This window comes from Pelophylax lessonae, assembly GCF_965119305.1.
Source record: "Pelophylax lessonae genome assembly, chromosome: 7".
Classification (NCBI taxonomy): Eukaryota; Metazoa; Chordata; class Amphibia; order Anura; family Ranidae; genus Pelophylax; species Pelophylax lessonae.
This window is the reverse complement of record NC_138774.1, coordinates 185,056,707-185,321,544: the sequence shown is the minus strand read 5'-3', so window position 1 is coordinate 185,321,544 and position 264,838 is coordinate 185,056,707. Positions and strand designations below refer to the sequence as shown.

Sequence of the window (264,838 nt, the reverse complement as noted above, 5' to 3'; positions counted from 1 at the left end):
CCTCCTGCAGGGAACAGAACAAGGAAGTCATCATACCGACGGACGAGCGGGGGGACTCTCGGCTGGGGATCACAGCAATGGGAGATCATGGATTCTACCTGCACCTTCATATGGGCTGTCTATTGGAAGCTGCAGGGCTTGTGAATGAACTATGAGAGCGCTCATCAGCGGCTTTGCAGTTCATTCAGAACTATAAGCTATCAGCTGCAGTGATTGAAAGTAGTTGTAGTTCATTCATTCACAGGAAACTGTGAATAAATGACACGGCCGTTTGGGCAGATTCCTGCACGGCTGCGCTGTTTTTAAATTGTGACAGCAGGTGCGGGGAGAAGATACCCCACCAGCTGTCACACTGAGGGGGGATTGGGTTAACTGGTGGGAGGAGCTGAAACATGATCTAGCCTAAATATGGGTAAAACATGTATCATATTCCAAAAGATGAACTTAAAGCAATTGTAAAGGCTGAAGGTTTTTTACCTTTATGCATTTTATGAATGAAGGTAAAAAGCCTTCTGTGTGCTCCCCCCACAGCCCCCCCTAATAGTCACCTGAGCCCCCTCTCAATTAAACGATGTGCATAGGAGCCTCCGCTGCCCTGGGTCTCCCTCTACTCATTGGCTGGGTCACAGCAGGTGGGAGTCATTGGTTCTCACTGCTGTCAATCACAGTCTGTGAGCCAATGAGGAGGGAGTGGGGGTCCAGGCCGAGCCACTGCTCTATGTGTCTTATGGACACAAAGAGGGAGCTCGGGAGCGAGCATGCACCAGTGCCTCCATAGCAAACAGCTTGCTATTGGGGGGCACTGGTCAAGGGGGAAGAGCTAGGAGTGGCAGTGGAGGACTAGAGAAGAGGAGGATCAGGGCTGCTCTGTGCAAAACCATTGCACGTAGCAGGTGTGTATAAAATGTTTTTTTTTTTTTTTTTTAACTAGCCTTTAATATCACTTTAAGCTTCTGCAGTAGATGTGCTTTTAGCCCCTGTTCACATTGGTGCGACTTGTCATGTGATTTGACAGTTGCATTCTATGTGTGCTTAAAGAACCATTCAAATTGGTGCAACCCCGCACTGATCTGAAAAAGGTTCCTGCACTATTTTTTTTTTTAACAGTTGCGTTTATTAAACATGCTCAGCAGCATTTCTTTCACTATTTTTGGCAATTTCATGTGCAACTTGCATAGACATCTGTGCATGAAGTCACACTGATGTTGGCAAGCCGCACATGAAATTGCACTGATTGGCGTCTTTGAAATTGCACTGAAGTAGCGTGATTTCAAAGCTGCATTCAGTGTGAACAGGCTGTTAATGAGCTTGTGGCAGTCCAAACTGCAGTTTAAGGCCATGGCAGCCCACTTTTATTAAACACAAAGCATAAAGGAAAGTCCACACAGTGTAAAGTGTACAAAGATTCACATTAGGGCTGCACGATATTGGGGAAAAAAGTACATTGCGATATTTGGATTTTAACTATATATATCGCGATATTTCTCTGAGTGGAATGCAGAAGACACTGACAGTGTGGAATAGGCAGAGTCGGGACTCACAGTGGTGGTAGGAGGTAGAAGAACATCTTCGCACCCAGTGCCAGCTCCGTACACACAGCGCCCCAGACAGTCTCCGGAGGAGGGATCAGTGAGCAGAGCTCAGCTCTCCGCCAGGGGATCCGCCACACTTGTAGAACTTATCCCACCCGAGCCTTGTGTCAGAGCCGGAGTGTAGAGGAAGGGGGCTGAGTGAAGTGTCCCAGCAGTAGTACGGTAGCAGCCTTTGTCCCCCAGTGCTCCTCCGCCATGCTCCGGACGTCTCTCCCCCCTCTCCTGCTGCTTTGCACTGTAGCGCTCTGCAGCCTCTCCGCCGCCATGCAATCCGCCATGCAATCCAGCCCTCCCAGGTCTGCCTCTTAGTCTCCAGCCGACCATTACTCCGCCCTGCTCCGCCCATTGTCTCTCCATTGAATCTATTTACAAAACATTACAGCCTGATCCCACCCCCGATGCAGCCAGGAGAGACAATGGGCGGAGCAGGGCGGAGTAATGGTCGGCTGGATACTAGAGGCAGAGCTGGGAGGGCTGGATTGCATTGGGCTGGAGGGGCGGAGTTCCAATCAAAGCCGAAAGCAAAATGGATGTGTCGGCTGCCAGCACTGTGTGTCCTCCTCCTCCCCCTGAGTCCCGACTTCTCCATGACTCCCTGCCTATGCTAAATATCGCGTCTTCGGCGATATGAATATCGCCCACGCCCGCAGAACGATAGTCGATATCACATCGACTATCATTCAGCCCAAATTCCCATGCAAGGGATTTTCCAGCTTCAGCATAACAGATCACTGGAAATGCTAGCCCATCTAGCTACACTTCAGCAACACCACTGCAATTTGTACTGGTCCCTCAAACCACTTTCTCTTCAGGCTCATCCAGCCTTAGTTCCAGTACCTCCCTGCAGGGCCAACGCCTGGCCTCTAAATAGGGTTCTCCAGCCCCCCAAGTTTGCTCACTCCTCCAGAAACTTCCATAGACTACCTCCAGCCCCCTAACCTCACTAGCCGCCTCAGCTTTCTCAACCTCCTAAACTGTCTCTTGGTCTCTCAGAGTCAGGCCCACATAGCTGTCCCAACTTCCACAGTTTAAGGACAAGGAATCCCCCCAAAAAGGGATACAGTCTCCAGCAGGAACACCCAGCTCTACTGACAGGGCTCTGGCTCCAAATGGCAGCATCTGCACCAGCGGTAGCTCTGCTCAGGCTTATGATGAACGCACAAACTGTAGGACTGCAGAAAAACCGGGACACAGGATTGAAGGTTCCATCCAACCCTAAGACACTTTGGAACTCCAGGCCCTGATCTGGGATTAGAAAAGAGAAAAAAAAAAACCTTGGAGCTTCTCAAACTGCAACTTTGAGAATCCTGTATCATTTCCATATCCACTTCCTAAACTAGTAGGCCCTCACTTTGTTAGAACACGTACACACACATACACAATACACATATACTGTATATATATATATTACATAATACACCCTATCCCTACCTAATAGTAAACCAGAAAAAGGCATCTGGATAAAGGTGTCCATAGACATTGGATAACAGACTCCCGATTGACTGATTGAAGAACAAGGCTTGGATAGGGAAAGTGCAGTGACTTTCGGAGCTTCCACCCCATCGTTTTTAGACTAAACATGTACAGTTAAAGTGGATGTAAACCCTCACATATACCCAGCCTCAGATGATACACAGAGATTAAACAAATCCTTCTACATAAGTTTTACTTGTATATCTGCTGCCTCCCCTTTCCTACACTCTTTGGAAAGTGGAGATCATGTTAGAAATGTTAGAAATCTTTCTTCCTCTTTCAGCAATGGGTGGGGAGTCTGGGCTTACCCTATGTGAGAGCTGTTTGGAGGAAAGGCACACACCTCTTCTCCACATAGGCAGAGGAAGGAAGGAACACGCAGAGCTGTAGTCTGAATAGACCAGCCCCCTGCTAATCTCCCTCTAAGCACCCTCCCCTACACCAATTTTGAGCTCATGTTATCTCATGTGTCAGAGAACTTGTCTGAAGTGACTCTGTTGATAACAGAGGAACAGAGCATGAGAGAGAAATGACACTTAGAGCTTTGGAGATAGATAAGTAAACACTACAGGTATATGTGCCTAGGTCAAATTTCATGAATGCGGCTTACAACCACTTTAATGCATTGCCACTGTCTCTAATGTTTATGGCTGCATCCTGCATTGTTACTTTTTATATTATTAATGATAGATCAGAATACAATGTTAATACTCAAGACAAATTAAACCAAACTGGCTAAATATTATTAGAGTTCCTCTGCAAAACTGACCTCAGGAAGTTAAAAAAAAGTGCAAAATATTAACCTTTCCTTGGTTCTCTTCGTATACAACACATATGTATTAAGAAGATTTTGCAATTATACATTGTCTGGGACAATAGAATATTAGGCAGAATCCCATGTAATTTTTTTCATAATTATATATACTGTACTTGATACTTCTACACATTTACAAACTGTCACTTTGTCACATTACAACAACACTTCCACTAACGCTGCTTCATTGGCACACATGACAACTATACTCACTCCCTCCCTGGCCATACAAACATCTACCCATGTCAAGAATTTATATATTATCTTTTATTAGTTGAATTAATCAGTGAGCGATGATAAGGACTCAGTGGACATTTGTACAATCAATAGCAATCACATAATTAGTCGTCGTACAGTCGCGGCGGAAGATCTGCTCATTCCTAATTAGATTCTCTGGACAATGTCTATTTAGATGTATGAAGTCTGTGCTCCTCTGTTCAATTACAGACATCTGTATGTAAATTTAAAAAAAGATTATAACCACTAGGGACCATCATGAAGTGTTCCTTTGAGTGAGATCGCACTGAAGGAAGGGGAAGAATACGGAACTTTTGTGCTACCAGTGTGGTGAAGTTCACTAGCAGTCTAAAGAGTAGACATGAGGCAGGGCAGTGACAGCCTGCAGAACTAGCACAGTAGTATTAGCAATCACAGAAATATTTGCATCTCTGTGAGAGGTAATAAATACCTTAAATGTGTCTCGTCTACCCCTAACACAGGTGGTCATACTATAGCTAGCTTCTGTGTTCTTCACCTATAGCAGCCCCCTTTTCCATAAGGCAAGCAGGCCCACCTGTACTCGATTGCCCCCAGGTCTTCTACTCAATGCTATAGTGCCTGGCCACTACGCCGGGGCAGACGCAAACATAGTAAAGCAAAAAGTTACTTGCCGTTGGCAGACAGAAAAAGTGGTTCAATGACAGTCCAGGTACAAGGCAGTCAAGGTTCAGAATAGTCAGGGTCAATCCGTAGTCAAAAGGCAAGCAAAGTTCAGAGAGTAGTCACTATCCGATCTGAGGTCATCAACGAGGGAATCCTATATACCAGAGCAGGACACACAAACAGGGAGCTTGAAGCATGTGTAACAAATGTAATATCACAAGCATGAGACTGTAGGCTTGGCTGGCTTAAATCTGGTTTGGTCTCCACCCAGAGTCTGGCCACATCAATCACCTTGCAGGTTGACAAACATACAAGGAGAATGCCACAGCCAAAACCAGGATACTGGAATTAGCAGCAGGAGCATTACAGGCTCCTGACAGAAGTGTACACTTACACATTATTTAGGATGCATGAACTTTACTTTAAAAAATATACCTGATGCTACGTCTATTTTACCTCCAGACTGCAACAATCATTTTTAAACCTTCACCATCTGCTGGTAAGCTGGAGCAGCATACTCCCACCCTAGGTTAAATAGACTGCTGGACATTCAAAAAACAGAGCTTGTATGAATGTTTAAAATATAATGTACAGTATCTCACAAAAGCGAGTACACCCCTCACATTTTTGTTAATATTTTATTATATCTTTTCATGTGAAAACACTGAAGAAATAACACTTTGCTACAATGTAAAGTAGTGAGTGTACAGCTTGTATAAGAGCCGGTTCACACTAATCCGACTCAAAGTCGCCCCGACTTTGGGTGACTTTGAAGTCGCCCCGTGCAGGGCGACTTCATCGCGGCTTGCAAACGACTTCTCATAATAGAAGTCAATGCAAGTCGCTCCGACTTCGTCAAAAAATAGTGCAGGAACCTTTTTCTAAGTCGGAGCGACTTGAGTCGCTTTGATTAGAACGGTTCCATTGCACAGCATTGGGAGCTACTTGTCAGGGGACCAAGTCGCCTGACAAGTCGGAGTAGTGTGAACCGGCTCTTACAGTGTAAATTTGCTGCCCCCTCAAAATAACTCAACACACAGCCATTAATGTCCAAATTGGAACCAAAGTGTCAATATTTGTGTGGCCACCATTATTTTCCAGCATTGCCTTAATCCTCTTGAGCATGGAGTTCACCAGAGCTTTAAGGGTTGCCACTGGAGTCCTCTTATACTCCTGCATGATGACATCAAGGAGGTGGTGGATGTTAGAGACTTTGCGCCTACCCTCTTGCTTGAGGATGCCCCACAGATGCTCAATAGGGTTTAGGTCTGGAGACATGCTTGGCCAGTCCATCACCTTTACCCTAAGCTTCTTTAGCAAGGCAGTGGTCGACTTGGAGGTGTGTTTGGGGTCGTTACCATGTTATCATTGTAACAAAGTGTAATTTGTCATATGAACAGATATAATAAAATATTTACAAAATTGTGAGGATTGTGTACTCACTTTTGTGAGAAACTGTATATAGTATGTTCTATATATTTCATTTTAATGTTTTTTTAATGAGAAGAGGAGAGCACTGGCGAGGTCAGTCAGTCAGGTGAGAGATTTTAAACAGACACTGTAACTTTGTCCTGAATGGGCAAGATACCATTGTCTCTATAAGTGGGGAGGCCTGGTCTCGTAAAATACAGAGCTCTCTCTAGTGTCAAATCTACAAATCACTTCATTTAAAGTGAAACTTTAGTGGTGAACAGAAAAAATGCTGGAAGGAAAACTTATATTGTATAAGAGACTCTATGTGCTTTCTCTGCAATAAAAAAATAAACTTTTCATCTGCCCGCCAGCAATATTTCTTCTAAATGTACACTGACCATGACTTTGGCAGGTCATGGTGCTGTGATAAATGTACTCCTTTGCGCATGCACAGGAAGATGCCAAAGAAATCAAAAAAGGAAGACCAATGTCAGTGTCAGCAAGGGACATCATGATGCTGGAGGTGAAGTAAATATAAGAGACTTTAGTTTCACTTTAAAAAAAAATAAAAAATGGGGGAGCAAGCATGTGAGGATTTGAAAGTCACATCAAAATGTCTTTAAAGTAAACAATGCAATAATGCAAATTATGTGCCCACTAAAAAAAAATTTATTTCCCACTTAGCTCTAAATTTAGTTTCTTGAATGCAGTAAACTTTTAAAGTTGAATTCTGGGCGGGGCATGTTTTTTTTTTTTTTTTTTTGCATTGTTATATTGGCTCAGCTTGGACCAATTATTATTATTAATATTCAGGATTTATATAGTGTTGACAGTTTACGCAGCGCTCTACAACTTGAGGGTAGACAGTACAACTACAATACACTTGAAAACAGTAGGAATCAGACCATTGTAAGTATATATATTCCATACCTGATCAAGCCCTGTGGTCTGTGGAAGCCGAGAATTAGCAGTGATCCGCTTTGCCTTCAGCTCCTTCGTCGTCCTGCTGCATAATCAGAACCCTTGAATTTTTCATAATGAATGCAAAGCATTCTCTGACTGGACGAGGTGGAGAGGTGAGGCATCCCCCTCCTCATTTCAGAGAACGCTTTTGATATATTGAGGAGAATGCAAAGCGTTCAGGGAATGGCCTTGTGCAAATCAGGTAACTGCCTGTGGTCACTGCGAATCAAGGATATGTGCGAGCCGCTCAGGCTGTATGGGAATAAAGTCCTGTGCCCAGCACTGTAAGTGATGGCCGGGAAGGGAGCTTGTCTTTTCTCCAGGCAATAGTATCCCCATGAGTAAGCCGAAACGTGTTGGGGGGCGTGGCCTGCCAGGGGTCCAGGCTGAGACTGGCATTCACTATTATACAGCAGGTCTTGACTTGATGAGCGGCTCTTGGGACACCTGGTCACTCTCTACAACTGCCTGTGGTCACTATACTACAGTGCAGGCACTCAGCATGGGACTGCAAAGACAGCGAGGATCACTGTTGTAGACACTGTAATAGAGTAATTCTCCACTTCCAAAAGGATAAACGAAAAACCCCCAAGGGACTTTACAGGAAATCTCATGAATATAGGTTTAAAAGGCAAATGCCAATCTTTATTACAAACATAGTAAAAAAAAAAAAAACTATAAGTCAATAAAGTTGTCCCGAAAAATGAAGAGTTATGACATAAAAGTATACCATATTACAGTACATGATCAGGGATACCCTTCTTTTCCGAGATATTCCAAAAGGAACTGCCAACAAACATATAACTTGGTCAGTCTGGGTATGTTCATCAGGACAAATCCCAACGCATTTCGAAAAGAGTTCCTTCTTCAGGGGAAGAGAGGGGTATACCAAATCATTAATACAATCACAGTAGTGAGTACATTTAACAAAATATGAAAAGACATTGCAAGTTTTTAACATGGTAAGCTAATCCAAGGTCATACTAACATTGTACACAAATAAGAAAATTGTATAACAGTAAAACCACAGATCAATCAGATCGGCTGGTGTTTGCTGGCCCAGCGGGCGTTTAAAGGGAGGGGCATCCCACAGTCCACCACACACACACACACGGGCCATCTGGCATATGATAGGGACATAGATCAACAGTGTTCTAGTCTAAGATTTTCAAAAAGATTATAAACAATAAAGACCCAAGTCAGCCCAATGTGTTGTAGTAATAATAAACATAACAAAAAAACAGTGCCTGGGTATATATATGTAAAAATATCTATGCACGCTGGATAACAAAGAGGAGGCATGAAAGAGGGTGGAGTGAGGGGAAGGGAAAAAAAGGGAGTTGGGAATAGAAAGATGGGGAAGGAAAGGGGAGAGAAAAGAGGGGAAAGAGGTATAAGGAAGGGGAAGAAAAATGAGAAAAAAGGAGAGGCACCTCTAACCCCCTTTTCTCTCCCCTTTATTCCCAAATTTTCCCCTCCCCCTGCCCCATTCCACCCCTCCTCTCTCTTTCTTTGTCCAATGTGCAAATACTGTATATTTTCACATACAGTATAACCCAGGCACTGTTATTTTTATATTTACTACAACACATTGGGCAGACTTGTGTCTTTTTTGTTTATAATTTTTTGTGGTTACCCTAGAACAGTGTTTATGTGGGTCCCTATCATATGCCGAGTGGCCCTGTGTGTGCAAGGTGATCTGGGAGACACCCTCTCTTTAAACGCCCGCTGGGCCAGCAAATACCAGCCAATTTGATTGATCTGTGACTATACTGTTGTATAATTTTCTTATTTGTGTTTAATGTGAGTATTACTTTGGATTAGCTTACCATGTTAACCCCTTAACGCCAGTGCCTCTCAGCCCTTTAAGGGGTATCTGATGGCGGGAGACAGGGATTATGATCATGTGACCGCTGTGATTGGCTGTTACAGTGGTCACATGATCAAAAAGCTTCCTGTTAGGTGACGGTAACTGTGCTGGGCATGTGCTCTCGTCATAGGTTTGTTTACATTTAGGTACGCAAATATACAGCCTTGGCTCACCTGCCGAGACGCCGAATATATGCGTTAACAACTTGCAGCATCTTTTCATACTATGTTAAATTTACTCACTGCTGTAATTGTAATAGAGATTTGGTATATCCCTCTCTTTCCCTGAAGATGAAACTCTTTCCAAAATGCTGCATGATTTGTCCTGATGATCATACCCAGACTGATCAAGTTGATTGTTGGCAGTTCCTTTTGGTATATCTCAGACAAGAAGGCTATCCTTGATCATGCACTGTAATGTTGTACTTTTATCTCATAGCTCCTCATTTTTTAGCACAATTTTATTGACTTATTGTTTTTTTACTACGTTTGTAATAAAGATGGTCGTTCACCTTTTAAACCTATATTCATGAGATTGCCTATAAAGTCCCTCTGGGGTTTTTCTTTTATCCGTATGGAAGTGGAGAATTACTCAATTATCGTGTCTACTACAGTGATCCTCCCTGTCTTTGGGGTCCCATGCCGAGTGGCTGCCCTGATGCATAGTGACCACAGGCAGTAACCTGATTTGATGAATGCAAAGCCTTCTCTGAAATGAGGAGGTGGAGATCTTGATGTGTTGCCTCTGAAGTCAGAGAATGCTTTGCATTTATTGAGAAAAAGGCATGGCTTTTCTCTAAATGCCGTTCATTCCGAGTGAGCGACCCCTGTGGTTACTATGCAGCAGGGCAGCCACTCGACACAGGACCTTAAGGCAGAGAGGATCACTGTATGATGACTATTTAGGGATGTTAGCAAGAAAACTTTTTGAACATACCACTCAGCTCCACTCTTAGATCTCACTTCCCCAAGGATCGTCCAGGTATGGAATATGTATACCTATATAGATATAAAACGGAGCAATGTAATTATGTAAAAAACAAAACATTCCTGGAATTAGGCATTAATTAATATCACCTGAAAAGTTTTGTACTGGATTATTTTATTTTCTCTCTAATGTTTGCTCGGTATTTGTAGGTATATATTCTTGTCACACTTTAATTAGGATTCCATTGGAGACAGAGTATTTCGATTCCTGCCATATTGAGAAAGGTACCGCCATCTGCTATACACAGAAGCAAAACAAAGATATATGACAAAGAACGACTGCTAAAACCAAAAATCTGTTATTGGCAATGTGAGATACGCCGGGTGGAAGCAGATGTGCTCTATTTAAAACACACAATTATAAAATGCATATAATTTAAAATAACTACTGCAGATTTTTAATCGCCTATGCTATTTCTGCTAGGGAGAAGTTTGGGATGAAGTGGGTTGCTTTCTGCTGAAAATATCCCCTTCCAGCTTTAAATACATTTACAATCTTTGTAAAAAGTCTTTAGATGTACATGTAAGGGTATCAGCTGAGGGTAAACAATAAAGTTTTGTGTAACAATCAGCCTCGAGCATTCGCCATCTGCTTGTCATTATCAGTGGCGGCTGGTGCCCCATTGGCCGGGGGGGGGGGCGGAAGACGGACCACACCGTACCCCCCCGGACCACACCAGCCCGCACACCATATCCCCCCCCCCCCGATTGCCGGCTCACTCACCGTGAACATGTGGAGGGCAGGCAGCAGCAGCTTCTCCTCAGTCTCCTGCGTCTCCTTCCTCCTCCTCCTCCTTGGCCAATGGCATGCCTTTTCCTTTCGTCCAATCGGGAAACGGGTCTCAGGACCCGCTTTCTGATTGGCCAGGAGGAGGATCCATGTGACAATAGTGAATATTCATTGGCTATTGTCACACAACTGGGTGGGCTCAGGGCGCAGTGCCTCTGGCTCTAATCACGTGCTAAAAATAAAAAAAAAAATTGCAATCCATGCATTCGGCACCCTGCATGTAGATTAGGGGGCCAGACACATGGATAGGGGGGGCGGCGCCCCTTCGCCCCCAATTGACGGACCACCACTGGTCATTATTCATTACTGTGGCTCAGGTCTCTGCAGTGCACACCTTTCTTAATCACGAAGGCTTAAGTATACTGCTGGACATTCAAACCACAGTATACTGTATCTGATTAACAGGTTAGACCAGCCTTTCCCAACCTTTTCAACACAGAGGAACCCTTAAAATAATTTTCAGGTCTCAGGGAACTACTGCTAAAAATGACTATATTTACAACTCATGATACATTAGCCTGATGGTCAGTGGATGAATGCTCCTCACACTTGTGAACATTGGGAAGAATTACCTTCTTCCAGATAGCTAAAAAGATCAATGGTGTCAGGGGGAACTTATCTGAAAGGCAGAAATTGCTCATTGCTCAAGGAACCCCTAGCAACCTCTGGAGGAAGCCTAGGGTTCCACAGAACCCTGGTTGAGAACCACTGGGTTAGACTGTATGCTCATGCTCTGTATTCATTCCTGTCTCTTCATACCCTAAATTATTCCTGTGAATTGTCTGAAATACATTTTTTACTTAGCTTGTCATTTTCTTATCCAAACCATCAGTCTGTTACCTGTACAATTGTCACTACGTGCTGTCCTAATGTCTGGAACCTAGACTTTGTTTAGCTTAGGTATGCCTAGGCCAGATCTGACCATTACCCAGGTGACTCTTCTACTGCCTGATGTTTATTCTTATTTTTTTCCCCCTTTTATCATACTAAGGAATCCACAAGGCAAATATTTTCTAGCTGTATTTCTGCATCAATAGTTTCCAATCTGCTGCAGTTATCAGCGACAAGGGGGTTCCTTGGTTCTGTTGGTTACTGTGAAAATCCCACAGCAATCTCTGTGACATCACCTCCCAACATGTCACTTACGATGCTGCCAGATCTCTGCAGTACAGAAGGAACAGTCCCAGTTCTGGGCACAGTGCCATCTTGAATCTCTCATACCAACCTACTTCCAGGCAACATTCTCTGTGTTAAAGGGGCACATCATCCTCCTCCACCTTTAAGAGAAATGATATTTTACATGGCAATGTGGTCTTACATCCCTAACTGTTAACTGTACAAGATTGAAGTGCATATTGTGCCAGGCCGAAATTATTCAGCTTATGTTGGCATCCAAGTTGGGTACGGGATACAGTGGATATCTCAAAAAGGAGTATAGGTCTTACAGGACACAATAAAGTTAATTTATATGCTCCTCCTCCCCTTGGTGAATAAACCCAGATAGCAAGCAATTGTGCTCCAGGTTTGAAAATGACCTGCTAAGCTATTGCTAGACTTGCCAGGCTTCACAAGTTTGTTGCACAATTACAGCAAGTCCACATTGAATGACTCCAGGTCAACTTTATTTGCAAATATTCTGCAAGTCTGCTGCAAGTTCTGGTTCAGTTATGTTGTGCAATACTCGTCCCACCACAGGGGTCACTGTGGCTGAATTTACATGCTGTATACTTGCAGAGCTCTTGCTGTAGACTCACCAATGCAACTTTGCTCTTGCTAGAAACTTGCCACGCAAATTTGCTAAAAATTGCAAAAGTGTCAACCAGAATTTGAGCTTCAAGTGGTCTGCAAGTGTACAACTTGCCAGGGAAAATGTGCAGCAAGTTAACAAATGTGTTAAGTTATCTGGGAAGTAATAAAAAATGTATTTCTCTGTTACATTTGCAGTGTGTTTCCCCGTTTGGAAGATTTCCCCTCACTTACTGTGGTCACAGTGGTGGGAAGTGAGGGGAAATGTCCCCACTGGTGACACAGATATCTATAAAAGCCTAAAAAAGAAGTTGTGAGTTGCTACATTGAGAATCTGAACATGTCTATAAGAATTTAAAATATATTTCTTCAACATGATCTGCTGTGCCTAATGGTCTTTTATACACAGCAAGTGACAAGCTTCGATATTCTGGTCAAGCGGTAAAAAGGAAAAAAAGCTTAGCAACTATATTGTAGGACATTTTTTATGAGAACCTGTCACTTGTGATCAGAGGCAGAAGGAATTTAGGGAACTAACGTCCAGTCTGTCAATTCATCAGTGACACCTTTAAAGTATTTGTTACCCCAGCATTTCATATTCCGGAATTGTGCCTGCTGTACCATGTACTTGTATAATAAAGTACCCTGTTCTCTTTGCATTGCTTACTTTGTGTGAAATCCCTGGTGTTCCTGCCAGTCCCTCTGCTTTCCTATTAAAAACTGACCACACTGAGCAGGAGGACACACTGTGGTCAGTTCTCTAGCTATGCAGGGAACTCTTCTTTCCTCCAATGATTAGACTTGTCCTGACACGCCCCCGCTGCACAGCCATTCACTGGGAAGATCTGTGTGCTGCTGCTGCTTCTCCTCCCCTCAGCTCTTATGTAGCTAGGAACAGAGGGAATGTGATCACTTATAAAACAGGGAAAAAAGGGTATTTATAGTGCTTTTTTTATCTATACACACATTTTTTACCTTTAACTTCAATTTGAAATTTAATGGGTTGTTTTCCAAGGTGATCGTTTACAATCACTTTGAGGGCCGGTTCACACATATGCGATGATAGACATCGCATGTGGTTCGCAGCGCACTGCTCTGCCATTTACATGTGATGTCTGCGCAATGCAAATTCAGCCATACAGATTGTGTGGCTGAATTCGCATCGCATTCGGACAAAACTCACACAGGACCCTTTTTTGGGTCCGCACCAGAATCGGTTCGCATGGGTGTTCACACCTATGCGATCCGATTCATGTCCAAACTGACAGTTCGCACTGCAATATGCGAACTGATCTGGGGGTGCCGTTAACTTTGTATTGACATCCCCAGCAATTCACAGTTGTGTGCGATGCAGTGGGTTCGCAGGGTTCCCGCATCGCATATGTGTGAACCGGTACTGAGTCACAGAGCACATAAGAGTGATGCTGCAAATTCAAGGTATAAAACATATGTTATCCATATATGATCTTTTTAGTATAAACTAGCCCTTATTTACAGAAAATTTGTACTAAGCTCCTGAAGAGTGGATGATAACTCCACAAAACGCGTAGAGCCATGAAATGAAGATTTATCAGGACATGGATTACGTAATATGTATGAAAGAGCCCATGAGCCACTGGATGTATTCTTGCTATGTATTTGAAATATATATGCCTTTGTATGATATTTGTATCTGCTATTATATATCTATTTATTGTGTGTATATGCCTAGCAAGACATTTCCTTTACTACCTCTTGTATGTCCATACCTGGATTGTCTGTATCTGTACTGTGAATATGTGAGATTCTATTTATTGATTATTGCTGCATGATCCATTCTTTTATCATGCAGCAAGAAATAAACCAATATTCTGAAACTATTTTATTTTTATTTTCATTTGGATATCTGCAATAGCAACCTACCTCATATAAAGTCCCACTATCCTTACGCCCCCCTGTTGTATACAATATTAGGGATGGAGGTGGATGCTGTGATGCTTCAGATCATTTACTTTTTCATACGTATAAAACAATGCTCTCAATGCCAATCTGTCATTTTGCTGTGTATGAAAAGACTAAAGCTAACTGATTACAAAAAAAACAAAGCTGTCGTTTAGCTTTTGTGCCAATTGTATGTTATAGAAAAGTATGAGTCAGCATACAAGGGCTTCACAAATGATGTTCTCAGTCGCTAATGGTTTTATCAGTGACGTCAGCCAAATTTAATGCATGCCTGATATGTTATGGAGTTTTAAGGCCTTGTGAATATAAAATCAATTCCCAAAGAATCACATGGCTTTTCACTCCTTACAAGCGCACTAGTCACCGACAGACTATTGTGAGGTTTTAAGAGGTAGCTATTGAGGAGAGCCGAATAAAGGGTCATTACAGATGGAGATAACATAGTGACTCATAGAGAATAAAGTACTACAATAGTTAAATAGCTATTTCATGGTAATAATGAGCCCAAGCCTTTGTAAGGGCACAAATTGAATATCTTGATGAGAACATTTAGCTATAATAATGATCATAAATAAAATAATTCATACATCTCAGTGCATTGACCGTAATAACAGATTACCAATTACATAGTATATACAACAAAAACAAGAGAGACCTAGTGCAATTCCATTAAAACATTTGTTGAAAGATAAAAAGTATTATACTTCATACTCACAAAAGCATGTAGTAAATACACATGTCAATGCGCTATATGGACAGGTAGCCTCCAGGACATGGACTAATCCAATGCTCCAGGAAGACCAGATGGCACCCTTAGAGCCTAGACATTACGGATGCCATCTGGTCTTCCTGCAGCATTGGAATAAAAGCTGTATCTTGGCCTAGGCCTAGAGCGGGACTTTGCAGGGGGGCGTCAAAAACGTTCCCCCGCACAAAAAAAAACAGCCTGCTGTTGGGGTTGTGGGGGGTGCGGATCGCATCCAAGCGACACCCACCAGAGGGATGACACCCGTCCGTCGGGCCGCATTTCCTAACTATTGATTTTGGTGTGTGTCACCAGCGCTGAGGGGGCCGTCCGCATGTTGCCAGGATGGGCTAGACAGAATTTGATTGGCCATCGCCATCCATGTGATGGAGCTGACCATTTAGAATGCCTCTTCTGCTGAGAGTTACAGATGTAGGTTTTGCTGCAGGGTTTTCAAATCCTCTGACTTGTGAAGTGGCGTCCTGACTGCAGGGGATCACAGAACATTGAAACAGGGGGACTGGGGGGGGGGGGATTTCCAGTGAACTTACGCTTTAATGTCATGTTGAGATCCATGGACAGCAGAGGAGGGGAGGGCTGTGCTGTGTACACAGTGGATGATCCTCATGGCTCCCTACCTGGGACCCGCTCCAAAAGTCCTCCTCATCTGACATTGACACCGCTGACATGGATCTCACGGGGTTCCTATCTGGGTGACCCAGGATGTGTCCCCTCATAGGAGGAGAATGAAGGCTGCCTGGTTCAGGGATGTGCTGCCATATTACATGGGCTCATCTCTGCCTACCAGGAATAATACCCTGTGACCAACCCCTCTCTCCTGGATCTTCCAAGATGTCTTCCAGCCTGTGGTGACCAGTTGGGATCTTCCAGGACTGGGAGTGATGGGAAAGTTCTAAACCCTCTCCCCTCCACCATCCAGGAGAAGAGTATAGGGAAGCCTCAGTTCACCTACAGCCTTCCCCACACCGACTATGGCTGCGGCTATAGCCAGCTCTCTCATTCGACAGAAGAGACAGGCAAGGAAATCAAACAGAGATCAGCTGTGTACCTCAAAGAGATGCAGCAGCCCCCAGCATGGACGACCGATCCCTGTGTGAGAGGTATGTCCGGGGGTGTTCACTAAAGTCCACTTCTGCAGTGGGGGGAAGAATGCTTGTCCGGGGAGAAAACCAGGTCAGTTCATGACAGCTACCTTCACTCCATACATCTCTCCATACATCTGTCCCCCACAGCCACCCTTCCCTCCTTCCATTCATCCATCCTTCCATTAATTTACCCCTACTTCCATCCATTAATCCCTCTATCCATCCATCCCTTCTTCCCTCTCTCCAACAATCTCCATAAAGCTGACCCAACACTAAAAAAAATCAGATTGGATATTCTACTTTATATTTACCAAAACCATGTAATATAAGGACATAGCTAAACATACATTCACTCTGTATTCAATCAGACAGGCCAGTGTACTACACATTTGATGGTAGCTCAAAAGGAGATTCTACAATTAGTTTGTATAGAATATGGCCAGCTTAAGGCTCACCATGCATGTTACAAAAGGTGGAGCCTAAAGAGGAAGGGATGTGGTTTGTAGATGGCAGGGTGGGTCTTAAATAGGAAGGGGTGTGGCATTGACAGGAAGGGGTGTGTCATATTTAAATTAGGGGGTGCATGAGTTTACTCAGGCTAGGGCAGCACAAAACCTAAATACACTACTGATTGGATTAGTCCATGTCCTGGAGGCTACCTGTCTATATAGTGCAGGGGTCTTCAAACTATGGCCCTCCAGTTGTTGAGGAACTACAATTCCCATCATGTCTGTGAATGTCAGAGTTTTACAATGCCTCATGTGACGTGTAGCTCTGCAACAGCTGGAGGGCCGTGGTTTGGGGATGATATAGTGCTTTGACATACGTATTTACTACATTCGTTTGTGAGTATGATGTATGATACTTTTTAATATTTCAATAAATGTTTAATGGAATTGCACTAGGTCGGTGCACTCTTCTCTTGTTTTCTAGTACTTGTGGATACCCATGGTCCTGAGAGGGCAGCAAGACCCTAGGCACTGTCAACAAAGTCTAAGACACACTCTCTTTTCTTAACCACTTAAGCCCCGGAAGATTTTACCCCCTTCCTGACCAGGGCCTATTTTGCGATTCGGCACTGCGTGAAGGGGTTAACTTTTTTTGAGAGGGAGGGGTTAAGTGTGTCCCTAGGGGCGTGCTTCTAACTGTGATTGGCTGTGGCTTGAGGTGTAAGAACAGTGATCAACGGTCCTACATAGCAGAACCTTATGATCACTATTCTTACACAGGGGAGAATGACAGGCGGTTTGTTTACATTAGCCGCCTGCCTTTCTCCCGGTGTAACGGACAATCGCGAGTGCCCGGCGGACATCGGGTCCGCCGGGCACACGCGCGGGGGGGTCCGTGACTGAACGGGAGAAGGAGAGCGCATCCGGCGGCGCGCGCTCGCTCCCCAGAGCCTCACAGGCTAGTAACGTACCGATACGTCACTTTGCCTGTGAGGGGCTGACCGCCGCAGTATATGTACTTGCGGAGGTCGGCAAGTGGTTAAGCAAAGCACCTGAGTGCAGGAGAGTTGCTTTTCATACATAGTATATACCATGTCCAAACCTTAATCTACCAAGAGGGCCACCCCACCATTGGTGTTACCTAGGAAACACCTGACTGATACACTTGGGGTGTTATTGTAATGTTCATCATGATTATATGACAGCAAAATGATACACGTATCCACCCCAGAGTTTCAAGTACATTCAAGTAAACTCCAGCTGTGTAGGCTGGAGGTATAACATGAAGGAGTTGATTTACTAAAGCTGGAAAGTGCAAAATTTGGTGCAGCTCTGCATAGAAACGAATCATCCTTTAGTGTCTTTTGTCACAGCCTAATTGAATAAGCTGAAGTTAGAAGCTGATTGGCTACCATGCACAGCTGCACCAGATTTTGCACTCTCCAGTTTTAGTAAATCTCCCCCACTGGCACACAGATAAATCACTGATAACAGGCAGGGCCGCTGATAAGGCAGTACAACTGGCCCTGTTGTACTGGGCCCAGACCTCATCAGCTAAACAGGGGGGCCTAGGGCAAATTGTTTTGTTCATTTCTGCCCAAATTAATAAATTGATGTTACTAGACCACAACCCCAAATCGTACTTTTATACCAGGACTTAAATTACATTTCCCTGGGCCCCATCATGTCAACAAAGTGACCTAGGAGGTGGGAGCAGAGGAAGAACTTTTTTTTTTTAATTGATGGGGCGTAGGCAGATAGAGTCAATGATGCTGTTCTGCTGCACCTTGCGGATGGAGGCGGGGTTGGGGGAACCCCGTCAGGAAGGCTGTATGGGGCCCCATGATTTCTAACAGCAGCCCTGATAATAGGTACTTCAAGCGTGCACAGGTGAAGTTATAGAGCAAAGTCACTATAAGAGCCCTTTCACACTGAGGAGTTTTTCAAGCGCTTTTGCGTTACTAAAAGAGCCTGAAAAGCTCAAAATATTCCTATTAAAGTCAATGAATGCGTTCACACTGGGGCAGTGCACAGGCAGTATGGTAAAAAATTTCCTGCATGCAGCATGTTTGGAGCATGCATTGAAATTAATGGGAAGCTCCTGAAAAAATACTTGAAAAGCCCCTCAAAAACGCCTTTAAAGTGATTGTAAAGTCTCGTTTTAAAAAACAAAAACAAAACAAACATGTTATACTTACCTGCTCTGTGCAGTGGATTTGCATAGAGAAGACTATATCCTCCTCTTCTCGGGTCTGGCCCCTCCCTCTTGAGTGCCCCCACAGCAAACAGCTTGCTATGGGGGCACCCGAGCCGAGTCGCAGCTCCCTGTGTCCATTCAGACATGGAGCCGCGACCCGCCCCCACCCCCTCTCTCCTAATTGGCTGACTGACTTTTATTGAAAGCAGCGGGAGCTAATCGTGCCGCGCTGCTGTCTCGGCCAGTGAGGAGGGGAGTCCCGGAAGCTGAGAACCTCCTGCAACATCGCTGGATAAAGATGGGCTCAGGTAAGTATTGGGGGGGGCTGAGGGGAGCTGCTGCACACAGAAGGTTTTTTTTATCTTAATGCATAAAGATAAAAAAAAAAAAACCTTCTGCCTTTAAAATCGCTTCAAAAACGCCCTACAGTTGTTTTGGTGCAGTTTTTGAGTCACGTTTCCTTTAAAAACCGCACCGCAAATGCCTCAAAAGCGCTGCAAAAGCACTCAGTGTTTCAGTGTCGGTTCACACTAGGGCGACACGGCTTCGGGCGAGTTATGCCGTCGCCCGTGCACCGCGACATAATGGAAGTCAATGCAAGTCACTCCGATGTCGCCCCGAAGTAGTGCAGGAACCTTTTTCTAAGTCGGAGCGACTTGAGTCGCTCCTATTAGAACGGTTCCAATTGCACAGCACGGTCCGCTACTTGTCAGGCAAGTCGGAACAGTGTGAACCGGCACTTACTGGCAGTTGGGAAGAAAACCAGTGTGAAAGGGGCCACAGGCATTGCAAAATGGAGATGTATAATACGGGCGTTCCAAACCGGCAAATATAACGGGCTTATTCAAAGCGTCGCATACGTCAAAAACAAACAAAACAAGCGTGACATTTACCACATTTTATTGGTATTTTTCTTATTTGTATCTTGCTGTGTTATAAAAAAAAATTGAAATAACATGCAAAAGGTCAGCTAATGTAAAATCAAATGTAGCAATTTTTCCTAATACTATGTTATGAATCCAGTGCAAAATAATCAGAAATATATATTATTTGTAAGAAGGTCTCTATTAGAATTATATCATATTATATTGTATGCTTTATAGAAGTGACAGGATAATATGACCTCCGGCCTCCCAGCCCCTGTAGAAATCATCATATATTTAGGCAATTCCCCCCTGGCACAGTGACTGACAGCTGTCAAAGCGGTTGTGTAGCATCTGAAGGTGCACAGTGAGCTCCTCCTGGCTAGAAAGAGGTTCTTCAGCATCTGAGGCTGGAGATGCTCAGCCTGCACCTGCCCCTCCTCCTGTGATTGGTTTATTGTCGGCAGACACAAATCCTCCTCTTTAAGAAGCAGAGCAGTGTGTGTCTAGGAGGATGAAGCTGGTGCAGCAGTGTGCAGAGCATCCAGCTGGAGACCGAGGAGAAGACACCCACCACCGGGGATAGAGAAAGGCACTGTACCGGTTGTAATAGAGATTATCTCCATCATCATCATCATTGTTATCAAACAGGGGAGGAGGGTGGAGGAGGAGGGGGCTGCAATCATCATGGAGCTGCTGAGCTGAGGACCATCACTGGCTGCATACATAGGAGCTGGGGGGACGAGAGCAGTGTGTGTGTTAGGTGGGCTGATGGTGTAATTGGAGGGTGTACGGGGTGTGCTAAGTGATCAGAGGGGGTGTAGAGGGAATACGTGTTAGGAAAAGGGGGTATTTAGGGTGTCGTAGGTGAGTAAAAGGGGATTTTGACTATCTGTGGGCTTCCAGCGTGTCATAGGTGAGAAGCAAGGGGGTCCTGGGTGAGAAGCTGTTTTATGGGGTGTTCTGAGTGGGGAGAGGGGCATATAAGGTTTTCTGGGTGAGAAGGAATTCTAAAATGTCCTGCATGAGGGGAAGGTGGGTACTGGGGTTACAAGCAGGGGTGTACAGGGTATAGGAGCGTTACCCTGGACAAGCAAAGCTTGACAGGGCTTCAGTAGGGTTAACAGAAGAGGGTGTAGGGGGTCAGCAGGAGGCTTACAGGGGAGGGGGTCAGTATGCCAGAGGCTGGGACATCACTGAAAAGGGTTGATGGGTAGAGCTGTGAATCACAGTACTGAGAACACAGGGTGTCCTGTGTGTGCAAAGGGAAATCTAATGACTTGGTAGAAAACAGGAATTCCTGTGACTTGGGAAAGACCAGAGTAAAATAGGAAATAATTGGGGTGCCCTAAATTATCCAGAAACAGGAAGACGGAGCTTTTTCGGGGCCGTATTAATACAGAGAAATGATTTTGGAGTAGCCCTCTCTTGTTCATTACAGCACCAAGAAGGGGAATTTGAGCTACAGAAGGAGCAGACTTTGTCCGCCAGTCCACAGTGACCACCAGCTAAACCAAACTGGAAATCTTTCCTGGGGAGGCTTTGAAAAGAACTACAATCCTTTCATCAGCAGTAAAAGAACTAGACCCAGCAAATGTCTGAGAGGGGGACACGGAGCCCCCTGACTAGCCAGAGATAAACATTCCCTCTGTGTGCATTGAATACAGATAGCCTCATCGGTGGGCACTACGAAAAGAAGTACTGCTGGGGTTCCCTGCTAAGGATGCAAAGAAGAGGGGTTTACCTCCTGCAGCCCCCCAGTGTAAGCCTGCCAACAGGGTGCAAAGCCTGCGAATGGCCAAAGAAGGATTCTTCCATGTGGAACAGATAAGGCGAGCAGAGTAAACCCTGAGCCTCCTGAAGACTTGGGCAAAATTTTAAAGATTTCAATTTTTTTTTAGCGAACTATGGATGATTACCCTTGAGTGTCCCCCATAGAGGCCATCTGAAGGGGATCTATGCCCTAACATCTCACCGTTGGAAAAGTGCCCATGATTTACGAGGATGAGGAAGCTGCGAAGGTTTGTGCACTTGGTGCTATTCTGCCCTCTCTCCAAGGGGCTCCAGGTAAGAACACTATGAAATTGTCTGCCTTAACTTATTGCTGCCAAATATTCCTTTTCTTACAAAACAAAATCCAAAATCTCCATCGTTTGCTCTGTGCCTCTCTATTACAGGTGCCAGAGTAACAAAGCTCCCCTGTGATGTACTAAAAGTCCTTTGTGTTCCATTGCCCCAGGACAAACCTTTTACTAGGAGAAGGCAATAGAGCAGGTTGCCTGGGAAGGATTCTGAAAATACCTCCCAAGAACTTTGAGAGAATGACCCTTTTGCCAGGTTTCTGGCCAAATAGCATGGCTTTAAATGGTTGCAGCTTGACTTATTGGTTAGGGGCTTGAGCTGATATTAATATACATGGGAAGGGAAATATTTTGCACCTTTGCATTTACTCTACAAATACTGCTGGTCACACTTCTGCTTTAAAAATAGTTTTATTTATTTATTTATTTTGTTTTTTATTATTTTTCAAAAAATTACAATGTAATATAAGCAAACAGAAAATAAAATAAAATATTATACATTTTCAAAGAAGATGCTATAACAAGCAATCTGATGGTACAAGTACCAATGCACGTTCCTTTTAACGTTTCAAAAGGTTTGGGTACCACAATAATACCTGATTTTGGAGATATTACTATGTTTAGTCTTGAAGCATGTTTTATTTGAACAGATTTTGTGTTTGGCTTGTAATCAAGCATTATAGATCACAGGGATGCTGATGGTGGAGGAGGATTAGTTGTTGCGGTCACATCCTATATATATCTACACGTGTTATCAGATGAACCTTGCTAAGAGACCAGCCTTCCCGCTAAACCTGATTTGTAGACAGCCCGAGCACTGCTGGCGCCAATTCTGCTCATTCTGCTTGGTTGAAGTCTACCGGCTTGAGGTTGATTTCACCTATGTAGAGGTGACCGCCTGGCACATAAGGAGTTACAAAACAGAGGTCAGGGTGTAGTTACTGCCCATACCATCTTCATCAATTATGAAATATCGAAGATGCAGGAATGATGGCTGAATATTACCGCACAATAAGACCATGTCCCCTTGTGGGCATTTGAAGACCCCCTTTAGGTAAAAGCATTGATACTCCATGACAGGCAGTGTTGATGGTGCAGCACATTTATTTGTCCCAAGTCCTGATTTAAAGGGAAACTACAGCATGTACCATGCTGGCTCCAAGGAACTCAGAACTGGCAAAACTTTTACTTCCTAATTTGTTGATAAAAAGAACCTACCACCATACAATACTTTTCATGTTAGTGCATGAAGGCAAAGTAATGTGTAAATGTAACGCTTCCAGCCAGGTGTTTGTTACATCTTACAGATATTACAGTACTCCCTTGACAGGGCTGGCCCGAGACATTGTGCTGCCTGGGTCCAAAAATGAAATGCTGCCCCCTCCCCATACAAAAGAAATCACGCCCATCGACCAAAGAGATATTTTGATAAAGAGACATCCCCAAATTGTAAAGAGACAGCCCAATCCAGCAAAGAGACATACCCATATATATACAGCAAAGAGACATACCCATATATACAGCAAAGAGACATAACCATATATTCAGCAAAGAGACATACCCATATATACAGCAAAGAGACATAACCATATATTCAGCAAAGAGACATACCCATATATACAGCAAAGAGACATACCCATATATACAGCAAAGTGACATACCCATGTATACAGCAAAGTGACATACCCATATATTCAGCAAAGAGACATACCCATATATACAGCAAAGAGACATAACCATATATTCAGCAAAGAGACATACCCATATATTCAGCAAAGAGACATACCCATATATACAGCAAAGTGACATACCCATATATACAGCAAAGTGACATACCCATATATTCAGCAAAGAGAAATAACCATATATTCAGCAAAGAGACATACCCATATATACAGCAAAGAGACATACCCATATATACAGCAAAGAGACATAACCATATATTCAGCAAAGAGACATACCCATATATACAGCAAAGAGACATACCCATATATACAGCAAAGAGACATAACCATATATTCAGCAAAGAGACATACCCATATATTCAGCAAAGAGACATAACCATATATTCAGCAAAGAGACATACCCATATATACAGCAAAGAGACATAACCATATATCCAGCAAAGAGACATACCCATATATTCAGCAAAGAGACATACCCATATATACAGCAAAGTGACATATCCATAAAGCAAAGAGAACTCCCCATATAGTAAAGAGACCTCCCCATATAGTAAAGAGACAGCCCAATCCAGCAGAGACATACCCATATATTTGGCAGAGACATACCCATATATTCAGCAAAGAGACATTTCCATAAAGCAAAGAGAACTCCTCATATAGTAAAGAGACAGCCCAATGCGGCAGAGACATACCCATATATTCAGCAAAGAGACATACCCATATATTCGGCAAAGAGACATGCCCCCTCCAGAAAAGAGACATGCCCAGAGGGAGGGAGGAAGCCTTGGGTCCTCGGGCAGTGCGCTCCTGTTGCCGCCCCTCCTAAAGTGCTGCCTGGGTCCCATGGACCCACAGGGACCCATGGTAGGGCCGGCCCTGTCCCTTGACAATGCCCAGAGATAACACTGTTATGTAAATCCTGGTGCCTGTGCCTGTACAGTTCTTGCCTGTGCACACAGATGTCTGTCATGAATTAGCCCCCCTGCTTTAGCCTTTCACTCTATGACTTTCTGCAAAGTTACACTGTGAACAGTGGGGAAGAGGAGACTGATAAAATTATTACTACTGCCTTTTAAAGACTGATGGCATTTCGGGACTAAACGTAGAGCATTTCTGAAAAATTGTATGTATGCAGTGGTATATATAAATACACTGTACATATCAGAAATGTATTGCATGCTGCCTGAACTCGAAGTGAATCATCACCTGTAGACTCTTTCTAGGAGGTATCAATCTCCTGGTTCCCTGCTCCTCTCAGTAGTTCCTCCCACTGATCCTACAGCACTACAGGATACAGTAGTAAGGTAGGGGAAGGTGAGCTGAACCATTAAGGGCAGCAGGGGGACCAGGAATCTGACACTCTCAGAATTGTCAGTTTCAGAAGAGTCTATAGGCAGCAATTTCTTTTACAGGGGTATTTCCAGGCAGCAAGAGAGAAATAAGTGTTTGCTATCCTCGTTGCAGGAAGACTTTTTTTATCAGAGCTTGATTGTAACGACAGAGCGATGTTAAGCACATATAGACGTAAGGAGATGAATATTAGATAAATTACACATCAAGGACTGTAAAGCTGTCAACTTAAGTCAGTCAGCATGTGATCTTCTTAAGCAATAAAAGTCATTCAGCAGTATTGATTGATTGCAGGTGTGTGAGAGACAATATAACAGTGTACTGTTTCTGCTAAACTGTCAGATATAAAAAATGAAGCCATATGCTGGCCATACACAGGCTAAGCGCCCATTCAGACTGGCGCGACACGACTTTGTGGGGCGACCTGTGAAGTCCCGGTGCATAGCGTGCACCGCGACCTCGGCGCGACTTGCACGGACTTCATATAATTGAAGTCAATGCAAGTCCCCTCCAGGTCGCCCCAAAGTAGTACAGGACCCTTTTTCTAAGTCGGAGCGACTTGTGTCACTCCTATTAGAACGGGTCCTGTGCTAATCAATGGCGAGCGACCGACCGCGACTTGTCAGGCGACCAAGTTGCCTGACAAGTCACGCTAGTGTGAATGGACCCTAAAAACACGTTCAAACTCGTTTTCCAATAACGAACACTCGGTCGTGAGAGCAAACAATTTTACCATCATGTAATGACCGATCTTTGATCGATAAATCGTTCAATGGACATAAATGAATCTGTTTTTTGTTCATTTTGTCACATATGTCTAGTGCAAAGAGTTCAGGCGAGAAAAGCATTAACCTTTCAATTTATCGTTCGTTCGGGGGAATTTTCCAAACTGTTCCTTTTTCAGCTCTGAAAAGTTAAAGGGTAACTCCGCTTTCATGGGGAAAAAAATCAGCAAATAAAGAAAAAACAATATAGCGTATACAATTGCGACACAAATCATACTGAAATTGAATGTTATTAACAATTACCTTTCCTTTTCAATCTGTAGCTGTTGTAATTTTCTGAAAATGCAATGCAATATGGCTACCTGGAGGTGTTCTGTACACAGAATGTGTACTGACCACACCCCAGAAACATAATTTCCTGCTTGTGTGATTGGCTCACCAATTCTCCCAGAAGTCTGCACTAAGATACAAGTCAGGTTTCAGGCATCTCCTGCAACAAAAAATGTCATTTTTGGTGAGATAACCCCAATAGGAACACCTCTAAAGGGATGCAGACCCAACAGATTTCCTCATTAGAGCCCTGCAGCTGCCACAGCTGATTGATAATTATGACCACTCCCATTAGACTCACTCAGCACAGAGGAACAAACAATGATTTCTTCAGAATAACAAAAGGTAGGAATCTGCAACAAAGTTTGGTAAAATCCTTGCAATGTACAGAGATCACCCAGAGGGCAATGTTTTACTCTCAACAAAATTGGAGTTATGCTTTAAAACCAATTTCCCATTTGTGCCCATTAACTGAACGAAAAACGAACGAACGGACCAAATGACAGATTTTTGAATGATTTTGCGGCTAGTGTATGGCCAGCATTACTGCTCTTATTCGAGGCGCCCCTTTACTGGCAAGAAGGAAAAAACCAGGGAACTCAACAACATTGATTGATTACCTTGAATCTTTCTAGTCTTAGGGCTGGTACTTGTTAACAAGAGGTTCAGGAAGAATCTGCAGGCAATATAGAAAGTGTTAATATCGGGAATCCTTCCCTATATCACAGGGAAATGATATTGTGTTTTCAATGAGAGTACGCAATAATAATTCATTATTATTGGGATGCCTAAGTAAAGGTCATTTTTACTACAACGTTGACCTTTGTTACAGGTTCACTGTACCGATATTTCCTTTATTCTATTTCATGTACAGGTTTGCATTTACCTCCCTGATCAACATAAAAGAAAGTCAGTTGTTTTAATCAGAAGAGGAATAGAAAAGCACAGTCACTATGTAGAAGTATTGCACAAGAAGCAGAGCCCGCATGTGTATGTAAAGTGTAAATACGGAAGCCTCCATGTGTCCGAACTATACACTGGAGCAGTGATTCCCAACCTTTTTTCAGTTGTGTCCCCCCTTACAACTCTGCATAATCTCCAGGCGCCCCATTCTAAAATGTAAGAAAAACCCTACACTAATAATCTCATATAACGCAGCAACATCCATACACATGGCCCATCCAACTGATATGGACTAGTATTCTAGGGTTTCTCTTCTCTCTCAGTTTCTCTTCTTCTATTTGCTAATGTGACCCCAGCGCTGATGGAGAAGGAATGAGGATTAAATAAGGATGCTGTGGAAGCACCCGTCATTCTCCTTATCAACCAGTGATGTCACTGGTTGTCAGAGTGCAAGGGGCTTGACCCGCACAGTGCCCAGGGTTGTCAAGGTGCCAGTGGCTTTACTCCCGCACAGTGCCCAGGGTTGTCAGGGTGCCAGTAGCTTGACCCACACAGTGCCCTGGGTTGTCAAGGAGCCAGTGGCTTGACCCGCACAGTGCCCAGGGTTGTCAGGGTGCCAGTAGCTTGAACCACACTGTGCCCAGGGTTGTCAGGGTGCCAGTGGCTTGACCCACACAGTGCCCTGGGTTGTCAGGTTGCCAGTGGCTTGACCTGCACAGTGCCCAGGGTTGTCAGGGTGCCAGTGGCTTGACCCACACAGTGCCCAGGGTTGTCAGGTTGCAAGTGGCTTGACCAGCACAGTGCCCAGGGTTGTCAGGGTGCCAGTGGCTTGACCCACACAGTCCCCAGGGTTGTCAGGGTGCCAGTGGCTTGACCTGCACAGTGCCCAGGGTTGTCAGGTTGCCAGTGGCTTGACCCCCACCGTCCCAGGGTTGTGAGGGTGCCAGTGGCTTCACCCACACAGTGCCCAGGGTTGTTAGGGTGCCAGTGGCTTGACCCACACAGTGCCCAGGGTTGTCAGGTTGCAAGTGGCTTGACCAGCACAGTGCCCAGGGTTGTCAGGGTGCCAGTGGCTTGACCCACACAGTCCCCAGGGTTGTCAGGGTGCCAGTGGCTTGACCTGCACAGTGCCCAGGGTTGTCAGGTTGCCAGTGGCTTGACCCGCACTGTCCCAGGGTTGTCAGGGTGCCAGTGGCTTCACCCACACAGTGCCCAGGGTTGTTAGGGTGCCAGTGGCTTGAACCGCACAGTGCCTAGGGTTGTCAGGGTGCCAGTGGCTTGACTCACAGAGTGCCCCGGGTTGTCAGGGTGCCAGTGGCTTGACCCGCACAGTGCCCAGGGTTGTCCGGGTGCCAGTGGCTTGACCCGCACAGTGCCCAGGGTTGTCAGGGTGCCAGTGGCTTGACCAGCACAGTGCCCAGAGTTGTAATTCTTCAAGGTAAAAACCTCTGGCAATTTGTTGCCATTTTGCCAAGGCACCCCTGAACAACCCAGGAGGCACACCAGGGTGCCACAGCACCCTGGTTGAAAAAGGTTGCACTGAAGCAATGAATTTTATAATAATTGAGTACCATTAACATAAATATCTAATCCCCACCAAAAATAGCAAACAAACAGTTGTGTTGTCCTTTATTTGGCCAGTGTATAAAGGTCGTGTTAAGAATGTGAGTTTTTTTTTCCTGACCGTTACATTCAAAGAGTGTGTGGTACCCTTTACGTGGTCCCATAATAAATTGGCAGATGGCACAATTAGTGCCCGGTTGTCATAGGACTTCAGTTTAATGACCTCTCTCTGAGCATCAGAATCTGCTAACAGCTCCCTGTGGACGCGGTGTTGGCGCATTTACCCTATAATTTGATTGTTTAGACACTTTTTGTTAACTCCTTGTGTGCCAGCTGGCTCTGTGGCACGTAGTGCTTCATACTGTCATAGATTAATAGCACAGTATACAGTATACTGCTTCTGTCATGGAGGAATTTATTTTCTAATAAATAATGTGTTGTCTTTGTTTCATTTATAATGGCGCTTTAGGGGCTTTAAGCAGTTGCCTTCCTTTGACCAGCTCTGCAGCCCACTGATTGGAGCGGTCATGTAATGCAATTTTGTTGAAATCTCCAAAGATGAGTTCATCTGTCAAGCCTGCAACAGAATGGCCATTGTTTTGCCAGTCCCCGGTTCATATTAGATTTAAGATAAAACCTTTCAACCATGGCAACAGTACTCACTTTGTAGACAGGACTTCCCAGAAATCTCATCTCTTGCTCCAGTAACTGCGTTTCTGCCCAGACTGATGCCAAATAATAATGCTTCTTCCATGATGTCCTTAGGATTTCTGTAATAAGCATTTCAGCAGAAGAGTTCTTCAGTTCTAAGAGATACAGTTTTTCTTTTACATTACTGCAGATAATTAGATATGAACTCTTCCACTTAGCATCCATTTTCAGCAGGAGCTTAGCATTCGGTTATCTCAGTATGTACAGAACAGAAGCAGGCAGAGATCTGCGGTAAGGATACATATTAGATGTAAATTAAACAGCGGGCAGGGCTGTGAGGCGCAGCCTCCTCCTGTTAGTGCACTAAGTAGGGCTGAGTACAGTGCGAGCAGGGTCGGCTCCTCGCGCCTCATGCAACTCCTGGGGAGTCCCTTGTTTTGGCGCCCCCCTCTCTTGGCGCCCTCAGGCGGCCGCCTTGGCTGCCTTATGGCTAGCGCCGGTCCTGTACATATATATTGCAGTGTACCTTATAGTTATTCTGGAGAAGATTGTTTTATTCTGTCAACAACAGTGCTCAGAGCTGTCAGCTGTCATCCCATGTGTATGACAGGGTACCTTTGTGCCAATGTCATTAGATCCTATGCTGCATATATATATACACTGCAGATAGATTTCTGTATTTTATCCCAGTGACAGGTTCTCTTTAGCCGCCTGTCCAATGACATTGCCAGCAAACGCAGACTTACGCCGCATTGGGTTTCTTATCTCCTTGTTATCTCTGGTAACAGGATATGCCAACAGCCAGGTCAGACCACAATGTCACTCAGCGCCTCTTTGATACTGTGGACAAAGGGTCACTGCCCGGATCCTGTGTCATCTTTCAGGCCTTTTGTTCCTTTTCATCTGATGGTGGCTTCAATGGTCTCTGATGGGCCTGCAGTTTGTCTGAGAATGGAGAAACTCACTTTACAGTCCAGCAATCTGCCCGTTCCTCACTCCAAGAAGGAAACCAAATGAGAGTTGCAGGAATAAGACATCTGTATTGGCCACCAGCTCCATGGAATCTGAAATGATCAAATCCATCCATAGTTCTTTTCACGCTAAGATGGCACCAGAAAGGCATGGAGCATTCTGTGTCATTGTCTTATTGCTACCCTTCACACGTGTTTTGGCACTGCGCAGTTTGCTGCGTTTTTCCCATAGGAGTCTGTGTTATACATCGTGTCACACCTGAATCATTTTTCACTTTTAAGAGAACATGGAAGGTTTAGAACTTTGTTCCCACTGAGATTTCATCAGAAGGTATAGAGGAATTTTCTGCAATGATATAAGATATACACAACAATAAAATGTTACAACCTCTGCTAGGAGCTTAAAGCGGAGTTCCACCCAAAAGTGGAACTTCCGCTTTAAATACTCCTAAACCCCCTGACATGCCAAATTTGGCATGTCATTTTTTTTTTTTTTTGGAGGGGGTACCTAGATTTGACAGGTACCCGCTTCCACTTGGGCTCGGGCCACCTAGAGGGCTCGAGTGGCAGTTCTCCTCTCCCCCTCCCTCCCTGCAATCTTCTGGGACGTCACAGGTCCCAGAAGATTGCCCGTCCATTCACAACGTGCAGCGCAACTCATGCATGCGCAGTGCGCACCTGGCTGTGAAGCCGCAAGCTGTCACAGCCGGGTGCCCACACTAGAGATGCCGGCGCCACCGAGAGGAGAGGGAGAGGATCGAGGCTTCGGGCGGCCGCATCTCCGGATCCTGGGACAGGTGAGTGTGTGTTTATTAAAAGTCAGCCGCTACACTTTTTGTAACTGCTGACTTATAATAAACACAAAAATGAGTGGAAACCCGCTTTAAAGTGTTTGTTACCCCTTACCCCAGCATTTTTATATTCCCAATATATGCCTGCTGTACCATGTACTTGTATAAAAAATTATCCTGTTCTCTTTGCATTGCTTCCTTTATGTGAAATCCCAGGTGTGCCTGCCAGTCTCTCGGCTTTCCTATTATTGGAGGAGAGCAGGCTGAGTTCCCAGCACAGCTGGAGAACTGACCACGCTGTGTTCTCCTGCTTAGCATGGTCAGTTCTCCAGCTGTGCTGGGAACTCAGCCTGCTCTCCTCCAATGATCAGACTTGTCCTGACACACCCCCTTCTGCACAGCCATTCACTGAGAAACTTAGTGTACTGTTGTTTCTCCACCAACCAGTTCTTATGCAGCTGAGGACAGAGGGAATGTGATCACTTATAAAAAAGGTAAAAAGGGTATTTAGAATGTTTTTCATATCTATACACAAATGTTTTGCCTTTCATTTCTGTTCTAAACTGAATGGGTTGTTTTACAAGGTTATCGTTTACAATCACTTTAAGTTTAAAAGTTAAGCTGACCATACACATTTCAATCAGATGTTACAATCCCCTACGTAGTTCCAGTCTACGTTTTTACAAATTGAATGGATTGTTAAGGTTGGCACAACACACCATGGTCAGTTCTCCAGCTGTGCTGGGAACTCAGCCTGCTCTCCTCCAATGATCAGACTTGTCTTGATACGTCCCCTCCTGCACAATCATTCACTGAGAAACTCCGTGCACTGTTGTTTCTCCTCCCCCGCAGCTGAGGACATAAGGAGCAGAGGGAATGTGATCACTAAGAAAAAGGGGGAAACAAGGTATTTATGATTTTTTATTTTATATATATACAAACATACATTAATTTTTAAACTGAATTGGTTGTTTAACAAGGCGATTGTTTACAATCACTTTAATGCTATCAAAACTACAAAAAAAAAGTCTTGGCTGGAGCTGGTTTGATAAATAAAACTTGTAATAACCCCCACCTCTGCAAAGTGGGCCACACACACAATAATCTTGGTACAACCTATGTAGGGTAGGGCCAATCAGTGCCGGGACAAGGTCATCCAGCGTCCAGGGCAAGAATGCCAAGCTGTGCCCCCCCCCCTTAGGATTAGGGTCAAGGCCCCCCCCCATCCCTACAATAAACCATTGCGCCCAGGGCAACCGTTCCTCCTGCCCACCCCTTGTCCTGGCCCTGGGGCCAACCTTAAAAATCCATTAAATTTGTAAAAACGTAGACTGGAACTACATAGGACATTATAACATCTGACTGAATTGTGTATGGTCAGCTTAACTAATAAACTTAAAGTTAATGTAAACGATCACCTTGTAAAACAACCTATGCAGTATAAAATAGAAATGAAAGGTAAAAGATATAAAAAAAGCATTATAAATATATTTTTTATCGTTTTAATAAATGATCACATTCCCTCTGTTCTCAGCTGCTTAAGAGCTGGGGAGAGGAGAAGCAACAGCACACTAAGCTTGCCAGTAAATGGCTGTGCAGGGGGGGGGGGGCATGTCAGGACAAGTCTGATCATTGGAGAAGAGCAGGCTGAGTTCCCAGAATAGCTAGAGAACTGATCACAGTGTGTTCTCCTGCTTAGTGTGGTCAGTTTAATAGGAAAGAAGAGGTACTGGAAGGAACACCAGGGATTTTACATAAAGGAAAGCAGAGGGACTAGCAGGATCACCAGGGATTTCACATAAAGGAAGCAATATAAAGAGAACAGGATATTTTTCATACATATACAAGCACATGGTACAGCAGGCACGTATCAGGAATATGAAGTGTTGGGGTAACAAACACTTTAAAAAAAAGTGTGGGGTTTAAACATTAACATTAACTGAGCAATCAAAGGCCACTGATCGCTCAGTTCTCGGGCCTGCTCTGGCAGTCATTGCTCTGTGTTCTGTCCTCTGCCCCTGTTCTGTCACTGCAGGGTTGAGCCATGCTGAGTGGCTGAGCCAGCTGCCAGTCAGAATCCTGAAATTATTGTCGGGATCCTTGCAGAGCCTGGAAAGCCTCTGTGACTTCAGCCAGCTGAATCTGGGTCATGGGAGTGCAGAACGAAGTGAACCCCTCACCCCTATGAGCCACAGAAGAAGTATGGGCAAAAGAGCTTTGGACATACTTCTTCTTTAAAGTGTATGTAAACAAAAAAAAACAATTATTATAATGGCAATCAATCGTCCTCAGATTTGGTGGCTGCATTTCTCTTCTTTTTTCATGTTTTTTTTCCTTTATTTTTACTTGGTGATCCCACAAATAACAGATGTTCTGTCCCTAGTCTGGCCATAGTTCTCACACAGGGAGGAGAAGCAGCAGCACACTGAGCTTCCCGGTGAATGGCTGTGCAGCGGGGGCGTGTCAGGAGAAGTCTGATCATTGGAGGAGAGCAGGCTGAGTTCCCAGAATAACTAGAGAACTGAACACAGTGTGCTCTTCTGCTTAATGTGGTCAGTTTTTAGCAGGAGAGCAAAGGGACTGGAAGGAACACCAGGGATTTCAAAGGAAGCAATACAAAGAGAACAGGAGACTTTCTCATACAAGTCTATGATACAGAAGGCACAGATCAGTAATACGAAATTTTGGGGTAACAAACACTTGAATTTATTAGTTTTGGGTTTAGATGCACTTTAATGTTCTCTATGGCTTAATATGGAAAAATAAAACCATGCATCCCTTATTAACCACTTCAGCTCCGGAAGGCTTAGCCCCCTTCATGACCAGGCCATTTTTTGTAATATGGCTTTGCATTAATTTAACTGACAATTGCGCAGTCATGCAACGCTATACCCAAATAAGATTGATATCCTTTTTTTCCCACAAATAGAGTTTTCTTTTGGTGGTATTTGATCATCACTACGGTTTTTATTTTTTGCGCTATAAACAGCGGTACCCCGAGCCACACTCGGGGTACCGCCAGAAGCATCGCTGGATCCTGGTAGAGGGGTTACTTAACTTGTCACCGGGATCCAGCGATGTATGCGGGCGGTGTGCGGCGGCGGATCTTCCTCCCGATGCTATGTGTGCCCCGGCTTCCGTCTCCTGCGATGTGATGCTCGCAGGGGGTGGAACCAGCAGCAAATTCAAAAGTAAAACACACCAAACACACTGATACAATGCAAAATAAAATAAATTCACATTAGATTGTCCCCCAGTGCCCTTTCCTGCAGTTTTACTGTACTTTTTATGTATATATATATATATATATATATACATATACATATACATGTGTGTGTATATATACAGTATATATATATATATACAAACATACTTTAATTTATTTATAGTTTTTTATTATATTATAATTTATGATTTTGTGTTTCAAACTTTATCATACCCGAGATGTTATAAAGAAGAAAGCACAGTAAAAAAAATAATCATATGTAAATAGTTGGTTTGGGCTGCTAATTTTTAAGAATTGCATGTAAAATAATGGTACCGCTTTCAGCACCTAAAATCGGAAAGAATCATACCGCCAGGGAGGTTAAAAAAAAAAAAAACATATTTTTTACTTTCTGCTAAAAAAAAAAATCCAATAAAAAAAATTGAAAAAATCAAATTTCCTTATCAATTTAGGACAATATGTATTCTGCTTCATTATTTTGGTTAAAAAAAATCCCAAAATGCACATATTGATTGGTTTGCGCAAAAGTTACAGCATCTATAAACTATAGGATTAATTTATGGAATTTACATTTTTTAAAATTGTTTTTACTAGTAATGGCGAACAGCGATTTTTAGTGGGACTGTGACATTTCAGTGGACAAATCTGGCACATTGTGACACTTTTTTGGGGACCAGTGACACCACATCTGGGAGTCAAGACTGGTTATCTACAGCCGCTGTCTTGTGCCACAGAGATGACTTGGGATCTAGATTTAGATTTATTTTTTTTTGTCATTTAGATGTTTTGTTTACTGTAAATTACTGAAAGCAATTAACAAATGGGGGAAAATATTGTTTAATGAGAGGGGACTTCCTTCCCTGGAGTTCCTGACCTTACCATGAAGAGAATGAACACAGATGCAATGTTATTCAGGGTGCCAGGCTCTGATTGGATGCTGCTTTCCCATAGCAAGGATAAATTGACTTGTCTTTACTGATTTCGGTGGTTCCTTTTTTTTTTTAAAAAACTGCATCCTTCTGTTTGTTCTTTTTTAACCTGCCCCCCCCCCCCCCCCATTGTAAGGAGAATTCTACAGAAGCAGGTCCAGGGAACATCATTTAGTAGCTGCTAGAAGACTGGGAGCATGAAAAGCCTGCTAAAAATGATGCTAGAATGTCATGCAGTCCATTGATTTGAATAATGTAATTGAATAAAAGCAAAATTGGTGTCTCGATTGGCATAGAGGCGTCCCTGAGTCAGCGCGCCGCACAGACAATTAAAGGTTACAAGCATGGTAAATGCCACATTGTTACTTTTCTGCACTTCCTTTCTTCTAGATAAAAAAATTGATTCAAAATGGATCAAAAACAGATATAAAAGAGATCCATTTGCATTTTCCAGCACTAGAAATGAAAAATTCGATTTCATATACATGTTCTTATCTTTGATATATTTACTTCCAGGTTTAAAATACAGCATGCTGTAGTTTTCCTCCTGCGGGCTTCCATCTCTGTAACAGAACGGAAGGGCAGCACGGCCCCCGGTGATAATGATCCTCTCCTTGGTGACTAGGTGCTGGTCTAGTCTGTGTTCTGACCAGATGGTCCAAGGAGGAAAAAGAGTGACCGCACTCCGGGATACAAGTAAAAATACTTTATTCCATAAAAATCATCCAACATCAAAAAAGGTAAATTCACGATAACATCATGACATACATGGAGGAAAGCATGGGTAAAGCGTTTCACAAATGTCTTCACTTAGTCATAACCCATACAGTATGACCCAGATGACTAAGCGAAGAAATTTGTGAAACGCGTTAACTGTGCTTTCATCTGTATGTCATGATGTTATCGTGAATTTACCTTTTTGGATGTTGGATGATTTTCATGGAATAAAGTATTTTTCCCTGTATCCTGGAGTGCGGTCACTCTTTCCCATCTCTGTACATTCCGGTCAGAGGGTTGCAGGGAAAATGCTACCTTTGTTTTCACTGACATAAACATAAGCAGGAGGAGCTTCACGTCCTCTGCTGTGGGTCACGTGTTTAAAAAAAAAAAAAAACACCCTTTGGAATACAGAGTAAAAATAAATATTTAATATCAATAAGCCATACCTCCTCACTTTTTAAGATGGGAATGAGGGACACCTATTAGCAAAAGTATGTCGGCATAGGACACTACCCCTGCCACGCCCCCTTAAAGGAGAATTATACAAAAAAAAATGATTAGTTAAACCCATAAGTGCTTTTTTTTACCACTATTATTCCTTTATATTGGCTTTTGAAATTTACAAATGCAGGAATTTGGAAATTAGATGAAAGGTTTAGCGCTGGGAAACACTTTTTGAAAGATAAAAAGTGCATTTTATATACAATTATATAGATCAGACCAAAATGAGGGACAAATGAGGAGGAATGAGGGACATTATTCCAAATGAGGGACAGTCCCTCAAAATCAGAGACAGCTGGGAACTATGAATAAACTGTTTTAAACTGTCATACAAACATATATATGGAATCAAATCGTATGGTGTGGCCGGATTTCTGCCAGTCACAGGCTGTGTCACACCCCTCCAGCCTATGTCCTAGAATAACAGGGAGGTGAAGCCTCCATCAATCTACATGTAATATCCCACCCCCATTGTGTTTAGCTGGTTAGCGGGCATAAAGGAGGGAGGTAGTGGGCTGCCATTTACCACTGTGTATACGCCCACATATGTGACTCTATAGTCACATGGGCTGCTCAGATGTGATAGGGAGGAAATGCTCAGCATAGAAACTCACTGAAAACTGACCATGTGCAGAGCTGCTACCACTTCTCTGCAAATTTCCTATACCTGAATTGGGGACATAGACAGAAGGTGGAGATAGAGAACAGCAGGATCAAACAGGTCTTTTGCGGAATACAGAAAACAAATCTCATAGTGAGCATGAACTGCATGTAATACACTCTTTATCGATAGTTTTTTACTGATACCATACAGCCGAAGAAGCCATCACAGATATAGTGTATGCTTTGACAGTAAGGGGTGGAACCTGATCCTTGCACCCTTAGGTTTGATCATAGCAGCTCAACTTTGAGATTGGGCATCCATTTGAGATGATAAAAAGGGAATCAGGCTTTATGAAAGAAGCAGTGGCTGACAAATACTGTAGACTCTCACAGCAAAAACCACTTTCGGGCAATGGAGGTAAATTTCCTTTTGGTAAACTGGAGCCAGACAGAGAACAATTGCAAGGCTGGGTGAAAAACGAAAGAGATTACCGTAAACTGGCCATAGATGGATCGAATCTCGGCTGGTTCAGCAGGGACTGGCTGAGATTCAATCCATCTATAGGCAGGCTGGTTGTACTGAAGTCAATCCATTAATCTACTTCAGCATTAGTACAACCCCTCTGTCAGATTTTTTGCATTCGATCACTGTCGGTTGCTATAGCCGCTAGCAGTGATCATTATGTTCTGTCATGTGGGGAAGGCTCCCTGCTGGCAGAACACAATAGCATTATGGGAGGCATTCATCCATCAACTCTGACTGGAAGAAAAGAAAATTGTATTATCTTTGGCCTGTCTTAAGATGGCCATACATTCCGAAGGAATTTTCTTTTAAAAATCGTAACTAAGAATTTTTAATTTTAATTTCACACCATCAGTGGGCCGCAGCAATGGCCAATTTTTTGTGCGGCCATCTAATTTGAGTGATCAGCCATGTTGGAAATGTTTTGGAAAACAAACAAATTTAAAATTATTGATGGGAAAATTATGCGAGACATATAATTAAAAAAAGAAATGTGCATGAGCTGTGACGTGGAAAGAAAAGAAGATTCCCAGAACTTTCTTTTCTGTAGCAACATGAGGTGAAATTGAAGGCTTGGTTGGTCGAATTTCCAAAACAACGGTGGCACAATCGGATTAAAAAATGCACAAAATTTCTGATTTTCAAAAAAAATGATTTGTTTGACATTCGACCCATGTATGTCCTGCATTAGGTAAGAAGAAAGTCTTAAGACTCAACACCACCTTATCCCAATGCTAAAAACAGAGGGTTCCTTGCGCCACCAGTTCACGTCTTGCAGAAATAGTGGCTAAAAGAAACACCACCTTGTAGAAGAGAGTAACGACTGGAATGTGCTTAATGGGTTCAAACTGCAGTATCTTAAAGTAAATTCAGATCCAATGAAGTCACAGGAGAATTAGATGGAGGGGAGCTACATAGGAGACACCCCTGCACAAGGATCTTGATCAAAGAGTAAGAGGCCAGTGGTCTCTGAAAGGGAAGAGAAAAAAATGTGAAAAAAAGCTAGCAAAAAAACCCATTAATCTTTAACAAAGTAAAGCAAAAGAAAAGATCTCCATCTTTCTAAGACTATCACAAAAAACTGTGGCATGCTGATAGTAGGATGGGTTTTCCTGAGCTGGGCTTCATTTTAGTAATAGTAATTGTCTTGAAGCACCCTCCTAGCTAGACTGCTAGGTAAATTTGTTTTTGGTTCCACTGGAATGATTGGAGCAGTGACTGATTGCTTTGGTCTGATCAGGGTTTCCTGAACTGAGAGTTTCATTGCTTTCCCCTGCCCCTTGAAGAAGCTTTCAGAGCATAGGAAGGAAGATTCAAATAACCAGTTGAACATTTTTCAGGCCCCAGCAAATCCCTGAGAAGGTGTCTCCAGAATGTGGATGAAGAGTTAATCAACGAGCAGATGGCCTGGGCAGACTGTTCTTTCTTCTCCAGGAGGGTTCCAAGCTTTAGGGGGCTGTTGCCCCTCGGAGACAGTTGAAGTAAGTTCAAGATTACAGTTTAGGCCTCAGTGGCTGCTGGGCTGGGGCCTAAGGAAGATTGCCTGAGGATAACATTTGCCAGAGGTTACTTCACTACAAGCGCTTTTCCACTGTATGGAACCGAACGGTTCGGCTCGCTTTTGCGCTGTACCACTGCATGGTACCGCATGGTATGGTGTTGGAACGGTTCGGGTACGGTACAGTACGGCGGCGCTTTTCCACTACATGGAACCGAACGGTACCGAACGGTACGGCTCTCTTAAATAGTACCACCTCGGTTGTGGTTCCAAGAGGGCCATACCGGTACCATATCCCACAATCCTTTGCATGCAGCCTTGACTGTTTGTCACTACTAGCCACTGATTGGTCAGAGAATCGTTGTTATCCCACCCACTTGCTATTAGTGGAAAAGCAAACCGTACCAAACCGTACCGAACCGTTCCAACACCGTACCATGCGGTACCATGCATTGGAAAACCTAACCGAGCCAAGCAGGGCCGAGTGGAGCCAAGCCGGTACTTGCAGTGGAAAAGTGCCATAAATTCCTGGGCCTGGAGAAGTTGCTTGTTAACCCCCTACTAAGGATCTACCTGCAGATGCTGGATTGCAGACAGCTCCTTAGGACACTGTGAGTAAAGACCTTGTTGGGGACTATTATTTGTGCAAGAGCTAAAAGGGAACTGCCAGAGGTTGCCATATGGACTGCTGCTGTAGGGTACTAGATAAACTGGCCATTCCATGCTACCTCCAGAATAGCTGATACTTGAGGTCTCAGCTGTGGCAGGGCTGAGAGCCTGAAGCAATCTATTTGAGAAGCTGGCTATGGGACCTCACCCTACGGGTATCTGGACTGGAGAAGAATTGTCTCCCTCGCTGGGAAGTGCCCAGTGGAAGCTTAAAGGTGTGCATCTGATCTAGGTGACCCTGAAAGTGTCTGACAGCTGCTGTCTTGCTCTGTGCTTTTCAGCAATGGCTTTATATAATCATTCAATTTGACATGGAAAACTGAAACCCTGTGGTGATAGCAATTTATAGAGGTGCCATAACAATGGACAATTGTTATGGAAGAACATTGATACGTTTTCCTTTTTCAGCTATCCAAGTCTCCAATTATGACACCCACACAACATAACTAGATCAGTGATTTATCCCGCGGCGAAGGATTGGCCTCAGAGAAGCGACATTTACCTGAAAGAGCTCATGGCACTGAATATAAAGTGAATATTAACATGATTTGACACAACACATGTGGACGCAGCCCTGCCATTGAGCCGCCGAAGTGGAAAAAAGTTTCCCGGCCTTACTACAATACTTAATTACCGTGACAAAGACATCACTCTACGGACAGACAAGGCAGCGCCATTACCCGGCATCGCTGTCAATGAATTTAAAAGAAAAAAAGGCCTTTGATGCTTTGAAAATATTTTTTGAAAGGGCTAATCCAGCCAACAAATAAAATAACAGGGAACGGCTAATGCTGTCTGGCACAACCATAGCTGTAAAGCTGCACATTAGGTTTTGAGCAGGCTTTTCACAAGGCTTCCAGACAGGAATGCATTTATTCTTATAACATAATTCTGTGCTGCTGTGAACTTAGAAATAGGCTGTACCTCTGAGTTCATCTTTAGAGTCTCACATGAAAGGACATGCACGCGTGTCATCTCATGTCATTATGTATGTGATGCAGCTACAGTTCTGTGTCAATTGTTCATTTCTGAATTTGTTACGCCCATCCCACTGTGGCCCAGCTGCTTGGTATGTCCAAAGCTATAAACAGCAACATTTTACTTTATCTACCTCTGGATGTCATTGGACGGCTTTAACTCTTGCATTGTAAAAGTGGGGTCCTGGGTTCAACACCCACCAAGAATACATGGGAGTTCAATAAAGCAGTAATGTCTCTGTTCTGGAAGCATGGCCCCTCTAACATGGCCTGCCTGGCCATGGGGGGGGGGGGGGGGGGGGTTTAAAATTGTATTAATATGTTTCAATGTGTTGTACATTTACATAACTGGTTGCTAGGACGAAGGCACCCGCATCCTAGCAACTAAGAATGCAGGTCATGTTAAACTGACAGTGGGCAGAACCTGATGGGGAACTCTGAGACTAGCTCCCCATAATATCCGTGGGTAGATTGATAGCGATTATTCAGTCCAAAAGCGGCTTTGAATTTCAGCACGTTCAATTACAGGCAAGGCAGACCTGATAGGAAACTAGTCCTCTTCAGGCTCCATCCTCCCAATGACTCAGATTCATGCCCGCTGTGTCTGAAAGTGGGAGGAGCCTGATGAGAAACCCTAGGCCAGTGATGGCTAACCTTGGCACCCCAGATGTTTTGGAACTACATTTCCCATGATGCTCAACTACAGTGCAGAGTGGGAAATGCAATTCCAAAACATCTGGGGTGCCAAGGTTCGCCATCACTGGCCTAGGCTAATAGATTGGCAGTGAATGGCAGTGGGCGGATTCTAAAGCTGCTATTGGACAGAATAGTGCTTATCGATCCCCCTCTGCCATGCACTGTCAATCAAAAGTAAGACTAGGCTCACACTTCTGTGTGTGGCTGCAGCCACCGCAGCGATTCCCGCACCCACAACCACTAGCAGTGAAAACACACTGCTCTGCGAAAACGCTTGGGCTGCCATTCATTCTGAATGGCACCCCCATGCATGTACAATCGCAGGGTGGATGCGGGAACCGCAGGGGAAAATCGCATGGTCAAAAAGACAATGTAATTTCCCTGCACTTGCGTATTTGATAAGGCGCACTTATTTTTTACAGAAAGACAGGCATGGCAGCCCATGACTAGTGTAGAACAGATGTCACTATAAAACCTGGCTGAACGGCCAACCCACCACCCACTTGCACCCTTTCACCTTTACCTTATCCCAATAATCGAGACGACACCATAAGTGGAATAAAATTGGCCATAGCAGCCCTTTTATTAACCAATTTCAAATTAAATTAACATAAATTAACATAAAGGAAAAAAACATTCCTTAAAACAGAAACGTCAAAAACAGTTAAAGCTTTTGTTGGTCTTTGAGGCCCCCCATTTTAATGTTCAGATAAATACTACACTGCGGGCACACTCATACTAGGCCTCCAGCCACAAAACTCCAGCTCTGAGACAACACTCTACCCGCAGTGTACCCATTTTTCCTTCCAGTCAAACTGACCTCAACTGGAACGCACCAGAGGGAACCTACCACCAGTGGGTCCCGAACCATTACCTTGACTTAAAGGTTCTTGCACCTGCCAGCAAAGACCAACAAAAAGACGCCACAGCTGCCACGAAATCCCAGGCAAACCTGTCAAAAAACAAAGAAAAAGAACAAAACCCCCCACCAAGGAACCAACAAATAGAGGTTAAACAATAGGGAGGGAGGGAGGGAGGGACGCTTCTACTGCCAAGTGAGGGGATTTTGGCGCCCCCCAGCAGATTCCACCTCTTCCTGCCTGCCAGCCACACCTCCCCCTAAGCTAGCTAAACAACTTAGGCTCCCCCCATGACCTCTGCTAACTTGTTTCCTGACTTAACCCCTACACTCCCCTGTCCACTTAGTCATGCTGGCCCTATGCTATCTCTCCGCTCCTGCTCCGGGCCTCCCTTTCTTTTAAATGGGCTGCTGTGCCCATGCAAACGCAGCCTGCAAAAGCACATAGGTGTGAACCTAGCGTAGAGCAGACCTGATGGGGAACTAGTCTCAGCGTTCCCCATCAGGCTTCACCCACTCCTAGCATGAAACTTCTCAAGCATGCGTCGGTCAATGTGTCAGGTGCATTGCCTGGGAGGGTGGTGGAAGCACAATGGGGAAGGACAGTCCAGTATGGGCATTCTGACCTCAGTGCCACCACTGACAGATCTCTGACAGGTATATGAATCAGGTGCAAGCACCATCAATTCAATGTGGCATACTGACTAAAGTGTCTACGACACCCCATTATGTACATGTTATTTGCATGATCTCACCATTATTGTGTGGACTGTGTTAGTCATCCATGGCTATTTCAGGCTGAAGAATCAGACATTCTCCCAGGGTGAATGCCAGTACAACAAGCTTTACTAGGTGGCTTAAAAATAGTTAAATCCAGGTATAACCACAGAAGAAGATGAACTCCAGGCAGCTACATACAGTGCATCCGGAAAGTATTCACAGCTCTTCTTTTTTTCCACATTTTGTTATTTTACAGCCTTAATCCAAAATGGATTAAATGCATTATTTCCCTCAAAATTCTACAAATAATACCCCATAATGACAACGTGAAAGAAATTTGCTTAATATCTTTTCAAATTTATTAAAAATAAAAAGCAAAAAAATCACATGTACATAAGTATTTACAACCTTTGCAATGACACTCAAAATTGAGCTCAGATGTATCTTGTCTCCACTGATCATCCTTAGGGCTCTTTCACACGGGCGTTCCGTATGTCCGTTTTTTATCCCATCCGTTTGCGGATGAAAAACGGACATAATGTATCTCTATGTAAATACGGATGTCATCGGATGATCATCCTCTGACATCCGTTTTTTGTCAGTTCAGTTCAGTTCAGTTTTTTTGAACGGAGGAGAACCCTATTTTTTCTTCCTTTCAAAAAACGGAACTGAAGCAAAAAACGGATGTCAGTGGTGTCATCCACAGACATCCGTATTTACATAGACATGCATTATGTCAGTTTTTCATCCGCAAACGGATGGGATGAAAAACGGACATACGGACCGGATGACACAAGTGTCATCCGTGTCCGTTACAAAAAAAAAAAAGGACCTGATCGGGCAAAAAAAAAAAGGAACGCCCGTGTGAAAGAGCCCTTAAGATGTTTCTACAACTTGATTGGAGTCCATCTGTGGTAAATTCAGTTGATTGGACATGATTTGGAAAGGCAAACACCTGTCTATATAAGGTCCCACTATTAAGGTAATAGTGCATGTTAGAGCACAAACCAAGCCATGAAGTCAAAGGAATTGTCTGTAGGCCTTCGAGATAGGATCATGTCGAGGCACAGATCTAGGGAAGGGTACAGAAAAATTTCTGCAGCATTGAAGCTCCCAATGAGCATAGTGGCCTCCATCATCCGTAAATGGAAGAAGCTTGGAACCAATAGGACTCTTCCTAAAGCGGGCCGCCTTGCCAAACTGAGCAATTGGGGGAGAAGGGCCTTAGTCAGGGAGGTGACCAAGAACCTGATGGTCACTCTGGCAGAGCTCCAGTGTTTCTCTGTGGAGAGAGGAGAACCTTCCAGAAGAACAACCGCCTCTGCAGCACTCCACCAATCAGGTCTGTATGGTACAGTGGCCAGACGGAAGCCACTCCTGAGTAAAAGGCACATGACAGCCTCCCTGGAGTTTGTCAAAAGGTACCTGAAGGACTCTCAGCCATGAGGAACAAAATTCTCTGCTCTGATGAAACAAAGATTGAACTTGTTGGCCTGAATGGGCAAGCGTCATGTCTGGAGAAAACCAGGCACCACTCCTCACCTGGCCAATACCATCCCTACAGTGAAGCATGGTGGTGGTAGCATCATGCTGTAGGGATGTTTTTCAGCGGCAAGAACTGGGAGATTAGTCAGGATCAAGGAAAAGATGAATGCAGCAATGTGCAGAGACATCCTTGATGAAAACCTGCTCCAGAGCACTCAGAACCTCAGACTGGGGCGAAGGTTCATCTTCCAACAGGACAACGACCCTAAGCACACAGCCAAAATAACAAAGCTTCAGGACAACTCTGTGAATGTCCTTGAGTGGCCCAGCCAAAGCCCAGACTTGAACCTGATGAAACATCTCTGCAGACATCTGAAAATGGCTAAGACTTGAGGCTCTAATTGGTGCTAGGGGTACTTCAACAAAGTATTAAGCAAAGGCTGTCGATTTCATTCATTTTTTATTTTTAATAAATTTGCAAAGATTTCAAACAAACTTCTTTCACATTGTCATTATGGGGTATTTGTAGAATTTTGAGTAAAATAATTAATTTATTCAATTTTGGAGTCAGGCTGTAACATAACAAAATGTGGAAAAGTGAAGCGCTGTGTATATTTTTCAAATGCACTGTACATAATAGAGATATACACTTTATCACTAAAAGTATTGGGACACCTGCCTTTACACACACATGAACTTTAATGGCATCCCAGTCTTAAGGCCCGTACACACGATAAGAAAATCTGAAGGGAAAATTCGTGCGACGACCGATCTGCCGATTTTCGTCTCATTAGTACAGTTTTCGACGGAAAAAAAATCTTAAGAGCAAGACTAGGCATGCTCAGAGACAAAGAACACATACAAAGTAATCCAACACATGACATCACTTCTGAAGTAGAATTCTGCCGTACGGGAAAATTCGTATGAAAATAACCTCTTCACTTTCCACATCAGACTAGCATGCCACAAAAAACGGACGACAGATCGTTCGATAATCTGATCGTGTGTACTGGGCTTTAGTCTGTAGAGTTCAATATTGAGTTGGACCACCCTTTGCAGCTATAACAGCTTCAACTCTTCTGGGAAGGCTGTCCACAAGGTTTAGGAGCGTGTCTATGGGAATGTTTGACCATTCTTCCTGGAGTGCATTTGTGAGGTCAGGTACTGATGTTGGAGAGAAGGCCTGGCTTGCAGTCTCAGCTCTAATTCAGCCCAAAGGTGTTCTATCAGATTGAGGTCAGGACTCTGTGTAGGCCAGTCAGGTTCCTCTATCCCAAACTCGCTCATCCATGTCTTTATGGACCTTGCTTTGTGCACTGGTGTGCAGTCATGTTGGAACAGGAAGGGGCCATCCCCAAACTATTCCCACAAAGTTGGAAGCATGAAATTGTCGAAAATGTCTTGATATGCTGACATATTAAGAGTTCCCTTCACTGGAACTAAGGGGCCAAGCCTAACCCCTGACAAACAACCCCACACCATAATCCCCTCTCCACCAAACAATTTGGACCAGTGCACAAAGTACATAGCTGTACTAATTGTTAGTTTTTAGATCAGTCTCCCTAAAGAAGAATGAAAAACCTCATGGGAAACTTCCTGCAACTAGCCACAAGTAGGCAGCTCTACCAAAATCAATGGGAGGCTACCGACTCCCGCAGCTTATTGCGCCCACTTGCATGTAATAGAATGCCGCGATCATATGCGAGTGACGCAGACTGCCTGCCTTGCATCTAATCGCAGGCAGGTGCAGTCGCAGATGTAAATGCACCCTAAATGCAGACAAACCTTCTTCTCTAAATCGTTTTTTTTTGACATACTGAATACAACACAATCTTTGAACCAGATTATTCTCAATGCTTCTTCTACCAAAATGAAGGTGGCACTTTCTAATAAATATCTGCTAGAGGAAGAACCTACAGTTCTCAGAATGAAATATGAAACAGCAAATAGGTCAGAATGTGAAAGCCACATAAAAAAAATTGACTTCCCTATGAATTTTACCAGCATTTTTTACTCATTGAAGGCAAACACTCAATTTATTTAAAACAACCAAAAGTTGGAAAATCCCTTTAAAACTTGTGTCTGGTGTTGTCCCCATGTGACCCAGTGGCTCCAGAGTCCCAGCTATTTGTAGAAAACAGGTGTTTGATGGAAAGCGTTTTGTTGCGGCCTTTTCTATACACGACATCACTGCAAAGCAGCCGGGCGCAACGCCAAGGCAAGGTGAACGGTGGCAGATGGGCTGACTATATATTCTGCTCATGTTTTAGTAATCTCATTATTAATAGCTTCCTCCCGCAGTCCCCATGGGGGTCATTCCCTGTCTGGTAATGGGCCTTCTTATCTCTACCTTAGATGCCTCCGACAGGGATGATTATGAAGAAAGAGATGCTCCGATTTCATCCATTAAATAACGTGTACAGTATTGACAATGGAGGCATAAGATTGACAGATGCTGATACGGGCATTGTACCAGGTGGCTTTTCATTGTGGTGATGTGTGCATAATTTCAAATGAATATATTACATTACAAGCAGATTGTAGCCTTCCCACTGCCAGGGAACGATACCCCCATAAACAGGTATTTCCAGAAAAACTCAACAAATAAGCCCCTCCCCCTTTCCCACAAAACCTGGCCAGGATACTCTACTTGCAATTTCCACCTAAAATGGTATGAAATGAAACCCAAAACCAAAAAATTTAGTATTTAGCGGCTTACCAATCCTTAGATGGGGTGGCTGCATCATTTGTCCATTTTTAGTCTTTTTTCCCTCTGTTCTAATCTAAAATCTGGCCAATAAGGATCCGTTCACACGGAGCGGACCGTTTTTTGATCCGCTCCGGCACTTGTGTCATCCGGTCCGTATGTCCGTTTATCATCCCATCCGTTTGCGGATGATAAACAGAGATAATGTATGTCAATGGGATTGCGGATGTCAGTGGATACCACTGACATCCGTTTTTGCGCCCGTTCCATTTTTCTAAACGGAAGAAAAATAGGGTTCTCTTCCGTTCCAAAAAACAGAACTGATAGGAAAGGACGCAAATCAGATGTCAGTGGATCATCCGCTGACATCCGCAATCCCATTGACATGCATTATGTCCGTATATCACCCGTAAAAAAAATGGGATGAAAAACAGACATACGGAGCGCCCATGTGAAAGGACCCAAACACATCTCCTATGTTAGAGCGCTACCACTCTGGATGAAGGAGCACAGGGGACAGATTTAGGCCCCTTTCAAACTTGTGCAACTTGTCCTGCGACTTGGGACTGCAAAGTCGCACAACAAGTCGTACCCTATGATTTCCAATAGGTACCATTCATATCTGTGCGATTTCAAGTCACAGCGACTTCAAAGTAGTCCCTGCACTGCTTTGGTGCGAGTTTGATGCAACTTGAGGTCCATAGACCTCAAGATTACACAGACATTGCTTCAAGTCCAGTCAAAGTCACATCAAACATCGCCTTAGGCCCCTTTCACACTTGTCCTGCGACTTGGGACTGCAAAGTCCCATTAGAAGTTGTACTCCATGATTTCCAATGAGTACCATTCATATTTGTGCAACTTCAAGTTGCAACGACTTCAAAGTAGTCCCTGCACTACTTTGGTCCGACTTTGATGCGTTTTGAGGTCTATAGACCTCAAGATTACACAGGCATTGGCTAAAGTCCAGTCAAAATCGCAGCAAAAAATCTGCCAAAATCACACGACTTTTAGGTCACGCAAGTGTGAAAAGGGCCTTAGACAGCAGCATTGTCAGTCTGGTGGGAGGGGAGTGTTAGATGTACTAGCAGATTTCAATACATTAACAACATGAAGCCAATCTCCGGCTATCATTTTTCAAACACTTTTTACCTTTTAGGATAAGGGTTTTACATAAATAATTAAAACTGATCATTGTAAGAACTCCATGCCAGTGTTGAATCTTTTGTCTCATCCCTGTAAACTGATACATCCTGCAAAAGAGCTTGTTGTGTTTAAAAAAACAACAGACTTACTGGCCAGATCACCCAATGAAACTGGAAAGAAAAAAAGCCTAAAAAAGAAAACAAAAGCAGCCATCACAACTAAGAATTGGTAAGCTACAACAAATTAAAGGTTTTCTTTTGGATTGAACAGTGCTGTAAGCCCAAAGCCCAGGCAAAGGCTCTGGCTCCCAGGAGCACTGTACGCTTTTCACATTATTAGAGACTGCCAAAGGTCTAGTTTTTTTTTTTTTTTTTGTACAAGAATCAGAAGGGTGAAATCATTGTGCAGCACTTCATAAAAGGAATGCACAAATAATGACTGCCCCCCCATGTACATATGTAGGGTTTGACACATATACAAAGAAACATATTACCATGCAGAAATAGGAATACTTACAATCATTTCTAAAATGTATTTTAAAATGTAAAACATTAAATGAATGAAGGGAAGAAACCTTCTCTGTGTAGAAGCCCCCCTAATACTTACCTGAGCCTGATATTCCTCTAGCGATGTGCATGAGAGCTTTGGCTCTCCGGGGGCTCTCCCTCCTCATTTGGTAAGACAGCAGCAGAAGTCATTGTCTCCCCCTGCTGTCAATCACAGCCAATGAGCCAATGAGGGGAGAGAGGGGCGGGGCCGAGCCACGGCTCTGTGTGTGAATGGGCACACAGAGATGTGACTTGGAAGAAAATCTGCTCATGGGCCCCCACTGCAAGCTGCTTGCTCTGGGGGCACCTGGCAGGAGGGAGGGGCCAGGAGCGCCTTCAGTGGACCTGAGAAGAGGAGGATCTGGGCTGCTCTGTGCAAAATCAGTGCATGTTACTTTAATATCACTTTAACCAGTTCTGGACTGGAAGAATTTACCCCCTTAATAACCAGGCTATTTTTTTGCAATTCGGCACTGCGTTACTTTAACACGGAGTTGTGGCACTTTTCCCAAAATAAAATCAATGTTCTTTTTTTCCCCCACAAATGTAGCTTTCTTTTAGTGGTATTTGATCACCTCTGCGATTTTTATTTTTTGCGCTATAAAAAAAAAAAGAGCAACAATTCTGAAAGAAAAACAATATTTGTCACATTCTGCTATATAACATACCCAAAAAAAATGTAAAATCGAATTTTTTCATCCTTTTAGGCCAATTTGTATTTAGTAAAAAAAAAAAAAAATCACAATAAGCGTAGTTTGATTGGTTTGCGCAAAAGTTATCGTGTCTACAAACTAGGGGAAAGATTTATGCAATTTTTATTTATTTTTAATTTTTTTACTAGTAATGGTGGCGATCTGCAATTTTTAGCGGGACTGCGACATTGCGACGGACAGATCAGACCCCCTAACTGACATTTTTGACACTTTTGGGGGGACCAGTGACATTACTACAGTAATTAGTGCTAAAAATATGCACTGTTACTGTAATAATGACACTGGCAGGGAAGGGGTTAACATTGTGGGTGATCAAAGGGTTAAGTGTGAGCCTAGGGGAGTGATTACTAACTGTATGGGGGATAGGCTTGTGAAATGATTATAGAGACCTTGTGATCCTATATAGAAGGATCACAGACGCTCTGTGATCATTTCAGAGAGAACGGTCGGCTATGTTCTACCTCAGCGGGGAGTGACCGCGTGTGCCCGTTGGCAATCAGTGCCAATGGTCCCGTGCATCGGAATCCCCGCTGCCTAGTGGGGACAGGAGCACAACACCGGCAGCGCTCGCTCGCTCCTAGGACCGCTCCTGCGAACCGATGTACCCCTACGTTCTTTGGCACAGCCGAGCCAGCCTGCCGCAGATGGTCGGCAAGTGGTTGAGGATAGAGAGCATAGTCATGCAGAACATTTATTTGTGCCCCATTGTATAGCGGTACATGCACAGTCTAAAATATAAAGTGTGCGTCATTAACCACCTGAGTACCACTGTGTCTACCCCTTCATTACCAGGCCAGTTTTCAGTTTTCAGTGCTGTGATAGTTTAACTGACATTTTCTCGGTCAGTAGTGTACCCAGATAAATGTTATATATTTTTTTAGACAGAGAGAGCTTCTCATGGAACTTTATCCATAACAACTTGATAAAAAATAATGTTCTTTAGCAAGGAACATACAATCCACATTAATAATTATGTTACGAAACTTAGTGTGTGCTGTAAATTGCCAACAATGCTCCTGTTTCTTCTTGCTGGAGGCTGTCATTTTGCAGAGCCCCTGAGTAGCAGTAAATCATAAAGCGGAACTAAACCCTGAATTAAACGGTTTTAATAAACAAATACATTCTTGGAATGCTGGGATTGCTAACTGCCACATTTGCTTGTGTCCTCAGCGAAACTGTCAAATCATCAAATGGCTGGTGTCATAATTGATCACATGTGCAGGACCATGGCAGTTGCAGATCAAACTGAAGCAGCTTCCTTGGCTGTAAAGGATAGAAGGGTTTTATTTTGCTTTAAGCCTGTTAGCAGATCGGCCTCTACAAACTCAGCAGTGCCTAAAAATGCCTAAAAATGGAGAGCAGCTGAGCATGTGCAGACAGTGTATTACTGGATTTTACACAGAATAGAGCAGCCTTTCTCAACATTTTCAACACAGAGGAACCCTTGAAATACATTTCTGGTCTTGGGGAACCCCTGCTAAAAATTGAAAATCTACAACTCATGACACATTAGTGTGACAGTCAGTGGGAAGAATGCTCCTTACTCTGGTCATCATTGGGAAGAATTACCCCCTTACAGATAGCTAAAAGAAACAATGGTGTCATTGGGAACTTATCTGAGAGGCAGAAATTGCCCATTGCTCAAGGAACCCCTAGCAACCTCAGGAGGAACCCTGGTTGAGAAACCCTGATATAGACAGTTATTTTTAATGTTTTTCATAGTTAAACCTGCAAAATGGGCCAGCCTGAAATGATCTAGTAGGACTTCATTTTCTGACTACAGTTATACTTAAATAACCACTCTATAAAAGAAAAAACATTTTTGAAAAAAAAAAAATATATATATATGTTTACCTTTTTATTATAAAACATAGCAAATGCTAGGACAGTCAAATACCTCTAAGGGCTCTTTCACACGGGCGGTCCGATCAGATCCGCCTGTCAGTTTTTTAGGCGGATCTGATCGGATCCTCCATGCAGCTCTATGGGGCAGCGGGTGTCAGCGGAGGTCACCTCCGCTGACACCCGCTGCCATCCGCATCCGATCCTGTGCTTGAAATCTGGACGGATGGAAACCCTATTTTTCCATCCGTTCAGTAATCGGAGCGGAGTGGATCTGATGAGAGCGGACAAGCGGTCCGCTCTCATCCGATCCCCCATAGAGGGCAGCGGGTGCTGAGACACCTCCCTCTCCGCTCTGCAAGCGGAGACGGAGCTGTCATCCGCCCGGCTCAGCGGGGATCGCGGATCGATCCCCGCTGAGCAACACGGATCCGCCTGCGGAGGCGGACCGTGTGAAAGAAGCCTAAAATGACCACCTCTCTCTAAGTAGACACGCAAGGTGAATCATTTTTTTTGGCACAATTTTTTGAAAATGAAGAAACATGCTGGTAGTTAAAGGGTTTATGGAGCTTGGTAATGGTGCATTGGATACTGCAGCATCATAAGTAACAGAAAGGAGAAGGAGGTAAAGAGGTAAATGTGCAGGTCCCATACAGTAGGAACACATTGATAAATGGCTTAAGGTTAAGATGTGTAGAATAAGGGAGGTGAGGGGTTAATATATAGGTCACATTTTTGCGCACCAGTTCACAAAGCAAGGTCAATAAAGACATGGATGAGCCAGTAAGCCTTAGGCCCCTTTCACACATGGGAGTCCGTCGGTGGACTCCATTTTTCTCAGCGGGGGATTGATCCGCCAATCCCCCACTGAGCAGGTGGGTGGCAGCTGTTCATCCGCACTGTGTGCTGAGACAGAGCTGTCAGGTCCCCGCTCTTCCCTATGGGGGAATCAGATGAGAACTGTCCGTTCTAATCCAATTCCATCCGCTGGAAAGATGGAAAATAGGGTTTCCATCCGTCCAGATTTGACGGACAGGATCGGATATCAGCGGACATGTCTCCACTGACACCCGATGCCCCATAGAGATGCATGAGGCATCCATTTACATCCGCCAGAAAAACTGACAAGCGGATCTGAACGGTCCGCATGTGTGAAAGGGGCCTTAAGATTTCCCTTCACTGGAACTAAGGGGCCAAGCCCATCACCTGAAAATTAACTCCGCACCATCATCCTCTCTCCACCAAATGATTTAGACCAGTGCACAAAGCAAGGTCCATAAAGACATGGATGAGCGAGTTTGGAGTGGAGGAACGTGACTGGTCTGCACAGAGTCCTGACCTTGAACTGACAGAACACCTTTGGGATGAATTACGTCCAACATCAGTGCCTGACCTCACAAATGCGCTTCTAAAAAAATGGTCAAACATTCCCATAGACACACTCCTAAACCTCGAGGACAGTCTTCCCAGAAGTGATGAAGCTGTTCTAGCTGCAAAGAGTGGGCCAACTCAATATTAAACCCTACGGACTAAGACTGGAATGCCATTAAAGTTCATGTGCGTGTAAAGGCAGGTGTCCCAATACTTTTGACAATATAGTGTATATGTGAATGGCCCTTACTGGCATGCAAGGTTTTTATGGCATGGACATGGAGACCATGGATTGTGTGGCAGAGGGCAGGCGGGATAAGCAGCCAGTTTAGACTGGAGTCAGCCAATAGCAACAATGAAAGCCTTCAGTATAGCGTCCTTCAATGTTCTTTACTTTTTATTGAAGAGGAGTAAAATTAGGCAAGCGAGTACATAAATATCTATAAATGAACTGACGCGTTGGCGCTCACTTATAAAAACTGCGTCTCGCAGCAACCAATCACAGATTACGGAAAAGTGAAAGCGATAAAGATTTAAAAAAAAAACAGGTATCAGTGGAGCAGTTTTAGTGCGCGTTTTGCTGCGTAGGTTTTGTAAAACAGCGTTATTAAATCTCATAAATACTCATCTTCTCCAGATACCTTCTTCTGACTCAAGTCAAGCGGAAGAGATTTCAATCACTTTAGTAAATGGACTCCGATGAATTGAATTCATTACAACGGCCATATCGGGCTCGTACGCAGCCTTCTCTCGCTTCCCCTTGCGTAAGGGGTCTGTGCCATATTTGCGCACTAATAATATTTTAATGGGGCCCCGTTATTCTCTAGTCGCAGCGTCCGACGAGGTAGCCTGACAGATGTGTTCTGATTAGGTTTAGCTAGATAGTTTGCATTTGCGCACAGCAGCGGCGGAGAAGCCCACAGTGATGACAAGCAGGTACGACAAGGTCGCCGCATCCCTTAGCTGAGAAAATGAACCTCGTTGTGCGGCAGACGCTGAATATTGAATTTGACTCTTACTCCTGCTGCGAATTGCCAATTCTCTCGCCTATCTCCCACGCTGCCTCCGGGCATGACTGGGCCGCGTGATTTTCAAGAGACGGCAGAGGGAAAAAAAATCGACACAGAGCTGAACAGGGACTATTTATGCAAAATAAAAAAAAAAAAATGGAAATTTATTTGACTTAGCTCTGTGCAAAGGGCTGTGCGGAATGTAGGAAAGGCGGTACAGAGCGTGTGCTCTAAAGGTCATCTTCATATAGACGTAGGGGTAACCTGCAGGGTCGAAACGCTTTGCTTGTGTCGCAATGTGCGGTGCCAGGATTCATTTTTCTGAATTCATTTTAAACTGATTTCTTTCAGATCAGCTTTTTATGCTGCAAGGATTTCATCAAATTTTTTTTTTTTTTTTTTTCAAATTTTATTTTAAACCCTCATCTGCTTTTTAACCAGTTCTGGACCCGAAGGTTTTACCCCCTTAACCACTTCAATACAGGGCACTTTCACCCCCTTCCTGCCCAGGCCAATTTTCAGCTTTTAGCGCTGTTGCATTTTGAATGACAATTGCGCGGCCATGCAACACTGTACCTAAACCAAATTATGTAATCCCCCCCCCCCCCCTTGTGATCACCACAAGGTTTTTTCTTTTTTGCTAAACAAATAAAAAAAAGACCGAAAAGTTTGAAAAAAAAAAGTTTTTTGTTTATGTTTTACAATTTTGTAAATAAATACGTTTTTTCCTGCACTGATGAGCACTGATGAGGCTGCACTGACAGGCACTGATGAGGAGGCACTGATGGGGTGGCACTGATGGGGTGGCCTGATATGCGGCACTGATAGGCAGAACTGATGGGCACTGATATGTGGCACTGATAGGTAGCACTGATATGCAGCATTGGTTGGCACTGATAGGCGGCACTGCTGGGCACTGATAGGTGGCATTGATGGGCACTGATAGGTGGCACTGATGGGCACTAATGGGCACTGATAGGTGGCACTGGTGGGCACTGATGGGCACTGATAGGTGGCACTGATTGGCACTGACGGGTGGCACTGATGGGCACTAATGGGCACTGATAGGCGGCACTGGTGGGCATAATGGGCACTGGTGGGTGGCACTGATAGATGACAATGATGGGCACTGGTGGGCAGCACTGATGGGGAGGGCACTGGCGGGCAGCATTGATGGGGAGGGCACTGGGGGGCTCGCTGAGCCCTGATTGCCATCCCTGGTGGCCATAGTGGGCATCCCTGGGGTCATGGGTGGGCATCCCTGGTGTTTCTAGTGGCACCCCCCCCCCCCCCCCTGAGGGTCTGCACTGGTAATCAATGATCTGATTACCAGTGCCGACCCCCCCCCCCCCCCTGTCAGGGGAGCCGCAGATCAGCGCTCCTTTACTCATGCCTGTCAGGCACGTACTGAGGCTCTTCCTGTGTACTATGTGACCAGCCGTGATTGGACTACGTCAGTAGGCTTTTTACCGAGATCGGAGATGCGGGGAGTCAGACTGACACGGCGCATCACCGATCGCCGCTCTGCGCACCCCCCGGGGGCGCGCAGAGCGCATTATCCTGCCGCCGTCATATGACGGGCGGGGAGTGGTTAATGACCGGGCCATTTTTTGCAATTCGGCACTGCTTTACTTTAACGGAAAATTGCGCAGTCGTGCAACGCTGTACCCAAATACAATTGATGTCCTTTTTTTTTTTACCACAAATAGAGCTTTTTTTTGGTGGTATTTGATCACCTCTGCAGTTTTTATTTATCGCGCTATAAACAAAAAAAGAGAAACAATTCTGAAAAAAAAAAAATAAAACAATGGTTTTCACATTCTGCTATATAACATTCCCCCCCCCCCCAAAAAAAAAAATGTAAAAAAATCAACATTTTTCATCCTTTTAGGCCAATTTATATTCTGCTACATATTTTTGGTAAAAAATAAATCCCAATAAGCGTATTTTGATTGGTTTGCGCAAAAGGTATCACGTCTACAAACTAGGGGATAGATTTATGGAATTTTTATTTATTGTATTTTTTTCTTACTAGTAATGGTCACGATCTGTGATTTTTAGTGGGACTATGACATTGTGGCAGACAGATCGGATCCCTAATGCCCCATACACATGTGCAGATTATCTGCAGACTTTTGTCTGCAGACTTACCCTTTCTATGTAGTGCAAGGGCCTGCCGGATTGCATACAAATTGAAAGTGTTTAGGTTTGACCTCATATTATATGGTTTTGGTAAGTCTACAGACAAAAGTCTGCAGATAATCTGCACGTGTGTATGGGGCATTATTGACATTTTTGACAGAAGAGTAGAGGAATGGTCGCACTTCCCATAGGATGCAATCAGAAATTATTAATAAAGTAAAAAAAGGCACAGGAGGTAACAGGCATCATGCAAGGGACAAAAGGATGACGCGTTTCAAACGACTAAGTGTGCTTTATAAAACCAACATTTTGGGGGGACCAGTGACATTACTAAAGTAATCAGTGCTAAAAATATGCACTGTTACTGTAATAATGACACTGGCAGTGAAGGGGTTAACCTAGGGGCGATCAAACGGTTAACTGTGAGCCTAGGGGAGTGTTTTCTAGCTGTATGGGGGATGGACTTGTGAAATGATCATAGAGACCTGTGTTTCTATATAGAAGGATCACAGGCACTCTGTGATCGGGGAGCGATCGCGGGTGCCCGGCGGCAATCAGGGCCGCCGGTCCTGTAAATCGGCATCCCTGCTGTGCGTCCACCAACACCACGCGCACGACAGACGTAGGGCTGCATTGTTTTGCGCAGCCAAGCCAGCTATATATTCAGTGGGCGGTCGGCAAGTGCTTAACCAAAGACATTGTGATAGGCTATTCCAGTAGATGCCAAAATCTTTTAAAACAAGTGCCATGTGGGAGGAGTTCTGTCTTTAGTATAATCATGTGATCAGTGCTAGTGTTGCAATAGGAAACACTACATCCCTGCCATGCCTTTACCATCACCTGGAGGAGACCGCCAGTGTAGTAGGCCCAAGCCTAGGTTCACACTAATGCTGCTGTATGATCATGCATTTTTAGCGCGTTTTTTAGTGAGTTTTTTTCATACTTCATACATTTTTTGGGAAGAGGTAGATAACTGGATTTTATTAAACTGTGATAGTCAGTGGGAAGAATGCTCCTTACACTTGTGGTCATTGGGAAGAATTACCCTCTTACCGGTAGCTAAAAAGATCAATGCTGTCTTTGGAAACTTATCTGAGAGGCAGAAATTGCTCATTGCTCAAGGAACCCCTAGCAACCTCTGAAGGAACCCTTGGGTTCCATGGAAGCCTCTGTCAAGGTTTTTTTGCTGTCTTTGTTCCCATTTAGGAGATTCGCTACTTTGTTAGTTCTGGTGACCACTGTCACTGAGAAAAAAGTGAGGAGAAATTTAACATTTTGGAGGTGTCCCTCAATCAAGAGGTGAGGAGAAATATTCCAATGAGGACATTCCTGGGACAACTAAGAGGGGAATTGCCTTCACCTTGGGAGATTTCTCTTTACCTTCCTGTTGCATCTCTTTAACAGGAAAATATAAGAAATGTCCCTTACAGTATACAGACAGGAACAAACTGGCAGGGTTTTTAACCCTTCCTTACTCATCTAAAATGACAAAAATGGCTATTGGATAGAGTGGTGAGGGATTAGAACATGTGTCAGTTTTTATTGCTGTCTGTGCCCCCGTTAAGGAGATTCCCCCTCTCTATCTGCCCTGTTTACTATTATCAGTAAAAGTGAAGCTAAAAGAAAATTCCAAATTTTGGGTTGTACCCAAAAAAGTGTAGCACCCTCCTATGTAGGTGCTAGGAAAAGCATATATGTGGCCCTGTCTACTTATCAGGGGGGCCTGATTCAGTTTGTGAGGCTGTCATGTGTTTCCAGGTGTGGTCTGTTGAGTCTGGGGAGTCTCCCTACTGTATCCAATGAGGGCTCTTATTGGACAGTGGAGGAAACCTGGCCAATAGTGCTTATAGCTGTCTCAGTGGGCGGAGTTTGCTGCAATGTGCCCTGGGATCGGATATAAACCTGGTGGGAGCATGTGACAGGGGTCTTTGGCAGGAAGCAGAGTCCCAGGACGAGGCTGACGGCTGTCTCTCCTCCTGTCAGAGCGAGTGAGGGTGTCCTGGGCAGTCCGCCTAGAGGACCGGAGGTTGAGCGGGGCTGCAGGAAGTGGATTCAGAGTGTTGCTGGCCAAGTGGAGCTGCTGGGCAGAAGTTTCCAGGAAAAACAGTGTTGTGAGTACTCGAAACTGCCCAGGGGTCTGCCTAGGAGAGGGGACCACTCCAGAAGGTCAAAGGGATCCGGGAGCCAGCTAACCTTTAGAGGAGGCTTAGAGGAAGGGGGTGCCAGTGTCTAAGCCCTGAAGATAAGTAAGAGAAAAGGGGGCGCCAGTGCGGGCCCTGAAGTGTTCAGCAGTGCAGCGGTTATACAAGTAGCTACCTCAGCAAGAGTTCACTTCAAGGAGTATCCCACTCATCCCTTCTCCTATCCAAGTTACAAAATAAATACAAAAACCCAAAGATACGGGACTGGTCATTGTCTCAGTGCTCACACTTGGAGAAACCTGCTTAAATTTGCTGTTGTTGCTAGCGGTAACCCAGGGGGACCCACATCCAGCAAAACGGCTGGGAATTGTGCTACAAAAGTAATAGAGGGAAAATTTTCCAATGGGGACACTAGTTCTGATGACTTGGGGGTCCCCGAAGAATTCCCTAATTTGCAGGGATTTCCTCTAACTTCCTGTTTGGCTATGGGACAGGAAGTGAAGGGAAATCTCTGCAATGGGACACAGATGGTGAAAAAAAAATCTGACAGTGGTTATAACCCTCTCATACTCTATCCAAAATGGAAAAGTTTTGCCTGTAGTTCTACTTTAAGGTGATTTAATGGCATCTACATATATGACCATGCTATGAGCACCTGAAATAAAAACATTCTCTTTACACCAGCGCAGGGTACGTATGGCAAAAAAAAAGATGCAGGAACCATCTTCAAAAAAAGACAGCAAGCACTGCGTGCCACAGGTCACCACCCCATTAGAAAATGTTTTTGGACTAATTAGTGTGACTATAACCTGGCACATTGTTTTACCTGGGAGAATTCAGAGGGAAAAAAAATCAATTTCATTTTATAATTAGCTTTCTCTTGTACAATAATCTCTCCTGAAATCTGAAGATGGTGCTTTATTCTGCTGCAGTGGTCTGTGGCTTCAGTGGCTTTATTTAACCCATTTTTGGCTGCCTCTTGTGTTCATCCAAACGGAGGTTCAGCAACAGCACTTGATCCGTTGGGAGCACAGACTTATGGATTCATGTTTGTATACTGCCTGAAGTGGCATTCTAATTATTTGCTCTTAATAAAGAACACAATATAAAATGTATAAAAACAGTGTAGAATATTTACCTACATGTTTGTAAAACTCTACAAGGGCTCGTTCACATGTGCCCCTGCATGCAATTGTGGAACAGTTGTGACGGGGTCATAGTCTTGTATGGGCCGCATTCGGTGGTGGTAAGATGAGAATGATGGCGGCAGCATTTAGGCTTTATTCACATGTCAGCGTAGCGATCGCTGGCAGAATCACCGCGATTCTGCCCGCGATCCGTAAATCATTGCAAATCGCGGGACGCCTGTGCGTTGCCCGTGATTTGCAATAGCACCCCAAACGCTGTGCGATGTTGCCGCAATTTGCGCCTGCCGAATCGAGGTAACATCGCGCAAAAAAAATTGTGGGACACGACGCCCCAAAGAACAAAGACCGTCATGTGTCCCACAATTTTTTTTGCGCAATGTTACCTCGATTCGGCAGGCGCAAATTGCGGCAACATCGCACAGCGTTTGGGGTGCTATTGCAAATCACGGGCAACGCACAGGCGTCCCACGATTTGCAATGATTTCCGGATCGCGGGCAGAATCGCAGTGATTCTGCCCACGTTCGCTACGCTGACATGTGAATAAAGCCTTAGTCAGTAAAATAACACAAATAAATGATCATGTAATAACACCAAGTAGAGTCTAGTCAATAGCATGAAGTTTAGTAACTGTTAAAGAAGACAGCCAATAACCTAGCTATCCCACAATTGAACAACAAATGGATGGCAGTTGGCTGTACACTTAGTAACACATGGGGGGGGGGGGGGTGAGGGGTTCCTGATCAATGATGTTAACATACTGTGTATTGGTTAGTGGATGATCGAATGCCATTATGGGGATTGGGTAATTTGTAAGTAGTGGGGTTAAATACTATTCTGGTATATCTAAAATATTATCTATATTATGGATACTCTACAAGTGTTAATTGGTTTTGTGGAAGGATTTTAATTGCTCCTATGTTCAAAACAATCACCTAAAGCTGAACTCTGGCCCAACCCCCACTAAACTTCTCCCTCACTAGCTAATTCCCAGATTAGAATAAAAAAGGACCCATTTATTTACCTAAATTCATGGTTAAATGAGTCCTGAATCTCCTGTATGATGCTGGTGAGAATGGATTCCCCTGGGTTACTTATAGCAACAGTTCATTAAAACTTATCACTTTAATTCTTGGCTCAGACAATGAACAGTCCAGGGGATTTGGTTTTTAGTGTTTTATTTAGAACTGGGATGGGAGAAGGGATGAGTGGGATACTCCAACTACGAACTATGCACAATTCTAAGGACAATTAGCTGCAGTGTATGCGGCAAGGCCGCTGCTTCACTTTGTCACAGTAGTGAAGATAGATGAAAAGGCTCCTGTTCAAATTACTCTTCAGGGTCTCAACTTGGCACCCCCTTTCTGTTTAGCTGTGTGTGCTAGCCCCTGTCCACCTACTCTCCCTGGAGTGGTCCCCTTCCTGGGCAGACCCCTGGCAAGCTCCCTGGTACTCACAGACACTGTTTTTCCTCAGGTTGCTCTGCCACTTGCTCCACAGTCAGTATGCTCTGGACCTCCTGGCTCAGCACCACATGTCTGGTCCACTAGGCTGACTGCCTGTGACCACATTCCACACCGTCAGTAGGAGAGACAGCTGTCACCCTCCTCCTGGGACCTGGCTTCCCACCCAAAGATGCTCTGTCACATGTGCCCTTGGCTTTTATGACCTATCCCAGGATGCACCACTCTTGTGCCAACCCACTGGGACAGCCACAAAAGCCTGTGTGTCATTGGCTGGGTTTCCTCCACTGTCCAACAGGCTTTCCTATTTGATACAGTGGGGACACTGCCTCAGACCAAGTGAATCACACATGGACACGTGTAACTATGCCTAACTAGTGATCAGGCTCTCCTGATAAGCAGGCAGAGCAAAAACTTTGCTTTTCCTAGCACCTACCTTGGAGGGTGCTACACTCCTATATTCTGACCTTCAGAGTGGGAGAGTCCTTCATATAGTGTCTGCATATCTGTTTCACATTGGTGGGAACCTCAGTGCCTCACTGGTCCTGAAGACTCAAACAACAGCATGATGACATCCTAACAGAGGGCAACAACAAGATCCACCAGCAGCAACAACAAGATCCATCAGCGGCAACAACAAGATCCACCAGCAGCAACAACAAGATCTATCAGCAGCAGGCCTGGGCTACAACAGTGGGTCACAGGTCTCCATTCTTGGATAAGGTCCCATGTTAATGGTGGATTCAGGTGAGGGGCAAATTTAGCTGAAAATGGCCTCTTAATTTCAGCTACCCTTTCAATAGTCATTTTCACCTGATAATATCATTTCAGCTCATTTCAGCATCAGTTTTGGTGGGTTCTAAATGGTATTTGGGTTAAGGGAATCTAAAATGGTTGGATTGTCAACAAAAAGTGAGAACATTGCATCTTTTAGTCTACTAAACCCTCCCAGCTAGGGTGAACCTTCATACTGTTGACCCCGTGCTTTGACCAATTCTTGGGAACCTTTATTGGATTCACCCTTATATTCTGTATTATTATTAGGAGTCTTTTGAAGCTTCTGTCTGGCCTGACTTCATAAGTGTTCCTGCAGCGTTGAGGGAAGTCCAGATGTGCAGGGGGTGGAAGCCCACTGAGTGTGCGTTCACACACCGTCTGCTTACTGGGCAGGCACAGAAGCTAAAGGAATTATCAGAACTAATTAATTAGCTGTGAGGAAGTTCCCAGTCTCCTATCAGCAGGTGACAATGACACCAAAGATCAAACAAGGGTCATTATCACTGCATGATTATTCAACAGTACCTTAGAAAATTAGTCTGAAAATAGACACTCTTCCTCATTTCTTGCTCTCTCTTTTCATTCCCTCTTTTTCTCTCTCTGTCTTTCTCTGTATCTCTGCTTTCCCTTTCTCTGTTTTCTCTCAATGTTCTCTCCATCTCCATCTAATTTCTTCCTCTCAGTCTCCCTGTATCGCTTTCTATCAAAAATGCAGTGAGAAGTTTGTAATATGATAGAAATGGAGTTTTCTTTCACAAGTTCAGAATGCAAAACGGTTTCTTGTGGGAAACCCTTTTTGAATCCAATTAATTATTTATATACTATACTCTGAAGTAGAGGATTCCTTAAAACAGAACTCCTGGTATGATCCTTATTGCAAATTTACTTTCAGTTTGGACCAACGTAAGTATGCATATACATACCACTGTAAGTATGTTCACTCATGCCTATGCTGGGGAAGCTGAAAATCACTGTAGTAGTTGGTACTGCTACAGTGACTGCTGCTATCTTCTGGGTCCTGGGCCCAGTGGCTGTCCTACTGCACACTGACCACAGGGGGTCGCTTGCTCAGCACCCATTGCTTTGTATTTTTTTAATGGCTGCGATCTCTGATTAGTTATGGTGGAAGGTAGCATGCTGTCACAATCTCCACCTTGTCCAATCTGAGAACGCCATGTCTTCATTGAATACAAATACAAGGTGCACTGTGATTGGTGGCGGTGTTGAGTGAGCAACCTGCTGTGGTCAGCGTGCATGGGAAGCTCTTGGCACTCAACCCAAAAGACTGTGGTACCACCTGCTAGATATGAGATTCTTACACTGATCCAAGCTGAACCATCAAAAGTATGTGTAGCTCTATCCCCGCAAGGGCCGCTGATTTATGTCCTAGGTTCCCTTCCTGGTAGTGCAGCAACAGCCAAGCAAACAGCAACTTTCACTCTTCTGGCTCAGAAAACAGTTTAGGGGTTGCCTTTTTAAAAGTTAATTGCAGACCAACTTGGATGGGGTTTAGGGAGTAGTTGGATACTGCAGAACACTAAACAGGAATGTGAGGACACAATTCACTTAGCAGCATCTTCTTAACACAGTCCTCCAAGCATTAGGACAAGAAGTAGGCAGCTGTAACAATCCTACAGGCTCACCTGAGTCAGAGGACTGCTGGCCGGAGTTAGGAGTGGAGCCCAGTGGCAAAGACCGCAGGCAGGTAGTAGGTGCTGGATACCGGATGGACACCGCGTAGTACTCTGATGAGGACACGGGTTCACCTGAGGTGCGGAAACTAAGTGCTAGCTGGTTTTCACTAGAGCCCCTAATGGTGGGGATAGACTGCGCTGCAAGCTAACACCAGGACACGGTCCTCAGGATCACCCAGCCAGGCAGAGTGCAGGTTCGGTCCAAAGGCAGAGGAGCAGACAAGGGAATACCCAGAGAGAAGTCAGACGAGCCAAAGGTCGGGCGGGCAGCAGTAAGCGTGGTCAGACAATCCGGATCGGCAACAGAGGTAGCAGTTCAGTAGATGGGGACAAAGCAGAAGAGTAGTCGGTAGTCAATTCCTGGTCAGCGTTAGATTTGTGGTAGTAGATCAGAGCAGCAGGTGAGGAGTAGCTTGATCAAGGCTCAGGAGCTCAATAATCAGCAAACTTGAGTGCACGGGGCTGGACTTATATAGGGAAGTACCAGGTGTCAGGAATCAAGGGTGATGAGCAAGGCTTGGCAAGACTAAGGTTGAAATAATAGGCTTCAGGGAGGAATGTTCAGGGAGGAAAGTCCAGAGAGGACGGTAGCCTAGTAAGCAGGGCTACCACCTGGGATGTGGCTGGTCACGGGTTCGAATCCCGACAGTACTCCCCCCTTCCAAGGTGACCTCCGGGCACCGCAGGGGCAGGCTTACCGGGATGCCGTTGGTGGAACTCTCTTACCAGTCTGGGGGCGTGGACGTTTTCTTCTGGTTCCCAGGAGTTATCCTCAGGAGGGTAGCCCTCCCAACCAATTCGATATTGTAGTCTTCCCCGGTGGATCCTGGAGTCAAGGATGTTTGCTACAGTGTATTCTTCTTCACCCTGTACCCTCACGGGTGGCGAAGGGGGCGGGTTGCGGCCTGTGAAGGTGTTCTCCACGTATGGCTTGAGGAGGGAGTAATGGAAGACAGGGTGCACCCTAATGGAGTCTGGAAGATCGAGCCGGAATGTGACCTCATTAATTTGAGCGGAGATCCGGAACGGACCAATGTATTTTTGGGCCAACTTTTTGGAGGGGACCTTCAATCTGAGGTTCCTGGTGGACAGCCACACCTTGTCTCCCACATGGAAACCCGGGGTGGGTTTGCGGCGTCTGTCTGCTCCCTGTTTAAAGCGCCTCTGGGCGAGCTGGAGGTTGTTTATAATGTTCTTTTGTGCCTCCTGTAGGGTTGTTAGGCGTTCTGCCACTGCTGGGAGGGTGGAGGCGACAGGTAGGTGCGGAATGAACACCGGGTGCGAGCCTGTGTTAGCAAAGAAGAGGCTTTGCTTGGTTGAGCTGTGCTCAGCATTGTTGTAGGCAAACTCGGCCGTGGAGAGATGGTCAAGCCAGTCATCCTGCAGGTGGGAGCTGAAACAGCGTAGGTACTGCTCTAGGGTCTGATTAGTTCTCTCCGTCTGCCCGTTTGACTGGGGGTGGAAAGCGGAGGACAGGTTCACCTTAACCCCGAGCGCCAAGCAGAAGTTCTTCCAGAACTTAGAGGCAAATTGTATGCCTCGGTCGGAGACCACATCGTCCGGGATCCCATGCAGCCTGAAGACCTCTCTGAGAATAAGATCGGCCGTCTGTTTGGCGGTGGGTAGGCCTTTGTAGGGGATGAAATGGGCCATCTTGGTGAGGCGGTCGACTACAACCAGGATGGTGTTCATCCCTTTTGAAGGAGGAAGGTCTACCACAAAGTCCATGGAGATCGAGCCCCAGGGGCGGGAGGGAATGGGGAGAGGTTGTAATAGACCCACGGGAGAGGAACGAGGAGTCTTATTGCGGGCACAGACCGTGCACGAGGAGATGTACCTCTTGATGTCCTCCTTGTATGTTGGCCACCAGAAGGAGCGGGAGAGAAGCTCCTGGGTCTTTCTTGTGCCTAGATGGCCGGCCAGCTTGGAGTCATGGTTGAGTCTGAGTACTTTGAGCCGTGCGATTTCTGGTACATATAACTGTACGTCCTGATGAAACCAATGACCGTTCTTAAACGTAAGGCTGACATTCCTTGTGGGATGGGCAAGGAAGGGGTCATTTTCATATCCTTCTTTGATTGTGCCCAGGAGTTCTTTAGAGTAGGTGACCCCTACGACCCTTCTCTCGGGTAGGATGTTGTTTTGGCCCTTGTTACTCTGCGAGGGCTCGGAAAACATTCTGGAGAGGGCGTCAGCCTTACCATTCTTTGATCCGGGGCGATAGGTGATGAGAAAGTTAAAGCGGGAAAAGAATAGGCTCCATCTGGCCTGTCTGGCTGAGAGTCTCTTAGCGCTGCGGATGAACTCGAGGTTCTTGTGGTCAGTTAGTACGATTATGGGGTTGGTGGCTCCCTCCAGCAGGTGTCTCCACTCAGAGAAGGCATCCTTGATCGCCAGTAGTTCCTTGTTCCCGATGTCATAATTCTTCTCGGAGGGGGACATCTGGCGGGAGAAATATGCGCACGGGTGTAGTAGCATCTTCTCCCCTGTCCGTTGTGACAGAATAGCCCCCACCGCGGAGTCAGATGCATCCACTTCGACTGTAAATGGCAGCTCGGGGTTTGGGTGGATTAGGATTGGAGCAGAAGTGAAGAGGAGTTTCAACTTGGTGAAGGCCTCCTGTGCCTCTGGTGTCCAGGAGAAGGGGACTGATTTCTTGGTGAGTTGGGTAATTGGTGCTATGATCTTGGAGAAGTTCCGGATAAACTTCCGATAGAAGTTAGCGAAGCCAATGAATCTTTGTATCTCCTTCTCGTTTCTCGGAATTGGCCAGTTCATCACGGCTTGGACCTTCCCCGGGTCCATACTTAGGCCCTCTGGGGAGATGATGTATCCGAGGAACTGAGTGGTGGTTCACTCAAACTCATATTTCTCTAGCTTGATATAGAGAGAGTTCTGTCGGAGTCTCTGCAGTACCCTGCGGACGTGTTCGCGGTGCTGCTCGAGGTCTTCGGAGAAGATCAAGATGTCGTCCAGGTAAACGACTACAAACAGATCGAGCATGTCCCTGAGGACGTCGTTAATGAAGTGCTGGAAGGTGGCGGGAGCATTGCAGAGTCCGAAAGGCATGACTAGGTACTCGAAGTGACCATAACGTGTCCGAAAGGCGGTCTTCCATTCATCCCCAGGGCGGATTCGGACGAGGTTGTAGGCCCCTCGAAGGTCAAGTTTGGTGAAAATCTTCGCTGCCCGGAGTCTCTCGAGGAGTTCTGAAATCAGTGGGAGTGGGTACCGGTTCTTTACGGTTATGTCGTTAAGCTTCCTGTAGTCAATGCAGGGACGCAGGGAGGAGTCTTTTTTCTCTACGAAGAAAAAGGGGGCTCCCGCAGGGGAGGTAGAGGGCCGGATAAACCCCTTCCTTAGGTCCTCGTCCAGGTACTCTTTCAAGGCCCTGAGTTCAGGCTCCGAGAGGGGGTAGATACTGCCAAAGGGTATTTCGGCCCCGGGCAACAGTTCTATAGGGCAGTCATAGGGTCGGTGTGGTGGCAGCTTGTCTGCGTTTTTCTTGTCGCAGACATCCTGGAACTCGCAGTATTGAGGGGGTAGCAGATCCTTGACGGATAGTTCAGATATGGTGGTGTCTTCGGGTGGAAGCACGGGTTTGTGGGAGCAATTTAGCGAGCAGAACTCGGATGGGAACTGTATGCAGCGGGTTTCCCAGTCCACCGAGGGGTTGTGGGTGGCCAACCATGGGATGCCCAAGATCACCGGAAACTTCGGGGAGGCGATCAGCGAGAAGTGGATCTTCTCGTGGTGATCAGGTTCTATAAGGAGTTGTAGTTCGATGGTCTCATGAGTCGCCGGCCCCGAGGAGAGTGGGGATCCGTCGACGGTTTCCAGGTCAACAGGGGCTGCCTTCATTGTCAGTGGAATGTTCTTTTCACGGGCGAAGGTTAGGTCCATGAAGTTGCCTCCCGCCCCGGAGTCTAACATCGCAGAACAGGGGAGTTGTCGCCCCTCGATGTCGATGAGGATGGGGATGATGAAGTGGGATCCATGAGCCGCCATATTGTTATCTTCAGGGGCTGCTGGCGGGGTTGGAGTCTGTGATAGTCAATAGTTCTTCGAATCTTATTGGGACATTTAATGGCAAAATGACCCGGCTCTCCACAGTAGAGGCAGAGGTTTTCCGCCAGCCGTCTCTCCTTCTCAGCTGTGGATAGAGACCTCCGTAGTGCGTCGACCTGCATAGGTTCAGGTGCTGACTGGGGGTCGCGCTGGGCGGTAGAGGAGAAGGAGTAAGTGGGTCTGTGGTCCGAGGACCAGAATCTTTCCCTCTTCCTCTCGGAGAGTCTTTGATCTATCCGGATGCATACTTGAATAAAGTCATCCAGATCGGCGAAATTCGGCGGTATATTCGGCGACGGAGCGTCTCCCTTGTCGCAGACTATGTAGTCGCCCCTCGGCCGTCGCACAGCGGTTGGGGTCATCGAAGACTAGGCTCATGGCGGTGATGAAGTTGTTTAGGTTGTTCAGGAGCTGATTGTTAGACTCCACGTATGGCGACGCCCATGCTAATGCTTCATCCGTCAAGAGATTGATCATGAATAGCACCTTCTTTTTATCGGTGGTGAAGGGGGCCGGGTTCATCTGAAAATAGATGCGGCATTGGTTCAGAAATCCCCGATACTGGCGTCTGTCACCACCGAATTTTGATGGGAGTGGCATGCGGGTGTCTGCGGCAGCGCCGCGGACGTCTAGGAGTTGCCTCTGTAGTTCAATAATCTCCTTCTGTTGGCTTTTGACTACTTCTTGGAGCTGGGCAAATTTCTCCTGATACGTAGTAGCAAATTCTTGAAGTTCAGTGACCTGTCTACACAGAGTGGTCATTGCGGACTCCATAGTTGGGCTGATTATTCTGTAACAATCCTACAGGCTCACCTGAGTCAGAGGACTGCTGGCCGGAGTTAGGAGTGGAGCCCAGTGGCAAAGACCGCAGGCAGGTAGTAGGTGCTGGATACCGGATGGACACCGCGTAGTACTCTGATGAGGACACGGGTTCACCTGAGGTGCGGAAACTAAGTGCTAGCTGGTTTTCACTAGAGCCCCTAATGGTGGGGATAGACTGCGCTGCAAGCTAACACCAGGACGCGGTCCTCAGGATCACCAAGCCAGGCAGAGTGCAGGTTCGGTCCAAAGGCAGAGGAGCAGACAAGGGAATACCCAGAGAGAAGTCAGACGAGCCAAAGGTCGGGGCAGGCAGCAGTAAGCGTGGTCAGACAATCCGGATCGGCAACAGAGGTAGCAGTTCAGTAGATGGGGACAAAGCAGAAGAGTAGTCGGTAGTCAATTCCTGGTCAGCGTTAGATTTGTGGTAGTAGATCAGAGCAGCAGGTGAGGAGTAGCTTGATCAAGGCTCAGGAGCTCAATAATCAGCAAACTTGAGTGCACGGGGCTGGACTTATATAGGGAAGTACCAGGTGTCAGGAATCAAGGGTGATGAGCAAGGCTTGGCAAGACTAAGGTTGAAATAATAGGCTTCAGGGAGGAATGTTCAGGGAGGAAAGTCCAGAGAGGACGGTAGCCTAGTAAGCAGGGCTACCGCCTGGGATGTGGCTGGTCACGGGTTTGAATCCCGACAGCAGCACTGGTACAGCATTAGCAATGTCCCAGGCCAGGCAAGCCTTGAACTGAGTGATAGCAACAGTCACAGGGATCCTTTCTTTTTTAGGTCTTTGCTCACAATGTCCCCAGGGCTTGGGTGTCTCCCTCAGACTCAAACAGGCAGACTCCCCTGTAGAGCTCCCAAATCAGATCCTCAGTGGCACCCCTTAATTGTCTTCTAAAGGACATATAGCAGGATAGGCCCCCAGCTAAGCACAGCTAAGACCTCAATGAGACAGGCAAAACCATCAGTAGGATGGCCAGGAAGGGCTGGCACCCCTTCTGGCTGGGAACCTCTCCTCAAGGAAGAGAACCCTGCTCTTTGATACTACAAACTATTTATGCACCCCCCCCCCCCAACCACAATCTGGGCAAACATCCCCAGGGATTGACTGGAACTTCATAAATATTCAAGGCTGCTTATCTGACTCTTCCACCCACTATATTCTTGAAATCTCCATAAAATAGGGAAAAGCAATCAAACTCATAGCCTGTAGAGCCCAGAGCAGCCTAAAGCAGCTACACTCTATTCCACTGATTACAGCCGAAACACAAAGGTAAATTTGCCTACTCCTCACTAGTGGGCTACCTGGGAGGGTGCTATATATGCAATAAAAATCATACCCAGGGCAAGAGCTATCTATAGGCAAGGTAGGTGCTGGCCAGCCTGGCCTAGAGTGCATATTAGTCAGGGGCGGCACTCAGTGGTGTCACTGTGGGCAGAGGCAGCTCACTAATTTGCCTTGTGGGTGCTGTGGATCCCCCTCCTGCTTGCTCTCTTTGCTTGCAAATGATAGGAGCGGGTCCAAGGAAGAGAAACTGTGCTTCCCCCTCCCCCCCCCCCCCCATTAGAGCAGTTGCTGTCAGAAGAGGGCTCTCTGTTTACTGCCCGTTCTCCCTCCTTCTGTCAGCAGTGGGGAGCAAAATGCAGGAGATCGTAGCGGCTGTGTCTAGCAGCGTGGAGAGAAAGCAGCTGTGGGCTCTCCCCCCCCCCTCCTCCTTCTCCTCGTGCTGCTGTGTACTCAATCAGCCGCCCACTATCTGTCTTCCCTCTCCTTCCTCTCCTATTGGCCAGGGGAAAAAATAAATAAATAAACAGTAGAGAGGATCGTGGAGCATGTAGTCCCGAGGACTGGGGGAAACTGCAGCCCAACTGAAGAGAAGGGACAGAGAGCCTGGCTATGGGTGGCAAGTGGCACACTGCAGGCTGTGGGTGGCAAGTGACTAACTGCATTGGATGGCAAGTGGCACACTGCATCTTGTGGCAGGCTGCGGGTGGCGAGTGACATGCTGCATCTGGTGGCAGGTTGCGGGTGGCAAGTGACATGCTGCATCTGGCGACAGGCAATAGTGGCAAGTGACATGCTGCATCTGGCGACGGGTGACTTTGGCAAGTGACACGCTGCATCCAGTTGCAGGTGGCGGTGGTAAGGGATAAGCTCCATCTGGTGGCAGGCGAAGGTGGCACACTACATCTGGTGGCAGACGACAGTGGCAAGTGATATGCTGCATCTGGCAGCAGGTGACGATGGAAAGTGACATGCTGCATCTGGCAGCAGGCTAACGGTGGCAAGTGACATGCTGCATCTGGTGGCAAGCGATGGTGGTAAGTGACACGCTGCATCCGGTTGCAGGTGACAATGGCACACTGCATCTAGTGGCAGGCGACGGTAGCAAGAGACGCACTGCATCTGGCGGCAGGCGACAGTGGCAAGTGGCACACTGCATCTGGTGGCAGGCTGTGGGTGGCAAGTGGCATGTTGCATTTGGTGGCAGGCTGTGGGTGACAAGTGACATGCTGAATTTGGTGGCAGGCTGCGGGTTGCAAGTGACACGCTTCGTCTGGAGACAGGCGACAGTGACAAGTGTCACGCTGCATCTGGCAACAGGCGACAGTGGCAAGTGACACGCTGCATCCGGTTGCAGGTGATGGTGGCAAGGGACAAGCTGCATCTGGTGGCAGGCGATGGTGGCAAGTGACACACTGCATCTGGTGGCAGGCGACGATAGCAAGTGACATGTTGCATCTGGTGGCAAGCAATGGTGGCAAGTGACAAGCTGTATCTGGTGGCAGGCGACGGTGGCAAGTGACAAACTGCATCTGATGGCAGGCGACGGTGACACACTGCATTTGATTGCAGGCGATGGTGGCAAGTGACATTCTACATTTGGCGGCAGGTGACGGTGGCAAGTGACACGCTGCATCTGGCAGCAGGTGACGGTGGCAAGTGACACGCTGCATCTGGTGGCAGGCGACGGTGACACACTGCATTTGATTGCAGGCGATGGTGGCAAGTGACATTCTACATTTGGCGGCAGGTGACGGTGGCAAGTGACACGCTGCATCTGGCGGCAGGTGACGGTGGCAAGTGACACGCTGCATCTGGTGGCAGGCGACGGTGGCAAGTGACACGCTGCATCTGGTGGCAGGCGATGGTGGCAAGTGACACACTGCATCTGGCAACAGGCGATGATTGCAAGTGACACGCTGCATCTGGTGGCAGGTGACGGTGGCATGCTGCACCTGATGGCAGGCGACGGTGGCAAATGACAAGCTGCATCTTGTGGCCGGCGACGGTGGCACGCTGCATCTGGTGGCAGGCGACAGTGGGAAATGACAAGCTGCATCTTGCGGCCGGCGACAGGGGCAAGGGACAAACTGCATTTGGTGGCAGGTGAAGGTGGCATGCTGCATCTGGTGGCAGGCGACGGTGGCAAATGACAAGCTGCATCTGGTGGCAGGCAATGGTGGCAAGGGACAAGCTGCATCTGGCGGCAGGCAGCGGTGGCAAGGGACAAGCTGCATCTGGTGGAAGGCGGTGGCACGTTACATCTGGTGGCAAGTGACAAGTTCAGGGTTCGCACTCATTCTGCATTATGGTGAGTTGAACTATTTTGTTATATATTACAATGTAATAATAGAAATAATGCGCTTCAATCATTCTGACACCATATCAAGTATGGTGTCGGGATGATTTAAGTGCTAACAGCAGCCATTGTCCTGACAAATCACCCACCGTCAAATTCCCCGTCAACCTTGAGACTTCATTTCCCTAACCCCCCTCCTCCTGCAGTCCTTGGCAACATTTTCTTCTACCAAACGAACGGGTCCCCCATGCCAAAAAGGTTTGGGATCCTTGTTCTAAAGTGACATCACGTCCTCCTAGCGCTCTATGCTATAGATAGCCACGCAGGAGGGAAAGAGGTGACAGATTCGATCATTGGCGAGGGTTTTGAAATCATCTTTTTTGGGAAGGGGGGGGGGGAGTTTCCCCCGAATGGCAGTTTGGAAGTGTGGTCACCTTAATGGGTGTGAGTGGGCCCTTATGTCTAAGTTTTTGCTGTATACATGGGCAGGGCAAAGGGGGTGGAGTCAGGGGCGAAGCTAGGGGGCTAGAAAATGAGGTCTCGCCTAAGGTATCAAAAATCCTTGCACGAGTCCTGATCATATCGGGAGTCCAGCTTTAAGGTGTAAACCTTATAAGGGTTGTAAGGAACTGGCTTCATGTTGTCAGCCTGGAACAGGAGGCGTTGTCAATGGCAGGATCTCCTGATAAGAAGCTTTGCAACAGATTCACAAAAAACGATTTGCTTAATAAAATTATATACAAGGAGACATGATGACAAACACACTAAAAAATAGAATTTGGGTTTATGTACACTTTAAAATTGTATGTTTTAACTACTGGACTTGTTTAAAAAATTCAGTTTGCTTGTAGACTAATGAGTACCATAAAGTAGATAACATTTATAAATGGTGAACTGAAAGTGGAGAACTTTTTAACAAAACACACAATGACACAGCAGCGGATCGCTAAATGTCAACGTCCCTTTTCTAGGGAGTGCTGACAGCTGTCACAATGATAAGTTTGCCTTTCTCCACACAGAACTGCGTCCCTGTATCCCATCTGACAAGCGGCATCCAATGAACACATTTCTTTCTGGTCATTTTTGGAGTGTGATCAGTTTGCCTTTTTTATAAATCGGGTGTGCAAAAATGGAATGTTTTGGCCACTGAAAACCCTTACTTGCAATGAGCATTTTTTTTTTTTGTGTTATACCGCGCGGTTTTCCAGATTCTGGCGCTATCCCCGGAGAGGCAATTGCGTCAGGTCAGATAGGACAAAGCGTGAACATGCAATAACATCGCAGACTTGGCTGGAGGCTCCACAATCACAAAGCAGAAATTACGGGGAAATTGTAAACACGCGGGAAGCCAAAACACAAACTCTAGGACGAAACGGAACAGTCCCTCCAGGCCCACTGCCTGTTTTGTTTTCCATGTATCGCCAGACAGAAATAAATGTACGCTTTCAAACGGTGGGGGCCTGTGAGTGAGATCAGCCCACCTGAAGCTTCAGTCAGCTGTTTGATAGGAGAAGAAGTTGTACTGATGGAGGGTTTTGAGAAAGCTGCCGCTGAAATAACAGCAGTAATGATGTCTTGGGGGTTGCGGGTTACACTGTCAATAATAATGAGCGGAGATGGGGGGGCATGTTGTCAGGGAGAGGGTCATGAAGCAGGTCCGCATGGGTTGAGCGCAGAGCTGTGGGAACACAGGAGCTCACCTCTCAAAGTACCCCCTCCACCGCCACCACTTCCATCACAAACAGGCCAGGCAGACTACGAGGCGGGTCTAGTGGAGGAGCAAACTGCAGGATGTGCCAATTTCACACTGTCTTTCAGAGTGGAAAAAATAACGATGAATTAAAATGTATTCTTAGCTCCTGACAAGACCTAACGCTTTCTGTTGTAAAGCCATAGGCGTTGAGTTGCCCACACACATAATATTCACATTGTGAGATCCTTGTTAGTTGATTGCATCGGATGCAGGTTGTGGTCTGTGCAATTCTGTGAAAGGTCTTGTTCACACCGTAACATAATCTAGAGCTTTGCTGATGTGTGTCAATGTGCGTTTTAGGTGCGCTACATTTTTTAAAAATTAAATAGAACAGCAAAACGCGGGTCAGTCTAACCAAAATAGAGCTTGTGGGGTTTATTCCAATGGGGTACATTGCAATGTTCAGGTCCTGCTGATAAGAATGTATTTTCTTCTATCTGTCCTGGAAAATCTAGGCAGATGTATGACAGAGAGGCATCTGGTGTGAACGAGCCGTACCTACAAAAATAATAGATTGTGCTGAAACAAATATGTAGTAGTTAATGAATTCTCCATCTTATGGCTGGATTGAGATGTGTATGCACAGGATCTCAGCAGAAGTATAATGATTTACATTTGTAATACTTTCTGGTGAGGCACACCACCCATCATAGAATAGTGGACAACCCCCAAAATGTTCCTCTATTTTATTTTTTTTAGTGTACTTCACCCAAAACTGTTCTTTCTTCTTTGAATGCAGAAAATGGGAAGTGCAAAGTCTCATGCACACCAGGCATTTAGTCCAACTATATGAGAGTCCGGTACGGGCAGAAGGCACAGAAGCACCATCTAGCCCCACTCCTGGCAGCTGTTTTAGATTGTAAGCTCTAATGAGCAGGATCCTCTAATTCCTCTTGTATTGAATTGCATGTAACTGTACTGTCTGCCCTCATATTGTAAAGCACTGTGCAAACTGTTGCCGCTACAAAAATCCTGTGTAATAATAACAATGAGAGGCTGAAAGCTACTGTAGCGGAATGGACACTGAGAAGTTGGTTTGGATTACTTCAAATGGGACAGTAATATCTGTCAACAATATATCTCAAGGATCCATGTTAAAGGCCTAGCTGCCTATTGCCTATAGGGGACTGCTCTACACAGTCAGACTCATAACAGATGCTAATATCATCAGCTCAACCACCTGTCTTCCACACATTGTTAATTACGCTGATTTACTCACCTATTGTCTACTGTGGATATGTGTTTACACTTATAATAATATGTATTGTACTTCAAGAGCTTGATGACGGCAAGTCTGCTAGTTAATTGGCTCAGGTTGATTGGATCACTGTTATCCATTAGTTGCTGGTGGGAAAGTAGAATGTTGTTTGTGTTGGTTGTGTTGTGTTGGTTGAGTCAGTGAAATGTTTACTTGTCCATAGTCCCCTCTCAGGTCTAGCGGGGAATGCCCCTGGAAAATGATTTAAGAAACCCCTTGCATGGGGAATCATATAAAAGCCAGCTGTGGCTGAATAAAAGTTGTTGTTGACTCCCAGAACTGTGTGTCATCCAGTTCCGGGGGGGGGGGGGGGGATTTTGCCTTGGATATGTTAGTACTTCCTCACCTTCAAGGATTATACAGCGGAGATACCTAGGATGGGTATTGGAGCTCTGCTACAGCTACTGCGATTGTATGGTGCAGCAAGAGGTACTAACGCATAAAAGAGAAGTAAAGGATGCCTTTTTTTTTTCCCCATTTATACTTACCTCATTCGATGCAGCATCAATCCTATGCTGCATCTGTCCTTCTTCACTGAGAACCGAGCGATCGGACATGCCTTCCCTACTGACAGAGCTGCAGTCTACCTTGTTTACATATGCAGACTGCCTTTGTACCGAACGATCGGCAGGTGCCAGTGGATATCAAGTCTGCGGTACCCTCTTCTGGGCTCCAACTGTGTGAGCCACCGACGGCACGCATGCATGCGCCCTACCCACAAGAGCCGTATCATAAATATACACCTGATCCGGCATACAGGTGCCGCCTTGTAGTAGTACACTGAACTGGTTAAACAATGCAGTAAAGCTGGGCCGAACACCCCCCTGGTTCATTTCACGCCAGAACGCTTAAACATCGCAAAAGTTCGGACCCGAACCCCATTAAAGTCTATTGGACCTGGATTTTAAAAATCAAAAGTCCTCATTTTGAAGGCTTATATGCAAGTTATTGGCCATAAAAAAGGCATGGGGACTGGGTACTGCCCTGGGGGACATGTATCAATGCAATTTTTGTTTTCCAAAATGATCGTTTTTACAGGAGCAGTGATATTAATGATGCCATAAAGTGAAACAATAAAAATATAAAATTCCTTTAAATATAGTGCCTGAGGTGTCCCCTTAGTCTGCCTGTAAAGTGGCACATCTGTACCATGTATAGAACCTGCTGCAGCAAAACTGACATTTATAAAGGAAAAAATTACATTTAAATTGCAGGCAATACAATACCATTTCCGGCAATACAAAAATGTGGCTCTGCTCCCCACCCCCACCCCAAAGCACCTTGTCCCCATGTTAATGGTGACAAGGGCCTCTTCCTGACAACCCTGGGCTGTGGTTGTGAGGGTCTGCGGTCAGGGGGCTTATCGGAATCTGGAAGCCCCCTTTAACCACTTGCCGACCGCTCACTGGAGCTCTACTGCGGCAAAGTGGTTAGTCCACGTCCAGCGACGTAGACCTACGTCGCTGGACTCCTCCCCTTGTGGGCGGCGCACGGGCACCGCCGGAGGCTCGCTCCTGCTGTATTCAGTCACAGCGGGAGTCGGGCCAGGGGAGGAGCAGCGGCGACAGATTGCAGGGTTCAGCATAGCTGAACCTGCGATCTGTCCCTGTGTCACTCAGTCACCTCCCCCCACACACGTTAGTAAGCACCAGGCATACATTAACCCCTCCCTCTCCAATAAAATTAACCCCTTCCCTGCCAGTGTAATTTTTACAGTAACAGTGCATATGTATCGCACTGATTACTGTAGTAATGTCACTGGTACCCCCAAAAGTGTCAAAAATGTCAGTCAAGGGTCCAATCTGTCCGCCGCAATGTCGCAGTCCCGCAAAAAAAAAAACGCAGATCGCCGCCATTACTCGTTAAAAAAAAAAACACCAAAAATGACAGAAATCTTTCCCTTAGTTAGTAAACGCAATAACTTTTGCGCAAACCAATCAAAATACGCTTATTGTGATTTTTTTTACCAAACATAAGTAGCAGCAAACAAATTGGCCAAAAATTTAAAAAAATTTAGATTTTTACATTTTTTGGGGGAATTTCATATAAAAAAATGTGAAAAATATTGTTATTTTTTCAAAATGTACGCTCTTTTTTTGTTTATAGCGCAAAAAGTAAAAATCGCACAGGTGATCAAATACCACCAAAAGAAAGCTCTGTTTGTGGGAAAAAAAAGGACGTAAATTTTGTTTGGGTACGGCGTCGCACGACCGCGCAATTGTCAGTTAAAGTTGCACAGTGCCAAATTGCAAAAAGTGGCCTGGACGTAAGACAGCAAAATCCTCCGGTGGTAAAGTGGTTAACAAGCCCCCCAGATCCAGGCTCTCGTACCCCTACCCATGCACCAAAAAAGTGTAAAAAAAATAAATAAAAACACACACACAGTTTTTGACAATTTCTTTATTAAAAATAAAAAAAAAACAATGTGCCCAGATGTAGATCCATCGCCAATCATGACGCCAGCGGCACAGCCAGACCCAAGAAAAAAACCCCGCCTGCAACAAAGGCTAACCCCTGTGTGCCTGCCCTGCCATCTGACAGTTCTTAAATAGGCAAGGGGCGGAGCCAGCTGACAACATCACCTGGTGGCACCGCCCCGTGTGATGTCACTGATTGGTACATGCCCATTACCTATTTAAGAACTGTTAGATGGCGAAGCAGGCACACGGCAATTAGCTTTTTTATTTTAGGTACAAGGGTGTCATGATTGACAATGGACCTACATCGGGGGACATTTTTTTCTTATTTTTATTAAAAGAATTGTCACATAGTGGGGGGCCGGGATCTGGGGGCCCTCTTGTTAAAGGGGACTTCCAGATTCCAAAATCTTCCTGCCCACAGAACCCCACAACCACAGCCTAGGGTTGTTGGGAAGAGGTCCTTGCCCCCCCTTCCCCAAAGTGACCCCCATGTTGAGAACATGTGGCCTGGTATGGCTCGGGAGGGGGGGCACTCGCTCGTCCCCCCCTATTCCCAGCCTGCCAGGCTGCATGCTCGGATAAGAGTCTAGTATGGATTTTGGGGGGTGCCCCAGACATTCTTTTTTTAATTTTTGCGTGGGATTTGCCTTAAAATCCATACCAGACCAAAAGGACCAGGCTGCATGCTGGGATTAGGATCTAGTATGGTTTGGAGGGGGACCCCCACGCCGTTTTTTTAAACATTTTTCTATGTTTTTTCTTTTTTTTTATTTAACTGTCAGTGGGGAAGCCCATTGACAGCTGATGACTCATCTGTTGTAAAGGACACAGCGGCCAGCTTCCCGGCCTGCTCCTTAACAACCAGCTATTCACTATGCCCTGATTGAGCAAAGCTTTGCCCAGTCAGGGCTTAAAATGCACTGTGCATTGTGGGGCGCTTGGCGGTGTGAACATCCTGCCAAATGCCCCGCAAATTCAGGTGTTCGCCGAATGGGCGAACAGGCAATGTTCGGGCCGAACTTTTGCTCGACCTGAACCATTTGTCCAACTCTACAATGCATCTGTTGGCCATGCATCCTTCTATACCAACTGTGGTCAACAGTAGAGGACAGGATGTTAAATGTTTTTATTGCTGTCTGGACCCCAAGTGGGATGGGGATTTTCTTTAATTTCCTGTGACAGTGACAACCTGTGTGTCAAAAAATTGTTTAACTCATGTAGCAACATGTGACAACATGTGTAGCAATATTTTACTAATTTGGTTTTTGCTTATTCATGTATTGAAGGTTTGCCTTTGGGCTGAATACTGGTAGAGAGTAGCAAGGTGCCAGTAGAGCAGAAATAAAAGAAGAATCACTTAAACAGGGTCAGAGATAGCAAACCGATCCTAACAGATGCTCTAAACCTTTATTTAAATTTTAAAAAGTTTAGGCAAATGTTCAGAAGGAATTATGTGTTCTTACTTCAATTCCAAACCAAGGAACAAAGTTGTAATTAGCTTATCCTAAATGGAGACTATATACTGTGATTTGTAATGTAAGCATTGATAACATGATGAATGTCAACTAGATATTAAATGGGAACTCCAGGCGCAGGATTGGCAGCCTACATACTGCCTCAGCTTTGATTGAGGGGTTACAGTCTGTAATGGTAGAAATGGATGGAGTTTTCTTATCTGTGTAAAGTTAGTTGTTGCTTTAAGCCCATTCATTAGCTGAAAGTTATATGATATGTTAATGCAAAAATGGGTTTAATTCCTGTATGTGTTTCGGATTTGACAAGGCTGTGGCTGCTCCTCAAGGGGTGATGTTTCATCTTTATTGGATCCTAATATCAGTAGAAAATTGCTGAATTTATTTTTGCAAACCTATCATAGTCATAATGTTCTTGTCTCCCCAGGGGCTGTCTTTTCTATCCAGCCATTGCTGTATCACCCTACAGGTCACCCTATTGTGTAAATTCACTCGGGAACACCAGTTACTAAGCCACTTGAATGTGCAAGCCACATATAACCAGCTATGATGTAGTCCCATTCCTGTTTCTTGGCTAGGGAGGAGAGGTTGCCCAAGGCTCAGTCCTTTTACCAAAAGACAAAGACGTCCAGAAGCCTATGTAAGGAGGTGGTAGGAATGCAGCTACAACAGATTCCGTAATTCATATTAAAGTGGAACAACCTCCAAGTACCTAAACACAGTAAAACCATACGCATGTGAATTGCTTTACCTACCAAAATATTTTTATTCTGTTTAGCTAGTCTTGTGATTACACATCCCCTTCCCAATGCGGAGGTCAATATCACCATTTATTAATACAGACAGAAAATTTCCTGTATCTCCTGGCAGCTCATTGGACTGCGAATTGGGATATTTACAGCACTAATGTATTCTCTGTTCTTATTTTCATCGTACTGCTAGCCACCTGAACTCGCACTGTGTAGCTCATGGCATAGAACCTCCCATTCTCAGCCAGATTTCTACTGTGTGGGGAATCACAGAAAATAATAAAAATATTTCAAACAGGTATACTAATGCTACTTAAAATACATAACTAGACTAAAAGATAGATGGATAGATAGATAGATAGATAGATAGATAGATAGATAGATAGATAGATAGATAGATAGATAGATAGATAGATAGATAGATAGATAGATAGATAGATAGATAGATAGATAGATAGATAGATAGAAGTGCCTTGCAAAAGTATTCACTCCCCTTGGCATTTGTCGTGTTTTGTTGCCTCACAACCTGGAATTAACATGGATTGTTTGAGCATTTGCATCATTTAATTTACAGAACATGCCCACAACTTTGAAGATGTTTTTTTTTTTTTTATTTTTTTTATTTTATTGTGAAGCAAACAACAAATAGGACAAAATAACAGAAAAAGTCAATGTGCATAACTATTCACCCCCCTAAAGTCAATACTTTGTAGAGCCAATTTTTGCGGCAATCACAGCTCCAAGTCTCTTTGGATAAGTTTCTATGAGCTTGCCACATTTTACCACTGGGATTTTTGCCCATTCCTCCTCGCAGAACTGCTCCAGCTCCTTCAAGTTGGATGGTTTGCGCTTGTGAACAGCAATCTTTAAGTCTGACCACAGATTTTCTATTGGATTAAGGTCTGGGCTTTGACTAGGCCATTCCAACACATGTACAGGTTTTCCCTTAAACCACTCAATTGTTGCTTTAGCAGTGTGTTCGGGGTCATTGTCCTGCTGGGTGAAGCTCTGTCCTAGCCTCAAATCATGCACAGAGTGGTACAGGTTTTGCTCAAGAATATCCCTGTATTTAGCACCAATCCTTCTTTCCCTCAACTCCGACCAGTTTCCCAGTCCTGGCTGATAAAAAACATCCTCACAGCATGATGCAGCCACCACCATGTTTCACTGTGCAGATGGTGTTCTTTAGGTGATGTGATGTGTTGGGTTTGCGCCAGACATAGTGTTTTCTTTGATGGCTGAAAATTCAATTTTATCTCATCAGACCAGAGCACCTTCCTCCATACATTTTAGGAATCTCGCACATGCCTTTTCCCAAACGTAAAACGTGCCATTTTGTTTTTTTGCTGAAAGTAATGACTTTCTTCTGGCCACTCTGCCATAAAGCCCAACTCTATGGAGCATACAGCTTAATGTCGTCCTATGTACAGATACTCCAGTCTCTGCTGTGGAACTCTGCAGCTCCTCCAGGGTTACCTTAGGTCTCTGTGCTGCCTCTCTGCTTATTGCCCTCCATGTCCGATCCATGAGTTTTGGTGGGCGGCCATCTCATAGCAGGTTTCCAGTTGTGCCTTGGTCTTTCTATTTGGTTATGATAGATTTGATGGTAAGCCTGGGGGTCATCAAAGATTTGGATATTTTTTTTATAACCTAACCCTGACTTGTACTTCTCAACAACATTGTCCCTTACTTGTTTGGAGAGTTCCATGGTCTTCATGGCAGTGTTTGGTTAGTGGTGCCTCTTGCTTAGGTGTTGCAGCCTCTGGAGCCTTTCAAAAAAGGTGTGCATATGTATTGACAGATCACGTGACACTTAGATTGCACACAGGTGGACATCATTTCACTAATTATGTGATTTCTGAAGGTAATTGGTCGCACCAGAGCTTTTTATGGGCTTCATAACAAAGGGGGTGAATATATATACGCACATGCCAATTTTCTGTTTTCTATTTCTAAAAAATAGTTTTATGTATATATTTTTCTCATTTCACTTCACCAACTTAGACTATTGTGTTCTGATCCATCACATAAAATTCAGATTAACAAAACATTAAACTTAAGGCTGTAATGTAACAAAATAGGTAAAAAGTCAAGGGGGTGCATACTTTTTCAAGACACTGTAGATAGATAGATAGATAGATAGATAGATAGATAGATAGATAGATAGATAGATAGATAGATAGATAGATAGATAGATAGATAGATAGATAGATAGATAGATAGATAGATAGATAATTGTGTTTCCCCGAAAATAAGACCGGGTTTTATATTAATAGTGGCACCAAAAGACACAGTAGGGCTTATTTTCAAGGTAGGTCTTATCATGTATTGTGCTGTCCTCTCTCCCCCTCTCCTTCCCTCCCTGTCAGAATCCCCAATGTGAACCGAGTAAAACTGGTTGTAAAATCCTAAAATCCATTCTATCACAGTATTATATCATGTCCAATGTATGTGTGTCTGTAATATAATTGTGCCAAATACCTTCGTTACAGCGCCGTTGGGCGCTTCCGTGACCCGCTGGAGCTCACTTCTCTGCTCCGAGCTCTGCTGAGGGAGGGGCCTGGATCCCCAGCTGACAGCCGGGAGAAGAGGAGGAGAGGAGCGGGAGGTCAGCTGATTGCCGAGCGGCACTGTACCGAAGGTATTTGGCACAATAATATTACAGAAACACACACATTGGACATGATATAATACTGTGATAGAGTGGATTCTACAACTACTTTAAACTAGGGCTTATTTTTGGGGTAGGGGTTATATTTCAGCCCTCCCCGAAAATCACAATAGGTCTTATTTTCAGGGAAACACTGTAGACAGTCAGACACACAGACAGGTAGATAGATAGATAGATAGATAGATAGATAGATAGATAGATAGATAGATAGATAGATAGATAGATAGATAGATAGATAGATAGATAGATAGATAGATAGATAGATAGATAGATAGATAGATAGATAGATAGATAGATAGATAGATAGAATGAATTGGACACCTTGACTTCCTGACTACAGCTATAATCCCAGCTGTAATGATGCCTTCTATTTATCTCTCCCAATGTTAATTTGTTCCCCTTTAATCGCTGGTTCCAGCAGTTACCATGGAAACAGCATGGGCTGCCCAGGGCCTTTTCCGATAAATATACATTTTAACCTCCCATCACATAATATCTCAGCTCCGTAGAATGCCTGCCAGGTTCACATTTAAGCGCAGAATCTTCGACCTGCTCCGGGAGAAAGATGCGCGCCGCAGACAATTTAATCACAATTCTTCATTATTTAAACGGCAGAAAATTAAACGGCTTTGCCATGACGGGCTTGTATGCAGAATATTCTGTACTCTGCGAAGGCTCATCTGTAATGGAATGTGCTAAAAGCTGTCTTTTGATTATATTTGTTATTGTGCTTATTAAAGCGCTCAACCAGTCTTATCGGACAATGGGATGTGAAGCTCTCAATATGACACCTTCCATTGCAATGGATGACCAGCCAGCCCAGTGTCTGACACCTCCACAAGCCAAGTGTCTTGGTGTCCTGCTGACTGACAGCACAATTTACACATAATGGTCATCTCATCTTTCCGACTCTCAGAATAGGGCTACTGCTATGCTATCTCATTTCAAAATACCCAGAATGCTCTCTAGAACTAGAGTCATGGATGCAGCCTTTAATAAATGTTTATTTGCATAATAATGAATCTATCTAAATAATAAAAAGGCTATAAAAAAAAGTTAAAACAAAAGTTTAAAATAAAAAAAGTAGGCCTTGCTCACACGTACTGAAGTGCATGGCCGTGAGAGCGTCATGTTTGCCCGCACGGGGATGCACAGAACACCTGCTGTCCCATTCATGTCAATTGGGATGAAGCAGCTGCATGGACACAGCTGCTGCTTCCAATCTGATACCCTTGTGGGTGCGAGTGCTTCTCATTTAGGGACCTGCACATACCCGTACCCAAATGGATGTCAGATTGGGAGCAGTGGCTGTCAGGACAGCCTGCACAGGGATGCATGGAATACCTGTGCGGGAAAACACCGCCCTCACACAGGCGTATACTTAGTTGTGCCTGTGTACACGAGGCCTTATAATAAAAATGATCTGAAACCATTAAAATTTCAATTTCATTGCAATAAAGCGGTAGCAAACTGGGGCATTTAAAAAAAAAACCCTGCAAGGCAAAGGCATAATGTGCTAGCATGCACGTGATCAGGGCATATCAGGGTTGTTTGGCTGGCTTCTGTCAGAGGGGCCCATGGTTTATTAGTGTGCCGCTCAGGCTCGATCACTGTGGGGAGTAGTGTGGGGGATGCCACGTCCGCTGCAAGAGTACCAGCAAGGAATTAAGTTTGTCACAGCTCCTGTAGTCACTGGAAGGAAGAAAGGAAAGATCCCTGGAAGGAAGAAAGGAAAGATCCCTGCTGCAACAAATAGAAATTTTGCCGCTGGGGTCTAGCTGAAAAAACAGTGTGGTGCCTTGACAGTGTTAAAACAATGGAATGGGCTAGGAGAAGTGACAAGAGCTAATAATGAATGCACATATAATTTTATTTTGGGGGTGGGGGTAACAATTAAAGGTTTATTCTGTTGCATCAGTAGCAGTGGTTTAGTAGTCATTAGTAATCCAAGGTTCCATTTAATGAAAATCAGTTAGTGGGACAGGCAGAGTGGCCTTGCCATAATAAAGCATCCTGCTGCATTGCCAGGCCTTTTAACCTTCCTAGCGGTATTCCCGAGCGTGACTCGGGGTTAGATTTTAGAGCCAAAAGCGGTAACCCCGAGTCACACTCGGGGTAGCGCTAGGAAGATCGCTGGATCCTGGTAGAGGTTTTACTTACCTTTTCTCCGGGATCCAGCGAAGAATGCGGGCGGTATGCGGCGGCGGAGCTTCCTCCCGATCGTCTGCGAGCCCCGGCTTCCGTCTCCGGCGTCGTGATGTCCGCAGGGGGGTGGAACCGGCGGCAAATTCAAATGTAAAACACACCAAACACACTGATACCATTCAAAATAAAGAAAAATCACATTACATTGCCCCCCAGTGCCCTTTCCTGCTGTTTTACTGTACTTTTTATGTAAATATATATATATATACAGTGGGTACAGAAAGTATTCAGACCCCCTTAAATTTTTCACTCTTTGTTATATTGCAGCCATTTGCTAAAATCATTTAAGTTCATTCTTCTTCCTCATGAATGTACACATAGCACCACATACTGACAGAAAAACACAGAATTGTTGACATTGTTGCAGATTTATTAAAAAAGAAAAACTGAAATATCACATGGTCCTAAGTATTCAGACCCTTTGCTGTGACACTCATATATTTAACTTAGGTGCTTTCCATTTCTTCTGATCATCCTTGAGATGGTTCTACACCTTCATTTGAGTCCAGCTGTGTTTGATTATACTGATTGGACTTGATTAGGAAAGCCACACACCTGTCTATATAAGACCTTCCAGATCACAATGCATGTCAGAGCAGATGAGAATCATGAGGTCAAAGGAACTGCCTGAAGAGCTCAGAGACAGAATTGTGGCAAGGCACAGATCTGGCCAAGGTTACAAAAAGATTTCTGCTGCACTTAAGGTTCCTAAGAGCACAGTGGCCTTAGGAAAAAAAATTTAAGGAGGTCTGAATACTTTCCGTACCCACTGTATATATACACGTATATATATATATATATATATATATATATATACGTAATTCTTGTGAATGAGCAGCCCAAACCAACTGTATACATTATATATATATATATATATATATATATATATATATATATATATATATTTATACGTATATATATATATATATATATATATATATATAATATATGTATACATAATATATGTATACATACATATATATATATATATATGATATATATAATAAATGTATGCAGTTGGTTTGGGCTGCTCATTCACAAGAATTACATGCAAAATAATGGTACCGCTTTCAGCACCTAAAATCCAAAAGAATCATACCGCCAGGGAGGTTAAGACAGAACACTGGTTTCAAGGTAAGTCAGAAGCCCCAGTGCATACTGTACAAGCTCTGGCCAGTGGTCTAGTCTGGACACCCATGGTCCAAGTGATCATCACTTCTGAGAGTAACTGCATTAGCAGGGACAGGCCTTTTAAAATACTCTGATAATCCACCACTGTTCCTCAATTTTACCTTTGTATTGGTATAAAGTAGCCACCCTCTTTATTAACCCTGATTCCTGGCATAAATTTGCCAAAAATTGCTTGCAACAGAGGACCCCAAGTCCATGGTGTTGCTGAGGAATGTCCTCAACAATGTCGCCCTATCCAAAGGATAGAGAGAGTAGGCAAAGCATTCTGCTAGCCCTGAGACAGCACCAAGTCCTCATTTTAATCCTGCTACTGAGCCTTCAGTGCCAAGTCTAACATGTCATCGAATGAGTTCTCCAAGCGGAACACAAGAGTGATTGTATTACTAATCCCCTCCTAGTCACAGATCACCATTTCGGCTGTTCTTTCAATAGGTCCCAAAATTATCAACGCATCCTGAATGATAGATAATGGCACAGTAAAAAGAACCCTATTTCCCTAAAACCTTTCCTCGTGCCATTATCTCTCAGGTTCTCATTGATGGGGCACTGCTACTGATGCAACATTTGCAGCAAGAATAATCCTGTGTTCCACCGTGCGGGTGGTGTCACTGGTGAGGTGGTTGGCAGGCTGCTGATGTTAGCGCTGCATCTCTGCGAAAACACTGGCCAGAAATGACTACCTAAAGTGGCCACAAATACTTCTGGCCTGAGGATGGACCTCCTGGAAGTCAGGGAACTCAATTATGAATTACTGCACCACTAGGTTGAGGACAACATGCCAAGGAGGTACATGTCTGATTTTTCCCTGGCAAAAGGCAGCCAGCAGGGTTAGTGCTGTTGTCACACCCAACCATGCCTGGCTGAAGATGGAGTGGTGTTAACCACCTCTTGACCTGAGCCTGAGGAACTGCCACCAGTCCTAGCCCAATGTGGCTCCTGTCTTTCAGACATACAATCTGCAATACTGCAAATAAGAACAAAGAAAAGGGCGCACCAGCCTAGCACATTATCCTCAGTGGGCTTTTATTGAAAAAGTAAAAATAAACTACTAACAAACATGCGATAAATTCCAGCATATCAATTCCATAGAGCAACGTCCTTATTGTAAGTCCAATGTCTCGTGAAGATGAAGGGCTAACACGTTTCGAGGCCGTGCCTCTTCCTCCTCGCATGTTTGTGAGTAGTTTATTTTTACTTTTTCAATAAAAGCCCACTGAGGATAATGCGCTAGGCTGGTGCGCCCTTTTCTTTGTTCTTATTTGCAGTGTTTTGTCGACCACCCCGGTCGTAGAGGGCAGCAAAGCTTAGCCATAGTGGATGCCAAGTGTGAGTTCTGGGATAGAGGCAGCCTGAGAACCTGGTTCTGAGCGCAGGAGCAGGGTGCTCAGCATCGCAATTTTCTTTTTGGAGTATACAATCTGCAATAGCATGGCCGCATTTAGTCTGGGATGTTTAATTTGCTGTGGGGAACTTGAAGGGGATTGCTGGTTCAGAGATTTGGAGAGTGAGGCCAGTGAGGAGGAGGGGGTAGAGGTGACTTCTCTGTCACCATTATACAAGATATGTGGCAGCACCATCTGCTCCAGCAGTGTGCTCCATTCTTCCCAGCTGCCAGAAGATTGACCCAGTGTGTCATGAAGGATATATAGTGTCCCTGCCCATCCTTACTGGAAAAAGGGTCTGTGGTCATGTGTATCCTGCTGCAGACACAAAATGTTGGTGGAGAGCAGGAATGGCCTTCGGGGCAAATAAATGGAGGCTGGGTACATGCCACTGTGGTGTAGTACAGGCCATAATCTCTTAGATAGGGGGCTAATTGCAGAAGCTAGAAAGAAATAAGCTACAATCCCAGCAGTTTTGTCATGCTGCCATTAAGACATCGGGCACTGAGTGATTAGGGGACATTTTTTTCCTCGGATCTGGCAGCTGTAGTAGTGACACCTGCCTTGGGAGGGATGCTGCTGGAGATGACAGGGTAGATGTAGAGGTTCAAGCCTTCATGTTACCCTTCACAGCTTGGACCCATGAGCCTCTTTTCTTCTTGACAATCCTAAGCCTCTGAAACCTCTTGTGAGACTTGCCTCTTTGCCACTAAAGGCTGCAAATGTTGTGGTGCATGCAAGGCGAATGTTTTGGGGGAAGGGGGATGGATGCAGAAAGTGAGGATCGGGGGGGGGGGGGGGGGGTAGGAGTGCAGTGCAAGCCTTTTGCTGCTTACTCTATTAGTTAACTGAGGTACTATTCCCATGTGGCTTTCTGGTGCAGTCATGGGCTTCCCCATGTGTGTGGTACCCAAACGACTGGTACTTTACCATGGCTTTACTTCCCTCCTGCAGCAAGTCAGTGATAATATGATCAAATAATTCCAAGGACACCTATTGCCAGTTTTTGGGGCTATGGCTATAGGGAGTACACACACATATGTAACCCACAACACTGCAATAAGCAGCACTGTATAGCATCATATACTGTAGCTACTAACTCTTCCTACACAGACTGTCAGCTCTCCCTGAACTTTTCCAACTGTATACACATTGACAATTGGGTGCTGGGAACCCACCTTTCTAGTGGGGGGCTTGCACATAAAGCTCTGATTATTGGCCATTCTAAGCCAGCTGACCAAAGATCATAGGCAGTGTACTATGTTTACAAAGAATTTGGTCCAACAAGTTTCACCATAAATTCACTGGGACCACAAACCTGGAACATACATGCTTTGCCTCGAACCTCATCCCTACTAATTACATATGTGTTTTATTTGTGACCACTGTGGGTTACTGCACTTTGTCTATCACCATTGCTTTCTGCCTTTCTTTGCTGAACAGACTGGCATGATATTTATTCCTTGTCAGAGTTTTACCCGTCTGCTACAAGACTACTATTGCCCACTGTAGTTATGCATCACTCAGATAAATTCTCAGCATGAAACATATCTTCCATGACTGGTGACCTTCGGACTGCGATCTGAGAGCGTAAATTGATGGCTATTTTCATCCCAGCATGATATTCACACTCCCAGCTCAGCCCTGCTGCCCCGTCCTGCCACTGTGGTGGTTGGCTTTCCAGTATATGAAGGAAAAACCTTATTCCTCCACAGACCAAAACAGGTAAAAAAGGAAATGGCTGACTTCATTGAAAAAAGGTCACTAGTACCAGTATGTAAAAGTTCCAAAACAGAAATGAGTTATTCAGCATTGATATATTTTCATTCTGCCAGCCATTGTTATGTATAAACTGCCATGTTAGGCCACAGGAGGCTTACAAATGAGAATTGCCTGAATTTCTCTATTGTAGAGGAAGTCAGCTGTGCTTGGGAAAATATTGCTTTGCTTATTACAATTTCATGGTAAATATTTTTACTTCTGCTGAGTTGCTGAAGGTTTTATCGATACATGGTATTAATCGTTTTTCTTGCTAATCTTCTTCTCATTGCTTTTTTATTATTGTTATTTTTAATTATTTCCTTTATGAAGCAGAAACATATTTCTTGGCTATAATATATGCTCTGTTTTGACCCTGTCATTCTCTCTTCACAGTCTCGCCTTCCTGGCATCAAAGTGAAGTACCTCTTTCTGGCCTGGTTGGGCATTTTTGTGGGCAGCTGGGTGGTCTACATGCATTATTCCTCATACTCAGAGCTCTGCAGAGGACATGTGTGCCGCATGATCATTGTGAGTACCTGGTTTCTCAATTAGAATTACCTTTACAATTAACTGTTTTGCATATTTACGATGTTTGCTATTGTTGAAAGTTAACAGGGAAGGTTCATATGGTTCTGTCCCCACTTTTAGGGAGGGGGTGGGGGGCAAGGGTCCACATGAATGCTCTGCTGTCCCTGCAACACGTTTCATTGCTGCTGCGCACAAGAGGAGGAAGTCATCCAAAGCAGCGATGAAATGCGCCAGGGGGGACATCAGGGCATTCCTGTGGCCAATAGGCTCTCTCCCCCCACTCCCCATTGCAAACTTTGGACATTATTCTTTAATCCAGAATATTTTGCTTGTCAGAAGGGGCATGGAGCTTTTATTGCTATGGTGTTTCCAGTGATGGATGAAGCACTAATAACTTTGGCATTTATATAGCCATTTCATTGCACAGCATTCTATTCTATACAAAATGGCACCTTTATGTATGAACTTTCCTTTGGTTACTGTTACAAGTACACTTGTGGTATTCTTATGGGATATTCAAATGCAAAATATATACAGCTGTTATGTTCTATTTATTACTGGGATTGCTACATATGGCCTCATAGGAGACCTTTTCTATTAATGATATCGGAACATCTTCATTTGCATGGATTTGTACATTGTTGGGCTTTTTTATTTGTGGATGGGTACCACATTCATGACGTTATATTAAAGTGGAATGTGAATTGGCTAATATGTACTATACAGTATGATGAAATATTGTATGCTTAGAATAGTTGGATTTATGCTCCATTTTTTTCAGCTACTCTGCTTTTATGGTGCCCTGCAGGTTGAGTGAACTTATTTTTTGCTTTACTAATATGATGGCTTCTGTTTGTGATACCAATGATCTTTTTTTAATTGTGAATTGGCACACACTGGTTACAATGTATTATTCAATAATTTAAAAAGAATATAACACCTGCTGCTTAGTTTTTGCTTCTTATTAAATCATCACGTGCTTGCATCTGCAACTATACCATGCATGTTCCATGATCTAGTATGTACATTCATAGACTGAGCATGGTTCCAACTTTTCCAACTTTTTGATGGTGCTTAGAGGACTTGTAGGACTCTACTATTGTGGACTTTACAAGAACTTTATTCAGGTTTCACGGATGAGAAACAGACATTACCATTACAGTTGTATGGTCTGTCAATTTGGTACAAACACTACTAGTAGGGGGACAAAAACTATAAACAGAACAATGTAGGAGTCAGAGAGGCGTAAAGGAACAACATAATTAGCTGTATCTGGAGAAGTTGCCCCACAAGAGGGCTCTGTCGGTATACATGCCTAAGAACATGTACAATCAGGTAAAATAACCATAACAATGCAATTGTACAACAAACAATGGACGACAAAACAAAGTATGTTTCAAAATCAGCGGTCTAACCATCTGAATGAAATATAAAACCCTACAGCTCCTTTTACCATGGTAGACAACTGGCATGGGGGGAGGGGGGTAGAGAGGTTTGCTTATATATTATAATATATTTTCTTTTAATATTTTGATTAAACCCTGTGGTGGGTGGCTGGCTGGCACCCTGTGGTGGATGGCTGGCTGGCTCGCACCCTGTGGTGAGTGGGTGGCTGGCTGGCTGGCACCCTGTGGTGGATAGCTGGCACCCTGTGGCGGGTGACTGGCTGTCTGGCACCCTGCAGTGGGTGGCTGGCTGGCACCCTGTGATAGGTGGGTGGCTGGTACAGGGCCTGGTGATGGTTGGCTGGTACAGGGCCTGTGGGTGGCTGGCTGGTACAGTGCCTGTGGCTGGCTGGTTCAGGGCCAGTGGGTGACTGGCTATCTGGCACCCTGTCTGTGGGTGGCTGGCTGTATGGCACCCTGTGGTTGGTGGCTGGCTGGCACACTGTCCGTGGGTGGGTGGCTGGCTGGTACAGGGCCTGTGGGTGTGGGTGGCTGGCTGGCACCAGGCTGCTGTGGGTGGGTGTATGGCTGTGATACACTCTCGCGAGACTAGTCCCGACTCCAGACGAGGCTGTCCAAGGCGAGGGAGGCGGCCTAAGAAGGCAGAATGATGTCACAAAAATATCGGCAATATCGGCCAGTTCCGGGGCCGATACCGAAATATCGAGGAAAGTGCATATCGGCCACCGATATATTGTCCTTGCTGATAATCGGTCTATCCCTAATCAAAATCCCCATTATACTATTAGTTGTGGCTAACATGACAAAAGAATAGGCATAGGGCATCTATAAGTAATTTTATTATTTAATTGGTGCACTGTGGTTACACCCAGACACAAGCTGTAAAGATGCATTTATGTTACTATAGTGGCTTGACAAAACCCCTTTCATCATTCCACAGACAAATGCCAGCACCTCACTGGCACTGTCATTGGTTTGTGGGATGGTGAAGAGACATGGCAGAAATTCAGGTCAGAGGAGCAAAAGGCTAAGCTTTTGTGTAGCATGTAACTGGGATCAGGGGGTTCACAGAAGGCATCCTTAATAATATAATACCTAAGTAAGAGTTTTTTTTTTTCAAGCACCTGCCCCTGGGAATAATGGCTAAGTCATAGGTTTTTTTTTTTTCCACTGGAGAATTCTTTCTCCAAAAGTGAGTTTTCCTCCTCCATTATGCTCCAATCCCAACCTGTTCTGCTCTATTGGCCAATTATGCTGTAAGCCAAGTATTATGCAACTCCCTCATTAGTCACCCCCTCTGATCGACTACTGTCCCAAGTGACTGCTCTCCTTTCCCTTTTACCACTTTGCCCAAACTACTCAGTTCCTGGCCAGTGCAATCCATCTCTGACCACTCCACTCCGGTTCTGACCAATATGCTTCTGATCAATGCATCCCCTCTTGGACTTCTCAGCATATGGCCAATGCACCCCATTTCAGACCACCCGCTTCTAGCCAATGCATTCCTTTTCAGACTCCATTGGCTCCATTCACAGCCAATGCACTTCATATTATCCTGTTCCCCATCTGGTTAATGTGGCCCATCTCAAAGAAAACCACTTTCAGCCAATTCCCCCCATCTCAGACTGCTTTGTTCCCAGTCAATGCATCCTATCTCAAATTGTCACATTCATGGCCAATACAACCCATCTCAGACTTCTATATTCCCTGCCATTGTGCCCCCCCCCCAGAGCTTTCCTCACCTGGCCAATCCCATTCCTGGATCCATGCACCCCATCTTATACTGCTAAGTTCCTGGTTAATGCACCCCCTCTGAAACCTCTCTGCACCTGGCAAATGCATACATCTCACTTTGCTGGCTTCCCGTGGTCAATGCACCCCATCTCAGCCTGTTCTGCTCCCAGCCACTACAACCCCTCAGACCTCTAGACACCTGGCCAATGCACCCTATTTCAGACAACTCTGTTCCTAAGGCCAGTCCACCTCCTCTCAGAATCCTGGTGAATGCAATGCACCGCTGTCTGTTTATTTGTCTTTCAGCATGATGGCACGGGGCCATGTGGAGAACCCAAGCTTCAGGAAAGTTCTGTAGTGCCAGTGCAGGAGCTAGAGAAATGAATAGCTGAATGAGTGGGGTAGAAAGGCGGTGCTTGGTGATTCATCGACAGTGCAGCTGCTTCGCATATATGTGCATCTGACCCCCTACCTTGTCTGTTCTTATTTAGCAGCGCTGCAGTGTTGTGATTATATGGAATGACAGCATGTTGTCCAGGTACATTCCCAGCTTAGAAGCCCCTTTCTCTGCATGCTACATTAAAGTCTTCTCTGCAGGTTGTCTCTTAAGACCTACTGTGCCTGTGTCTCCATTTTTATACCACCCACCTCACAAAAAGTCCTTCTTCCCTCAGCCCCTGCTTCCCCCTTCCTTCACCCCCACTGTGCCTGCATCACTATTTCCTTTACCATCCACTGTTCCTGTGTTCTCTCCTCTTTCTTCACCCCTAATATGCCTGCACCCTTTCTTCCTTCACTATCACCCATGCCTACACCCTTCCTTCACCACTGAGTGTACCTGCCTGCCCCCCCCCCCCCCATTCCCCCTCATACATCACCTACTGTCTTCTGCAGTCCCTCCCTTCACCAACTCTGCCTGTGCCCTCTTCAGTCACAACCCACCTTGTCAACAGCCCCCCTTTCTCTAATCAACCAGCGTGAGTACAACTCCCCTTCCTTCACCAACCAGTGCACCTGCAGCCCCCCATATTAACCAGCCAGCATGCTTGAAGTCTCCCTTCCTTCACTAACGAGTGCTCCTGCAAGCCACTTCCATTACCAACTCACCTAAGCCCTCCTTACATAAGCACACCTGCGGCCTCATCTACCACCATACCTGTAGTCCCCCTTTTTCTCACAATGAGCTGCACTTTCCCCCTCTTCCTTTACCACCCACTGTGCCTGCTCCCTCCTCCCTTCATCACCTACCAGGCCTTTGCCTCTGTTCCTTCACCACCCTTCATTCATCAGCAACCATGTCTGTGCCCCCCATCACCAACTGTGCCTTCAGCCTCTCTTTTACCACGCCTGCACTCCCCCTTTCACCACTGCACCAGTGTCCAAACTCTCACCACTACACATGTGCATGCCCCCCTCCCCACTCTTCCTAATAAGCCTGCACCCCACCACTACACCCGTGAATGCTCACCCCAGGCCTGCAGGATCAATTTCCAGCTCTCACCAATCTCAGCCAATGTCTACATACCCATCACAATGCACTTTATTGCAAGACTAAGAAAATGGACCCGTGTATGGCTAGCTTTCTGTAACCTACAACTTACCACTAACAGTACATATATTTATGTCTAAGAGGAAGTTGTAGATTGGGTTTTTCGGTTCAGTCCACAGCCAGCTGAAATGTGTAGAAAATGACCCCCATATATAACCAGTCTGAGCTGCCTTCTCAGAAAGGGTTGTGTGGACAAAGCTGGTCACAGGGACATACTAAAACATTTAATGTGAAAATGGCTTAATGTAGCTTAATGTGTAATAAAGTGCCTAAACCATAACCAATTGCCCTGAAACTTTGCACAGACTAAGTTTTTAACTGTTCTAATATATCCTAGAAGTTTCATGTAGTTTGGTCTTCCACGAGGCAAACTGGGGACATTAAGCTTGTTTTTTGGGGAGCTTAATGTGGCTTAACGTACAAAAAAGAGCTTAGATGTGAACCAATTTCCCCCAAACTTGGCACAATAGAAGAGTCTATCAATTCAAACATATTCTGAAAATTTCAGATCATTTGGTAAATCACACCAAAAGTTATTCACATTAAGCTATTTTTTTACAATACTAAAACGTTTAATGTCCACGGCTTAATGTAAAAAGAGCTTAATGTACCAAAATGTGCCTAAACCTCAACCAATTGTCCTGAAACTTTGCACAGCCCAAGTTCTGCACTTTCCAAAGCTATCCTGGAGGTTTCATCGATTTTGGTCTCCCACGTGGAAAACTGGGGACATTAAGCTCTTTTTTTGGGGCGCTTAATGTGGCTTAACGTACAAAAAAGAGCTTAGATGTGAACCAATTTCCCCCAAACTTGGCACAATAGAAGAGTCTATCAATTCAAACATATTCTGAAAATTTTAGCTCATTTGGTAAATCACACCAAAAGTTATTCACATTAAGCTCTTTTTGTACAATACTAAAACGTTTAATGTCCTTAGCTTAATGTAAAAAGAGCTTAACGTACCAAAATGTGCCTAAACCTCAACCAATTGTCTTGAAACTTTGCACAGCCTAAGTTCTGCACTTCCCTCAGCTATCCTGGAGGTTTCATCGATTTTGGTCTCCCACACGGAAAACTGGGGACATTAAGCTCTTTTTTTGGGGCGCTTAATGTGGCTTAACGTACAAAAAAGAGCCTACATGTGAACCAATTTCCCCCAAACTTGGCACAATAGAAGAGTCTATCTATTCCAACATATTCTGAAAATTTCAGATCATTTGGTAAATCACACCAAAAGTTATTCACATTAAGCTCTTTTTAGCAATCATAAAAACGCATAGCTTAATGTGAAAAGAGCTTAACGTACCAAAATGTGCCTAAACCTCAACCAATTGTCTTGAAACTTTGCACAGCCCAAGTTCTGCACTTCCCTCAGCTATCCTGGAGGTTTCATCGATTTTGGTCTCCCACACGGAAAACTGGGGACATTAAGCTCTTTTTTTGGGGTGCTTAATGTGGCTTAACGTACAAAAAAGAGCCTAGATGTGAACCAATTTCCCCCAAACTTGGCACAATAGAAGAGCCAATCCATTCCAACATATTCTGAAAATTTCAGATCATTTGGTAAATCACACCAAAAGTTATTCACATTAAGCTCTTTTTAGCAATCATAAAAACGCATAGCTTAATGTGAAAAGAGCTTAACGTACCAAAATGTGCCTAAACCTCAACCAATTGTCTTGAAACTTTGCACAGTCCAAGTTCTGCACTTCCCAAAGCTATCCTGGAGGTTTTATCGATTTTGGTCTCCCACACAGAAAACTGGGGACATTAAGCTCTTTTTTTGGGGCGCTTAATGTGGCTTAACGTACAAAAAAGAGCTTAGATGTGAACCAATTTCCCCCAAACTTGGCACAATAGAAGAGCCTATCAATTCCAACATATTCTGAAAATTTCAGATCATTTGGTAAATCACACCAAAAGTTATTCACATTAAGCTCTTTTTAGCAATCATAAAAACGCATAGCTTAATGTGAAAAGAGCTAAACGTACCAAAATGTGCCTAAACCTCAACCAATTGTCTTGAAACTTTGCACAGTCCAAGTTCTGCACTTCCCAAAGCTATCCTGGAGGTTTCATCGATTTTGGTCTCCCACGTGGAAAACTGGGGACATTAAGCTCTTTTTTTGGGGCGCTTAATGTGGCTTAACGTATAAAAAAGAGCTTAGATGTGAACCAATTTCCCCCAAACTTGGCACAATAGAAGAGTCTATCAATTCAAACATATTCTGAAAATTTTAGCTCATTTGGTAAATCACACCAAAAGTTATTCACATTAAGCTCTTTTTGTACAATACTAAAACGTTTAATGTCCTTAGCTTAATGTAAAAAGAGCTTAACGTACCAAAATGTGCCTAAACCTCAACCAATTGTCTTGAAACTTTGCACAGCCCAAGTTCTGCACTTCTCAAAGCTATCCTGGATGTTTCATCGATTTTGGTCTCCCACACGGAAAACTGGGGACATTAAGCTCTTTTTTTGGGGCGCTTAATGTGGCTTAACGTACAAAAAAGAGCTTAGATGTGAACCAATTTCCCCCAATCTTGGCACAATAGAAGACCCTATCTATTCCAACATATTCTGAAAATTTCAGATCATTTGGTAAATCACACCAAAAGTTATTCACATTAAGCTCTTTTTAGCAATCATAAAAACGCATAGCTTAATGTGAAAAGAGCTTAACGTACCAAAATGTGCCTAAACCTCAACCAATTGTCTTGAAACTTTGCACAGTCCAAGTTCTGCACTTCCCAAAGCTATCCTGGAGGTTTTATCGATTTTGGTCTCCCACACGGAAAACTGGGGACATTAAGCTCTTTTTTTGGGGCGCTTAATGTGGCTTAACGTACAAAAAAGAGCTTAGATGTGAACCAATTTCCCCCAAACTTGGCACAATAGAAGAGCCTATCAATTCCAACATATTCTGAAAATTTCAGATCATTTGGTAAATCACACCAAAAGTTATTCACATTAAGCTCTTTTTAGCAATCATAAAAACGCATAGCTTAATGTGAAAAGAGCTTAACGTACCAAAATGTGCCTAAACCTCAACCAATTGTCTTGAAACTTTGCACAGCCCAAGTTCTGCACTTCCCTCAGCTATCCTGGAGGTTTCATCGATTTTGGTCTCCCACGTGGAAAACTGGGGACATTAAGCTCTTTTTTTGGGGAGCTTAATGTGGCTTAACGTACAAAAAAGAGCCTATATGTGAACCAATTTCCCCCAAACTTGGCACAATAGAAGAGCCTATCAATTCCAACATATTCTGAAAATTTCAGATCATTTGGTAAATCACACCAAAAGTTATTCACATTAAGCTCTTTTTAGCAATCATAAAAACGCATAGCTTAATGTGAAAAGAGCTTAACGTACTAAAATGTTCCTAAACCTCAACCAATTGTCTTGAAACTTTGCACAGCCCAAGTTCTGCACTTCCCAAAGCTATCCTGGAGGTTTTATCGATTTTGGTCTCCCACACGGAAAACTGGGGACATTAAGCTCTTTTTTTGGGGCGCTTAATGTGGCTTAACGTACAAAAAAGAGCTTAGATGTGAACCTATTTCCCCCAAACTTGGCACAATAGAAGAGCCTATCTATTCCAACATATTCTGAAAATTTCAGATCATTTGGTAAATCACACCAAAAGTTATTCACATTAAGCTCTTTTTAGCAATCATAAAAACGCATAGCTTAATGTGAAAAGAGCTTAACGTACCAAAATGTGCCTAAACCTCAACCAATTGTCTTGAAACTTTGCACAGTCCAAGTTCTGCACTTCCCAAAGCTATCCTGGAGGTTTCATCGATTTTGGTCTCCCACGTGGAAAACTGGGGACATTAAGCTCTTTTTTTGGGGCGCTTAATGTGGCTTAACGTACAAAAAAGAGCCTATATGTGAACCAATTTCCCCCAAACTTGGCACAATAGAAGAGCCTATCAATTCCAACATATTCTGAAAATTTCAGATCATTTGGTAAATCACACCAAAAGTTATTCACATTAAGCTCTTTTTAGCAATCATAAAAACGCATAGCTTAATGTGAAAAGAGCTTAACGTACTAAAATGTTCCTAAACCTCAACCAATTGTCTTGAAACTTTGCACAGTCCAAGTTCTGCACTTCCCAAAGCTATCCTGGAGGTTTTATCGATTTTGGTCTCCCACACGGAAAACTGGGGACATTAAGCTCTTTTTTTGGGGCGCTTAATGTGGCTTAACGTACAAAAAAGAGCTTAGATGTGAACCAATTTCCCCCAAACTTGGCACAATAGAAGAGTCTATCTATTCCAACATATTCTCTCTCCGGTGGCCCTGGGTTGGCTTTCGGACCAGGAGAGAGAATGGCTGGTCCGACCAGTCACGCCTGACATTTTGGCAGTGTGACACAGTGTGCGGAGAGAGTGCAGGTCAGCTGGGCAAAAGTCTGGGGGAAGAGTGGTAGAAGAAAGCATACTATAGTAGGACCTGAAGGCATCTATTATATGCTCGGGGGAGGTAAGGGCCCCCCCTGTGGGAGAAGTGAGCTCCGGTACCACTGTCAGGGGCGCATCATGTTGGGATATCAATGCCAGAAACCTGTCATTCCTGTCGCCCTGTTCGAAGAAGGACTGTCGGGAGTGGTACAAGGACATCCTCGTAATCTCAGACATATGCATATGCAAATCACATTTAGCTGCCTCCAACACCTCAAAGTTGGAGACAGAGGGGTCCAGGCCATAGGTGTCAGCGGCCCCCTCCATCTCCCTCTCCAGTTGGGTTAGCGTGGCAGACTGTTGCAGCTTGACCGCTTTGATGGCGGACATATAATGACCCCTAGTATAGGCCTTGAAGACGTCCCACACCAACCCGGGCGAGGACGTCTCGGCATTAATCTTCCAGTACTCCTGCAAAATTGGTGGAATCTGAGAGGAGACATCCAGGTGTTCCACCCAGTGAGAGCACAAGCGCCACATGGAGCCACAAAGGACCATGCTGTAACGTAGGGTAAGCTCCAAGGGACTGTGGTCAGACAGACCCGCCGGCAAGTACCGCACCGTCTCCACATCAGACAACACCCTCGAGTTGGCAAACGCCAAATCAATTCTGGAGGAGGTTTTATAAGAAGTGTAAAAACAAGAGTAACCCTTCTGGTCGGGGTGTCTCCAGCGCCAGACCTCCGTCATCCCGCCTGCCCAATGTAAAAGATCCCCAGAAAAGTATTGGGGGGGGGGTCTGTCCAGATCTGGACACAGAATGGAGTTAAAGTCCCCCAACAGAAGCAGTTTGGCAGGACAGTATGGAGACACTTTGTGCCCATCACTGCCACCTATCAGTGCCCATCAGTGCTGCCTATCAGTGACCATCAGTGCCACCTATCAGTGCCCACCAATGCCACCTATCAGTGCCCAGCAGTGACGCCTAGCAATGCCCAGCAGTGATGCCTATCAATGCCCACCAATGCTGCATATCAGTGCTACTTATCAGTGCCTATCAGTACCACATATCAGTGCCACATATCAGTGCCACCCCATCAGTGCCACCCCATCATTGCCACCCCATCAGTGTCTCCTCATCAGTTCCTGTCAGTGCGGCCTCATCAGTGCTCATCAGTGCAGGAAAAAACGTATCTATTTACAAAATTTTATAACATAAACAAAAAAAATTTTTTTTTTTTTTTCAAACTTTTCGGTCTTTTTTTTATTTGTTTAGCAAAAAAGAAAAAACCTTGTAGTGAGAAAAATACCACCAAAAGAAAGCTATATTTGTGGGGAAAAAATGACATAAATTTGGTTTAGGTACAGTGTTGCATGACCGTGCAATTGTCATTCAAAATGCAACAGTGCTAAAAGCTATAAATTGGCCTGGGCAGAAAGGGGGTGAAAGTGCCCGGTATTGAAGTGGTTAAGGAAAAACCACTCGCCTGTCCCATGATCCAGCAATGTGCGCTCCCGAGCTGGCTTCACCCGTTGTCTTTTTTCCTCAGTGCTGGCATCCTAACTGTGGGCACCCGGCTGTGACAGCTTGAGGCTTCACAGCCAGGTTCCCACTGCGCATGCATGAGGAGCGCTTCTCATTGTGAATGGTCAAGTAGTCTTCTGGAACCTGTCACATGTCCCATAAGCTTGCAGTAGGGGGAGGTGGAGGGAAGAAGGAGAACATCTGCTTTTGATCACCTAGGCAGTCGGAGTGGGAGCAGGTAACTGTTAAAATTGGGTACCTACTCCAACTGCTTGTAAAAAGTGCCAATGGGAGTGGGGGACAAGCCTTTAAATCAGAGCTACCCCTTTTGGGTGGAACTCTGCTTTAAGTTGTGCAAAGTTTCAAGTCAATTGATAAAGGTCTAGAGACATTTTGGCACATAAAGCTAATTTTAAAATAAGCTGCTTACATTACATGTCTTAGAAATAAAATAGTTACATCTAAAAAACTTTTGGCATGATTTACCAAATGATCTGAAATTTTCAGAATATGTTGGAATTGATAGGCTCTTCTATTGTGCCAAGTTTGGGGGAAATTGGTTCACATCTAGGCTCTTTTTTGTACGTTAAGCCACATTAAGCGCCCCAAAAAAAGAGCTTAATGTCCCCAGTTTTCCACGTGGGAGACCAAAATCGATGAAACCTCCAGGATAGCTTTGGGAAGTGCAGAACTTGGGCTGTGCAAAGTTTCAAGACAATTAGTTGAGGTTTAGGCACATTTTGGTACGTTAAGCTCTTTTCACATTAAGCTATGCGTTTTTATGATTGCAAAATAGAGCTTAATGTGAATAACTTTTGGTGTGATTTACCAAATGATCTGACATTTTCAGAATATGTTGGAATAGATAGGCTCTTCTATTGTGCCAAGTTTGGGGGAAATTGGTTCACATCTAAGCTCTTTTTTGTACGTTAAGCCACATTAAGCGCCCCAAAAAAAGAGCTTAATGTCCCCAGTTTTCCGTGTGGGAGACCAAAATCGATGAAACATCCAGGATAGCTTTGAGAAGTGCAGAACTTGGGCTGTGCAAAGTTTCAAGACAATTGGTTGAGGTTTAGGCACATTTTGGTACGTTAAGCTCTTTTCACATTAAGCCATGCGTTTTTATGATTGCTAAAAAGAGCTTAATGTGAATAACTTTTGGTGTGATTTACCAAATGATCTGAAATTTTCAGAATATGTTGGAATTGATAGGCTCTTCTATTGTGCCAAGTTTGGGGGAAATTGGTTCACATCTAGGCTCTTTTTTGTACGTTAAGCCACATTAAGCGCCCCAAAAAAAGAGCTTAATGTCCCCAGTTTTCCACGTGGGAGACCAAAATCGATGAAACCTCCAGGATAGCTTTGGGAAGTGCAGAACTTGGGCTGTGCAAAGTTTCAAGACAATTGGTTGAGGTTTAGGCACATTTTGGTACGTTAAGCTCTTTTCACATTAAGCTATGCATTTTTATGATTGCAAAATAGAGCTTAATGTGAATAACTTTTGGTGTGATTTACCAAATGATCTGACATTTTCAGAATATGTTGGAATAGATAGGCTCTTCTATTGTGCCAAGTTTGGGGGAAATTGGTTCACATCTAAGCTCTTTTTTGTACGTTAAGCCACATTAAGCGCCCCAAAAAAAGAGCTTAATGTCCCCAGTTTTCCGTGTGGGAGACCAAAATCGATGAAACATCCAGGATAGCTTTGAGAAGTGCAGAACTTGGGCTGTGCAAAGTTTCAAGACAATTGGTTGAGGTTTAGGTACATTTTGGTACGTTAAGCTCTTTTCACATTAAGCCATGCGTTTTTATGATTGCTAAAAAGAGCTTAATGTGAATAACTTTTGGTGTGATTTACCAAATGATCTGAAGTCTGTCAGCAGTGATGTAATGGCGCCGGCGGGGCGCCATTTTTAAATCTAAAGTAAACTGCAGTGGCCCAGCAGTGGCGCGTGCCTCTCATCACGGCCAGATCCGTTGCGGAGTCACAAGGAGACACTATACTTTGTATTGGGATCGCCACACCAACAGACAGCCTCGATTCTGAAGAGATGAGATTGTATTCCCATGCTCAACCACATTGATATCTGGTAAGCGGCTTACACACACACCTTGGGTGAAGCTGCATGGGGAGTGAGTAGCTGTATTATCAATCAACTCACGTATATATCTGTCTATCTGGTAAGAAGAACAGCTTGTCGGTGGTGGGGATCGTTTCACGTGGTGGTCATACACAATTTATCGAGTTACAGGAATCACAATTCGTTTCAAGTCACTTCAAAGTTTATTCATTTGCACGTTGTCACAAGAGAATGGACTTTTGATTTTTTCACCATATTTACATTTGTATGCATTGTTTATATATTTGTGGAATTTAAGTTTAGCGCACCAACCTTTTTTTACAAGTGCAGAACTTGGGCTGTGCAAAGTTTCAAGACAATTGGTTGAGGTTTAGGAACATTTTTGTACGTTAAGCTCTTTTCACATTAAGCTATGCGTTTTTATGATTGCTAAAAAGAGCTTAATGTGAATAACTTTTGGTGTGATTTACCAAATGATCTGAAATTTTCAGAATATGTTGGAATAGATAGGCTCTTCTATTGTGCCAAGTTTGGGGGAAATTGGTTCACATCTAAGCTCTTTTTTGTACGTTAAGCCACATTAAGCGCCCCAAAAAAGAGCTTAATGTCCCCAGTTTTCCGTGTGGGAGACCAAAATCGATAAAACCTCCAGGATAGCTTTGGGAAGTGCAGAACTTGGACTGTGCAAAGTTTCAAGACAATTGGTTGAGGTTTAGGCACAATTTGGTACGTTAAGCTCTTTTCACATTAAGCTATGCATTTTTATGATTGCAAAATAGAGCTTAATGTGAATAACTTTTGGTGTGATTTACCAAATGATCTGACATTTTCAGAATATGTTGGAATAGATAGGCTCTTCTATTGTGCCAAGTTTGGGGGAAATTGGTTCACATCTAAGCTCTTTTTTGTACGTTAAGCCACATTAAGCGCCCCAAAAAAAGAGCTTAATGTCCCCAGTTTTCCGTGTGGGAGACCAAAATCGATGAAACATCCAGGATAGCTTTGAGAAGTGCAGAACTTGGGCTGTGCAAAGTTTCAAGACAATTGGTTGAGGTTTAGGTACATTTTGGTACGTTAAGCTCTTTTCACATTAAGCCATGCGTTTTTATGATTGCTAAAAAGAGCTTAATGTGAATAACTTTTGGTGTGATTTACCAAATGATCTGAAGTCTGTCAGCAGTGATGTAATGGCGCCGGCGGGGCGCCATTTTTAAATCTAAAGTAAACTGCAGTGGCCCAGCAGTGGCGCGTGCCTCTCATCACGGCCAGATCCGTTGCGGAGTCACAAGGAGACACTATACTTTGTATTGGGATCGCCACACCAACAGACAGCCTCGATTCTGAAGAGATGAGATTGTATTCCCATGCTCAACCACATTGATATCTGGTAAGCGGCTTACACACACACCTTGGGTGAAGCTGCATGGGGAGTGAGTAGCTGTATTATCAATCAACTCACGTATATATCTGTCTATCTGGTAAGAAGAACAGCTTGTCGGTGGTGGGGATCGTTTCACGTGGTGGTCATACACAATTTATCGAGTTACAGGAATCACAATTCGTTTCAAGTCACTTCAAAGTTTATTCATTTGCACGTTGTCACAAGAGAATGGACTTTTGATTTTTTCACCATATTTACATTTGTATGCATTGTTTATATATTTGTGGAATTTAAGTTTAGCGCACCAACCTTTTTTTACAAGTGCAGAACTTGGGCTGTGCAAAGTTTCAAGACAATTGGTTGAGGTTTAGGAACATTTTTGTACGTTAAGCTCTTTTCACATTAAGCTATGCGTTTTTATGATTGCTAAAAAGAGCTTAATGTGAATAACTTTTGGTGTGATTTACCAAATGATCTGAAATTTTCAGAATATGTTGGAATAGATAGGCTCTTCTATTGTGCCAAGTTTGGGGGAAATTGGTTCACATCTAAGCTCTTTTTTGTACGTTAAGCCACATTAAGCGCCCCAAAAAAGAGCTTAATGTCCCCAGTTTTCCGTGTGGGAGACCAAAATCGATAAAACCTCCAGGATAGCTTTGGGAAGTGCAGAACTTGGACTGTGCAAAGTTTCAAGACAATTGGTTGAGGTTTAGGCACAATTTGGTACGTTAAGCTCTTTTCACATTAAGCTATGCATTTTTATGATTGCTAAAAAGAGCTTAATGTGAATAACTTTTGGTGTGATTTACCAAATGATCTAAAATTTTTAGAATATGTTGGAATTGATAGGCTTTTCTATTGTGCCAAGTTTGGGGGAAATAGGTTCACATCTAAGCTCTTTTTTGTACGTTAAGCCACATTAAGCGCCCCAAAAAAAGAGCTTAATGTCCCCAGTTTTCCACGTGGGAGACCAAAATCGATGAAACCTCCAGGATAGCTGAGGGAAGTGCAGAACTTGGGCTGTGCAAAGTTTCAAGACAATTGGTTGAGGTTTAGGAACATTTTAGTACGTTAAGCTCTTTTCACATTAAGCTATGCGTTTTTATGATTGCTAAAAAGAGCTTAATGTGAATAACTTTTGGTGTGATTTACCAAATGATCTGAAATTTTCAGAATATGTTGGAATAGATAGGCTCTTCTATTGTGCCAAGTTTGGGGGAAATTGGTTCACATCTAAGCTCTTTTTTGTACGTTAAGCCACATTAAGTGCCCCAAAAAAAGAGCTTAATGTCCCCAGTTTTCCGTGTGGGAGACCAAAATCGATGAAACCTCCAGGATAGCTGAGGGAAGTGCAGAACTTGGGCTGTGCAAAGTTTCAAGACAATTGGTTGAGGTTTAGGAACATTTTTGTACGTTAAGCTCTTTTCACATTAAGCTATGCGTTTTTATGATTGCTAAAAAGAGCTTAATGTGAATAACTTTTGGTGTGATTTACCAAATGATCTGAAATTTTCAGAATATGTTGGAATGGATAGGCTCTTCTATTGTGCCAAGTTTGGGGGAAATTGGTTCACATCTAGGCTCTTTTTTGTACGTTAAGCCACATTAAGCGCCCCAAAAAAAGAGCTTAATGTCCCCAGTTTTCCGTGTGGGAGACCAAAATCGATGAAACCTCCAGGATAGCTGAGGGAAGTGCAGAACTTGGGCTGTGCAAAGTTTCAAGACAATTGGTTGAGGTTTAGGCACATTTTGGTACGTTAAGCTCTTTTCACATTAAGCTATGCGTTTTTATGATTGCTAAAAAGAGCTTAATGTGAATAACTTTTGGTGTGATTTACCAAATGATCTGAAATTTTCAGAATATGTTGGAATTGATAGACTCTTCTATTGTGCCAAGTTTGGGGGAAATTGGTTCACATATAGGCTCTTTTTTGTACGTTAAGCCACATTAAGCTCCCCAAAAAAAGAGCTTAATGTCCCCAGTTTTCCACGTGGGAGACCAAAATCGATGAAACCTCCAGGATAGCTGGGGGAAGTGCAGAACTTGGGCTGTGCAAAGTTTCAAGACAATTGGTTGAGGTTTAGGCACATTTTGGTACGTTAAGCTCTTTTCACATTAAGCTATGCGTTTTTATGATTGCTAAAAAGAGCTTAATGTGAATAACTTTTGGTGTGATTTACCAAATGATCTGAAATTTTCAGAATATGTTGGAATAGATAGGCTCTTCTATTGTGCCAAGTTTGGGGGAAATTGGTTCACATCTAAGCTCTTTTTTGTACGTTAAGCCACATTAAGCGCCCCAAAAAAAGAGCTTAATGTCCCCAGTTTTCCGTGTGGGAGACCAAAATCGATGAAACCTCCAGGATAGCTTTGGGAAGTGCAGAACTTGGGCTGTGCAAAGTTTCAAGACAATTGGTTGAGGTTTAGCCACATTTTGGTACGTTAAGCTCTTTTTACATTAAGCTAAGGACATTAAACGTTTTAGTATTGTACAAAAAGAGCTTAATGTGAATAACTTTTGGTGTGATTTACCAAATGATCTGAAATTTTCAGAATATGTTTGAATTGATAGACTCTTCTATTGTGCCAAGTTTGGGGGAAATTGGTTCACATCTAAGCTCTTTTTTGTACGTTAAGCCACATTTAGTGCCCCAAAAAAAAGAGCTTAATGTCCCCAGTTTTCCGTGTGGGAGACCAAAATCGATAAAACCTCCAGGATAGCTTTGGGAAGTGCAGAACTTGGACTGTGCAAAGTTTCAAGACAATTGGTTGAGGTTTAGGCACATTTTGGTACGTTAAGCTCTTTTCACATTAGGCTATGCGTTTTTATGATTGCTAGAAAGAGCTTAATGTGAATAACTTTTGGTGTGATTTACCAAATGATCTGAAATTTTCAGAATATGTTGGAATAGATAGACTCTTCTATTGTGCCAAGTTTGAGGGAAATTGGTTCACATATATGCTCTTTTTTGTACGTTAAGCCACATTAAACGCCCCAAAAAAAGAGCTTAATGTCCCCAGTTTTCCACGTGGGAGACCAAAATCGATGAAACCTCCAGGATAGCTGAGGGAAGTGCAGAACTTGGGCTGTGCAAAGTTTCAAGACAATTGGTTGAGGTTTAGGCACAATTTGGTACGTTAAGCTCTTTTCACATTAAGCTATGCGTTTTTATGATTGCTAAAAAGAGCTTAATGTGAATAACTTTTGGTGTGATTTACCAAATGATCTAAAATTTTTAGAATATGTTGGAATTGATAGACTCTTCTATTGTGCCAAGTTTGGAGGAAATTGGTTCACATATAGGCTCTTTTTTGTACGTTAAGCCACATTAAGCTCCCCAAAAAAAGAGCTTAATGTCCCCAGTTTTCCACGTGGGAGACCAAAATCGATGAAACCTCCAGGATAGCTGAGGGAAGTGCAGAACTTGGGCTGTGCAAAGTTTCAAGACAATTGGTTGAGGTTTAGGCACATTTTGGTACGTTAAGCTCTTTTTACATTAAGCTAAGGACATTAAACGTTTTAGTATTGTACAAAAAGAGCTTAATGTGAATAACTTTTGGTGTGATTTACCAAATGATCTGAAATTTTCAGAATATGTTTGAATTGATAGACTCTTCTATTGTGCCAAGTTTGGGGGAAATTGGTTCACATCTAAGCTCTTTTTTGTACGTTAAGCCACATTTAGTGCCCCAAAAAAAAGAGCTTAATGTCCCCAGTTTTCCGTGTGGGAGACCAAAATCGATAAAACCTCCAGGATAGCTTTGGGAAGTGCAGAACTTGGACTGTGCAAAGTTTCAAGACAATTGGTTGAGGTTTAGGCACATTTTGGTACGTTAAGCTCTTTTTACATTAAGCTAAGGACATTAAACGTTTTAGTATTGTACAAAAAGAGCTTAATGTGAATAACTTTTGGTGTGATTTACCAAATGATCTGAAATTTTCAGAATATGTTTGAATTGATAGACTCTTCTATTGTGCCAAGTTTGGGGGAAATTGGTTTACATCTAAGCTCTTTTTTGTACGTTAAGCCACATTAAGCTCCCCAAAAAACAAGCTTAATGTCCCCAGTTTGCCTCGTGGAAGACCAAACTACATAAAACTTCTAGGATATATTAGAACAGTTAAAAACTTAGTCTGTGCAAAGTTTCAGGGCAATTGGTTATGGTTTAGGCACTTTATTACACATTAAGCTACATTAAGCCATTTTCACATTAAATGTTTTAGTATGTCCCCTGGTCACAGTTCAGATGTAAATGCACTTAGCAAGTGTCTCTTTGAAAATGCTTAGGTGCCTAAAAAGGGGACAAATAGAAGCTTCTCTTGCCATGGTGTCCCTGGAACACATTTTTCTTTAACATTGGCTGTTTTTCCTTCGACTATATTTTTACTTCTAGCCTGCGTGGTGTTTTAAAAGCCTTTTCTCCCAGTCCTTGAGAAGTCTATTGGAGAAGCGCATTTTATCTCTTCTTTATCAACTTGACACAGTTATGAGCGTCCGGCTTCTACTACCCAGCAATCAACAACACTCAGTCTTATCGAGAGCTTTTGGGCTCAGTGAAATTAAACAGAATCTTATATCAAAAGGAATCTGCAGAGAAATAATTTCATTGCGTCTTGTGTGTGGCTAAAAGTAAGTCATTCCATCTTTGGTTAAAAGTGGTTTTTCAGCAGTGGATGCTGTTGTGAGGATAAAGAAATCACTGAGAGAAAAAAAAACATTTTTTTCAAAGAATTTAAAGTGTAGCTCCAGGCAATCAGTCAGTAGGTGCACAGATAATGTTATCCACCAAACTCTGCAGCTGTGCTAAAGTTTACCAAAATGTACTGTACTCTGTTGCAGCTGGATTCTGCAAGCCTTTGTAGATTGCTTTCTCTGTGTGATAGACTACAGGGAGTATATTGTTACTGGAATTGGGAATAGCTGTCTTCCGCTTTTGCACGGCTCACTGACTGGTGCTACTGGATTACCGGCAATAAATTGATTTTAAGCAGTGGGTGGCCTGGAGCAGTGGGTAGGTAGTGTATGCTGGATACATTTCAAATCTCTGTTTTCAGTCTCAACTGGGACGTCACTTTAACAGACAAAATCATGGCACTGAAAATACAATTCAGAAAGTTTTAGATTCAGCACAAAGTCAAAGTGAAAAGGTTTGGTAGTACTGAAGTACAATACTTGAACAGTTACAAATGGATCTAAAGAATTTCCCAGCACAGACGATCAACACAAGGTTGGGGTTGATGTACTAATTTAGCTTCTAACATCAGCTTGTTCAATTAAGCTTTGACAAAAAAACTGGAAGCTGATAGGTTTCTATGAAGAGCTGCACCAGATTTTGCACCCTCCAGTTTTAGTAAATAATCCCAACAAAATATCAAGGCAGCAGATCTCCCCATTTGATATTTCTTATCCCCGAAGCTTGTGAACAGACTCACCGGTTATCCAACTGTATATACTTACTACCAGTGGCGGCCTGTGCATAGCAGGCGCCAGGGCACCGCCCCTCTACCCCTAAAAAAAAGAAAAAAAAAAAGGAAAAAAAAAAAAAAATGACAGCGAACAAATAAAGTTTTTTTAAAATAAAAATTTGGGTTCGCCGGCCTTTGCAATGGAAGTGGTGGCTAGGGGGGGGGGGGGGGTTACGTCCCAGAAGAGGCGCTGATCGGCAGCCTTCTGGGGGCGTAACCCGATCGCAAGTCCTTGCGCTTGGACACCCCCACTTTCGGATATACTGGCTGTGATTGGTCCAGTCTCCAGCCTGGACCAATCATCATCCAGGACATCCGATCCCTGACGTCACAATGGGGGCGGTGCTGGTGCGTGAGTCAGTCACTCACCGTCACCGCCGCTCGGAGGACGAGGGAGAAGCCGATCTCCTTCCCGCCGCCGCCGCCGCAGAGAGGACGGACTGGATCGAGGAGGGAAGAATCCGCCGCCGCCAGGTAAGTGCATTAAATTGAAGGGAGCACGCACGCTGCACTCTGCATTGATTGGGGGACAATGCTGTGGGCACTCTGCATTTATTGGGGTACATTGCTGTGGCACTCTGCATTTATTGGGGTACATTGCTGTGGCACTCTGCATTTATTGGGGGACAATGCTGTGGGCACTCTGCATATATTGGGGGACAATGCTGTGGGCACTCTGCATTTATTGGGGGACAATACTGTGGGCACTCTGCATTGATTGGGGGACAATGCTGTGGGCACTCTGCATTTATTGGGGGACAATGCTGTGGGCACTCTGCATTTATTGGGGTACAATGCTGTGGCGCTCTGCATTTATTGGGATACAATGCTGTGGCACTCTGCAATCATTGGGGTACAATGCTGTGGGCACTCTGCATTTATTGGGGTACAATGCTGTGGCGCTCTGCAATCATTGGGGTACAATGCTGTGGCACTCTGCAATAATTGGGGTACAATGCTGTGGCACTCTGCAATCATTGGGGTACAATTCTGTGGCACTCTGCATTTATTGGGGTACAATGCTGAGGCGCTCTGTATTTATTGGGGTACAATGCTGTGGCGCTCTGCATTTATTGGGGTACAATGCTGTGGGCACTCTGCATTTATTGGGGTACAATGCTGTGGGCACTCTGCATTTATTGGGGTACAATGCTGTGGTGCTCTGCATTTATTGGGATACAATGCTGTGGCACTCTGCAATCATTGGGGTACAATGCTGTGGGCACTCTGCATTTATTGGGGTACAATGCTGTGGCGCTCTGCAATCATTGGGGTACAATGCTGTGGCACTCTGCAATCATTGGGATACAATTCTGTGGCACTCTGCAATCATTGGGGGACAATGCTGTGGGCACTCTGCATTGATTGGGGGACAATGCTGTGGGCACTCTGCATTTATTGGGGGACAATGCTGTGGGCACTCTGCATTTATTGGGGTACAATGCTGTGGGCACTCTGCAATCATTGGGGTACAATGCTGTGGGCACTCTGCATTTATTGGGGTACAATGCTGTGGGAACTCTGCAATCATTGGGGTACAATTCTGTGGCACTCTGCAATCATTGGGGTACAATGCTGTGGCACTCTGCAATCATTGGGGGACAATGCTGTGGGCACTCTGCAATCATTGGGGACAATGCTGTGGCGCTCTGCAGTGATTGGGGACAATGCTGTGGCGCTCTGAATTGAAAGGGGCATGCACGCTGAACTCTGCATTGTGAGGGCACAGCACAGTGTTTATTGCATTGAAGGGGGCACAGCACAGTGTTCATTGCATTGAAGGGGGCACAGCACAGTGTTCATTGCATTGAAGGGGGCACAGCACAGTGTTCATTGCATTGAAGGGGGCATAGCACAGTGTTCATTGCATTGAAAGTGGCACAGCTTCAAAGTCACGCAATTTTTTTTACTGCGTTTTTTGGCGCGAAGCAATACCTATTACATTTTTCTTTTTTTTTTCAAAATTTTGAGCACCAGCCGCCACTGCTTACTACATCATGCTTACTGAATATAGAAGGTCTGAACAAGCTTATTAAAAAAAAAAATCAAGTTTCACATGACTAAGGCACTTCAGATGTCCTCTTAAACTTCTAAAACCTACACTGACCCAACCCCCTTTTTTCTACCCCAACTATCTATATAAAAATGCCAAACATAATTGTTGGAGTAACATTTTGGCCGTAAAGGCCGTTTATTAAAACTAAATAAAAATATAACCAGGGCATTTTTTCAGCTGGAACTTGGTGGAACTCAGTTCCACCACCTCTGGCTCAGGCCCTCTGCTCCCTGCTCATCATTATCAGAGATGTATAGTAACAAAGTAGAACTACTTAAGTACTGTACTTAAGTACCGAAATGCGGTATCTGTACTTTCCTAGAGTAGAATTTTTTTCTCCTACTTCTACTTTTACTTCACTACATTTTTTCGATGATTTCAATACTTCTACTCCGATATTTTTTTTTTGTGCTGCATCGTTACTCGTTACTTTTCTCTGCCTTTCCCTTTTTCGTTTGGTTTCATCCTTACTGCTGTCTCCTACTCTTTCAATTATCCTCCCTATTCTGCCTTCCCCCCTCCCCTCCCCTTTTCTATAGGAAGGCAAAGGTAAACATACCCCCCTTTTTCATGGGTACCTGGTCTCTGGCCATTTGGGTAGCGTTGTTCCGCTCCAGGCTTCCGCTGAGCCGGCGTGGAGTGCTCCCACATGCGCCTCTCAGCGCTCTGACATGTGTAGCGGCCTTCGGCCACTCCGCTCCTCCCCTCCTTGTCTCCATTCGCTGACGTCTCAGCGCTGGGAGGCGGGGATTCCGGCGGCCACGCAGTAGAGGCACGTGCGCATGCGCAGTGCGATCGAGGCACTGGCGGCCATCTTGGTTAAGGGTCTCTGATGTAAGGGGGGGCATTGTGTGGGCGGTCTCTGATGTAAGGGGGCTCTGTGTGGGGGGTCTCTGATGTAAGGGGGGTCTCTGATGTAAGGGGGGCTCTGTGTGGGAGGGCTCTGATGTAAGGGGAGCTCTGTGTGGAGGGGCTCTGATGTAGGGGGAGCTCTGTGGGGGGCTCTATGGGGGGGGCTCTGATGTAAGGGGGGCTCTGTGGGGATGGTTTTTTGATGTAAGGGGGCTCTGTGTTGGGGTCTCTGGATGTAAGGGGGGCTTTGTGTGAGGGGTCTCTAAAGTAAGGGGGCTTTGTGTGGGGGGTCTCTGATGTAAGGGGGGCTCTGTGTGGGGGGTCTCTGATGTAAAGGGGGCTTTGTGTGGGGGGTCTTTGATGTAAGGGGGCTCTGTGTGGGGGGTCTCTGATGTAAGGGGTCCGCTGTGTGGGGGGTCTTTGATGTAAGGGGGCTCTGTGTGGGGGTCTCTGATATAAGGGGGCTCTGTGTGGGGCGTCTCTGATGTAAGGGGGCTCTGTGTGGCGGTCTCTGATGTAAGGGGTCTCTGTGTGGGGGGTCTCTGATGTGTGGGGGTCTCTGATGTAAGGGGGCTCTGTGTGGGGGGGTCTCTGATGTAAGGGGGACTCTGTGTGGGAGGGCTCTGATGTGGGGGGCTCTGATGTAAGGGGAGCTCTGTGTGGAGGGGTTCTGATGTAAGGGGAGCTCTGTGGGGGGCTCTATGGGGGGGGGCTCTGATGTAAGGGGGCTCTGTGGGGATGGTCTCTGATGTAAGGGGGCTCTGTGTTGGGGTCTCTGATGTAAGGGGGGCTTTGTGTGAGGGGTCTCTAAAGTAAGGGGGCTTTGTGTGGGGATGGTCTCTGATGTAAGGGGGCTCTGTGTTGGGGTCTCTGATGTAAGTGGGGCTTTGTGTGGGGGGCTCTGATGTAAGGGGGCTCTGTGGGGGGGTCTCTGATGTAAGAGGAGCTCTGTGTGTGGGGGGGGGTCTCTGATGTAAAGGGGGCTCTGTATGGGGGTCTCTGATGTAAGGGGGCTCTGTGTGGGGGGTATTTGATGTAAGGGGGCTCTGTGTGGGGGGTCTCTGATGTAAAGGGGGCTCTTTGTGGGGGCTGGGGGGTCTCTGCTGTAAGGGTGCTCTGTGTGGGGGGTCTCTGATGTAAGTGGGGCCTATGTGGGGGGTTTCTGTTGTAAGGGGGCTCCGTTGGGGGGTTTCTGTTTTATTGACTTAGATTTCATACACTCTTCCTTTATTTCATTATTGGAATATATTGTTGTATATCACATTGGTTTATATATGATTTTGCGCACCAATAAGCTGTGGAGAAAAAAAACAGGCAGGGAAGGGAAGGAGGGATGCTTTAAAAGGGGAAGGGAGGGACATACTTTATCTGTTTTTTGTTTACGAAAAGTTACAGCCTAAGGAATTGTGATTGTCCTTTAGGTTAATCATTTGAATAAATCATTTGAAATAATAAAAAACAATATGATGTTCAAAATTTTGACTTCTTTCTTTAATAACTACATAACACAGTACTTGTACTTTTACTTTCAGTACTTGAGTAGAATTTTTTTTTCAAAACTACTGGTACTTTTTACTTTTAGTACCTAAGTAGCAATTTTTTTGAAAAAACTACTTGCAATACTTAAGTAAAAAAAATGTTGAATACTTTAGTACTTCCACTCAAGTAACTTTTTCTGCGAGCACTTTCCACTTCTACTTAAGTCACTTTTTGATCGAGCACTTGTACTTTTTCTCAAGTAGAAATTTTGAGTACTTTATACAAGTCTGATCATTATCACTTGTAAACACAAAAGAATGGCTTCTGTGTTTACAAGTGACAATGGCTCCCACAGATCTGAGCGGCTTACTACTGAGTGTAGGATAGGGACCAGAGAGATGCAGGTGCCCAGGCACAGGGTGGATGTCTACACGCCGACTGGATGATCTCCCTGCAAGTGAGAATGATGGAGATCATCCAGCTTAATAAAGGAAAAAAAGTAAGATATGTGGAAGATGGTGTAGCTTTTAAGGAGGGGAAAAGATGGGGGCAGTGGAGGAGAGGGGGGGTTGCATTCAGAGGTCAGAGCTGAAGAGGTGTTAAATTGAGATGTGGATGGGGGGGGGGGGGTGCAGGGGTAAGTATCTGTGGAAGAAGGCTAAACTCTGCACTCTATATGCAGCACACTCCTGAGCTCTACACTGAATGTAGCGCACCCCCAATCTCTGCACATAGCGTGCCCCTAAACTCTGCACTCTGTGTGTAAACCACCCCAATCTCTGCACTTGGTACCCAGTGCACTCCTTGTATTTAGTGCCCCTTTAAGATCCAGTCACTGTTTGTAAAATTTGGCCACACCCACTTTTCCATGCGGTTTGAAGGGTGTGTGTGGGTGTGGGGTTGGGGGGGGGGGGTCATGGTTAAGTTCCTGCACCTATTATCTGAGAAAAAAAGCCCTGAATATAACAAACATTCCTTAAAACAGGAAACAAATAATAATACAGTAACAAGAAAACTGAGGTTGCCGATCTTTGGAGGCACCAAGTATCAATCATCCACTTTTGTATCTGCGTAACTATTTTCCCAGTCCCCAGCCGCACCACACCGGCTCAGGGACGACCTCAGCATTCAGCAGATACCTCACCATTTTAACCTACCAGTTAACCCCCATTAACTGGCATTCCACAGGTCACTCCATGCCTTAGATGGGTCCCTAAACTGATAAACACAGCAGATTATTTTACACGCCTCCAAAGACCCCAACCGCCAACCAGGCAGACAACATATTGATGCAAAAATTGCCAAGATAGAGGTGGATGGACGGGAATGTTCTTCCCCCACACGTCTCAGCTTGAATGGTGGGCAGATTGTGCTGCCTTCTCCACGACCTCCTTGTAGCCCCGCCTACCTGAAAGAAAACCCCCTTATTGGGTAGAGGCCTAATAAAAACTTTTATTAACTCTGACTGTCCCAGATTCCCCTGAATACCTAGTCATGCCAGCCCTGCGCCTTTTTTTGTTTTTTGCTACGGGCTGTACTATACAATGTAAGCTTTCACAGCTCTGCTGCTGCATGTGTTGTACTGTCAGCCAGCTGTGGTAAAGAGTGAGGCACTGACACATAAATGGTAAGGGTGTCAGGGCCTGAACTGATTTACTATCTACTTCATAGCAAGATACCTGTAATTACCTTTCCTGTGTGTAAGATCGATTTTGTGTGCCTGGTAACCTCCCCAGTCCTAACAGCTTGACCTGACAAATTCACCCCAAAGTGATCTCATTTGTCTGATGGTGGCCATACAAGGAAAAATTTTAAGTAATATTATATTGTCAATAGATTTACTGAACGATCTGAAATGCGGTAGGAAGATAGAAAAGATTGTTTGCAGCGCCATACACTTAAGGCTAGGTTCATACCTATGCGTGTGGCTGCGGATATTCCCGCACCCGCAATCACCCGCAGTGAAATCACGCTGTAATAAAAAAAACGCAGGGCTGCCACTCATTCTGAAAAATGACCATGCTATTTCCCTGCGGGTCGCGTTTTAGAAAAGGTGCATGCACCTTTTTCTGCGGGAAACGCAGGCACGGCAATCCCATTCAAGTTAAATGGCTGCCAAGCCTGCAAAAAGGTGGTCCGCAAAAATGCAAAGTCGTGAAATTAGGCTAAAGGGGATTTTTTTTTGGGGGGGTACCTTATTTTGACAGGTACCTGCTCCCACTTCCAGTCAGATCTCCATGGCGATCTAGGCAGAAGTTTGGCCCACCCCTCCTAACCCCAGGCTCTTGGTATTCGTCACAGGTCCCAGCAGACTGAGGAGACCAACTGTATTTGTAGCTGCTGACTTTTACATTTTTGTTTACAGGACGAAGAACCACTTTAGCAATCATATCGAAATATCCACTTTCCTAGTGTTGCTATTTCCATTCAACATGATCAGAATATTTGCAATTATTGTTTTATGGTTTGCTTATTTTGTTCAAAATTGATTGATAACACTGTAGGTGTCTTTCTGATAATTCAAAGATCCATTTATATTATCTGATTCTGTAAAGAATTGTTTGAGCAGAATGTTATGTGCATGCATAGGCGTGCGCACAGGGTGTGACAGGTGTGCCTGGGCACACCCTAATCACCCTATAAGGCGCAGATTCCCCCTGATATTTCACTAAAGACCCCTAACGGGGCTCCTAAAAATATTGTAAAAAAAAAAAAAAAGTGTAAAAAATAATAACCAAAAAATAATAACAAAAAAAAATACAGACACCATCCACTGCCCTACTGACACCAATCTCTGCCCTACTGACACTGTCCACTGCTCTACGCACAATTTCACTATATTTACACATAAACACACATAGGTGTCTGAGCTTTGGGGTGCGCACCCTAATGCAATAGCCTGTGCACACCTATGTGTGTATGGCCACCATGAGCGCTTGTTTACACCATATGCAGACAAGCACATTTTTTGATGCAATATGAACACATATGTAGGAAAAATGAACGCATTTCAATAAGCCTAGTTTACACCATTATGGTGCCTTTGTGTTCATTTAAAAAAATGCTGCATTCTTTTTTACTTACCAGAACGTATGATGTGGATGCACTGAAAATGAATGTAAATGCAACTAAAAATACAAAGTAATTCCTTAAAATGTTTTGCAAATGCACAACAAATGAATGTTACTACACATGCTGAACTGCAGACTGAATGCGAAGCCCTAAAGCAGACTGCAGATAGAAACAAAATTGCCCCACTGTTGCAAATGTATCTTACTTCCTCCATGCTTTTTCATTTTTTCAGTCTGCTCTTTTGGCTAGTTGTTATTCTGCTACTGGATGGATGAACAGGGAGGGGGTCTCTTTTTGTTCTTTCCCTCCACTGCAATTTTTTTTAGCCGGCTCCCCAGCGCGGAGCAGACAAATGTCATAACCCGTTCATTACGCGGGTCCATCAATAAAACATGGATCCGCTCTCTTGACTCCTGTTACATAATGCAGGCCGCTTCTCTGATGTTCTGCACACCTTCGAGAGACTGAGGTCGCTGGGAAGATTATCACTGATGTCATATTAAAAAAGAAAATTTGAAAAATTATGTATGCTGTAGTCTACGGCAGTTTTCTGCAACCTAATAAAATGCTTACAATAAATTTATGATGTCTATATAGATCTACAGATCATTATGATAAAATAAAGTGGCCCTTACCTGGTCAGACCATGTCCCATTGTCTTGAAATCCCCCCCCCCCCCCCATCCTCAGATATTCCTCTTTCCAGATTCCGGACATGGAAACTTAATGAGAGTCTTCTACAACATCCAGAGGTTTTGGCTGACGTGGTCAACAAAACTGGGTATTATTTTTAAATGAACAGTACTCCTGACTGTAACCCCGGGGTGATTTGGGTGGCCCACAACGGGGACATACAGGAAATCTTAATATATATTAAACATGTAGAGAAAAATAACCGTGAGATTGGCCCAAGCCCCAAAAAAGGGTATATATATCACAAAAATAGAGAAAGTATGGGTTTTAGGGCCCAATTGAAAAAGGAAAACCAAGAATCCATTTTATAAAAAATTAAACATTTTATTTAGATCATATAAAATATATAGTGTAGTACATGAGGGATTACTGGACAAACAGAAACAAATCCCCCATATATTCACCAAAAAACAATTAAAAACCACAGCACAGAAATATACCCCTTGTAGGGGACTAGTGCATGCTTCAAGCTGATGTTGGTGCGAGAAGTCTCTGTTGTTATTCGGTTTGAAGGTCCCAATGAGCCAACGGGTTTCGCATCGGGCTTCGTCAGGGCCAAAGAGACCGAGCAATACCGATATTTCTGTAGAATGTACATATACAATAAAATACATCAATTAGATCATGTATATAGATAACTTCAAAAGTATTTATAATATCCAGTTTATACCATAACATTTCATAAAGAAATATATATTGTGGACAACATTTCAGTCAGAATCTCTGTGGGCATCTTATACCAACAATTAAACATGGTGCACGGATCAAACGCGAGAGGGAAGCAAACTTAGTGAAGCTTCTCGCTGATATTCACAAATTGGAATCTCATCATAAGCATGCCCCGTCTCTGATTATTGAAAGAGAGCTCTTGAGTCTTCGTAAACAGGTCTCTGACCTGCTGCGATACAAGGCTAAGGCGGCACTACAATCTGGCTGGAGACTATTTTATGAATCCAGAAATAAATGTGGTAAAGCCTTGCCTAGATCCCTTTGAGACCAGCGCTTGGCGACATACATCCCACAGATTTTTTATCCTGATGGGCAGACGGTCACCTTTCCCAAACCGATTGCTCAGGCATTTTGTGAGTCCCCATTAGGGTCTTCATCAGAACCCCTTTACATCAGAGGCCCCAATCAAAGTCTCCCTTACATCAGGGTCCTCATCAGAGTACCCCCTTACATCAGGGTCCTCATCAGAGTACCCCCTTACATCAGGGTCCTCATCAGAGTACCCCCTTACATCAGGGTCCTCATCAGAGTACCCCCTTACATCAGAGGCCCTTTACATCAGAGTTCTTTTGCAAGTTCTCCTAACATCACACCCTTCCCCCTTATAAAATAATCCCCATCAAAGTCCCCTTCACATCAGAGGGCTGGATTTTGCAGCAGGCCGGACATGGCCTGTGGCCGTAGTTTGGAGGCCCCTACTCTTGATGGAACAGAAAAATAAACTGCAATAGAAGGGCTGAGTTACTTTCCTGGAGAAAATGCTGCTCCATAAGAGGATTCACTGTAATGCTGCCTACAGAACCAAAAGCCACTGCATTTGTCATGCGATTTATGTCAGAGAGGATGATCAGAGTTCAGACTGGCTGATCCTTTTCTTTAGAAGGTCATGTGACCAAATGCCTAGGCTTTTGATTATGGAAGAATACATCAGAAATATGCTTTGTAGAAGAGGTATGTATTCCCCACTTTCATTACTCTTTACCTATCCAGCCTAGATTGCTAGAATTAAACTCCAGGCAGATCTAAAAAGCAAATAAATGCAGTTGCGCTGTATTCATTAATACATCAGGAAATGTAATTTTTAAATGCAGCTTGTGTAAGTGCCTACATTTGACATGATATTTGCTTCTTGCAATCCCTATAAGGCTCAGTTCACATATAGGTATGTGCGGGCGTAGTTTAAGGTTCTAATTTTTACTTAAAATCGCCCCTGAACCGGACTAAAAAAAGTGCACAGAACTCTTTTTAAAAATGGACCGTGGCCGCCATGGACATATGTGAACTGGCTCCATTGAAAACTGTTTGGTTCACATTATGCAAATCGGAGCCGGTTCAAAAAGCATCCAATGGCATATATATACGAACCAAGCCTAAAGAAGCACTTGGGACAGGAAGGGTCAGGACTGTAATGGTCCTTTTACACTGGCTTTCCGATCGGGTCTACCTGTCAGTTTTTTAGGCGGACCTGATCGGACCCTCCAGTCTCCCCTGTGGAGCGGCGGATGCCAGCGATGATATATCCTCTGACACCTGCCGCTATCTGATTCGATCCTGTCAACCAAATCCAGACAGATTGTGACCCTATTTTCCATCCGTCTGGAGGACCAGATCGGATATGATCAGGTGAAAATGGACAGTTTTCACCCAATTTTCCCATAGGGGAGAGCAGGACTCTGTCCGTCTCCGTTGAGCAAAGCGGAGTCCGCCAAGTGGACCACCCGTGTGAAAGGACCCCAAGAGAGTAATCAGATATGCAGCATCAAAATGTGTTGAAAAGGAAAATGCTGATTGGAGGAGAGACTAGAGGGATGCATAGAATGCATGAAGGTAAAAACCTTCAGTCTTTACAACCACTTTAAAGAGGAAGTAAACCCTCCTCTGACACTTTTACCTATAGGTAAGCCTATATTAAGGCTTACCTATAGGTACTGTAAATATCTCCTAAACATTTATCGTTTAGGAGATATTTACCTTACATGCAGCCAGTGACGTCACTGGCGCATGCGCTCTGAAGGAACGGCCGCTGGTGCCGTTTCTTCAGAGCCCCGTGCCGTGACCGTCGACTCCCACGCACGTGCGCGGGAGTGACGTCACCGCGGCTCCGGCCAATCAGATGGCCGGATGCCGCGATCCCGGAAGACGGGCGACTGCACATGTCGCCCGTCATACAGGTGAGTGAGCGGCACGGCTGGGGCTCGTTCTTAGGTAAGTATTTCATTTCATGTGTTTGTCTTTCAGGTTACAGAAAAAAAAAAAAACGTTCATGGGTTTACAACCTCTTTAAGGACTATTTTGTGGGTACAAGGACTGCAGCATATGCACGCAGTGTAGTGTGAATAGCCTTAGACTTATCCATGTTTCTTTTACCAACATCCAGCTCAATTTATCCATACCCACTTTTTTGAGCAGTGTGCTGTGAGCGGGGCATATTTTCCAAGCTGTCCCTTTTTTTTCAACTTCAGATTTTGGAAGAATCACAATATGTATTATTGTTTAAATAGGAAAAAAAAACTGTTTCTATGTATCAACAGTAGTTTTAAATGTATATTGAATTGGCTGTATTCATGTATTACATATGATGACTCTGCTTCCTGGGTAGTAGTTTGGCACAATGATTGTACTTAGCTCTTTCTCTCTTTTAGTGCAGAATTCTGGAAAGTGTAGGAGGATACTTTCATAAAATAGGGTTGGAAGGGGAATTTTGGTTCCATTTCTCTGCTTTGCAGAACAGAGAACTCTGTGACCATTGTGATGTTTTTGGCAGGAACGATCACACATCCCCATAGAACCCCGAGGACAAAAATACAGAGGTCTAGACCCTTTCAGTCAGATGTGCCTTTCTCTGCCCCTGGCATGCAGAATGAGTCAAAACCCATCAAAGCATATGCTGCGTGGCACAGCGGGCGAGCCAGTGCAGAACTTCACTTGATGTTAACACAATGTGCCGGCTTCACACGCAAAATGTACCCAGCCAGGCCCGCTAGCGAATAAAGCGACCGTTGTACATCGCATGAAGCACAGGAATTCGGTCCCTTGTCAGATCGACCGTGGGCTTAATGCTCAGTAGTGCGGCGTGAAGGCTGATACAGGGGGGCCTTGCAGCAAATGGAATCCACACTCATTAAAATGCTAATTGCATGCAAGATTATGCAACGCGCCTTTATCTGTGAGACACATGCAGACTTGTAGCGGATGCTGAGAGAGGCCTGCATATTCTGACATCATAATTAGAGGCACTGTGTATGTACATCTGCTTGATGTTAGGGACACATTTCTACCCTGAATTAGGGGTTGGTACTGTGGCCTTGCAGCGCCAGAATCCTGGCTTAATTTCTAACCACTGCTCAATCTGCAGGGAGTTTGTATGTTTCATGTTGTATGGATGATCTGCTTTTCACCAACAACCTAAAGCATACTGGTGTGTAAACCAGCCTTTTTCAACCAGGGTGCCTTGAAGCTTCTTCAGGGAGGCAGTGGCGATTTTAGGCACGGGTGAACGGGGCAGCCGCCCGGGGCGGCATTTTTTCATAACACGTGAGGGGCGGCATGCCCGGCCGCGGACCGGTACCGGTCTGTGGATCAAATGGTACCGGGCCGCTTGAGCCCCGTTCGCCCATGCCTAAAACCGCCGCAGCCGAGCAGAGGAGCAGATCATTGCTCCCCCAGAGCCCGCCCATTGTGTGACAATAGAGAATGAAAATTCGCTATTGTCACACTGATCCTCCTCCTGGCCAATCAGGGAGCGGGTCCTCCCGCTTCCTGATTGGCCGAAAGGCAAACCCCACGCCATTGGCCGAGGAGGAGGCGCCGTGGGAGGACTGAGAAGACGTGAAGAGAAGTGAGGTAAGTGCACGGACGGGTCTCGCATGGGGAACGCTGGCGCTCTGCATTGAAGAGTGGCACTCTGGCATGGCATCTCTACATTGAAAGGGCTCATTGCTCTGGCGCCATATTCATTAAAGGGGGCAATGCTATGGCATCTCTATATTGAAAGGGGGCATTGCTGTGGCGCTATGCATTAAAGGGGGCAATGCTGTGGCATCTCTACATTAAAAGGGGGCATTGCTGTGGCGCTATGCATTAAAGGGGGCAATGCTGTGGCATCTCTACATTGAAAGGGGGCAATGCTGTGGCATCTCTACATTGAAAGGGGGCATTGCTGTGGCATCTCTACATTTATTGGAGGCAACAATGCTGTGGCACTCTGCATTTATTGGGGGCAACAATGTTGTGGCACTCTGCATTTATTGGGGGCAACAATGCTGTGGCACTCTGCATTTATTGGGGGCAACAATGCTGTGGCACTCTGCATTTATTGGGGGCATTGCTGTGGCACTCTGCATTTATTGGGGCATTGCTGTGGCACTCTGCATTTATTGGGGGCAACAATGCTGTGGCACTCTGCATTTATTGGGGGCAACAATGCTGTGGCACTCTGCATTTATTGGGGGCAATGCTGCGGCACTCTGCATTTATTGGGGGCAATGCTGTGGCACTCTGCATTTATTGGGGGCAATGCTGTGGCACTCTGCATTTATTGTTATGTTGTCATGTTATTTTTTTTTTTGGGGGGGGGGGGGGCGTCGGGAGGGAGTCTTGCCCGGGGAGCAATTTAATGTAGAACCACCACTGCAGGGAGGCCTTGGCAAAATGCCTAAAAATTGATCAAAAATTGTATACAAACCAGCATGCGTATGAAGCCTGCCTTTTAGTTACATAAAGCCACAGGTTTTCATTATGCACCATTACGCCTTTCTAGACACTGGCATCCTAACAGCCAATGATGTCATTAGTTGATACAGAGAATGTCTGTTGAGGGAGAAGAGAAACATTGGAATACTAGTCAGTACCAGTGTGCAAAAGTGTATTTGCTTTGTAAGAAAAAAAATCATCCCTGACGTTGGGTTTCCTACAAGGTTGGATGTTGCTGCATTATGTAAAACTATTAAAATAATTTTTTACATTTTAGAATGGGGTGCCTTGAGACTGTCCATAATTCCATAATTTTAAAGGGTGCCTTGAAATTGTCTATAATTTTAAAGGGTGCCTTGAAATTGTCTATAATTTTAAAGGGTGCCTTGAAATAGTCTATAATTTTAAAGGGTGCCTTGAAATTGTCTATAATTTTAAAGGGTGCCTCGACTTAAAAAAGGTTGAGAAACACTGATGTAAACTACCTTCAAAAGCAACATGTATTTTGGATGTAAAAAAACTTCTTGGGATTCTACCCAGTCTTTTATATTTCTGTAGAAGCCCTGCCATATGCAGAAAAAACCCTAAGGTTCTTGCAAACGAGGCCCAAAAAACGGCATGCTTTTAGGGGTTCAGTTTTTATTTTTTTTTCACTGATCTGAATACAACCTATTGCTTTTAATAGGCCTGTACATACAAGCCTGTAAATGCGTATAAATGCCTAGATTGCATGATTCCTTCTGCTGCTACAAATGCCCATGGTAACAATGTGGAAGGCAATGATACAATGAGTTATGAATATTTATATTCCCTCTAGTCAATCACTAATTGCCTCGTTTCCACTGAGCGGATCGGTTCGGGTCAGTTCGGTACGGTACGCTAATTTGAGTGTTTCCATTATGAAAGTGGCCCATACAACCGAACCAAACCGCACCATTCCTGGTCCTGCTTCAGATGTAGGGCCATAGGAAATGGTACGGTACGGTTAGGGCGGAGCTACTGGCGTCACACGATAGATTCCACTGATTGGGGGACAGGAAAACTTTAATGCTCACGTCAAATGAAAGATCAAAACAAACGCCTCATTTGGTGTAAACCCCGCATGGTCCCTGGTGGCCCCACTTGCAGTGGAAACGCTCACCTGAATAGACCGGACCATTCTAACCCTTCCAAACTGTACTGACCCAAACCGTTCCGCTCAGTGGAAACGAGGCATAAGAGGTTTATGGCCGTTGGTGCATGCTGGTAGGAGGATCTAAATACTTGGGGGAATTACCAGGAAGCTCCATTGCCTCCCAGGCTTTGCCCTGGGAAGGATGTGTGCTGTATTTTTGGTCCTCCCAACCTGCTGCCTGGGGAGGACTATTGCTAGGAGAAAGGCCTCGGTTTGTAGGTCTTGTGAGGGAGGAACCATCTGAAGCTTCTGAATTTCCAGGTCACCCTGTCCCTCATTTTCCCAGAGTTATCCAAATAACGTTCTCATCCAGCAAAGATTGCCAAAGTGGAGGTCCTTTTATCGGTTGCTGAAGATTGGTCAATAAGTGCTTGGGATAAACGTTACCGCTAGACAGGCTAGGAGGGCCCATTATAGCTCAGCGACTCTTTCATAGGTCTTGCTACATTTCCTTATGTATACTAAATAAAAAACATGTATATTTATATCAGGCAGGTTCCTATTAAGGGCTTGTACACACAGGGTGCAGTGTTTTTCCTCACTGAATAAATGACAGTAATCACTAGGGCACAAAAAAAATAATTGTTTGCAGACATGACGCATTTTACTGCAGTGCACTGGAAGGCACCAGATGTCTCCGCACATCAGCGCAGTGCACTGCATTGCTATATGGAGACATAAGACAGCCATTCTCACCACAGTGATTGGGTGGTTGTAGAACCGCCAGGATCACTTTTACTGAACAGTCAATTGCTGACTTGTTTTAACCACTTCAATCTCAGACATTTTTTTAATCATCCTCAACACACATGCATCTTAGTGCACGGTAATGCACTACTGTGCATTGTGGTGTACTCACTGTGTTAGAAAAAGTAGTGCTTGACCATTTTTTTCCTCTATTTTGGTGCGTTGCCAGCCGATTCAAATAAATGGGCTGCCTTAATGCAATGCACATTAAGTGGCGACATAGCCACCTAGGTGTTAATGGACCCTGAAAGTTACTTCATTACTAGTAAATGGGCTTTCTATAAAATGTGTATTTTTTCCAAACAGCATCACGTCCATTTGGAAATCTGTTCCAATCTTTGTAGCTACTTCTTTACTTAGAAACAACAGCACAATCCATGTATCTGGGCGCTGTTACATTTTATACATCATTTGTATTATATAGCATTCCAGTGCAACTTCCAACACAATTGACCCTGGAGTGTGTGTATATGACTATGACAGTCATGAAATTATAAGCACCTCTGGGCACAGTCTGGTACAAATGGATCAAGGTACTGTGCAAAGTCCTGCGGCACTATGTAAATGTCCAGACTTTCTGTATTTCCAGCTCTACTGAAAATGTTATTAGATAAGGCCTACCAGAATGGTATTCTATGCTTGAAGGTAAGAAACCTTCTATGTGCAGCAGCCCCCCGAATACTTAGCTGAGCCCCCTCTCGATTCAGCAATGTCCACGAGAGCCTTGCCTCTCTGGGATCTCACACTCCTATTTGGCTTTTGGCAGCAGCTAGAACCAATCATAGCCAGTTAGCCAACCTGGAGACAGAGGGGGCGGGGCAGAGCCGTGGCTCTGTGTGTGTGAATAAACACACACAGAGCTGCGGGTCAGGAGTGTGTCTGCTTGGGTGCCCTCAGAGCAAGATACTTGCTATAGGGGTACCCGACAGGAGGAAGGAGTCAGGAGCCCCAGCATGCGACCCTAAAAGAGGAGGATGTGGGCTGCTCTGTGCAAAACCATTACACAGAGCAGGTAATTAGAACATGTTTGTTATTAAAAAAAACAAGGCTATATCGCATGGAAAAGCTAAACAAAGCTTTTGGCTCACTGCTGTCACACACTTGACCCATCACAGGAATTTTAGGCTACATTCACACCTGAGCGTAGCGTTTTTGCGCGTTTTTTACGGCGATTTTACCGCGATTTTTACCGCGATTTTTGTGCAGGCGTTTTTAGATTGAATAGAGACCAATGGAAAACGCCTGTAATCTGCCCAAAAAGAAGCTCATGTACTTTTTTGAGTGTTGGGCGTTTTGCTCACAGCGTCAAAACGCTCAGATGTGAACAGGGGCCATTGAAATGAATAGGATTTGTCTTGTTGGGCGTTTTGAGAGCTGATCCTAGAGCAGAAAAACTCCCCAAAAACGCCCCAAAACGCCTACATGTGAACGGAGCCTTAGAGTTCCTGCCTGGTCAAGGGTCTAGAAATGTTGCAAGAGCTCAGTAACTGTGTCACAGTCACAAGCCTAGCAGAGATGTATAGTAACTAAGTAGAACTACTTCACTACTGTACTTAAGTACCGAAAGGCGGTATCTGTACTTTCCTAGAGTAGAATGTTTTTCTCCTACTTCCACTTTTACTTCACTACATTTTTTCAATGATTTCAATACTTCTACTCTGATATTTTTTTTTTGTGCTGCATAGTTACTCGTTACAATTATAAAAATTACCACTGCCAGAACAGTAGATGGCAGGTTTCATGAAGCTCAAAACATGTGTATTATCAGCTACTGTATGTATGAGTAAAAGCTGCATTTGAAATAATAAAAAACAATATAATGTTCAAACTTTTGACTTCTTTCTTTAATAACTACATAACACAGTACTTGTACTTTTACTTTCAGTACTTGAGTAGCAAAATTTAAAAAAAAACTACTTGCAATACTTAAGTACAAAAATTGTTGAATACTTTAGTACTTCTACTCAAGTCACTTTTTGATCGAGCACTTCCACTTCTACTCAAGTCACTTTTTGATCGAGCACTTCCACTTCTACTCAAGTATGGGTTTCGAGTACTTTATACAACTCTGCAAGCCAGTTGGTGCGATAGTACACAGCGCAAAAATAGATATGCTAAGAAGGTGCAAAAATGTGCAAAATTTTGCAAGATATGACAAATTATATATATAGATAAGGTGGTCTATTGCACCATCAATCCTAAATACATAAATAAATCAATAAATACATAAATACATGCTGACTGAAAATGAAAAAATAGTGCTGATGCTTTCAATATTCTGTGACTTAGTGCAAAAAAATCAAGCTGCAGTGCAAAGTAGTGCTACTTTTCCATGCTATATGGATACATAATATACAACAGATAACAAATATATTTAAAAAGGCTTTATCTCATAAGTCCCAAAAGTTCCAATTCAAGCAGGTAGCCAGTGAAAGTGCAATGTGCTCCTTATTATGCAGTTCAGTGCCAATCCGTGCGTAATTAAAGTGCAATCTTGTGCAGTTCCACCCCCTTTGGATATTCCCACTTACCAGACTGCCAGGACCCCGTAGCAATACTGCATGTGGGTCAAGAACGCTGTAATCCGGTGTGGAGTGGATTGTTTTGGGTCACATGTGGAGGAGAATCTTCCCCTGGGCCAAACTTGCTCTGATCTAATTATTCTCCCCCAGAAAGGCAGATGTTTCAATGGCCGTGCAGAAAGAAAACTCCCATAGTGTAGTAACTTAATAGCAAGCCGTTTATTGAAAAAGCAAGTACACTCACAATTATCCAGATAAAAGACAACAGGAATAAGATGTGGAGCTTCCTGGTTACGAGTGCATTCCACCGCAACCGGAAGTGACGTAGATCCAGGCCGTAAAAACCGGAAATTGCGTCTACGCGTTTCGCCCGCCTATTGGGCGTTATCACAGACGTATCACAAGCCAGTTCACACTTCTCACACAGCTGAGTCCTGCTCCACTCTACCTCTCAGACACCTGCTGACTGCTTCCTGTTCTTTTCCAGGCCTCTCCTGTAGGCGGGTTGAACTGGAATTAAACCCACCTATTGTTTTCAGCCAAGGAAGCTACCTCCTTAGCCTCTGTTTGATCTTTAACTGCCATGATGGTGCACATGTGATCAATTATGACCGAAGCCATTTAATGGTTTGATAGCTTGATTGAGAGCACAAGCAAATGGGACAGTTACGTTCCCACCTCATGCCGGACAGTAACTGTTTTTTTATCGCTTCCCGACCACCCGCCGCCTTTTTACTGCGGCAGGTGGCTCTCCTGCGCAAACCGACATAGACCTACGTCCGTCGTCCACGGGAAGCTAGGGGGCCACGCGCTCCCATCCCCACTCGGCAGCGGGGAAGCCGATGCACGGGTCAGTTGCCGTCTGACACCCGCGATCGCTCCCCGCTGAGAGAGAGGGACGGTCGGCTGTTGTAAACACAGCTGACCATCCTTCTCCCTGAAATGATCACAGAGCTCCTGTGATCCTTCTATATGGGATCACATATCTCTATGGTTATTTCAGAAGTCACGCCCCCCCCCAGTTAGAATATCTCCCCTAGGCTCACATTTAACCCCTTGATCACCCACAGGGTTAACCCCTTCCCTGCCAATGGCATTACTACAGTAACAGTGCATATTTTTAGCACTGATTACTGTAGTAATGTCACTGGTACCCCCAAAAGTGTCAAAAATGTCAGTTAGGGGTCCGATCTGTCCACCACAATATCACAGTCCCGCAAAAAAATCACAGATTGCCGCCATTACTATTAAAAAACAAATAAAAATAACATAAACCCTTCCCGTAGTTAGTAGACGCAACAACTTTTGCACAAACCAATCAGAATACGCTTATTGTGATTTTTTTTTTACCAAAAATATGTAGCAGAAAACAAATTGGCTTAAAATATTAAAAAAATTTGAGTTTAATTTTTGTTTGAGAATGTCCTATAGCAGAATGTGAAAAATATTGTTTTTTTTTTTTCAAAATTGTCGCTCTTTTTTTATGTATAGCGCAAAGAATAAAAATCGCACAGGTGATCAAATACCACCAAAAGAAATCTCTGTTTGTGGGAAAAAAAGGACATCAATTTTATTTAAGTACAGTGTTGCACGACCGCACAATTGTCCGTTAAAGTAATGCAATGCTGAAACGCAAAATAGGACCTGGTCAGGAAGGGGGTAAAATCCTTCCGGTCTTAAAGTGGTTAAAACTGTTAAATTGTTAGGTTTAGTTCTGCTAGGGTCACAGTCCCTGTAGCAATAGTTGGAGGCTCTTTCCCACCCAAAGTCTCTCTGAGTCTTTAATTTCCGGGTCCCATTAAGAATTTAACAATCTTGGAAAAACTCTAAGTCAGTTTTCCCCTTTCTAACTGGAACCCCTCACCCTGCATGGGTGAGAATTCCAGAGTCTCCAAAATTGTATTCATATCATCCCCACAACCACAACCCAAAAAATGGGGATACATATCTCTTATCCAGGACCCATCTCTGGCACTCTGTACAATATTGATACCTGTAATAAATAAATAAATAAAAAAGTGGTTCTAAAGGCTTAGCCCCCGTTCACACTAAGGCGACCTGTGAGGCGACCTGGTCGCCTCACAGGTCGCCGTAGGTCGCCTCCCATAGGGAAGCTGCGGACCCGTTCTAATAGGAGCGACACAAGTCGCTCCGACTTAGAAAAAGGGTCCGGAGCTTCTTTGGGGCGACCAGGAGGCGACCGCCATAGACTTCAATGTTATGAAGTCCGTGGCGGCCACTCCGAGGTCGCGGCGCGCTGTACCTCTATGCGAGGTGAGGTCGCGGTGCGGTGTACCTCTATGTCAGATCCTGATGTTTTTCCGTGTTACATTTGGGGACCCTGATGTTCCTCCGTGTCACACCTGGGGACCCCAATCCCCCATGGCACACCCAGGGACCCCAATTCCTCATGGCACACCTGGTGACCCCGAACCCCTGTTAAACGCGGTGGCTCCTGGTGGAGGGAAAAGCAGCAGTTAGAGAGCTCCACACGTCCTTCATCACCAACCTCCTCAGACCATTCTGGTGCCTCGTCGCTTCTGCCCCAGTAAAGGTTACGCCCTCCGGTGCCGAGCTCTGGCTCAGGATCAGCTCTTCTCCGCTCCCTGCTTAATACCGACCCAGGGAAATAAACGGCTGCCCACCAGCTCAGTGCAGAGAGTCACTTGCTGCCGCTCAGCTCCACCTGAAGAAGATCATCATGCAGGCAGAACTCTGGGGGGCTCCCTTCTTGCCTTTTGGGGCCCCTCCAACAGTGGTGGAAAGCCAGGGCCTGGTAGTTCCACCACTGCCGAAGACACTTGGCATCTTCCGCTGTCCCTTCTTCCCCCCCACCTCCGCCCCTCGCCTCAGCTCACAATAATCATTCATGATGAAGAATTCATGATGAGAGAGAGTGCCGACTCCTGGCTGCGCCCCTAGGTGGAAATGAGCCCTAGGCAGCTGCCTAGTTTGCCTAGTGGAAGCACCGGCCCTGCATGTAATAAGTCGTTTCTCAGAGGAACTCTGCACTTTATTACTACACACAGTGAAAGCTCATCTGTCGGGGAACTGCCTTAATGTTAGATTCTTCACATGACCCCAGTCTCTGCCTGGTCCCAGGCATTGATGAGCACACTCAGCACAAGTGTTACCCCACATTCATGGGCACAGAAGACCCCACCCACACACTTGGCGTAGTCAGGAAAGGACCTCCCGCCAACATACAGTACATGTTGTAATTGGCCAGAAGGCAACTAGAAAAGGTAACTAATAGCTATACCGATTAAAATAAATAAAAAAAAAAAAGTGGGGGGACTTTGGGGGGTTGGAGATAGAGTACTGAAGGGGGGAATACTAGAGTTGTTCTTTAAATTATCACAAGTTTCTGTATTATAATCGACAACTGGGGCCTTCAAAAGAATTACTTAACAGGTTTTCAAACCACAGAGGGTTCCTTGTGCTGGTTCAGTAGATGATCCATCTTCTGCCTGGCTGCAGAACGATGAATTACAGGATCCGTATGTGGCCAGTCTCTGGAAATGGACTTTTCTGGGACTTAATGAGCCGTGCAAGGGGATGAATTTGCAGCTTCTTTAACTTCTTGCTTGTGCGTAGCGGCAGCACCATTGCTGACTGCAGTTTCCCTCATCTTGTGTCACTTCATCAGAGGTGGATAGGAAGGGCAACCTGTGTTTTCTCTTACAATATATGCTGAAAAATGTATTGCCTTTAGTGACAAAAAAGCACAAAATGTAATAGAGAATGTCACAGCTGAAAAACGAGATTTGCATCAGAGAAGGTGGCCTGTCTTTTCAGAGAGGAAAAACAATGTCTCCACTCTGCAGGGGTCCTTCCACTCTGTGATGCCACCCACCCAAGTGCAGCAATGAACCTTATGTACCCAGTACCATGATGCTGCCATATTGTGTATAGAGCATCTGTACTAATCAGAATCTCCAATTTCAAGTTGTCGGAATAGTGCTGCCTTTCAGGAATTGATTTTTGATTATTTACTTGTATTCTTTCTCTATCCAAGCTGGAGTATCAGGCTAAATGTCAGGCTCTGAAGCCCTTACAAGGGCTGTGTTATCTCTTGCCTGAGGTCAGTGATGATACCATATACTCAACAGATATTATAACAAGGGTTAAGAATGGATTACATGAAGGAAAATACAGGCTTTGGTAACTGACAGTTTTACCCTTTTCAAGCAGCCTAGAAATGTAGTTATTAGCCGTTGAACTGTACTAAAATTAAAAATTTAGATTTTATATACTGTTTTTTTAGTTGCCAACGTTTAAAAAAAATTCCAGGGTCACCATTTTTCGCTGTCTATCCAGCAAGCCATTGTAATCAGAGAATGTACATTATTTAAGGGTGGGGCATTCATTTAAAATGGGGTTTTAGGAAAGAAATTTGCACGATTCCCCCATCAACACAGACAGTGCTGACAAGGGAATCAGCAATTTTAGAAATAGAGGGAGAAAAAAGTAGGTAGGCTTTTTAGTGACAACTGACATCTTTGTTTGTGGTATTTATTATAAATTAAGGGGATGGGAGAAGGATGAGTGGGATACTCCTCTTGGCTTGAACTAAATTACAATTGGTCCTGGAAAAATGCCCGTTGGCTCTTCCTTGACGCTAGGCGGCGCCAGCCAACGCTCACTGACTCTGAGAACACTCTGTACAACAGAGAAAGTGTTGAATCCCCTGCCTATAGTCTAGTAGATCCAAGACTGAGAACTGTAGAACTCCTGACACTACTTCACTGTGTAAGTCTTTCAATACTTTCCCCCGCTTGGCACAGATTGAGGTAATATTTTGTAGAACTCCAAACGGCTAACACTAACTGGCACACGCAATACAATTCAGGGCCCAGACTGCAGGTGCCCCCTTTACACTTCAGGGTCCTCAACCTAGGTACCCCCTTTACAGCTAGCTGACCTTGGATTCCCAAACCTCTTCCGGAGTGGTCCCCTCTAACTTCAGGCAGACCCCCAGGAGCAATCCGCAGTACTCACAACCTGTGCAGGCTTTCCTGGGACTGGACCCCTCTCTCTCTCCGCAGGCTCTTGGCACACCGGATCCCCCTCAGCTCACGGAATCAGCAATTATCTTTTAGGGCAGAGAGCAGTATGTAGTAGCACAGTGGTCAGTAAACAATACGCAGTGACAGCATGGTCAGAGAGCAGTATGTAGTGGAAGGGCACAGAGCAGTGGCGGCCCGTGCATAGGGGGCGCCAGGGCGCCGCCCCCCTACCCCTAAAAAAAAAAGAAAAAAAAAAAGAAAAAAAAAAAACAAAACGAACAAATAAAGTTGTACAAAAAAAAAAATTGGGTTCGCCGGCCTCGCCTGAAGGTACTGGTGGCTAGGGGGGGGGGGGGGGGGGGGTCACGTCCCAGAAGAGGCGCCGATTGGCTGCCTTCTGGGGGGAAGGGGGGTATCCTGGGCGCAAGTCTTTGCGATTGGACACCCCCACTTTCTGATATCCTGGCTGTGATTGGTCTAGTCTACAGCCTGGACCAATCATCATCCAGGATATCGCTGACGTCGCAATGGGGGCGGTGCTGGTGCGTGCGTCAGTCACTCACCGTCACCGCCGCTCAGAGAAAAGGAGAGGCCGCCCGCCGGTTCCCGCCGCCGAGACGAGGGAGAAGGACCCGCCGCAGAAGAGGAAGAAGCTGAGCCACCCTGCCGCCAGGTAAGTTTGAAGGGAGCACGCACGCTGGTCTCTGCATCGATTGGGGTACAATGCTGGCGCTCTGCAATCATTGGGGGACAATGCTGGCACTCTGCAAACATTGGGGGACAATGCTGGCACTCTGCAATCATTGGGGGACAAAGCTGGCACTCTGCAATCATTGGGGGACAAAGCTGGCGCTCTGCAACCATTGGGGGACAATGCTGTGGCACTCTGCAATAATTGGGGGACAATGCTGGCACTCTGCAATAATTGGGGTACAATGCTGGCACTCTGCAATCATTGGGGTACAATGCTGGCACTCTGCAATAATTGGGGGACAATGCTGGCACTCTGCAATAATTGGGGTACAATGCTGGCACTCTGCAATCATTGGGGGACAATGCTGTGGCGCTCTGCAATCATTGGGGGACAATGCTGTGGCACTCTGCAATTATTGGGGGACAATGCTGTGGCGCTCTGCAATCATTGGGGGACAATGCTGTGGGCACTCTGCAATCATTGGGGTACAATACTGTGGCACTCTGCAATCATTGGGGTACAATGCTGTGGGCACTCTGCAATCATTGGGGGACAATGCTGTGGCGATCTGCAATCATTGGGGGACAATGCTGTGGCGCTCTTCAATCATTGGGGGACAATGCTGTGGCGCTCTGCAATCATTGGGGGACAATGCTGTGGGCACTCTGCAATCATTGGGGGACAATGCTGTGGCGCTCTGCAATCATTGGGGGACAATTCTGTGGGCACTCTGCAATCATTGGGGGACAATGCTGTGGCGCTCTGCAATCATTGGGGGACAATGCTGTGGCAATCTGCAATCATTGGGGGACAATGCTGTGGCGCTCTGCAACCATTGGGGTACAATGCTGTGGGCACTATGCAATCATTGGGGTACAATACTGTGGGCACTATGCAATCATTGGGGGACAATGCTGTGGTGCTCTGTAATCATTGGGGGACAATGCTGTGGCGCTCTGCAATCATTGGGGGACAATGCTGTGGCGCTCTGCAATTATTGGGGGACAATGCTGTGGCACTCTGCAATCATTGGGGGACAATGCTGTGGCGCTCTGCAATCATTGGGGGACAATGCTGTGGCGCTCTGCAATCATTGGGGTACAATGCTGTGGCACTCTGCAATCATTGCGGACAATGCTGTGGCGCTCTGCAGTAATTGGGGACAATGCTGTGGCGCTCTGCAGTGATTGGGGACAATGCTGTGGCGCTCTGCAGTGATTGGGGACAATGCTGTGGCGCACTCTGCAATCATTGGGGACAATGCTGTGGCGCTCTGCAGTGATTGCGGACAATGCTGTGGCGCTCTGCAGTGATTGGGGACAATGCTGTGGCGCTCTGCAGTGATTGGGGACAATGCTGTGGCGCTCTGCAGTGATTGGGGACAATGCTGTGGCGCACTCTGCAATCATTGGGGACAATGCTGTGGCGCTCTGCAGTGATTGGGGACAATGCTGTGGCGCTCTGCAGTGATTGGGGACAATGCTGTGGCGCTCTGCATTGAAAGGGGCTCGCACGCTGAACTCTGCATTGATGGGGGCACGGAACAGTTGCATTGAAGGGGGCATGCACGCTGAACTCTGCACAGTGTTTATTGCATTGAAGGGGGCACAGCACAGTTGCATTGAAGGGGGCATGCACGCTGAACTCTGCATTGTTGGGGCACAGCACAGAGTTCATTGCATTGAAGGGGGCACAGTGTTTATTGCATTGAAGGGGGCACAGCACAGTGTTTATTGCATTGAAGGGGGCACAGCACAGTGTTTATTGCATTGAAGGGGGCACAGCACAGTGTTCATTGCATTGTGGGGGCACAGCACAGTGTTCATTGCATTGAAGGGGGCACAGCACAGTGTTGCATTGAAGGGGGCATAGCACAGTGTTCATTGCATTGAAGGGGGCACAGCACAGTGTTTATTGCATTGAAGGGGGCACAGCACAGTTGCATTGAAGGGGGCATGCACGCTGAACTCTGCATTGTTGGGGCACAGCACAGAGTTCATTGCATTGAAGGGGGCACAGTGTTTATTGCATTGAAGGGGGCACAGCACAGTGTTTATTGCATTGAAGGGGGCACAGCACAGTGTTTATTGCATTGAAGGGGGCACAGCACAGTGTTCATTGCATTGTGGGGGCACAGCACAGTGTTCATTGCATTGAAGGGGGCACAGCACAGTGTTGCATTGAAGGGGGCATAGCACAGTGTTCATTGCATTGAAGGGGGCACAGCACAGTGTTTATTGCATTGAAGGGGGCACAGCACAGTGTTTATTGCATTGAAGGGGGCATGCACGCTGAACTCTGCATTGTTGGGGCACAGCACTGTGTTCATTGCATTGAAGGGGGCATAGCACAGTGTTCATTGCATTGAAGGGGGCACAGCACAGTGTTTATTGCATTGAAGGGGGCACAGCACAGTGTTTATTGCATTGAAGGGGGCACAGCACAGTGTTTATTGCATTGAAGGGGGCATGCACGCTGATCTCTGCATTGTTGGGGCACAGCACAGTGTTCATTGCATTGAAGGGGGCATAGCACAGTGTTCATTGCATTGAAGGGGGCACAGAACAGTGTTTACTGCATTGAAGGGGGCACAGCACAGTGTTTATTGCATTGAAGGGGGCATGCACGCTGAACTCTGCATTGTTGGGGCACAGCACAGTGTTCATTGCATTGAAGGGGGCATAGCACAGTGTTCATTGCATTGAAGGGTGCACAGAACAGTGTTTATTGCATTGAAGGGGGCACAGCACATTGTTCATTGCATTGAAGGGGGCACAGCACAGTTGCATTGAAGGGGGCATGCACGCTGAACTCTGCATTGTGGGGGCACAGCACAGTGTTTATTGCATTGAAGGGGGCATAGCACAGTGTTCATTGCATTGAAGGGGGCACAGCACAATGTTCATTGCATTGAAGGGGGCACGCACGCTGAACTCTGCATTGAAGGGGGCATGTACACTGGTCTCTGCATTGAAAGGGGGCATGTACGCTGGTCACTGCATTGAAAGGGGGCATATACCATCTCCTGTTCCATGACCTGTGACATGCCTATACCATATCTGTGCCATGCCTATACCATCACCTGTGCCATGCCTGTACCATCACCTATGCCATGCCTATACCATCACCTGTGCCATGCCTGTACCATCACCTATGCCATGCCTATACCATCACCTGTGCCATGCCTGTACCATGACTTCAAAGTCACGCAATTTTTTACTGCGTTTTTTGACGCGAAGCAATACCTATTACATTTTTCTTTTTGCGCCCCCCCAAAAATTTTGAGCACCAGCCACCACTGGCACAGAGCAGTATGTAGTAGCGCAGTGGTCAGTGAACAATACGCAGTGACAGCATGTTCAGTGTGCAGTATGTAGTGGCAGGGCACAGAGCAGTAGTGGAAGGGCAGAAAACAGTATGTAGTAGCAGGGTGGTCAGTGAACAATATGCAGTGCCAGTGTAGTTAGTGAACAGTATGTAGTGGTAGGGCAGTCAGTGAGCAGTATTTAGTGGCAGGGCAGTCAGTGAGCAGTATGTAGTGGCAGGGCAATCAGTAAGCAGTATGTAGTGGCAGGGAGATCAGGGAGCAGTATGTAGTAACAGACTAGGGCAGTATGTAGTGGTAGGGAGGTCAGGGAGCAGTATGTAGTGACAAACTAGCGCAGTATGTAGTGGTGAGGAGGTCAAGGAGCAGTATGTAGTGACAGACTAGGGCAATATGTAGTGGAAGGGCAGTGAGTGAATAGTATGCAGTGGTACACCAGTGAACAGTTTATACTGGCAGAGCAGTCATTGAGCAGTATGTAATGACAGGGAAGTCAGCGAGCAGTAAACAGTGGCAGGGTGGTCAGTGAGCAGTAAATAGTGGAAGGGTGGTCAGTGAGCAGTATTTAGTGGCAGGTGGTCAGTAAATAGCGGCAGGGTGGTCAGTGAGCAGCATGTAGTGACAGGACAGTCAGTGAGCAGTAGATTGTGGCAGGGAAGTCAGTGAGCAGTAAATAGTGGAAGGGTGGTCAGTGAGCAGTATTTAGTGACAGGTGGTCAGTAAATAGTGGAAGGGTTGTCAGTAAACAGTATTTAGTGGCAGGTGGTCAGTAAATAGTGGTAGGGTGGTCAGTGAACAGTATTTAGTGGCAGGTGGTCAGTAAATAGTGGTAGGGTGGTCAGTGAACAGTATTTAGTGGCAGGTGGTCAGTGAGCAGTTAAAGTCGCACAGCGCCGAATCGCAAAAAGTGGCCTGGACGTAAGACAGCAAAATCCTCCGGTAGTAAAGTGGTTAAATAAACAAAATTCTAACAATGTATGTGGTTTTCATTCAGCAAACAAAATTTGAAAGTACTGTGGTACAACAATCCCTAAGTTTCTGTTGCCATGATCGAATGTGTTCATGAAAATTTTCATAGAAACATTCCAGTGTATGGGCAGTATACCTGCAAGGATCCTGGTCAGTGCCTGGAGCGCTAAGATGATGGTGAAGCCTCAGTGACCAATCACTAGCGTAGTCAGAATAGGAGTGACGCACATGTCCCTCCACACCCATTCATTTTTTCATTTCTGGACATGAACGTAGCAGTGGGAGAGTGAGGGAAGATGAGTATAGGCTGCTGAGGGTGACAGCTTTATAGTAAATCTACTCTTTTGTTCTACAAGCCAGTGTGTGCAACCGTTTATAGGTTTTTGGCATCTGCAGACTGATTGGCAGACAATCTTTAAAATCCAGAGTGCTCCCAGAGACTGCTCACCGCTGTGAACTTCAGCTCTGTCATTCATCTTAATCATGTCAAGTGTACTTGTCTTCTACATTCAATATAGTCAGCATTTTTCTGCTTTTCCACCATGTTTCTGCTAAACTGGCAGGCTGCATTCAAATAGACTTTAGTTCAGCTATATTTTGTATGTCATGTTCCTGCCATTAACACACCATACTTTACAATCTGATTGCATGATCTCTGTACAATCTCTTTTATTTCACCAAAACTTTGAAATGTGGGGCCTACCTACACAATCAGTTTAACTTCCAGCCAATCAGACAGCCCCTTGCATTACATAGTTGTTGAGAGATTTAAAAGAGATTGTAAAAACAGGCTGTAACATTTATGCTCCTCTTAATACATTATTCAATAATGGTGTGAAATGTATTGACCCCTAGTGATCCAATCACTTAACTGAAAGCAGACTAGTATAGGATGAATTCTTACCAGTGTTCAAGGGTCACTGCACTTTGCACTTGGTAATTTGCTCCTTGCTCCGGTTTAATGAATACACACATTATTGTAGCAGTGGGCAGCCATCGCAGACTAGATTTTCACTCTCCCCTATCCTGGCTGTGTAAGATCAGTTACGTAATATTCAATAATGATAATAACGCTGGTGCTTCTGCCGGATATTGACGAATATTTATTCATCTTCCTGGTGATTGTCCCATATAAGCAGGGCTTTCTTTCAGCAGAAATGCGGGGAAACGCAGTCTGGCACCTCCAGCACTGAATATATGTAATGGAAAGGTGTGCTGGAGGGTCCATTGATTCTGGCTCCTGAGGGGATCTATTGTCACTGGGGAGTATGGTTTCTGAATGCTGGAGGGTCTATTATTGCTAGCTGCTGGGCAATCTGTTGTTGCTGGTGGGAGTCAGCTAGCTGTTCCTGGGGTGGATCTGTTGTTGCTAAGGAGGGTAATGTGTTGCAGGGAATCTATTGTTGCAGGGGATCTATTGTTGCTGGGTGTCTATTTCTGCTGGAGGGGTCTAGATTGCTGTGGAGGATATTTTGTTGCAAGGGATCTATTAGTACTGGGGGATATCTTGTTGCTGGGGGTCTATTGCTGCTGGAGGGGTCCAGATTGCTGTGGAGGATATTTTGTTGCAGGGGATCTATTAGCGCTGGGGGACATCTATTGTTGCAGGGGATCAATTGTTGCTGGGGGTATTGTTGATGACTGCAGGAGATCTATTTTACTGCTTTTCTTGTTATACCACATTTCATACAAATGACTCAGCACCACAAAATGATACTTAGTATTCTCTAAAAGGGGCTGTACAGAGAGGTGGGTAAGGGGTAAAACCAAGAGATGGTGCTTAGAGGTGGGTAGGGGGCAGAGAAGGGGTTGATTTAGAAAAGTGGAGTACGTACACCTATTCTCTGAGAAAAAAGGCCCTGCAAGTAAGGACATCATAATTGGTTCTATGGTTCTGAGACTTCTGATTTGTCATGATTGCACAGATACTCTTTGCATTGTCCACTATGTGTCAGATCCTAATTTGGGATAAATGTAGCATCCCCTTGAAAGCCTTCTAAAATGGTGAATAATTAGCAAAACAAAATGGTTGAGTCTGACGATCCCTGTAGTACTACCAGGGCACAGAAACAGTCAAGCTGGGCAGTTTAGACCCCCTTCTCTCCCTCTGTCTCTTTCTCTCTGTTCTCCTGTAACTAACTAGAATACAGATAAGTGTGAAACTGGGAATGTTCATTGCCAAAGATAAGAAGCTACAAGGAACATCTGTATTGCTTGCCAAACTAGTTAGGAAAATATGTATATGTGAAGTAACTGCTGTTATATATGTGATGTACACGCCTATTTGGGCACTTGGCAAACTGACTTGAGTCGTTGCTAAGTCTTCTTCGCTAGCGAATAAAAAGATTTGTTTTCCCGAAGTTTGCCTCTGGACTCCAATTCTAGTTTCCCCCAAAACTGTTTGCTGCTGCACAACGTGTGGCTCTTTTTACTGGAGTTCCAGTTAAATGTCCTGGCTTGCTTTGTACCAGTTTGCCTGATCGGCACACATTGATATTCCCACGCACTAATAACGTGTTCAGTAAAACATCCGGCTCCAGCCTGTGACAAATACAAAAGACAACATTGTGCTCTCATCTTGTATTAAATATCTCCTTCCCGTGCTCATTGTACCATGCATTGTGTAAGGTAATTTTACCCTAAGCAATGACTTCAGAAAATATTTCTTTTATCCTCTTCATACCACATAACTCCATATCCCCCTCTCCTCCTCCTGTCATATACGGTGGTTTTGTACGAGTTCTGCTCCAAGCATTTCAAGACTCCTGTTTCCATGGAAACGGCCGCATCGAGCATCCGAGGCCTGCGCTATAGGTGCCTGGAGAGGAGCTGACCCTGTCTCATTACGCCTGTCACAAGGTCGGGCAAGTGGCGGGTCAGGCCCTATTTGCTCTCAATCCTTCTGTAAAAACTGCTTTCCTTCCTCTCATAGCCATCATCATTATATGCGGCTTGGCTGCTGACTGCAAATTCCCAGTACGTAAAGAGGATCTTCACCCTAGAAAGAAAAAAATAGAAAAGTCTGCAGCTACAAATCCTGTAGCTGCTGACTTTTAATAAAAGGACACTTACCTGTCCAAGGATCCAGCTCTCTCCTCACCCAGGCTGGATCTTCGCTAGTCTTCGGGTCCCCAGCATCGGCATGTTCAGTGTGAGAAGCCAGCTGTGACTCCTTGCGGCTTCACAACTGGTTTCCTGCTGCGCATGCACGAGCCACGCTGCGCTTTGTGAATGGTCCTGCAGCCTTCTGGGACCTGAGACGTGTCCCTAAAGGTTGCGGGCAAAGGGGGGGGGGGGGGGATTCTGCTCGGAGTCCACAGCAGACAGAAGTGCTCAGGATTTTAAACATTGTCTTCTTCTGCATCTGCCTTGGAGCTGTGCGCACACAGCCTATAGACAGAGTTGTATAAAGTAGTCAAAACCCATACTTGAATAAAAGTGCAAGTGCTCGATCAAAAAGTGACTTGAGTAGAAGTGGAAGTGCTCAATCAAAAAGTGACTTGAGTAGAAGTACTAAAGTATTCAACATTTTTTGTACTTAAGTATTGCAAGTAGTTTTTTTTTTAAATTTTGCTACTCAAGTACTGAAAGTAAAAGTACCAGTAGTTTTGAAAAAAAAATTGCTACTCAAGTACTGAAAGTAAAAGTACAAGTACTGTGTTATGTAGTTAAAAAAAGAAGTCAAAAGTTTGAACATCAAATTGTTTTTTATTATTTCAAATGCAGCTTTTATTTATACATACAGTAGCTTTTATTTTCGTATGCGCTGATAATACACATGTTTTGAGCTTCATCTACCTGCCATCTACTGTTCTGGCAGTGGTAATTTTTATAATTGTAACGAGTAACTATGCAGCACAAAAAAAAATATCGGAGTAGAAGTATTGAAATCATCGAAAAAATGTAGTGAAGTAAAAGTGGAAGTAGGAGAAAGAAAATTCTACTCTAGGAAAGTACAGATACCGCCTTTCGGTACTTAAGTACAGTAGTGAAGTTGTTCTACTTAGTTACTATACATCTCTGCCTATAGAAGTGGATGCAGACATAGTGGCTGCATAGACAAAATTTGACATGAACACGCGAGCGGGTGCTAGATTTGAATGCACACTGTCTGTATTTGGATCCATGCACCACGCCTGCACGCATGTCAAATTTTTCTACATCTACACCCACTTGTATAGACTGCCTGCATGCAGCTCCAAGGTGGATGTGGACTCAGAAAACAGCGGCTCAGCACGCAGGATGGGTGTCATTATAGTCATTATAATTGAGCATGTGCACACCTGGCAGTTTCAAATCTATCTATCTACTGTAGCCCCCCTTATTGTGCTACTAGTGTCAGAGTAGGTAAACCATAATTTTAATCCGGGCTAACTCTGAGTCAGGGTTTACTTGAGTTCAGGGCTGTATGACTCAGGCAGCTCTCTGGTGACTCCCCCTGGTACTGGAAAGTTGGAGAACATTCTGGAAGCTGGAGGTGGAGACTTTGGGAGTTTTAATGCATATTTAGGGGAGCTTAGTCAGTCCCTAGGCGATGGGCCTGGCAGGGCTACATATTCTGATGCCTTTCTTGAGGTGAGTCATTTATGTTTGTGATGTATTTTTAGTCATGTATCAATAAAATTGTTATATTTTAATATACTCAGTGCCTTTAAAGTCCATGTTTCTCCAACAACCTATTTCTGGCAGGGAACTAAGTGAGACCTTAAATATGAATGAGCCATGGCAGCAGGGGAGTCGGGTAGACTGGTGAAGAGTCAGCCGGGTACACTGGTGAAGAAGCAGCCGGGGTGGGCTGGTGGAGAAGCAGCCAGGTGGTCTAGCATTTCCTGCAATGGTAGAGCTGGGTTCAGTGTCTGCACAGGAGTTGAAGATGCTCCGGGATGCAGTTCACAACACATTGTGCTACTTTCTAAAGGGACTAAGAGTTCCTATTCTGTAGGAGGCTGTTGCTTTTCTTACAGTTATCTACCAATAGAGGAATCAGTCAGAGCTGTACTGACACGGGAAAAGGAATCAGAGTTGTACAATGTAAAGGTGAAGAATCAATTGAAGTTGTACATTGGGAGGAAGTTGTCCCTGGTTTTCTTGGTATCAGGTTGGGCATCCCATAATTCCTATTTCCCATCCAAGTCATTACCCCTAATAAAACATCAAAAGAAAGCTCAAAGACTGTTCCTTGTCTCTGGAGAAAGTGTGGAGGTTACTTGTTGCCTGGCTGTGCAGCAGTGGGGAATCCTGTCATCTGCAACCCCTATGGGGGTAGTGCTACACTATCTATCTATCTATCTAACTATCTATCTATCTATCTATCTATCTATCTATCTATCTATCTATCTATCTATCTATCTATCTATCTATCTATCTATCTATCTATCTATCTATCTATCTATCTATCTATCTACAGTGGGGATCAAAAGTTTGGGCACCCCAGGTAAAAATTTGTATTAATGTGCATAAAGAAGCCAAGGAAAGATGGAAAAATCTCCAAAATGCATCAAATTACAGATTAGACATTCTTATAATATGTCAACAAAAGTTGGATTTTATTTCCATCATTTACACTTTCAAAATAACAGAAAACAAAAAAATGGCGTCTGAAAAAGTTTGGGCACCCTGCAGAGTTAATATCTTGTACTGCCCCCTTTGGCAAGTATCACAGCTTGTAAACGCTTTTTGCAGCCAGCCAAGAGTCTTTCAATTCTTGTTTGAGGTATCTTTGCCCATTCTTCCTTACAAAAGTCTTCCAGTTCTTTGAGATTTCTGGGCTGTCTGTCACGCACTGCTCTTTTAAGGTCTATCCATAGATTTTCAATTATGTTGAGGTCAGGAGATTGTAAAGGCCATGGCAAAACCTTCAGTTTACGCTTCTTGATTTAATCCCCCGTGGATTTTGAGGTGTGTTTAGGATCATTATCCATTTGTAGAAGCCATCCTCTCTTTAACTTCAGCTTTTTCACAGATGGCATCAAGTTACCATCCAAGATTTGCTGAAATTTTATTGAATCCATTTTTCCTTCTACTCGTGAGATGTTCCCTGTACCACTGGCTGCAATACAACCCCAAAGCATGATTGATCCATCCCCATGCTTAACAGTTGGACAGAGGTTCTTTTCATTAAATTTTGTGCCCCTTCTTCTCCAAACGTACCTTTGCTCATTCCGGCCCAAAAGTTCAATTTTAACCTCATCGGTCCACAGAACTTGTTTCCAAAATGCATCAGGCTTGTCTATATGTTCATTTGCAAAGTTCAAACGCTGGTTTTTGTGGTGAGGACGTAGAAGAGGTTTTCTTCTGATGACTCTTCCATGAAGACCATATTTGTACAAGTATCTCTTTATAGTGGAATAGTGTACCACAACTCCAGTGTCTGCCAGATCTTTCTGGAGGGGTTTCTGGAGGGGTTTTGAATTGTTTTTCTTACAATCGTGCGAGCTGTTCTGTCTGATATTTTTCTTGGTCTTCCAGATCTTGCTTTAACTTCCACTGTTCCTGATGACTGCCATTTCTTAATTACATTCCGAACAGAGGATATTGACATCTGAAAACGCTTTTCAGCGTTTTGAGCGTCAACTATTTTCAGTTTTCTAGACAACTGCTTAGAAGATCCCATGGGGCTGATTGTTGGGGCAAGGTCAGATGAGTCTGGGCATTTAAAACCTTTGAGATTGACATCACCTGGTCTTCCCAGACGATGATTGAGAACAATCCATGACACTGGCAGGTCTCAGCCTTGCAAAGGGGGCAGTGCATGCTATAAATTCTGCAGGGTGCCCAAACTTTTGTAGATGCCATTTTTTTGTTTTCTGTTATTTTGAAAGTGTCAATGATGGAAATAAAATCTAACTTTTGTTGACATACTATAAGAATGTCTAATCTGTAATTTGATGCCTTTTGGAGATTTTTCCATCTTTCCTTGGCTTCTTTATGCACATTAATACAAATTTTTACCTGGGGTGCCCAAACTTTCGATCCCCACTCTATCTATCTATCTATCTATCTATCTATCTATCTATCTATCTATCTATCTATCTATCTATCTATCTATCTATCTATCTATCTATCTATCTATCTATCTATCTTGTCAAAAGTAATGGGACGCACATGAACTTTAATGGCATTGGCATCCCAGTCTTAGTCTGTAGAGTTCAATATTGAGTTGGCCCACCCTTTGCAGCTATAACAGCTTCAACTCTTCTGGGAAGGCTGTCCACAAGGTTTAGGGGTGTGTCTATGGGAATGTTTGACCATTCTTCTAGAAGCGCATTTGTGAGGTCAGGCACTGATGTTGGACGAGAAGGCTCACAGTCTTCACTCTAATTCACCAAAGGTTATCTATCTATCTATCTATCTATCTATCTATCTATCTATCTATCTATCTATCTATCTATCTATCTATCTATCTATCTATCTATCTATCTATCTATCTATCTATCTATCTATCATACCCATAGAAAGTTCTTTAGTTCTGTTGTTTTAGCTATTCTACTGAAGCAGGCAGTGTACATTAAATTTGGTCTTTAATGCATTTGATATAATTCACTGAAGCTCTTCCAGCGCTGGCTGGGCTCTCACAGTACCCTTCCCTCTTACGCTGCATTTGTCAGCCGCCCAGATAATTGTTGCCAGTGACATCTGTATTCATTCATATAAGATCATTAGATGATCTGGCTGCTCCGTTGTCTTTGTCATTTAGTAGTAGCGTATTGACAGAGAGGATATTCAACAATGATTGATCACACAGTACTCAGCGACACTTAAATGTCATCTGCCACCTGTCAAAACTTCAAAACTCAGAAACTGAAGGTGAAAATGTTCTAGTGGCTCTGTCAGGTGACAGCACTGAAAGAAATGCGCATACAGTGCATAACAAAGATCCATTTATCATGTGACCGCATTCTCAAAGGACTCTAAACGCTATTTGTACTGTATGTAGAATTGACTTGTGACATCAAGACGTTATCATTGTAGAAAATCTACAACCGTTCCATTGGTAAACAGAATAGGAGAGCACCTTTTTTTCAAGCTCTAACAGCCAGCTACATGTGCATAGATTTGAATTTTGATTGCCTTGCGTGGTGATACAGGCCTGGAATAGCATTTCCTGAAAAAAACATAAAAGATCTTTGGCATTCGATGCTAAACAGAATAAATGAGAGCATCACTGTGAATCAAGGGTGACCCCTTATTTACTCTCATAAAATTAATTTTATGAGTTTAATCAAAGCCCATAAGATTCTGTTGGAAGTTGCATTTTTTATTTCTGCCCAGCATATTTCCAGATTGTACAGACGGTTGTATGACTATCATCCTGTTAAAAGTCAACGCTGTTTCTATTACAGAACTACAAGTCCCAGCACACACGGCTGAATCCATTCGGACCAGAAACAAATTACATTTTTTTGTTAAAGGGTCACTCCAACCTTCATTTTCAGTTTGAGCCCCGGTTCACACTACTGCGTGTGCAGGGTTCGCATGTCATGTCGGAGCGCACTGCTCCGACATGACATGCGATCAGCTGTGCGGTGCGAGTTTAGCCATACAGTTTGTATGGCTAAATTCGCATCGCACCCGCAGCAAACACGCACAGGAGGCATTTTTGCTGCCGCATCAGGATCGGATCGCACAGCGGTTCACACTTGTGCGATCCGATCCTGTGCAAACTGCACGATCGCACTGCGATATGCGATCAAACTGGGGGTGTCGTTAAGATTACATTGACACCCCCAGCGGATCGCATATGGCAGTGTGAACTGCCGGGGGTGCGTGTGCGATGCGGGAACAGGCTGCGAATTCGCAGCCTTCCCGCATCGCATCAGTGTGAACCGAGGCTGAATTTTAAACTGCCTTCTTGTATCTCTCTGAAAATCTGCTGGTGTGATTTCTGCAGTTCCCAGCTCGGCCCTCATGCAATTATGAAAGACCTCTCACTGCTAGAATATAGTTTTATGCTAAGGCAGCAGGAGTGAGACTCCTTGGTTATGTGATGGGTTTGGTGGGCTGGCAGAGCCTGGGTGAACTCTCCCATAGATGAAATACTATTTTAGGAAGAACCAGCATTATGCTTCCACTATCATGTATCTTTAGCCAAATTTTGGATGGAGTAAGATTAGAACTTCTTGTTTGAATGTTATTGTTGTCTGTGTCTTACTGGAGAGATTTGCTTTTATTTCATGTCCCAGAGACACAACAGGTAGTGAGAGGTATTCTCTCCAAAGTGAATATTCCTCCTTTTTAGACAGTGGTCACTGGAACAGGGGGGTCCCTCACTTACTGTTTCAGTGCCTTTTTATAATGTTTCATTTCCCCCACTTTATGTCCCAATGAAAATTGTCACCGATGGACATCAAGAGAATGAATCAGCATTGACACAGACAGCTATAAAAATCAACGGTAAAGGGGCTTTGAAACTCCAGTGTTGGTGGTTGGGTCGGTGGTTGTATTTTGTGCAACAACTACTGTACATCAGTATTTAGTAGAGATATATTCTTCAGCCAGTAACTATCAGTGTTTATATGTTTGTAGCTGCATCTATGGTATGCTCTATGTCTTTTCCCTGAATAAATTTCATGTTTCCTGTCTGCAGTTAAGCAGCAAAGTCAATTGTGCACTGTTTGCTCTGTAGGGCATATACAGAATTTCTAACATACACATTACATAACCTGCAGTAATTGTACAATATGTAGACAGTCACCTTTAGATCTGTCAAAGCCATTTAGCCTGAGGAACTACCTAAGCTCTGCATTTCACTTATTTTCAGTCAGGAAGGTCCTTGTGCTAGAATGATGTTGGCAGATCTAAAGGAGATGGTACGTTCAGATTGTAACTATCTAGTCAACTTGATAGAAAGCCTCTAAAACTCTCATAGTCTGTCCTGCCTTGTTTTGAAGCCACTGGTAGATGAGCAATGCCTCCTGGTTCTCCTTCTGGCAGCAGAGTGGCGTCTGATTTGTTTGCTGGGCAACTGGCCTAGTGGAGTAAGAGAGGCGGTGAATGCATGGGAGGATAGACATGGACATAGGCTAGCCCTTGGAAGGAAACCTTTATTGGGTGAAGTCATTGCAGAGCTTCTTCTGAAGATGCTTGTTACCTGGCTTTCATGGACTTCAGTACATTTGGAGTCACAGTACGGAACTCGGAAAGTATTGAAGATAGAATTAACATGGGCACCAAGCAACTGGGATCTTTACAAGAAGTGGTTAGCAATGGCAGACTATGTATTTCCCTCAGTACACATTTACATTAATGGACCCTCTAACCAGATCGTTTATTACAACAATAATCTTTTCATGAGATTATATGTACATTTTACATATTTTAGGTTTGTGTAGGCAACAAGGAGCCCAAGACTCATGCTGGGTGCTGCCATCTTGGATCTGATGTCAGTAACTCCAGCAGATTTCATAACGGGTTATGTAGGGAGGTGAAAGGAGGGGTGAAAGAGCTGGGCCAGCACAGATATGAAATTAGACACTCCTAGAAGAGGAAAGAGCTATGAAGTGCAAGGAGGGAGGGTTGCACTATGAGAATTGACTCTTCCTTTTTGAAAGCTGGTCTCTTTAAAGCTGGAAAGAGAACTGCAGACTGCCCTGAAAAAAGGATGACAATGAATGGTAGTTAACTGCAGGTAGATGCAGTCAGTGCTGTCACTCTCAGCCGTAATACTATTCCACTCTTCATCGAATAGATGGCACCGGCGTAGGTACTCACCCTGCCAGCTGCCAGTCGTTTAAAAACCTATTTGATTTGATGGAGACAGTAAAATGGCAGGCAGCATTTAAATCAGGATGCCAGCAGCAGCTGAAACCCCTCTAGACATGTCAATCCTCATAGACAAGGTTCGATGTTGTACATTCCGCTGAGATATAATGTAACTTGTATCACACATGTATAGATATTATTCATTTTGTCACCCAGTAAAAATAGCATTTATCCTACCCTACAGATGATCGAACCATGTACATTATAGATGAGGTACTCCTTCACATACTATGTACATTATAAACGAGGTACACCTTCACATACTATGTACATTATAGATGAGGTACTCCTTCACATACTATGTACATTATAAACGAGGTACACCTTCACAACCTTTTGCCACATTTCAGGCTTCAAACATAAAGATATAAAACTGTAATTTTTTGTAAAGAATCAACAAGTGGGACACAATCATGAAGTGGAACGAAATTTATTGGCTATTTCAAACTTTTTTAACAAATAAAAAACTGAAAAATTGGGCGTGCAAAATTATTCAGCCCCCTTAAGTTAATACTTTGTAGCGCCACCTTTTGCTGCGATTACAGCTGTAAGTCCCTTGTGGTATGTCTCTATCAGTTTTGCACATCGAGAGACTGAAATTTTTGCCCATTCCTCCTTGCAAAACAGCTCAAGCTCAGTGAGGTTGGATGGAGAGCGTTTGTGAACAGCAGTTTTCAGTTCTTTCCACAGATTCTCGATTGGATTCAGGTCTGGACTTTGACTTGGCCATTCTAACACCTGGATATGTTTATTTGTGAACCATTCCATTGTAGATTTTGCTTTATGTTTTGGATCATTGTCTTGTTGGAAGACAAATCTCTGTCCCAGTCTCAGGTCTTTTGCAGACTCCATCAGGTTTTCTTCCAGAATGGTCCTATATTTGGCTCCATCCATCTTCCCATCAATTTTAACCATCTTCCCTGTCCCTGCTGAAGAAAAGCAGGCCCAACCATGATGCTGCCACCACCATGTTTGACAGTGGGGATGGTGTGTTCAGGGTGATGAGCTGTGTTGCTTTTACGCCAAACATAACGTTTTGCATTGTTGCCAAAATGTTCGATTTTGGTTTCATCTGACCAGAGCACCTTCTTCCACATGTTTGGTGTGTCTCCCAGGTGGCTTGTGGCAAACTTTAAACGACACTTTTTATGGATATCTTTAAGAAATGGCTTTCTTCTTGCCACTCTTCCATAAAGGCCAGATTTGTACAGTATACGACTGATTGTTGTCCTATGGACAGAGTCTCCCACCTCAGCTGTAGATCTCTGCAGTTCATCCAGAGTGATCATGGGCCTCTTGGCTGCATCTCTGATCATTCTTCTCCTTGTATGAGCTGAAACTTTAGAGGGACGGCCAGGTCTTCGTAGATGTGCAGTGGTCTGATACTCCTTCCATTTCAATATTATTGCTTGCACAGTGCTCCTTGGGATGTTTAAAGCTTGGGAAATCTTTTTGTATCCAAATCCGGCTTTAAACTTCTCCACAACAGTATCTCGGACCTGCCTGGTGTGTTCCTTGTTCTTCATGATGCTCTCTGCGCTTTAAACTGACCTCTGAGACTATCACAGTGCAGGTGCATTTATACGGAGACTTAATTACACACAGGTGGACTCTATTTATCAACATTAGTCATTTAGGTCAACATTGAATCATTCAGAGATCCTCACTGAACTTCTGGAGAGAGTTTGCTGCATTGAAAGTAAAGGGGCTGAATAATTTTGCACTCCCAATTTTTCAGTTTTTTATTTGTTAACAAAGTTTGAAATATCCAATACATTTCGTTCCACTTCATGATTGTGTCCCACTTGTTGTTGATTCTTCACAAAAAAATACAGTTTTATATCTTTATGTTTGAAGCCTGAAATGTCGCAAAAGGTCGCAAAGTTCAAGGGGGCCGAATACTTTCACAAGGCACTGTACATTATAGACGCAGTACTCCTTCACACACTATGTACATTATAGACGCGGTACTCCTTCACATACTATGTACACTATAGACGAGGTACTCCTTCACATACTATGTACATTATAGACGAGGTACTCCTTCACATACTATGTACATTATAGACGAGATGCTCCTTCACATACTATGTACATTATAGACGAGGTACCTCTTCACATACTATGTACATTATAGACGCGGTACTCCTTCACATACTATGTACATTATAGACGCGGTCCCTCTTCACATACTATGTACATTATAGACGCGGTACTCCTTCACATACTATGTACATTATAGACGAGGTACTCCTTCACATACTATGTACATTACAGTATAGACGTGGTACTCCTTCACATACTATGTACATTATAGACGCGGTACTTCTTCACATACTATGTACATTATAGACGAGGTACTCCTTCACATACTATGTGCATTATAGACGAGGTACTCCTTCACATACTATGTACATTATAGACAAGGTACTCCTTCACATACTTTATACATTATAGACGCGGTACCTCTTCACATACTATGTACATTATAGACACGGTACTCCTTCATACACTGTGTACATTATAGACGCAGTACTCCTTCACACACTATGTACATTATAGACGAGGTACTCCTTCACATACTATGTACATTATAGACGAGGTACTCCTTCACATACTATGTACATTATAGACGAGGTACTCCTTCACATACTATGTACATTATAGACGAGGTACTCCTTCACATACTATGTACATTATAGACGAGGTACTCCTTCACATACTATGTACATTATAGACGCGGTACTCCTTCACATACTATGTATATTATAGACGAGATGCTCCTTCACATACTATGTACATTATAGACGAGGTACCTCTTCACATACTATGTACATTATAGACGCGGTACTCCTTCACATACTATGTACATTATAGATGCGGTACTCCTTCACACACTATGTACATTATAGACGAGGTACTCCTTCACATACTATGTACACTATAGACGAGGTACTCCTTCACATACTATGTACATTATAGACGAGGTACTCCTTCACATACTATGTACATTATAGACGAGATGCTCCTTCACATACTATGTACATTATAGACGAGGTACCTCTTCACATACTATGTACATTATAGACGCGGTACTCCTTCACATACTATGTACATTATAGACGCGGTACCTCTTCACATACTATGTACATTATAGACGCGGTACTCCTTCACATACTATGTACATTATAGACGAGGTACTCCTTCACATACTATGTACATTACAGTATAGACGTGGTACTCCTTCACATACTATGTACATTATAGACGCGGTACTTCTTCACATACTATGTACATTATAGACGAGGTACTCCTTCACATACTATGTGCATTATAGACGAGGTACTCCTTCACATACCATGTACATTATAGACGAGGTACCCCTTCACATACTATGTACATTATAGACGAGGTACTCCTTCACATACCATGTCTATTATAGACATAGTTACATAGTTAGTGAGGTTGAAAAAAGACATCAGTCCATCCAGTTCAACCTATGATGCGTGTGTGTGTGTTTGCTTTTAACCGTACATTGTATACCCCTGTATGTTGTGGTCTTTAAGGTGTCCGACTGCTTGTGGAAGAGAATTCCACATCCTTACCGTTCTTACAGTGAAGAACCCCTTACGCACTTTAAGGTTAAACCGCCTTTCCTCTAGTTTTAGTGAGTGGCCACGTGTCTTATTGTATCTCCTTTCTCTGAATAGTTTGTTAATTATGCTCGGGTCATCAGTACAGTATTTGTACATTGATATCATATCCCCCCTCAATCGTCTTTTCTCCAGAGAGAATAGGTTCAGTGCATGTAGTCTTTCCTCATAGCTGATGTCCTCCATTCCCCTAATTATTTTTGTTGCCCTTCTCTGGACTTTCTCCAATTCCAGCACATCCTTCCTGAGGACCGGTGCCCAGAACTGGACAGTATACTCCAGATGTGGCCGGACCAGAGTCTTGTAGAGTGGGAGAATAATCTCTTTATTTCTGGAGTGAATCCCCTTTTTTATACATCCCAGTATTCTGTTGGCTTTGCTTGCGGCGGCTTGGCATTGCATGCCACTGCCAAGCTTGTTGTCTACCAGTACCCCCAAGTCCTTTTCCATCCTAGACTCACCCAGAGGTTCCCCCCCTAGTGAGTAGCTTGCTTTCTGGTTTCTGGCCCCCAAGTGCATTACTTTACATTTATCAACATTAAACCTCATCTGCCATGTAGTTGCCCACCCCGTTATTTTGTTCAGGTCTGCTTGCAAGGTTTCCACATCCTGCATAGAAGATATTGGCATGCCTAGTTTAGTATCATCTGCAAATACTGAGATTGTACTAGATATCCCCTCCTCTAGATCATTTATGAACAAATTAAACAGGATTGGTCCCAGGAAAGAACCCTGGGGGACCCCACTTTCCACACCCGCCCAATCCGAGTACTCCCCATTAATCACCACCCTCTGTACTCTCCCCTGGAGGAAGTTCTCTATCCAGGTACTCACCTTCTGATCCATACCTACCTTCCTTAGTTTGTACAGTAATCGTTTGTGGGGAACGGTGTCAAAGGCCTTTGCAAAGTCCAGATACACCACATCCACAGGCTTACCTTTATCTAGGTGGCTGCTCACTTCATCGTAGAAGGTTAATAGATTGGTTTGGCAAGAACGATTTTTCATAAATCCATGCTGATTACTACTTATAATACCGTTTTCATTACTAAAGTCTTGTATGTGGTCCCTTAACATCCCCTCCAAAATTTTGCAGACTACAGATGTTAGGCTGACCGGCCTATAGTTACCCGGGATATATCTCGGCCCCTTCTTAAATATTGGTACCACGTTGGCTTTTTTCCAATCAGCTGGCACCATACCCGTCTGTAAACTATCCTTAAAGATCAAGAATAATGGTCTGGCAATCACCTGGCTGAGCTCATTAAGAACCCTCGGGTGCAAGCCATCCGGTCCCAGGGATTTATTTATGTTAAGTTTCTCTAGTTTAGCTCTAAGTCTATCCTCTGTTAGCCATGGCGGCACTTCCTGAGGTGTATTATTTAGTTCGGCCTTACAAGCTGGGTTCGTGTAGCCCCCCGATTCTTTTGTGAAGACTGAAGAGAAGAAATTATTTAACACTTCCGCCTTTTCTTTGTCCTCAGTGGCCATATTTCCTTTATCATCTTTTATGGGGCCAATGTGTTCTGACCTCGCTTTCTTACTGTTTATATACTTAAAGAACTTCTTGGGGTTCTTTTTACTCTCCTCCGCTATATGTCTCTCGTGTTCTATTTTAGCCGCCCTGATTTCATCTTTACATTTCTTATTACACTCTTTGTAATGCTTAAATGCTGCCAATGACCCCTCAGTCTTGTATTTTTTGAAGGCCTTTTCTTTAGCACTAATATACATTTTTATGTTGGAGTTTAGCCATCCAGGGTTTATTTTTGCTCTTTTAAATTTATTTCCCTTTGGAATGCACTGGCCAATCCCCCTGTTTAGTATGCTCTTGAAGCGCTCCCATTTTTCCTCTGTGTTCTTTGTTCCCAGGGTTCTATCCCAATTGATATTTTCTAGCAGCAAGAGCAGTTTAGGGAAATTGGCTCTTTTGAAATTCAGTGTTCTTATATTACCCCTCTGCTTCCTATTACTGTAATTAATACTGAAACTTATTGACCTATGGTCACTGTTTCCTAAGTTGTCCCGTATTTCTATATCCGTGATCAGGTCTGTATCGTTGGTAATCAGTAGGTCAAGTACCGCATTGTTTCTTGTCGGTGCATTCACCATCTGACCCATAAAATTGTCCTGCAAAACATTTAGGAACTGCCTAGCCTTGGCTGAGTGCGCAGTTCCTTCTGCCCAGTCTATATCTGGATAATTAAAGTCCCCCATTATAATGACATTTCCCATCCTTGCTGCCAATCCTATCTGTAAAAGGAGGTCCGCCTCACCCTCCTCCCTCTGGTTGGGGGGCCTATAGCATATGCCCAATATTACCTTCCCCGCCGTGCCATCCCTTTGAAGCTCTACCCATAGGGATTCTGCCTCGTCCTTAGCTCCATTATTAATATCATCCCTCATATTTACCTGTATGCTGTTCTTAATATACAGACATACCCCTCCCCCTTTTTTACCTTCTCTATCTCTGCGATAAAGGGAATACCCCCTGAATGGTCGCCATCCAATCATGAGAGCTGTCAAACCAAGTCTCAGTTATCCCCACAAAATCTAAGTCCTCCTCAAACATCAGCAGCTCCAGCTCTCCCATCTTTTTGGCCAGGTTTCTGGCATTGGTATACAAACCTCTTAATTTTGATCGGTTACATTTATCCTCTTTTGATGTTTTTAGGCTGCTCTCTTGATTTTTCCCCATACCCACCCTGGGTATAGGAGCTCCGAACACCCTACCGCTAATGCCCCCATTTCTGCCCTCTGAAACTTGCTTTCCACTGTCTAATTCTACATCTGTACCCTCCCCCCCATTCCCTAGTTTAAAAGCCCCTCTAACTTTTTGGCCATCCTTGCACCCAGTACGGCTGCACCCACCCCATTTAGGTGCAATCCGTCCCTACCAAAGAGCCGGTGACCGACTGAGAAGTCAGCCCAGTTCTCCAGGAACCCGAAACCCTCCTTACTACACCAGCTCCTCAGCCACTCGTTAACTTCCCTAATCTCCCGCTGCCTCTCTGGTGTGGCTCGAGGTACAGGTAGTATTTCGGAAAATACTACCTTGGAGGTCCTAGTCCTCAACTTAGCGCCTAAGTCCCTGAAATCGTTTAGGACTCTCCGTCTTCCTCTGCCTATGTCATTGGTACCCACGTGTACCATGACAGCTGGGTCTTCCCCAGCCCCACCCAATAATCTGTCCACCCGATCCGCGATGTGCCGAACCCGAGCGCCCGGCAAACAACAGACTGTTCGGCACACACGGTCTTTGTCACAGATTACACTATCTGTCCTTCTAATAATTGAGTCCCCTACCACCAGCACCTGTCTTTCCTTTCCCTTTCTCCCGGCCTTACTGGAGGAGTTCTTCCCCTGGCAGCTAGGGGCGTCACTCTGCTCCAGCAATGCTGGTCCCTGACTGGTTTCCCCAACATCACACAACGGGGCGTATCTATTGGGGTGCTCCAGCCCAGGATCAGCCTCCTTGCCTTGTTCCCTTCTAACCCTCCTAACTGTCACCCCTCTAAACTGCTCTGATGCAGGTACTCCTTCACATACTATGTACATTATAGACGAGGTACCCCTTCACATACTATGTACATTATAGACGAGGTACCCCTTCACATACTATGTACAATATAGACGCGATACCCCTTCACACACTATGTACATTATAGACGCGGTATCTCCTTCACATACTATGTACATTATAGACGAGGTACTCCTTCACACACTATGTACATTATAGACGAGGTACTCCTTCACATACTATGTACATTATAGACGAGGTACTCCTTCACATACTATGTACATTATAGACGAGGTACTCCTTCACATACTATGTACATTATAGATGAATTACCCCTTCACATACTATGTACATTATAGACGAGGTACTCCTTCACATACCATGTACATTATAGACGAGGTACCCCTTCACATACTATGTACATTATAGACGAGGTACTCTCACTACGGGAAGGCGGGGGTTCATTTTCTTTAGTCTCCACATTGTGCTCATTTTATGAAAGTCTCACAACGTGAAGAAAAACAAGAAGCCTTTTGTTTCCATCTTTCAGAAAGCGCAGTAAATAATCGTCATAGAAACAGTCTGTATGGGAATGTGCTGAACGGCATGTTCTGTCCTCTCGTACGTGTGCATTCTGCTGTCCTCTGGAGAACGGTCTGCAGGTACATACAGGGTGCAGTGCTCTGCAAGGCCATCTTTGGATGTCAAGCTTAAAATAAACATAGCGGTGATTGGTTGCTGTGGGACCACACAATGTACTTCTACTAGCTGCACCCTGTTATTGAAGTACCTCTGTGACTCTACAGTAGCCAAGCTTTGGTGAAAGGGGAAGGCAGGACAAGTGTTTTAGCGCATTCTGAAAACCTGTTTAAGACCTCGCTTACTCTAGCTTTCAGCTGTAAGCACTACTGCCCTCTAAAAAGTGATCCACCAGAGGCCGCTTTTCAGAGGGATTGTAGAAAATTCCGCTGATGTAAATGAGCCCTAAGACCAACTGTAATCATGTACAAAATTGTCGTAAGACTTCTATGCTCCTGAATTCCTCCTAAAATCTATTTGCAGCAAACAATCAACACTATCATTTGCTTTACATACCTCTATGACAATAAGAAGTCATTTACACTAGCAGTTGGGGGGTGGTAAAACCACGCAGTTGAGTTACGTTTTTACTGCCCTATAACAGCTGCCCTTTTAGCTGGAACGGCAGCAGCCAGGGCTGTATACTTTTTGTGATGCTCTGCTTTGTGGCTGTGGCAGCAATTAAATCCCCTGTTGCGTTCGGCAGGCACGGCTTCAAATGAATAGGCCTGTGCTGCAACTGCCCCCCACCCCACTGTGCAATGCATGTGATTAGGATGTGGTAGTTCCACATTTAGGGGGTTGGCAGTATGAAGCCGATACAACACCCCCTGACCACATGTGAAATGCTCTCTGAAGAGCAATCTGAACACAGATCGCACTTAGTAATAATAATAGCAATGCTAATGTAAACGAGTGCAGGCCTTTATACGGTTTTTCTGGCAGCACTAGGAGGTTAGGTTTTTGTGAAAGTTCTTTAGCTGGTTTCAGAACATCACTTTAAGAGACAGCAATCATTTCTACATCCCAGCATTCATACAGCCATTGTATGCAAATAAATACCAGAAATAGTGGATAGTCCAAAGTAACAGTTTTATAAATTGATGTTTTTTCACCCAGTAAAGCTGGCCATACATTATACAATGTTTTTATTTAATTTCCTATAATTTTACCTTCACCTATGTAGTGCAAGGGCCTGCCTGATTGCATACAAATTGAAAGAGTTTAGGTTTAACCTCATATTATATGGTTTTGATAAATCTAAAGGAAAATTGTTCAACAAAAATTGTATCATGTATGGCCAGCCAGACTGTCCCATCTCTGCTGAGAGCTGTGTGCAATCTGATCTCCACTGCTCTTTCACAGCTGAACATTTTCTGATCAATGGATAGCTAATGCTGCCACTTAGGACTTAGGACTTGCCACCTGATGGCTGCATCTGGTATGTATTTTTCTAATTGAAAAGAAAGACATTTAATGTATTTTAGATCTATCCAAAAAAATCAAGAAACTATGGCTAGAAACACGTTCCATTTCTTTTAATTAGAAGCTTCAGGAAAATATGGAAATCAACTCCTTTTAGTTCACTAAATGTATTGCTTCACCATGAGATCACTTTTTAGTACACCCTTCCGTATGCTATCCAAAAAACATAAAAATATTTTTTTTTGGCTGGAGTTTTACCTAAAACATGTACCTGTTTCAACTTACATACAAATTAAACGTAAGAAAAAAACCTACAGACTGTATCATGTTTGTAACCTGGGGAGTACCTGTGCATGCAATGTAATTATCTTAACCACTTTGCCACCGGAGGATTTTGCTGTCTTACGTCTAGGCCACTTTTTGCGATTCAGCACTGTGCAACTTTAACTGACAATTGCGCGGTCATGCAACGCCGTACTCAAAAGAAATTTACGTCCTTTTTTTCCCACAAACAGAGCTTTCTTTTAGTGGTATTTGATCACCTGTGCGATGTTTACTTTTTGCGCTATAAACAAAAAAATAGCGACAATTTTGAAAAAATAACAATATTTTTCACATTTTTTTATATGAAATTCCCCCCCCCCCCCCAAAAAAAATGTAAAAATCTAAATTTTTTATCATTTTAGGCCAATTTGTTTTCTGCTACATATTTTTGGTAAAAATCGCAATAAGCGTATTTTGATTGGTTTGCGCAAAAGTTATTGCATTTACTAACTAAGGGAAAGATTTCTGTTGTTTTTGGTGTTTTTTTTTTTAACGAGTAATGGCGGCGATCTGCGATTTTTTTTGCAGGACTGCGACATTGCAGCGGACAGATCGGACCCTTGACTGACATTTTTGACACTTTTGGGGGTACCAGTGACATTACTACAGTAATCAGTGCTATAAATATGCACTGTTACTGTAAAAATGACACTGGCAGGGAAGGGGTTAATTTTATTGGAGAGGGAGGGGTTAATGTATGCCTGGTGCTTACTAACGTGTGTGGGGGGAGGTGACTGAGTGACACAGGGACAGATCGCAGGTTCAGCTATGCTGAATCCTGCAATATGACCCTGTCTGTCACTTAGGAGATCCGCCCGCTTTGTTTACACAAGCGGGCGGATCTCCACACTCGATTCCCCTACGATCGGAGAAGAGCGGCGGTGATCACCGCCGCTCCTCCCCTGGCCTGACTCCCGCTGTGACTGAATACAGCGGGAGCAAGCCTCCGGCGGCGCGCGCAGGGGGAGTGTCTGCCGACGTAGGTCTACGTCGTCAGACCTACAAGAGCCACTTTGCCGCAGTAGAGCTCTAGTGAGCAGCGGTAAAGTGGTTAATACTGCCTTTATGCTGCATACCAGTTACATGTTGAGAATAGGCTTGCAGTGGGTGTGCCTACTCTGTAAGCCAATCAGGCAGTTGGGTAGATTGAGCTTCTGAATAAGGTGGTCACTCCTTATATGCTAGGTAACTATATAACATTTGGAGGAAGGAGAGTGAGTATGTACTGTACATTCTTTCAAATCTATTTGCAAGGTTAAGTTGGAGTAAACTCCCATGCATGAATTTTACCTATAGGTAAGCCTAATATAAGGCTTACCTAAAGGCACTGTAGATATCTCCTAAACATGTACTGTTTAGGAGATACTTACTGTACATGCAGCCGGGGACATCACCAGCGCATGCACTCTGAAGGAACGATCAACCGTTCCTTCAGAGTCCTGTGTCGTAAACGGTGGCTCCCGTGCGCATGCGAAAAGGAAGACAGGTGAAGATGGAAGCCCTGTCAGCAGCTAAAGCTCACCGCTAGAAGGGCTTCGTTCTACGGTAAGTTTCACATAATGTACTAGTATGTAACACATACTAGCACATTAAATATAGCCAATGTGAATAATCAGCACAAAATAAATTAGTGTAAAAACAGTGTACAAAATTATTATAAATGAATACTAACTAACTGCATGAATACGCACACCTGGTCAAAACTATTCACAAATTTGAAAAACTCAGAGCAAAACAATATACATTATATATATATATATATATATATATATATATATATATATATATATTTATATATATATATCTATATAATGTGAATATTTGTGATTGCTGCCCCCACTTATCAAAAGGTGTTCACCTATTACTTTGCATCACAAATAAAAATATCACATCAAGTGTAGCGCAATCTAATGTGCATAGTCCCAATAAAATTATGAAAATCCACTGCCGCGCAATATTCCGTCGTGTTAAACAGTCCTATAATCCAGTGACTTCAGTGACCCCCCCCATGGCTAAAATGCCCGCTCAACTCCAAGCAGTGACCCCCCCAGCAGAGCCTCAAATGCCTGTAATTGTGTCCCTCTGAATCTCACTGGGATGGTCTTCCTCTGGATGTACCTGGACCCAAATGGACTCCTCTGCAGATATTCATCAATCGTGTATAACAAAAACAATAAAGAAAAACCATAGTGCTCTCTATTTCAAAACAGGGATAAAAATACTCACATAGAAATGTAAAAATAAAAAACATCATCAGCTCTCCCTGCTGACTAAATAACATGGAAAATCCTGGACGGAGGCTCCCCCCACCTGTACGCGTTACGCTTCCGAATCAGCTTCCCCATACTAGCACATTATAAATTTGCCTTGCACGTTAAAAATAAATAATTAAATAAATAAATAAATGCCAGTGGTTAACTACCCCTTTAAATAATTTCTATATTGTAAATATGTTATTTGACTGTATACAGCTGTTGCCTGGAATGTCCCTTAAAGTGGCTGTAAACCTCAGAAGTGAAATATTAACAAAGCATATCCCTCTATAGTGTGTGCTTGCCTCAATTAGGAGCATTAAGTGCCATTTCTGTCTGCTGCTTTGTTCCTCTGCTATCAGCATAAATCACTTCTGACAGGTTTTCCTGACACCCAGAGAAAAATGGTGACAGAGGAGGGTCCTCCAGCTGAATGTCAGCCTGTCAGAGTGTGATATCAGTTCTCCACCTTTTTTTTTTCTGACAGCGCAGACAAGCTTTATAAATTCTGGACTTTGAACAGATGTAGAGGAGAGAAGACTGCAGATAAACAGGTGCAACTTATATAGAAGGATTTGTTTCATTTCTGTGTATCACCGGAGGCCAGTCACTTCACTGAGTATATGTAAGGGTAATAAAAAGTAGACTGAAATAAACATTATCTAAGGTTTGGAGACATAACCCATATGTGTTGTGACACCTCATCCAAATAAAGCATGAAAGACCAAAAATAGGAAATAGGACCTTGCCCCCTATAATCCCAAGTGTGAAAAACAAGGTACTCATATGTATAAAAAAAAAAAATTTCTTAACAAAGTTTGTTGGACAACATAGTTAAAATCTCATAAAAGCATATATAAAAAATGTGTGGCAAACAATTTCGTATAGTCATCCCCCATGATAGAATGAGGTGCACATATACAGAGAGACCTATCTGAACGGCCCACTTCAAACGAATATAGTGGTATGGATGAGGAAGGGAGTCAATGCTCCGTGTGCTGGACCAGACGTAGGAATCAGTACATCATCACCAATAACAATCACTACATGTTTATTCAAATATTTCTTCAGGGGATCCTATTGGTATTTATATATCAAGTAGACCTGGGAGTCATGGAGGAGCAACACACCCGGGGAGAGGGGGCCAGACATCTCATTTGCTTTGTATCAGTGAGGGGCACAGTCAAGACCGGGACGGGAGAAGCCTATTTTTGCCAGGTACAAAGAGAACAGCGGTGCATGGGATTATTTGTCCATCTGAGATTGCACAGCGGTACCTCAGCTGTGAATCATGAGCTTGCTGCTATTCGCTGTTCCTAAATATAGGCTCAGTCTGAGCAATACCCTCTTTAGCTGCTTAGATTCTGATGCACGATTTCTCTCCCCCATTGTGAGCTGGATGTGCGTGGCCCCCTCTCCCCTGGTGTTGCGGACCCGATGCTTCATGGCACCCAGGTCTACTTGATATATAAATCCCAATACATCAAATCACCAATATAAATTGGTGATGATGCACTGATTCGTACATCTGGCCCTGCACATGGAACACTGACTCCCTTTCTCATCCATACTACCAGATTAGTTTGAAGTGGCCATTCACATAGGTCTCTCTGTATATACAGTTACGTCCATATATTTGGACAAAGGCACAATTTTAGTTTTTTTCAGGTATTTACTAAAACATATTCACAATATAGTTATATATTAATAATGGGCTGAAAGTGCACACTCTCAGGTTTAATTTTAGGGTATGTACATTCAAATCGGAGGAAGCCTTTAGGAATTACAGCTCTAAAGAATAGTCATCCCCCTTTTTCAAGGGACCAAAAGTAACTGGACAATTGAATCAAAAGCTGTTTCATGCCTTCATTATTTCTTCATCAATTAAGCAGGTAAAAGGTCTTGAGTTGATTCTAAGTGTGGTATTTGCATTTGGAATCTATTGCTGTGAACCTACATCATGCATTCAAAGGAGTTGTCCATGCAAGTGAAACAGGCCATTGTAAGGCTTCAAAAACAAAACAAATCCATCAGACAGATGGCAGCAACATTAGGAGTAGCCAAATTAACAGTTTGGTACATTGTGAAGAAAGAAGAATGCACTGGTGAGCTCAGCAACATAAAAAGGCCTGGACGTCCACAGAAGGCAACAGTGGTGGGTGATCGCAGGATCCTCTCTATGGTAAAGAAAAACCCATTTACAACATCCAGACAAGTGAAGGACACTCTCCAGGAGGTGGGCGGCTCATTGTCAAAGTTTACAATCAAGAGAAGACTTCACAAGGGCAAATACAGAGGGTTCACCACAAGGTGCAAACCATTCCTAAGCCTGAAGAATAGAAAATCCAAATTAGACTTTGCCAAAAAACATCTAAAAAAACCAGACCAGTTCTGGAAAAGCATTCTTTAGACAGATGAAACTTAGATTAATCTGTACCAGAATAAGGGGACAAAAAAAAGTGTGGAGAAGGCTTGGAACAGTTCATGGTCCAAAGCACACAACATCAACTGTAAAACATGGTGGAGGCAGTATGATGGCAAGGGCATGCATGGCTTCCAGTGGCACTGGCTCATTGGCGTTTATTGATAATGTGACAGAAGACAGAAGCAGCTGGATAAATTCTGCAATGTTTAGAGATATACTGTCAGCCCAGATTTAGCCAAATGCAGACAGGTTGATTGGACGGTGCTTCAGAGCCAGGGCTGGCCCAAGACATTGTGCTGCCTGGGTCCAAGAATGAACTGCTGCCCCGCCCCTCGCAAAAAAAAAAAAAAAAACACCCAACAAAAGGCCCCCACATCCATTATTTTATATAAATATAAAATTTAGAAAATATTATATATACTGTTATCTTCTTCCATAACTCAGGACCAGTCCACCAGACACCCACTGACTGTCCTCAGTCCTCCTGTCACTCCTGTGTGTGCTGCAAGCAACGCCCCCTAGAGGTTCCAGTCTGCCCTACTTCACAAGGAGAGCGCTGATGTCTGAAGTCATTGCGCACACCACGATCATGTGAGTGGCATTCCATGGAGGAGACCCTCTGCCTCCTCATACTCATCAGTTTGCTCTATGGGCGGCATATAAGATGGGGAAATGCCGCCCGTAACATGCCCCAAACCGATGACACACATAACTGCTGGAAAAAAATTCTTAAGAGTCAATCTGCCGCCCCTCTCTAAGTTCTGCCTGGGTCCAATGGACCCAGCGGGACCCATGGTAGGGCCGCCCCTGTTCACAGTACAGATGGACAATGATCCAAAACACACTGCAAAAACAACCCAGGAGCTTTTGAAGGAAAAGAAGTGCAATGGCTGAGTCAATAACCTGATCCCAACCCAATTGAGCATGAATTCCACTTGCTAAAGGCAAAACTAAAGGTAGAACGACCCACAAACAAAGGACATCTGAAGACAGCTGCAGTTAGAGTTGGGCAACGCATCAGAAAGGAGGAAACCCAGTCTTTGGAAATGTCCATGGGTTCCAGACTTCAGGCAGTCATTGCCAGTAAAGGATTCTCAACAAAATATTAAAAATGAACATTTTATTTATGATTATATTAATTTGTCCAATTACATTTGAGCCCCTGAAAATGGGGGGACTGTGTATAAAAATGGTTGCAGTTCCTAAACTTTTTACTTCATATGTATATTTAACCCCTTGAATTAAAGCTGAAAGTCTGCACTTGAAATTAATTTGGATTGTTTCATTCTAATTTTATTCTGGTGGTATACAGAGCCAAAAGTATGAAAATTGTGCCTGTGTCCAAATATACAGTATCTCACAAACGTGAGCACACCCCTCACATTTTTTGTAAATATTTTGTTATATCTTTTCATGTGACAACACTGAGCCTCCGTTCACACTGGGGCGACCTGTCAGGCGACCTGGTCGCCTGGCATAGAGAAGCTGTGGACCCGTTCTAATAGGAGCGACACAAGTCCGACTTAGAAAAAGGGTCCAGAGCTTCTTTGGGGCGACCTGGAGCGACCTGCATTGACTTCAATGTTATGAAGTCTGTGCCGGCCGCTCCGAGGTCGCAGCGCGGAGAGCAGCGCGCCGCGACCTGTGAGGTCGCCCCGGGAAGTAGGGTCGCCCCAGTGTGAACGGGGGCTGAAGAAATGACACTTTGCTACAATTTAAAGTAGTGTACAGCTTGTATAACAGGGTAAATTTGCTTTTCCCTCAAAATAACTCAACACACAGCCATGAATGTCTAAACCGCTGGCAACAAAAGTGAGTACACCCCTAAGGGAAAATGTACAAATTGGGCCCAAAGTGTCAACATTTTGTGTGGCCACCATTATTTTCCAGCACTGCCTTAACCCTCTTGGGCATGGAGTTCACCAGAGCCTCACAGGTTACCACTGGAGTCCTCTTCCACTCCTCCATGACGACATCACCAAGCTGGTGGATGTTAGAGACCTTGCGCTCCTCCACCTTCCATTTAAGGATGCCCCACAGATGCTCAATAGGGTTCAGGTCTGGAGACATGCTTGGCGAGTCCATCCCCTTTACCCTCAGCTTCTTTAGCAAAGCAGTGGTTGTCTTGGAGGTGTGTTTGGGGTCGTTATCATGTTGGAATACTGTCCTGCGGCCCAGTCTCCAAAGGGAAGGGATCATGCTCTGCTTCAGTATGTCACAGTACATGTTGCCATTCATGGTTCCCTCAATGAACTGTAGCTCCCCAGCGGCAACACTCATGCAGCCCCAGACCATGACACTCCCACCACCATGCTTGACTGTAGGCATGACACACTTGTCTTTGTACTCCTCACCTGGTTGCTGCCACACACGCTTGACACCATCTGAACCTAATAAGTTTATCTTGGTCTCATCAGACCACAGGACATGGTTCCAGTAATCCATGTCCTTAGTCTGTTTGTCTTCAGCAAACTGTTTGCGGGCTTTCTTGTGCATCATCTTTAGAAGAGGCTTCCTTCTGGGATGACAGCCATGCAGACCAATTTGATGTAGTGTGCGGCGTATGGTCTGAGCACTGACAGGCTGACCCCCACACCTTCAACCTCTGTATGGTCTGAGCACTGACAGGCTGACCCCCACACCTTCAACCTCTGTATGGTCTGAGCACTGACAGGCTGACCCTCCACCCCTTCAACCTCTGCAGCAATGCTGGCAGCACTCATACGTCTATTTCCCAAAGACAACCTCTGGATATGGAGCTGAGTACAAGCACTCAACTCTTTTGGTCGACCATGGCGAAGCCTGAGTGGATCCTGTTCTGTTAAATCACTGTATAGTCTTAGCCACCGTGCGGCAGCTCAGTTTCAGGGTCTTGGCAATCTTCTTATAGCCTAGGCCATCTTTATGTAGAAAAACAATTCTTTTTTTCAGATCCTCTGAGTTCTTTGCCATGAGGAGCCATGTTGAAATTCAAGTGACCAGTATGAGAGAGTGAGAGTGATAACACCGAATTTAACACACCTGCTCCTCATTTACACCTGAGACCTTGTAACACTAATGAGTCACATAACACCGGGGAGGGAAAATGGCTAATTGGGCCCAATTTGGACATTTTCACTAAGGCCCCTTTCACACAGGTCCATGCACCTGAATGGGGCAGCAGATGTCAGCGGTGACATCTCCGCTGACACCCTCTGCACTCTGATCAGATCCTGTCCGTGAAATCCAGATGGATGGAAACCCTATTTTCCATCCGTCTGGAGGATTCGGATCGGATGAAAACAGACAGGCAGTCTGTTTTCATCCGATCCCCCATAGAGGAGAGCGGGGATCTAACAGGTCTGTCTCTGCACACGGAGCGGAGACGGACCTGTCATCCGCCTGCTCAGCGGGGATTGGCGGATCGATCCCTACTGAGTAGAACAGAGTCCTCTGGGCAGAAAGCCCATGTGCAAGGACCCTTAGGGGTGTACTCACTTTTGTTGCCAGTGATTTTAAAATTAATGGCTGTGTGTTGAGTTATTTTGAGGGGACAGAAAATTTACGCTGTTATACAAGCTGTACACTCACTACTTTACATTGTAGCAAATTTTCATTTCTTCAGTGTTGTCACATGGAGAGACATAAAAAAATACTTACAAAAATGTGAGGGGTGTACTCACTTTTGTGAGATACTGTATATGGACCTATCTGTATGTATGTGCACCCCAGCCATTCTATCATGGGGAATGACTATACAAAATTGTTTGCATGCATTTATTGATATGCTTTTATGAGATTTTAACTAGGTTGTTCAATAAACTTTGATAAAAAAATGTTATACATATGAGTATCGTCTTTTTCACACTTTATTATAGGTGGCAACCTTTGTTTCCTGTTTTTTGTTCTTTTAGATTGAAATAAACAACACAAGCAGTCCAACGTGAGCACAGAAAATGAGATCATTTGCTTTTATATCTGCTTCAATTCCAGCACATCTTGGCTGTACAGGCTGATAATTTTCCGCTTTCTGTGTCCCCTTCCCTCCCCTGCACATAACCCCCCATGTACAATTCCTGCGCTATATCCTCCCCCATGTCCCCCGTACGTCTCTCCTTCCCCTGATGCCTTGTGAAGAGCACAGAATAAACAGATTCCATATTGTCAAAAGATGAATGGCTGCGCTCTTCTGAGCCCACCACTATGCATGGCTTTAATCTAACCAATGGCACAGGCGGGGTCACCTTGTTATTCTCGGCTTCCTTTTACCGTTAAGTCATGTTGCCACATCAATGCTTGCGAGGATGGTCAGCAGTTATAACCCTTGCATTGATTAGCTAGCCCCGCATACCCGCTCACAGAAGAATTAGTATTTTGCGGGTGTCTCTTAAACACTCATTTGGTTTTGCATGCTCCCTCCTTGTCAGTTCATGTTGGCGGCCTCTCTGATGGAAAAATATTAGCTCTCATGATTAAGAGTTTCGGTGTGTGAAATTCTATTTTTGACACTTCAAACACTCAAGCTTAATACCGGGAATCATTATTATTACTTTTCAAAACTTTGAGCACCGTCGTCTAAGCTGTCACTTTGCAGTGATAATGAGACTGGCGTTGGCGTCGGTTGGGTGGCTCACAGAGGCGGCACTGGGTCTGGCGGTGTATAAAATTGGGGTGAAGCTCACTTGGGCAGACAAAGCGGCAGTGAATTCCATGCACGCCTCATCCTTGTTCTCCAGCTGCTTAATATTCCATCCACAAGAAATTCTTTAATCAAACAGCAATGCTGGAGGCTCGAGGACACAGATGAAGACCCTCAACTCCAAGGCCAGAGAGTTTATTATCAGCCATCCCTGCTGGACACTGCGGGGGGAGAAGAGATTGAAGAGCATTAGCAGGCAACAAGCAAAATCAGTCAGCAGCCTCAAAATGCTGTCCAGATAACACTGCAACTGTGCTAAAGTCATACAGTACACCAAATTCACCTTTCTTCCAATTTGTATATATATTCACTGGCCACTTTATTAGTTCCAGGTTGGGCCCCCCTTTGCCTTCAGAACTGCCTTAATTCTTTGTGGCATAGATTAAACAAGGTGTTGGAAACATTCCTCAGAGGATTTGGTCCATATTGATATGATAGCATCATGCAGTTGCTGCAGATTTGATGGCGGCACATCCATAATGGCAATCTCCCGTTCCATCACATCCCAAAGGTGCTCTATTGGACTGAGATCTGGTGAGTGTGGAGGCCATTGGAGTACAGTGACCTCATTGTCTCATGTTCAAGAAACCAGTGGTGAGATAATTTGAGCTTTGTGACATGGTGCATTATCCTGCTGGAAGGAGCCATCAGAAGATGGGTACACTGTAGTCATAAAGGGGTGGACATGGTCGGCAAAAATATCCCCCTCACCATTACACCACCACCAGCCTGAACCATTGACACAAGGCAGGATGGATCCATGCTTTCATGTTGTTTACACCAAATTCTAACCCTACCATCTGAATGTTGCAGCTGAAATTGAGACACATCAGACCAGGCAACATTTTTCCAATCTTCTATTGTCCAATTTTGGTGAGCCTGTGCAAATTGTATCCTCAGTTTCCAGTTCTTAGCTGACAGGAGTGGCACCTAGTGTGGTCTTCTGCTTCTGTAGCCCACCTGCTTCAAGGTTCAATGTGTTGTGCATTTAGAGATGGTATTCTGCATACCTTGGTTGTAACGAGTGGTTATTTGAGTAACTGTTGCCTTTTTATCATCTCAAACCAGTCTGCCCATTCTCCTCTGACATCAACAAGGCATTTCATCCACACAACTATGATAAAAAAGGATCCTGCGAGCAACCTCTTAGTGATAGATAAATAAATAAATTGCTGCAGACACTCCATAACAGTGTAAGCAAATCAAATAAAATAAATAGTGCTGCGCAAAAATAAATGTATTAAATAATTAAAACTATCAATCCGTGAAAAAAATATATATAAATAATCAGTGCCAAAAAAGTAATGTTAAGCATAAATATGATAAATAATATACAATAAATATGCAATAGTGCAAAAATAGTAAAGTGCAAATATCTCCCTGATGAAGACACGTGGTCCCTTGTGTCGTCACGCGTAGGGGAGGGGCAAGGACGGACGGAGCGCTTCGCTATCAATTGGTGAGACTGTCGGCTGCCGGTACATACTACAGGCAGACGCGAACGGCAATACCACCACGATATCATCGTTTATCTGGATGGATTGTATCTACTGCTATGACCGTTTGAAGGTGCATGTTATGCACTGCTACATGTGAGTGAGATTGTCTACCTTTTATTTAATAAAAGTTTTAAGGATTTCATGCACTATTGTGAGTTCTCTATTTATACATGATGCTGCATTGAGGGATACGGCATACCAGCCTTGGTTATCTCGGATGAGAGGAGTTATAAGGATCCGGATGGATGTTCACTAGGATCTCTTATATATACACTTTATTGTATATATTTTAAAGGTGAGCACCCATTCACAAGGCGGTGCTCGGTTGCTGTTTCACTGTGACACTCTGGTCACTCACCATTGGGAAGCACTAGCCACCTGCAGTTGGCTCATTCACTGTTATAGGACTGTTTGTTTTCAGCACTATTATTTACGTGGATTCATTACTGGACTTCCTTTTGCAATATTTGCACATTCATACAGTTTGCACATTTTTATATATTGCATATATATTTTTTACTGGCACAATTTTTGCATTTGCACTTTACTATTTTTGCACTATTGCATATTTATTGTATATTATTTATCATATTTATGCTTAACATTACTTTTGTGGCACTGATTATTTATATATATTTTTTTCACGGAGTGATAGTTTTAATTATTTAATATATTTATTTTTGCGCAGCACTATTCATCCACACATCTGCCGCTCACTGGATATCTTCTCTTTTTGGACAATTCTCTATAAACCCTAAAGATGGTTGTGTGTGAAAATCCCAGTAGATCAGCAGTTTCTGAAATACTCAGACCAGTCCATCTGGCATCAACACCCATGCCAAATTCAAAGTCACTTAAATTCCCTTTCTTCCCCATTCTGATGCTTGGTTTGAATTTCAGCAAGTCGTCTTCACCCCATCTAGATGCCTAAATGCATTGAGTTGCTGCCATGTGATTGGCTGATTAGCAATTTGTGTTACCAAGCAATCGAACAGTTGTACCTAATAAATAGACCGGTGAATGTATATCTCCTTTCATCCCTGCAGCCAGATGAAGCGGCACAGTCATAGAACCTCCACTTAGGACTGATCCTGGTGATTTTCACAAAGCAGTATGATGATCAGTATGTCAGTACAGCAGATGACAGCATACATTCTTTACAAAGCTTATTGGAAAAGTCTGTGACAAGGTGGAATTGTTAGGCCAATACCCCTGAGTTCCCCTGAATTTACATCTTTGTAATGTTGCATTTTTACTTTTTTTTTTTGTTTTTTTTTGTTTTCTGTTTCAATTAACACAAAGCACAAAACACTGATATCTATGACATGTTTACAGAGGCTGTAACAGTACAAACTCTCAGCCTCCTCTATAATTTCTGAGAAAGTCAGGAATATAAACCTCTAATGAAAAAATAATTATATTTAAAGGGGAGTTCTGGCAATTCTGATGAAAAGGTTCAGACTTTTCCACCTTGCACTATATTTCTCATTAACTGATATTACAGGACAATGATTATGATGAATTGCATTTTTAGCCTTTTCTGTAGTCTTGGATCCGTCCCTGGCTGTGCTTTGTCTGCCCCAGGTCATCTCTCCTATCTTCCAGTCATAAATGTTGCAATTAAAATAGTCCATGCCATGGATAAATTGCGAGCGCATAGAGAACAGTAGCTAGCAGTTGTGTGTTGTTTGCTAATCGGCATCAGTTAAGGGTCCATTCACAGCACTTTATAATGCAGTGGCTGGTGTGCAGTGCGGTCCGGTGGGGATCCCATTCAGTACCACATTGTTCCTTTTTTTTAAACAAACTTTGTTGAAATGTCACAAAGACAATTCATAAGGTTCAATTGGCCACCACGTGGTGTGAGGCATTACATGCACTACTCTTTTTTCAGTGCACCATGTCTGCACACCACCACAATGCAGTGCTGTGAACATGGGCATCCGCAGGTAGGAGCAAGGGGGGGCAAATGCCTCCCCCCCTGGAATCTCAACTTCCCCTTTCAAGTAGTTGTTAAGCCACATTATACCATCCTGCCTGGTCTGTTTAATAATCCTGTGTGCCCTTATGTATGTGTTTTAAAAAAAATTAGGCGTTCTTTACCAGTTTTCAGAGTGCCGAGCACCACTCACGTGCCCCGTTGGCTCTCTCCTCTCCCCGTCAGACAGCTGTCTGCAGTAGGTGGGGCCGAGGATTCCTAGCTGTCGTCAGTCGGGAGGAGGAGGGGGAGAGGCGGTGGGTCACGTGAGCAGCGATTGACGCTCTGAAAACTTGTAAAAAATGACTTATTTTTATAAAACACAGACACAGGGGCACACAGGATTATTAAACAGACTGTAGACAGGATATGATACTTTAAATGAAACTACAACAGCAGGAGAGGCACTGACAGAGGAGCAGACAGGCAGGGAGGGAGGGGGGGGGGGAGAGGTCAGAGGAGGACAGGTGAGCCGCGGATGACGGAGGTACGTAAACTGACCACGGTGTCAGGGCTCAGCAGCCATGGTATACCGTGGTCAGTTTACAGAGGGGAGGACATAGCCAGGCAGAATCAGCCAGGTATTTTAGGTGATACGTGGGGGCCAAATTTCACAGCACAAGCACTGTGCTGTATAACATGCTTTAAGGGAACAGAATCAATTTCAAAAGGGGTGGAGCATGGGTGACCTTAAAATGATGCCCCCCCAGAAAAAAGTTTTGCGGATGCCCATGGCTGTGAATCGGGCACACAGGGGACAATGTATTTTATCTTGTCATGCGGTGGGACTGTGCTGCAATAACCACCCAGCTTAGTCCCACTGCATCTGTGAATGGAGCCTTAAAGCGGTTGTAAACCCTGCTTAATTTAAGGCTTACCTGTAGGGAAAATTAATATCTCCTAAATGTGCACCCAGTTAAAATCACACTTATAATGTGTAGAAATGTATTGGCATTCTTGCCACAGTACCAGGAAAGGCTGCTGACCATCTAGGAAGCATTCCACCAAATCGGAAGTGACGTAACCTGAAGTCCCGGACAATGCGTTTTGTCAAACAAGTGCAATGTCCTCCACATGTGGGAGAATATAGAGCAATATACATATTTTGGATGTTGTATTTGAAGTTTTTACACTTAGACCCCGTTCACACTGGGGCGACCTGTCAGGCAACCTGGTCGCCTGACAAGTCGCCGTGGGTCGCCTGCCATAAAGCAGCACAGGACCCGTTCTAATAGCAGCGACACAAGTCGCTCCGACTTAGAGAAAGGGTCCGGAGCTTCTTTGGGGCGACCTGGAGCGACCTGCATTGACTTCAATGTTATGAAGTCCGTGCCGGCCGCTCCGAGGTCGCGGTGCGAGCTGCGCACCGCGACTTCACAGGTCGCCCCGGCAAGTCGGGTCGCCCCAGTGTGAACGGGGTCTTATCATTTGGTGTGAGTGCTGTTTTATTTATTTTGGTTTTATTTTTCTTTCACTTTGTTTTTTCAAAGCAAGATAGAAAACGGCATTGATGCATAACATACAGTTTGACCCAGAGCTGAAATCCACAGTTTCGTCCAGTTTTCCCAAAAAAAGAAGAGCAATAAACTACTTTTAATACCGGTTTTGGTTTTATTTTTAACCCTTTGTTAGTTTGTCACAGCAGCTACACCTATAATTTAGGAGTTTACTAATTATCACGTATAATTTTTTTATCATATAGGTGCGGGTGTATATTGTTTTATTTTTACTTCCTGTTATAGGCTAACAATCATCTTCTAATGGTGCTCCTTTAATATCATCCTGTTACACGTGCCCTCTGCCCTGACACACATTGTGCAAGCACGGTCTGCTGTTGTCACCATCAGAAAGCCAATCCAGAGCTATGATGTGCAGCTGACAATGGATCAAGTACATATAGACAGGAAGTGGCTGGCTGAGATCAGCAGCTCCTGGGATGCAATAAAAAATACAAAAAGGTGAAAATAAATATTTTATAAAACAAAAACATGGCAATCGCTTTAGCGAGCTGAATATTGTAGTATGGTAAGCAACGGGTTAAGTTGCTGTCTGCAAAATGTTACAATTATGTATATGTCTGGGAGCTGGGTGTGGCTGAAGTTTAGTTGCATGCGTGATGTTCAGTGAATAAAGAAGCAACCTGTACAGCCTGGTCCGTGTTAATACACTACATTTTGGCGACGAGGATGGCTAGCTTTCTGGATTTACCGGCTATCGGACCGTTTGATGTGTCTGGAGACCACACTAGTCTCTCACAGCGCTGGGACAAGTGGAAGAAGGGATTTCAGCTCTATGTTATAGCCACAGGAGTGACTGCACTTCTAGCTGGACCTCAAGTTCAGAAAATTTTTGAAACCCTGGGAGCAACAGGGGGTGATTCAGACTATGAGACAGCCATGAATAGACTGAGTGAGTACTTTGAGCCAAAGAAAAATATTCCCTATGAAAGATATAAGTTTAGACAGGCTGTGCAAGAGCCGGGAGAAACCACAGACAGTTATGTGACTAGGCTGAAATATCTGGCAAAATCGTGTGATTTTGGGACTGTAACTGAGGAGATAATCAGAGATCAGGTCATAGAGAAATGCACATCTGTGCACCTCAGGAGGAGATTATTGAGAGAACCTAGTCTCACACTTACTAGTCTGCAGGAGATTGCAAGAGCCATTGAACTGTCTGAGCTCCAGGCTCTGCATATTGAAACCAAGGACACTGCATCTGTCAATACAGTCTCCAAACCTACCTATAATAATAGGAATATCTGGAGTAGGAAAGAGAGTTTTCCAAAGAGGACTTTACATGTAACCTGCAGTTAATGTGGCAGAGAGGGACACACAAGTCAGGACTGCACTGTGGTACAGAATAAAATGTGCTATGCTTGTGGAAAGACAGGTCATTTTGCAGCTGTGTGTAGAAGTACGCCCAGAGATAACAAAACCAAAGGACCATCAGCACAAGTAAATGTTATAGCTGAGGATAAAGAGAGTGCTCCTGACTGTGAATTTATATTCTCCCTGTGTTCTCCCTGTGCAAGCTGGGACATTAACCATTAAGATTGGAAATACAGATGTGTCAGTGTTGATTGACTCTGGAGCTACATGCAATGTTATGGACTTAGCTTCTTGGCACAGTCTTAATGGCAGAGAAAATCACCTTAAATTGTGTAACACCACTAAACAGATTTATACTTATGGCTCCAGTACACCACTACAACTTAAAGGCAAATTTTATACCTCTGTTCAAACACATGAGACTGGTCCTCCATTGCAGACCGAATTCTATGTTGTAGATGGCACAGGGTCGCCTCTGCTTGGTCGTCAAACCGCAATGGCACTAGGGGTGTTAAAGATTGGCCGTAATGTAGGCAGCGCAAGAGTGAATATGGTGTCTCCTGCTATTTCTGCATTGACAGAGGAATTTAAAGATTGCTTCTCTGGGTTTGGAAAATTAAAGGATTTTCAGTTGGAGCTTCACATTGATCCACATGTAAAGCCTATTGCACAGCCAGTACGCAGACTTCCTTATAGCCTGAGATCACCTGTTGAGCACAAACTGGCAGAGCTGCTAGACCTTGACATTATTGAACCTGTAGAAGGACCCACTCCGTGGGTATCGCCGTTAGTTGTTGTACCAAAGGGCACAGATATTCGGATTTGTGTGGACATGAGATGTGCTAACCAAGCTGTGCAGAGAGAGAGCCATCCAATTCCCACTATTGAAGATGTTCTACATGCAATGAATGGGGCAAGTGTCTTCAGTAAACTGGATTTGAAATGGGGTTATCATCAGATTGAATTGACCCCAGCATCTAGAGTCATCACTACATTTGCAAGCCATAAAGGTCTTTTTAGATACAAGAGGTTGATGTTTGGCGTATTGTCAGCACCGGAAGCCTATCAACATGTGATTCAGCAGGTGCTACATGGTTGTGAAGGCACGCATAACATTTCTGATGATATAATTGTGTGGGGAACAAACACACAGGAGCACGATGAAGGTCTCCGTGCAGTGCTAAATCGCTTGAAGGAGAAAGGGTTAACATTAAATGAGAAGAAGTGCACATTTCAAATGAATAAAATGACTTTTATGGGCCATGTGCTGTCTGACAGGGGCATTGGTCCGGAGGACTGTAAAATTAAAGCTGTGTCTGATGCCAGAAATCCTGAAAACCCTGCAGAAGTACGCAGTTTTCTTGGGCTAGTGAATTACTGTGCCAAGTTTATTCCAGATATGGCGACTTTCAGTGAACCTTTGAGATTGTTGACTCGCAAAGCAGTCCCTTGGAAGTGGGGCCTTTTGGAACAAGGTGCATTTGATGAACTTAAGAGACGGCTGACTTGCGCCACAACTTTGGCTTATTTCAATCCTACTGCACACACCCAAGTTATTGTCGATGCTAGCCCTGTGGGGTTGGGCGCCATCTTGGTTCAGAGACAATGCACAGGCGATTACAGGCCTATTCAGTATGCAAGCAGATCCCTTACTGATGTAGAGAGACGTTATTCTCAGACCGAGAAAGAAGCTTTGGCTGTTGTTTGGGGATGTGAAAGGTTTCACACCTATCTCTACGGCCTTGATTTTGAAATCAACACAGACCCCCAGCCTCTGGAATTGATATATTCACCACGCTCAAAACCATCCGCCAGATTTGAAAGATGGGTTCTCAGATTGTTACCGTATCGATTTACAGTGCGGTACAGACCTGGACCGACTAATGCGGCAGATGCACTTTCCAGATTGCCTCAGTCTTCAGCACCTGTTCATAACCTAGCAGAAGAGTACATTCGTTTTGTGGCTACTAACGCCATGCCTCAGGCATTGACACCGCGGGAGGTTGAAGAATTGGCATCTGTGGATCCGGAAATTGCTCGGTTGAGAAAATGTGTAAGACAAGGGGTTTAGGTGGATTGTGACCCAAGCTATCACAGAATCAAACAAGAGCGGAGTATTGCAGGACAACTAGTTTTACGTGGCAATCGTATTGTGATGCCTAAAGACTTACGGAAATGTACATTACATTTAGCCCATGAGGGCCATCAAGGCATTGTACGCACCAAACAAAGATTACGTGAGAAAGTCTGGTGGCCAGGAATTGACAAGGATGTGGAACGTTTGGTTTCTTCATGTCGAGCATGTCAGTTGGTGGGCAGCAAACCTAAACCAGAACCAGTAACTCACACTGTTCTACCTGAGGGACCATGGGAAGATTTAGCCATTGATCTGTGTGACATTCCATCTGGACACCATCTTTTAGTTGTTGTGGACTATTATTCAAGGTGGCAAGAGGTGGTAGTTCTCACTAAAGCTACATCATCAACTGTAATTGAGGGGTTGGAGAGCATTTTTGCGTCTCATGGGTTGCCTAAACGCATTGTGAGTGATAATGGTGCCCAATTTACTTCTCAGGAATTTCAGGATTATCTGAAATCAAATGCCATTGAACATCATCGTACAACTCCATACTGGCCACAGGCTAACAGGGAAGTGGAACGCCAGAATCGAACCTTGCTGAAAGCTTTGCAGATTGCTCATTTAGAGAGAAGAGACTGGAAAAAGGAACTGTGGCGTTTTCTTTTGGCTTATCGCACAACTCCGCATACTGTCACTGGAGTTAGTCCTGCGGAACTTCTTTGTGGTCGCAAATTCAGGACAAAATTGCCAGACATTGGGGGTCCTCCTACGAGTCAGAAACCTTTTCGGCATATTGATGAGGAAAGGAAGATCCGGGCTGAACAGTATGCAAACCACGGCCGCCAGTGTCAACCTAGTGGCCTTCAACAGGGTGATAAGGTGTTGCTTCAAAATGATCGGTTTAACAAACTGGCTCCGTCCTTTGAACCTGAGCCTTATGTTGTAAAGGAGAAAAGAGGTACTCAAGTGGTTTTAGAGGATTTAGATGGACACACAAAAGTGCGTAATTCCTCATTTGTGAAGAAATCAAGTATCGGAAGACGGCGAACAGGCAAAGAGTAGTGATGATACTGCCAGTGATCCAGACTTCAATGTACAACCATCCACATCGGAATGGCCAAGAGAAAAACGAGCAACTAATCCACCGGCCTACCTTAAGGACTATGTGTATAGTCAGGAGTTTACAGTTTAAATTTCTAGTTGTTCATCCATGCATTTTGTTAATCTTATTAATACGTTGTGCATGTTATGTTTTATTCAAAGAGAGGAGGGAATGTAGTATAGTAAGCAACGGGTTAAGTTGCTGTCTGCAAAATGTTACAATTATGTATATGTCTGGCAGCTGGGTGTGGCTGAAGTTTGGTTGCATGCGTGATGTTCAGTGAATAAAGAAGCAACCTGTACAGCCTGGTCCGTGTTAATACACTACAAATATGATCCAGGTTTACATGTACTTTAACCACTTCAGCCCCAGAAGGTTGTACTTCCTTAACCACTTTACCACCGGAGGATTTTGCTGTCTTACGTCTGGGCCACTTTTTGCCATTTGGCACTGTGCGACTTTAACTGACGATTGCGCGGTCATGCAACGCCGTACCCAAATGAAATTTTTGTCCTTTTTCCCCCACAAACAGAGCTTTCTTTTGGTGGTATTTGATAACCTGTGCAATTTTTACTTTTTGTGCTATGAACAAAAAAAGAGCGTCAATTTTGAAAAAATAACAATATTTTTCACATTTTTTTATATGAAATTCCCCCCCAAAAAAATTTAAAAATCAAAATTTTTTATCATTTTAGGCCAATTTGTTTTCTGCTACATATTTTTGGTAAAAAAAATTGCAATAAGCATATTTTGATTGGTTTGCGCAAAAGTTATTGCGTTTACTAACGGAAGCGCGCGCCGCCGAGAAAGGGGAGTGTCTGGCGACGTAGGTCTACGTTGCCAGACGATAACAAACCACTTTAACACAGTAGAGGCTCAGTGAGCAGCGGTAAAGTGGATAATGGCCAGGCCATTTTTTGCAATACGGCACTGCGTTACTTTAACTGAAAATTGCACAGACGTGCGACACTGTACCCAAAAAAAATGTATGTCTTTTCTTTTCCACAAATAGAGCTTTCTTTTGGTGGTATTTGATCACGTCTGCGGTTTTTATTTTTTGCGCCATAAAAAAAGGCCGACAGTTTTGAAAAAAATATATATATTTTGTACTTTCTGCTATAAAGCACACCCAATTAAAAAAAAAGTAAAAAAAAATGAATTTTACATCAATTTAGACCAATATATATTCTGCTACATATTTTTGGTAAGTGTATAATGATTGGTTTGCAGTTATAGCGTCTATAAACTATGGGATAGATTTATGGAATTTTAAATATTTTTTACTAGTAATGGCGATGATCAGCGATTTTTAATGGGACTGCAACATTGCAGCGGACAAATCTGACATAAAAAATGCACTGCCACTCTATAAATGACACTGGCAGGGAAGAGGTTAACATCAGAGGACAATCAAAGGGTTAAATGTGCTCCTAGGGAGTGATTTCTAACTGTGTGTGGAGTGGCTTAACTGGAGGAAGGCAGAGATCACAAGATCTCCAACTTCCTCTGTAACAGAAAGGTGGTCTGCCTTGTTTACATAGGCAGACCACAGTCCTACCTCTCCTCCGAACGTTCGACAGGTCCCGGCAGCCGCCGGACCTTTCAATTGGCTTCCGCTGTGTCCAATCACAGCATAATTGGGATGCTGCGCACCCCTACACCCAGAGAACGACCTGACATACAGGTACGACAGGTCGTGTGGGAGGGCCGCCCTGCTGCAGTATATCTGCGTGGGGCGGTCCTTTAGTGGTTAGGGCTGAGTTCACACTGATGCGATGCGGGAACCACAGCGATTCCTGTGCAGGTTCCCGCATTGCATCTGACTCGCAAGCATCTGCTCTCTGCAAACCGCTGCGGGTGTCAATGCCTAAATCGGTTTGCAGAACGCAGTGCGAACTGTGAAATCGGATGGGAATCGGATCGCATGGGTCTGAACACCCATGTGGTCTGAGTCCAGTGCGGACCAAAAAAGGGTCCTGCGCCATTTTGGTTGGAATGTGATGCGATTTCAGCCATACAAACTGTATGGCTGAACTTGCATTGCACAGACATCGCATGTGATGTGCATCAAGTGTAATGTCTGGCATCGCATCAATGTGAACCCAGCCTAAGGAATTTCTAAACACTGCATTGACTGAGGGAGCTTAAGCAAATGCACTCCAAAAGATGCCAAACGCCAACAAGGTTTCACATTTTAAGGTGCTGCGCCGGGCGGCTGAACCCTCATCCATCCTTTCTATGCTGAAAGTAATTGCATAAGCACAAAGCTTGATTTACCTTGATTAGTGCAGCACTTCCTACAAGTGTTTTAATTTGTTTTAGCTCGAATGGGTTGAGTATCAGCCAAAGTGTTCGCTAGAGAGTCGGCGAGGGGGAAGAAGAGAGCTTATACCAGCAGGGAGGGAGGTGAATATTTAGAGGAGAGATAACTCCACCGACAAAAGGCAAAACTGGGGGCACAGCTTAATCCAACACAAATGTAATTCCATAAATTTGTCGCTGCACATAATCCGCAGATTGGTTTGAATTAATGAGATCACTGGCTTCCAAATGCACTCTGGGTAAATCCTGGAGCTGTTCCCTTTTAAATTTTTGCCGTTAGGGCAACTGAAGTCTAAAGATCAATCCCCAAACACGCCTTCTATCTGCCCGATCGCCTGGTCTAATTTAAAACAAAAATCCGCTGATTTTGAACGACCACGTTCAACCAATTAGCTCTATGACTATACCAAATACCTAACACCCTCACAAACTATGATTTGATTGAAGTCCAAAAAAATAAATTGGATACAACATACAGAGTGCTTAGCAGAATTCACCTTTAAATAGCTGTATATGTAAACTCATTCACTAAAATCTTATATAAGATTTAACTTGTTAATATAGTTTTAAAAGTCATTTGTATCTGTTTAAATTTTCAGTGTTCAAATAAAATAGGTGGTCATTCTATGAAGGTCCTTTTTCAAGCACTTCCTGTTATAGGGTGACAACCAACCAGATATGAAGCTTGGGTGTCCTTCAAAACTCATCTCTTTACAAACTTGAAAGTCATGATTTTTTCTAGTCCAATCAGCTGCAGGCCAGATCATTCCTTGCTCCGCAGCACAAATGAACATAAGGGCAGGATGTTGGTGATGTCAGTGCCTTGCAATGGACACATGCCCATATTTGGTCAATGACGTTTGCTATGGACATGTGTCCATATAACGACCCTGACATCACTGGCACCGCAACAGAATTCAGAGGACACCTGACACCTCCAGAGGTAACACTACCACTTGCTGACCGCCAGCAGTACATATACTGCTATATATATATTTCCCCCAGCTTCTGAAGACGTCAAATCCTATGATGAAACGCGTCAAGTTGCAAGGCATGCGGTGATGTCAAACGCTGCGAGTGGAACGCAAGCTGGAAATCCGGCACGTTGTACCTTGCACGGCTCCCTACACCAATGCGTGAAGCCGCACAGAGTTTTTTTCTTGCCCACCGCTAATATCTGCATATATATTTTATTGTTTTGCCTTTAATATAGCCCTTATTTATGGGCTTCTAATAAAGGCCATACTGTTTTACGTTATAAGGATTCTTCTTTCCGTTACTTTTTTCTACATACATCATCTTAGCTGGAACACTCAAGCCAGCCAGTGAGGGGATTCGTAGGACATATTGGAGGACAAATCTTGGTTTTAAGAACCTACCAAGCTTTTCTTGAAATCCTTTTGCCGTATGGCAAGGAGGATCAATAGTATCTGCTGGAGCACTTGAGCCATCCAGTGAGGGGTTTTGAAGGACATATTATAGGACACGTCTTAGGTTTAGGAACCTACCAAGCTTTTCCTGATCCTATTGCCGTAAGGCATGGAGGATCAATAGTATCTGGTGAGTGACCATCTTGCATTATTCTCTTCACCTTGGGTGTCATTCCATCTTGGTGGGAGTGCTATTGATTGGAAGAAATTCCATCTTATTATTTGAAATTGACATGAATTATTTTTTGGAATTCACGGAACACACGGTGACTCATCGTTTGGGACTTTTTTTTTGTTATTGGACATTTATGCATATTGCACTACGAATTTATTTATTTTTGTTTTATTTGGCACATGTCACTTTCTAATTGAGGTTTCTCATATTACTGCAATTTGCACTATATTATATGTTGCACTGTAAATATAGAAGATTGCATATTGTTATTGCACATATTTAATATTATCCTCACTACTATAGCAAGCGCTGGTATCAGCACAAATTAATTTACCCTAGCTGCTTGCTTATATACTGTATATATATTTTGGGTCTGTCTTGCGAAACTACGTAACTCTGGAGACAGAACATAGTTACATAGTTAGTCAGGTTAAAAAAGTCCATCTGGCTCAACCAATAAAAAAAAAACAGTAATGAAAACCCAACCATACAATCCCATATACACAATTGCATACCGCAGTTGATCCAGAGGGAAAAAAAAACAGCAAAGCATGATCCAATTTGCTACAGCAGGGGAAATAAATTCCTTCCTGATCCCCGAGAGGCAAGCTATTATTCCCTGGATCAATTTTACCTAGAAATATTACAGAGGCGGCTGGTGCTTCGTGGGCAAGGGGGGCAGCAGACGGACCGCACCATACACCCCCAACCCCCCCCCCCCCGACCACACCAGGCCACATACCCTGGACCACAGCATGACAGTACAGGACCCCTGGCTCACTCACCCATCTGCAGCAGCAGGCGACAGCGATGGCAGCTTCTTCCCTGTCTTCTGGGTCTCCTCCCTCCTCCTCCATGCCCAATGGCATGGATTCTCCTTTTGGCCAATCAGGAAATGGGTCTTAGAATCCACTTTCTGATTGGCCAGGAGGAGGATCCGTGTGTCACACAACTGGTTGGGCTCGGGGCGCAGTGCTCTGTGTTCCCCCAAGCCCACCCTTTTTTTTAGCCTATTAGAGCCTATGGCTCTAATCACATAGCTAAAAAAAAAAGCCCCATTGAAGTCCATGCATCTGGTGCCCCGCATGTAGATTAGGGGGCCGGACGCATGGATGGGGGGGGGCAGCGCCCCTGCGCCCCCAATGCACCAGCTGCCACTGAAATATTAGTACCCACTTATATTAAGTATACCCAGGAAAGAATACAGGCCTTTTTTAAAGCAATCTAGTGAGCTAGCCAGAACCACCTCTGGAGGGAGTCTATTCCACATTTTCACAGCTCTTACGGTGAAGAAACCTTTCCATATTTGGAGACGAAATCTGCTTTCCTCTAGATGTAAAGAGTACCCCCTTGTCCTCTGTGATGGCCTTAAAGTGAACAACTCAACACCAAGTTCACTATATGGACCCCTTATGTGTTTATACATGTTGATCATATCCCCCCTTAATCTCCTCTTCTCAAGAGAGAATACATTCAGTTCCTCTAATCTTTTCTCATAGCTGAGCTTCTCCATGCCTCTTATCAGTTTGGTTTCCCCTCTCTGCACTTTACCTAGTTCCCCGATATCCTTTTTAAGAAATGGTGCCCAAAACTTAACTGCATATTCCCAATGAGGTCTTACTAATGATTTGTACAGGGGCAAAATCAGGGCTCAAGTCCTGCGGGAACGCATGGGAACGGCATTCCTGTACTTATTCTACAACAGGAACGCCGTTCCCATTCCCCCCGAGCTCCCGCCACCTCCTGCTCTGGGATGGTGGGTCGATAAGCCCAGATTGCGGGTTCCCGACCCGCCATCCCCGAGCATCGCTGTAAACTGAGCCGGCACTACAGGAAGCAGAGCCGATGCTTCCTGTATAGCGGGAAGGCTTCTGTCACAGGCGGAGTGATATCAAATGTACTCCTCCTCCGCCTGTGACAGGACACAGGAGGAATGACTCTGAAGATGAGAGGGAGGTAAGGAGAAGGGCCGCCATCAGGGGGGTACAGTACAGCCGATACACCTGTAGGGGGTCCCGGCCATCGCAAGGTTGCCATTGCTGACTCCAGCCCGCCGGCCATCACGATGATCTTATTGTCCAGTCCATAGTGATGAGCCAGCCCAGGACACTGAGAAGCCACTGAGTGCGGCCGCAGGGGGGGGGGGGGGGGGTGGTCGGTCGGAGGACTCCATGTAAGCCAGGGCCCTGGGACATTCCCAGATCCCGAGCACTCAGTGTGTGTGAAGGCTGCACCGACTTCTCTGTATGCAGGAACTTCACTAACTTCGTGTGACACAACTTCCCAGTCATGAGAGAGACAGAGAGGAGAGACATGAGAGAAGGAGACAGAGAGGAGAGACATGAGAGAGGGAGAGAGACATGAGAGAGGGAGGGAGACAGAGAGAGACACGAGAGAGGGAGGGAGACAGAGAGGAGAGACATGAGAGAGAGAGAGAGACAGAGAGAGACATGAGAGAGAGAGACATGAGAGAGAGAGACATGAGAGGAGAGAGACATGAGAGAGAGAGATATGAGAGGAGAGAGACATGAGAGAGGGAGAGATATGAGAGAGAGACATGAGAGGAGAGAGACATGAGAGAGAGAGAGACATGAGAGAGGGAGAGACATGAGAGAGAGACATGAGAGGAGAGAGACAGAGAGGAGAGAGACATGAGAGGAGAGAGACATGAGAGGAGAGAGACATGAGAGAGAGAGAGACATGAGAGGAGAGAGACATGAGAGAGAGAGATATGAGAGAGAGAGACATGAGAGAGAGAGACATGAGAGGAGAGAGACAAAGAGGAGAGACAGAGAGGAGAGACATGAGAGAGAGACATGAGAGAGAGAGAGAGACATGAGAGAGAGAGAGACATGAGAGAGAGAGACAGAGAGGAGAGAGACAGAGAGGAGAGACGAGAGAGAGAGACATGAGAGAGACAGAGACATGAGAGAGAGAGAGAGACATGAGAGAGAGAGACATGAGAGGAGAGAGACATAGAGGAGAGAGACAGAGAGGAGAGACATGAGAGAGAGAGACATGAGAGAGAGAGAGACATGAGAGAGAGAGACATGAGAGAGAGACAGAGAGGAGAGAGACATGAGAGAGAGAGAGAGAGACATGAGGGAGACAAAGAGGAGAGACATGAAAGAGACAGAGAGGAGAGACATGAGAGAGACAGAGAGGAGAGACATGAGAGAGACAGAGATGAGAGACATGAGAGAGACAGAGAGGAGAGACATGATTGACAGAGAGGAGAGACATGAGAGAGACAAAAAGGAGAGACAGAGAGATAAATATACACGAACACACACTTTTTTTTATTTTTGAGGTTGGGGATGGTAATTTTAGGTGAGTTCCCACACTTTATTTTCCAGGACTTGACCCCTGGGCAAAATTATATCTCTCTCTCTCTTGAGTCCATGGCCCTGTTAATACAAGAAAGGACTTTACTTGCTTTGGAAACCGCAGCTTGGCATTGCATGCTAATTTTAAGCTTATGATTTAACAGAACACCCAGATCCTTCTCCGCTATGGATTCCCCCAGTTCTACTCTGCCTAGTATGTATGATGCATGCATATTCTTCGCTCCCAAGTGCATAACTTTACATTTATCAACATTAAACCTCATTTGCCACATAGTTGCCCAATGGAACAGTGCATTGAGGTCAGCTTGTAAGTTGGAGACATCCTGTAAAGGAGTTATTCCACTGCATAGCTTGGTGTCATCTGCAAAGACTGAAATGGTACATTTAATCCCAAACCTTATATAATTTATAAAGATATAAAAAAGTAAGGGTCCCAACACTAAAACTTGGGGTACACCACTGATAACCTTAGACGAATCAGAGTAAGAATCATTAACCACTACTCTCTGAATTCTATCTTTTAGCCAATTTTCTATCCATTTACAAACTGATCTTTCCAAGCCTGTAGACTTTACCTTACACATTAGCCGTGTGTTGGGAACTGTGTCAAACGCTTACATGCTCAGACCTAACCTTTTTACTATTAATAGATTTGAAGAATTTTTTTTGGGCTTGTCCTACTATCTTTTGCAATCAGTCGTTCATTTTGAATTTTTGCGTCCTTGATTTTGTTTTTACATATTCTGTTATATTCTTTGTAACAATTAAACAATGATAGTGTTCCTTCATTTTTATATTTTTTAAAAGCTCTTTTCTTTTTATTTATAGCTTTTTTAACTTTGGCTGTGAGCCACATAGGTTTTATTTTTAGCCTTTTAACCACTTAAGCCCCGGAAGATTTTACCCCCTTCCTGACCAGGGGGTATTTTGCGATTCGGCACTGCGTGACTTTAACGGACAATTGCGCGGTCGTGCGACGCTGTATCTAAACTAATTTGGCGTCCTTTTTTTCCCACAAACAGAGCTTTCTTTTGGTGGTATTTGATCACCGGTGCGATTTTTTGATCACGCGCTATAAACAAAAAAAGAGCGTAAATTTTGCAAAAATAGCAATATTTTTCACATTTTTTTATATGAAATTCCCCCCCAAAAAAATGTAAAAATCAAAATGTTTTAACATTTTTGGCCAATTTGTTTTATGCTACCTATGTTTGGTAAAAAAAATCGCAAAAAGCGTATTTTGATTGGTTTGCGCAAAAGTTATCGCGTTTACTAACAAAGGGAAAGATTTTTGTCATTTTTGTTGTTTTTTTTTAACGCGTAATGGCGGCGATCTGCAAATTTTTTTGCGGTACTGCGACATTGCGGGGGACAGATCGGACCCTTGACTGACATTTTTGCCACTTTTGGGGTTACCAGTGACATTTCTACAGTAATCAGTGCTATACATATGCACTGTTACTGTAAAAATACACTGGCAGTGAAGGGGTTAACTTTTTTTGAAAGGGAGGGGCTCCCTCTCCCCCGCCGATCGCAGAGTGACCGGCGGACATCGGGTCCGCCGGTCACACGCGCGGGGGGTCCGTGACCTCGCGGTAGCGGGAGCGCGCCTCCGGTGGCGCGCGCTCGCTCCCTAGACCCTCACAAGCTAGTGACGTAGCCCTACGTCACTTTGCCTGTGAGGGGCTGACCGCCGACGTAGATAGTCGTGCGGCGGTCGGCAAGTGCTTAAACTTATTACCCATGGGAATATACTTTGCAGTGAGTTTGCATAAAGTCTTGTAGACATGGCAGACCGCTGTTCTGTCAGCAATGAACACAGGGATCTTGTGTTCTTCTTATTTAGGAACACAGGTCTCTGTGTTCATTCAGTAAATACACCCCCCCCCCATACAGTTAGAAAGCACCCAATAGGGATCGCCCCTGGGTTAACCCCTTCCCTGTCATATTTTTAGCACCGTATGGGGCGCCCAACTGCCCGTTTTAAATTATATTCCTTAGTATGGTAGCCGGTGAGCTATTTGAGGAGCATTGAAGTATCTTCAGTGCGGTACTGGAAGCGGGCGTGAAGAATATTTTGCCAAAATCCACGGGAGTCGTGGTTGCGTGGCAACCGCGTCTGTTGTGTTTGGTGTCCGTCCGGAACAGGAAATGCCCAACCAATGACAGATTATGTACACCACAACCCCGCCCGGATGGGCAGAGAGTCGTAGGTATTTAGTTTGCTGCCATACCGCCGCGGCCACGCCCCCGTGAGGAAGTCGGAAGTACGAAACGCGTCGGGGCGTGGCCAGGCGGCGTAACCTAATTGAGTGTACGAGGAGTGTGAGCACCCGGAAGGCGCGATCCACGGCATGGAGTCAGGATACGGGTCCCGATGAGTGTACACCTCCATACATGCGGATATTCAACTGATGCAATGTGAATGTAATGTATGTTGATTTTGGAATAAAGTGAGTGTTAAACGTTATCACACTAGTGGAGCTCTATTCCTTCCCTTACATGTCACTTGCACCTGACTGAGCCTATTATTGATCCTATCCCGGAGTCCCAAGTGGATGTGGTTGTGATTTGGCTGGTTTGCTCAGTGGTGAGAGTCACTGGGCCAGTGAAGTTGGTGAGTGTGCATTACCTTCCCCCCTTCAGAGCACAGTGGTGGTGGTCAAGGTGATCCTGTATATCTGCACCATTAGAACTTCCCAAGGGATACATCAGTGTGGATTGCCGTCATTTGTCATATCTTTCCTACGCTGCTTTGGTGGACTGATCCATGCAGGGTTTCCTGCATTGGGACTACATATTATTTTATATATATTATTTTATATATTTTATACTGGATTTTATATCAAGTTTTCAGTGACTGTGTGATAGGGGAGAGAGGTTATCATCTTCTGTTGCGCTACTGGAATATATTTTGTATCTACATATAGCTTGTATTTACACATATTCTATTTTATTCATGTATTTTTATTAAGTAGCAGCATTTGATATCATACTATACTAGAGATAGATATCCTCACCAAGCGCTTGGTTGCTTACTATCAGTGTTGGTTCCGTGTCTGTGTAAGCAGTATATACATACCTTTATACATAGATGTGACATTTTTTTTATGTATAATGTTGCAGAGAAGCCTAGCCTCCCAAAAGAGTGCCATACCGATAGCCCAGGTCACCAATAAATGTCCAAAATGGCTGTCTGGAGCACATGCCAGAACTGCGTTCCAGTCGTCACTTCTGGTCTGCCTCTACATCACATCCGTTCCATGGCTCGCCTCTTTATGAGTCAGAACATAGGACAGTGGTGGCCCGTACATTGGGGGCGCAGGGGCGCCGTCCCCCTGTTCATGCGTCCGGCCCCCTAATCTACATGCAGGGCGCCAGATGAATGGATTTCAATCGTTTTTTTTTTTTTAAGCACCTGATTAGAGCCAGAAGCTCTAACAGGCTTCAAAAAGGGTGGGCTCGGGGCGCAGGGGCTCCTCTTGAATCAAGACCTTTTCACATAAACCTTGCCATATGTTTGTGTGGACACACGTAGAAGGATAATAAAAGACTAACATCAGATGGTTGTCCTATAATATGGTCCCGGCGCCCGCCCAGGAAATATTCCTTGCATGTATACTACCAGAGATGAGTACTATATGGTCTTTGTAGCCCTGAGGAAGCGATTGGTGAAACACGTCGGCACCGAAGACCCCCAATTATATAGTGCTTATCACAGCAGCCACCATATATTTCTCTCCCTTAAGGGGTTGTTTTTATACATTTATCATTTTGTATTGTTTTTTAATTATTTTTGATATAATACAAACATGGATTTTATTGAATCATGAAAGATGGAATGCATGAAGGTAAAAAAAACCTTGAGCCTTTAGAACCACTGTAAACTGATCATGTTCACATGTATAAATTAAAATAAAAAATGTAAAAAAAGTTTCCTATTTGCAGTTGCAGTCCTTGACTCCTCAGCCTTACATGACTATAATGCTCTTGTTTCCTGTTCAGAAGAAGCTTATTGAACTATTATTGTGGGAGTGCAGAAATAATACAGCATAAACATGTGTACAATACAAGTGTTGAATCGCTGGCGGGGGAGGACGATGGCGATGAATAGGAAAAGTGATAATTTCACAAATACTATCAGAGAAAAAACTAGTTGTTCTCTGGAAGTTCCTGCTATTTGTTGTTCTATAACTCTGCATGATGTCCCCTAATGTGACCTAATCGCTGCTGTAATGCCTTCTACGATCACAGATGCGACTTGGTCACTGGACACTCCATTTACACCTGAGCGTAGCAATTTGCTGGCCTTTTTTGGGCGTTATTCTAAGGCTCTGTTCACATCTAGGCATTGCTATTTTTACAGGCTTTTTTTTCTGGCAGTTTTGCAGCGTTTTTGTACAGGCATTTTGAGTTGACAAGTGACCGATGAAAATCAGTAAAACGCCTGTAATCTGACAAAAAAAAAACCCCATGTACTTTTATGAGCGACAGGCATTTTGCTTAAGGCGGCAGAACGCTCAGATGTGAACAGGGGACATAGAAATGAATGGGATTTGGCTTGTTGAGCGCTTTAGAGCTACAAGCATCAAGCAGAAAATCGCTCAGGTGTGAACGGGGCCTTAGTGAAAATGGTATTACTGAGCTTTTTGATTAGTTGGTCCCTTCTGATTATAACCTTATATTTATACATTCTGGTTGTGTCCCAAGCCCTACTTCATAGAAGCCATGGCTCCCTGGTGGAATATAACAGTTCACAATACGATAGCTTTCTTCAAAGAGGCGTAGTCTTCTTTTCATTTCTTATTACAGCATTTAGAGACAAAATAATCATTTTAAAAAAATGATTTTATTTAAAATATAGAAAAACAGTGCAAGAAAATATTTGGCTTGTCCTGACCCCCTCCGCACATCCTTTCACTGGGAAGTGTACTGTTGCTTCTGCTTCTCCGACGAAGGGGTGTTGAACTGTTCTAATATGCTTTAGTGAACATTCCCCAAGCCCTGGTTCCCACTGATGCGATTTCTGATTCCAGACTTTGCAAAGGCATTTGACACCGTTCACCACAAACGCTTACTGTGTAAACTAAGGAAGGTAGGTATGGACCATAGGGTGAGTACCTGGATAGAGAACTGGCTCCAGGGGAGAGTCCAGAGGGTGGTGATAAATGGGGTGTACTCGGATTGGGTGGGTGTGGAAAGCGGGGTCCCTCAAAGTTCTGTCCTGGGGCCAATCCTGTTCAATTTATTCATAAATGAACTAGAGGAGAGGATATCCAGCACAATCTCAGTATTTGCGGATGATACCAAACTAAGCATGCCAATATCTTCTATGCGGGATGTGGAAACCTTACAAGCGGACCTGAACAAAATAACGGGGTGGGCAACTACATGGCAGATGAGGTTTATTGTTGAAAAATGTAAAGTAATGCACTTGGGCGTTAGAAACACGAAAGCAAGCTACTCACTGGGGGGGGAACCTCTGGGTGAGTCTAAGATGGAAAAGGGGGGTACCTGGGGGTACTAGTAGACAACAGGCTTGGCAGTGGCATGCAATGCCAAGCCGCTGCAAGTTAAGCCAACAGAATACTGGGATGTATAAAAAAGGGGATTCACTCCAGAAATAAAGAGATTATTCTCCCACTCTACAAGACTCTGGTCCGGCCACATCTGGAGTATGCTGTCCAGTTCTGGGCACCGGTCCTCAGGAAGGATGTGCTGGAACTGGAGAGAGTCCAGAGAAGGGCAACAAAAATCATTGGGGGAATGGAGGACATCAGCTATGAGGAAAGACTGCAAGCACTGAACTTATTCTCTCTGGAGAAGAGACGATTGAGGGGGGATATGATATCAATGTACAAATACTGTACTGGTGACCCTAGCATAAGGAACAAACTATTCAGAGAAAGGAGATACAATAAGACACGTGGCTACTCACTAAAACTAGAGGAAAAACGGTTCAACCTTAAAATACGTAAAGGGTTCTTTACTGTCAGAGCGGAAAGGATGTGGAATTCTCTTCCACAAGCAGTGGTATCAGCAGGGAGCATCGATAGTTTCAAAAAACGATTAGATGGGCACCTTGAAGACCACAACATACAGGGGTATACAATGTACGGTTAACAGCAAACACACACACACATCATAGGTTGAACTGGATGGACTGATGTATTTTTCAACCTCACAAACTATGTAACATATGGAATCGCATGAAAAGTAAAATACCATGAGTTTCTGTGGAGACCGTTCACATATTTGCAGTGCGTGTTTATTGCAGTGCAGTGCGATTTTTAGCTCCATAGAGTTGAATGAAAACTGCATGCAGATCGCTTATCTGTCCAAAAGTAACAGGATTTCAGCATATTTTGGTTTACTTCCTTCCTGACCTTCCATCCCTGCTCCCGCTGCTGTCTTTGAGCCTATGTGGAGAAAGAGAGACCAGTGCTGCTGCAGACGGGCACAGTGTTGGATCAAGATAGGATAGGTAAGTATAAAGGGAGGTGTGGGGATGAAACTTCTGGGACATTTTTTACCTTAATTTGGGGAATGTAGTAAACCACAAAAAAAAAAGAAACCACCCTGCAAGTTAAGAGCATAATGTGCCAGTATGCATCCCATAAAAGCACATTATGAAGAGCTTACCTGAAAACAAAACCCTCCAGCAGAGCGCTGTCATGGCTCCCCCCTGGGGCTACCATCTTCACCCAGTCTGAAGATGGCTGTGGCCGTGTGCATGTCGTCCATTGAGAGCGCAGTGCACATACATCGGTGACGTCACTGGCACTGCTAAAATATCTCCTAAACAGTGCACATTGAGGAGATATTTTCTGTACCTGCGGGTAAGCCTTGTTATAGGTTTACCTGTAGGTATAAATCATGAAAAGGCCTTTATTTCCACTTTAATCACTTACCCCACACACACTGCAGCAGGGTGGTCCTCCTGCGCGAAATCACGTACCTGTACGTGATTTCATGCACAGGGTCTGGGGCGCACACGCAAAGGCAGACCACCGTTCTGTGAGAGAGGAAGATGGAGATCCTGTGTTTTTTCTAAGCAGGAACAGGGATCTCTGTCTTCCTCCAGTTAAGCCATCCCCCACTCAGTTAGAAAGCACTCCCTAGGAGCACACTTACCCCTTTGTTCGGCCCTAATGTTAACCCCTTCCCTGCCAGTGTCATTAGTACAGTAACAGTGCATTTTTGTTAGCACTGATCACTGTATTAGTGTCACTGGTTCCCGAAAAATTGTCAAAAGTGTCAGTTAGGTGTCCAATTTGTCCACTGCAATGTCGCAGTCCCACTAAAAATCGCCGGCATTACTAGTAAAAAATGAATAAAAAACAAAAAATTCAATAAAAATATCTTATAGTTTGTAGACGCTATAACTTTTGCGCAAACCAATCAATATACACTTATTGGGATTTTTTTTACCAAAAATTTGTGGTAGGATACATATTGGCCCAAATTTATGAATAAATTATTTTTATTTATTGGGTATGTTTTATAGCATAGATTCAAAAACATTGTTATTTTTTTTCCAAAATTTGTGGTAGAATACATATTGGCCCAAATTTATGAATAAATTAAATTTTTTTTATTGGGTATGTTTTATAGCATAGATTAAAAAACATTGTTATTTTTTTTTTCAAAATTGTCAGTCATCAAATATCACCAAAAGAAAGCTCTATTTGTTGGGGAAAAAAAAGACATCAATTTTATTTGGGTACAGCTTAGCACGACCGCGCAATTGTCAGTTAAAGAAACGCAGCGCCGTATCGCAAAAAATGGCCTGGTCATGAAGAGGGGTAAACCTTCCCGGGGCTGAAGTGGTTAAGGTAAAAAAATGTGTAGCCTTTAGAACCACTTTAACTCATAAGACTGATGACTGATCTAGTGGTGTAAAAAAATCTTGGGGGGGGGGGGGGCAGCTCCAGATTGAAGGTAAACATTGCAGCAAAAGTATATTTTATGTTTTTTTAAGGGGTATTATTTTTTTCAACAGCAGTCTTGCTTTAAGTCTGATCAGTCCTGACAGTGATCATCTATTTTGTCTACCCAGCAAAGAAAAAAAGGCCATATACTCAGCAAATTTTGGGCTGCTTCTTGGTGAACTGGATGACATTTTCTTTGTGGGTGGCCCATTCGGCACTTGACTGCACAACTAAAAAATTGAAGATGCCAGGCGTGGAATTGCTGGTTTCAACGTCGCGGCCTTCCAATTATATGCAGCCGCTGTTCTTCTGGAATTTTGGCAGTCGCCAGCGCCAGTTGTCAGAATACAATAGCCAGCATTGCATATTCGTCCATCTGTGTTGGATAGTGTGGAGGAATTTATTCGATGTTTTTCATTCAGCCCACAGACTGAACAAAAAAAAGATAATAATCTATCAGTGTATGGACAGTTCTGCATCTCTGTAAGAAAAATCTTTTTTTGTTTTCCCTGTACATTGTACAATCCTTCCGCTCTCTGTTGCTCTCTTTATATTTTTATGAAAGATGCTGGCATGGTTTGCAGCAATGTCATCTTCATCTTTAAGATTTTTTACCCCTCTTCAAGTAAAAGTGGATAAATATCGTTCGGGTTTCCGCGGCAACCACCAATTAAAATCTCCTGGAAAAAAAAGTAGGCGTCAAACACTGGAGGAATTTTTTTTTCTTTTACATCTGATAAAAGAATAAGATTAATGCAATGCAGTCTATCTATCTATCTACAGTATCTATCTATCTATCTATCTATCTATCTATCTATCTATCTATCTATCTATCTATCTATCTATCTATCTATCTATCTATCTATCTATCTATCTATCTATCTATCTATCTATCTATCTATCTATCTATCTATCTATCTATCTATCTATCTATCCTCTGTGCTGGGTTCCTGGGTTGGCACATCCACTGTGGCCATTATGAGAGGTTCCTACCATCATTTTTGAAAATACATAGGCAGGGGGAATGACTGCCTATTCAAGAACAGGCAAAGATAATGCTAGAAGCTTTAACAGGGATTATACATAGCAAGTGTGAGAATTTTGCAATTTCACTTTTAGACATACACTGTGTTGCTAGGACAGTTTTGCCACATAAAGCAGAGCAGCTCTGAGTGGTCCCCTTGGTATGTTTAGCAGTGCTGGTGCAACATCTGATTGGTACAGTCTCCAATGGAGGGGTCCTTGCCAATCACCGATTGGGGGTTGAGCCACTCTGAGAGGGGCAAGGCAGAACTGGGGACTAACCAAGTAAGCTGCATGCGCTTGTAATGGGGTAGAGAGCAGAGTAAGAAGAGGGAGTTGCTGTTGCTGTTCCTTTTGGGCTCATTTACACTAGTGCCAAGAACTTTCGTTCCTCTGAAAAGTGATCCATGCTCGGATTGCTTTTCAGAGGCATTTGACAAGTGGTGAAGGGGTGATATGTCACCACCTCATCGCCTCTTAACCCCCAAAATGTTGAACTGCCTTGTCACAATCGCATGCTTGCAGAGCGTTTGCTGAATGGCCCTATTCACTTGAATAGGTCGCGATCAGTGAGCGGTAGAGCCAGCAAAAGGTGACAGGGGGTATAATTCCTGTTTTAACATGTGTACACCTCCGGCCTCTGCCTTAGCAGCTTAAAGTGTTACTAAACCCAGAAACTGCATTCACTATATCTGGTCTCCCACAGTACAAAGAACATAGAAATGCAATTATTTTAGTAAAGATAAATTGATAAATACCTTTTCTCATCAGCAGTCTATAGCAGCCTTGTTACTTCTATCAATGTTTGCTTAAGCTTGTAGGAGGAGTTTTTATTCTCCCCTGACCCTCTGTCTGGACAGTGCTGATTGGCCCTGTGCTGATCACATGCACTCTTCCAAGAAAAAAACTCTCTAGCATTACACACTAAACTGAGCATGTGCAGCCTGACTCCTAATGCTCTGTTCTATCACAAGATGGGTTGGAGTCAGTTAAAGAAGGGGAGGATCAGGATCACACAGCCGTTATACACAATGCAAAGTATTAACCTCTTAGGTTCCACAGTGAGTATAACAAGCATGCTTTACTGCATATACAGACTGACTTTATTGTTGTGGGTTTAGTAACACTTTAAGGAGGAGCAACAGGGGGCAGTAAAAATGTGGCTCAATTGTGTATTCTTACAGCCCCACCAAGTGTAAACCATCCCTTCTAGTCTAAACACAAGCTGGGAGCAGGTAGTTGACCTAGCTCTATTGCTAAACTGATAAAACTCAGGTAACCAGGCTGGCACTGCTGTCTGACAGGGGCATGTACATGTAGGACTGGCTGAGCAGAATTATAAGTCTTTTTCAAGTTAAACAACTCCCATATGTATCGCTACCTCCCTGCTTGGTAGATTGGATTCTCTGTCTTTTGCCTCGACTCATTGCACTAATATTACTAGCACATGTATGAATATCCTGCACACACTACATTTCAGAAAGCAAACACCAGACTGGTTAGGAAAAAAGAAGTCAATTATATTATAATGAATTAAAGTAGGTGTAAATATGTACATATAGGAACAGGTAGAATGTAAGTCAAACACAGTTCTCTGGACAAAAGAGTTAATAGGTTGTAAAAGTTTAGAATAAGGATCTGTATATATATATTAATCTATACCTAGTAGTCTGCAAATCAGCAATAGGCAATGATACAGATAACGTTAATGGCAATGGTAAATTGTACTGTAATAGCTTTCCTGCAAACAAGGTACTATGCTTCTAGAGTCCACTCTAGGGATGAGTATGCTAAGACTCAGGTCTACTGCAATGGTACCCCTTACTTTAAGCAGTGAGTGAAGTCCTTGCAGAGAAGATTGTCTTAAGAGACAGTTCATTGCTCTAGTTTTTTCAGCTCTAGTTTATTCAGCTGGCTAACTTTGGGGCCCAGTCTATATGGTGGTTCACATAAGTAAAGTCCCAGTAAAGTCTGCATGCAGTGGTAAGGGCTCCTAGTCAAATGTCCAGTCTCTAAATGCTCAGTCTCTAATAGCAATGAGAGGCCAATGGAAGTACTGTTCTATCACCAATTCTAGCAATATTGCAGCAATGGCCCTGTTGTTTAGGTGTTCTCTGGATCTGCCTGCAATGGCTTTGGTCCTCAGCCCAGAAGTATACAGTGCTCTAGTCTCTCTGCAGCAAAGGTCTGTTTACCACCAATAGCTCAGTCCTTAACTTCTACACACTCTGATTCACTCCCTCTCTTGTCCCCAGCATACAAGGCCCGAACCTCTGGCTCAGGTTGCAGGTTTGTGTTAAGTGGGCACACACACCCAGAAAGGCAAGTGTGCTCACTCAGGTCCTCGTGTGGCAAAAGTGGAAGTTTCTTCGTCTGCAGCATGGCAAATAGAGCATTTCCTCCTCCCACACACTGTCTCGTTGTGGGTAATACAGTTCCATCATCCATAGGATTCCACAGCATGGCTCCTATTCAGGACTTCAACTCCTATGGTCATGCTCTGCTTCAGTATGTCACAGTCAGGGCCGATGATAGGGGGGGGGGACCACCAGTCCTCCTGTAGGGGGCCAGGGCACACAGGAGGCCCCAACAGCATGGGGAATCAGTGCGATCGGGCGTAGGGGCAATCAAGGAAGGAAGCCCTGTATGGCTCTCGGCAGCAGCTGAAAGCCAGTTTCTCCCCCTCCTGCCAGCTTTCAGCTGCTGCGTGGAGAGACACAGACAGAGGGCATCATTCCTATATTTGCTTCTCCATCACCGATTCCCCTCCCTATTGTGCCTGCTTCTGATCCCCCCTTCCCCGTGTGCCCCCCTTTCACTGTGGATATGATTTTTGTCAGTGGCTTTAGCCACTAGCAATAATGACTGTGTTCTCCTGGCTGGCAAGGCTCCCCCTGCCCACAGACAGCAATAAAACCCAACAGGACCTCTAAGCCCTCTTTTCCTGCCCTATCCAAAACAAAAAAAAAAGTTTTGGCATTACCTATATTAAAATGTGAATTAAGCCCAGGTTCACACTTACACGGCGAGGGACACCGCATGTAACTCGCACAGGTATCGCAGCACATTCATGTGAGAATTACATGTGGTGTCTCTGGGGTGTGATTTGAGCCATGGATTTGTGTTGCTCAAATCGCAACACATTCCTACCAAAGTCGTGCAGGACACTTTTTTTGTTCGCGCCAGAATCAGATCGCATTGGGTGTTCACACCCATGTGATCCGATTCTGCAAATCGCACTTCGTTTTTCAAATGGATTTCGGGGGTTGGGGGTCGTTAACTTAACATCACTCCAGAATCAGTTTACATGAACAACTTGCAATTTTGATGCGATGCAGAATCCGCAGCAAATTTGCACCGCATCAAGTATGAACCGAGGCTCAATAAAATTGTCAACTTCAAGAAATGTTTGATGGCAGCTTTACTCTGTTAAATATATAGATTATATCAGCTTCAGGTGTCCTAAAGTCTCTGCAAGATGTTTGGAAGTAGGAAAAGGGCGGACAATCTTTTTGAATTGCTGCAATCTGTCCTCAGTATAGATTGGGTTCTTTCCATCTCTGTCCAAATGTGGAAAATGAGCGGAGAAATGGCCCCAAGCGACATCATAAAAAATTGGAAGGGTCGAAAACTATATTTCCCGTGAAGAAAGGCAAACGATCACTTTCAACCTTTTCTAAAAGCAGCCATCATTTTTCCTGATGTTTGCTGTGGACGAGGTCAAGTACGAGGAAACGAGTACTGAATTAAATGTTTCAGGTTCCATTGCCTTTTACAGGGGACAATTATAGCGAGGTCATTGAACCACGGATGTACAGAAAGCCAGGAATGTCTATTTCCTGGGAGGACACAAATCTTTGCTGTGACGCCTGAGGGGGACATGGAGACTGCGAATGTGACACATCAGTCTGGGCTTACATTGTGTTTAGCCACATTGGACAACATTGCATGACTTATGGTGGCCAGGCACATCAGTCGAGCTGGAGCCGATCTGGCTGAATGAATCAGACTCTTTGATTGCTTTCTCTCTAATTTGATCTTGAAAAATTGATTGACCCGAATTAAAAAAATACCAATGCATGCTATGATTTCTATTAGCAACATTGGGAACTGACTTCTACTAGATCTGACTATCCTAACGATCAGATGATTGACCATGGGGTCAAAGTGTGGGTGGATGCCTTTAAATGGCAGATATTTTACTGGCATGATTGCAGTGTTGTCATTTGATTAGCAGATATTTGTTATGTCTACCACAGTTCATTGTCACTTTAGAAATTTGACCTCAGCATTGATCTGTCTGCAAAGATCCTGTCCCTCACGGCACATGTAACAGTGGTCATTTTATAGGATTTTCAAGAGCTTAGCTGTTTCATTTGTAAACGCAGCAGACTCTTTCAATCCATTCTGCAGTCAGCCATGAATACCGAATCTGAGGATAGTTTTCCTGCTGAACATCTAGAACTGTCATCCTGGAATTCATATTCTGCAGCAGGCTGCCCTGTTAGATGCATCCCTGTGTTTGCCAGTATCCTCATCTTCTAATTAGCTGTGAACCTGCAAAAGTACAGCCAGTGTGTTCCTTGCATCCATTTCCAGATTTTCTCATCAGGGCTCATCCACAAAGGCAGCCAAAAGGAGGTAAAATCAAGTGCTTGAGTTACAGATTTACCAACCCCCCCCCCCCCCCCCTTCTACCGAGTTGTACTCCTATAGAAGTAGAAGGTGATATAATATAATAGTGGGAATGAGGATTAATAAATATTATACTTCCAGTTATACCCGCAGCAACTAGGTTCATCCAGAAGACATCAGATTTATAAAATATAATCTTTATTGTACAAAGTTCATAAAAGCAAAGGCAAAAAAGCCTAAAATTGACAATCCACAAATAAATGTTGCAATTCAAAATACACTCTACTTAGATACCGGAGGACTCAACACATAGATATCAAGACATATACAGTATACACACTTGGGGAAATGTAATCTTCTGGTAACCTGGTCTGCCAGGTCAAAATTTCGCCAATAACACAGCTTCTTCAGGATCTGATATGGCAAAGTAGAGAAACACTAAATATTATATAAAAAAAATATATAAGTATCCATACAGTATATCATTTAACCACAATAAACATATTACTTGTTTAACCAATCATCATGCTTACAATATTGCAGTGGATCGTGTGAATCCAATAAGGTATAGTCTTGGGGCGGGTATAGGGGCACCAGGTAGAAGTGATTCTCAGAACAGCCTTCACCTCCACACGATCACCCAGTGAAATGTAAAGGTACCGCTTACCAGAGCCACTGGACCCCTTGATTATAGGGGGTCAGACACGCTTAATAATCCACATCAATTCGACCTTGTACATCCCACTCTCTCACAGGCATGAATGTAAAGCCAAAGCGATGGAGCATTCAAGAACCAAGTCATAAATAGGGAAAATGACAAGACAGGCTCTCATGGTGCAGTATTACTCATAAAGGATCATTTTATTGAAATAAAATGCACTTACTACAATCCGAGTAGAGAAAAGCCTTAAAATCAGAGTCAATTGCTGGGGATAGGAGACGCCGCTCCACGCTTGCGCTCCTTAGACCCGGAAGTGTACAGTCTCACATTGCCCGTTTGTGTTTATTTATTTAATTTTATTTCATTTGCACAGTTCTTGTTGGTTCATCAATTTTTCGATATATAGGGGCACCAGGACCTACCGCCAGCAGTGGGAACTTGTCTAGGGCAGAGAAGTCCAGTTAGTTAGGCAGGTTTCGGCTTATCTGGCCTTGCAGTCTTTGTATTTTGTGTTTCAGGAGTGGCTTGATCCAAAATACCATTTTCTATAGGTTTATCCAGAGAAATATATATACAGTACCTCACAAAAAAATAGTGAGTACACCCCTCGCATTTTTGTAAATATTTTTTTATATCTCTCCATGTGACAACACTAAAGAAATGACACTTTGCTACAATGTAAAGTAGTGAGTGTACAGCTTGTATACCAGTGTAAATTTGCTGTCCCCTCAAAATAACTCAACACACAGCCATTAATGTCTAAACCGCTTGCAACAAAAGTGAGTACACCCCTAAGTGAAAATGTCCAAATTGGGGCCAATTAGCCATTTTCCCTCCCCAGTGTCATGTGACTCGTTAGTGTTACAAGGTCTCAGTTGTGAATGGGGAGCAGGTGTGTTGAATTTGGTGTTATCACTCTCATTCTCCCATACTGGTCACTAAAAATTCAACATGGCACCTCATGGTCATGGTCATGGTCCTGGTCATGGTGATCCTCTCTGAGAATCTGAAAAAAAGAATTGTTGCTCTACACAAAGATGGCCTAGGCTATAAGAAGATTGCCAAGACCCTGAAACTGAGCTGCACACTGCATCAAATTGGTCTGCATGGCTAATCTAGAAGCTAATGGCTTCTAAAGATGATGCACAAGAAAGCCTGCAAACAATTTGCTGAAACAAGCAGACTAAGGACATGGAATACTGGAACCATGTCCTGTGGTCTGATGAGACCAAGATAAACTTATTTGGTTCAGATGGTGTCAAGCGCATGTGGCGGCAACCAGGTGAGGAGTACAAAGACAAGTTTGTCTTGCCTACAGTCAAGCGTGGTGGTGGGAGTGTCATAGTCTGGGGCTGCATGAGTGCTGCCGACAATGGGGAGCTACAGTTTTTTGAGGGAATCATGAATGACAACATGTACTGTGACATACTGAAGCAGAGCATGATCCCCTCCCTTCGGATACTGGGCCACATGGTAGCATTCCAACATGATAACGACCCCAAACACACCTCCAAGATGACCACTGCCTTGCTAAAGAAGCTGAGGGTAAATGTGATGGACTGGCCAAGAATGTCTCCAGACCTAAACCCTATTGAGCATCTGAAGGTGGAGGAGGTTTTTAACATCCACCAGATCTGTTATGTCCTCATGGAGAAGTGGAAGAGGACTCCAGTGTGAACCTGTGACGCTCTGGTGAACTCCATGCCCAACAGGGTTAAGGCAGTGCTGAAAAAAATGGTGGCCACTCAAAATATTAACACTTTTGGCCCAATTTATACATATTCCCTTGGGGGTGTGCTCACTTTTGTTGCCAGCGGTTTAGACAGTAATGGCTGTGTGTTGTGTTATTTTGAGGGGACAGCAAATTTACACTGTTATACAAGCTGTACACACACTACTTTACATTGTAGCAAAGTGTAATTTCTTCAGTGCTGTCACATGAAAATATATACTGTAATAAAATATTTACAAAAATGTGAGGGCTGTACTCACTTTTGTGAGATACTGTATATATATATATATATATATATATATATATATACATATACATATATATATATATATATATATATACACTATCCTACATAAATGATAGCCTATATTAGTGAAAAAGGGCATGTACACATGCAACAGCCTCGATACTTCGCTTCGTGGCCGCAGTAACAACAAAGCAGCATACTGCTTTAGGCTGGTGGCACCACCTCCAAACACGACCTATTCAAGTGAATAGGGCTGCACCACAATCAGCCAGCGGGAGATGGAATTTGGGTTAGAAATAAGGATAGTTGGGAACATTGCAATGGGGAAAAAACTGATTGGTCCAAAGAATGCCAAAATGTAGGGAAAAACTCCTATCACAATAGTTACTAAAAATGCGGAATCCCATCACAACAAAGTTTCAATTGCTCTTCATGAGTCTGCGCTCAACCCTCCATTGCTATATCAGGCTGTCAATTTGCCTCTTGAAGCTGCTGCATCAAGCTAAAGCCTAGTACACACAATCAGATAATCAAACGAAAAATAACGCTTTCAGAGCGATGTTCTGATAATCTGATCATTAGTACGCGGCTTTTGAGAGCCGATCACGGCAGTGTATGCAAAAATATCCGAAGGGATAAGCATTAAAAAACGTTCTCATATGATAATGGAACAAACAATTTTCATGTAATTAGTATAGTATTTGTATAGAAAAAAATTGTGTGACTAAGAATACGTATGCTCGGAAATTAAAAAATACATTACAATACAATACAACACATTACATCACTTCCGAAGTTGTATTCTATCAATGGAGAATTTTCGTGACTTTAGTAACCTATTTGTTTTGGATATAAGACTAACATGCAAAAAAAAAAAACGGACAATCGTTGATCCGATATTCTTTTCCTGTGTACCAGGCATTACAAGCAGCAAAGGGAATACTGCCATGCTGGAAAGCAAAAAACCTCTCCATCAATCATGAAAACAAATTTATGTGCTCTCATGTGTTCCACATTATTCGTAGTTCTTTATTAAACAGTATGGAGCCTTGTGTTCATATCAGCTTTATACAACAGCTAAAAATCATACCCTTCCAGAAAAAAACGGTGAAGGAGTTAAATAACGGATGTTACAGGGGTTTGTTTTAAAGAAAGAATTTAATTTAAAAAATTGCTAGTAGGAAGAAAGGCATTTTACTCCTACAATATCTCTTCTGCGATAAATACTTCTTACCAGCCTGCTAGCAAACTGCATTAGACTGTACAATGAATTGCACATGTGCAGCTCTGTCTATATTATCATCGTGCCTTGGTGCCAGAATGAATTAACTCCTGAGTGCATGCGCTGGAGTTATATAATTCCAGGCTGAGCAATCAAAATGGCGGAAGACGCTGAACCCGGAAAAACACAGAATAAAGACAATGTAAAAACAATGCAATGATCAAGCTCATGTACTCCTCTGCATCGCTGGAGGGAATGCACGTTGCTCCAAACTCTTCAATAAAGCACTATGAATAGTGTGAAATGCGTAGGAGCAGGTATTCCTGTGCTTTGATCAGTAAAAAAAGAAAAAATGACTGCATTCCAGGGGAAGAGATAATGAGGTCTTAAGCCTCATTTACTGGGCGTATCAATGAGTACACCTGTGCAAGGCCATGTTTACCCACATGGGGATGTACAGGTGTTCCATGCAGCCAGTCGCATTGATGTTATTGGGACACAGCAGCTGCACGGACACAGCCGCTGCTTCCAATTGGACATCCATGTGGGTGCATGTCCCTGAAGTCATACAGTGTGCGTTTGGGGCTGCTTCCTGGAAGGATGTCAGATTGGGAACAGGGTTTGTGTCAATAAAACCACTGCATCCCAGTTGATATCAATGGGACTGCCTGCATGGAGATAGGGATGCATTGAACACCTGTGCACCCCCATGTGGATAAATATGACCTTGCACAGGTGTACGCATTGATACAGGTATAATAACCACACTAATGCTTTATATAATGAATGCATATAATCCTATAGGACAATACTGGAATCCACGGTGGGATACAGGAGAGAATTGGGATTATACTGTGAGGGAATCTGCTTTGGTGCTTCCGTCAGTATACCACTTCCTACAGTCTGGATATAGATACAGATATTATATCTGAATATTGTATAGCACCCAAGAACTAGACGACACTAACTTTATGGCACTTTTCCACTGCAAGTACCGGCTCGGCTCCACTCGGCCCTGCTTGGCTCTGTTTGGTTTTCCACTGCATGGTACCGCATGGTACGGTGTTGGAACGGTTCTGTACGGTTTGCTTTTCCGTTCGGTTCCAGGCAGTGGAAAAGCGCCATTAGGTACTCTGAAACTGTTTATCGAACAAGAATACAGGCTTTTTATACACTTGAAAAGTAGGTCAGTCACCAATAGCCATTTACCCAAAACATCACACAATGGTTTAGATAACGAGGTAGAGCTGACTCATGGCTAAACCCATCATAGGAACCTCCGAGAATTAGTCAAATTAGCCACCAAACAGGAACAATAGGTGAATGGGAATTCACACCTAGACAATGCTTTGATTAATCAGGATCTCACTCCAGGTCAGACTGCCTGGCCCCAAGGTTACAAGGTACATTACACATTATCACACGTAGAAACACACAACCCCTTCAGACAATAGCAAAGGACCCCAGTAGCAGACAGGTCAGCTCCAACATTTGAGTACATGGATTAGAGGCCAATGTGACCAGCTTTTTCAATTATCATGTATAGTTCTGAATTAAACAAACCAGGAATAGTCTTCAGCGCAAATACAAGAAAACAGTCCCTCATACATGTAACAGAAAAGAGAAATATAGTAATAACAAATAACAGGGTAAATGTGGGCAGAAAAGGTCCCTGCAGCCAGTGTCTGTGACATATACAATACCCAGAAATTGATAGAAAACCTTTAGAGGAAAATATACCTTTAATAATAATACATATTAAAACGCTCTACATAATTTTAAAGGGCAAGTCCACCCCTGAACCAGATTATGAAAGTATGGTCTTGTCACTTAGCACATCCTATATTGGTTATCACACAGGTCTCTACCCACTGGAAAGACTTTATTTTTTCTCTAAATCTGCTGATTATGACCTCTTAGGGATTTTAGAATTTTTGAAATTGTTTTTTTTTTGCGGTATTGTTTTTTATTTAAAAGATCCTTCCTTCCAAGCCTCATAATTCAATGGATGGTGGAGAGTTAAGCCACCTGACAGTTTCCCCATCTCTATTGGTGGGATTTCGGCACACTTCCCAGGTCTGCACTCCTAGTATAGCCATTATGAGAAGTTCCCACCATCCCTACTGGATTTACATTTTTTGACATGAAGAAAGTTAGGGGAGGAGCTGGAACACCCCAAGGTGGGTGGAAGGTAGGAAAAATTATAGGGCAATTAACCCCGCCAGGATCTCCCTTTAAATAGTATTCTCAACTTTGTGTGGTATGGTTCTTAAATTCAACCCAAGGACATAATCTGGCATGTGTCATTGATATTTAAACAAAACATTGAAAGCTCTCACTGGGAACACATTGGTAAGTGACTGCAGGGCGGCAAAGTGTAGCAAACAACCACCAGGCCCTGTAATTTCTTCCAGGAGATGACGGAGCCTCTTCTATCAATTCCTTTACATCCTGGAAAAGAATGGTCTGCAAAAATAGCTCTTTAATGGCATTCTCCCAGATACTGAGCAAACCTCTCAGATTCTGCATGCCACACGCTGACTCGGCCAATGTAAATAGGTTAGGGGCGACAAGAGATATGTGACAATGAAGGCTTATAAAGTGAAGGTATGCCAAATGGCCATTGTAAAGTGGGTCAGCACATCCCACAAGTCCCTAAGTGCTCATGTCCGTAAAGAGAACCTGTTTTAATCTTTAAAAAAAAAGTAGACAAAGGGATGTGTTCCTGATTCATTTTTATTCTGGTATTCTGGTTGGTCCACCGTGCATTATTATTTACAATGTTCAGAGCTCCCAACACACAGAGATATAAGAACAAGCCAAAGCAGATTTTTCACTGCTGATTACTAGCCAAAACCAAAACTAAAAGTGTTTTTTTTTTTCAGTCCACTTTATTATTTATTCAAGGAATCCCTGCTCTGAGGTTATAACTGTAGCGCTACCCCCACAGGGGTTGCTGGTTTTAACAGATTCTCCCAGAGGCTTCAAGCTACCCAAGCAACAGTCTATTTACTCTGGCTCCAATAAACAGTCTAGGGGTTGTCTTTTTTTATTCAGTGCTGATAAAACTTGTAATAGGAGAGGGGTTGGGGGCATGGGATACTCCAAAACAATTAGAAAATAGCAGTTAGAAGATAGCAGTTCCGGCCACAGAATTGTTTTTTTTTATCAATACCTCCCAAACTGTCACCCCCCCCCCCCTTCATACATCAATTAATCCGTTTTTTTACAGTATAATAATCGATATGCAATTATAAAATCTTACTTTACAAAATGTGTCCTGAGCGCCGCCATCTTTGTCCGGGTTCCCCTGAAGCTGCTGTGTGTTAATGGATGCCCTGCTTCCTGGTCCGAGATGGAGAGGGGCCTATGAATGCAGCGTGAAATCTCGCGCATGCCCAGTACTATGCCATCGGCATAGTATAGGGATGCTTATCATCGCGTTATTTCCTGTTTGCAAATAACGCGATGAGAGGAGCGGCCGGCCACCTACGTCACTGCCCATTGCATCCTGGGAGTGATGAGCAAGAGCTCCCAGGACGCATTGTGGGACAGGAAGTGACGCCGCAGCCACAGAGGGAGGAAGTGGAAGGAAAGGTGAGTATATTTTCTACAATAATAAGGTAAGTAAAAAAAAAAAAAATCGTAACTACCCATTTGTTTTTCAGGTAACAAATAGCAAGCGGATGGCCCCAAAATCGATTAGGTCGATTTTGTGGCCGGAACTCCGCTTTAATGCGGAGTTCCGGCCTCAAAATTGACAAAATCAATTTTGGGCCATCCGCTTGCTGTAGGTCACCTGAAAAACAAATGGATAATTATGATTTTTTTTTTGTTTACTTACCTTGATATTGAAGAAAATATACTCACCTTTCTTCCACTAGAGGCAGGGGAGAGCAATTTAACTTCCAGCCTGTGAAACCATGAACAGACCAGACCAAACAATTACTCATCCCTTGATTACAGAAGGAGCCAAAAAGAAAATGTATCTAGCATCCTACGCAAGGAGGGTGCAATACAAATATTTATACAATTGGATGAAGTGGACAGCTTGAAGGAATGGCCTTGGCTAATGTCTCCTTTCACATACATTAAATGTGACTTTAGAACTGGTTGTCTGATTTGTAATGATGGTGTAAAAAGGAATTCCCCAATAATGGGAAGTTACAAGTGACAGTTAAGGTGTGCATAATGATGAAGACTATGAAATGATAACAAGAATATACTGTAAATTCCATTTTAAAAGAAGAATTCCAGGCATGGGTGTTTTTTACATAGATACATTGGTTCAATGGGACCAATGTACAGTAACTATGTATATACCATACCTGGGCGATGCCCCTGAAAGCTGGAAATGACTGAAGTAGACAACGCTGATTGAATGAGGTGGAATGGTGGGGTGGTGATGTCATGATATGTCGTCCAATCAGAGAATGTTTTCCATCCATTCAGAGAATGCAAATCATTCTCTAAATGGTGCCCATGCTGAGCGGCCGACCTCCTTTGTCCACAATGCATCAGGCCAGCCAATTGGTATGGGACAAATGCAAGTGGAGATCACTGGAGTGGCAGTGTCTACTTCAGTAATTTCCAGCTCTCAGGGGCAGGGGCATTGGCCAGGTATGGTGTATATATATATATATATATAGTTACGTCGGTCCAGGCTGGACTAATATAACTATGTATAAAATATTCAGACCTGGAATTCTTGTAAGTGAATACAACCACTTGATTGAGCAGCACTGCAGCTTGGTGGTCAGCACTCCTGCCTGGCATTGCATTGCTGGGGCCATGGCTACAACACCCACCAAGGGTAGGGAGTTTGTAGGTGCTCCCCATACCAGTGTGGACTTTCTCTCACAGATCTGGGTGTGCTCCCACAAATATTCCAGTAGGTTAACCGGGGTTTGTTTTGATTCAGATATGGATAAGTGCAGCAGGGACACTAGATTGTCAGCTCCTTTGGGGTAATGCCAGGTATGAAAGGCCCCAGATAATGCTGTGTGTTATATTGCTACAGTAAAAATAGAGGAAAAAAGAAAGTTGCAATGCACAGGGCTATACAATTGTGTAATGAGGCTACCCATAGCTAAATTACTAAGGATTCCCTGTCTCTTTATCTCTGTCTTCCTTTATTAATAGAATGTATATTTTTTTTGTATAGCGGTCGTTTACCTGTTCCCTAACTTAAGTTCCTTTCATCAAAACACTATGTAGCCACCCAGTTCTGGGCCCCCACTATGCATCTGGGCCCCAAGGGAGTTATATTGTCTGTACATGTCTATTCTTTCCCTTGGCAGTGCAGTTTGTGTTTTCACTGTAATTGATCAAGGCTCAAATGTACACACTTCACATGGAAGTCAGTATATTACATCAATCAAGAGGTGGCTTTGTTTTATAAATTACAACATGGCTTCCGTGTGCTCTCAGCCTCCTTCACTATTTAGCTGTCAGGTTTGTTATCTGGTAGAGCAGCCAGTAAAGACCAGATGGCCTGGCACCTCCAGAGCTGTTTCTGATCCAGTACCTGACTCCAGCCCCCCTTCCGCCCTCCTGTTATCAGCGGGTAGTCGCTTCTCTAGCACATTGGCGTTGTATCACACATCAGGCAAACTGACAAGACTCTGCTCGAGAAAGCTCAAATTTAAAACGGCTAACAAGTCCAAAGTGATGCCGGCACCAATCTGCATATGATTATCCTGAGAATTCGGCTCAGAGGGCTGCAGGCTTTATGTGTGGGGCAGTCACAAGGGGTTCTCCCTCATTAAAATTCATTGGGTTCCGAATTACAAATCAATGCAGATTTGTAGAACAGAGCTGTATTAAACTACTAGGAGAGATACATTTCAAAATGTGAGACACCAGTACATTGTAATGGAGGATTCACAGGGAGCTCCACAAGGTGGCTGACCATACCCATAGGTATGTCTAGGTGAATTAGTGGCATTTGGTCAATGGGGTTTGGCACAGCTACTTTCACTGCAGATAAAGTCCACCATATTGGGGTTAGGGTTTAGGATTAAGTTTAGGTTTTAGGGGGTTAAGTGTTGGGAGTTAATTTTCAGGGTAACATTTCAGGGTAACATTAGGGATTAAAGTAGAACTAGGGCTTTCCTTTAAAAATAAATTTTAGTCCCCTTTCAAAGTCCCAGAACTACCTGTTGGTCCTGTCTCAGAAGTCTACCTAATGCAGTGTCCTGTGATGGGGTGACACCAATGCTGCACTTCTGGATTCAGATTAGCATTGTCACTCTCATGTACACTGTGACTGCTTGTCCTACAGTGGAAGAAAATATGTTTGCAGAAGGTGTAGCTTTGAGCTTTGTCCCTGCTGATTCACAAGCCTGTAGATTGTCAATCAGTACCTGGCCACACCTAGTCCTGCCCACTGCTTTCTAGACTGACAGCACTGCCTCTGTTGCTGAAACCCTCCCACTGTAGGCTGCAATGCCTGGGAGGGGGAGCGTGTGAGTTATAAATGAAGGATGATCAGCTAGGGAGAGAAAATAAATGTTTTTGTTTACCTAATGAAGCTTCTGCATCCCATAGTAACTGGGTTGGGCACTTGTTTAGACTGCCATACAGAAGCCTATAGTTATATGTTAAAAGCATTCATATTTCTGAACCATGTTACACTCAAATTTGGCCCACAGCCTTTCACCTCCATAAACCTTCCATACCTCATTAGAATCATGGTGTTCTGCTCCCCACTGGTTCCTATCAGACATGAATTCAGTCTGGACCTTGCTTTGTGCACTGGTCCTAATCATTTGGAGGAGGGGGGGATTATGCTGTGGGATGTTTTTCAGGGGTTGAGCTTGGCCCCTTAGTTCCAATGAAGGGAACCCTTAAGGTGTCAGCATACCAAGAGATTTCTGACAATTTCATGCTCCCAATTTTGTGGGAACCGTTTGGGGATGGCCCCTCCCTGATCCATCATGACCATGCACCAGTGCACTAAGCAAGATCCATAAAGACATGGATGAGCGAGTTTTGGGTGGAGAAATTTGACTGGCCTGCACAACCCTGACCTCAACCCGAAAGAACACCTTTGGGATGAATTAGAGCAGAGACTGTGAGCCCGGCCTTCTCGTCCAATAGCAGTGCCTGACCTCACAAATGTGCTTCTGGAAGAATGGTTAAACATTCACATAGACACCCTCCTAAACCTTGTGGACAGCCTTCCCTGAAGAGTTGAGGTTGTTATAGCTGCAAAGGGTGGGCCAACTCAATATTGAACCCTACAGACTAAGACTGGGATGCCATTAAAGCTCATGTGCATGTAAAGGCAGGCATCCCAATACTTTTGACAATATAGTGTATATATATTTATCAGTCCACCCAAAACTAACATTTTAGCTTTTGGTAGAAGCTGGGAAGTTTAGGGGCTATTGCATGTATTTTCTGGATCTGCACACCTGCTGTGCACATTATGAGAGGTTCTCACCATCTCTGCTGGATTTCTTTTTTTTTTTTTTATTATGGAGAGTGTAACAGGAGGAGCTGAAACATTTAGGCCCTGTTCACACTGGGGCGATCCGACTTGCCGGGGCGACCTCACAGGTCGCGGCGCGCAGCTCGCACCGCGACCTCGGAGCGGCCGGCACGGACTTCATAACATTAAAGTCAATGCAGGTCGCTCCAGGTCGCCCCAAAGAAGCTCCGAACCCTTTTTCTAAGTCGGAGCGACTTGTGTCGCTCCTATTAGAATGGGTCCACAGCTTCTGTATGGCAGGCGACCTGTCAGGCGACCAGGTCGCCTGACAGGTCGCCCCAGTGTGAACGGGGTCTTAGAGGTGTGCAGGAACACCTAAAGCTCCTAGGTGAAAAGGAAGAGAGTCAGATAATATGGCAGGAAAATCCAATCACTGGAGTCTCCATGAAATATAAGAAACCAGCGGTAGTCTCCCCCACCAGACTCCGCCTATAACTAAAATGTCAATTTTTGTTAAACATACCCTTTAATTACAGTATGTGTCACCCTGGTTTAAAGATATAATTGAATCCCTGTTACACATTACTGAAGAGGCATTGTTACTATGTGAGCTCTATGTAGAGGGGAGAAAAAAACATACTAAATGTCAATACTAATATCACTATATCTATATAACTTAATTATTACTTCATGGATCTTTTCTCGTATTTTTTACATGATCGGTAGATCTACAGCAAGGTGGTCTGTCTGCAGCAACCCTGAACTGAAATTGTAATCAAGGGGACTGTAGGGGTGGCACTGATCATGAGATCTAAGCAGTTGCTGTGGGCCTTGACATGTTTAGATCTTTATAATTATTTTAGTGGAAAGTGCAACTTTGTACTAAATTGGAAACATAAAAGTGACCTTTGTATGCAACATTTTAACTATTTCACAATTTACATGCTGGTGTAGGTGGACTGCACATGAAGCAATACATTGTAGATGTCTCTATCATCATTTTTGGTTGCAGTGATGTCAGGTTCTGCGCTCGCAGTGTCTGTTCTATAGAAAATGTGGCTTTTGTTCTCAGTCTGAAGCCAGAATTGTCTGAAATTGGCGTGAAAAGGTCAGAAAACCCCCAACTAGCGCTATTAACATAACAAAGTCTGGTGATTATGCTCTGTGCTGATTCCCAGCGCCGGTCAAAGTGTCCATTGTCCCAAATGCTCCCACCCTGCAGGTAACATGTCAGGGTCACGTCAGGGTAGGAAAACCCTTGTAGAAGAATAATGTGCAGGTCTGAAAATTAGAATCTAGCCAAAATGGAACCTTTCCATTAGTGTAACGAGCCAAACCCTGCAGCATAATCAGTACACCATCACTGGCATCCGTGTCATTCCTACTGCCACCCCAGCCAGAGAACAGGGACTCAGCTATGCATAAAATGGAAGGAGTGCAGAGTACATCATTAGAGGAGAGTAAAGCTGGCTATACATGGGTCTGATTTTATATTTCATTCAACCAGTGAGTGAAATAAAAAAAACTGACCTACAGTAATTCCCCCATCCACACATTGGAGGTGGATGGGAGAATATTTCCTGCTGTGCTATTGTATCCCAATGGTGGGACCATTCACCCGCTGTCAGAATACACAGATCAGCGCTCAGCCTATTCCCTGCTGTGCTGATCTGGGGATAGGGTGGTTGAACAGGAGTCAATTGGTAGATTGAGTTCTGTTCAACCACAGTGGCTACACATGGATCAAAATTCAGCCGGTCCCTGGTGAACTGACCAAATTTCAATCCATGTATGGCCAGCTTTAGCTAGAGAAAGGACAGAGTCCTCCAGCAATGTAGAGTATTATAGGAGAGGAGAATTAGATATTGGAAGGAACAGAGTCCTTCAGCAGCGCAATGTATTTTAGGAGAGGAGAGTTAGGTATTGGAAGGAGCAGAGTCTTCCAGCAGTGCAGTATATTTCAGGAAAAGAGAGTTAGGTAGAATTAGAGTCAGCTCACACCACATGCAGTGCAGTGCCTATTTCTGCATTAGAAAAGCATGGAAAGTAAGCTATATGGGTTCCAATGGCATAGTTCAAACCAGCACAGTGCTTTCCAATAAAGCATCCGCAAGGGATATGGAGGACTTTTTTGTGGTATGAACTGAATGCTAGGCATGGTGGGTGGTGGACACTGTGGAAAAATGGGCACCAGTCACTTTTATGCTGAATAAAAGTGAGTTTATTTCTTACGACAACAAAAAATTCAGGGAGAGAGGGGTAGGGTACAGGACACCCTAAGTCAAATAAAGCAGCAGACTAGCACACTCCTTAGACACAAATAGAAAGGTAAAGAAAAAAAAGAGCCTTTAAGCTCTAACCAGCAATCTGTACTTTTGTAGCAACAGCTGTCTCCTATAGTGAATAAAAAAGAAGATGAGGCTGTCTTGATGGTTTACCAGGCTCTCCACAGTTTCCCGGTCTATGGCAAAAAGAAGTGACAACAAAATGCAGGAATTCGTTGGGTGGGGCTGTCTTGATGGTTTCCCAGGCTCTCCACAGTTTCCAGGTCAATGGCAGAGTAACTTTTGGTACTTTATCTCAGGCCTCTATCCTTTCCTTCATGCCTCCAGACAACTCTCTCTCTGGCAGAGCCTCAAGCAACATGGCTAGGCCTAAGGCTTCTGGCCTACCTAGAACAAGCAGTTCCTCACACATCCATACCAGACCAAAGTCTGGGTGGAGAACCCTGATCACTTGACCTACCCAAATATTTATATTCTTTCCCAGCATGCGCAGTGGCCATGAAACTCCTGCTGATTGGTTGAGAGAAGCATGTTTATTTTTAGCTCAGTTTCACTGCAGCTCATCATACTAATGCAAAAGGTAACAGCTACTGACAGAAGGGAGGAACTACAGCTATACAGAGCTTAGGAGAAAACCCAAATGATCACAAAGACTACATATCAACCAGGTTAACTACAAATTTACTGGAAGCCCCTGTTTAAGACAAGAGTGCTACAATAGTATTTCAGGACAGAAGTGTTAGGCTGGCCATAGATGGATAGAAATTCAAACAAATATTCTCAGAAAATTCAAATGTCGTTCAAAAGATTTTGTTTGCTTTTAACATTGTGATATTGAAATGAATGGACTTTTCCTAACGAAAACCACATACACTGTTAGAAATGTGTTCATTCGAGACAAATTTCTATATTGCTCCTTTGAATTTTCTTGTCCCTGCGGTCTAAAAATGAATGTCAGTTTGACCCCAAGAATGATTAGAAAAACAATTTATTAAAACTTTTACCCATCTATGGCCAGCTTTAGATAATGGAAGAAGCAGAGTCCTCCAGCAGTACAGAGTATTTTGGGAGAAGTGATTTAGATATAGGAAGGAGCAGAGTCCTCCAACAGTGGAGAGTATTTCAGGAGAAGAGATTTAAGCATGCCATACATTAAAAAATTAGCTTTCCTTCAACTACAGGTTGAAGGAAAGAAAACCACTCGATTCCCCCATTTACCTAATGAGTGTTGATGGGGAATCCTCCCTGCTGAGCTATTCTGACAGCGGTAGGTTTCCCAGCCATCAGAAAACATTGATCACTGCTGGCAGCTAAAGCCATTGACAGTGATCATGCAAGAAAAACCGAACAGGATGGATCCACTTCAGTACAGCCAGCCTGCCTGTAGATGGATAGAAATCTGCCCAATTCCTGAGGAACTGGCTGATTTTCAATCTGTCTATGGACTACCCCAGGGGCGTAACTACAGGGGTTGCAGGGGTTGCAATCGCTACCGGGCCCCATGCTCCAGGGGGCCCGGTAGCAAACCAGTGGGTGAACTTCTAGGATCTCAAAGGTCACACTTGCGACCGGGCCCTGGCATTTCACCACTGTGGGGAGGCCCCAAGATTGCAGGAAGGGGGCCCACTGCAGAACTTGTGAAAGGATCCTGATGCGGGACCATAATAAAAGGCCATGCAATGAGATTAAAGAGCCCCAGGATTAGTGGGAAGAGCCCCGGGCTTGAAGGGAAGGGCCCCGGCCAGGGGTCTGGGGGGCCCTTCATGGTTTCTTGCATCGGGGCCCTGAAGGTTCTAGTTACGCCTCTGGACTACCCTAAATAATATGTTCACTTTCAGAACATGTCACACGTTTCAGCTCCTGCAGATCTTCCCCCACTCCCTGTGACAAGAAGCAGGGGTTCCTTCCCCCCCGGCCCACTGTCACAATTTGAAAAGAGCACAGCCATGTTCCATGTCATTCATTTGCACTTTTCTGGGAATTAATGTTTACAAGTTCCGTCAGCCGTTGCAGCTAACGGCTTGTAGTGCTCAATGAGATACCAGGGCACTGGTGGAGCGCTCTGGTAGTCCATTGATTCTTCCTGCTCTCAGGTAACTGCCTGCCTGTAGGAGCTAAGCTGAGAGTCTGCAGGAGACTAAAATTGCACCCACGATCTGCTGATTACAGGTGCAATGCTCTGCAGGCTCCAGAAAAAAAATATTTATTTTTTTAACTTATCCTTTAGATAGTGGAAGCAGAAGAGTCCTTCAGCAGTGCGGAATATTTCAGTAAGCCTCGGTTTCCACTAGTGCGGCTACGAAGTCGTGCTACTTCTAGCACGACTTTGTAGCTAAAGTTAAACCGCGGCTTCAGTTAGACTTGTCCCTCATATATAGAGGGAAGTCGCGCTCAAAAGTAGTACACGATTTACTTTTGAGGTCGCGGCAACTGAAGCCGCGGCAGTGGAAACGGGCCCCATTGAAAACAATGGGTTTTGACTTGCTGTGCGACTTGACATGTGTCAAGTCGCACCGCAAGTCGCACTAGTGGAAACCGAGCCTAAAGGAGAGTTAAATGGCCTAGGAAGGTTAGTCCTCCAGCAGCACAGTGTAATTAGCACAATTTGGAAGAGGAGAGTTAGATATTTAGTTGCTTTACCTTACTCCACAAGCTCTTTGATAAATAATTAAATGCTCATTTAGAAATCTTACACTTGCTGAATTCTAGTTTCGGCTTATCCCACAGATCCCAATTCTCCATCTTCTGGATCTATGTCCTCCACCCCATCCTTCTCCCCTCCACATGCTGTCTCTCTTTTAGTATTGATATAGAGATATGTAGATATAATTTTCCCATTTCTCTCCCAAACGCCTTTCCATTGCTCTGATCTGTATTTCACTTCCCACATGTTGATACAAAGGATGTGTTGTGTCCGATAAACACCTCTCAAATATATCTGCTCATTTCCAAAAAACTTAAGCTGGGTACACACTATATAATAGGAAGAAAAATTCTGTATAAGGAACAATCATTTGATTTTCGTATAGTGTGTACACAACTTTCGACATCTGATTCAGACTTTCCAAATGAAAATTTCGGAAGGGACAAACTCCAAAATATTTCTCAAATGTGAACAGAACTAATGATTTTCATATATTGTGCACTGTCTTCGTACAAGAAAAATCTGATTTGGAAGACTGCGCATGATCAGAAACAAACAACAACAAAAAAGCCTTTGTCGTATGAGAATTTTCATACAATTAGTATCATCCTCAGTTTCAACTTGCTGTGAAACAACTAGGAAAATAGGACGATCATTTGCCTGATTTTGTGTGTACCCAGTGATGAGGAAAAGGGAAGCAGCCATTTTGTTTATCAAATATTTACCACTTATGATTATCGGACATGGATTTGTGATTAAGCAGATATATTGGATTTATGTTTTGTGAGAGGTCGTATTGTATGGCAGCTGTTGTGTTCAGGAGCCATTTGCAGCTCCAGCTGTTAAGATTGCTATCTTTGCTTTGAAGACCTGTTTAGCCAACAAGTTTTGGAAGTGACACATTTATGTTAAATGTCCATTTCGCATGTCAAAGAATGTCATCAAAGACTGAGATGTAACTTTAAAGAAATTAGATTGCTAGGTTCCACCCACTTTAGTGTATAAACGTGTATTAGAAACCCTAGCCGGATAGAGCAATGTTCATTAAGCCAACAGAATGTAATGTGATTGACTTGCTGTCACGTACCTGATCCGAAGCCGGAGTGTAGAGAGGGCTCCCCTTGCGGCTAGGTGCAGAGCACCCCTGAAAGTGGGACAGGGAGTGCTGTGCCCGAAGTAGCACGGGTTGCCGGTTGGGATGACCAGATGAAAGCAGGAAGCAACTTGTTGAGAAGTCCCAAGCAGGTCTGGAACACTTTGGCAAGCCAGGCAGTTACAAGGTGCAAACAGGAATAAACTGAGTGAATACTGGAGCAAAGTCAGGAGCCAAGCCGAGGTCAAGTATTGGAGAAGACAACAGGAATCCAAGAGCAAGCCAAGGGGTCAGGAGCCAGGAGAAGCAAAGTCAGACAGTCCGGGTCGGCAACGAGAAGTCAAGATCAGCAGGTTAACAAGGCACAGGGAACACGGGAGGCTGTTGATCATCCAGCAACTAGTTGTTGTGGCTGATGGCTTTAAATAGACCGTTTGGCGCCAAGCGCCATTACGCATGGCGTACGCGCGTGCGCATTGGTGCACGCACATTCCTGACTGCGTTTGCCCGTTGTTAGGAATGCTTCCTGAGCACACTGATGTGCTGTCATGATTCTGCAATCCAAAGGGTTAACCTAGAGCAGACTGATTGCAGTAATTGGCAAACAGGCTGCCTTATTTAAACAGCTCAGAAGCACTGTGTCTTCGCTGTCTTGTCTGCAGCTCTTCCTGTGTTCCTGAAGCCTGCTTCCTGTTACCTGTTTGATATCCGTTTGACCTTTGGCTTGTTCCTGACCTTGTTGACCTGCTGCCCGTCCTGACCCCCGGCTTGTTTGACCATTCTCTCGGATCTCCCTTGTCTGCTTATCTGCCTTCGGATCTTGACCGGTTTCTCCCTTGGTGGGGCGACCCTGAGGACTGCGACCTGGTATCCACACGCAGCAAAGTCCATCCTCACCACTAGAGGCCCTGGCGAAAACCGGTGGATACTTAGATTCCGCACCTCAGGTTAGCCTGTGTCACTTACCTTGGGGGGTCCCGTCTAAGCTCCGCCCTCCAGCACCAGTGGGGCCTTCCTCTGCCATCAGGCTACCACTTGTATCCCTAACAGTACAAGACAGCCATGACGGAGCCTGCAAGAGAAGCCTCACCGTTGGAAGAGATCTGCCAACACCTCGCAACCCTGTCTCAAGCTGTAAAGTCGCTTCAAAACGGCTACACACAGCTAGAGGAACGGTTGCGCTCTACGACACTTCAGGGGGGTCCTCCTGTATTATCTGCTTCCTCTCCTGCTGCAGCACCCTCTGGACCTGCTTCTGGCCCTACCGTAGTGATGCTGCCACCAGAACCTCGAGTTCCTGCTCCAGAAAAATATTCCGGGGATCGCGGTAAATTCCGCGCATTTCGCAACGCCTGCCAGCTGTATTTCTCCCTGCAACCTCAAACCTTTTCTTTGGAGACCACCAAGGTGGGGTTTGTTATCTCCCTGCTCCTAGGCGAACCCCAGTCCTGGGCTCATCGGCTCCTTGAAGAGGGCAGCCCCCATTTAAACTCCTTACGGTCATTTTTTGAGGCCATGGCACAGCTCTATGATGACCCGCAGCGATCCTCCACCGCAGAAACTGCGCTTCATGTTCTTCAGCAGGGTCGCAGGCCCGTAGAAGACTACGTCACTGACTTCCGCCGCCTCAGTTCCGATACGTCCTGGAACGAAGCAGCACTCCGGTATCAGTTCCGTCTCGGTTTGTCGGAAGGACTGAAGGACGAGCTGGCGCGGGTAGGTGTCCCCGACGCCTTGGAAGATTTGATTTCCCAGTCCATTCAAATCGACCGGCGGCTACGGGAACGCAGAGCAGAACGACCTCCGCAGCAGTTTAGACCAGCCTGGACGCTACCAGTTGCTCCTCCTGCATACTTTTCTTACGCTGAGCCAGCTCCTACCAACCCCGCTCCTGCTGGAGTCGCCTCAGATACGCCCGAACCTATACAACTTGGGATCATACGGCCTGCTTTGTCCCCGGAGGAGAGACGCCGTCGCCAGTTGGGTAACCTGTGCCTGTATTGCGGTGAAGCTGGCCACTATGTGCGCTCCTGCCCGGCAAAATATAATAAGTTCCTGCAGGCCTTACCATCCAGTTCTGTGGCAACTGTTACCAGTTCCTCCCACCTAGCCTTTCCTGTGTCATTACAGCTTCAGGAAGGACCCGTCCCAGTTACAGCAATCATTGACTCGGGTGCCTGCCGTTGTTTCATTGATCGCTCGTTCGCCCTGCAACATGGCGTACCTCTCCGGCTCAAGACCCAGGACCTCACCATCTTCCTGGCTGATGGCTCCCACATCAAATCCGGGCCCGTGACCCAAGAAACTTTTCCCCTTCCTATGGTCTCCTCCTCCGGCCATAAGGAACTGATTATCTTGGATGTTATCAAATCCCCCTTATTTCCCATTATCCTGGGATTACCGTGGTTGCAAGCACATAACCCACAAGTCAATTGGATCACAGGCACCATCCAGTTCCCATCTCTGTACTGCAAGAATTCCTGTCTACCCACTCCTCCTGAATTCCCCAAGACTCTGTTCTGTCTTGAATCTGAACCTGATGTATGTTCTGTGGTGCCCAAAGCATACCATGATTTCCTGGATGTATTCAGCAAACGGGGAGCAGAGACCTTGCCCCCCCACCGTCCATATGACTGCCCCATCAACTTGCTCCCAGGAGCCGAAATCCCGTTCGGCCGGATCTACCCACTTTCTGAACGTGAGCTGGACGTCTTAAAAAACTATGTAGACGAAAGTCTGAAGAAGGGGTTCATCCGTCCCTCTACCTCTCCAGCAGGGGCAGGTATCTTCTTCGTAGAGAAGAAGGATCACACTCTCCGACCATGCATTGATTATAGGGATTTAAATAAAGTTACTATTAAAAATCGTTATCCCCTTCCTCTAGTCCCCGAACTCTTTCAGAGACTCAGATCTGCCGTCTTGTTTACTAAGCTGGATCTTCGTGGGGCGTACAACTTGGTGCGCATCCGGGAGGGCGACGAATGGAAGACTGCTTTCCGCACTAGATTCGGACATTTCGAATACCTGGTAATGCCATTTGGCCTTTGTAATGCTCCTGCCACGTTCCAACACTTTGTGAACGACATCTTCAGGGATTGGTTGGATATCTTCGTCATCGTATACTTGGATGACATCCTAATCTTCTCAACATCCCTAGAGCAGCATCGCGAGCACGTTCGAAATGTCCTCGGTCGCCTTCGCCAGCATGGTCTCTACGCCAAGGCCGAGAAGTGCGTTTTTGAGCAGAACAGTATCCCGTTTCTGGGGTTAATAATTTCCACAGATGGAATAGAGATGGATCCTCAGAAGGTCTCTGCCATTCTGGACTGGCCACCTCCATCAGACAAAAAGGGAGTACAGCGCTTCGTTGGCTTCGCCAATTTTTATAGGAGGTTCATTAAGGGGTTCTCCAACATCATAGCCCCTATTACTCACCTTACTAAGAAGAATGTCCGCTTCCAGTGGACCCCAGAGGCTCAGTCCGCCTTCTCGGTTCTTAAAAAACATTTTACCTCTGCCCCTATCCTGAGTCACCCGGATCCTGCCTTACCCTATCTCCTGGAGGTAGACGCATCAGAAGTTGCGGTCGGGGCAGTCATCTCCCAAAGACAGGGAACTAAAGACTTAACTCACCCAATAGCCTTCTTTTCCCGGAAACTCTCTCCTGCGGAGAAAAATTATGATGTCGGGGACCGGGAACTCCTGGCTATCAAAGCCGCTCTCGAAGAGTGGAGATATCTACTGGAAGGAGCATCACACCCGATTCTTATATTTACCGATCATAAGAACCTTGAATACTTAAGATCTGCAAAACGACTTAGACCCCGCCAGGCCCGATGGGCACTCTTCTTCTCCAGATTCTCGTTCCATATTACCTATCGGCCCGGGTCGAAAAATGTCAAACCGGATGCCCTGTCCCGGATGTTTGATAATCCTAAAGAAGATTTGGTACCTGACACTATCCTCTCAGAGAAAAACTTCCTGCTCCTGCTCACTAGCCTGAAATCCCATCTTGAGCAAGCCTCTGCCAACATTTCCGGTCCTCCTGGGATACCCCTGTCACGCAAGGATGGTTTGTTGTGGACAAAATCTTTGTCCCAGAGGGAGTCAGAGTTTCGGTTCTAGCTGCCTGCCATGACCACCCTCTGGCTGGCCATTTTGGCGTTCATAGGACCCTTGACCTCATGCAACGCACCTTCTGGTGGCCTGAAATGGAAAAAGACTGCAGAAGTTATGTGTCTTCCTGTGTTTCTTGCTCCAGGAGTAAAACCACCAGAAGTAAGGCGTGGGGTCTCCTCAGACCACTCCCCATCCCTGACCGGCCCTGGCAAACTATCGCCATGGACTTTATCGTGGAACTTCCACCTTCGGCCGGGTGCTCCACCATTTTTGTTGTTGTAGACCGGCTTACTAAGATGGCCCACTTTCTACCCCTCAAAGGTACCCCCTCTGCGAAAGAAACTGCAGAAGTCTTTATTAGGGAGATCGTGCGACTCCACGGGGTACCCAAGAACATTATCTCGGACAGAGGGGTACAGTTCACGTCACGCTTTTGGAGGGCCTTGTGTAAGCTACTAAAAATTGAATTATCTATGTCTTCAGCTTACCACCCGCAGACGAACGGGCAAACAGAGAGAACGAACCAGACCCTGGAACAATATCTCCGGTGCTTTACCACCTTCGTCCAGGACGACTGGGTAGCATTACTACCATTTGCGGAATTTGCCTTTAATAATTCACGACATTCTGTCACCGGCCAATCTCCCTTCTTTGCCAATTATGGGTTTCATCCTTCCTTTCTGCCCGACTTCCCATCTGATTCCGGAGTGCCCGCAGTTCAGGTCACCATTGGCTTCTTCACGAGTAACAACAAACTTCTGCAGGACACCTTGGCCAAGGCTCAGATAGCATCCAAAAGAATCTTTGATGGGAAAAAGAGGGGAGAACTGATTCTCCAACCAGGTGACCAGGTCTTTTTATCCACAGCTAACCTCCGCTTGGCATGCCCATCCAAGAAGTTGGCTCCCAGGTTTATCGGCCCATTCCCTGTTAAAAGAAGACTCAATGCTGTGTCCTATGAGTTATCCTTACCTGATACCCTACGGATCCATCCTGTGTTCCATGTCACTCTTTTAAAACCCGTAGTTCCCGACGCCTTCCCCGGCAGAAGCCCTGGACCTCCGGAACCAGTGATGGTGGATGGCGACATGGAGTACGAAGTTGAGGCTGTACTTGATTGCCGGAAAAGAGGTAACCAGCTTCAGTTCCTTATTAAATGGAAGGGTTATGGGCCGGAAGAGAATTCATGGGAACCCGAGAGTAACATTCATGCCGGAGACCTGATCCAGGCGTTTTTTTCTTGCCCATCCTCAGAAAAGCAGTTTGTTGGGCACCCGGAGGTTGCCTTTAAGAAGGGGGGCAATGTTAGGAATGCTTCCTGAGCACACTGATGTGCTGTCATGATTCTGCAATCCAAAGGGTTAACCTAGAGCAGACTGATTGCAGTAATTGGCAAACAGGCTGCCTTATTTAAACAGCTCAGAAGCACTGTGTCTTCGCTGTCTTGTCTGCAGCTCTTCCTGTGTTCCTGAAGCCTGCTTCCTGTTACCTGTTTGATATCCGTTTGACCTTTGGCTTGTTCCTGACCTTGTTGACCTGCTGCCCGTCCTGACCCCCGGCTTGTTTGACCATTCTCTCGGATCTCCCTTGTCTGCTTATCTGCCTTCGGATCTTGACCGGTTTCTCCCTTGGTGGGGCGACCCTGAGGACTGCGACCTGGTATCCACACGCAGCAAAGTCCATCCTCACCACTAGAGGCCCTGGCGAAAACCGGTGGATACTTAGATTCCGCACCTCAGGTTAGCCTGTGTCACTTACCTTGGGGGGTCCCGTCTAAGCTCCGCCCTCCAGCACCAGTGGGGCCTTCCTCTGCCATCAGGCTACCACTTGTATCCCTAACACCCGTGTTTGGGCGCGCATGCGCATTCGCGCCAATTCGCTGATTCGCCAGGATATTGGTAGTTCCCTGACACTTGCTCTCCAAAAATGGCTTCCTATCTACATGTTTGTCTAAATAAATATAATTTTCAATCTGGCTTCAACAGTCAAAATGTTACTGAAACCCGTGAGTTTTGGGATTACCCTTACACCAGCTTTGGAGCTGGGCAATGGTGGCTTAGTGGTTACTCATGTCTGCCTTGTAGAAAATGGGCTCATTGGTTTAAATCTGCGTGGAATTAGCATGTTCCCCATGTGCTTTTGTGGGTTTCCCTTTACACTCTGCCATGTGGCAAATGCAGCTCTAGTATGTTTTCCAGAATTGAGCCACAAAAAAATATATAGTGTAAAGTATGATTTTTGTGATATTTCTTATCTTGAGAGTTTTTTTTGTGTTTTTAAAAGGACATGGATTTTTGCATATAAAGTGTTCATGGACTTTTATAATGGAAATGATAGCGGGGTGCAGCAAGTGCGAGGGTTTGTCTTAAACTCTTGACTCTGAAAGTCACCCATCTCTGACCGGTGTGACATGGAGCACCTCTCGGGAGGCCTGACCTGGCAATGTGATTAAAAGGGAGTGCGTTGCATAGCTTGCGTTTCAAAGACAGCAGCTTCTGTCTTGTTGTGAGTCGGCCGCCACTCTGTTTTAATTAAGGTAGTTCTCTGCCTGTCAGATGGAGGTTACTGGTAAAGACGGACTGATAACACGGTATTGACCTGGCGTCTGCTGGGACTCATCTATTTACTGGAGTCTGTTAGAAGCTTTCAGCGGGAAATTGGCAGAGAGGCGGGAGGAGGACAGAGAGGGGTTTGGAGACAACGGAAAAAACGCATTTTCATTCATCCTCATTCCACACCGCTGAGCGATTTAACTGCTTGTTGGCGTTCACCTCATTTGCAGCAGCCTGGGATAGAAGGTGACGCGGATGGGGTCATCTCCAGAAAAAGGGTTAAATTGCTCAGCGGTGTAATAATAACATCTTCCATGTAAATTAGCCTTAAACAGGCAGTTGTATTCTCACTTCTGTCAGCTGAATATTTCCCCTTTATCATCTACACATTGGATGGTAATTGGCCTTTCGACATCTCGACCTGTGGGAAAATCCACAGGTCAATTAAAATTGACTCACATTTTAATACGAGTTGGGGAACTTGGCAGGGAGATCTTGCTGTTGGAGCATCCAAGACATATAAGAAGCCAGGGGCTGACTTAGTTCATCACCCTCTGCATATAATTAAAATATCACTTTTGAGTGGACTGGTCCTTTAGTTTCATAGGGATTTGAACAGTCTCTGGACCAATGAAAAAAAGCCTTTATAGATATACAGTATTAAGAAAGTGATCTTGGTGGAAATAATCAAATCAATTTTTCAACACCTTGTATCTGTGGGTGTTTTAATAATAATGATACACATGAAGGCATTTGATATTTGGGAGTGTACCATTATGCTCATATTTGGTTATCAGAATGAGTTGGTTTATCCAGACCAGGGTTCTCCAAACTTTCTGAACAAAGGGTCAATTTACTGTCCTTCAGACTTTAGAGGGGAAGGACTGTGGCCACTGGGAGTGCAAAATGCCCCAGCATCAGTGAGAGTAAACAATCCCACATCATTGTAAGGAATAATGCCACATTATTGGTGTAATTGGGAGGGATTGTGCCCCATCGTTGGTGTAATTGGGCCCCGTTGTTGGTTTCGCTGGGAGGAACTGTGCCCCATCGTTTATATCATTGGTAGAAATTTTGCCCCATGGTTTGTGTTGTTGAGAGGTAATGCACCCTTTCATTGGTTTCAGTAAAAAAAATAGGGCCCCAAGAGTCAGATAAAAGCAAGCAAAGGGCCACATCCGGACCCCAGGCCGCTGTTTGGAGACCACTAGTTCACACTGTCCGGATATTTTAATGAAACCAAATCTATTCTGTATCCAGCCTTAATGAATTATTATTTGGGATGTGCAGGCAGAGTGGTGACCAGATGCATTCTTAGGCTATTGAAAACATCATTGCTAAAACCACTTATTTGCCACTGCTGGTTTTTCAGCAACATAAAGGGTACACATAATTTCTGCTGAAATAAGTCTAAAGTAAAAATGACTGAGGTTTTCGCTGTGATCTGTGGAGTCAATTTTTCCATTGTCTGATGTTTGACTTTGTGTTCCTCTCTCTGCAGTGTGACCAGTACAAGAAAGGCATCATCTCTGGCTCCTCCTGCAAGGATCTGTGTGATGACCACACGCTGGTGTTTCATCAGTGCCTGTCCTCCTCACCTACACATCAGGTACTGTATATAAGCCATGGCCACGTCCCAGGGCAGCCACTGCTCTTTAAGCAGTTTACTAGGAAAGAGGAACAAACTGAAACTCATAAGAAGTGTCACAGATGCTCAGAAATCTGCCTCTCTGTAATGCAACCAATAGTTCAACTTTGGACAGATTATGTACTTGTCAGGAGAGTGTGCATAGATCTGTCACAGAATTGTCTCTGATTTCACTCCAACCTGAAAGAAGTCTTATTTACCTCCACTTGCCTTATCACTGATATGACAGTATTTCTTTATCAATTTGTCACAGCAATAGGAACAGAGTATAAGTGTCACAAATAATAGCTACATGAACTTGTCACACATGGCGGTATTAACAATGAAAATGTCTCAGGTGTTTCAGGAATTTGGTGCAAGGCTTCCAACTACATCCACAGCACCAGTGATGTGTTGTAAATGCGTTATTGAAGGACCCCCAAGGTGCCTTCTGCCTCATCTCTGTTCCAAATATTCTGATATTGAGAAAGATGGCTGCCTACCCTCTGAGCCTGCAATCCTAAAGGGAAATTAGTGGGTCATTTTAGTGAATTGGAGTTATTGGTGTGGCTTGTCTATCACTGCAGACATCTAGAGCATTTGTTTTCTACTGACACTTAGATAAGAGTAACCACAGTCATTTAGCAGCATAAAACAGCCCATAGACGGAGCAGTTTTTTCTAACATAAAACTGACTCCATTCTCCCATCCACACATTTGACATGGGTGGCAATCCTTCCCGCTGAGCTATTGTATTCTGATAGTGGGGAGACTTTCCTGCTGTCAGAATATACTGATCAGCGCTGTAGGCTATAGTCGGCAGCAATGATTGAGTGGCAAAAATTCAATAGGTGGTTATACAGAAGTAAATCTGTAGATTGACTTCTGTAGTATCTGTACATCCTCCCTGCCCATAAATGGATGCAAATTCAGTCCATATATGGCCAGCTTTAGGCCTCATGCACACTGGGGATTTGTTCAGCTCCTCTGGTATAGGCTACGTATTGCACAGGCATTTTTACACATTTGCATGTATGCATGTAAATGCATTCTATTGGCCAATATTAATTTATTCTGGCCATTGGAATTCTGTCCATTAGAATGCATTAATTTACCTAAGAGTACCTAGTGAGTGAAATGACACAGAGATTAAACAAATCTTCCTACATCCTTTGTGCCTGTTTATCTGCAGCCCTCTTTTTTCTACATCCGTTCAAAGTCCAAAATTTAAAAAGCTTGCCTCAGCTGTCTGAGAAAAAGAGGCGTAGAGCTGAAATTACAGACGGCAGAGCTCAGAAAGGAAAGCTCTGAGAGCTATTGGAGGTAAGGGGCACCCCCTGCCCCCGATTCATGCAGCACGCAGGAACAAAGCTGAGGTTGGCAATTAGCTGGAGTTCCCTCTCCTGTCACCATTTTTCATGCAGCACGCAGGAACAAAGCTGAGGTTGGCAATTAGCTGGAGTTCCCTCTCCTGTCACCATTTTTCTCTGGGTGTCAGGAAAACTTGTTAGAAGTGATTCATACTGATAGCAGAGGAATGAAGCAGGAGACAGAAATGAAGCGTAGTGCTCTTAATTGAGACAGGTACACACCATAGAATGATATGTTTTGTTCATATTTCATGTGTAGCTCTACCCCCGCAGGGACTGCTGGTAACTGGTTCCCCTATTCCTGCACAGCCAGGCAACAAGCATTTTTCACTTTCATCAGGACACAAAAAACAATGTCTGAGTTTGATTTTGTTGTTTTATTAGGGATAATAAGTTGGATGGGGTAAAGGGGTTATGGAATGCCCAGCTTGAACTAAACAATAAATGGGGACAAGTTCCTTCCTATGTACACAATCCTGAACTGTTCTCCTTCCTGGATACTAGCAGTCCTTAATGATCCAAAAACAAAGCAAAGATCCCTTGAAGACTAGGAGCTCTCACTCAGCCCCTCTTTTAGAACATAGCACAGTGTGTTGTAAACAGCTTACAGGAGTATCTCCTCTCCTTTGTAGAACTGCTCCCAGCTCTACTGCCGGCAGGAACTAGCCCTCCTGGCTGCTTGTCCACCAGCCCACCTGGCTACTCTGAAGATCTCTTGGGCAAGGGATAAGGAGGCTAAACCACAGCGCTGTCCTCCTGAAAGCTTGCTACATGTGTCAGTCTCTCCCCTTGTGAATCCCTGGGTGCGCTGATGTACTCACTATGTCCTCTTTGCTCCATGCTGCTCCTTAGGTAAAATTCCTCTTTAAACTGAGACACTGATAGGAACTTCCCAAGCCAGGAGGCAAACCCCTCCCACACCAACAGGGTCCCTCCTAGGCCACCAACAGCCTCCATATCACTCCAACGTCCATCTGACTCTTATGCTGGCATGCCTCCATGATATTTAAAGGCTGACTCAGCTTCCCTCCCAGGACATTCTGCCTGGGCATTGGCCAAGTTCCCTCTTATATATGCAGATCAGACCCTCCTGGCCTCCGCCCACTAACTTCTAGAAGTTTCTCCAAACTTCTAGATCCAGGAGGAGGTACCAGAGACCTGCCTCTCTGGAGCCATCCAGCCTAACCTGCAGTAACCCTGACTCATTTTCTGACTCACAAACTTACCATGAGTCATGAACTTAAATTTGCCTGTGTTCTGTTGAATAGTGCAGATCATCAGATAATGACTCCAACGTTAGAGGCTTTATCCGACGATCAGCAAAAGCAGTAATGGACAGAACACTGGCACACTAACACTGGCCGGTGTGTGCTCTCCTCATTGAGTCACTTGCCCAGCCTCCCTCACCCCTCCCAGGGGTGGCACATGACTGGCAGCCCCAGACTAATCCTCCTCTAAAAGGATAAGCCCGAAGCCAGAGTGTGACCATGCGGGGTACATGAGAGAAAGGCTGTGGGAGGAGCCGAAATGCAGGATATATCAGACTGCCTCCGGTTTTCAGTCGATTACTGCTTTTGCTGCGCAGAATTGACGTCATGCCAGCTGATTGCCAGAGTGACGTTAGTACTGCGCATGCGCAGATTGTCGGAGGCATTATCTGCACTATTCGACAGGACACCTGCACTAAGACTAATAGCACACTAGAGGGTGCTACACATGTCTGAGGTCTACAACCACTTTAGGCAAGGCAACCGCCTAGGTCCAGACGGTTATACTGCTCTATATTACAAAAAATCTGCAAAGCTAATAGCTCCTCAATTCAAAGCATTATGTAATACGGTCAGGGCCGGTGCTAGACTGTTTTACTCCCTAGGCAAGATCAGCTACTTGCGCCCCCCCCCCCAAAAAAAAATTATAAAAAGGGACGGGGTTAAAAACTGCTCTATGTCATATCCAGTGACCCTGAACTGATGGTTCATCCATGTAATGCTGTCATACCCAGTGATCCCAATGTTCCTCTATGTCACATCAGGGATCCCTGATGTTCCTCCATGTCATACCCGGAGACCTTGATGTTTTTCCATGTCACACCTGGGGACCCTGATGTTCCTCCATGTAACACCTGGGGACCCTGATGATCCTCCATGTCACACCGGGGGACCTCAATCTCAATAGCACACCCAGGGATCCAAATTCATCATGGCACACCTGGTGACCCCAAACCCCTGTTACACTTGTCACCCCTCTCCCCCATGTCACACCTGGTGACTCCGATTCCCCATGGCAATCCTGGTGACCGCAATTCTCTTCCACACCAGGGATACTCCATGTCACACCCAGGGACCCTGATTCCCTGTTCTGGGGACACTTACTGGGCAGTATGAAGAGAGTGGCCTGCACTCTGCCCTCCTTCACCATGATCCTGCTTATTCCTTCTCCCAGGACGCTCCTCTCCTGGACCACAGTGCTCACCACAGCTCCAACCGGCTCCTGGTGGAGGGAGAAGCAGCAGTCAGAGTTCCGCACCTCCTTCATCACCAACATCCTCAGACCATTCCGTTGCCTCATCGCTTCTGCTCCAGTAAAGGTGCCGCCCTCCAGTGCCGAGCTCCGGCTCAGGTTCAGCTCTCCTCCACTCCATGCTTAATACAGACCTAGGGAAATGAACGGCTGCCCACCAACTCAAAATAGAGAGTCACTTCCCGCCCAGGGATTAGGCCGCTCAGCTCCAGACAAAGAGGATCATTATGCAGCTAGCACTCCAGTGGGCTCCTTTCCTGTCCCTTGGGGCTCCCCCAACAATGGTGGAAAGCCAGGGCCTGGTAGTTCTGCCACTGCCCCAGACACCTGGCATCTTCCTCTGTCCCTTCTTCCTCCCCCACTGCCGCCCCTTTCCTCAGCTCACAAGGATCATTAATGACGGAGAGTGAGTGCTGACTCGTGGCTGCGCCCCTAGGTGGCAATGCGCCCTAGGCAGCTGCCTAGTTTGCCTAGTGGAAGCACCAGCCCTGAATACGGTCAAGCAGGGAGCTATACAAATGTATAATAATAGTGTGTGAATTTGTTGAGAGCATTCGATTGTAAGCTCCTCTGGTGCAGAGACTTATGTGATTTCTAGACTGTTCCCTGTGCAGCACTGTGGAATATACCCAGCATGTAAAAATAAAACAAAAAATGGTTAATAAAGTAGCAGAGTGGGAAAAACAGACAATTTCTGTCCTTTAAAGTTTGTGAAGCATGCAATTTTTAATATTTGCCTTCCATGCAAGACCATAAAAGTTATATACATATGATTTAGAAAGCTCCAAGATATTGCCTGGCTTTCAGCCTGTGAAAGGTTTATCAGTGCGTCTCCTCGATTGTTGTCTCCCGGCTATATTAGGGGATTTACGGACAGGCAGTGTCTAGTCATTTCTTGGTGAGGGTCACATTTAAGCATTGCTGAAGTGTCAGAAATTGTTATTGGTTTCCAAATGTGTATAAATATTTTATAAAGAAAATCATGTTTTTAAATCAGGGAAAATATTTAATCATATTTATAACATACCATAAAATGCAAACTATTATTCTGGATGTAGAACGTCGTCTCTCCAGGCGTTCTGGTAATTCTCCTGGGAATACAGAGCACAAGCTGAGAAACTAGAAGATAAAAAAGACAGATTGCCTTCCATTCATCCTTTAATTAAACACAATAACCAAATGTTTAGGGGGGAATGAAATTGTCTTGATTTACAGGTAACGGACATTTGCATGTACCATGATAACCTATACAATCTGTCTACTTGTAGGTCTACCGAGGGCTGTGGAGGGACCGAGAAGTTATCATTAAGTGTGGAGTCGAGGAAAATTTAAAAGCAGAGAGCAATCCAGATGCATCTCCTCGCAGGGAGCTGGTCCTGTTTGATAAACCCACCAGAGGAACCTCCATGGATGAGTTCAAGGAGATGCTGCTCAACTTCTTAAAAGTGAGTATGATCTCATTTTTTGGGGCAACAGAAAACCATAGTCATAGTACATGACTATGGTGGGGGCATTAGAATGTAAGCTCCTTTGGCACAGACTGATAAAGCTGATACAGTGTGCTTTGTACAGCACTGTAGATGATAACAGTATATAAATGTATAATAATAATAGTGCGCGACTGTGGTGGGACATTAGAGTGTAACCTTTTGTGGTACTGAGACTGATCTGAATGGGTCAGTGTACAGCACTGCAGAGTATGTCAGCACTATATAAATTAATAAATAAATCATTTTTTTTCTGAATTCCTCTTTTAATCATCTCAATAAATTAAATTGGATTGCCCGGCACGGTATGGTTGGTTGCATTTTCTGTAAAAGACTGTGCAAAGTGTTGTCCATTATAGTTAAAGCTGGACATATATGGTTTCGTTTTTTTCATTTAAAAAAAAAACTGATCCGGTTCCCCCATCCACGCACTCAAGGTGGATGGGGAAATCCTCCCTGCTGTGTCATTGTATTCTGACAGCGGGACTCCTCCACTGTCAGTATACACTAATCAGCACTGCATGGCTGCATGCGGTGATCGAAGCAAAATTTTTCAACAAGCCGATTCATGAGAAGTCAACCGACACATCGACTTCTCATGAATGCGAACGACCATACATGGGTGAATCGGCTGAATATCAATCCCTGTATGGTCAACTTTAGTGCAACTCTAGTATACAGGTGGTCCCCGGTTACAAACATCTGACTTATGTAGCACCCTCCTATGTATGTGCTAGCGAGAAAGTATAGTTTTGGCTCTGTCTGCTTACCAGAGGGGCTGCAGGTAAATCTATATTGCTCTCTGCCTATTAGAGAGCAGGATCTGTTAGTGAGGTGTGCTCAGTGTGCTCAGTATGCGATTCATTCAGTCTAGGGAGTGCTTCACACTGGTCCAATAGGGAGGCATGTTGGGCAGTGGGAGGAAACCTGACAAATGGATGCATAGGCTTTGATACAGTCCTGGTGATTGGCAGGGGACAGGTTGCCTCAGTGCATTCTGGGATACTGTAAAAAAGCCAGGAGCACCTGTGCTGTGAGGTCTTTGGCTGGGGGGTGGCTGCCTCCTCCTCTGTAGCAGTGACATGCAGTCACAGGAGGTCATCCTGAGGGACTGAGGAAAGGATGAGAGGAGCTGAACCCAGAGGTCCAGGAGAGCTGACTGAAGGGGAGACACTGGAGACCCTGGGACCACAGTATCTTGAGTACGGGGAATCGTGTCAAGGGGCCTGACCTGAGGGGGGCCACCCCAAGTGTAGGATAGTCAGTGGATGGGTGTCAAGTGAAGAGAAAGAGGATGCTAGTGAGAGTGCCCTGAAGATAATTGCTAAGTTCACTAAGTCATCTTATCGGGAGGAAAGAGACTTAATCTAAAATCACCCATAGTGGTAGGGTGAATTAACAGCCTGGCTGTACCTGAAGATAGGAGTCCTCAACCACTTGTGCATAGTTAATTTGCAGTATCCCACTATTTCCTTCTCCTATCCTTATTTATAATAAACACAAAACAACCAAAATACCCCTGGACTGATCATTGGAGCAAGCCAAGGAAGGAGAATGTAAGGATTTGAAACCGTCATTTTTGTATGCTGGTAACTCAGGGGGACCCGAAAGTGTAAAACCTGGCAGTCCTTATGGGGGCAGTGCTATACTTACAAATGCAGGGAGACAACAGGAAGTGATAGAAAATCTTCCCCTAGGAAGGGAATTTCACTCCTGGAAGAGTTATCATGGAAAAAAGGTGTCTCCACTAAAGCTTTATCTCCAATCCTTGTTTCCACAACACCCCAAATTTTTCAAAATCAAATTGTCACAGGGACAGAAAGTGAGGTGAAATCTTATTAACAGGGGCCCGGACAGCAAAATAATTGTTACAGAGGTGTTAACTCTTTCCTATGCTATCCAAAAAACATATAAATTATTGTTTTGGCTAAAGCTACACTTAAAAAAATATACCTGTTCTGACTTACATGCAAATTCAACCAAAGAACAAACCTACAGACCCTATATTGTTTGTAACCTGGGGACTGCCTGTAGTTAGAACTTTCTATAAGGATTTTCAATGTGGACAGTGCAGGTACTACATTGCCACCTAGTGGCGAATCTTGGTAACTGCTGTTCCAATATCAATATTCAGGACACAATTGGGTTCATTTACTAAAGGCAAATAGACTGTGCACTTTGCAAAGTGCACTTGCCCTCTGCTAGTGCAGTTGCTTCAGAGCTTAGTAAATGAGGTGAAGCTTCACTTTGCAAAAAGTACCCAATCACATGCAAGGAAAATAAAAAAAAAACATCATTTTTTTCTTGTCTATGATTGGATGATGTAAGTCAGAAGAGCTTCTGCTCCTTTACTAAGCTTTGGAGCACTTTGCAAAGTGCACAGGCTTTTTCCCTTAAGCAAATCAACCCCTGTGGCATTGTTGGAATAGAGGCTGTTCACCCAGTAAAGTGAACATTTACGTTGGAAAAGGAACTTTAATGAATAGGGCAAAGCTGTGTTCATTTTGCACTTCCAATCATATGATAGCAAAAATCTATTTTTTTAAATTACCTTAACATATAAATGGTTACTGAAAGTGAACACAGCTTCCTCTTACTTACTTGCTACCATTCATTTTGCAAAGTGTACATTTATATTACTGGGTAAACATCCCCTACTCTTTTAGTAAAACAAACCCACTTTATTATTTGCCTGTAAAAAGTGTGACACATTGGGGCTGTTTACCTTAAAACGTAGAGGCTGTTCAAAAGTGAATGAAAGCTGAGTTCACTTCAGTCCACCAATCGTGCATGCACAGTGGGCTCCCGGCTGTGAGGCCGCAAACTGTTACAGCCGGGTGCCCATAGTGAAGATGCCGGCACTGCCGAGGGAGGACGGAGGATGAAGACGGCTGGGTTGACTGCACTGCTGGATCATGGGACAAGTGAGTGGGTGTTTTTTTCAAAGTCAGCAGCTACAGTTTTAGTAGCCGCTGATTTTTTTTTTTTTCTGACTGGTGGCTGTAGCTCCGCTTTTATAGGTGAATTTCAGAGAAAGGAAAAAAATGCTTCCTTGCCGTGGGGCTGCCCCTACATTGCAAGGGTTAAATGCTCATTTAGGCCTAGTGGACCACTAAAAGCATGGTTATTAACCTGATTCCAGATTCCTACAAGCTCCCTCCAGGCTGTAAATGCACCGGTGGCTATAGGTACGCTGACGTCCTCAAGTTCAATGCATAACCCATAGCCCTGCACTGGATGTGAGGATGCCGAGGGACAGTACACCGCTGGAACCTAGGGTAGTACAGGAAAGCACCATCTGCCAGGGGAGTGGAGGACAAGGTAAGTGACATTTTTTTTTGTAGCCCTAACATTTCTAGTGCAGGGGCAACCTCACTGCATGGATACATTATACCTTTCCCTGTAGATGGGCTTTAAAGGGCAGCTCACCTATTGCTGGCAGTGGTGTGTTCCAGACTGGACAGGATGTGGATGATGGATGATGCTTGATAGCAAGCTGTGGAATGGGGGACCCTCTCAGGACAGACCAGGAGAAAAGCACAAGCAGCTACAAAGAAGTTAGATTTCCTTGGTATAGACATGTGGCTTCCCTCACTATGGAGAGGAGCCAGATAAATGCAGAATAACCAAACAAACTGGGCAGAAGATAATTGCACAGCTGGCTGAGCTTTACAGGCCACTTCATCACCCAGGGTGCCCATCACCACGGTCTATGGCTGTCATTCAGTTTCTAGTTCCAGGTTGGTGACATCAGAAAAGGTGGAGCTGAATATGTTCCTAAATACTGTCATGGTGCCAACTTGTAGAGAATGCACTAGCTTTAAAGTAGAACTATAGGCAATTTTTTTGTTCATTTTGGCTAGAGTAAGGAAAGGTTAAAATCCCCTGTTGCTTTATTTTTTACCGTCTGTGCCCTACTAGGAAGATTTTCCTTCACATCCTGTCCCATAGCCAAACAGGAAGTGAGAGGAAATCCCTGCAAAATAAGGGAATCCCTTGGGGACCCCCCGATCACCAGAACTAGTGTCCTCATTGGAAGATCTCCCCTCTATTACTTTTCTGGGGACAATCCAAAATTTGGGATTTTCTTTAACTTTATCTTTCAATAATAATGATAAGCAGGACAAAAGGAGAGGGTGAATCTCTCCAATAAAGACTGACAGGGGTTCTAATCCCTCTCCACTCTATCCAAAACTAAAGAAAAAATGTTGCCTTTAGTTATACTTTGAAATATTTGTTGCCTTGTAAATATATGTAACACCAGCAAGCATATTTTATTTAGCAGGAAAAGTACATGCTAGCATATAAAATGTATTGCTTTTGTCTTTTTATCCTTCATACAGGCAAAGCTGGGAGATCAGACATCCTTGATGGTTTTGGTCAGACGTATATTAGCCATGGCAGATGTCAATGGAGACGGGAAAGTTTCTCTGGCAGAAGCCAAATCCATCTGGGCGTTGCTGCAGCTAAACGAGTTCCTTCTCATGTTATCGCTACATGAGAAGGAACATACATCACAGCTGCTGGGGTACTGTGGAGACCTCTACATCACTGAGAAGATCCCCCATGATTCCCTATATGGCACTCAGATCCCCACATTCCTGCAGACCCTCTTGCCCTCCCCCATCCACACTGTGATCCACCAGTGGTTTGCTCCTGCCTGGCCCAGAAGGGCCAAGATCGCTATTGGCATGCTGGAATTTGTGGAGGAGATTTTTCACGGGACTTACGGCAGCTTCTTCGTCTGCGAAACAAGCTTCAAAAGCATTGGCTACAACGATAAGTATGACTTCAAGGTGGTGGACCTGCGCAAGGTGGCCACTGAGATGACAATCAAAGGCTTCCTCAAAGGCCGGCACTGTGAACAGAACTCTGACTGCACATACGGGAGCGACTGCACGGCGGCCTGCGACAAGCTGATGAAGCAGTGTAAAAATGACGTCATTCAGCCAAACCTGGCCAAAGCCTGCAAACTGATGCAGGACTACCTGCTTTATGGCTCGCCGTCAGACTTGAAAGAGGAGCTGCAGAAGCAGCTGAGGACTTGTATGACCCTCAGCGGCCTAGCCAGCCAGATGGAAGTCCACCATTCACTCATACTCAATAACCTGAAGACGCTGCTCTGGAAAAAGATCTCAAACACCAAATATTCATAGCAGGGTAATAGAGGACTTTGCTTTTTTTATGCTCCAGATTCGCATCTCACCAGCGCAGCTTCCATCCTGCACAGACAGTGGGAACGTGCTGTGACCGTGCGTAAAAGGTCTGAGCTGCCACTAATCATTTTTGTCAGGCTCATACATGTCTCCAGAGAGCCTGTGACTGCTGAATGTCACTGCTGAATCCAACAAACTATTAACATGTAAATAAAAGGCTTTTATGTGACGCGAGTACTTTGTCCTGATCGCTCACTCTACATTTACCAGCTAAACTCAAGTCAGGCAGATAAATACACAGTTCAGACACGTAAATGTGACCTTTACCTACCAAAAGATATGCAATTTTTTTTAGTCTTGTAATTCAGGCAGCCCAGCTAGACAGCCCAGCCTGGTCCTAGACCTCCACTGGAAGTAAGCAGTACAGCTTGGTCCAGGACACACCCTAAGCCTGCTGATTGGACAGTGGAGAAGCAGCGGCATATTAATGACATCATCCCTGTGCTCTCCCATCCTGTAAGCATGTTCATAATGTTCAAGTAAGAGGCTTATGCAGAGCAATGAAGCCCCAGAGCAGAGCAATAGATCCCCAGTTGACTAAGCTTCGCTCTCCTATTCAGAGCCCCTGCTGTGCAGAAAAGTGCACAAAGGTAATATAAAGACAAATACACTCTACAACCAGTATTTTCTTTTTAATGAATACATAGCTGGATCTGTGTTTAAAAAACAATTAGCGTAGTCCTACGGTGATCCCCAAAAAAAGAGGTGCTAGAACATTATCCAGTGCTTTTCACTACACCTCTCAACAATCATGCAATACATAAAATGCAGTGCAATCACATGAATTAACATAAATATACTGTAAAAAAAAACAAAGTCCCATCTACAAGCTCCTTTTACGTAGCAATAAAAATCCACCACCAATATGCTGTAATAGTAATCTCTTTAGTTCCCCCAAGCCTTTCTCAACCTTTTCAACACAGAGGAACCCTTGAAATAACTTTCCGGTCCCAGGGAACCCCTGATAAACATTATTATATCTACAACTAATGATACTTTAGTGTGATGGTCAGTGGGAAGAAAGCTCCTTACATTTGTGGACATCGGGAAGAATTACCTTCTTACAGATAGCTAAAAAGATCAATGGTGTCGGTGGGAACTCTGAGAAATAGAAATTGCTCATTGCTCAAGGAACCCTTAGAAAAACTCTGGAGGAACCCTAGGGTTCCACGAAACCTTGATTGAGAAACCCTTCTCTAGGTGATACATACATCCACCCATTTTGCATCCAATACACTCACCTTTTTTATTTGACCTCAACAGGAATCAAGGTCTTAATGTACTTGTTACCCCACATGCATGTAAACTAAAATGGAATCAAAAATAGTGCTCTCTGTATAGAACTGGTATATAAAAAAAAACTCAATGAATAAACTCATATCAAACAAGCACAAGTGGATTTTGCCTATGTCTTTTTAATGCGATTCACATAGCACTTGGGGTGCTTGTTTGATGTGAGTTTATTTATTGAGGTGTTTTTTTTTGTAACATTTCTATACAGAGAGCACTATTTTTGGTTTTATTTTACATTATTTTAGTAAATATAAACTGCTAAATACCTTTTCTCATCAGCAGTATATAGCAGTCTTGTGACTCCTATTAGTGTCCGGCCAAGCACTGGTTAAAGCTTATAGGAGGAGTTTTTATTCTCCTCTGACTGTCCTATGAGGCTGCATGACCCCTGACTTTCTCTCTGGACAGTGCTGATTGGCCCTGTGCTGATCCCATGCACCCTCCCAAAAAAAAACCTTCCAGCAATACACACCAAACTAAGCATTTGCAGAGTGCCCCCCAATCTCTGTACTATCAGGAGATGGACTGGGAACTGTGGAAGAAGCAGAGGGTCAGAGAAAACAGGATCAAACAATCTTTTTTACACAATACGCCTTAGGTTCCACAATGAGTATAACAAACATGGTTTACTGCATATACAGATTGATTTTACTATTGTGGGTTTACTCACGGGGCTTTGGATCAGTGTACCGGCCCGCTGCCAGTCCCATTTGATTACTGTGACTAATTACAGCAAATCACATGACAATTGTAAACAATGAATGGCTTGGATTTATGGCATTCATTGTGTACTACTGTGTTGATTCCTGTGATTGGTCACAGTGATCACATGCTTGCTTATAACAGTAAAATTCACTGCTATAGGCAATCAAAGTGTGTAAAAAAAAAAAAAATCCTGATCACCTCCACAAAGTAGTAAAGTGTTACTATGGTAACACTGTATTGCTCTAGTCCCAGTATCAGAAAAAAAAAGGAAAAATAAAAAAAATATATATTTAAAAAAAAATTATCAAAACTTTAAATGATTAAAAATATAACTGCCACACTAGTTATGTGATTGACGCTCTACTGCATTGGTGACATGTTAGGTATCTAGAAGTGAATTTTCCCTAAAAATTTGTGTTTGAAAAACCACTGCGCAAATATGATGTGACATACAAAATTGGAAGAACCACCATTTTATTCTCCAGGGTCTCAGTTTAAAAAATATGTATAAATGTTTGGGGGTTATATGTAAATTTTAAAAAAGCTGATTTTTACATGTGCGAAGTGTCAGAGTAGGCTGAGGAAGCAAGTGGTTATGGGTTGAATATAATTACAGGTATGAAATTCTTAATTTTATTTGTACAATATTACCCAAGCTTTGTGAGGCATATTTTTCTGATCATATTTCCTATTCAGATAAGTACGCGTTTCCCTAAGTGGCCGTCATTCAGCATTCTCGCTGTACAGCTGATGGGAGAAAAACTACTGATAGGGTAAACTACCTACTGTATAAACTTTGCTGTACTTATGTGTTACCTACAGTCACTAAGTTTTATCAGAAAGCACAAGCTGCATATATAATGAACAAGTATGGCTGCCTCCATGGATATGGACAAACAAGGTTTTTAGTACCTAAACATAGTAATGAGATTTTATACATTAAACTGGTCACATTCTCATACAGACACCAACACTGCATATCATTCATTGACTACCTTTATGTGCTACCCCAAAATAACATCCATTGCAAATACCTACAGTATATGGCATGTGTGATGATCTATGGGCTGGTCACTGTTCCACCATACTGGACTTGTTTTTCTGGAGAGAACACCAATCTCCTAATCTCAAGAAACATTCATTGTGTTGAAGGGTAGTTGATGTGTATTGCGGCACTTGAAATGATTTCTATGGTAACTCTGAATCCCGGAGAAGTTCATTGTGAAAGGGCAGCAATTTATAAAGCCATTGGAGTACTTGCAATGTGCCGCAGCACGGTTAAGGCCTCTCAGGCAGTTGCAGATTTGACGTCATGAGCGTATTACTGCTAATTAACCAGGACAGACTGGAGAGTGGGAATAAAAGGTCAGATCTAGTTCAGGGGAGAAATAATATAAATCCTAATATGTGTTATTTTTTTTCCCCAGTATACAGAAGTTAGATAGGAGAGATTTGATGAGCTGTTGTGGTTTCTCTTCACTTTGCTCCATCTCCTTTTTACTGAATAATGATGGAAACATGTGAAAGGTGTTGGGTGATGATCTCATGCTGGTGGGAATCTGAAGACGCCACAACGCAGATCTCATAGGAAACAGTAAAAGACAGGTTAGTACAGAGGGCACTCTTCTCTAAACGCACAGTCCAGGACACAGGTGAGGACAGGAAATTGCCAGTATCTGAGACCCTATAAGAGCTGTCTCAGTCCAAGCTACTTCTGGCACTTATATCCCAAAAGCACACTGTCACCAGGAATCAATTCAGAGCAATTACTCACAAGTCCCCAGGACAGCTGACATTTTCCAGCTTCCTCTGGACACAATCCATTGAGTGAGACAGTACCTTTCTAGACCAAATGCCTTTGGTGAAGTCCTGCAGTCAACTCCAGTTCATTTTCAGGTCCCAGCCCTGCCATCACTGAGACCTCACAGAACAGCAACATAGTCCACAGGCTGCCTCTGGGGCAATAGCCCCCTGGGGCTTGGAACTCTCCTCCATCGCTGGGGAAAGACAATCTCTCCAGAGCTTCAGACTATTTATCAGCTTCCCAGCCACCATCTGGGCACATCTCCCTTGGAGGTAGCTAGGTCCTGATCAATATTCAGGCTGATTATTTGAATTCTCCCTCCCTAGAAGAAGATTAAACTTCTTCTACAGGCAGGGGGAAGCAATCAAACTCCCAGCTTTTGAAACCCTGAACAGACCAGACCAAACAATCATTGCTCCCTTGATTGTAGAAGAAGCAAAAAACTAAATTGACCTAGCATCCTATGCTAGGGGAGTTCTACAGGTGCTTGTGTGCTTTGCATCTCCATAGCATAAACAGGAACGCTCAGGTAACCCAATTATATATGTTTATGCCTGAAGCTGGACCTAAAGATAGCTTCACACAGTAATGGTGTGCTTCGTATCCAACCATTCTCTAATGTCCAAGCCTAGTTTTAGACAGTGAAAGCTAAAGTCTCTTTGGCTGCTGTGGATGACATTTTCTTCCACTTATGAAAGTGAGGCCAACTGACACTTGTTCACACACTGCTCCTACCCTGCAAATAAAAATGCATACAATTCTATACTTTACTTTTTTTTTTTTGCTTAAAGCGGAGTTCCACCCAAAAGTGGAACTTCCGCTTTAGGGAGTCCTGACCCCCCGACATACCACATTTGGCATGTCATTTTTTGGGGGGGGGAGCGGGTACCTAGTTTTGACAGGTACCCGCTCCCACTTCCGCTCGGAGCGCCGCGGCGCCCTGAGCGGAAGTTCTCCTCTCCCCCTCCCTCCCTGCCATCTTCTGGGACACGTCAGAGGTCCCAGAAGATTGCCGGCCAATCACGGCGCGCAGCGCGACTCACGCATGCGCAGTGGGTACCCGGCTGTGAAGCCGCAAACTGTAACAGCCGGGTGCCCACAGCAGTGATGCCGGCGCCGAGGGAGAGGATCGAGGCTTCCGGCGGCCGCATCGCTGGACCGTTGGACAGGTGAGTAAATGGCTGGAACTCCGCTTTAAAGTAAAAATATACCCTTCTATCCTTTACAGCCAAGGAAGTCACCATCTTTGCTTCTGTTTAATCTGCAGTTGCCATGGTGCTGCACATGTGATCAGCCACGGCACCAGCCATTTGATGGATTGATAGTTCGACTTAGGGCACAAGCAGATGTGACAGTTGTCATTCCCAGCATGATTGAATGTGTCTGTTTTGGGAAACCGTTAAATCAGTGGGTCTAGTTCGGAGTTACATACACTCAGGTTGGAAATGTTGTATTGATACCAAAAGGCAGGAACTATGACTTTTGTCCTGAAATAAGAAAAACTAACTAACTGTAACTATTTTTGTTGGGTTTTGCAGTATTCAGCTTTCCTTGATGCACCCTGTAGGTCCCTATAAGGAGACAAGCCAGAAACTGCTATACTTATGCAGGATAAGAGAGTACCTATACCTTAGTAATGAACATAGCACTATGAAGGAGGGGGACAGGAAGTGCTGAAATTAATTCTTTTAATAATGCAGACTTTATTGTACAGGAATAAAAAGGCTGGGCCATCATTAGTTGCAGGGCCAGATTTAGACCTTGGGGGGCCCAGGGCACTTCAGGTTCTGTGGGGTTCCTCATACATAGAGCTGGTTTACATTCTCAATGACAGTATCACGTACCTGGTAGCAGAGCCTGAACTTCAGGGCACTTCAGGTTCTGGGGGGTTCCTCATACATAGAGCTGGTTTACATTCTCAATGACAGTATCACGTACCTGGTAGCAGAGCCTGAAGCCTGAACTTCAGGGCACTTCAGGTTCTGGGGGGTTCCTCATACATAGAGCTGGTTTACATTCTCAATGACAGTATCACGTACCTGAAGCAGAGCCTGAAATGATGAGGAAGGCCTTACTCATCTGACTCAGGGCCCCTGATAGTGTGAACAGAAGGCGCAGGAGTGCAGAGTGGCACAAGTGCCTGTAAGTCTTGCAAGTAGCAGAGCGGTATTTACGCCAGGCAGTTGAGTTGTCAGTAGTCTTCAGAGAAGCAGGCAGACAGCTGGTGGATGGCATACTGAAGCAGGCTAGCACTGGCGACAGCGGGCAGGTGAGGCATACTGACAGACTATAGGACAGCAGGCATAGCAGGATGTGTCAGGGAGCAGAATCAGGTAAGCAGGTCATACACTGGTCATACACTGGCAGAGTTAGATACAGAGGAGCAGGCAAGCAGGTAGGACCGTACACGCCAGGTCAGGAGCCAATCAGTGGAAGAGAAGCCAAAGGAGCAGACAGAAGCGGAGGGGTCAAGGACAAGCTGGGGTCGATGCCGGTGGAGTTCAAAGAGTGGTCAGGGAACCGGTGTAAGCAACTGGAATCAGGATACAGAATCACAGGATACCCATGAGGCTGAAAGACAAAGCAACACTGATCCAGAGCACTGACACAGTTTATATAGCCCATTTGGTGGCAGCATCTGTTAGCTGTGCACATGAGCACTCTGAGGAGCATGCGTGCGCGCACATCTTTGAATATGCATTCGCATAAGTTTTAGCCAAATACCTATGTGTATTAGAGGGAACATGAATTAGCCTGTGAAGAGGCACACAAGTCCACTTAGAGGAACGATGTTGTTTACTGGCATGCCCTTCCTGACAGACAGCCACTCATTTTTAAAATGCATGACACAATGTTATTCTGAGGTCATGCGTGTATATATATATATATATATATATATATATATATATATATATACACACACACATACATATTTAATAAAAGAAAGTCATTTATTATGATTCAATATTTGATATTGTTTTATATTATTTTTGTATGGGAGGGGACCCTTCTGTCAAAAGGCCCAGGGCAGTTGACCCCTTTGCCCCCTTATAAATCCGGTGCTGGTTAGTTGAAAAGATAATAAAAGGCAAAAATGAATAAACAAAAAATCTCCAGGCTGGTGTTTTATTGGATACATGTGGCACTCTCTCCTTTACCGCTTCTCAGTTTAGGAATTGAAAGTGGCGCTCCAGAGTAAATATTTCTCAGTTTGGAGAGAACAAGGAAGGTTCTGTATGTCCACACATTGATGATATATTTGGATAAATGCAGTCCACAGCAGATCCATTGTAGCCTATTCAGAATTCTGCTTGCCTTAGCATTTGACCGTCCGGAAAGAGAGAAGAGACTTGACCAAGTCAAAGCAATGGGATAGAAGACCAGGAAGAAACTGAAGTGCCTGTAAATTTGGGGTAGAGGTTGAAGTCATTTAGAAAGAAGTCCATAAATGATGCTTCTCCTTTCTTCATAGACAAATTGTATCTATATAAATCAGAGACATTTGTAATATGAAGCCCAGCTGTGGCCAAAAGTTTTGAAAATGACACAAATAATAATTTTTACAAAGTCTGTTGAATCAGTTTTTATGATGGCAATTTGCATATACTCCAGAATGTTGTGAAGAGTGATCAGTTGAATTGCACTTAATTGCAAAGTCCTTCTTTACCATGAAAATTAACTTAATCCCATAAAAAAAAAAAACATGTTTACTGCATTTGTAAAGAAGGCTTCAGGGCGCCCAAAAAAGTCCAGCAAGTGCCAGGACCGTCTCCTACAGTTGATTGAGCTGTGGGATTGGGGCACCACCAGTGCAGAGCTTGCTCAGGAATGGCAGCTGGCAGGTGTGAGTTCATCTGCACACACAGTGAGGAGAAGACTTTTGGAGGATGGCCTGGTGTCAAGAAGGACAGCAAAGAAGCCTCTTCTCTTCAGGAAGAACATCAGAGACAGACTGATATTCTGAAAAAGGTACAGGGATTGGATTGCTGAGGACTGGGGTAGTCATCTTCTCTGATAAATCTCCAGTCTGTTTGTTTGGGGCATCCGGAAAAAACCTTTTCCGGAGAAGAAAAGGTGAGCGCTACCATCAGTCCTGTGCAGGGCAGTCATCAGAAATTTTGGGGCCCCTTAAACAACTTTAGGCCTGGGCCCCTCTGGGCCTGACCACCAACATTCTGCAGGGCCCGCCCTCTGGCCGTCCCACCAAATCCGCCAACTGGCCAATCCACCAAGTCCTTCAGTGCACCCACTTCTATTTTAACACTCTTACAACTTAATATATGAAAATGAATCCAATCCAGCAAAGAAACATCCCCATATATTCAGCAAAGAGACATCTCAATCCAGCAAAGAGAAGGCCTCATATTTTCAGCAAAGAGACAGCGCAATCCAGCAAAGAGACATCCTTCAGCTGCATCGGCTTACTCTGCAGCCGCCCTGCTTTAGCAATTGCTAGTTACTACAGCAGGAACAACTCAGTCTCCTTGCTTAGGGCCTGGGCAGCTGGGCCCCTCGGAATGCCTGGGCCCCCTACATGTGTATGGGATGTCCCCCCCTGATGGCTGCCCTGGTCCTGTGTAATGCCAACAGTACAGCATCCTGAGACCATTCATGTGTGGGGTTGCTTCTCAGCCAAGGGCGTGGGCCCACTCACAATTTTGCCTAAGAACACAACACAGTCATGAATAATGAATGGTACAAAAACATCCTCAGAGAGCAACTTCTCCGAACCATCCAAGAACAGTTTGGTGATGAACAATGCCTTTTCCAGCATGATGGAGCACCATGCTATAAGCATACCTCCCAAACTTATGAACTTGAGAATGAGGGACATTTGAGCGAGACTGTGACTAGCGGAGAGGAGGTAAGTATAACATGCACAGAGGAGGTAAGTATAACATGTTTGCTATTTTAACACTAAAAGAGACTTTACAATCACTTTAAGATTCCCAGAGTTCCTTTGTAGGCTGGGTTCACACTTGTGCGATGACAGACATTGCATGTGATTTGCACCGCATTGCTGTGCAGATCACGTGCGATGTCTGTGTGATGCGAATTCAGCCATACATTGTAAGGCTGAAATCGCATTGCATTCGCACCAAAATGGTGCAGGACCATTTTTTTGGTCCGCACTGGAATCGGATCGCATGGGTGTTTACATCTATGTGAACCGATTCCTGTGCCATTGGACAGTTCGCACTGTGATCTGCGAACCAATCTGGGGGTGTCATTAACTTTACATTGACACCTGCAGTGGTTCGCAGATGTCATTGTGAACCAGTGTACGATTTAGGTGCAATGCGGGAACCGGCACTGAATTGCAGGGTTTCCCGCATAACACCAGTCTAAACAGGATCCATTTAATTTTCATAAAAAAGTAACTAACAGGATAGAAGCCACTTGAAAATCCACTTTTCTATTAGACTAATGGGTTGCAAATGCACGGAAAATGCAATGCCAATGTGACAAAAGTGCACTGCAATAATGCAAATGGTACTGCACACTGAACACAGGATCGTGGTTTAAACAAGCCCCCAAAAAAAAAAAAAAAAAAAACGATTTATGCCAGGAGAGAACTTCTCCCTGTAGTAATGAAAAAACAGTATATAAATCAGCCTCCCCTAAATTTATCACAACAAAATACAAAGGCATATGAAGCTTTGGAGAAGGTACAGTGCTGCTGAGCAATGGGACTTAATCCTAGAAACAAAAAGCAGAACACATACAAAAATATGAAACAGTTAGCCTCGGTTCACATTTATGGGATGCGGGAAGGCTGCGAATCCGCAGCCTGTTCCCGCATCGCACACGCACCCCCGGCAGTTCACACTGCCATATGCGATACGCTGGGGGTGTCAATGTAATCTTCACGACACCCCCAGTTTGATTGCATATCGCAGCGCGATCATGCAGTTCGCACACTGTGCGATCCGATCCTGATGCGGCTGCCAAAAAGGGTCCCTGTGCGTGTTTGCTGCGGCTGCAGTGCGAATTTAGCCATACAAACTGTATGGCTAAACTCGCACCGCACAGCCGATCGCATGTAATGTCGGAGCAGTGCGCTCCGACATTACATGCGAACCCCGCACACGCACAAGTGTGAACCGGGGCTCACACAGGACCAGCATATATCATCCTAAAACATTTTCAATGCACTGGTTTTCCATGTGTAACAGTCATTACCTTCCATCAGGTCTCTTCCTGGAGAGCACATGCCTCCCCTCATCCCAGCAGCACTGAGTTTACTGTTTACACGAGATTCCCTGAGTGGGCGGGGCTTAGTGACAAAGCCCTGGCCATTGGATTGAGCATGATTGCAGGCTTCCAATAGCGAGGGAGTGGGCGGGGTTTACCGGCAGAGCCCTGGACCCCACACTGGTTGTGATTACAGTCTTCTAATAGCGGCGCCATGCTAATAATGCTAAGAAAGGACAGGTGAGGATTCAAGTGGCTGCGGGACACAGCCTGAATCTGCGGGACAGCGGGACTGTGCAGAATCCGTGACTGTTGGGAGGTATGCTATAAGGCAGTTATGGTGAACCTTGGCACTCCAGATGTTTTGGAACTACATTTCCCATGATGCTCATGCACTCTGCAGTATAGTTGAGCATCATGGGAAATGTAGTTCCAAAACATCTGGGGTGCCAAGGCTCACCATCCCTGCTATAAGGCAAAAGTAATAACTACGTGTCTTGGGGGAACAAAACATGGAAATTTTGGGTCCATGGCTAGGAAACTACCCAGACCTTAATTCCATTGAAAACTTGTGGTCAATCCTCAGGAGTCGGGTGAACAAAAAAACCCCCACAAATTCTGACAAACTCCAAGCATTGATTATCAAAGAATGGGCTGCCATCAGTCTGGATGTGGCCCAGAAGATGATTGACAGCATGCCAGGACAAATTGCAGAGGTCTTAAAAAAGAAGGTTCAACACTGCAAATTGACTCTGTGCAACTGACTTTGATAAAAGACTCTTTGCATAAACTTAATGTAATTGTCAAAATGTGTAGTGAAGTGCTGCGCTGCCTCTCATAAAGTGCAATGTGACCTAAATAAATAATAATATGTGTGTACCTTCTTGTAAGTACAAATACACTATTTAAATATATCCGTATAATAGTACATCATAAAAAAATGCCATGATTCTGCTTGCTGATAGATAGAGCAGTTTAGAAATTGGATGAAAGGTTTAGCACTGGAAGGAGTGGAAACGAATCAGAAGGAGTAGTGGAAACGAGATACACCACGTGAGCTCCATATACTCAGGACCCCTGGAGATACTTATCTACCCAAAAGGCTGTTTACAAGAACGTGAGAGGTGAGAGGCTAGTCACACTGGTTTGGTGGCACTGCACTGAAGATCACCATCACTTTCTTCAAGATACCTAGAAACCTTTTGCACGTTTTATTGTACATTTATATTACAGATTGCACACTTTTTTAGAAATATTTTTTCCCACCTATTTTATATATATTTTTTCACTCAACTGAATCCCTCCCATTGGTGATACGGATATATGTGGAGATATCACGTTTTTATATGTTATTTAGAACATCATTGCTATTATATCAATGTATGGACACTGAGCACTTTTATGGTATATTCTATACACTACCTATTTTCTACAGATATATGTGGAGATATTACTTGGCTTCACATGTTACCCAGAGTATCACTGTTATTTCACTAACGAATAGACACTAAGCAATTTATTGTATGTTTACACATCACCCATTTTATCATCACTATTCTTTATTAAAGCGGAGTTCCACCCAAAAGTGGAACTTCCGCTTTAAATAGTCCTAACCCCCTGATATGCCACATTTGGCATGTCATTTTTTTTGGGGGGGGGGGGGCGGGTACCTAGTTTTGACAGGTACCCACTCCCACTTCCGCTCGGAGCGCCGCGGCGCCCTGAGCGGAAGTTCTCCTCTCCCCCTCCCTCCCTGCAATCTTCTGGGACATGTCAGAGGTCCCAGAAGATTGCCGGCCAATCACAACGCATAGCGCAACTCGCGCATGCTGTGAAGCAGCAAACTGTCACAGCCGGGTGCCCACATCAGTGATGCCGGCGCTGCAGAGCAGAGAGGGAGAAGACAGCGCATCGCTGGACCGTTTGACAGGTGAGTGTGCGGTTAGGCTGGAACTCCGCTTTAGCCACTTACCGACTGCCCAACGGCTATATACGTCGCTCGTTTGACGCTAAATACCGGGGTTATGGCAGCAGATAGCTGCCATAACACCAGTATTTTTTTTAAACAGCGGGCGGTTTAAAAAGTTTGGCATCCTTTCCCTGGGCGCTGGATGACCTTGTCCCGGCACTGGTTCTAACCCTTCCCCACTCTATTCAACACAAAGAAAAAAAATGGTTTTACCTAGAGATACACTTCAACCTGCCAGTCTGTTGTCGTAATGTTGCCTGCACTGGTAGAATGGAGGTTTGCAATTATTTGGGTACACAGAGTTCCTGTTCATTATAGTACACAACGTGTCTAGAATAAAAATGTTACAGAAATCTGCAAAACTCCTTAAACCTTCATAAACAAACATGCCAAGACACAAGACTTTGCACACCTCTCTTCAGCTTTGCAGACTGTTGCAAGGGCTCCTTGAAGTAATGAATAATTATCATTCCTAGCAGCCACCTCCGGCTATGCTTACCTCGAAAAATCAAATATGCAAAATAAACCGTCATTACTGAACAGCAATTTTATAGCAGACACATTCTGCAAACAACTGGTGGAGGAAGATTGCACTGTGGTACCATGCTGCCCTCCTGTGGTAAAGAGACATTAATGCAGCTCAGTTTTGTACATCTTAACCTACTGTATTAGAGAGGAGGAAAAAAATATAGCTTAACACCCACTTTTTATGCGCTTAGTGCCATAGAGGAATGCCGCACTCAATGTTCCGGATACAGGAAAATACAAATACTAACATATAAAAAGTGCGAAGACCCTATGTAAATGAACAATTATTTGGCAACATGCACAGATAATCCTTGACATAAATCTCCCAAACAACTCAATACCTGAAACAATGTAAACATTTAAAACAAAATACAAAAACAATAAAAAAATATAGTTAAAATGAATTAACTAATAAAAAAAATAAATATAGAAAGTCCACTCCCAGTGTCCGATTAGTGCCCCAAAGGGCAATCAAATTTAAATATAGATAAAATGTGCATAAATCCTACATGCAGTCCTTCCAGACCATTAGATGTTCTAAATTGCCACCTGCTTACCAGAGTTTAATGATCCCTAAACGCAAGAGATGAAAGGCGCATAGACACATAAATGAGGTCACTCCTGAGTCCACCACCACTTTCCAGCCATGTCCGGTCAATCCACAATTTAAAAGGATACCTAACTTTTCCCAGGGATAGTAGGAAGAGAACAACAGGAAACCAGAGTATTACTGCTAAAAGTACCAATTTATTATATATAAAATATACTCACAAGCATCACAGGGTACACAAAGCATATAACACCTCACCTGCGCAGTCATGTTGGAACAGGAAGAGGCCAACCCCAAACTGTTCCTACAAAGTTGGAAGCATTAAGTTGTGCAAAATGTCTTGGTATGCTGATGCCTTAAGTGTTCCCTTCACTGAAAATAAAGGGCCAAGCCCAACCCCTGAAACACAACCCCACACCATAATCCCCCCTCCACCAAATGATTTGGACCAATGCACAAAACAGGGTCCATAAAGACATGGATGAGGAAGTTAGGGATGATGGAACTTGACTGGCCTGCTCAACCTGATAGAACACCTTTGGGATGAATTAGAGCGGAGACTGCGAGCCAGGCCTTCTCTCCAACATTAGCGCCTGGCCTCAAAAATGCGCTTCTGGAAGAATGGTCAAACATTCCCATAGACACACTCCTAAACCTTGTGGACAGCCTTCCCAGAGGAGTTGAAGCTGTTATAGCTGCAAAGGGTGGGCCAACTCAATATTGAACTCTACAGACTAAGACTGGGAAGTTCATGTGCGTGTTAAGGCAGGTGTCCCAATACTTTTGGCAATATAGTGTGTGTGTGTGTGTATATATATATATATATATATATATATATATATATATATATATATATATATATACACACACACACACAGTATATACTGTATATACACCCACACACATACACTCTTATAAATAAATGTATGCAGGCATCTTAAAAAATATGGTGTCAGAAGGGCAGAGGATGGTTTCAGTAGGGCAGAGATTGGTGTCAGTAGTTTTTTTTATTATTTTCTCAAAAAAAATTTAGAAGCTTCATGGGGGGGGGGGGGGGGGGCTTTGGTGAAATATCAAGGATCTGAACAGACTCTTGATGTCTCACTTTTGATGAGACGTTGTGTTCATTCAGAAAAGGAAGGGCCAGTAAATGCCATTTTTACCGGCCCTTCCTACTCTCTCAATCTTGAAGCATCCCATGCAGCAACTGGAGGGGGAGAAGAGGGAAGCCGTCAGCGCTGTGGGGGGACACAGGGCAGCAGGAGGAATCTGCCCTGCCTGGGGTGATTAGGGTGTGCCCAGGCACAACCGGAACACCCTGTACACACACCTATGGAGTATTTGCCCACAGAGGAGCCACATCTGCTGCGTACAGCCACCCACAGAAATCAATAGTTGTATATGGCTATACATGTAAAAACATGCATGCGTACAGACTTATAGCCCTAAGCACAGGTAGTCTATGGCCAAGATCACATAGCCTCTGATTTCTAGGGAAGGCTGCACACAGCACTTGTTGCTCTGGGTCTGGCAAATACACCCCAATTTTACGTTCTACAGCCCCAGGTGCCATTGTGAGCCAGGCTTGTCATTCTCCATTATATAAAATGAATAAAACATCCAGCAGGAACAGTGAGAACTTTTCTTCTAGCCCCAGGGGCCCATGTACAAGAGGCCTCCTATTCTCCATAATAGAAAACAAAGAAAATATCCAGCAGGGATGCCAAGACTTTTCCTCCAGCCCCAGGGGCCCGTATGCTTGAAGCCTTTCATTCTTCATAATATAAAATGAAGAAAATATCCAGCAGGGATGGCAAGAACTCCTCATTATGGGCACAGCAGGTGTGTGTAGACCCAGGAACTCAGCAATGTGGCCTTCAAGAGATAGAAGCAACCGTGAGATGGGTTACCTATATGCTATTGGTACTGCTAAGCACGAAAAAAAAAAAGGATTTTGCTGCTTTGACAAATGAAGCAGAATGTGAAAGCATTGTAGGAATGGCAGAAACAAGTATTCTTCAACTCCACGCTTTGACGCCGCTCTCCTCCCACCTTACGGTTCTGCTACATGTCACATTTGTAATTGCCCAGTACAAGCAGATTAACATCTCAAGTCAAAATTGCTTCCTTTCCAACAAGCTATAATCAATGTATCGCTGGTAATTGTCAGCGAGGGTTTAATATCATGCTATTTAGTGATTACAAATCTCACACGGCAGAGCCCCTCGGGTGATGCCACTCGGTAAATCGGTGATGAAGCAAAGTAACTGAGAAATCTCAAATGGAAGAGATCATGCTCATCTCATATTTTAATTTTGCATGGTTGCTGAGAAGTTGAATAAAATTCCACTCTCCAGCGATGACATCTCTAAATTCCCACTTCCATCCAACTGCTGCAGCATGCTATAAAAACCAGATGATGGCGTTACACGCTTCCAATGGATTGCCCATAACAATGAATAAAAAATTAGTAAGGGCTCTCTCACACAGGTGGGTAGGGTAAAAACAGGCACTTTAGCCGCAGGTTTACAGCTCCCCGGCAGCCCATTATAATACTAACATTAAAGCCTGACAAGGCTGAACACATGATGGCGTGGCCATTATGTTTACTTTGCAGCCACGCCATGTTTAACTCAGGCTGCAGAGTTTGCTCACCAAACTTGCCCACTGAGTTTAATAGGAGCGCACTGCAACTGCTAGCCAAACACTCAGCTCACAGTTGCGGTGTGCAGAAAGCCCCCTTGGGATTGAAAAACAAATAAAAGCAGATGTTCAGAAGGCAGCAGGATCGCCTCCTAAACACCTGTAAACTGCTGTCCTACCACTCTCTGAAAGGCGATTCACCATGGATTGTTTTTTAGAGAGTGGTAGGCACTACCGCAAATGTGAAAATGAGCCCTAAACAGCCCATACATGAGTCAGTTTTCTTCTGACTTGATTCCCCTTGAATCCTCCCTGCTAAACTATTGTATTCTGACAATGGGGAGACTTCCCTGCCATCAGAATAATGCACTGATCAGCACTGCCGGCTGTAGTCTGTGGTGCTGATCGAGCGATGAAAACGTGGCGGGGGGGTTGTACAGAAGTTGATCTGTGGATCGACTTCTTTACAACCTCCCTGCCCATATATGGATGAAAATTTGTCTGGTCCCCGCTGAACTGGCCGAATTTTGATCCACGTCTGGCTGTCTTTAGAGTCCAATTCTGATAGAGTAATATGGACTTGTGGGAGGAGCAGAGACACAGGCTACTAAAGGGAAGGGAAATATCAGCATTGTGTATTATGGGGGAAGGGGATGAAGCCACAAACTACTACAGGAAATCTCACCATTGTGGGAAGGGCAGAGAAACAATCTACAGTGAAAAGATTGCACCATTGTGGAAAGGGCAGACACACAGACTACTGGAAGGAAGTCCAAGACTTGTGGGTGGGGCAGAGACACAGAAGGGGGTGTGGCAGAGACACAAACTACAGTAAAAAGATCTCACCATTGTGGAAAGGACAGAAACACAGACTACTGGAAGGAAGTCCAAGACTTGTGGATGGGGCAGAGACACAGAAGGGGGTGTGGCAGAGACACAAACTACAGTTAAAATATCTCACCATTGTGGAAAGGGCAGACACACAGACTACTGGAAGGAAGTCCAAGACTTGTGGGTGGGGCAGAGACACAGAAGGGGGTGTGGCAGAGACACAAACTACAGTTAAAATATCTCACCATTGTGGAAAGGGCAGACACACAGACTACTGGAAGGAAGTCCAAGACTTGTGGGTGGGGCAGAGACACAGAAGGGGGTGTGGCAGAGACACAAACTACAGTAAAAAGATCTCACCATTGTGGAAAGGGCAGACACACAGACTACAGGAAGGAAGTTGAACACTTGTGGGTGGGGCAGAGACACAGAACACAGTGGGAAGGGGGTGTGGCAGAGACACTGCTGCAGGGAAATCTTACCAGTGCAGGGGGGGTGGAGACATAAACTACAATGTGGGTATCTCAACTCAGTGGGAGGGGCAGCAACACAAACTATGCAGGAAAATCTGACCACCGTGGGAGAGGCAGAGACATACCACTGTGGGAAAAACGTGTGACTTCCAAAAGTTAGAGCGCTTCCATCAGTCCTTTTGTTCTAACACACTGGCGTTAGGTGTATACAGATCAGCCGGTTGGTAGGGCCTGAAATAAACAGGAAAATAAAGATTTTTGGAATGTACCAGTCAGTGATATAACGAAGCTGCTGGGTGTCGCTCAGACGTTACTGGGATACTTTTTGATACTCAGATACATTCTTAACCTCCAACATTAGTTACACTTTTGGGATTCACAAATATTACAGATAACCCAATACCTTATTACTCTTGGGAAGCCCTCTGGCCTATGTTTTGGGACCATTGCTAGATCGAATGGTTTTGTTGGTTGGTTGAGATAGCTCCACTACCGACCATTATCTGCTACCATTATATCACCTTGGCATGTTCATCGTTGACTTATCTTTTGGTTTTTAATATAAACGGCTGTTGTCTTTCTGACAAAATGTCCTCCTTTTGGAGAACTTTGCAAACCTCCCCTTCCTATGCCCCTGAGGAAAGGTGGTGATCACCTGAAACGCATCGGGTACTGGAGGATTGCTCTCTTCTATGAATAAGGCCGCTACATCTTCTGTATAGACAATTTTCATAGCCGTGATAATTTTTAATTTGTCATTTTGTATGAATGTCTATTCTTATTTTATGTGATGCACTTTCTATATGTAATAAATAAAATTTACAATTTTACTAATTTTGGTTATTGGTTGCCTTTATAGTCCCACCCACTAAGGGGGTTATCTGTTTAATCAGTCAGTGATATTAAAGAAAACAACCTTGGATTGTAAAATATTTCTCCCCATTTTACATATATTGCTGTCAGCCAGCCCCCTTGCCCCCGAAGTGTGTATATTCTTGGCGACTCTTGCAAATGTCGTGCTGCAACCACCTCGGCGAGAAATCTCATTAAGATTCTATCAGAGCAGACGCCTCGATTAGGCTCCGACTTCCATCAATTAACAGTCTTGTTCTCCAGCCAGAAGCAAGCGCTCGTCTAAATCACACCTTTGGCCCCAATAATGGCTACTTAATGAGAAAATTTTCCACCGTTTTACAACTGTCAGATTTCGTCAGGCCGTTAATCTTACTGTGAGCTTCTGGATTTCACAGCATCACATAAACAAATTTATCGGTCCACGGTGATCAGCGGTGCAAAGAGCCAAAGAGACAGCTGTAGTGTGTGATAGTGAGACAAGCCAATTACCCCACACAGCTCCCCCCAATTCCTCCAGAAATATTCACAACCCCCACCTTCCTTCCAAGACAAAAGCTCACTCCGCCAAAACTGATGCATTTTAAGCACTAGAGCGAGTAATATTAAAAAGGCTCATTATTTCAAGAATATTTACTGGAACATTTCTAAACTTGTTTTAAGCGCTGCAATTCATTGCTATTTGAGGCTTCAAGCAGTAGCAATTTTAAATGGCTATAAAAAGAAGTTACCGCATCCTAAATAAACAGCAAATGTTTACTGTGTCTGCAGAGTACAAAGGGGGATTCTCTTTAGTGGAGACTGCGATATGCAAATTTTATGGACGTTTTAGCAGTCAAGGTCTTTAGAATATTTGCATTTGTGCTCATTTTTATTAAAAGAGGTCCCAACTACTGTATTATGAGTATACAAACAAAGCTAGTCTATCATAGATCAAATCATTGTAAGATAAGGGTTCAAACCTTTAAAATGTTCTTATATCCAAAAATAGGACAAGATTAACCCCACAGTTGCTTGCGTCTCCCCCTTCCCGGTAAGTCTAACTTGTTTCTGCACTTAAGTAACAGAGTTTTTCGTGCAGCAGTTTGTGTCTCCACACTCCCTATTGGACACTTCTTCTACAGTGAGCTTCCTCTCTACCTGGCCACTGCGCCCATCACACTGACAGGTGTTTTGCACTGGGGTGTGCAGAGCCTGATGGGGAACTGCCGGATGAGCGGATTGACAGCAGACGGCTGTGGGTGGATTTATAGCTGCTATTCCGTCCAATAGTAGCTTTCAAATCCACCCTCTGCCATGCGCCATCAGTCAACAGCCAGGCATACCTAATAAGGAACTAGTCTCAGGTGCACATCAGGCTCCACCCACCCCATGACAAGTCATTTTCCCAAATATTGCCATTGCCTCAGTAATGACATCACCAGTATCCCAGGTCCTTTCCTTTACATTTAACATTTGGGAGTCTCCCAGCTGACTGCTAAATGGGTCTGGACACAGACATGGCCCATTGAGCAATGGTGTACCTCCATATATCAACTCCACACTGGTAATAATTACTGCCAGCAAATGCAACAGTAACAGGTTCTTAAAGTGGCAGTAGTTAGAACAACCTGAATTTGGCACCATAATGTTACTGACGCTGGGGCAAATGCTCACTGCATTAGGAACATGCAGTTCTTCAGGCAACTATTACCAGAAAGAGCCATTAAGCCATTACCAAATTTCCCGGACTGTGTAGTTTTGAAAAAATAGAATTTTTGTAAGAACTTGCCGTAAAATTATTTTCTCTGAGTCCTTTGACAGTCGCCACCCACTCATACAATCTGCACGTCTGGGTATTGGCCTTCTCCACAGGAGTAAGCTAGGCAGAAGATTTTGTTAGAACATTCACAAAAACTTTGTATAGACACACCTACAGGGGGCTGTCCCTCTGGTCCAATACCCTCAGCTAGCTGCATTTCCAATTCAGTTTGGTAGCAAGCAGTATAAAGACCCATGAACCCCAAAAGAGGGGTGGAAGGGGGCGACTGTCAGAGGACTCCGAGAAAATAATTTTACGGTAAGTTCTTACAAAAATTCTATTTTCTCTTACGTCCTCTTGACAGTCGCAGCCCACTCATACAATCTGCACGTCTGGGACGTCCTAAAGCAGTGTAGATGTGAGGGTTGGGAAAACGCAACCGTCAAAAAAGGCAACGCAGCACCCAGGTCAGAGAGAAGAACCTTTTCTGAACCAGAAAGGTAAACACTGGGCAACAAGAAAGCTCAACAGGAGCGAGAGCCCAGGAAAACAAACAAAAAGGGGAAAAAAACCCCAACAGGAGGAGACAGGCCAAAAAACTATCCTGTCTCCGCTAAGGCACTGCCACACTCAAAACTTTGCGGCCAAAAGAGGCATCCGCTGATGCCAAGACATCACGTTTGTAAAATTTTGTAAAGGTATGCATGGACGACCAGGTCGCTGCTTTGCACACCTGCCTCACCGATGCCTGATGGCAGAAGGCCCAAGACACACTAACCGCTCTGGTAGAGTACACTGTGACAGGGAAAGGCGGAACCTGATCCCTAATTGAATAGGCCTGCACAATTGTCTGCCTGATCCATTTAGAAATGGTTGCCGCAGACGCAGCCGTACCCTTCCGAGGTCCCTCAGGAAGGACAAAAAGACAATCCGACTTTCTGAAGGATTCAGTAGACAACAGGTAAACCCTGATCGCCCGTACCACATCCAAGGAATGCAAGGCAAACTCCTTAGGATGCAAAGGCTTCGCACACAGCGAAGGTAAGACAGTGTCCTCGTTGAGATGGAAGTCAGAAACCACCTTCGGAAGAAAGGACTGATGAGGTTGCAAGACCACTTTATCCCTATAATCAACCAGATAGGGGGAGCGGCAAGACAGGACCGCCAACTCTGACACTGCGAGCAGATGTGATCGCCACAAGAAAGGCAAATTTCCATGACAGCACTGGCAGAGGAATCTCCTGGATGTTTTCAAAGGGAGGACGTTGCAAAACGGACAGAACCAAATTCAGGTCCCAAGGGGGCAAGGGTGCCCTCCTAGGGGGAGCCACATGACGCACCCCTTGAATGAAGGTGCGGATCAAGGAATTCGACGCCAAGGGGCGCTGAAAGAGAATGACCAGCTCAGACAACTAGCCCTTAATAGTGGTCAGCGCAAGACGCTGCTTCACAGCAGTTTGCAGGAAAGCCAACACTCTCGCCACCGAAAAGGAGCGTGGATGGAACCCCTGCGACTCGCACCAGGCGAAATAAGCCTTCCAGGTACGATAATAAATCTTACCTGTGGAAGCCTTCCTGGCCTTAAGCAAGGTAGGAATGACCGCCGACAAGAGACCTCTGTCTCTCAAGACCTGGCTTTCAACAGCCACGCCGTCAAAGCCAGCGACTGTAAAGCAGGATGGAAGATCAGTCCCTGAGACAGAAGATCGTCTCTTAGCGGGAGCCTGCCAGTGAGGCTCTACAACCAGGTGCATGATGTCCACGTACCAAGACCGGCGCGGCCAGTCTGGGGCCACCAGCATCACCAACCTCGGTTCCGAGACCAACCTGCGAAGGAATCTGGACAACAACTGAATCGGGGGAAAGGCATAAATCAGTCGATACCGAGTCCAAGGCACTACCAACGCGTCCGAGGCGTCCGCCAGAGGGTCGCGCGTTCTTGCCACGAACCTTCCCACCTTGTTGTTGAGATGAGATGAGACAAGACGCAAACAGATCCACGTCCAGGGATCCCCACCGCGCACACAGCATCTGAAACACCTTTGGGTGGAGGGACCATTCCCCTTGGTCCAGGGTCTGACGACTCAGATAGTCCGCCTGCCAGTTCTCCACACCTGGAATGTGAACTGCCGAAATCCCCGGGACCTGCGTCTCGGCCCATGACAGAATCTCAGGCACTTCCTTGGCCGCCCGGGCACTCCTGGTGCCCCCTTGGTGATTGATGTAAGCAACCGAAGTTGCGTTGTCCGTCTGGACACGCACTGGGCAGCCCTGAAGTCAATCCGACCAACGGAGCAAAAAGCCTGATCGCATGCAGTTCCAGGACATTTATCGGCAGGGAGGATTCCCCCTCCGACCAAGTGCCCTGGGCAGACAAATTGCCCAGAACTCCACCCCAGCCTGACAGGCTGGCGTCTGTGGTGACCACAGTCCATAGCAACGGATGAAAGGACTTTCCTTCCTTCAGAGCCGGAGACTGTAGCCACCACAGGAGATCCGATCTGACTTGAGGGCTCAAGGAGATCCTCCTTTCCAACTAGTGAGGATGTCTGTCCCACCGTACCAGAATCCCTGCCTGAAGAAACCTTGTGTGAAACTGTGCAAATGGGATCGCCTCGAAAGCCGACACCATCAAACCCAGGGACCGCATGCAGGTCCGAAGCAAGGAGAACTCGTTGTCCCTGAGAGACCTGACCTCATCCTGCAGGATCCGGAGTTGTCCTCCAGAAGAAAGACCTTCGCCTGGGCGGAGTCCAGAATCATCCCCAGGTAAGGGAGGCGAACAGAAGGGGACAAGGTCAACTTCTGAAAATTGATGGTCCACCCGAACTCCTGGAGCGTCTGAACCGTGATCGACAGATCACGCAACAGAGTGGCACTGGAGCTCGGCCTTAATAGGAGATCGTCCAGGTAACCGAGGATGGCAATCCCCTGTACCCGCAACAAGGCTAGAACAGGAGCCAAAACTTTGGTAAAAACCCTTGGAGCCGAAGCAAGGACAAAAGGCAACGCCACGAAATTGATAGTGCTCCTCCGCTATTGCGAATCGGAGGTACCTCTGATGACCCTTGTAAATAGGGATGTGTAGATACGCATCCCTTAGGTTGATGGAAGCCAGGAAATCTCCTGGGCTCAGGGATGCCACCACCGACCGGAGGGACTCCATTCGGAACTTCTGGACCCGTACAAAGTGGTTTAGAAACTTCAAGTCCAGAATCGGACGCACCTTGCCCTCCTTTCTGGGCACTGTGAACAGATTTGAGGAAAAACCCCAAAACCTGTCCCGCTGTGGAACCCGGGACAACCACCCCTTGGGTGAGGAGATCCTGAACTGCCCGATGGAGATCTCGGAAACGATCTGGGGTCAAATGAAGATTTGAGGGAAAGAATCTGTCTGCTGGGCGTGATCGAAACTCGATCTTGTACCCTGCCCGAATGAGTTCCCGAACCCACCTGTCCTGAATCTTGGCCAGCCAAGGCTCGGGAAAACAGCGCAGATGTCCCCCCACCGCTGAAACGGGTGAGGGCACCCCTTCAGGTCGAGGCGGACTGTGTGTGCGGCTTCTAACTTGCCCGCCCAAGGCTTCTTCTGGCCACCAGATGCCTTGAAGGTATTACCTTTGTCTTGTGCCTTGAAGGCACGAAAGGACCCCTGGTTAGGTTTAAAGGAGGGACCCCGCTTGCCGCTGAAAGATTTTCCCCTGGACAACAGAGTGCTCTTGCCCCCAGTGATCCCCTTGACCAGTTCATCCAGAGGGTCCCCAAAAAGACAACTCCCCGCATAAGGGATGTCAGACACTGTCTTCTTGGAAGACTGGTCGGCCGACCAGCTTTTCATCCAAACGATGCGACGAATCGTAACTGCAACTGCAGAAAGTCGTGCGACTAAAGGGGCCTCATCCAAGGCTGCGTCACACAGGTATAAAACAGCCTGACCTATTTGATCCACCATCTCCAGCACAGCAGGAGAGGCAGAGTCAGCAATCCGAGTGCGCTTAAGCGCCTTGGCCCACTCCACAACAGCCTGAGAGACCATTACCAAAGCGAACACTGGTTTTAGCAAGGAACCCGCTACTAGGTAGATGTGGCGGGTAAGAGTTTCCCCCCACCTATCCGCCGGGTCTTTAAACACCGGAGAATCCTCCGCGGGCATCAAAGTGGCTTTATTTAACCTGGACACAGTGTGGTCCACCTTAGGAGCCACAGTCCAGCGAGAATCCACCAGATTCGCGAAGGGATAACGGTACTGAAATCTCTTGGGCACCACAAAATTACGTTTTAAATAACGCCATTGTTCATTCACGGTATCGTGAAACTCTGCGGGACATGGAAAAACCTGACCTGATTTTGGGCTTTGCGGGTCCCAAAGGAAGACCGCTTACCCGACGGTGTGGCTCATCATCTAAATTTAAAGTGTCCTTAACAGAGCTAATAAGCGCAGACACCGCAGAGTGTTCCCGTGCTGATCCGGAGGGGGAATCCTCCTCCTCCACATCCGAATCAGAGGACTGAGACCCTTCAGGGGGTACACTGTCCGTGGCAACCAAATCTGGCTCTGAATCAAAAGACTGAGAGGGCATAGGCCTTTTCTTAGAAGCCCGGTCAGACATCAACAAATCCACTTTTTGACGCTAAAGTCGCAAGTGCAGCAGTAAGTGAGACTATAGCAGAGGATTCAGGAGTACCTGAACCCTCCACCAGATCTGGGGGGAATTTGCTATCCTGGGACTCCATAATAGCAATCTCAATTTTAAATAACGCTGGCCCTTTAAATCAGCGATTTCCGCGGTCCCCCCCGCAAATGCACCGCAAAGGAAGAGCAAGTCCTGTGCTACAGGAAACTGCAAAAAATGAATGCTAGCAGGAATGCAGGCTAGGAAACACAATAAAAAGCCCCCCACAGTGAGCTATACTTGCCACGCTGTTGAATCGATCTGCATGTGAAGAAAGAGGAAGTAACCTCACGCCTCTAGAGGCAGACACAGCCCTGAGCCACAAAAAAATGGTTGCCAATTCAAGTCTATGGGGAAGCTCTGGGATAATGGCCGCTGTCCACATTAGGACATATTGCCCACACTAAAGATGGCGCCAGATCGGCGCCAACAGCATTACAGAAAATGTCTGCTGCCCTCACAATAAGGCCAAACAGCCTGCCCACACCTAAAATGGCGGCCGCGTGGTTTAGCGCCGATTGCGGCCCCCACACACCATGTACTGTACCCCAATATTTGCACAAGCACCTCAGGGACATAGGAGACCCCCGCAACCCCCCATACAGCGGCGGAACTGCCACAGTGCCCCCGCAGGGACCAGGAAGGGACACACAGGGACCGCACCTATAGACATGAGGGGGACCTTACAGAACTCATACCGAACTGCCATCCCCATAAAACAGAGGGCCCACATACACACCCTGACATGACAAAGTCAGAGACAGAGGGGTAGCATGGTACTCACCGGTCCAGCGAAAACGTGGGTACCGCTCTGTGACAGGAAGCCTCCCACTCTGAGTGGTGGTGCCGTCAGCCGAAGGGGACGCTAGCAACACGCAGCGTACAGCAGTTGAGCCATTCCAGCGAAGATAGCAACTTTGCAGGCTCGATCCTGAGTTCAGGGACATAGTCGTTTGCGAGGCCTGGGCGTACACATAACCTGCTAACGCTGTAGTCTTCCGAAGTCCGACTAACTAAGCGCAGGAACAAATAAAAGGCTATCTTTTTTAAAGAAAAATACTTTTCTAGAGAGAAAACATAAAAAGAAGAAAAAAGCTTAGACCGCAGTCCCAGCCAGGGAAAAGCCAGCCTACTCCTAAGAAAGGCAGCAGCAAACTGAATTGGAAATGCAGCTAGCTGGGGGTATTGGACCAGAGGGACAGCCCCCTGTAGGTGTGTCTATACAAAGTTTTTGTGAATGTTCTAACAAAATCTTCTGCCTAGCTTACTCCTGTGGAGAAGGCCAATACCCAGACATGCAGATTGTATGAGTGGGCGGCGACTGTCAGAGGACGTAAGAGAAATATTGCTTATGATTCTTCTTCTATTTTCATCTGGTGAACCAGCCAGTAAGTCTGTTGTTTTTCATTAACCACTTTTGGACCGGAAGGATTTGCCCAAGGCCAATTTTTGCGATTCAGAACTGCGTTACTTTAACTGAAAATTGCGCGGTCGTGCGACGCTGTACCAAAATAAAATTGATGTCCTTTTTTCCCCACAAATAGAGCTTTCTTTTGGTGGTATTTGATAACCTGTGCGATTTTTATTTTTTGCGCTATAAACAAAAAAGAGCGACAATTCTGAAAGAGAAACAATATTTTTCACATTCAGCTTTATAACCTTTCATCCTTTTAGGCCAATTTGTATTCTGCTACTTCCCGCTGCCTAGTGGCACCAGGCGCGCGACCGACGTAGGGCTACGTCGCTTCGCGCAGGAGAGGCTGCCTGCCGCAGTAAATGTGCGGGAGTCTGTCTTAAAGCAGTTACAGAGGAAGTAAAGTCTGTCTTTTTTTTTCTTAGCTGAAAAGTAAAGGCATTACATACTAGCACATTATTTACATAGTAGTTGAGGTTGAATAAAGAGAGAGTGTGTGTGTGTGTGTGTGTGTGTTCACGTCTAAGTCTTTTAAAAGTAGCCATACTCCCCGCAGCTACCACCAATTGTGGAAGAGAGTTCCACATTCTCACCGCCCTTACAGTGAAGAACCCTGTATGCAGTTTAAGGTTAAACCGCCTCTCCTCTAATCTCATTGTGTGATCACGTATCTTCTTGCACTCCTTGAGACTAAATCGTTTTTTACCTATTCTGGGATCGCCATTGAGGTATTTGCAAATCGCCATCGTGTCCCCTCTCAGGCATCTCCTCTCCACGGAGGATAAATTAAGCACTTGTAATCGCTCCTCATAATTAAGGTCTTCCAATCCCCTAATTAGTTTAGTTGCCCTTCTCTGGACTCTCTCCAGCTCCAACATATCCCTCCTGAGGACTGGCGGCCAGAACTGAACAGAATACTCCAGATGTGGTCGGACCATGGTTTTATAAAGTGGTAGGATTATAGTTTTTTTACTCTGGAATATATCCCCTTCCTTATGTATGCTAATATTCTGCCAGCTTTGGCAGCTGCAGCTTGATATTGCATGCTATTACTTAGTCTATCTTCTACTAGCACCCCAAATCCTTCTCCATACTTAACTCTAAACGAAGCCCTCGTCATGCCCACTGGAGGCTGCATCCATCTTCGCCCATCTTCCTTCCAGGTCTGCGCACTTCGATGGTGCTACTGGCCAGTGCCGCATGACAGACAGCCATTCCTTCAGAGCACATGCGTCGATGACCTCATCGGCGCATTATACACTAAATATCTCCTAAACGGTTCACGTTTAGGAGATAATTACAGTACCTACGGCTAAGTCTTATTATAGGCTTACGTATATGTAAAACATATACGGGGGCGGGGGTTTACAACCTCTTTAATAACAAGCTCTCTTCTGTATGTACCAGTTACATGGATGAGACAAACCATTTAACGCTGACAGGTGCTTACAATGATCAGCTTTTATTTATTTACTGTATGTAAAACCTGTATCCCCAATGGAAAAAAAACTGTTGATGTAACTACTTATAAGTACCACACCAGAAAACGGTGCAGGAAACCCACATTCAAAGCACAATGCACTTATAATCTGCAGCGGGTGTGAGTGTTAACTTAACGAAACCCCAAATGCAGGTAACAAATGTAGTGCATTTGCCTGCACCAGATCTCATGGTACAGTAGTACCATGCAGTCTGGTTGCTGTGCGTTTTTTAAAGTAATGCATGCACTAGTTTTGATATGTTCCAGGTCGATTTTGAATGAATGGGCTGAAATCACACTGCACCCCGCAGGAGAACTGGACAGAAACACACAGCACATTCCTCTGTGATCCATGGCATTAACTGGTCCAAAGTTTTAGCTGAAGTTTGGATTTATTTTTTGAAATATAATGGATTTAAGTTTGCAATATATTACATTTTTGGTTTTGATTTTAATTGAATTGCCTCGAGTGGCACAATAAACAAAACAAAAAAAAAAAAAAAAAAGTGTATGTGAACACACAAAGTACACTATGGGTCTCTCCTGAAGAGGAGTCGTTCTTGCAGCCCCCGAGGAAGAACGACTCCAGAAGGGGAAGAGCACACTCTGATCCACAAAAAGGCTTGGCAGCCACCAAGTACTAAGCTAAGGACTCTCCCACTGAGGTATGGGCAGGAGGAACCAAAAGGCCACAGGACCCACACCCTGCGAGTGAAAAAAAAAAATAAAGTTCATGGACTCATGGGGAGAGCAATAAAAAAAAAAAAAAAAGTGCCAACAAATGTACAATGGTGCAGCCTGGTAACAAAAATTACACCAATCCCAGCTAAATAGCATAGCCCGTGAGGTGCACAGAAAAAAAAAAACAGTAAAACAAGTGGTGTTATGGCCTACTGCCCATTCTCACAGTGAGTTTCCAAACTAGGAGCACCTCCAGGTCACCACTCCCAGGGAGGGCTCAATACCCCAGACTTCCTGCCTTCTCAACCTTTGGCAAGATAAGGTAGCACCACTCAAACCAGGAGGCACTAGGCAGTACTACCAACCCCCACCTTATCACATGGGCACACGCTTCAGATTTTTTCTCATGAAGTACTCTACAGACCCCCATCTTACCAGCAGAGAGACTTTTCAGTAGAGCTGCACGATTCTGGATAAAATTTGATTTTTTTTTTTTTTTTGCTTAGAATAAAGATCACAATTCTCAGCATAACATCCTTTAAATTATACAAAAAAAATTGGGCTAACTTTCATCTTTTTAATTCAATAAAGTGAATTTTTCCCCAAAAAACTGCAATTAAAAAGACAGCTGTGCAAATACAGTGCGACATAAAATATTGCAACGACCATCATTTTATTCTCTAGGGTCTCTGATAAAAAAAATATATAAAATGTTTGGGGTTCTAAATTTTCGAGCAAAAAAAGTACTGGATTTTAACTTGTAAGCAACAAGTGTCAGAAAAAGGCCTTAAAGCGGAGTTCCGGGCAGAGAAACGATTTTTTTCTGAACATACCCCCGGGACAGTCAGGGCTAGCACATTCCACAATGGCTAGCCTCTGATCTGTCCCGGTTCGCACTTACCTGTAAGAAGAAATACTTACTTAGAAATTTTCTTCCACAGCGTTTCCATCTCGGTTGTGGGCAGCTGAAGCCGGCGCGGTCCTCTTCTCTGTCTTCTTCCGCGTCTTCGTGTCCCAGAATGCACTTCGCCCGGAAATGACGAGCGGGGCCGGTGCGGCGCATTGATTCCTGGGAGCTATGACGTTTAGCTCCCAGGAATCATCGCGAGGCAGGAAGTGACGGGGTGAGCCTCGGCGCTGGAGGAGGAAGCTGTCATAGGTGAGTATTTACGATCTTCAATAAAAAGGTGAGTAAACAAAAAAAATAAAAATAACTATCCAATTCCTTTTCAGGTGAGGCATACCTAGCGGAGGGGCACAAAAAAAAACCGGAATTTTTGTAAAATCTTACCTGTAAAATTCCTTTCTCTGAGTCCTCCGACAGTCGCCGCCTCTTCATATTCGTCACATATGGGGTATTAGACTTTGCTCCGAAGGAGTAGCTAGGCAACAGAATATGTTAACAATAAAGCTTTTAACATATCCCACCCTCAAGGGGTGGTCCCCTCAGTCAATACCCTCCTACTTCCTGCAACCATATCTCAGTTTTAGTGGAATAGCAGTAGAGTATACAACCAAACCCCAAAAGAGGGGCGGGGGCGGCGACTGTCGGAGGACTCAGAGAAAGGAATTTTACAGGTAAGATTTTACAAAAATTCCGTTTTCTCTTACGTCCTCCGACAGTCGCCGCCTCTTCATATTCGTCACATATGGGGACGTCCCAAAGCAGTGCAAACATGAGGGGTGGGAAACGCATCCGCGCCGAAAAGGCAACGCAGTCTCCGCATCAAAGAAAGGAACCTTACCAAAGGAAGGAAACCAGCTGGGCAACAGTAAAAAACAAGTGCTCAACAGGAGCAACAACCCAGGAAAAGACAAAAAAACCAGGGGATACAAAACTTATCCCAACAGCCAGGAGTCCCCAACAAGGGACCCTAGGGAACAGCCGCACTAAGAACCTTGCGGCCAAAGGAAGCATCCGCTGATGCCTGAACATCTACTTTGTAGAATTTCGTGAAAGTGTGCACGGTCGACCAAGTCGCCGCCTTACACACCTGGGCTACAGAAGCCCCATGACGACAGGCCCAAGACGTACTCAAAGATCTAGTAGAGTGCGCCTTCACAGGTACAGGAGGAACCTTCCCCTGCAAGGCATAGGCCTGTTCAATGGTCTGCCTGATCCATTTGGCGATGGTAGAGGCCGAAGCCGCCATGCCCTTCCGAGGACCCTCTGGAAGAACAAACAAGGAGTCCGTCTTTCGAAAAGACTCAGTCGATTTAAGGTAAACCCTTATCGCCCGAACAACATCCAGAGAATGCAACCTCCTTTGGATGTTTAGGCTTCGCGCACAGCGAAGGCAAGACAATATCCTCATTAAGATGGAATTCCGAAACACGTTTCGGAAGAAAAGAAGGATTAGGTCGCAAGACCACCTTATCCAAATGAATAACCAGGTACGGAGACTTGCAGGACAAAGCCGCCAGCTCCGACACTCTGCGAGCCGAAGTGATCGCCACCAAAAAGGCGACCTTTTTGGACAACATAGACAACGAGATCTCCCTGATCTGTTCAAAAGGAGCACGTTGTAACACAGATAGAACGAGATTCAAGTGCCAAGGGGGCAGAGGATCCCTCCTAGGGGGAACCAGATGCCGCACACCCTGAACAAAGGTGCCAACCAAGGGGTTGGAAGCCACGGGACGTTGAAACAGAACGGCCAGCGCAGACACCTGACCCTTTATCGTAGCCAGCGCCAAACGCTGATCAACACCCGTCTGAAGGAAAGACAGCACACGGGAAACCGAGTACGTGCAGGGTGAAAACCCCCTGGACTCACACCAGGCAAAATAGGCCTTCCAAGTACGGTAATAAACCTTCCCCGAGGAAGACTTCCTCGCGTTGATCAAAGTATGAACGACCTCTGGAGAGAGACCCTTCTCCTTCAGGACCTCGGTCTCAACAGCCAGGCCGTCAAAGCCAGCGACTGTAAAGCAGGATGGTAAATCGGTCCTTGAGACAGTAGATCGTCTCGAAGAGGCAGACGCCACGGGGCGTCGACCGCCAGATTCACGAGGTCTGCGTACCAGGACCGGCGAGGCCAGTCCGGTGCCACAAGAATCACCGTGCTGCGTTCCGAGTGTAACCTGCGAAGGAACCTGGACAGCAACTGAATCGGTGGAAACGCGTACATCAGCCTGTACTGATGCCACGGGGCCACCAACGCGTCCGACGCGTCTGCCCGAGGGTCGCGCGTCCTTGCCACGAACCTTCTCACCTTGTTGTTGAGATGAGACGCGAACAGGTCCACATCTGGAAGACCCCACTTCGCGCACAACATCTGGAAGACAGCCGGGTGGAGAGACCATTCCCCCTGATCCAGGGTCTGGCGACTCAGATAGTCCGCCTGCCAGTTCTCCACCCCCGGAATGTGAACCGCCGTTATCGCCGGAACATGAGTCTCGGCCCAAGACAGAATGTCGGCCACTTCTCGAGCCGCTCGGGCACTCCTGGTGCCCCCTTGGTGGTTGATGTAGGCCACCGCCGTGGCATTGTCCGTCTGCACCCGAATCGGGCAGCCCTGCAGCCGGTCCGTCCAGCGATGAAGACAGAGACTTATCGCACGCAATTCCAGAATGTTGATCGGAAGGGAAGACTCCCCCTCCGACCAAGTCCCCTGGGCGGACAGAACGCCCAGAACACCACCCCAGCCCGACAGGCTGGCGTCCGTGGTGATCACCGTCCACGAGACAGGACAAAACGACTTGCCCCCGGACACCAACGGGGACTGGAGCCACCACAGAAGGTTTCCTCTGGTGCGATGACTCAACGAGATTTGAAGATCCAGAGATTGAGGTCGCCCGTCCCACCTGGACAGGATCTCCGCTTGGAGACCCCGCGTGTGAAACTGGGCGAAGGGAATCGCTTCGAAGGCCGAAACCATCAACCCCAGACATCTCATGCACGTCCGCAGAGACGAGTGCGGGACGTCCCTGAGGGACCCGACTTCCTCCTGGAGAGTCCTGAGTTTGTCTTCCGGCAGGAAGACCTTCGCCTGCACCGAGTCCAGAATCATTCCCAGGTAGGGAAGACGAACCGACAGACTCAGTGTCGACTTTGGAAAATTTATCGTCCAACCAAACTCCTGCAGAGTTTGCATCGTGACAGACAGGTCCTTCTCCAGACCCTGGCTGGTCGCAGACCGAACCAGAATGTCGTCCAGATACCCCAGGACAGAAACGCCCTGGGCCCTCAACAACGCCAGAACCGGTGCAAGCACCTTGGTGAAGACCCGCGGAGCCGAGGCGAGACCAAAAGGCAACGCCACGAACTGGTAGTGATCCTCCGCAATGGCAAATCGAAGGAACCTCTGGTGACCCTCGAAAATGGGGATGTGAAGATACGCATTCTTCAAATCGATGGAGGCCATGAATTCCCCCGGAACCAGGGCAGCCACCACCGACCGCAGGGATT

General features: G+C 44.6%; 1 protein-coding gene across 1 annotated transcript; it reads left to right on the top strand.

Moving 5' to 3' along the window:
* Window positions 1–21,699: 21,699 nt before the first annotated feature.
* On the top strand, window positions 21,700–232,767 carry DIPK1B (divergent protein kinase domain 1B). Its single transcript, XM_082262985.1, has 5 exons — window positions 21,700–21,897; window positions 88,714–88,848; window positions 221,877–221,984; window positions 227,161–227,337; window positions 231,723–232,767. Exons 1-5 carry the CDS (start codon window positions 21,835–21,837, stop codon window positions 232,533–232,535), a joined length of 1,296 nt encoding a protein of 431 aa, XP_082119111.1. The 5' UTR covers window positions 21,700–21,834; the 3' UTR covers window positions 232,536–232,767.
* Window positions 232,768–264,838: the final 32,071 nt, after the last annotated feature.

Coding starts and splice junctions, on each gene's coding strand:
- DIPK1B (XM_082262985.1), top strand. CDS start 21,835: ATGAGGAAGCTGCGAAGGTTTGTGCACTTGGTGCTATTCTGCCCTCTC. Junction 21,898..88,713: donor CTCTCTCCAAGGGGCTCCAG/GTAAGAACACTA, acceptor CTCTCTTCACAG/TCTCGCCTTCCTGGCATCAA. Junction 227,338..231,722: donor TGCTGCTCAACTTCTTAAAA/GTGAGTATGATC, acceptor TCCTTCATACAG/GCAAAGCTGGGAGATCAGAC.